Source organism: Desmodus rotundus, chromosome 2 (genome assembly GCF_022682495.2).
Source record: "Desmodus rotundus isolate HL8 chromosome 2, HLdesRot8A.1, whole genome shotgun sequence".
Lineage (NCBI taxonomy): Eukaryota > Metazoa > Chordata > Mammalia > Chiroptera > Phyllostomidae > Desmodus > Desmodus rotundus.
The window spans coordinates 41596459-41884816 of NC_071388.1; the positions used below are offsets into that span (position 1 = coordinate 41596459).

The window sequence follows — 288358 nt, forward strand, 5'->3', positions numbered from 1 at the left end:
TTAAGGTCCAAGCAGATGGGCATATATCAATGAAGACAAAAGTAATTTGTCAAGAGTTTCATTGCAAGTAGTATGGTCAATTTTTTAGTTTTACATGTAGTTACAGAGGGATATTCAAAATATTTAATACCTGTAAGTCCTGGGCACAGCCAGTCAGAACAGTCCCCAGAGCAGGGTCCTGCAAGCCCTTGCTAGGGCAAGTGTTAACCCTTAAGTTGCTGGATACAGTAGATTTAGAGAGTCCTAGTGTTGACCTGCAGGAGGCCAAGGGAGTAAATAGGGGTGGGTGGGTAGATGGGAAGAGAGGGTACAGAAGTATTTTAATATTTTAATGCACTGCTATATCAGGGTATATTGGTTGAATTCCAGTCCTATTTTTACCGTCTTTTGTTCTTCATTGCATAGATTCTTTGGATTAAGGAAGAAAAAAAGTGAAAATACCCCCATTATGTTTTGGCATTGCTCTATAGTATGCCATTTCTTCCTATGCAACCCTAAATCAACCAAGCACCTGCTAAGTCACCAAGTGTTGTTCCAGCTGCTCCCACCGGAATGAAAGGTTGTTGGAACGTGGGGCATGAGGAACAAAACATCCAAAAGGGTGAAAAAGTGATGGTGATATTATAAAAAACATTTTAAAATAAGAATGATTTCTTAGTCTTCACTCCATTTTACCCAAAGACTTCCAGATTTTTAGCACTACAAAGCCCATTTTCAGAATGAAATATGTAGAATACATGCTTAACTTTTGTCATACATTTCTTTTACAGAGCTAAAATTATTTGACATAAACTAACCCATCCAGGCATTCCTCACAACAACCAATCCCACAAAAGGTAAATTCAAGGCAAATATTGTGATACTCATTTTGCAGGTGAAGAAGTTAAAGCAATTTTCAAGACCCTAAGGCTCAAGCCAACTAAAGGCCAGTTAAAGTCAAGTCTCTTGCATCCAAGACTGCTTCAATGAAGCTGCCAAGTTGTCTGACAACGAGTAACATTCATGTATGAAGAGAAAGGGAGGATGTGACAACTCTGAGACCTCATGCTTTACAGAAGTCTAATTGGATGTCCCCAGTGTAACTCACTTCAGAGCTTGAAATACACACCAAATATAAGTAGGAAAAAGAAAAATATGTTACTTTTATAAGAAAAGCACAGATAAAAAGTTTCTACTTATATGCATACAAATACAATTAAAAGCTTTCAATAGAGAAAGAAATACCAAAAGAGAAGGATGAAATGTCACATTCCTTCAAAAGTTGTTGGGAGCCAGAATGCGGCCATTACATCTGATTTCCCCAGGCAACACGTACTATAGCAAGAGATGGCATTTGTGATCAAAATTTCAAAACTCAAGTCCAAAATATTTCATTTAAACTATGAATTTATGTTATATACAATTATAAACTCGGTAACATTTATATAAACAAATATATGCTTTATAAAGACTTTATAAAGACTCAAATATATGCTGAAACTATCACAACCTCATGCATTTTGTTTAATAACAGAAGATTAGAGGCAGGTTGTGGGGTTAGACTGCCCAAGTTTGTAATCTAGCATTACCATTTGTGACTGTTTAACCTTAGACAACTTACCTTCTTTGGCCCAGCTTATAAAATGGTGATATTAACACGCACAATAAGGTGGTGAGGGCTAAATGAGATATGTTTTTCAAGTTCCAACAGAATGGCTGATGAAGAGTAGGTATTTGGGTGCCTCCCCCTCACTGATAAATCCTCCTGTTTTCAGTATTTTCCTTTAGCAATCAAAGACATCAGTGATCATACAGTAAGGCTGGAATCTCCTCAAATGCAATGCCAGTGCAGCTTCATGAAAACATGGTCCCTCCTGGTCCTAACCATCCCAAGTCTTTCTCCATCCTGGACTGTCTGCCTCGTTCCCACTGTCACATTTCCCGATAGACCCAGAACTTGGGCCACCATTCCCTGCACGCCTCTGTCACCTCACTTATCACTTGGGTTCTCTTTCAAGTGGAGGAGCTGTACCCAGCCCCTTTATAGAAGCAGGTGTGAGCTACCAAACTCTCCCTCTTAATTCAAATCTTGTAAGAAAGCACAACATGCCTTTTGAGTTTAGAGTGAACAAGTACAAGGAGAGACAAGGAAGGACATTGTCAAATAAGGGAAAATTTATTTCATAAATTATTTATAAAATCCCATTCATTAAAAGTGAATTCTGCTCTTGACTGAATTGCAAATGGAACTAAGTCTTTCTTGCTTCTCATTATTTTTTTTCTTTCATAGTTTAGGCTCCTATCATCTTTGACTTTGTTAACTTATTCAGTAAATACGTATTGAGTACCTGCTACATGCCAGGTGCAGCGTCATTTAGATACCATTCCTCAACTTAAGATAATGTCTAATCTTCCTGCCTCCAGCCTAATGGTTCTCAAATTTTAGCAAAACAGAATCACTGAGAGGGACTGTTAAGCCACCGGTTACTAGACTATTTCCTCGGGTTCTGATTCAGGTGTGGGCAGGGGTCTGAGAATTTGCATTTCTAACTTGTGGCGCTGGTCTGGGAAAGACTTTGAGCAATGGCTCTAGGCTATGCCTGTAGTCACTGTTTTCGCCATAACATGTGTAAACTTTCTAAAATATAATCAATCACTTTGTAGAGCAAAAGTCCCATTGGTTACTCCAGTAGAACCAAACCTCCAACCTTCAATATCTGCTGTTCATAGCTGCTACTTTTCTAGCCTCTTTCTGGTGATAGTTAAGTATGAGAAAGTACCCCCACTGTACCCTAACTTGCTTAGTTAAGTTTAACTATACCCCTATCAAATATTGTTTAGGTCCTTTTGGACAATTAGTTTCTTTGGAAACTAAAAGTCTTTACTTCCCACTTACTAAAACAAGGAGAGGTGTGGTCTGACTTTTGCGAGTATAGGGCTCATCGGGCACACACAGGAGGCCTGTAGGAGAAGGAAGTAATGGCCCCGTGAAACAGAATCCTGTCGTGAAGCCCAAGCACTGAAAAAAGTTATTTTAAAAAAATGAGTTTAAATTGAAGAGATATCTGATGACACTATTTATAATTCTGTACTCATTCCTACACAGTTTTTATCCTGCAATTGTGTCTAAAAATAGTAACAGGAGAAGAGACATCGTTGTGCAAACATTAATATGGCAAGCAACTGCATCAAAGAGGAAGCGGGAACACTAGCTTCCATTTTCATTCAATGAGATTAACCTAAAATAACTTACTTATGGTTGTGTTTGAAATCACCCGGCAAAGTTTCAGCATGCAGTCATTCTTAGGAAGCGACATTACAAGTATTCTACCCCTTTTTCTTAGGGCATAAGCTTTCTGTATTGATATACTTTATGAGAAATGTTGCTTGTATTACAAATATACACCAAAACAAGCATTTCTAAATAACTTAAAGAAATATTCAGGTATCACAAAGATATGGATTTCACTACTGGGTTGCTAAAGTCACCCAATTTGAGGAATTAAACGTAGGAGAGAGAGACAGAATAAATATCACAGAGAAATACCATGTATAATAATTACCATTGTCTTCTGTCCCTGAAAAGAGTTGTATTCATAGATGTTATTTTTAAAAACATCTCACCTCTGGGCAAGTTTCTAATTTCACACTGTAGAGAGGTGGGAGAAAATATTTCAATAATAAAGACAAACTTAATAAAAGTACCCAGAGTACAGATTGTATATAGAAGGCTGGGGACATGGAGACCCTGAGCCACTTTTATCCACACTTGGTCTGATGTAGTACTTGTATTTTTTTCATTGGTTCCCTACATTTGTAACTGAAGAGTCAAGGATAATTTTCCAGTTCCATCTACTGTGTCAGCCAGTAAACTGGCCATACTCCATCCATCCATCCTTGCTGAGGTCTTGTACAGGTTCTGAAAGAGAAGGAGGCTCTAAAAGGATTTGTAACCAACTGCAATCAAATAGCACATTTGCAGGAGTATTGCACAAATCCCACTGAATGACATTTGATGGACACTATGTCTTTAAACCATTGAAATGACACTTTAAAAAGACAAGACTGAAAATAAGCTTTTTATCATTATTTTTATTAAACATACACATACAAAACAGCAACAGAAACCAAAGGCCTTTAATAGTAGCCTAGTGTGTGCAGAGAACACTGGGTTCAAGTCAGGCGCACATGGGCATGAAGTTGGCCTCAGAGCTGTGGCCGCAGCCTTGTCTTCCCCTTCTGTTCACTGGAATATAAAAAGTGTCGTGCCATGAACAATTGTGTGCTAACAGACTCAAAGCATCTGGAACAGTATCTGGCACACAGTAGGCACATAATAAATAAGAGCAGTGGTACAACAGAAGCGAGTAACTTGAACTTTCGTATACAGCTCTCCTTGGCTGTATACAGCTCTCCTAGACCTTTCATTCAGGTCAAGAGCTGGGCTCCCACTCCACAACCTTCTTTTCTTAACAGAGGCTGCTCAGTTCATGCATGTTCTATAAAACAATAAATAAAAGAGATAAATAATTATATTCTCTAAAGAGTGTCTGACAGAATGAAAGATTCCCCAACAGCTGCCAGGCCAGACATATTAGTGAATATTTTTTAAATACCTATTACATACAAGTTACTGTTCTTAAATTGGAAGGGAATAAATAAGGATGGTCTTAATCTTCTCAATTGTGGCTACAGATAGAATCACCTGGGAAGATTTCAACACTCTTGCTACCCAGACCTCATCTCATACCGATCAAATCAGAATCTCTGGGGGTGGGATTAACACAGCAGTATTTTTATATGCCCCCCTCCAGTGATTCCAATGCAAAGCTAAGACTAAGAAGCAATGGTCTAGGTAATAGGTGGGAAGACAACATGGATATAGATATTTAACAACAATGTGACAGTGATAAAGGAATATTAATGGGGGAAAATGAATGCAGTGGGAATTGGAGAGCATCTAGCAAGAGAGGTAGATAGACAGAGGTTTCAAAGAGGAGGCAGTGTTTGAGAAAAAATTTTCACTGTGTTTTAGGAAAATCTTCAAAGATCATTCACACAGGTGGAATAGACAGGCATAAGGCTCATGGTGGAGGGATAGCAATATGTCACGTGAAAGAGAGGAGATGCATGTGGTGTTCTGTGTACGTGGAGAAAAATTATGCACCAGGCTTTTTTCAATTTTTTACATTTCAACACAACAATCCTGCCCCATTTGACTGTGGCTTTACAACAATTTGCACAATCCAAATAGCCCAAGTTTCTAAATTCATCCTTAGATCTTAAGGTCAAAACACAAATTATTTTAACAATGACTACATACTTTTATTTTAAATAGAAATTAAACCCTTCATAGTACCACAGATGATTTGAGGTGACTTACAATTTTATAGTACTTGTAAGCTAGCAACTATTTTAAGGTAGAAGAGAAATCATGAGGAAAAAAGACATAATTATACCAGGAAGTTAGAATGACATTACTTCTGAAATTAAGTACTAAATATAGTCCTGAGATGCCTGGCAGTCACTGCAACCAGGGAAATGCGAAATTTTATTGTCCGATAAAAGAAAGTATGTAGTTTATTTGTAAAGGCAAATACTATCTTATTGCTGACAGCCGGGAGAAATGTATTCCATATGAAAAGCACATCGTATAACATAACAAGAAATGGCTTTAACTCACTTGTTTATCCACAGCTTTGCCCTCAACTATTGGAGAACTTTGCTGACTTCAGCTCACTCTGGGACTAAGGTCTTCCTACCTGTTTTTAATTTACCTCTGTTTGCTAAGATTAGTCAAACTGAACTGATGTGCCCATTACAGTTAGAGAAATGCATTCTCTCTCTGACGGCCCGACACAGGAGAAAATACCTGCACTGATCTTTCCACTCTCTAACTTTGCTGATGTATTAGCACACGCAATCTGTAAACCTTATATTTTAATTCCTCTTTGGTGCCAAGTGTAATGCTTAAAGAATTATTTGCCCAACTATATTGTTCCAAATGCATCACGTTCTTAAAAGAAAACATGGGTAGTAAAACCCTCTTAAAATTTAAGGCATTTGAAGGAGCTATATTCTTAAGGCATTAAGTCACTATATTAAAGTATATAAGCAAATTCTTATGAGCTTTCACATGCCCAATTTGGCAAGGGATCATCTATATAAATAGTTCTTTGTTTTCACTCCCAAAATATGTACAGGTTTTTAAAGAACTCAAATTGATTCTAGCAATTATTTAAAATTCCTCAGAAATACCTTAAATCTTGTATCTCCATTTCTGAGTAGGGACAGTGCCAAAATGCCAACAGCTGAGTACTTTTAGATTAAAGGCAACATCCCTTTTGACAGCCTTTCACACAGACACAGGCAAACAGCAATTCATATAAATCACATACATCTAATGTCTCACTTTATGTATCCTGATAGGGGAATCCTGTGGTTGACTAATCTAAGATGTAAACCTGGGCTATAATTTCTTGAGAATGATTTAAAGCCAGTCGAACCCAAAACTAACTACACTACAGTCAACAGGTCGTTTTAAATGGAGGATTGTGCATTTAGGTCTATCATTGCCGTGCCTTGTGAGATCACATATCAATTCCTTTGTCACTTTTAATTACAGCCATAGCAGCAAATTACCTCATACCAATCTGAGTGTCTCCACTTTTAAAGCATTGCCCTTTATGTGAGAGATGCTGATGACAAATATAATAGTTATTTTCTAAGGCCTGCTTTATGCTGAACCAGGCTGTCTTATTCTCTCTTTCTTCCGACTAACAGCTTGTCACACACAATAGCTGGATGAGTTCAAGGTGTAGTCAGTGAACACGAACAGAAAACTATGAAAACAGTTTCACATGAAAATGCAGGTCAGAATCAACTTATTGAATTTTCTAGGACAGGAATGGCAAACACAGTCAAACATGCTCATGCTGTATATAGAAAGGTGAACATTGACTAATTGATCACAAACATTTCTCCTGAAGAGCTTGGGCATGGCCTCAGAATTCTTTTCAACCAAGGACATTATGAAGACACAATCGATCAAATGTGCACTTGTTTGAAATTTATTTGCCATCCCTCTCCTAGGACTTCAGGTTGGTAGAGGCCTCGAGGGTAACATAACTCAACCCAACATCTGATGATTAAACTCTCTCTCAAACATCTCCAGCAAGTGACCTCTCAGTTTCCTCTTGAACACTTTCATCAATAGGGTAGGTGAACCAGCACCACCAACTCATGTGTGAAAAGGACGAAACAATCAACTGATTCATAAATAAGTAAAAACAGCTAGGAAGTTCATGAACTGTCTTCTAGATAATCTTCTATTCACTCTGATCACAACTCTTTGAAAATGAAGGGTGGGGGGAAGAATTTCTTTTGTGCTTTATTTCCTGAGAAGAGCATTTCATATTCAGGAGTGAATTCTCAAATCTCTGGCAAAAAATGAGACTTTGCATTCTGAAGAAGAGTTTATAGAGCTCTCCAAGAATCAGGCAGTCCAAAAATTCTCTGAGTAAAGAAAAAGAGACATGAGCTGGGGCGGGGTCAGGAATAGAAGAGTCTGGGGAAGGGGCAAGATTCTGATCCCTTATGACCCAGAACTTATCCACTGTTTTGACCACTCACAACCCTGACCAAGTCTCCATGCAGTCAAAATCTCCACTTCTCCTCCCCATTCAAAATACTCAATCTGAGTAAATTAAAGAAATTTAAGGAATAACTAGTCCTTCCAGAAAACATTTGAATAAAAAAAAGGCTTATTAGTGCAAGTGAAACTCTAATTTTTTTATTGTTGTTCAATTATAGTTGTCCCCATTTTCACCCCTTGCTCTCCCCTGCTTTGACCACCACACCCCTTCCAGTCCCTCAGTCAATCCCCACCCTGTAGTCCATGGGTCCTTTATACATGTTCCTTGACTAGACCCTTCCCCTTCTTTCTCCCGTTATCCCTCTCCCTCCACCCCTCTGGTCACTGTCAGTTTGTTCCTTATTTCCATCTCTCTGGTTCTGTTTTGCTCATTTGTTTGTTTTGTTCACTAGGTTCCTCTTATAGGTGAGATCTATGGTATTTGTCATTCCCTGCCTGGCTTATTTCACTTAGAATAATGCTCTCCAGTTCCATCCATGCTGTCCTGAAGGGTAGGAGTTCCTTCTTTCTTTTTGTTGTGTAGTATTCTATTGTGTAAACGTATCACAGGGGTTTTTTTGATCCACTCATTTACTGATGGAGAGCTACTTATCATATAGATTATTATCCCTTACTTCCCCCACCTAAATTGATTACAATCCCAAGAAATAGAATCCATACTATTTGTCATCATTTCATAAATTGCAGCAAAATTATGGACTTTTCTAGCACTTTTAAAGTTACTGTACTTTCTAGCATTCTGGTGTTCAAGAATACCTAAAAACATTTTGGAATACTTACATTAAAATATTCTACCCAAGAAACTATAAACTGCAACAAATCATTACTGTTGGGGGGGAGCTTATATAGCAACTTGCTATGTGAGATTGCTAACTATTCTTCACTCACTTTAGATCTTAACCAGAGGTTAGTCTTTAACTACAATACATACACATGCAAAAGCTAACATACACACCGAAGGAACAATGTACTTCTAAGACCTAAATGACATTACAGAGATCTAATTGCAGTGGGGGCTAAAAAGACCATAGTAACTCTTCTAGTGTCCACTGTGTCAATTTTATTGACTGAATCACACTTCTTGTAGTGAGGACATATTTGGAAATTGTTGCTGTGAATATTTATTAAAGGTTTTTACAAACATGGTATGTATACTGTCTCATCTGGTAGCTATTCCAGATATTTATAAGGGCAATGCTTTCAGCATTTCAGTGAGACATAATCACTGAAGTTCTTTAAGACTAATATAAAGCAGACAAAATAAAACAAAAGTTAAATCATACACCCTATATTAAATCTGGAGTTGATTTGTTTTATGCCTAGGATTTCATTCAGCTCCTTAGATTGATAATAATAATTAATGGCATGCCTCAAAAGATTAGAAAACCAGCTCATCTGCATCTCAGATAAGCCAAGTCTTACAGAAGCAGAAAGTATGAACAGGTAATTTTCATCATAAACACATTCATATATTTCTTTTTGCACAAATGTAAAATTATCAGGTCTCACGCTGAGTTGATTAGGACACACCGATCTCTGATCAGGTAGTACTTTAAGAGCAGATTCTAGAGGACTTATACAGTCAACAAGTTTGTATGCATGGTATAATTTATAACTTTATTTTCCCCTGAACCCTGGGGCAAAATGTCACCTTCCGCTACTATGCTAATTCAAAAATAAGAGGTGGATAGTTGTCCCTATGGCAACAGAAGCTCATTTTACCCCAAGCCCATTTCCAACCTGTTACTAAATTACTAAGCACTGGAGCGATGCATCAAAGAGCACAAGGAGATGCTGTTAACTTAATGAAACCGAACACCATCCACTTAAAACATGTTGCGTCAGCTTGGAAATAAGGACAAATAAGCCCCTTACTTTCTACTCCCACCCTTGTAACTGACCACCTAGCAACTGTTACATTTTCTAAGTTACAAAAGCAGGTCCTCCCTCTACACAACAAAAATTACTTCCCAGAGGCAGAACTGACTTTCTAGAGCTCTTGGGTTTGAACATAGGAATATTTTTTATTATGCTTAAAAACCTGTATTTTAACATTTTCACTTCTCTATTATTCTATATTAATGATCAACAATTAGATATATTTTCTTTGGAAGCAATGTATGTCTACCAGCTGTAAAAAGTAATTTCATTTCTTTAGAGCATCCATGAGTACAGGAGGCCAAGAACGAGATTTTTCCCTCAGTCAAGGTTTTCAAAGGGTCAGCCAAGAGAATTGGGACAGGCTGTATTCCTTCCTAATGGTGTACCACGACACTCTAATATCCTGCTGAGAAGAATCTTTTACTTTGAAATTTAAAGTCTCATCTGACAGAACCCATGCCTGCAGGAGCCTCAATTTATTTGCTCTAGAGGAAGAACACTGAAATCCAATCTGAAGAAATCCCAATCTTTGTTTCCATGGCGAGGCTTCCAAAGGCCACTGAACATTCAATTCTGTCCACTATAGTTAGGGGTCTGGGTATATTCAAGAATCTAACCTTAAGTTAGCACAAAGGCAACAAAACATCAGTCACTTCCGCAACTAGGAGCCAGGTCATTGTGGAAAGTCACTGTGGGTATTTACCTTGAAAGGTATTGGGATTGTGTGCACTTGTTAAGGTAACTTCTCTGAAAAAAATGAAGGGGTTGAATTAGATGATCTCTTGGGTCCATTTTAGGTCTACACTTTAACTGAGAGGTTAGCTAAATCTGTGACCTTGATCAAGTCACTCAGCTTCACTAATGTGTGAGTTTCCTTCCAGTTCTAAAACAAGTCCACAGATTCCTACATAATCTCATGGATTACATGAGGTTGAGGGGGAGGTAAAGAATAGGGTGTAAATTTTTGTCATAGGAGTAAATTTTATTGGGCAGTCAGATGGGCAAATAACTAGCCCAGAAAAAAGGTGCTTAAGTACAAAGTGCTTAAAAATGTAAAGTTATGATGTGGGATCAAGGAAAGACAATTGATGAAGAGCAATATTTCTCATTAAACTGTCAATAGATCTTCACTTATCTGTCTTTTTCATGTCAAAAGTCTCTTCCCTACCAGTCTTAGGTTCTTCAACAATATAAAATAGTTGTTTTTTTTTTTGAAAGTCATTCCTTGAAATGGCTCCTCTACCAAGTTCAGGAAGATTTGAGTCCAGTATGAGATTTCTCTATAGACTTGGAATTACATTAATTGACCTAAGGCCCATACAACAGAATAAAATCCCTGAAAGTAAGGTAGTCTGATATATGAAAAGGATACAGGATTAGGGTTTAGAGGACCCAAGCAAAATGAACTTTGTATCCTATCTCTGTCCCTTTCTAGCTGGGAAGATGGACAATGTTTTAATATCTCTGGGCTTTAGATCCATCATATATAAAATCATGATACTAATACCTTCTTCAAATAATTTTCATAAAGATTAAAGGAGATAATGGGAGGGAAGTGGTAAGACCTCAATAAATGTTTGAACTACCTATTGAATTTATTCAATTTCAATGCAATAATCACTTACTGATGGACTACCATGTGCCAGGCACTGCATAAGGTGCTATAGATTAAATAATGGAAAAGATTTATCCATAGTCCATTGGTACACTTTGAATAGAAATGATCTAATATGGCCACTGGAACCTGAAGAACTGATTTATCTTGAGATTAGAGATTACAGGCTATGATGTTCACCTTTTCCATGGCAAAATCCTTTAAACTAACCAATCACATCCTTTTTCAGAGGCATGATATTCTCATTTGCTCAAGAAATATTAATTACAGTTGGGGAGAACCAAGATGGCGGCGTAGGTAGACACACTGCACCTCCTCGCACAACCAGAACTGACAGAAAATCGAATGACAAGGAAGTCCGACACCAAGGAGATAAAAAATAAACATTCATCCAGACCAGTAGGAGGGGCGGAGATGGGCACTGGGGCGGAGAGGACTCGCGTTGCCATGGCGGGACCGAGACTGGCGGAGTGTGGGACGAACGGGTTGGGCAGTCTGACCACAAACAGACCCTATGGCCCTACATTCGTGCACAGATAAATGGGACAAACAGCGGGGAGCGAAGCAGACCGTGTAACCCAGGGCTCCAGCGCGATGAAATAAAGCCTCAAACCTCTGAGTGGAAAAACCCGTGGGGGTTGGGGTGGCAGCAGGAGAAACTCTCAGCCTCACAGGAGAGGTCATTGGAGAGACTCACAGGGGCCTAGAGTGTGCACAAGCCCACCCACTCGGGAACCAGCGCCAGAGGGGCCCAATTTGATTGTGGGTAGCACAGCGAGTGACTGAAATCCGGTGGAGAGTGGAGCGAGCGCCATTGCTCCCTCTCAGCCCCTCCCCCACATACAGCATCGTGGCTCAGCATCACAGCACAGCGACCAGCGTTACCCCGCCCTGGGGAACACCTAAAGCTCCCCCCCTTTAAGTAAAAGAGGCACCAAGACCAAAAAAAAAATGGCCCAAATGACAGAACACTTCAAAGCTCCAGAAATAATTCAACTAAGCAGCGAACAGATAGCCAACCTATCAGATGCACAGTTCAAAACACTGGTAATCAAGAAGCTCACAGAATCAGTTGAAAAAATGAAGGCTATGCTAAGAGAAGCAAAGGAAAATGTACAGGGAACCAATAGTGATGGGAAGGAAACCGGGACTCAAATCAATGGTGTGGACCAGAAGGAAGAAAGAAACATCCAACCAGAAAAGAGTGAAGAAACAAGAATTCGGAAAAATGAGGAGAGGCTTAGGAACCTCCAGGACATCTTGAAATGTTCCAACATCCGAATTATAGGGGTGCCAGAAGGAGAAGAGGAAGAACAAAAAATCGAAAACTTATTTGAACAAATAATGAAGGAGAACTTCCCTGATCTGGCAAAGGAAATAGACTTCCATGAAGTCCAGGAAGCTCAGAGAGTCCCAAAGAAGCTGGACCCAAGGAGGAACACCCCAAGGCACATCATAATTACATTCCCCAAGATTAAACAGAAGGAGAGAATCTTAGAAGCAGCAAGAGAAAAGGACACAGTTACCTACAAAGGGGTTCCCATAAGACTATCAACTAATTTCTCAAAAGAGACCTTACAGGCAAGAAGGGGCTGGAAAGAAGTATTCCAAGTCATGAAAGGCAAGGACCTACATCCAAGATTGGTCTATCCAGCAAAGCTTTCATTTAGAATGGAAGGGCAGATAAAGTGCTTCTCAGATAAGGTCAAGTTAAAGGAGTTCATCATCACCAAGCCCTTATTATATGAAATGTTAAAGGGAGTTACCTAAGAAAAAGAAGATCAAAAATATGAACCGTAAAAATGACAGCAAACTCACAGTTAACGACCACACCTAAAACAAAAACAAAAGCAAACTAAGCAAACAACTAGAACAGAAACAGAACCACAGAAATGGAGATCACATGGAGGGTTATCAACAGGGGAGTGGGAGGGGGAGAGGGGGGAAAGGTATAGAGAATAAGTAGCATAAATGATAGGTGGAAAATAGACAGGGGGAGGGTAAGAATAGTGTAGGAAATATAGAAGCCAAAGAATTTATAAGTATGACCCATGGACATGAACTATAGGGGGGGAATGTGGGAGGGAGGGGGTGGGCAGGATGGAGTGGAGTAAGGGGGGGGAAATGGGACAACTGTAATAGCATAATCAATAAATATATTTTAAAAAATTCTCACAGTTTTTGTTAAGATGTTTATAACCTCATGGAAAGAGAAGATATAAACCCATGGCAAGTTACAATGAAGACAAAGAAGAGATTAATTAAATTCAGAAAATACTACAGCCCCAGCATCCCGCTACAACTTCTAGAGGAGAGAGAAGTAGAAAATATACGTGGCTTCTGACCCCAAGATAGTCACAGTCTACTGGGGAAAGAACATCAAAGAACATAAACTGCTAGTACAACATTGTACGATACTGTAATATGTCAACCAAATTGACTGAGATGTCCAGGCAGAAGTTCTACTGTGACTCTGTAGGAACTGTGAGTTGCTCTCTTGAAGGAATGATTGAAGAAGAAGATGGAGTTCAGCTTAACTTTGAAGAATAGGTAGGATTTTAAATACATGGATATGAGATAAAGTCCAGATTATGAGAACTTGCATTTAAAAGTCTTGTTAAGAGAAAAAACGAACAGAGAATGTTCAGGGGTCAAGAAGCAATATGAGCTCCAGATGGAAAGACAGGACACCTTACAATGGTAGAGCATCTATACAACCAGTTGTTTTCCTTTGCTCTAATAGCAGGTGGCAAAAAGGTTGCTGTTTCTGAGACCTGTAAACTATACTCTTAGGCCACAAGTGATGAGTTATAAAAAGCATCAAATTTCGTATTACTGAGGACACAGCCAAAGTCACAACTACTCAGTCCATTAAAAAAGCACTGTTATAAGGCACAATTTCCATTTGACAGAGTAAAGTCGGGATATATTCAGATAAGGCCCAGAGTGGAAATTGGATAATATGCAAAAGATCTGGGTCCCAGAAGTGGGGTTGTTATTACATTACTATTTCCTATTTTAAAGCAAGAAACAGCAAGGAGTATTGGAGCCAAGGGTAAAGAAAGAGAGCAAGAGTAGACTTGGGAATATGGGGGCTTCTTCTGAACACTCCAGGCTAGTCCAGCAAGTAGTGCACTCCTTTCAAGGCCCTGTCTTTAGAGACTGCCATCTTCCCAACACATGCCTTTGCAAGTAGCTTCTAAGTCAATATTAACGGAGGACAAGTGTAACCTTTTCACAAAAGAATCAGTAACATAGTTATGAATGGATGAAGACAGTTTGGATTACAGATCTGTGAATGTATTTATTGACCATGTATTGAGTCAGTGAGGACCTTCAAGTTCTTCTAGAGTGGTAGCAAATGCCCAAGACTCTTCTACTAACTGCCCCGCCTCCATGACCTGGAAATACAAGAGCTAGAGAAATAGAGACATACAGAAAAACAGGAGCACATGATGTTAATAATACAACTCTCCCCTCTCTCTCAGCATCTAACTTCAGCACCTTTACTTCACTGACATTGTCACTAATAGGATGTGGTTTAGGCTCAATTGACTTAAGAAGTGGATTCTAATAAATCTATCTATACTGGAAACTTTAAGCTAAATATTGCTGAAAAGTACATATAAAAGAAAACCTTGATTTATCTGTTTGTAGGATGAGAACATTTTATTGAACTTTGAAGACTCTTCTGGGTCTTTTTTGCCAACCCAGCAACCTAAATTTTCAGGAGATAGAACCAAAGAAACAATATTTTTAGCTGGTAATATACTAGTATTAGAGTTTTCTACAACTGAAATCCACAATTTAGCTTTTAAATGGAACATAGTTTTCCCCTACATCTCCCGCCTAACTGGCTTTGCTATTTCTGAACAAGTCCTTCAGTTGATACTCTCTAATGTAATCTTACAGGTTCCTTGCCTATAATTCCAATTCACTTGAAATACTTTTTGGAAACTGTCACTTTAAAGGTGAAAATGTTTTAACCGGGTGCATTCTACCATTTTGTTACTGCTACTGTCAAAAGATTGGGGAGAGGGAAGAAGCATGCAAGTACTGTGTTACAAAGAAAAAACATGTCACATGTAATTTCCACATTGGGTACCTAGATCACAGAGCTGAGCCTATATCCCAGATGCAAGCTATAGAGCTCAGATCCATGTTATATTATGACTTATTAAAGGGCTTTAAATTATATCCCTGGAATTCAAAATTATGATATACCTCTTTTGGATTAAAAAGTGCTGCAACATTAACAATGTATAATAGTATTGAAGAGTGCTTACCTTCCACCCAGCAATTCCAGACTTGGTATATTTCCAGAGAACTTTTCGTACCTATGCACAAAGAAACTTGTGAAAGATTTTAATTAGAAACTACACAACTGCATCGTTAATAGAATAGATCTCTTGTGTCATATTTATACAACTGATGAGATAAAATAAACTAAGTAGAACTATGTGAATCAACGTAGGAAAAAGTCTCCCAGATACAATTTGCAGCAAATGAAATAACATTTATACAAGGATAAATTCAATATATTACCATGTGTATATAAACTCTAAAATCATGCAAAACAACCTACCTAATGATTATTGATACAAACATATGTACTAAAAGCATAAAATTACTGTAGTATAGAATAGCGATTTTCAACCTTTCACCTGGTGGCATGCATAAAATAATTACTAAAATTCTGCAGCACACCAAAAAATATACTATATTTTTTGCCAATCTGACAAAAAGTAGGTATAATTTTGATTCATTCACATAGGTCAGCTATTGTTGTGTTGGCTGTTGCCACTTTTTTTATTTGACAGTATAAGAGAAAAAAGGTCTGTGTCTCTGAAATGGTCAGGTATTGCATGTTTTAAAAATTCTTATGGCACTCTGGTTGAAAATCACTAGTGTCGTAAATGCAATAGCAGAAGGATACACAATGGACTTTTCCTTTATCTGTAAAGTGTATTTATTTAAAAAATAATTAAAAGCAAATATAATAAAATCCTCAGAAGGCTAACAGTGAGTGCTTGGGCATTAGTAATATTATATTTTTCTATGAAATTATAATATTTCATTTAAAAAGCAAGTTTAACAAAAACAACAAAAGTCTACCAGCCTTAATTTTTTTAAGGTTTTGAGAAATTTTATGTACCACATTATTTTTTTTTCTTTCTTTTTCTTTTCTATTCAGGTTTTGACTCCCCCACAAGGATATGTGGGAGTTTTAGAAAAAGATTCCATAACAATTCTTCAAAGAAATTGTTAAGTAGTGAAGCACAAACCAAAGGCACTTCTACATTTTTAGTGCAATTCTTTTTCTCTGCACTGAATTTTTTAAATGAAAGGTCATCAATCACAAATGTTGGAGTTGGATTTCGGTCTCCCTCAAGTATCAGAGCCCAGAATCCTACGAGACTGGTCCAAGCATTTGAGAGTATCTATTTGCTACTCAATCACCTCCAGGGGCTTTAACTTCCTGAGCTTGGCTAAACACATCTCCCATCAGTGTCCCTCTGGATCTACATAATATTCTCTGTGGTCACATGTACACTGTTCATTTTTATCTGCATCCATTCTTGAGAACTTTCAATAATTGCTCTTGGGGCCACAAGGTAAAGTTTGCCATTTTTGTATACCTGCAGGATAAACGGAATCCAGGTAAAACATCTTACAAATAGCTGGTCTGAAGCCTCCCCTCACCCCAACCATGGAATTTGCATTTGCAGATAAATGTCTTTTACCTAATCAATATGAACTTTAGAAATAAAGCAAACCATCATTCTAGAGATTCCACTTAGTAAATGCATGTTTTTCATGGTTCTACTCCTCTAGGTTCTTATTTTTATTTCTGAGGAGTTCGGGGTCATGTAATCTTTAACAGAACTGAAAATTCTCCAACCAGCAGTAATCCAGGAAGACATCAAAAACACCCAGACAGAATAAGGCTAATATTTCCTCACCAGGTGTCTAGCCTCTTAATCTAGTGATAATATCACATTCCAAAGGAAAAGACACCAGACCCTCCCAACCAGTGCTCTAAGCACTTACTTCTTCACCTAGGATTACCAGCTTGTTGAAGCAGCAAACATTCTCACCTGCATCAGAGGTGGGGGCTGATCTCCAATTGCTGAGAACAGCAGCATTTGAGGAGTAAATACGAGCTCTGGCAAAAGTTTTCTTTAGAAACCAAAACCCAGCAGCAAACTTGCTGGTTTCAGGTGCAGGTGCCAAATTATCTGGGGTTTCATTTATGCTTCCTGAGACTACGGCCTTTCTTTGGAACTTGGAGTTTAGAAGGTGGTCTTCTCTAAAAGGGCCTATTCTTAGACTGCTGTGTTTTATACGTTTATTGCAGGTTCAGTGATGAAGAGGGTATGACCCATCTTCCTCGTCAGAGGGTGAACCTGGAAGTTCCTCTGCTGATGACTTGACCCCAAACCCTGAGTGTGGTCCAGGGTCTAATCTGACAGAATGCTTGATGATGATAAGTGCAGGGAGGGAGATAAAGCAAAGGACATTTTCTAAATCTGATTTATTGTCCTCTTGCCGTGGAACTCAACTTAATTCAATCTTCCCTGTGGAAAAAAATGGAGTTTGGCAATTAGAAAATCATTCATAAGGTTTCTGATTATGCAGAGACTGTAAGGAAACATGGGCTCTAATTCAGCCACTAAACTTCAATCTACAGCATCCTTATCAAAACCATTAGAAGAAGGGTCTGAGTCACGGGTTAGCTATTCCATTTGGAATCACTTGGAACATTAAAAAGCAGCAGCAACCTCAACAGCGATGTCCTGCCCGGCCCTTCCCTGGACCAACAGAATCAGAAACTCTAAAAGGTAGTGCTTTGCACTGATATTTGTAAAAATCTCCCAGGATGATTTTAATAGAGAGTCAGACTGAGAACTGAAGTGGCGTTTCTCATGCTTTAATGTACAAGGGAGTCATCTGACAGCTTATGAAAATGAAGGTTCTGATTCAGTAGGTCAGGGACGAGGTATTTCTGACAAGCTTTCTGGTGATGTGCTGCTGCCGGTCCATGGAGCACACTTGAAGGAGCAAGAAACTAATGATTTCTGAGCACCCTTCCAGAGCTGCAATTCTGTGAATCTGTGTCAACTTTCACTTTTGACAGAATTGCCAGACAATTGCCACCTAAGAACACCCATTTCTGAGCGAAATGCCTTTTATAATGCCATACCCTGAGCTCGGCTCTGTGAAATAATGGTCTTTGGAAGTCAGGAGAGACTTCAGGATCTTGCAATGTCTGATGCAACACCAGGGACATTAATTATCACTGAGCAGTATGATAGACATAAATCTACAGGGGGTTTGTGGGTGATTCACATCAGTTAGGAATTTCACCACAATGTGGAGAATGTAGTACTATGAGGGGACATGTTCGGGGACATCTCACTCAGGAATGTGTGTGCGTGTGTGTGCCTGGGGTAGGGGTGCCCGATGGAGTTTGGAGTGGTTTGGGGAAAGCTTCCTAGAAAAAAATTACTTTCAAGCTGAGCTCTGAAGATGAGTAAGATTTGGGAGTTGGGAGGGATGTCCACCCAGAGAGAGTTGTGATATAAATACCTACCTGTGTGTGAAAGAGAGGCTGAGGAAATCAGAGGACTACAAGTAGCTTCATTTGGCTGGAACACAGAAAACATGAGGAATGAGCTGGGGGGTCAGCTGCGGCCAGAGACAGAACTTCACAACCCCCTCTAGGAGTTGCGTCATTATCCTGAAACAAGAGGGAGTCTTCGAAGCATTTCATGCAGTAAAGCAACATGGTTTACATTTTCAGAAATAACTTTCTGTGTGCTGTGTGGGCAATGGATCAGGCGGGGAGGCATATCTGTTAGAGGGGTGTTTCTGTATGGTCCTAATAGTTGAGAGTGTATGAGGCCAGCTACTCCACTTCCAGGAAATTCTTCTACAGAGACTCATTCCTGTACAGAGATATTTGGGCAAGTGTGTTTATTACACTATTTATAATAACCAAAATGTATACACATAAGTGATGTCTATCAACCGGACATTAGTAGTACAGTTTTTGGAATATCTGTGCTACAAAATATTTATGGCCATTAAAAAGAATATAGTAGATATATGTGTCAAGATTCCGAGACATATTCAAAGTGAGAAAAGAAAGTGAAAAAATAGTTTATATAGTACGGAATCCGTTATATAAAAACATATATTCTCTATTATCTGTATGGTATATGTGTACGTAAATTAATAGGAAAAGGACAGAGGGACTATACCTCAAACTGATGGCGACCGCTTCCTTTAAGAACAGGAACGGAAGATGAGTAATTTTCACCCTCCCGCTTCTGTTTTAAGATATTTTCAAAGAGAAAGTACTTGGGTGTCACATGTGTACTAGAGAAAAAAATAAAGGAATAAATTGCTACATTGCACATTTTTTTTTGCTCATCAATAGCATGAATTTTGCCTTCATTCAGTCTAACAATTTCTACAATTTTAACTTCAAAATTTCTTTTAAAAATAAAGCTCAAAAATATTTTAAGAATTTAAAATTCTAAAGATTTCTCACCTCTCCCCTCAAGGCTGTGCCCTAAAGTCACCACCCCTGCCCCCTCACCAATCCCCTTCATTTGAGCTTTCCTCTAGATCTCATTACACAGCTACCCTAAACCTAAGATAACTCCAGACACAGTCTATACTTCTAACAGTTGAAAATCATTAAAAAGATTAAGTAACCGGCAGAAATCAACAGGGTTTAAAAAAGAAGAAGTTTTTCTCTTTACCCTCTGGGAGCCAAGAAATTTCAGCATTGCCATAATTTTCTAGAAAGATCCTCTGATGACCTCTGGAAACAATCCAGGACCCCCCACTGCTGCTCACGGATCCCAGTATAACCAACTCAGCCGTGCACTAAAGGGAAAGTTATAAATTGCTTAGAGAAGGAGGTTACAAAAGGGAGCGACCAGCCCGGCTTTTGTTAGGGTAAATCTGGGCTCCCCAACCTGTTAAGATGCTTTGAAAGAGGTAACAAAATGATCTATAAAGGCAAACCAGTGGGTGTCATTTCTTTAGATAATCAAAAACCTTTTGATTGGGGAATACACAAAAGGCTGAGGAAGGTTAGTAACCCTGGGATAAAAGAAAAATTTCCTTCATCAATTAAAAAGTAGTTATGGAAAAATGGGGACTAGAACTCCAATTTCCCAAATGGAGAAAGATTAAAATATTGGCATCATTCGACAGTTATTATATTCAATGTGCAATTGAATGGAGATCTCCAGTAAGAAATCAACTATCTAAAATTGACTAAACATTTTTATGAATAAAAACATAAAATATAAAAACAAACTTTCATTTTGTAATTAATAAGATTAACAAATATTTTATTTCCATTCTAGTGCATGCTTTTCACCGGCACTGATACAGGGTCACATTCTAATGCCATTCCTCCTTTTCTCAGCTATCCTTAATTTTTCATTTGAGTTTTATTTTGAATAGTGTACAGGCTTCTTCTGATATTTAGCCTGGGTCATTTTTGCTTTTTTACCTTATCCAAAGTCACTAGGTATTAGTCCTATCTGAACAAAAGTCAACACAAAACAACAGCAATACCAAGCTTATTGACAATAACATTTGTAGTTTACTTTTCTCCAGAGAAACTAAAAATCCTTTCAAGATACTTGCCATTTAATAATCATTAAAGATGAATGATGTGCTGACATGATACATTATTAGAAAGAGAATAACATAATCTATATCATACCAACTTAAACCTACAGTCTCTAGGAAACCTTCAAGTTGATGAAGCATCAAGCTATAGAGGAGTTGTATTTACATTGGAAGCTTTGAATTACTTGGCTGGCATAAGAGAGCAGAGCAAGGAGATGCCACCATATAGAAAAGCAGAGTTGACACAGTGACAGCAGAGCAGCATGTCCAGCTTAGCAGTATGCTACAAAATACATAGGATGTGTTGCTCTGGCTGGTGTGACTCAGTGGATTGAGTGCTGGCCTACAAACCAAAAGGTCGCTGGTTCGATTCCCAGTTGGAGCACATGCCTGGGTTGCAGGCTGGGTCCCCAGTGAGGGGCACATGAGAGGCAACCACACGTTAATGTTTCTCTCTCTCTCTTTCTCCCTCCTTTCCCCTCTCTCTAAAAATAAATAAAGTCTTTTTAAAAAATACATAGGCTGTGCAATGGAGCCAGCTTCTTAAAGGTCAATGGACGCCGCCTTGATGCTTTACATCATTGTAGAGCAACTAAAATAGAGAAAAAAACAATGGTCCATTTCCAGGGCTGAACGATAAATAATGGGCAAGGCTGCCCCAAACCGAAGAGGTACAATAATGTGCCCGTGGAGTGGAGGGTGTTACACTAACCAGGACAACGACGACAAGGGCTGGCACTTCTTCCCATCACGTGAAGAACGTGCGGAGGGGTCTGGCCTGATTACGGTTCAACAGCTGATTGCACGCACTGCATTCCTCCCGCGGAGTCTCACACATTTCCGGCCCCAACACAGAACCTAACGCTGGCCCCGCTCAGCCCTGTCTGTGCCCCTGTTTTGGCCACTCTATGGTAAAGTCTGAAAAATATAGGCAATGAGGTGAGGATCTTTTTAAATAAAACTACATTTATTCATTTAAAAAATTTTAATATCCTTATCTTTATGAAATGATGGCTATATTTTTTATTTTTCTTTAATATTTTATTGCTAAAAGAAAATGTGAGAGATTCATGTTTTTTCCATTTAAAAATAATTACTTTGTTAAATTTAAAAATCTGGGGACTTCAGGGACAATAGTTCAAAGCTCTGACTGAAATAAAATGGACTTGGTTCCAGTCCCAGTTCTACCACTAACTGGCTGTGTGGCCTCCCCTAAGCCTCAATTTCTTCATTTGTTGAATAGAAATAACAATAGTGTCTACCGTGTAAGTTGTCGTGAAGACTATGAAGATAACGCAGAAGAGTCTCAGAACAGAGCATGGTACCTGGTAACACTCGAGCGTTGGCTCAGAGTCATAAGAAGGATTCCTCATCAGTCACCCTGTTTGCTCATCCCACAAATGCACCATTTGACCCAGAAACTCCTACGTCCCCTCTGATTACAACATCCTGCATTCTACACCAACATTCTAGTCCTACTCCTTCCAGCTTATCCAAGGGCACAACTGTTTACAGGTTCAAGTTAAACAAATTATCCTCCATCCACATAATGCACTACCATCCAACCATGGAATGACATTCATATATATTACTGAGTGGGAAAAAACATAGCTACAAGCCGGTTATTCACAGCATGATTCCATTTTTTAAATGCAATACATACATACATAATGGTGATTTCTAACTCAGTCCTGAAAACACCCCCCAGTCACTCCAGGCCAGCGCTGTCCAACAGAAATACAATATGAGCCACAATGTGAGCCATACGTGGAACATTAAAGTTTCTAGCAGCCACATTTAGAGAAATAGATGAAATTTATTTTAATGATGTATTTTATTTAATCCAATATAAACAAAATATTCTCATTTCCACATGTAATCATTACAAATATCACTAATCAGACAGTATGCATTATTTTTATACTAAGTCCTTGAAATCCAGAGTGTATTTTACTGTTACAGTACATTGTAACATGGACTAGCCGCATTTCAAGTGCCCAGTAGCCAAAAGCCACGCGTGGCACCGCATCAGACAAAGCAGCTCGAGGCAGTTAGTCCCCTCCTCGCACCGAGTTAGAATTATCAGACTGAAAGAAAATTCATCTTACTTACATGCCCGCTGCCTAAAACAGTTTCTCATACCAATTGGATACTCAATAAATATTAGTTTGAACGAATGTATTTCATTCAGAGTATTCTTGGGTAACTTTGCATTTTTACATGCTGTGTGAATCAGAGACTAAAAAGACATTGTGCCAACCCCAGAGGAAGAACACAGGAATTTTGGAAAGCATCTCCCAAAAAGCGTCACGCCTCGCAAGTAGCCTCCTCTTTTGTTTAGGGTCAAAGCCAGCCATTCAGAAATGTAAGAAACCCTCATGAATTAACTTGAAAAACTTAGAACTAAAGCTAATGCCAAAATGGACATTATAGGCAAATAAATAAAAGATAGCAAGACCGAGAGAGATGGATAATAACTTTATTAAGTACATGCTATACCTAAATACTTTGTATGCATTATTTATAATCTTCACTATAAGGTAAGGAGGAATCATAAAACAAACAAAAACTTTTCAGATTTGAATCCCAACTCTGTCAATTTCTAGCTCTATGACCTAAGATAAATTTCTTACTCTCTCTAGGCTCAGTTTTGTCATCTGTGAAATGGGTATTAAAGTAACTCACCTTAATTATTATGAGGATTAGATTAATTGACACATGAACTCTCGATAAATGACACCTAGAATTATAATGGTAAGGTTCAATTAAAATAGGAGCAATCATTGGTATCACCCTTGGTTTACACAGGGGAGACTGTGGTTCAGAGGAATTAAACCACCTCAGTGTTGTGTAGCAAATAAACAGATGAGCTAGGATTTAAGCCCAGGTCTGTCCGACTTAGCGAGCCATGCACTTCGCATCATGGGATGCCTGGGAAGGTCTCGTGGCAGAGGCCACAGTGTCTGGATACAGAGAAGACGTTCTGCAGGGTGCCCACATGGCAGAGGCTGCAGATGAGTGCTATCTGCAGAGAAAGGCATCTCACTCGAGCAGATCTGATCAGAATACAAAGCTGAAGGAGCTCAAGTAGAGTCAACACGGAGAGTTTGGCTTACGGGAGGCCTTGAGCCAGGTGGAGGAGTTGAGACTTGATTACCGCCTAAATCCCGTCAAAAATCTATGAGCCAGTTGATCAGTCTGTGCAATTACGAGGCTCTTCTCTTTTTTAACTTAATTCTTTAGGCTGATAGGAACATTCCTTTACTCAAGTGAAGGCTGAACATATGCTTTTCTACACTCCTCAAATCCTACCTCAAATTTGTCTTAATCCTTTGAGTCCACGTGAGAAGTGACGTTCACGTTCCCATATGTTAACAGGGTGGTGAACAAAAACCCCAGCCAAACTCTTATCTGTGGTTAGAGCGTCACAACAACTTTACACGGGTTAGATCCTCCGGCAGGCCCAGGAAACCAACACAGCTGCTCCCCACTAGTCGCCCCCTCCTGTTTGGCTGTTTGCCCAAACCACCTCATGGATGCGCTATGAGCCACCGCACCTGGCATCTCACATCCGGACCAAGTCACGTGAGGCATGTCATCAAAACCATTTTTTTAAAATGAAGTGTATGTATGTGTGTTAGAATATGTACATAAACATGCATGCTCATATAGACATGTGATAAACATATATGTTCAAAAAACACGCACAACTAGGAATTCTCTCCAATTAAAAACGGAAATAACAGATTTTTTACACAGAAATTCCTCTAATTATTTTGTTGTTCTAAAGACAATACTCTTTTAAAAATGTGTAATCTTTTTCTCAAATTATTTATGATAAGTTCGTAGGCAATTATTTTCCATACTTTTCAGGAAAAAAATATATATGCTTATCAGTTTGAAAGAAACTGCATCGAAGATTAAAACAGACATCTTGGAACCCTTTGAAACGTTTCAGTCTTCTCAGCAAGAAAACAAACCAGAAATTACCGATAAACAGACTCATCAACCGAAGGCCAAAAAATGTTGCAATTACTCAGGACACGTTCTCCTTCCCTGGCCTGTGGGCTCCCAATGGTTTCATTATATGACACTTGTGAGCAGTTCTAGCTGGTTTGTGGCACAACCTCCTCAAGGAAATATGAAGAGTAATTTCAAAAGGAACTTTTATTTTTAATATGGATTGATTTTTTTTAAGGCAGCTCCAAGTAGCCCAGTATATCACACAGAAACCATCACTCCGACCCCAACACATCAGGGAGTGGCTGAGGCACGTGAGGCCTGTTGTTTCTAGCAGGTACCCGTGCAGCCAGAGAGGTCACCACTCAGCAAGGTGCCTTCTTTCTGGTGTATAAGAAAAGAAATCACTGGGAATACGGGGGAGGGGGGGCGGGGGGGATGGGCTTGAGAAACAGGAGAGGACTTGTCAATCTCCAAGATGCTAGAAAATTATTGTGGAAGTCTTTTGTTAGGGAACCCTATAATGGTACTGCTGCTCCTCTCTCGTGGACACAGACAGCAAGCCACTAGCTAAGATGGTGAGGGTGACAGAGAATTAGACAAACTGTGAAAAGGCCCCGGAAAGGATGTTACTGGTGTTTGAATCATAAAGGCCAAAATTGTATTATTATTTACCTTCAAAAGCAGTGTGGTTATAAACAGGATTTCTTGGAGAAAAAACCCAAAGGCATATATAATGTTTATCATGAGTGCGTGTGTATGAAATATTTTACAAATGGGGAAAGAAAAAGGCCCTGCAGAACTATTTTTGTATACTCTATGGGTCATACACCATTTTTTTTAGTATTAAGAATTTATACTACTTCCAAGTAAAGGATATTAAGCTTTTCCCAATCCTTTTCATTTTAAACATATGAAACAGTGAGAAGGTGCCCTGACTGGTGCAGCTCAGTGGATTGAGTGCCGGCCTGCAAACCAAACGGTTGCCGGTTTGATTCCCAGTCAGTCCTGGGTTGTGGGCCAGGTCCCTGGTGGGGGGCTCATGAGAGGCAACCACACACTGATGTTTCTCTCCCTCTCTTTCTCCTTCCCTTCCCCTCTCTCTAAAAATAAATAAATAAAATCTTTAAAAAAAAAGAAACAGAAGGTTAGTGTCGTACTGGAAATGATTTTGATGCATATAACAGAGCTATTAAAACAACAAAAAGGGATGGATCAGTTGTGAGGTTTCAAGATAGGTAGTAGGAATGTAAGATCATATGGCAGGGTCCTTGGTATCACCCACTAAGCAACAGAACAGAACACCCCTGAATCTTGAATTATAGGACACTACACTGCAGAGTGCTAACGTTTTTAACCACCCAAGTCAGTCTTAGTGTGTATCTTTCTCAGTCCTCTCACAGACTCTTTAACAAAAAGGAGCATCTTTTCTCAATGTTTATATAGGTGTTAGAATCCAAGTTTTATTGTTTAATAAAGACAAATAGGGCAGGGGGAGGGGGGAGGGGATAGTGAGGAGATGGGATTACAGGAACTACTTTAAAGGACACATGGACCAAATCAAGGGGGAGGGTGGAGGTGGGGGAGGGAGGGGGGTTCGGCTGGGGTGGGGTGGAGGGATGGGGAGAAAAGGCACACAACTGTAATTGAATAACAATAAAAAATTAAAAAAACATAAATAAACAAGATAAGACATTTATAACATAAAAAAAAGACAAATGTATTTTTGAGTAAGATCAAACAATATGTCATTAACTAATTATATCCTTTTTCCCCTGGGTATTTTCTCTAAATTGTTTGTTATGGGCAATCAAAATTCATGACTTACCAAGAGGTTAGATGCTGTTCCTTCAGATAATAATATTAAAGACAAAAGCAACATAGTTGCAATAATAATCATGAACGTTTGTGTAATGATGTAGTCACCTATGATGTGCCAGGCACTGTAATTAAGCCACTATACTTGGGGAGCTGGGACAGGGGGTGTTACAGAGAGGAGCGAGTCCCTGTCCTCCCAGATTCTGGACTAGTGGAGGAGAAAACATGGACATAAATGACAATGATTCATTTGGATAAGTAGTCATAGAGTTAGTCATAACTCTATAACTCGCAGTGACCAGGAATACTGTATGTGTGAGAAATGCTTATTAAACTCTTATTGAATGAAGGAAGCGGCCTTCTGCCTGCCCCACCTACAACCTGCACACTATTCTGATATTCTCATAGTCTCTTGATTGGATTCCACTTATCGCCCATTTGACCTGTGGCCCTGGCCAGATTTTTGGCATATGTCCCAGACCTAACCCATTCCAGCCACTAATACTCTATTGTAACAAAGTATCCAGAATTATTTCTCCTGAGGAGAGCCAAGCCAAAGCTGTTCCTAGCAACAATGAAATATTTCAGAAATCACATCGACTCTTTTTCATATGTTGGGAAGCAGTACAATCTTATTATTAGAAAATTAGAAGAGCCCTGGGCTTGGATTAGGAGACCAACTCATGGTGTGGCTACAAGCAAGCCATTTCACGAAAATCTATCTGAGATTTATATCACCTCTGCACTTATCTGGGTTGACAAGCTTCTTTCTTCCCACGTGCTTATGTTGCATTTAGGATAACTAACCATGGGGCAGATTCCTGAGCCTTTGTTAGAGCCTCATGGTCCAAACATCTAGGCCTCCTGCGGGTATAACTCACAAAGAAGTACAGGGTTTTTTCCTGCTCCATGAAAACAAAATGTTTATTAAAACAGTTAAATGAAAATGTTTAAAAATATATAGGAATTCTATTTATAGAAAAGACACACAACCCAAAGCAAGACTTAGAGGAATACCACCACCACAGATTTTTGAGAGCTGGAAAATCTCCTAATTGAGGCTCAGAAATGATGGCCCAGAGTGGCTTAGTGATTTCACCACATCTGCACAGCCAGTCCTGGGGGAGCTGGGAGGGACGTGGAACTCTCCCAGTAGAGTTTCCCTCCACTGCACACATCTGCACTTAACTCGTATTAGCGACTCTTTAAAATCCATCGAGGGTTCTCTTTACACTTGAGTGAGATAGTAGGGTGCTTCCTCAAGTTCACCTTGGATCTCTTCTCTCTAGTCTGCACACAACTTTGGGACTTTTCAGGACACTCCAAGCCCTTGCACAAGACCCCAGGTTTTAACAGAAGACAGCTCCATGTGTCCTACTTGTAATTTCTCAAAACCACCCCAGTGGCCTACATAGGCTCCTGGCTCTTAGTCCTTATTTCTGAGATAGGGGCAAAGTAAAAAAAAATAAAAATAAAAAGATAGGTATAATAATACTTGCTGATACAACTCTAATTGTCTGAAGCAAATGGGGGAGGTTTTATTTCTTTTCCACCTGTATTAATTCACCCCAACTTCTCCATATTCTTGCTTTTCGATATCTTCCAATGTAAATGCACTCATTAAGATTTTGTTCCTTGTAGAGAAATTTATCCAGCACCTTTTATGGGCCAGGCAGGGATGCTGGGCCCAGATATACTATACGGTCATGCCAGGGCTGCTCTCACAGAGCTGGCAGCCTGGAGGAACTAAACAAGTCACACCAACGCATACCTTGTCTGTCTGCCTTGTACCAAGCGATCAAGGGACACAGGAGCTCTGAGAACAACTATTCTGAAGATCCGTTTTGGACTGGAGAGAGAAAAAAATTACTGCTTCCTTCCTATGGTTTTCTAATTTGTCTTACGACAAAAGCTATACTTTTTTTAAAGGGATGATATTTGTTTTCTGGGAACAAAGCTTTTGGCAAAAAGAAACCATTTATCTCTATTGCCTCAACTTCATCCTCTACATCATGGATGAGCGTAATGATCCTCACCCTCCTTACGTCACACAGGCACTTGCTGAATAAAATAAGCTCATTAAGAGAGGTAGCCTCCACCAGTCCCATACTACTTGAACAATACTAATAGAGTTTATGTCTATACGTAATTGTCAAAAATGGTAAGAATAAAGCAATACTTCTGGAAGCATTTTCACAAACTGAAACTTAAACATCATTTCCCACCACAGGTTTTGATGGTAATAACAGATGCCAGCTTTCTAAAAGTGTAACCAAACTTAGTATTTCTGCATGGACCAGCAAACATGCCCTGCTAGCTCCTGTGCCAGTATTATAAAATCTGCCTTTAATTTTGCTTAACCGTAATAAAAGCTTATCACGCAGCCAAATCCCTACAGCAATGTTCTCAAAGGTTCTGCATGTGGAAGCCTGCTGCCTTTCAGCTTCCCCGTTAAACACCTGTTCTGGGCTTGGGCCATGCTCTGGTTTCTCACTCAGGTGGAGAGTCTTGCTTAAGGGGACAGGCAGGTATTTTTGCTGTCACCAAAGACAGCTAGTTTGGAAAACCTAATCTTGCAAAGGGGCCACGTTTCAGTTCTCAGAGTGTTGGGTTTAAGATAGCAAGGACTCCGCCCAGAAATGCAACCTGAATACTTCCCGATTTGCCCCTCTCTTGTGTTTGCTGAGAATCCCCTCAATAACTGACACATTTTATAGATTTCAGGCAACCAAGTCTAGTGGGCAGCTCCCCTTCTTTCCTGTCACCTGGCTAATTTAATACTTTCCTCCTCCAATGGACACAGCAACTCTTGACAAGCAGTTGCCTTGTGGTTTATTTCAGTTAATTCAAACACAATTATAAGTTGAGAAATTAGTTATGGGGATTGAAGGAAGGAGGAATTTTACAGGTGCGAATTCATAGCCATTTCTGATCCGAATATTTCCAAAGGAAGTCCATGTTAAGCAAATACCATCTCCCAAATCTTAAGGCCCATCCATCTCTTCGTGAAAAAAAGCTGTATCTTACAGGCTATAATCTTGCAATTTCTTTTAACCCTAAGGATTAATCTTTGCTTGTCCTCCTTTCAAAAGCACTACCAGAATAAAAAACAACTTTCATTCAATACTTGCTCTGATAATAAAGCGCTGGTGATGCCAGTCAGTGATTTCATTTCAAAACTGACTTAAAATGCACAGCGGTGTTGATGGCTGCTGATCATCTTAATGCTGGTCAAAAACAAAAGTAGCTACTCTCTGTCCCAGAAGGATTTTGATTTTTAAAAGGGAATTCTGGATATAGAGCATTACCTTGGAGGATTTTGCCATTAAACCTTTGAACAAAGCGCAAATAGTTTCTACTTACTTGGTCATAATCACTATTGCACAAGTGGGGAAATGCAGAGTCAAGAGGTTATACATGATTCTTACAGTCCCAAAGAAATGCTGCTGGAGGATTAGCTCTGAGAACAACTACAATTGGCCACATGGTTGGACTGCTGGCTAGTCACTTATGCAAACAACATTTAATGAGCACCTACTATGTTCCAGCAACTCCAGATAATCAGCGAGCCAAGCAAAGATCCTTGTATTCATAGAGCCTACATTCTAGTGGTTGTCAGGAATAATGTTTATATATTTTTGGCTAAGTTTGTCTTCATTAAATGCTTCACTTTTGTTTTGGTTCTCCTCTATTGGAAGATAAAAACCAACAAACCTGGAATTAAAACAAAATATTTACATGCATGTATATAAGAATTAGAGGAAAACTAATCTTGTTCTAGATTATTTTGTTTTGGGAGTGATAAGAACCTCCTAAGATTAATCAGGAAAAGCCACTTCATTTACTGAGCCTTGAGCTTGCTTTGAAGAAGAGATGACATTACATGTGAGAGAAAGGGGAAAAAATGCTCTGGCTGAAAAAACCAAGAGAAAGGGCACACTGAATGGAAAGAGCATGTGATTCCAAGAGACAAATGAATCTATTTACCATTAAGGCCAGAATTCAAAAACAACCTGTGGAATTTTGGTTACCTTATCATTCTCTTTACAGAAGAATTAATAATAATAGTATCGTATAATAATATATTGACATATTATAAGATGACCTATATAGGATGACTTTTATATAGTGACATATCATACAAATATAATGACATATTATATGATGACTTTTCAAGAAGGAAATGTGCTTTCCAAAAGACTAGCCACAAGTGAAACCAGAGATTAAGGTCAAACCTCAATAGTCAAAGTCTTTTTTAAAAGAGGTAATAAATATTTGGTGTCTTCTTTGACAAGTAAAACTTGCCTTTTCATTATTTATCTGTTATTAAGCTGAAAAAGATTTAATGTGCAATACAAATGTTTAAAATGTGAAATACATTTGTTGTAAGGCAAATACAAAGGATGTTTTGATGAAATATATTTAGGAGTAAGGTCACCAGTAACAAGGGGGACACATTAGAAATGATGGTGTATCAAAGGTACATTCAGAGCTCACTGTGCTTCATTTCACATGGCCCACGGGCCTGAGTGATTATGGTTAAGTAGGTATTCAAAGAAGTACCAATGGACACATCAAAATTACAACTAAAATATAGAACAACCATCACTCAGAACCATCAGAAATCAGGTTGAATGGAAGTCTGAAAACTATGTAATTAAAGAAACAGCATCCATCCAGACTGGTAGGAGGGGCAGAGATGCAGAATGGGCTGGTCCCACATCCATGTGTGGTGGATAAAAATTTGGGAGGGAAATCTTGGGAATGAGGAGTCCCAGCCCCACACCAAGCCCCCCAGCCCAGGGTTCCAGTGCCAGGAAGATAAGTCCCCATAACTTCTAGCTGCAAAAACCAGAGGGGATTGAGTCAATGGAAGAAACTGCTCAAGACCCAAGCAGTTCCTCTTAAAGAACCCACACTCACACTTACTCAGAATCACTCAATCTGAATATCAGCTTGAAAGGTACCAGTGGCATTCAGGGAGGAACCAAAGTATATGGCTTCAAGGCAAGATCTGGGGGACAGCTCCCAGACAGAAAGGTGGGCAGGGCATTGTCCCTTTTCTGCACCATCCCCCCACAGAGCCACAGAGCTGGCCAGGTGGATGCCATATCTGACACTCCATCAACCTGACTAGCACTGTTTGCCCCACCCTGGAGATGCCCTGGGACTCTGGCCCACCCAGCTTATGGGCCACCCAAGCTGTTAACAGTGACTTTTCCATATGAATGACTGGTCTTGGCTCATACTTCACAATTTTCTAACCCCTATCAAACAAAGTGGGATACCCCTTGCTAAGTGGCCCCAGGCCCAGCATTAGCAGCAACCAGCCCAGATTCACCGCTTGGCTTCACGTGGGAAACTCCAAGCCCAGCACAAGTAGCAGCCATCTCAGATTGCTTTATAGCTCAGGCAGAGTAGCCCCAGGCAAAATGCAGGTTGGGGCTGACCTTGACCTGCACCACCCAGGAAGCCCCAGAGCCTGTGCACCCAGTGGATAGCTACAAACCATGTCAGGGTACCACCACCCCACCCCTGCACAACTAATCCTCCATGGAGGGCAGAGGTTAGTTGTCAGTGGTCACAGCCAGCCCTTGCAGCTGACTGGCCTGGGTAAATCCCTCCTAGTGATTGGTCAACAGCAATCAAGGCTCAACTACAAGAGGAGGGTGTACTCAGCCCACACAAAGGGTGCACCTTGAGTACACAACTTGAGTGATAGAGGAGGCTGTGCCACTGGACCCTACAGGACACCTATCACAATTGGCCACACCACCAAGACAGTAAATCACAACAGCTCTACCTAACACATAGAAACAAACACAGGGAGGCTGCCAAAGTGAGGAGACAGAGAAACATGGCCCAAATGAAAGAATAGATCAAAAGTCCAGAAAAAGAACTAAACAAAAGGGAGATAAGCAATCTCTCAGATGCAGAACTCAAAACACTGGTTATAAGGATGCTCAAGGAACTTAGTGTGGACCTCAAAAGCATAAAAAAGATCCAGTCAGAAACAAAAGATACACTAATAAAGAAAAAATTTCAGGGGAATAACAGTAGAGTGGATGAAGCTGAGAATCAAATCAATGATTTGGAACATAAGGAAGCACTGAACAACCAATCAGAACAACAAGAAGAAAAAAGAATTCAAAGAAATGAGGATAGTATAAGCAGCCTCTGGGACAATGAGGTTCAACATTCGCATCATAGGGGTACCAAAAGGAGAAGAGAAAGAGAAAGAAATTGGAAATTTATTTGAAAAAATAATGAAAGAAAACTTCCTTAATTTGGTGAAGGAAATAGACATGCAAGTCCAGGAAGCACAGAGAGTCCCAAACAAAATGGATGCAAAGAGGCCCACTCCAAGATGCGTCATAATTAAAATGCCAAAAGTTAAAGATAAAGAGAGAATCTTAAAAGCAGTAAGAAAAAAGAAGTTAGTTACCACAGGGGAGTACCCATAAGACTGTTCACTGATTTATCTAAAGAAACTTTGCAGGCTAGAAGGGACTGGTAAAAGATATTCAAAGTCATGAAAAGCAGGAGCCTACGGGCATGATTGTTCTAACCAGCAAAGCTATCATTTAGAACTGAAGGGCAGATAAAGAGCTTCCCAGACAAGAAAAACTAGAGCTCATCATCACCAAACCATTATTATATGAAATATTAAAGGGATTTAATTAAGAAAAAGAAGAAGATCAAAACTATGAACAATAAAATGGCAATAAATACATATCTATCAACAATTGAATCTAAAAAACAAACTAAGACAACAAGAAGAACAGAGGTAGAATCATGGATACAGAGAACATTTTGATGGTTGCCAGTTGGGAGGGAGATGTGTGAGAATGGGTGAAGAGCTGAGGGGATTAAGAAGTACAAATAGGTAATTACAGAATAGCCATGGGGATATAAAGTACAGTATAGGAAATGGAGAACTCAAAGAACTTATACTCACAACCCATGAACGTGAACAATGGTGTGGGGATTGCCTGAGGGAGTGGGGGATGCTGGGTGGAGGGGGAAAAACAGGAAAAACTGGGACAGCTATAATAGCATAATCAATAAAATATAATTTACTTTAAAAATACCAATGATTCCCAGCATTTCCAATATGCAAATTTTTTTTACTAAAATATTTATCCCCCAAATAGTAGTTAACCTTTAATATTCAGTACACAGACAAGACCTGGTGCTTGTGCATATTCCAGGTACCCCACAATTCTGAGGTACACATGTGAAGCTCCACTTTCCTGCTGGTGGCCCACCTTTCTGGTGACCACATTAGCACGATGACATAGGCAACTTAAACTCTTCTGCATTTATCCTGCTCTCTGTTTACACGTACAGTACTCAAAGTAAAGATTCACTAACTAATAAATTTGATCTCCTTACCCCCAATTATATAAACATCTGTTGAATAAAATACAAAGGAATATACTCCTGACCCAAGTTTTGGCTTTAAAAATAGTGTTAAACAGAAACTCAGAATGATGGTTTACTCATTCTAAACAATATATGAAGGACATTTGTGTTTTCTATGCATATGTCTTTTCAATTGGTTTTTACAAGGTTATCTCAACTGTACGAAAAATCAAATCTTTATAGATTCTTCAGAAAGAATTCAATGCCATCCAACCAGACTTTCATTGGTATGTTCAGTTACTTCCTAGAAGGCAGAGAAATGCATGGAATGCCTATTAATGATTAAAAGAACGTGCGTGCTTGATTCTGTAGCTCTGCCTCTCTCTCTCTAATAGGCCCCATTGTGCTCATTCTCTTCATTGCAGAAGGCAGCCCCGAATGCAGGGGAAGGCAAGGACTGTGGTCTGACTCCCAGGGCTACTCCACTAAGTATATAAGGCGTCCCCTCCCACTTCACCCCCCAACGCCCCTGCTGCCATCAGCTTTTCAAATGGCACCAGAATGACGTGAATTTGAAGCTCTTTCCATCCCTGCTGCACACAGTGTACATCTTTCCTGGCTGGCGGGATGGAGGCTGAGGACTTCCACCTCTAGTCTCGTCATTCCTGACTCTCTGCTGAAACGCAGAAGAAAACTCATCAAGGCTGGGGGAAGCATTTGCCTGCCTCACCCTTTGCATACCTCTCTTGATAATTTCAAAATAGAAAGTCTAGTAGAAAAATTCTAAAGAAATAAACAATACACGTGATAACCCATCTTATCAGCATTTAATTCTAAATGCAAGGTAAGCTGTGCTGCACTGAATCCCCAAATTACTTTCACGGTTTGCACTTTGCAGTTGTTGCAGGTAAACAACTCTGTTCACACCAGTGAGCACGCTCTGGTCCTGGCTCTTGGACCATGTGGCTGCAAAGGAACAAATGATCGGGAAGGCTGGGCCATTTCCAGTGGGAAACCGTTGCTGTCTCCCCATAATTACCCTGCTCTGACCTCAATATTCCAGCTCATTACAAAACTGTGTCAGCTGAAGAGAAAAGGATTCTCGGGTAGCATCCCAAGCCAGGTAAAGGGGCTGTTCAAAACTTCTTCAAAATGCAAGTGAAGCAGACTAATGAAGAACCATTTCCTTGAGAAACGAGAAATAGCCGCAGCCCCACATCACAGATTTGGATAAATGAGGGTTTGGAAGCCACGGTACTCATGGGAAAATTGTGAGTTTATCACAATGCCCAGCCAAGTGCTCATTTTTAGGTAAAGTTCAACTGCGAACATTAAAAAAAAATTTTTTACTGTAAGGAGGCCTCTTTTTCCCATTACCATTTATTCCCCTTAAACCTCCTCCCCCTACAATCACCACACTGTTGTCCATGACCATGAGTCCTTTTCCCTTTTTGCTCCATTCCTGCACCCCCTAGCAACCCCCAACAGCTGTCAACCTACTTTCTGAGTCTGTCTCTATTTTGCTTGTTAGTTGATTCTGTTCATTAGATTCCACATAATGAATGAAGTCATACAATATTTGTCTTTCACCAACTGGCTTATTTCACTTAGCATAATGTTCTCCAGGTCCATCCATGCTGTTGTAAAAGGTAAATTTTTCTTCCTTTTTTACGGCTGAGTAGTGTTCCATTGCTTAAATGTCTCATAATGTCCACATGTTTTACCCCCTCATCTACTGACAGACACTTGGACAACTGTGAATGTTTTTTATATTTGTTGTCCCAACCCCTTTTATGTTGGTGACAAAAATTCACCATGACCAGGTCAGGTGCAGTTCAGATATCTTTTGAGAAAGATTTGGAAATTACACCTAATTTCTCTCCCCCTCCTCCCACACACTTAACTAAGTTCTAATTTTCAGAGAGGCACATCCAGCCCTGGCCATGAAGTTCAGCTGGTTACAGTGTCATCCCCACTACCCCAAGGTTTCTGGCCATAGGAAGCTCCTGTGACAGCCACAGGGTTCGTCCCACTAAACAGAGTGAGGAAAGAGACACCACAGCCTCACACAGAGTTTCTACACAATCTGACAGGAACCCACGACCCATGGGGTTGGGGTAGGACGGAGGCTGGAGAAAGGATCTATCATCATGCCCACTAGAGAGCCCCAGTGAGAATGGGCAGAATTGTGCATTCCATTCTCAGCCCAGATCTTCTGGCTGGGTTCTTTAGTCTTGCCTTAACCATGGCTTCTAAGGAAAAAATATGGATGAGAAATACCAAGGACACAACAGGCTCTTATAAAACAACTGTCTTATGGTTAAGTGTAAATTAAATAATAGAACACGTGGGTTAAATTTTCCTTAAAATACACAGGGGTTTTACAATTAAATTCTCCTGCAAAATACATTTTGAATTTTTTTTCGCCATGGTCCAAATATTTGCAACAGAGTAAAGGTCTCAAAACATAGTTTAAAGCTTTTAAGAAACTCAAAACTGGACTTGGCTCTGGCACCCTGATATTTATAGTTCTGCTACCATTCTTTACACCATGGCACTGAAGTGATATTCAAAGAGCCTTGCTATAACTCTTTATGTAATTGAATTCGTTCATTCATTTTAACAAACTTCTACTGATCATCTACTAAGGGACACCTACTTTATGCTCAGCTTTTTTTCCCAGACGTATCAGATGACACTGCATTCTAACAGCAGTTTGATATTGGAATTAGCTCTGAAGAGAATAAGTCCATAAGATGTTCATTAAATACTGGACTAAATTTCATGGTAGTAGAGGTTGTGTTGTTTTGAGAAACTTGTAGCACATTTAGTAAAACATATGCTATATTACAGGTAAGGAAATAGCCAATATGCATTTTCTAGCTTTTTAACAGGAAATGCTGCTGTGAGCCATGACAAGTAAACAGATAACTTTCTGTGGTAAACACAAAGTTGCACCGCTAAACCCCCTCTGAGAAAATGCTGTGGGGAGTGTGGGGAGCTGACAGCCTTCAGCTGTGGGGTCCCTGGGGACAAGCATCAGTGTCGGAACCAAGGTCTCATTTTACCCCAGGGTCGCTTGGGCAGCAACTGAGCAAGACAGCAACACAAGGGCCTGAACCAATGGGGCCCAGGTCAATGCGGGGCTCCTCTAATGAGAAATCTCTGCTCCAGAGCTTCCTGTTGGGTTGACGGAGACCTCGTCAGGCCTACAGCACAGTCTGATGGGTCCCCTCTCCCACTCCTTCCTCTCTGCCCTTTCTTTTCACAGGTGTGACTCAGAATTGGCCTCCTGGAGAGCCAGAACCCAACCTGCAGCACTTCCTGACAACAAAGGGACGGATAGGGAAGGTCGAAACTCTAATGAAAGTCTTCATTTAAGCACATGTCATTCCCTACTCTGTTAAGTACTACTTTTCTATGTTGGAAAATGAACAATAGATATCTAGACATCTGCTACCTGTTTGACAGGTTTCTTTCTTTTTCATTTCTCTGACATGGAAATTTCAGGACAAGCATTCCAAAAATTCAGCACTAAAATAACCCAACAACAATGACCACATGGGCATCTTAATAGAGCATAAGAATCAGATAAACCTCTGTATTATTTCCCATATTTTATGGTTTACAGAAGAAAGAGGGAAAGGGAAGGGAGGAGGTGAAGGGGGAGGGAAGGAACACACAGGTGGCAAGGGATACAAATAACCTGTATTTCTCTCCTTAATTCACCAACTATGGCAGTCAGATCAATTATTTTTCCATAGTTTCTGAAAAGTGAAAAGTCTGAACCCTAATTATAAAATTTAGCAAGATAGTTAAACCTTTTGGTCTTCCTAGAACAGGTATTTTATACATGTAAGATTTCTTAAAATATTAAACATGAGATTAAGCCTCTTAAAATTGTCTTTTAATGCCATCTTGAAGTCATGAAACATATACTAATCACATGTATATAATATTGTGCTCTTTGTTTGAATTCTCCAGGTATAGCAACAGTTTGTGAAGGTCCATCACACTGACAGCGTTATGCACAAGACTTCCTTATCCACATGCAAATGATAAAAACAGTAAGTAACTGACATCTCTTTCCTTTTTGCTCTTTCCTTTCCCTTACATCAGGGGTGTTTCTTAACCTTTGCACATTAGAATCACCTTCAGGGGAGAGGAGGCATCTTAAAAAAATATATAGGTACCTTACAAAACACTTGAATAGACATTTCTCCTGGAAAGATATATAAATGGCTAATAAGTATATGAATAGATGGTCATTAGTCATTAGGGAAATGCAAATGAAAACCACAGTGAAGTATCACTGTACAACATTATACCCCTAGAATATCTGTAATTTTTTAAAAAGGAAAAGAACAAGTGCTGGTAAAGATGTGGAGATACTGGAACCCTGGTAACATTGCTGGTAAATTGCAAAATGGTTCAATGCTCTGGATAACATTTCTCAGGTTCCTCAAAAGGCTAAGCATAGAATTACGATATGATCCAGCAGTTCCACTCCTAGGTATATAAGCAAAAGAATTAAAAACGGGTATTCAAACAAATGCATGTGCATACATGTTCATAAAAGTACTACTCACAATATCAAAATCATGGAAAATTAACAGATGAATGGATATGCATACAAGGGAATATTATTTAGCAATAAAAAAGAATGAAGTACTAATACATGCTACAATATAGATGAACCTCAAAAACTTTATGTTAAACAAAAATAGCCAGACACAAAAGGTCATATATTGTATGATTCTATTTATACAGAATAGCTAAATCCATAGAAACAGAACATATGTTGATGGTTCCCCAGGACTAGGGAGAGGAAGAGAATGGGAAGCAGCTATCTAATGGGAATGGGGTTTTCTTCGGGGGTGATGCAATGTTTTGGAACTAGATGGAGGCAGTGGCTACACAACATTGTTAATATACTAAGTGCACTGAATTGCTCACTTGAATGGTTAACTTTATGTTATGTGAATTTCACCTTACTTTTAAAAAAGGTAAAATACAGATATACACCTGGTCACTTCCCTGGACTGAGCAAATGAGAATATCTTGAAGGCCAGGATTCAGTAGTTTTTAAAGTTCCCCCAGGTGATTTTATTGGGCAGCAAGGGTTGAACTTGGACCTGTAATTGTATCTTTATTAAGATGACTAGCTATATAGGAAAAATCTCAATAATTTGGTCTTTGAAAGTTACTTTTCTTGGTTATCTATTCAGAAAATTAAGAGCATCTACAATGTGTATTGCACCATCTGGTACTTTGTACATATATTTAAAAAGAAAGACAAGGAAATTCATTTTTACTGTGAGCCCAAGAGCTTTATCAGACATTCTGTCGATGACTCCCACAGTTCTCTGGGAGGTAGACACTGGACTCTCTACACCCGTGAGGAAAAGGAGGCTCAAAGGAGTTACATCATTTGATTAGGGTTGACCATCTGTTGGGGTCAAAGCCAGTTTCATGTTCAGTTTTGAAGTGTGTAACTGGCATCCTGAGATCCCTGACATAAAGGAGGTATCAGCCTCACCGGGGAGCTGGGCAAATCCACACTAACTGGAAGTGACAGCAGAAGCTTTGGATCTAGGTAGACCTGGATTTAAGCCCCAGCTCTGCCACTACTTTATCGCCACATGGCAGGAGCTTGCTGAATTATGGTTTCCTCATCTGCACAAGGCAGGATGCCTACCTCCTATAGTTACTGTAAGGATCACAGGAGGTAATGTCTGCAAAGTATTTTGGCATAGTGCACACCCCAAATAAGCACTCAATAAATGATACCTCTTCTTTTGTTGTTATTTTATTTTATTTTTACTAACACTGCCACTAGCACTGCTGCTAGAGAAGGAGGCATTCTGACCCACTAGCCACCCCTTTCTGTACGGGGCATAAATGTCACCAGTCCCAGAACCCCCTCCCCATCCCACTTCACCTCCTCTGTGCAGCCTAATACTATTGTTCTCTCCTATTGTTCTGTCCAAATGCTAATTTTTGAGAAACTTAAAAAACATTTAAATAGCAGAATTTACTGGCACAAGTTGATCATAAATTCAACAGACATAGGAACTAAAGAAATGCATCTATTTTAGGGATAAACAAGCTAATTCTAGTCTAATCTTGTTCCTTCTTATAAGCACACTTTTTTTTTGTAATGTGAACAGATAAGTTTTACTGTAGAACTCAATTTTTTTTCATTGAAGTTTCTTTCTTTTTTTCTTTAAGATGTGCTAAAGGACACCTTCCAAGAAGCAAGAGTGTAATTATATACCGAGCCTCCCCGTATGGCCTGACAGAAGTCTACCATCACTTAAGGAGCCATTACAGCATATACTTAATGTCAGCTTGATCGAAAAAACACTTTCACAGGTTCTCTTTGATTGACACATCTGAAATGACATCAGTTTCCAGCTTTCAAACCTACTGTTATTAGGTCTCTGTTGCTATTTATGTTAGAAATATGTGCATGTGTGTCAAAACAATATATCAACTTTGCTGATTGGCTGTATCTCGATTCTGTTGCCAAGGGTAACAGAACAATTGCTTTTAATCTTTCCTAAATTGCTTCTTGTTGTCTTTTTTTTTCCCCCCTAAATACTTGGAGTTTTCAGGGATGTTTTTTTCACTCCAGAGCAAAAATAAAGAAATTGTATGTAGGGAGAAAACAAATACATATTGTCTGTATGTGTTAAAAGGAAAATTCAATTCAAAAGGCATCCTCGGCACGTGTGTTACTTCGTGTTGGCACCTGTCGTAGACGCTGCAAAGGAACTGATTCTCGAGGCTGAGTTCGTGAGGAGAAGACCATCCCCACTCCTAAATGATGCAGCACCCAACCATTTGTTCTTTGGGGGTGAAGTTGTCTCTCTTCTGGCAAAAAGGAAATTCCAGAGATTCTTCTTTCAAAGGCAGGAATGATGAAAAGAGAAAATAATGTCTTTGGAGCTTTGTACAATCTTTCCTGCCTCACTGGGTCATGAGCAAGTCCTTATTGATTATGAATCCCCACCCCAGTCTTTGGACTTTTGAAAGATTAAGAAAACTGACCTGCGTGCTCACATATGTACATGGTATGCCTAAATTAACCAGACGGGTTTCTTTGTATAGTCTGTCTTATTTTATGTTAATAGCTCTCAAACTTCACTAGGGTACTTGTTGGAAAGTTCCTGGGTGACACTCTCAGATTTCGGTTCCTTAGGCCTGGGTTGGGGCCCAAGAATTTGCAATTTAAATGATGATTCGGAAGCAGGTAGGCCAAGGTCCATGTATTTAAAAAATGCTGCTTTGTGCTTTTCAAATGCTACCTTCTTCCCTGAAACAGCAAGGCTCCCGAAAACATTAAGGATAGCCCATGTGCATCCTCTAGTCCTTAAACTTGACCCCTTCCCTGCAAAACCAATCAATCAATTAATTATAAACTAAATAGCCCCAAATGTATCCTACTTGATGTCATCTTCCATCAGTTTTATTAAAATTTGACTTTAAGAGAATGTAAGTATTCTTAGAAGTTGTAACAACCTCAGTCATTTACCACCTCTCTCAAATGGATTGGTGGTTTTGGTGTGATGAGTGGGGAAGAGGAAACAATGAGAAAACTGGATATTAATGTCATGGGTTGAATTGTGTCAGCCCCATTCACATGTTGAAGTTCTAATCCCAGTACCTCAGAGGGCCACTGCAGACACAATTCGTTAAGGTGGCCTCAACAGGGTGGCCGTATGAAAAGGAGAAAGACACATACACAGGGAAGATGATGTGAAGACATAGGAAGAACCCCATCTATAAACCACAGTAAGAGCACTGGAGCAGATCCTTCCCTCACAACCCTCAGAAGAAAAACCTTGATTTTGGACTTCTGGCCTCCAAAAGTGTGACCCAATAAATTTCTGTTGTTTAAGCCACACAGTTCATGGTACTTTGTTAATGCAAGCTCTAGAAAACTAACACACCTGAGCTAAAGAGTCAGCAGAGGAAGAATATAGCCAAAATTAGTGTCTCCAAATACAAAGTCTCCCTGTTTATGCTTTTGCCTCCGTGTGTAGCTGTCTTGCTTAATAGAGTAAAACAAAGTTTGTATTCCTGGTTAAATTTGATCCTATAATCCTGGAAATGAGGAAGACCATTATTATCTAGGTACAATCCTAAAACCTAACTTTTATAAGTTATACATGTTCTGGAAGCTAACCACTGCCCAGCCATACTGCCCAAAGCAGTGTTCTCAGATACTGGCAGCAAGAGACTCCTATAAAAAATAAAATAAAACAAGTTGTTTAAAATTTGGCGAAGGGATGTAAAAGAGAAATAATTGCATCCACTCACTGTGGGAACTAGCTTCTCGTGGCAAACATTTTGTTTCAGCAAACAGTTAAAGAAATCACTTGAAACTTTTCAGGGTAGCTCCAAGGGAATCAAATTTCTATGAAATTGTTGTTGGCCCTGCCAAGTCTGTCTTTAATGTTGTCTCACCACTGCTTCTACTTTCTACCCAAAGATGTCTGTTATGGTACAACACTTGGCCAAGAGCTGATAGGATCTCAGCCACCAGGTTCAGTCTGCAATCTATCTGCACACACCTGCAGACAGAGGGTTTCAGGAAAAGTTGACTGAGGGGGAGGAGGGAAGCAACAAGAAAACAGGGGATTGAATTATAGACTTAAAAACAAAAGACGGTGTAAAATATGCTATCGCAAATTTCACCAGTGAAATAATCAATGTGCAAAGCTCCTTATCTATGACAAAACAAGGCAAAAGCACCACTGCAGTAGACTTTAAGCAACCTAGGAAAAAGAAGAAAACAATATAACCAGACCAACATGCAAAGAGCAACACTTAAAATGTAGTAACACCATGTTCTTTGTTTATAATGTGAAGAGTTGAATGGCATAGAGGACCAGTTATATATGCAATAGAGTAGTAAAAAATGGCAAGCTTGGAAAAGAAAAAGAGAATTTGTCTCATAAAAAGAAGGAAGTGATGAGAACAAGAAATGTACAGAAACATCTGTTTAATTTCATAACTGTAAACTAGTTTGCAACCTTTTTATTGTACCTCCAGATGTAACTCAGTGTTTGAGGGTCAAGAAAACAAGTGAGTTTCTATGTTCAACACATTTACACCACTGGCTTTATATATACTTATTCCAGCAAGAGAATAATGAAGCCTAGTATTTAAATTTTGTCCACTACTGAAATGCAAAAGAGTGAAACAGAATTTAACCCTTTCCCACTACTGAATTAATCTTAACCAGCTAAATAGGAGTCTTTTCCCCTTTTTAGAAATTACCTTAAAAAATGAAAACAGAAACACAAAAGAACACCTGGAGACACTTCCTGTTACAATCAATTTTATTTTGTTGCTTATTATGACTTATTGTAGAACAAGAGCTAAAATGACTTTTTGTGGAAATGAGAAGGCAGCTTCATCTTTCCAATTCTTTGACTTTACTCCTTTTCTCTACCTGTCAGTCTCCTTCTATTTCTTCCTCTTTCTCTCTCTTCTTTGTTTCCCTAAATCACTTTTGGATTTTAAATTTACCCAAGCTCCCAACATCATGAGAGACAGAGAGACAGCAAAGGACTGTTCTGAGGGTTCCAGCAGACGACTAGGCACAGTATGCATTACAATGCTTGTACAACAGTGAGCTCTCGAGTTGTGATTATTCTTTGGAATTCCGCTCCTCCAATTCTCAAGTTCATCTCCTCAGATTCAAGTTTTATGATGACTTCCTGAGGTTTGTCTGGAAGGAGAGGATTTCAACTCAGTCAGATGCCCAGGGAAGACTGCTTGGGCAGTCAGAAATTTCAAACACATACAAAGGCCAGTTCCTTGGTGTGTTTCCTTTGTGGGGAGGAGGGAAGAGAGGAGGCTGAGCAAAGATTTAGACAGGCAGAGGTGGTAACCAGCTATGAAAGCATAAAACAAAACCTAACCAAAAGTGGCTATGGGTGACCAGGGGCAGGTGTGCAAGTGAGGAACGGACATCAGGACCCCCTGGTCAGGAAGAGACCACAGCGTCTGATGGGCTGCGACATGGCCATTCCCCTGAGTGGAAGAGGTCAAGGAGGCTAAGTTTTAAGGTAAAGGCTGAAGCCTATTTTGAAAGGGGGAGTGTGCCAAAACAGGTTCATTCCAAATGCCACCTTTAAAGGGGTAAATCGAGGCTTCTTGTGGCCACCTGCCCTGGGCACAGAGGTCTGTGCTCATCATCACTATCCACTGCACGTCTGCTTCTGTGGAGGCGAAGGCTTGGGCGTGCTCCAGTCCGGTGTTCCTCGGCTCTGCACTAAGCGGGAGCACTGCTGCACGATGAAGCAGAGACTTCTGGAGGCAGATGGAGACAAAGGGTCCTGAGTCCACCTACCCCATATCCTGCGGCCTGGACCACAACCACTTTCTTCATTAAGGGCTCACAGTGTCTGCTCATGACTGACTCCTGGTGGGTGTTCAATAAGTGCTGTTTGGATTATAAGGAAGTAAGCATTCATGAGGTCCATTCCAATAATCATTTCTCGGCCTTTTTCCTCTCCCTTCTTTTGACAAAAATCTAACACAACCTCTAAAACCTTCTAAGTTTCAGCTCGAGAAAAGATGAACTCTTTCTAGGCTCCCCTTCTGAGTCCCAGAGAGGAAGGTGGTGCAGGTGAGTAGAATGAGCAGACACTCTGATGTGGGTCAAATTGGGGTCCAAATCCTAGTTCCACTGTTTGGAACTTCTCTGAGCTTTGCAGGCTTTCACTGACAAAATGGAAATAAGAACTTCCAAGACATCACTCTGGGGGCTAACTGAGATAGGTTGAAATCCTTGGTGCAGTCCCTGAAGCACAGGAAGAACTCAGTAAATATAACTCTCACCCCTTAATCGCTCTGGTATTTAATCATTTCACTCTCTCTCCAGTATTGATTGCCCCTATTCTTATAGATTAGAAAATGCAAGAAAAGAAGAGATTAAGCAAATTGCTCAAATTGACACATTTCATGATAGAGTCTTAGGGAAGAAAGTGGTGAGGCTAATAAAACATATTAGCCTGTTGAAGATCATGTGGCCTGTTAGAAACAAGTAGGTTTAATCAGGGGGCCAATAGGCTTGCACCAGAAAAACAGACCAGTATTACATGGACACAAAACACACAAAACAGCAAGAGTAACTGAGTAGGCCAGGTTAAAGTAAATCTAGACATTGATCTTACACCTTCCAAAAAATTAACCTAAAATGAGTCACAGATCTACATGTAAATTATGAAAGTATAAAATTTCTAGGAGACAACGTAAGAAAAAAATCTAGGTGACTTTGGGTATGGCACTGAGTTGTCAGGTACAACAGAAAAAGCGCAACAGATGGAAGAAAGAAATGGTAAGTTGGATTTCATTAAAATTTAAAACTTCTGCTCTGCAAAAGACACTGTTAAAAAAATTAAAAGACAAGCCAAAGACTCAGAGACAATATTTGCAAAACACATAGCTGATAAAGGATTTGTATCCAAAATACACACAGAACTTTTACAACTCAACAGTAAGAAAACAAACATTCCAATTGCAAATGGGCAGAAGATCTGAAAAAACAGCTCACCAAAGAAGATATACAGATGGCAAATAAGCATGTGAAAAGATGCTCAACATAACAGGCCATTAGGGAAATGCAAAGTGAAACAGGAGAGCCCACTACACACCCATTAGAGTGGTAAAACCCACAACAGGTCATCATCTCATGCTGCTAGGGATGTGGAGCAACAGTACAGCCACTTTGGAAGAGAGTTCGGCAGTTTCTTATCAAAACTAAACTTAGTCTTATATGATCCAGCAATCACACCCCTAGGTATTTACCAAATGAGTTAAAAATTTACATTCACATAAAAACCTGTACATGGATATTGATGGCAGTTTTATTCATAATTGCCAAAACGTGAAGGCAACATAAATGTCTTTTAATAGGTGATTGGATAAACAAACCGTGGTATTTCTATATATTAAAATATTAGTGAGCGATAAAAAATTCCTGTGTCAAAGCAATGGAAAGACATGGGAGAACCTTAAATGTGCATTGCTAAGTGGAGGAAGCCAACCTAAAAAGGCTATATACTAAGTGATTCCAACTATCTAACATTCTAGAAAAAGAAACCTACAGACACTGTAAAAAAAATCAATGGTTCACAGGGTCGGGGAGGGATAAAGGGGTGGGGCACAGGGGACTTCTAAGGCAGTGAAACTATTCTGTATGATACTGTAATGGTGGATACCTGACATTATATTTTTAGCAAAACTCATAAAACTATACAACACAAAGGGTGAAGCACAATGTAAACTACGCACTTTAGTTTATAATACCTTGTAAGTTGCAACACACGTGCCACACCCATGCCAGACATTAATAACTGGGGAAACTGAGGGAGTGGAGAGGAGTTATGTGGGAGTTACATGGGAGCTCTCTGTACTTGCTGCTGAATTTTTCTGTAAGCCTAAAACTACACCCCTCCCCAGTAAGGTCTGCTAATGTACAGAAAGAGATGTAAAGATAACCAACTGGAGCCTATAAAACCTAATTATTCATCTGTTTTTGCATAATTTTGATCATTCTGCATAAATTGCCTCTAACCTAAGGCCTCTGTGTTTCTATTTACACAACCTCCAGTCTACACAAATGAGACCCACACTGCTTTGTATCTCTCCTTTGTTTATTTTTTAACTTAACACTCATTTACTAGATAATAACCTTGACAATTGTTGGAGATATGGAAAGAGGAATAAGATCAGACTTAAGAATCACCCTGTCTAGCAACAGAGGCGTGTTAACTACAGTGGAACAAGATATTAAGTGTCATAAATAAAGGTAAGAAAAATCTCTTAGAACCACAATAACCCAGTATTTTAAACTCTACAAGGCATTATTAAGCTATATTAATGATCACATTGTCTGCGTTTTTTAGAACTCCCCTAGCTTGCTTTTTGCCACTGTCTCACATTTAAAATTCTTTTTAAACCTTTCCCTCCGATTCATATTCCTCAGTTGTTTGCCACTTCCTCAAGATTGCTAACTTTTGATGACTTTCCAATTTAGTCACACTACTAGGCCAATGTATGTGTGTTCATCCAACACAACCACTGTGATTTTTCCACGAGAAGAGAGAGAGAGAGAGAGAGAGAAAGAAAGAGATGACCTTCACTAAAGGTACAGTGTCATTAGCAGCAGGGGTTGGGGTGTTACCAACATGCCGTCTCAACGCCATATGACAAAAGGAGGGTGGTGGGGTCAGAAGTGAAATGGTGTGGAGTTGAGAGTCTATAGAGTTCAGCCCTTCCTTTACCACACCACATTCCCCACATCAGGGTCCAAGTTCCCTGTATGAGGTTAAGGGAGAGCTTTGAACAGTGAGAATCTGGTCATAAGCCACCCACACCAGGTCTCTGTGGTAGCAGAAAAGAGGGAGATCACCTGCTGTTTCCCATGTTGCCAAGGACTGGCCACATTAAACATTCTTGTCCTGACCTTGGAGACAACCAGTCACCAAGTACCTGCCACTAAACCCCTGCCCACTTCTCTATGTTCACCTCCTACCATCCACATTCCCATTTCCCATTCTAGCCATACCTTGTGAGGGGTTGCTCCTCACATCCCCACTACAGTTGCCTTTCTGCCTCAGCTCATGCTTTTCCCTCTCTCCTGAAATCATCTGCTTTAATGTCTACTCCTTTCTCCAGGCTTCGGTCTCCAGAGATCTTTCCTCAACCAGTTTCCATTCCCACATATCCTTCCTCTATATATTCTCTCTGTATTGAGTTAACCTGTGTCTAGTCTATGGCCATACCACCCTGAACGCACCCGATCTCGTCTGAATTAACCTGTGGCTCATTCTGATCCTCCACTAGACTGAGCAACTTAAAGTCAGGGGAATCACAGAGTCTGGAATTTTGTAAGCAACCATATGTCTGTACCACTGTCTCCCCCCTTTACTGTGTAGATGTATGTAACATAGCACATCTTAAAAGTAAAAAACTTGGAGCTACACTGCCTCGGTTTGAGCCCTGACTGCCATTTACCAGTCGTCTACTCTGAATTTGGGGGCTATGCTTAATGGTATTGTCTCTGTGTTCTCAGATGTGAAACAGGGATAATACTTACCTTACAGATGTGTGGTGAGATTTGACTGACTGGATAGAGCATCGGTAGATATTTTGATTGACACCTGACACATTGTAAGTGCTGGTTAACTGTTAACAACCATCATTGCCGCCGCATTGTCGTCGTCATCAGATTTGTGGTCTTGACAGTGGCTGCTTGGTGCCCCTACAGTGCCTCTCTCAGGATTACCGTGGCACTCGTTTGGATTCATCAGATTTCCAGGTTATTCTGTTTAAATAGTTAATACGGACCTTTTGTCTTCAGGTCCCACTGCAGCCCAGAGGGGGTTCTGGCGTTTTAAATAAGTAGAACAATTGATCGACAACATCCTGGACGAAAACCACAAACTCTCCTCTCAAAGCATTTGTAATTTAAGAAGAACTACTTATTTGTTAGAGGGAAAAAAACACCATGAAATAAAGAGAATAAAGAAAGAAAATTGTGGTATTATTGGTAATATCCTTGGAAAGATAAATGTTTCTTAAAAGAAGAATTAGTAAGGCTGTTAATTTTAGCAGATTGTGTTCAAAATGCTGAATTTATTTAGAATGATACATTTGTTGAGAAGAAAAGTGCTAAGGGGAAAAAAATAAAACTTAGAAAAAAAAAAGCTAGCCAGGGAACTGCAAGAAACTCAAGCCAATATGTAGCTTGCATCTGCTGGCAATACCCTCATCAAAGGAGGAAATAAGATACAAAACTGAAATTGCTATTCAAAGAAACTAGATAAACAAAATAACCCATTCAATATAACAGATGGCTGTACAATAGTGTGTGCCATGACTAAAATATCTGACCCACCCACCTACCCACTGGTAGTGCTACCAAAAATATCAATTTAAACTGGGCAACCTGAAATGTACAGAATAAAACTGGCTATAACCACAATGTCAGCAAAATATATTCATGCTGAGAAGAATGGAAATATTCAAAAGACATCATCTAAAAAGTATACTTCCTAGTGCTATATTCTCTCTGCTTGGCCCAGGTACTCTCTGTGCTTGTGAGAGTTTCGTCTCTCATTCAGTTAATCGGTTCTGTAGTTCTAATGCGATAGTCAAAGCTATGCTCAACCTGGTTCACCTCAGGAGATATTCATGTTACCTCTGCTGTGTTCCAAGCCCTGTGGTAGTTGCTGGAGGTACTGAGGTGAACGCGAGATGGTCCCAGATCTTGAAGTTTATATTTCAGTGCTGTTCATCTACACAGTAAACCGAAGCATCACTTTGGATATATTTAAGCCTTTGTAAACCTGGAATTGCTAAAGTAATGGTTCATATTGATTCATTTGATGAAAAATTATGGTCAGAACTTTCTAGACTACATACTTCCATGCTGGCCCCCTAGTTTAAGGTTGCCATGATTGGTCAAAAAGATTTGAAATAAGGCAAAAAAGAAACTTTATCACTTTGCAACTCAAATCTGACCAATAAGAAAGTTACTTATTATTTTTAATGCTTTCATGTATCAAACTGACTATTTGAGTGGTGGCTTTTTACACCCAGTATAAGCAACTTTCATGGGTACAGCGAATACCGCCAGGGTGAAACAATGTTGCACTTCAGAAAAAAACAAAACCCGAAGCGTAAATAAAAAGTGTCAAAAATTAATCTCCACATTTCCCTGTTGACCCATTTCTCGATTAACTTCTGATGGGCCTCTGAGTCAGTGACTTAAAATGTTCAAACAAAAAGGACTTTAAAACGAGGTGAACTTTCATTGCACAGGATTTCTGACAGCTTGTTCCTGAGCAAAGCAACTGGTGTCCCCGGGGACTCATTCAACATTCATTCGAATCATGGAGAAAGAGACCCGGTTTGGAAGATGTTTTTCTGGAGTACAGAGGGGGACTTTGATCCTAGCTCAGATAACAGCTGCCCTCCATGGGAGGGTTTTCTGGTCTCTCTATCCCTCGGGCCAGGTAAGTCTCTGGGGAGGTGTCTAGTTGACCTCAAAGCTCAGCCAAGCAACTGATACCTGAGGGAGGGTCTTTGAGTGGGCAAGGGAGCCTGGCATCGAGTGTTATCATTCTGTCAGTCTCGCTCCTGGCTAGACACAGAGCGCACAGGAAAGAGACTCCTAAAGGGAATCAAGTCTCACCTTGATTTTTCCCCCATTGTAAAATTGAAGGAAGGCAGGAAGCCAAAATACCGTGATAGATTTTAGCCTCTCCCATTGTGTTTTCTCACTATTCTGGAGTCGGAACAAAGTGTTTCCTTTGAAATTCCTGACCCCTGGCTTTTAAATACACAAGCAAGGTGACTATGTATAATTAATACCTTAGAAGAAAATAAATGTATCATAGAGCTAATAGAGTAGGCATGGAAGAATACAAGACTACATCACTTTGTAGAGAACCATTTTTCTTTTAGAATGGGGGCATTTGCAAAAGAATTGAAGTGTCCCCTTTAAAATGTAAGGAGTTAATCTAAATATTGAGGCTGTGAGGTAAAATCATGTCTTTGTTATTTTTGTGTGTCTATGAATGGAACATCAAGGGAATTGCTACAGTTACAAAGATAGTTTAAAACTGTAATGATAATTTGTTTGAAAAGGTGAGTATCAGATCTCCAGACATCACAAAATTATCCTGCCATTCATAATTAGATAAGACTTTATTTATCCTTCACTCGTGTACTCATTTAAAAATATTGATTGGGCATTTATTCTGTGCAAGTCACTGTAGGGAATAAAGACACCAAAGACAGTCCCTGTAGCTAGTGGGGGGTTAAGACAGTACGTGGTAGGACAGGATACGTGCCATAGAGATGACGTGATCCAGGGGATGGAGCCGATCTCTCAATGACCACCAGGTCCCTGCGCAGCTTTGGCTCCAAGAACTACTTTAATTAAAAGCTAATTTCAGGATGGCAAAATATTTAGCCAATCTCCTCCCCATCACACAGGGGAAAGTGGGCTGCTGTCACCCCACAGAGAGAGGACAGCACCCCTCCACAGATTTATAATGGTGAGTGAAGGTAATTTGCCTGCCTCTCTCCTCTCCTTCCAACCCTTATCCTTGGATGTGAAGTGTGGCCTTGGCTGCAGTGAAGACAGCTGAACAGGAGGAGCAAAAACAGTGCTCTCCAGTCTTCTTCACGCCGCCTTCCATTCTTGCGCAGATCTCCCAGGCCGGCCAACCCTCTCCCCGGCAGGGCCCAGCGCCTGAGGGCAAGTCCGGCATCACAAAGGGCATCTTCAGCTGAGGCTCCAGCAAGGACAGCCCTGAGCCAGAGGCTTAATGCGGGGAAGAGAGGATATATTCATTCTCGCCCTCAAGGAAGGCACCTTCCTTTGAATCCTCCGAGGCTAAAAAAAGTTATTAATAAAAATGCAAACACTCAGCAGGAGTATGTGCAAAACACATGAATGTGTAGAAAACACAGACTCCAAGCGATGGCTTTTGTCATAACTCAGTAAGCCCGTGAGACATGCGGCAGCGTGCGCTGGACACCTGGCCAATAATTCCGTTTGCTTTATAGGAGATTTTCAATACTTAAAATGACAAGACCAGCAGAAGAGATGCACCCTTCTACTCTAGCATTTACACCGATTAAACCCAGATGTGTCCGTTCTTTCTCCCTTTTTTAAAGTTCTTTTTAACATTCAGATTGCCTGTGATAGGATTCAGTTGGGAAACCTACTTTCTGCCTTGACTTGTTCATCCCCGTGACTGCACTTGGATTCCTTAAACATTTTCATTTTTATCCTTTTGTGAGGTTTTTACATTTTTTCCTCCTTTGTCATATAATCTTACTGGAGACTTTCAGTGTGAATATCTTTTAAAATCATTCTTATAAAAAAGCATCACAGTGCTTTCTTCACATATGTCCATCTACCTATATCTAGATAGCTACATGTAGATACAAGGTCGCCCAGGAGGTACCCAGCCATGTAGTATGAAAAACAGAGACATTTACTGAAGAAGATACAAGATACCAGAAACATTGTGCATGGGATAATGATGCCTCAGTCCCCCCTAGGCACCTTGGGACCTCACACAGTTCTCCCAGTCGCCATCAGCTACCCCGCCATATTTTCCTGAATCTCATCAACGGTCTGAAATCTCTTCCCTTTCAAAGGTGATTTTAGTTTGGGGGAAAGCCAGAAGTCACAGGACACCAAATCTAGGCTGTGGGGGGCTGAGTCACCTGGGTGATTTGATGTCTGCAGGAGATGTGAAGCATGAGCAGGCACATGGTCATGACAAAGCTGCCAATCACCAGTTGCCCACAGCTGCAGCCTTCTGAATCATCCAAATAGTTTCCGCAGAGGGATGTTCAAGCTTAATGCAAAATTTGATGCAGATTTGTTGCCTTACTCACTCAGTCATTTTGAATGCAATGGCCACATAGTACACGTACTTACTCAACAGTGTCTACAACCCCCACTGACTAGAACAGTGAAGTCACCATTGTTCATGCATGCACATTCCAGTCCACTCTCCTTGGCTGCCAGGTTACATCAATGTCGTGCAAACCGTTCTTGTTACATTAATGATGGTTGGATGTTTCCAGACAGACCTCATGTACATATATATCACATAGACATAGAAGCCTTGCAAGTCTTATCCTCGTTCTCTTGGAGCCCTGGGGCTGCCATGCTGTGAGGACACCATGAATGAAAGATCACATGGAGAAAGAGGCCAACCACCCCAGGCATTCCTTCTCTCCCAAATGACACCTCAGAGGTGTGAGTGAGACCCTCTTAGACCATCAGTCCCAAGTGAATCTTAAGCTCAGTGCAGCCACAAGAATGAGACCAGTTGAAACCAGCAGAAGAGCCCAGTCAACTCACAGAACAGTGAGAAAAAATAAACTGCTGCTGTGTTAAGTAATCAAGTTTCTGGTGGTCTGTTACTTAACAGTAGATAACTGTTATAGCCTTTCATGTACTAGCACCCTACTCACTTACAGTAAGTGCCCCAATGCAGGATAAAAGTATGTATGCACACATGTTCATTTGCTATCCATTGATCCATACATTTCAAAAAGTTCAGATAGCTGGTGGGTGTACTGTCATCCCTCAGACTCTGTGGAGATCAAGTCTAGGACCCCCCACAGACACCAAAGTCAAACGGATGCTCAAGTTGCTTATACAAAATGGTGCAGTATTTGCACATAATCTCCCCTCATCTATCCATATACTTTAAATCATCTTTATGTTCTTACGATACTTAATACAATGTAAATGCTATGTAATTAGTTGTTGTATTGTAGTTTTAGAAAATAATGACAAGAAAAAATGTCTGTACAGATTCGGTACAGATGCGACTACATAGTACATATCAGCAACAACATAACTTTATTTTCCTTGAATATTTTCCATCCACAGTTGATTGAATCTGTCAATGCAGACCCCACAGACACACAGGGCCATCTGTATATATAAACATTTATTTATATAATCAATATATGATAGAAATATAACATGTAGCCCTGGCTGGTGTGGCCCAAAAGATTGAGTGCTGGCCTGCAAACCAAAAGGTCGCCAGTTCAATTCCCAGTTGGGGCACATGCCTGGGTTGCAGGCCAGGTCCCCAGTAGGGGGTGCACGAGAGGCAACCACACATTGATGTTTCTCTCCCTCTCTTTCTTTCCCCCTTCCCTTCTGTCTAAAAATAAATACATAAAATATTTTTAAATATTTATATATACTATGTAATATACATAAGAAATCAGGCCCAATCTTCAGCACTGAAGTACAAGATAAATAAAATTTTGTTCTCACCATCAAAAGTTCACTATCTAGAGGTATGGTACAGTGAAAGTATACTGCCACATGAAAATTTTGGTAGAGTACTACAAGAACACAAAGGAAGGAGTGACTCACTTTGAGAAAAGAGGAGTGTGGGCAGGGAGAATCATGAAGAAGAAAAAAAAATTAGACAGTAGTTAGTTTCCAAGTTAAAGGTGGCAGCAGCAAGGAGTTTAGAACTATTAATGCATCTGGGAGCGGCAACATATCTCCAAGGGACATCTTCAGCTATAAGAACTTGAAGCTGAACCATTTGAACAAGAAAGCGTCTGGAATTCTTCTACATGACATCTTCACCCTTTCTTCCCTTGCCTTTCATACTCTTTTTGGCACTCTATAGTTAGCTACGAATACTTACTGGAGAAATCTTGCTCTTGATCAGCTACATAATTTAACACTATTTTTCATAATAAATATATATCTGTTTATGCAGTTGGTCCACTAGCTGCATGCTGCATTAGGCACCCAGCTAGGCCACGAGTATCTAAAATTCAATGTGTCCCTGTCACTCCAGCCACGATTCTGGGAGTTGCCATTAATTCTTTACTCCCCTGAGGTTCTCTCGAATTTGTCCTCTGAAATCTAATTCATTATCAAGTCCTGTTAATTTCTAGCTCCTAAATACGTCTCAAACCCACAACATCCTACCATTCCCACTTCCTGAGTTCAAGATTCACGACCCTTTCCTTAGCCATTGCCATAGCTCCAGTATCTGTTATCCCGCTTCTACTCTTGCTTTCCTTCCATCCATCTATCACACTGCTATCAGAGGCAGCTTTGGAAAATGCAAATCTCAATTATATTAGTTCTATGATTAAAGCCTCCAGCTGTAGAATAGATGCAAACTTCTAGGCATAGCATTTAAGGTCCTTCAAGATAGATGTGCTTATGGTCTCATTTCCTTACTTTCCACATCTCCAACATATACACCCTATGTTCTAGCCATAGCAATTATTTGTATTTCTCTTTGCTACTTTAACAATGACTTGTGCTACCACGTCAGCCTCTAAATACCATTTGTAGAATGATCTGACTCAAGAACAGCAACTCATTGCCCTGGCTGGGAGCTCAGTTAGTGAAGAGCATCATCCTCATGCACCCAGGTTGCAGGTTTGATCTCTGGTCAGGGCACATACAAGAAACAGCCAATGGATGCATAAATAAGTGGAACACAGATCCATGTCTCTCTCTCTCTCTCCCTCCCTCTCTCTCTCTCTAAAATCAATAAAGGAAAAAATTAAAGTAAAGAAATAAGTAAAAACAACAGTAACTCATTGTTTAAGACACATCTCATCTCACTTCCTCTAAAAGCCTGTCTCCACATCTGTGTGCCCCTTTTCTTGGGCCCCATGGGGTAGAATGGACCACTTTACCTTTGTTCCCCCAATTATATTCTGAACATACTTGTGTATATAGTTCATCTTCTACTTTATTCTAATTACTTGGTTCTGTTGCTGCCTTCCTTGCTCACCCCAATCCTGCCCTTACCAGGCTAACATCATTATAAATACAAAACATTTTTTATTCCTTTGATATTTTTACCACATCACACATTGCTGGGTTCATAGAAGAAATTCCATAATGAAGATGAATGTTTTTCAAATAATTTGAACACCATAAATTCAGATATAATAAAAAACTGCATCAAGCATAACTTATCTAGCCTTAGTGCAGTTGTTTGAATTACAAAAGTGTTTAAAATTTGGATGAATGAGAATTTACTGAATCTCTTTCCTAGCTGATGTAATCGCCAAATCTTTATAGAATAAACAATTGAATGTTTCTGTGGAATAGTGGATTTGCAAGCCAATACATTCAGGGTGTTCAGAAATCAGCTTTCTGGCACAAATTGAGAACCACTGGCCAATGAATAACAAAATGCCTCAAAATCCTTGCACACATAGGAAAACCCATCTCCTAGAACTCTGTGTTCTAAACCTACAACAGATTACAAATGGAAAATTAAAATGAGAGAGAGAAAGGGCTACGGGCAAACCTATCAGCAATAGCAAGAAATGACAGCTGTTAGCCAAGGAGGAGACATAAAATTAAAAACAGCCCTTCTAAGACCTCAAAAGGAAAAATTATCTAGAGCCAGTAAAGACAGGGGGAAAAAAACCCAGTAAGCTGTACCTTAACTTGTCTGTGAACATTGCTGAATTATTCTATACAGGTAGTATGTAGCATATAGAGTAGAGTCATTATTTACATTAATGAATACTTTTTAATTAAAACTATGTTTATTATATTCTAAATAAAAATAAAAGGAATGGTATAAAACATTTTAGAATTTTTTCAAAATTAGTAATTTCAAAACTTCTTAAATCTTATCTACCCAAGATATCCAGAATAAGGAATTCTTATATCTTTATTCCATTTGAATAAATGTTAGTGAGAGGTACCATTCATTCATAACTGTGTAAATGCTATACATGCCACCCTCTTCACTAGAGCCTTTAGGATAATTATTATTATCCCCACTGTACAGATGAGAAAACCAAGGCCCAGAAAGGTCAGGGAAATTAACTCAAGGTCACAAAGCTAGTAAGCAGCTAAGTAGAGATTTGATATGTCATACTTTCATTTATTGTCAATAAATCGATAATAAATTGATTGTAGGAATTCAACTTGAATATTTGCTTTCAATTCACAAATCTATATCACAATTGAGTTTCTTTTCACAGTGAAAAAAACATTTGAAATAATTGCTTCACCAAGACAAACTCAGCCAAAGCAGAATCATCCAGGATGAAATGTTTCTTATACAATGCCTTGCACGTTTGCTGATAGAGCTCTAAGCATCTGTGAAATAAACTGTTAGAAAAATGCACGTGAAGTTGCTGCTATTTCTCACAGGCAGTCATGAGTTGAGCAGATTTTTAGCTGGGCTCTAATAAAGTCATAATTGTCTACAAACAGCAATGATTCTCCCAAATGAAGACTCTAGCAATAAACTTAAACAACTGCTAGCCCTAATGCACTAAGGAAACCCCCCCCCCCACAAATTTGGAGGCAATTCTAATTTTTAAAATAGATTAATATTAGCATTTTAAACTGTTAGCATAATACTTAAAACAGTAGAAATGTCCCCAAGAGTTATTTATGTAAGGACTTTGTTCTTGAAATTCATTATATTATTCCAATAAAGACTAAAGAGGTTATTGTCTCTAAATTATTTAGGTGTAGGAGTTAGGCTTCAGCCAGGTGTTCTGTTTATGCAGATGGCAAAATAAATTATTCAGAAATAGAGACAGGTAAAACAGAGTAAACTAAGAAAGCAGATGGAAAAGCAGGGTAAACTAAGACAGGCTTGGGCAGCTGCTGAACAGGCCCCCAGTAAAACACCCAGTTCCATGTCATGGTCCAAGTCCCCCCGGGAGGAAGAGTTCTAGGTGCATACGCTGTAGTCCACTTCTCAAAAACGCCTTGGGGACCTTGCACTCACTTCTGTGATGTTGTATTTAACATATATCATAAAAATTCTTCATGGAAACAAATATCTTAATGTAAATAGGAAAATATTCCTGAGGGCATTTTTCCTACCAGATCACAGAATGAATTGCATTTCCAAATCACTTTAGGCTTTTTCAAAAGTGATTTTTACAGCCCTGGCTGGTGTGACTCAGTTCATTGGACTCTGTCCTGCAAACCAAAAGGTCACCAGTTCCATCCCCGGTCAGGGCACACGCCTGGGTTGCAGGTTCAGTCCACAGTCAGGATGTAAATGAAAGACAACCAATGGATGTTTCTCTCTAACATTGATGTTTCTCTCTCTCTCTTTCTCCCTCCCTTCCCCTCTCACTAAAATAAAAATAAAAATAAACTTTAAAAAAAGGGGGGATTCTTACATTCTATGCAACAAGAACTATGTATATATATATATATATATATACATATACATAGTATAGTATATATATACTATCTACATATCTATATCTATATCTATATCTATATAGTATATAGATATAGATATAGATATAGATACTATCTTCCATAAACTGATGGAGTTGCCTTTAAGACCACCTTTTAACTGTTAACATTTGTCTCAATTCACTGGTTCCCCGACTCACCCCTATCTGTAAAGGATGTGGAAAGACCTTTTTGGTAAAGTATGCACTAGGAGAGTTTTAGAGTGGTGGGCTATTGCATAATGTGGTGATCTGCTGAAGAAATTCTGGGAAGTAACCTGCTTACAGATATGGACCATTAAGGGAAAGAAAATGGCTCATTTAAATTGGCTCGGCTCATTTAATAATGCAAACAAATTAATGACTACCCATTTGAGGGAGGAGGTCAATTCAGGCACAGGAGTTACCTGGACAGGGAGGAAGAAATGCTCCAAGAAAGAACAGCAGTATGCCCTAGAGTGAAGGACTCTAGCCTGGAAGCCAGGAGATCTGGCTTCTAGTTTCAACTCTGCCTTAATCTGGCCTTAAGACCGGGGTGTGTTAACCTCTCTCAGCACTGGTGTTTTTAATGACTGAAGGAGGTCAGATTGTCCTAAAATCCTTTAAGCTCTTGTACCCTACAAGTCTTCATGAATTTGGAAAAAAGATAGCAGTGAAAGCAAATGAAATCCAAGGCCACACATCCATAAATAAAAGCGCTTAAAAAAGCATCTTGTCTGCATCATGTACTTTCATTTTTAATCTAATTTGTAAGATTTAGAGCTATTATTTCAGAGGGCAACTTTTTAGAGATCAAAAGAGAAAGGCTATATGATGTAAGCTAAAGATTCAATCTTCTGAATGATTTTTATGATTTGGATGTTTGGTACTATGAAAACTAACCATCCAAAAAATGGACTGAATTTTTGACTTTCATTGCCTAAAAAACATGTTTGAACCGGTTTCCAAAACACATGTCTAAATCATCACTGAAGCATTTCAAAGGTTGGATATTGAAGATGCTATCTTTATTGACATTGCCATTTTGTCTAAACTTTATCCTATCAATTACCATTAACCTGTGTCCTTGTCCTGACACTATCCAAACTAAATTTGTCTGACTTCATTCCCTCAAAAAAAAAAAAGTTTACTTTTCCCAAGTGGCCAGATTGTGAAAGGGTCATCACTGTTGTAGAGGAACTCACAGTCTTACTAGGGGAGACAGAAAAGTAGGCAAATAAATACAATGGAATTGGATGGACTATGATTCTTGTTCTGCCTTCTCAATGTTGGCCCTAGACCCATTTCTCCTATATTGTCCTTTACTTAATATTTTTCTTTAAATAAGCTTGCTATTATAACCTAAGATGTTTATGTCAAAACTACATTTTATATCATCTCTATATGTGAAAAATCAGTAGCCATTGTCAAATATATACATATATGTAACCATTAAAGTAAATATATTGTTAGTGAGCTTCCTAAAAACCGCTCATTGTTGAAAGAAACAGATTTGCACTTCAGAAAGTTTAGTTTTCAATTTGGTTTGGAAAATTAATTGAATGGGTATTGAGACTATGAGAGTAGAGGTTAGGACCCAAATAGTGACAGTAACTGTTGACATATAGAGAGAATCGCTTGAGCATATGTACAGGGGGTCAAGTCAACAGGACTTGGGCATTACTTGGTTGTAGGGAATGAAAGAGAGGAAGGTGTCAAGGATGATCTCCAGGTTTCTGTCCTGGGTGACTGAGTGCAGTCAGGTATCAGCTTCCTGGATTCTTCTGGTACCTGGAATGTTCAGTGGATCATTAAAAGTCCTTATCTGCACCTGAGAGATTTACTGATGAGATACTTGGTATTAGTTTCACTGTGCACTCCCACAAGAGTTAGTTTATTAAAATGACTGTATGGATATTGGTTTGTTGGGGTAGGAAGATAAACCAAATTAGTTGATTTAAGCCATGAAGTAGACCCCAAACTGCATTTTGCCTTTCTAAAAAATTAAGTGCACTCAAAGACTTTTTACCAAAGCAGTCTCAGATGGCCTCCGGGCTCAAATGTAAGCTCACTTTACTGGCTAGAAGAAAATAAAAATTCGATGTCTGAAGAAATAGTGTAGTCCTTGCCTTGCTCGCTCCCCTTTAAAAAAATGTTGCAAATGATGAGGAACAGATGGAAAAATTGTTGATACTCCAGATAATGTCACTGGAAGCCTGTCTGCATCCTTCAGATGTAGCCTCCACTTGTGCTGCCTCAGTCAATAATGGCTGTTCCTGAGGAAGCAAGCAAAAGGATAAAGATACCTAATTATTAGTCAGCACAGCAAGAACAGCCACACTGACCTGTTAACAGGACGAGGATCCTGTTACGCTTGCTCTTTGCTGCGTGATCAAACAGGTTATTATCTAGGCATTCTTCAAGGTAAAAGCAAACACGTCAAACACATAGCTGCTTCAGTAAACTGACATATAAATTATGAGACACATTATGCATACTCTTAAGGTAATTACTTTCATCATTACAAAATCATCATTTATCTTCTAGGTAGGGCATACTGAAATTTGGAGATTCATAGATATGATTGAGTAGACTGGAGAGTCAGAAACCAAAAAACACTAAAATTGCTTAAATGTTTAGGATCTTAGACTGTTTAAAATACTTTTTAGGTAGAGATGATATCCAGGAAAAATAAATAACAGGCAGAAGTGGAAAGCAGCCAGAGTGGGGAGGAAAACGCGGAGGTGCTGATGTCTAATCCATTCCACACTAACAAGAAGCAGTTCTCCTGAATGTCTCCCGGGCATGCATCCAGCTTTTAGCCATTGAATTCAAATGTATATCTACTCTTTAGGAAGACCAGAGCTTATACCTCAGCCCCAGGCAGTCGTCTTTCACATGTGGCTCTAATAGCATTGTTGAGAAAACAGCTCAAAGTGCCAAAGACACTGATTCAAGGTCAAAGCATCATCTACCATCTTCACATAGAAAACACAATGCATTAGATTTTTTTTTAATGTAACTATTAATTTGTATAGAGAGTTCTTAGAATTTCACTGTGACAAAATAGACACCTCACCATTAAGGAAAGACTGATTTTCAAGCAAATCTTTGATCCGGGGAAAATGATTCTGGTTCTGTGCAACAGCTAGTATGCATATGTTTACAAAAATGAAGCTAACATTTAAACACCTCTTCACAGAATCTCACTTGAGAAAGGGTGGCTCAAAATGGCTAATCAAAAACATTTTTTTCCTCTAGGAATTGCTTTTTAAAGAGAGCTAAATACAGAGCCCACCAATTTTTGGCACTAACATAATTCAGATGTTTTTCTTCTGCAGGAGGCCGGAAGCTCTGAGTCTGTGGTGCCTGTGGCTTGAGGAGCAGGAGCTGGGGAAAGTAGTGTCATTCAGGTATCCCCACAGCAAGAGGAGATACGCCCTGGAGTACTTAACTGATGTCTTCAATCCTTGAAAACATGTGTGGTATATATAGCACAGCCATATCAAATGTAGTATCACAGTGACATTCCTTGATTAGGTTAGACAACTACAAAAGCTATGCTGCTGGATTATGTCCATTTCTTCTCTTTAATGGAAGTGTACGAGCCTGCTACAGCTACCTAGTGCTAAAGGAAAAGATACAGAAATAAATACTACAGAGTCGCCAACTCTCAAAGACAGATTAAAGACAAATAATAGTAAGAGATGCTGAATATTTGAATGAAAGTATTTATATTCAGTCCTGGAACTGTGTTAGTGAGTCCAATCTCAGTCTAGAGTAAAGAAAGAAGTATTTTAAAATTCCCTCTATGAGCATTAACACATTTGTTTAAGCATTTAATCAGTCATTCAGCAAAAACTTACTGACTGTCAACTGCAAGAACAAAAACAAAATCCCTGGCCCAAGAATGCTTCCTTCTAGTGAAAGGAGACAGACAAGAAGCAAAAAATAAATAAATACATATTTCTTTCCAGCTGGTGACAATGCCATGGAAAAAAGTACTGGGGTAAATAGGCTAGAGTTTTAAAGGGGCCCAGGTGATTAGAATAGTTGAACATTTTACTACTATGTCAAAAAGGGTGTGACAGTAAACTTAGCTGATGAGACCTGAGCAAAAAGGAGGAGATATTGAGCAGGACATGTGGGTATAACGAGAAACAGTGTTCAAGACAGCAAGTGCAAAGGCCCAGAGACAGCAGGGGGGCCCATGTTGCTAGAGCAGTGTGAGCAGACAGCAGAGTGGTGGAAAATTAGGTCAAATAAGTAACTGAAAAAATAGATGCAGGTTTAGAACATCTTTACTAGCAAGAGTCACCGCCTTACTATTAGGCCATGTATTTATATGAATCTTTATTATATCTAATAGTAAAACAGTAGCTGATATAAACACAGAGGATATGACTAGAAGGTTTCACAGGAAAAGTAATTATACTAAAATTGATATTTAAGTCTCTGACAACCTAGTCACACCACATAGAAGGTTTGACTGAGGAATAATAATTAATAAAAATCAAAAGAAAAATATTAATAAAATGTAACGCCAACTTTCAAGAGACTCACAGTCCATAGATTTCTTTAACCCTCACAAAAATCTAATAAATGAAGTACTAGTGCCCCAATTCATAATCAAAGAAACTGATGTAAGCAATGTGCTTTAAATTATATATATGATGGACAAGCCAGAATTTAAACCTAATTTTTTATTTCTAAATCTTGTGATTTTTACCTGAAAAAAATGCTATTTAAAAATATCATCTTTTCTCTTGGCTTTACCTTTGTAGAAACCGATGTAAGCCAATTCAGTTTTAAAGAAATCCACATAAAATAGAACTATTTTATAACTAACAGGTTGCTTCTTTATAGAAGAGAGAGAACTAAAGCCAGATGCTTTTAATCTTGTCTATAAGGTCTTCGGTATTTATAGTCTGATATTGCAAAAATAAAAAAAGTCCTTGCACTGCATTCAAAAGCACCCATAATTTATTTCAGAGAAGTCCACTTGGCTTGTGATATCAGAAAAAAAAGTGGCAAGTCTAACTCTCTGGCGATTTTCATTGGTGGAGCAATCTATATAGAACAATTCCTTTTCAAACGTTTAAAAACAAAAACTAGCAGAATCCCACTTCCCCATTAGTTTTTTAAAGTCCCTAAGAACTATTTTTTAAATATAAAAAATATTCAATAATTCTTTCCTACTATTCTATGCTGTCCCACAGAGGATGTGGTTAGAAGGTTTCAGAGGAAAAACAAGTACAGTGAGAATTAATAATGGAGGTAGATCTTACTTAATGAGCTAATTTCCAACAATTAATATGACTGCAAGACTAAAATATACGTAAGATTAAAATTCACCTTCTAGGTGCATCAGTGCATCTCCTTCTTTCACTCTGATGGGGCAGGGTTGCCTCAGGGAAAAGATAGTGGGGGAAAAAAAAACTCAAAAAAAAAAAAAAAACTTCTTGGATGTGACCATTCACAACTGATACAATACAGCTCCTTCCTTGAAGAGCTGAAATTTCCCCTGCAGTTAAAAGATGTTCCTGTCTTCTTTATCATCCTTTGTAATCAGATAAGTGAGCTCACAAGTGTCACGCCCCAACCCTGCGGCAGTATCAAACTGAGCAAAAAGCTGCTTTCTTTGCTCTAGCTTGCCATATGCATTTTCACATCACCAGGTTCTTTACTGCTTGAAAAATTAACACTGGTGAATCCCCTTAATTGGCCCTGACTGGTTGAAGTCGGGAAAGGTGCCAATTATACAATCTTCCTGATTTCCAAGGTTTACAGAGTACACATTGTCTGAGAGACAGTCACATTTTATTTTCTGATTTACTTTCAAAGATGTATATCACTAAGCAATAAAATTTTTCAGACTGCTTTAATTAAGGGATGTTTGATTCATTAAGCTCTTATAGTTCAGAATGAAAAACATTGAAGGACACATCAAGCAGGAATGGGAAATGTAGACGAAATACTCTCTGGTAAAGAGAAGACTCGAACTCTGGTTGTCTCAGTGTCAAGTTGGTGATGGGGGTGACGATGATGAACAGTTACCTATCAAAGCTCCTCCAGACCTGAGACTGCTCAAGATAAGCCAGCCGCTGGGGTCCTTCCTGCTCAGACGTCCAGGTGCGCCTTTCATCTGTGGCTTTCTCACTAAGCAATGTTGAACTGGTCCCCTCAATCCCTGTTCCAGAGTTTCTGGAGGATTTTACAGTTCAAGGGCAGTGCCATTTGTCATAGTAAGTTATCTACCAAGAGATTTTTTTTCATTCAAAAGATTTCCTAAGATGGGGATGTGCTTCTTGCTAACTTTGGGAAAGACGACACATAAGAATAAGCCTAATATTTTAATGTTTTATTCCTCCAAATGTAAATATAGACATATTTGTAGCTTTTTACCATTTTTAAACCACTTCCATGATTTCAACCATTTAATTTTAGCATGTGTTTGTCTGCAACTGCTTCAGATAAGACAATGTTCTAGTGCCCTATTCTCTGACATTTTCCACACATTAGCCTTTTTGGAATAAAGGTGTACAGCCACAGGGACGGTTTAAGTTTGGCGGTATTCCTTAAACCCACGGCTATCTCAGAAGGGGAAAGGGGAATGAATGGGGATGGAAGGAGACTAGACTTGGGGTGGTAAATACAAAATACAATATACAGATGATGTAGAATTGTATACCTGAAAACTGCATCCTGCAAAATTTTATTAACCAATGTCACCCCAATATATTTAATTTAAAAAACCACAGCTGTCTTCAAATGAGCTTTCAACTCCCTTGTCTTTACAATGTACCAGTTCAGTGAATTCAACCCTGCAGTCCCAGGGAAGTGTCAGATTTTTGCTATCTTCTTTTAATTGATTTTGAAGAATAGCTTGTATAATCTAAGTGGATAGGTGTTTTGTGGTGGTTATTCTTGTTTTTGTTTTGGCTTTTATTTTTTGTTTTTTTTTTTCTATTCTTATTAGTTTCTCATTTTATTGCTTTGTGCTCAGGAAATATGGTTTATATGACTTCTGCTTTCTGCAATTAGTTGAGATTTTCTTTACACATTAATTATATGGTTAGTCTTCTGTGCTATATGTGTTTGACAAGACAGTATATTCATTGTTTTGGGGGCACAAAGTTAATTATTAAAGATGTTAATAGTGTTACTTAAAACTCTAGATCCTTTCTTGTTTTTGTCTAATTGTTCTGTTTAATTTCTAGCAAGCTGTCTCCCACTGAGATCGGAAATTGACGGGTTTTCCTTTGTACTTTTAACAGTTTTTGATTTATATACTTTAAGTCTATGTTTTTGGACACATAATGCTCATGACTGTTATATATTATTGTATATTTTTCCTTTTCTCAATATGAAATACCCTTCTTTGTCCCTTTTGATGCTTTTATTCTCGGACTCTATTTTGTCTTATGCTAATTTAACAATACATAAATAAACTTTATTTTAGGTAGCATAAACCTGACATGTCTTTCTTGTCCTTCCTTGATTTTAAATTTACCTAGGCAATTTATTTGGGATATCTCACAAATAAAATACAATTGAAGATTTTTAACCAAAGTGAGAGTTTCTTAGTAGTAGAAAAACATTTATTGTGATTACTCATATACTAGGACTTCTTGCCATCATAATTAAATTTTTTTGTTTAACTTTGTTACTAATTGTATTTTTTCTTCATAATTTTCTTTTGACCTACTGATTAAGGGTAGAGTAGATTTATTGTACTAATTTGGGAGTAGAAAGTTTGCTCTACTGGTTTTCATATATGGTTTGAATGTTATGTACTTTATTTCAATTTTTCCAGTTTTTAACCTTACAAGTGTCATAGATTTCCAATACTCATATTTAAGGTATATTCTCTACTAGTGATAATATTTAATTTGAAATAAGATTCCTTAACATAACTTTCAGGATGACATTCAACTCATCTATTGAGATTTTTATAGTAATATCATTTTGAGAAACTTTTATTTTTTGAAATGCTAATTCACACACATAAAATTCAAAAGGTACAAACTGGGATATGGTCAAACGTAAGTCTCTCCTCTATCCCCATATCCTAGCCTTCCAGTTCTCTTCCCCAGAAACAGTTGCCCATGTAATTTCTTGTGTGTCCTTCCAGAGATAGTTTATTCCTATGAAGTCTTGAAGTCTGGCTTCTGTGTTTAAAACACAATGGTATTATACTCTATACACTATTCTGCTTTTGTGTTTTGTTTATTTATTTTCCTTAGCAATATATTTTTCATATCTTTCAATGTAAATGCATATGGCATTTCATTTTTTGTCTGAACTTTGTTTTTTTCTTTTTAAAATGTTTAAAGAGAATGTATTCTTTGAAAAAGCAATGTATTCATGTTGTTCACATTTTTAAATCATGATATACTATGAAAATTATTTAGCTCTTATTCCCCTTTGCTGAATTTCCAACACCAAACCAGGGAACTACTATTCTTATTTTCTTGCATTGTTCCAAAGTTTTTCTATACAGTACAAATGGAATTATTTTCCTCCTCCTTATTCACAAAAAGATAACATAATATATACTTGTCTTTTCACTTAACAGCGTATCTGGAGAGAACTTTCATTATCTTACCTGTTCATTTTTACAATGGAATGGGATCTAATCATTTGAATATACTATACTTGCTATTAATGGTTATTTGATTTATTTCTAACTTATTGCAATTATGTGAAATGCTTCAATAAATAGCTTTTTTCATATATTATTTCATTCCCTTTGCAAGCATATCTGTGCAAATACATCACTAACATTCAAGAATATTTGTAGGATAAATGCCCACCCTACAAATTATGCCATCTTTTTTAAGGCATGGTTTTTCCTTTTATGAACTACTATAATTTACTTAACCAGTTTATTATTGGTAGATATTCTTATTGTTTCCAATATGGTGCTAATCCAAAAAATTCTTTATATACAATTAATATCTTTCTATACATGTCAGTAAAATTTCATCTGTGTACATGCACATGTGTGACCTAACTTCCCAGGCCTGCAATTGCTAGGTCAAGGGCATTTTATAACTTGACATGTATTGACTAACTGTCCTAGCTGCTCTTCATACAGATTGCGCTGACCTTACTCTCAGCGAGCAGCGCTTATTTTCTCTTGCTTTAACCAAATCAGTGTATTTTCAATGCATTCAAACTTTCCTAATTTCATAGGCCAAAATGTTATCTAATTGTATTTTTAGTTTGCATTTTTCTTACAATGAGCGAGGCTGAGCGTATTGTCAAATGTTTAAGAACCATTTATATCCTCATCCATTTTCCCCATTGTTGGGGTTTTATTGATTTACAGGAACTCTTCATATATTGAGGGTATTAGTTTTTTGTGACAAATATTTAATGTCTAATATCTCTAGTTGTTACATGTATGGACGCAATCATCTCTTGGAATTCTCTGATATTAATTGTACTTATTTTAAATTCTTCTGTTTGTTCTATTACTCAAGAATGTGGGCTGATCTTTGAAAATCTCTGTACACCTGCCTGCTGTGTTTACTTAAGCCAGCTTCAGTAATTATGGGGGAAAGACAGGAGGTACTGCCAAGAGCTTACTGGTGTTTTATTTTCTGAGTGTAGAGGTTCCCCAGCCTTCCTGGAGGGAAAAGAGTAACTACCTGGGGCAACTCTCTGCCCTGGCTCCAGAGCCCTCTCACTTAGCCTGTGGGCCAGCTCAGCTGCTGCCCAAAATCAGCACCAAAATCAGGTAGGTGAGAGAAGAGATGTGGACTGCCCAGCAGCAACAAAAGAAGCTGCCAATTACACACTCAAATGTGTGCCCATCGATCCTTCCTCCTCCTAGTAATTACCGACTCTGAGCCTGGCTTTCCCCAGAATTGTTCCTGCCCTGGGCGGAAGTACTCTTTTGACATGTTTTGGGCCATATTTTCTGTGGATTATTTCTCCCATGATCTGACCCTATGCAATTGGTTTGGTCATTTGTTGGCCAGCAGTCTGGCTGGTTGGATTAATATTTAGGAATTCCTTAAGATTTTGGTCTAGTATTAGCATGCTTCCTTGATTCTCAGCCAACTAATTTTTTACTGTAAAATATTGTTTCTGTCATTCTGTGGCATTTGGGCAACAAGAAATGTGTATATTTAGGACACTATCTTAAGCTAATCTTCCCCAATTACTTTGAAAAACCAAGAGGTAGGAACAAGACCTACCTCTTCAACTACATGGCTTTGCTTGTGGGCTTCTTGAAATCAGGCATGATGCATATATACCTTGGTACTTGCTTAGCATGCTGTCTGGCTCATAAGAGGAATTCAGTGAGTGTTTATGGTATTATGAAAGCAAGGGGAAAAAAGAAGGAAGAAAGGAGGGAAAAGAGAACTTGAAGGATAATTTCTATTAGGGCCAATTCAACATGTTTTTATTGAAAAATACTATGTGCAAGGCACCACTGAGCACAAGGGCTATGGAAGTGAATAAAACTCTCTCCTTGCCCTCCTTAAGCACGTGTATGGGCAAGGGAGGTAGAGAAGCATGCTTCCTAAAGTTCAAGAATTAATATCTTAACAAAAAAACCTAATAGAAATATATTGTAGCTCTATAGGCTTGAGAGGAGAGAAGAGAAAGTAATTACTTATTTGGACAAACAGAAAAAGCCATTTCAAGGTGACTAAAACTGGAGACGAGGGAGGAGAAGAAAGAGGTCTAAATCATGTTTTATTATATGCACAGATACGTTTCTGAAGCTATATCTCCAACTCTTCCATATACTCAGTCATAAAAGTGAGCAATAACTGTAATTTTTACTTTATTTTTATTGTTTGCACTATTACAGATGTTCCCATTTTCTCCCCCTTTGCCCACCTCCCTCCATCCCCCTTCACCCCCTCTTCCCTCTGGCCATTACCACACTGTTGTCTGCGTCTATGGGCTATGCATATATATGTTCTGTGGCTAATCCCTTCCCCTTCTTTCATCCAGTCCCCTCTCCCCTTTCCCCCCTCCCCCCTGACACGTGTCAGTCTCCACTTCTGGGATTTTATCCTAAGAATAACTGTATTTTTAAAAAGATGGCCAAAAAGAAAAGTTTCTTGGAAATAGAGGTGACAGATAAACAACTGCATGCCCAAATTATTTCAAATATTAAAATAATTTATCTTTTGAACTTTGCTACAGGTAATGTAAATTTTGCTTTTAGCACACATTAGATTTGCTTTTAGAGGGTGTATTGATGCACTGAAGTTGTCTTAGGAAAGTGGCTCAATATTAGCGAGAGTTTTATGGCTCTGCTGGGTGCTTCACTCTGAAAATCTTAATAGCTCACTTTTACCTTCCACCATGAACCCTTTCAGATTTTTAATTTTTATATATTTTTATTACAAAAGAGATAGGAATATTTAAAGTTTAAGAATAACTAAAGAGAGGATTAAATATCTTATAATTAGACCATTCAGAAATAGCAATTATTAATATTTTGGCATATATCTCTCTGGTGTTTAGTCCATTCATGCATCATGCATATAGAATTAAAGTAAGATGATAGGATACATAATATTTTAGAACATTCTTTACTTAAAATACATCATAACATCTATGTTATTAACTACTTCACAATAGCCTTTACAAGGAATACATCATCATTTATTAAGCTCCTGTTTTTGGACGTTTATGTTATTTTTTATGTTATAAACTCTGTCACAGTGGACATCCTTTTTATACGTACTTGATTATTTCTTAAAATAAATTCCTAGAAGTAGAATTATTGTGTCAAGAGCATGCACATCTTTAAGGCAACATGCAGCCAGGTCGCTCTTCGGCAATGTTGTACCAGCACACGTTAGCAGTTTCCGTTTGACACCTTTGCTATTGGCCATTATCTCAGAGTGTTGCCAGTCCGGTAGTTTTGAAAGTGGTATTTTATTGCTGTAATTTACATTTCTTTGAATACTAGTATGTTTGACTATTTTTTCATATGTATTTTGGGTTTTTACATTGTCTTATATATCAAGTTCCATAAGATAGGATAGGATAGGGTAGGGTAGGATAGGATAGGATAGGATAGGATAGGATAGGATAGGATAGGAAAGGATAGGAAAGGACAGGACAGGATAGGATAGGAAAGGATAGGAAAGGACAGGACAGGATAGGAAGAGTAAGATAACCTAGGGTAGAGTAGGGTAGGGTAGAGCCGCCTGAGACAAACAATGGTATCTGCAGAGTACTAGACGGGTGTGGGCTGAAGCAACAGAACAGTTAAGAGGGGGGCCAGTCTAAACTTCCAGGATGCATGACCCTCTTCTTCCTTCTCTCCCAGACCCCCATCTGGGGCTAAAGTAAGTGACATAAGGCCCACGAGGAAGATACATACACCTCGGTCCACACAACAGGGGACAAAAGATTTTCATAGAGCCAGACTCATATCTCACACCAAGTCAATGACAGCAAGTTCCCAAATCCCCCCTATCCTCGTGAAGAAGGGCCAAGGAAGTAAGGCAGACCAATGATGTAACTAAGAGGAACTGGGATGGGATAGGCCAACTGAACAGCAGCCACTTCTAATGGCTTCTAATGCCACTAATCTCATTCTGCCCCTGAAACTCCAGACAGAATCCTGCACACAGTGGGGCCTGCAAATATTTGCTAAATGAAAAAAAACAAAACAAAACAAAAAATGAGTAAATAAATGAACAGATGAAATCTACAAAACCTATGACACTTAGTCACAAATGATCAGTGTTTGAAGAATTTTTATTACCTCTTCAAAATAAAGATTTTTTAACTTAAAATAATGGGAAAATAAAATCTTTACATCCACGTATATCAATGGTCATTGCATGTATCTAAAGTCTCCTACCAGGAATTCTAATAAATATTTAAGTCATTCCAATTTACCTTGCCAGTTGGTACTTAAGGGGAATTAAGCAGGGGATTACAAGAACGGTTTCTTCACAAGCTTTGAAGTCTACTGTTTTAGGCTGCGTGATCACAGGAGTGTCTCATCCACTTCCCTTTCTCCTTTCTTTTCTAATCTTTTGTTAAAGAAAAGTAGCTATAAACATACCAACCTATGTTGCTATAATGATTTTCTTAGTTAACACTGTAGTTAAGGTTACACACAGACTTTTATTGTAAATCCCCATCTTCACTAGTTGCCAAGGTTTTGAACATCCCTTCAGTCTAAACCTTTCCAGGCTTTGTTCCATATTCAGATAAACTTTAAACTCGGTCTGTTCAGCTGCTTCTGAGAAGAGAGAAAACAAGAGGTATAATGTTTTGCCCACAAGTGTTAGAAAGACTAACTTACAAAAGTTGACATATTCCTGATGGCTACTTGTTACTTGGGAAAGACGTCATCATCCAGGGAGTTATCAAGGAATCAAAAGACTAGGAGAGAATAATCAGGAGATATCTAAAAGCCAATTGGCTCTTTTGACTGAACCTACTCAGATATCTTCACGACTTTAGGAAGTCTGAAAACAGCCTATTGATAGGCAGGTATTCCATATACGGCTACTCAAAGGATGGATATTGTTAAATGTGAGCTCTTTTATTCACTTGAGTATAACCTTTGTACACAGATAATGCTATTCAGTGGTTTACTTTGGTTTAAAAATTAATATTCAATGGGGGAAAATGAGACAAGTGTAATTGAACAATAATAAAATTTTAAAATTAATATTCAATTTATCATGGTTACAAAATCAAAACTTCCTTACACTTTTAAATTCACCACACAAAACTTATAATCCTAACACATTTCAGCAAACATTTTTAAATTAAATTTATTGGGATGACATTGGTTAATACATTATATAATTTTCAAGTGTACAATTCTATGATTGCATTGTGTGCTCACCACCCAAAGTCTAGTCTCCTTCCCTCACCACGTATTTGGCCCCCTTTATCCTCTGTATCCCGCCCCCACCACCCTCTTCCCCTCCGGCAATCACCATACTATTGTCTGTGCCTATGAGTTTGTTTGTTTTATTTGTTCAGAAAACATTTTTTAAAGCATTAGATAAATATTTGGTCCCATTTACAAACTTAATTAAGTATCTTAAAATATTCTTAACTGCCTTTATAAATTGAATATACTGAATAAGTGTACCTCCTTTTAAGTATAATTTTTGACTCAATAAACCCTTTGAAAGTGCTTAAGTGAATCATGTAAATATCATAAATTAAAGTTTTAACTTAAAAACCTCAAGTCTAAACCATATATTCAATTTCACATTTAAAATTTGAATCATAATTCTGACATTAACCTTAAAAAGACAAATTACCTTAAATTATAAATGTTTAAAATACCAAATATGCACAGATTTTTTATGCAAGAGTTTTAATACTGTAAGTGTGAATTTTATAAACACTGCTTAATTCTGGAGGCACTATTGAGGGGCAGTTAAAAATTGCTTATTCCCTAACAAGTAATTGTGTCATCCCAAGCAAATTTGGAGGGTAACTCCTCAAGACATCAAGGGCCCTGATTGCTTCTAACATGTTCACAACTTCCTGTTGCGTGGCTTTTCAGATCTGCCAAGTGGTAAGGTCATACAAGTGCAGCAGCAATACATCATACTGTGGGAATCCTACAAAATCAGGACCAAGCAAAGTCAGAGGATACAAAAAAGCTACAAGAACAGGACTTCTGACACCTGCACACTTACTACACCAAGGCCTAAGCCATCTGACAGAGGAGGAAAAGTTTTGGTCCCGTTCACAACTGGGCCAGCACAATGTATTGGTACAAAATGAAAACGGACTGCTGCTGCATTGTAGCCCCACTTGGGGGTACCCCTAAATTTCAGTTATGAGGGACAATACTTCCGATGAACAGAGCTGAGGGCAGGACATTCGAGTTTTCACTTTTTATTCAGGAAGAATATACAGACTCCTGTATTGGCAAATGGCTTGGCTGGTGGGTCAGGGTCTGGAAGGAGCAAGTTTGGAAGAACTAAGAGAAAATATAGTCTAGGGAAGAAGCATATAAAGGACCCAGTGGAGTGGGTACAAAGTGGACACAGATCTCATCCTACTGTCAACCAGAAAGCATTCAAGTCAGGGGAGACACTCAACGAGGATGACTCCTCCTATGGATGTCAGTCACCTCTTCCGCCACCCCCACGCTTGCACAGTGGGGCCAAGATTGGAGTTACCATGGTGGCAGAAATAGAAAGATATGCATGGGCCCAATGGTATGACCTCCCACTCACCAAGGCTGATCTACCTGCTGCTACCGAACACCCAACCTGCCAAAGTGTTAACCTGATACAAAGTCCTCGATAAAGCACCAACACCTGAGATCAGCCAGGCACCACACTGATTACACCAGACTCCTTCCACCTTGGAGGAGGCAGTGATTCAAAATTACTGCAACTGATACTCCCATACGGTTTGATTTCCTTGTCAGCCGTGTCTCTGCCAGCACCACCATTCAAGGGCATATAGAATACTCAATATGCTGTCATGGGAGTCCCACACAATATCACTTCAAATCAAGGGACTCATTTTACAGAGAAGTATACGCAACAATTCAGTTCATGGCCAAGGGATCCATTACTCGTACCACAAAGTATATCACCTGGAAGTAGTCAGCCTCCTAGAACAATGGAATTACTAAAGGCTCAACTAAGGTGCTAACTGAAGACAAAGACCTCCGTGTAGCTGGGACACTGCCCATCAAAATATAGTTATGAGAACTAAACAAACAGCTGTGCTGTTCTGCCAATAACTAAAATAAAGAGGTCTAGACACAAGGAATAGAAGTAGAGTTTGTCCCTCTCACCCTCATTCGCAGTGGTCTGCTTACAGAATATGTGCTTCCTGTCCCCACATTTAGGTTTTACAGGATTAGAGATCCTGCTGCCCAGGGGAGTACTATTTCCACTAAAGCAAACAGTGAAAGTTCCATCAAACTGCTGCCTGTTAACTTTGGGTTCCTCATACCAGCAACCTAGCAGCCAAAGAAAGGAGTTACCTTACGGGTGAGGGGAGGAAAGTAATTGAATATGATTATCTTGAGGAGTAGGGTTTCCCTCTACACAATGAAGGCAGAGAGAATATGTCTGGAATACAGGGGATTCACTGGATGTCTCTGGGTACTTCTATTCAAGGGATATTGGTAAATAGCCAATTGTAGCAATAACATCTCAACAAGGACAAGGAAAGAAAGGGCTCATATCCCACAAGGATGAAGATACTGGCACACCACCAAGAAAGCAATCTAGAGGAACTGAAGTGCTGGATGAGGGTAAAAAAACCTAACATGGGCACTGAAGTAGTTAGATGATGAATACCAGTTATGACCTCAGGCCCAGTGCAGCGGTGGGGACTGTAGCTTGTTACACTAATCCTTTGTATTAAGCTCCTTTTTGGAGTCAGTGCAGCTGCCAGCACTTTGAAGATTCAGTGACAAATTGGTCTTAATATGTGTGCAAGCAGAAGGTGGACTGTATCAGGTGCTTCTGTACCCTACCTCTCTTCCTCTTGTTCTCAGTTCTGATTCCATTTGCAACCGTGGCTGTGGTGAAGTTCATGGCAAAGGATGACCACATCTTGTCTCAAGCATGTCTTTGGCTTATGATGGTCATTTTCTGATATAAAGGAGTGGGATACCCACAGTTTACTGGGTATGGATGCTTGCAAAGCACAAGTGCAGGGGAGTTGACATCCCACAACCCTCAGCCAATAGGAAATGGAAACCAATGGACAAGTGCTTCCACTTGTTGGATCCTGGGATCGCTTCCTAAACAAACTGTCTGAAAGCAAGTTATTTTCTCAGGTTCTGCTCTCTAGGGTAACCCAGACTAAGAAAGAATGACAGTCAGCATAGCTCTTGCATATAAGATATAAAATGTTACACAACAACTCTAAAAGCTTTCGTTCTACAAACACATCGGCCTCAGGGGCAACAAGAAATATCAATTTTGACTCATTTTAGCCAGTTTTTCCTCTTCTTATAAGTCAAAAATTAGGACAAATATACTCCTTTGCAAATTCTTCCTCAGCAGAAATTAATAATAAAGAGATAGTATTACAGAAGAGAGAGTATATTTGTATTTGTTTCCTACTGTTCCTGCAAATTACCACAAACTTAGTAGCTTAGAAACAGTACAAATGTATTATCTTATAGTTCTGCAGAAGTTCAACACACGTTTCACTAGGCTGAAATCAAAGTGTGGGCAGGGCTGAATTCCTTCTGGAGGCTCTAAGAAAGAATCAGTCGCCTTATTTTTCCCAGCTCGTCAAGGCTTCCCACATTCCTTGGCTCATAGTTTCCTTTCCCCATCTTCAAAGCAAGCAATGGCATATCACATCCTTTCTACTTCTTATCATCTGATGCCTTCAGCCTCCTCTCTCACTTTTAAAGAGCCTTGTGATTATACTGGATCCCCTCTGATAATGCAGGATAATCTTTCTATCATAAAGTCACTGGGTTAACAACCTTAATTCTATCTGCAAATTTCCCTTTGCTGTATAACATACTCACAGCTTCCAGGGGTTAGAATGGGGACGTCCTTGGGAGTAGGGTAGCGAGCATTATTCTGCCTATCACAATATTAAAGAAAAAGTGAGTTTATAAATTTTCTTTAAATTCTACCTTCTCTTTACTTTAGACCCAGACTCTCATTCAACTTAATACAACTCTAATTTCTTGGTTATAATTATATTAATTTATAACCTTTGATTACATCAAGCCAGTGAGTCCGTTTTCATTTTATAGGTGAACAGAATGGAATATGAAAAGAAAAATGAATGACAAAAAAAATCAAGTAGGAGGGAGAGAAGAAAGGAAGGAGCAAAGGAAGGAAGAATGGAAAAAAGAAGGAAGAAAGGAAGTATTTCAATTTTATTTTCACATATGGAAAGTATGCTTAGCTACTGGATCCTGAGGTAATTGAATTAGTGTAATGGTTAATTTTACATGTCAACTTCAACTCGACAATTCTAAGGGATGGCTAGAGAGCTGGTAGGACATTATTTCTGAGTGTGTCTGTGAGGGTGTGTCTAGAAGAAATTAGCATTTGATTCACTAAAGAGCCTTGCCCTCACTGGTGTGGACAGATTTCATCTAATCTATTGGGGACCTAAATGGAACAATAAGATGAAGGAAAGGCAAATTCACGCTTTCTTCTTAAGCTGGGACATGGGAGCTCCTGGTTCTCAGGCCTTCGCACTTTGACTGGAACTACATTTCCAGCTTCCTGGTTCGACAGCTTACAGATGCCCTACTGTGGGACTTCCCAGCCTCCATAACTGCGTAAATCAATTGTTCTGAGAAATCTCCTCTTAAATATATCTCTACACATCGGAATGGTTGTGTTGCTTAAAAACCCTCACACGGTTGGAGAAGACTGTCTGAGGAGGAAGCACCCATTTGCTTGAAGTTAAAAATCTTGGTCAAACTCAAAGTTCTGATGAGAGATTCTGGTCATCACAGCTAGTCAAAAACCTCATCAATGATGAACTTTCACTATCACTATTTGTTTAAAATTGTCATTTAAAATATTGATATATTTATGTTATTCCAGCTGAAATTATCTTGAAACAACTCATACTCTTTTTGATCCTTATTATCTGTATACTACTGAAGAGTCCATAGCAGACCGTTAACATCCTCTGGAAAAAAAAATGGGCATTAGCCAATCAAATTTATCTTATAGGTCTCTTCAGTAGTTTACCATTCATTGTTTTGTGTGAATTGTTCATATTTTATAACCTCCCAAACCTGATCTGTAAGATTAAATGTGATAAAGTGTTTCAATTGACAGCATGTAATATTTTATTTGACTATTGATCTCAATCCATGTGATTAAGGTTAATTCTGCAAAACAGATTTCTTTTGAACCAGTAAATCCAACAGAAGTGATTAAGAAATGGCAGGGACGCAACACCCTGAATATGCACTAGCACTCCAAAACAAATGGGTTGTTAAAAAGTTATTTGAGATTAGTTGAGCATGAGTAGGTATTTATTACTTTTGTCTTGGCCAGAAAATTGTTAGAGAAATAAGGCTAATGGTAGAAGTATTTCCTCTTGAAAAGCATAATCATCTTTTCTTGAGAAGATTGGCTTTAAAATATCCTAGTGCTTTTACCTACTGTGTATTTTTGGTTATGTCAAATATCAGTTTATTTGGGAAGCCGGTAACATTCACTGTAATGTATTTAGTACAGAGAATTTAAGAGAAAACTGAACCCAGAAAGTTGTTTCAGGAAGGGAAGTCAGTACTTGGGTCTGTATTTAACTATGCCACTCCCTCCTAATCAGATACTTTGACTTCCTTTTGTGACCAAATTTCTACTCCAGAGAGCATCTATTTCTAGAGAAGCTTTCCCTCTGCCTAACTCTCAAATTATTTATTCCCTTTCTGGACTATCCTGGTCTCTATTGGCAGAAGTATCTACTGATGTTCAAACAATATTAAGGCAAGAGTTATGAGTGAAATTGATCATACCTGTAAATGTGAAAAGAAAAAGACTTCTGGTATGAAAAAGTATTTAAATCCAGTAATTTGTGTTCTTTATGATTTGGGGGTGGGGAAGGTCACCTTTGGGAACTACACACATGCATTGTCTGAGTGGCCTTGGGAGCCTGCGCTGACACATCCGTCCTTAAAGAACCCTCCATCCTTGAAGACATTATAAAATAAACTGTACAAGCAAGTAGATCCACTTCTTATTTACTCAAGGGCTTACTCTTGAAAAGTGGAAGGTAAATAAATCACAATTAATTTTCTCAGAAGAAATGAAGTTAAACAGGTAATATATTCTAATATATAGAAAATAATGTAAGTTGTCTTTTCCCCCTTTTTCCTTAACATCATCAGTAATTAAAAGGTTTTGGAGAAAATAAAGTGATCATACTGTATAAGGAAATTAATCCTAAATTACATTTTAAAGTCACAGACAATGTCTAGTTAATCTGCAGACATTAGTCTCTTTAGCTGTTTTATTTTTCATCATATCCACTTAAGAAACTCTAGCATTAAAGTCCTTGACAAGTATTTGTTCACAAAATTCTAGTGAGTAACCTTTGAAGGAAAAATAATCTAGGACACAATAATTAGGGCACTAAAATGAGGAAAATTTGTTTTACCCAGGAAGATGGCAACTAAGTAAATTTCTTACACCTGTACAGTGCTCTGTCCATAGAACTCTCCGTTATCCACAGTCTCATTTGACCCTCACAAACTCCATAAGAACTTGGGATTGCTATGCAGGCACTTCATCCACATTTACAGAAGAAAAAGTGAACTCAGGATATGCTAGTTACTTACACAGTAAGTGGCACATTTGAGTATGAAATTCTGTTTTGTCCAATTCACTGGGTAACTACTCTGAGAACTCATTATCTAAAAGCATAATAGAAACTGAAGACATAAGTACACCTAAAAGAAGGCTTACATAAAATTTGTATACAGTTGACCCTTGAAAAATGTGGGGAATAGGGGTACCAACCCTCAAGCAGCCAATAATTTGCATATAACTTTTGGCTTCCCAAACTTAACTACACCAGTTGTCCCTCAGTATCTGAGGGTGGGGGGTAGGTTCAGGACTCTCCACAGGTACCAAAATCTATGGATGCTCAAGTCCCCTACATAAAATGGCTTGGAGCAATGCATGCAGTTAGCCCTCTGCTTCCATGGACTCCCAACCATGGATCGAACACACTACAGGTATATACTGAAAAAATTTGCATGTAAGTGAACCCACACAGTCCAAACCCACGTTGTTCAAGGGCCAACTGTATAACAAACCTTTAACTGGTCATAATGTGTTGATTTGTATGTAGCTATTTAGTTGTCCCTTTAAAGTAAAAATAATTTCCTTTATGAAATATTTTTTGTATTCCATAGCTTTGGTAAAACCACTGTATTTGCCATATCATATCTAGAACAAGTTTTAACAGGAGAGTTGCTTAAACCTAAGTGACACATACACATTCTTTTGATAATGAATAAGAAAATTATGCTACTGTATACTCTTGGCTTACTTACTTGAATTAACCAGAGCTTATTACTAACATGAACATGAAACACACCTTCACACCAGTACTGACGTCTATCATAACTTCTGCATTGTGTATAGGGGTCTGTCTGTATGTGAAGATCTAATGTAACCATCTTCGTGTGTTCCCAATCCTGTTAGAATTAATAGACTAAGAGGGTGGTTGATTTCTATTTCCAAACATCTGCACATTAAAAAATATTTGCATGTTCTGATCAGTGCCCTTTTGTGGTTTTGAGAGTTTTCAATTCAGAATAATATCGCTAAGTCCCATCTAGTCAAAACACTGAAAAATGCATGCTGCTCCCTAGGACTAATAATAATAAATTTTGTCTAATGAGTGTCTGTCATGTACCAGGTGATACACCAGACAATTTAATTCATTGAATCCTCACCTCCGCAGACAAACTCTTTATGTGGGTCTTATTATCCTGCTTTACAAATGAGCAATATAAGGAATATGCAGCTGATAAATGTGGAGCTGGCTGTTGACCAGGGTCAGGTAACTCAAAATTACTGAGCTACTAGTTTAAATGATAAAAGATAGTACCATTTCAACCATTATCACAGAAGCTCTAATGAGTTTTATTTACCATGATATTAAAATGCCACTACAGTAACAAGCCGGTACCACTGGCTTTCTCTGCAAGTGTCTCTCACACATAGTGGAACTATCTTCTTGTCCCAGGAGATAGCCTGTTCCGTCATTATTCTGCTTGAATGATAAAACACAAAAGCACTTTCAAACATTGTATTCAAAACTGCCTAACAGGAGGCAAGAAATATTTTGGCACACGTATCTTATACACAATATTGGCAGTTAACATTAAACTGCATCTTGTTGTAGTGAATCAGAGATATTAAGCAGGATTATCGGTTGAAAAAAGACACAACTCTTCTTTCAAATCACAGTAGACCAATCAAATGACTGCATAAAATTCCATAGCGATTCACTCTAAGCAAGATAAAATGTGACTGGTACACAGAACCATCAAATAATTTTTTAATTAAAACAAACTCAGCACACATTTGTAGAAAACAAGCACAGAATGTAGAGCTTAGCAGAATGAGCAATAGCAGTCTTCCTATCCAAAGATTTTTTTTCAGACTTAGAAAGAATGAAGAAACTAGTAATAGGTTTTTTACTCACAGTGAATTGTGGACCTAATGCTATGGCTGGCAGGTGTCCCCCAAATAGGGTCACGTAGGTGGAACAGGCCCATCCACAGACAGCCACACTGCCCCTGAACTTTTTCCTCCTGGGGAGCACAGGTGGCTTCTCTCCTGCACGTTGCTGAAGGCGAGCCGTTAATGGGCCTTGCCTGGAGTCCTCCCCAGGATGGAGGGCACCGAGGCCTCCCACAGACTGCACTCTGGGCTGGCTTCTGTTGGAGATCTGCAGTCCATGCTAGACCCCGGAGCAGTCTAGAGGGCTCAGGGGAAACACCGGTGGGACAGATGACCTAGGTTCAAATCCTCTTTCTGCCCATTATTTCTGTATCTTTAGATAAATTACCCAACTCCTGGGAGTATCTATTTGCTAATCTGCAAAACTGAGATTGAAAAATAAAACTATAAATAGCACTGTAAAGATTAGCTGATAAAATGCCAAAAGCCTGGTACAGAGCCTTGCGGATGCTCAATAACTTTTCCTCCCTCTCCCCTCCCTTCCTACCTATCTACGAATTTATTCAGGGCCCCTCCTATCTCCTGGGTGAAAAGATTGGTAACCTTTAGAGAAAGCACTTCTCTGTCATTTGAGGCTTGCACTCTTCAACTTCCTCATTTGGCACCATGTCCATTTTTGCAGTTTCCCTTAAGAAGGGATTCTAAACAGAGAAGTGAGAAGCGGTGAACCTCCTGCTCAGTCTTTTTGTGGAGCCCTAAGGTCACTGTGAGCAGGCCTGGGGAGGCTTTTTTCACTAACGCCAAACTAAACGATGCATTAAATTGGGTGAGGGCTGCCTTCAGGTGAAGATGAAAAGAACCCTGGCTGCCCCAGGAGAGAACATTTCCTCCAGGATGTTTTCAGCGCACTTCTCCATTCCACTTTAAATAGCGCAGGTGATAAGGACTTTGTGTGTGTAACCCCCTGAACCAGCCCAGCAGCCCTGTATCACTTGCTGCTACACAGAAAGAGAGAAGGCAAGGTTGTGCAAGAAGAGATGCTTTAGCTTTCCTTTCAATTTTTTTTTCTTTCTCACTCCCCCTTTGGAAGGAAAGAAAATACAAGCACAAAGAAAGTAACACTTATTTTACCAAAACTTCAAAAGACACCAAATCCAGGTCTCCAGGTAAGTTTCTGGAGCATTCCAGTAACCTTTGATTATAGTTCCAATTAGGATAAGTTTTGCTAAAATGAGTTAGGTATTTCTCTGTGTCTGCCATGGCCATATAATAAGAGACAATCAGTCATTTACTGTACATGTCAGTAAGGACCCAGGGAAGACTTTTAGAAGATGAGGGTCTCAGTCTGTCCAAAGGGTCAAAGGGCAGGGTATTTCACAATAAAGGGCAGTGGATTTGGACCTCAAGGCTATGGGAGAAAGCCTGCTATCTGATCAGAGTGCATATTGCTCTAAGGTTTGGCTGTCAATCACAGCACAATAAGTAGACCATTATATTTTACTGTCTGCTGCTTGCATAGACTAAATGAGAGCAGTTTATATACTTTTGATCACTTTCTTTGTACTTTAGGCTGTTAAAAAATGAACATAGCATATATCTAGTTTGGTTATCAGAGCTTCAAATACAAAGAAAATTGAAAAAATACTTTTGTAAAATAATTGTGTAATCTTCCCTGGCTGTATAAAGAGATAAAGCAGTTTTTTGAACCATACAAATATAGCATACAGCAATTAATAATACAAATATGAATACTACCTACCTACATGCTTACATATTTCTACAAGTAAATGGCAGCACAGGGTTTAAATGTAGGTCCATCCAAACTCCTACCTCATACAGCTATTGTGAAAGTTAAGTGTAACAAACTCTAAAAACTAACTTAGAGAAATGGCTGGCATGAAATAAGCACTCAGGAAGGGGTACACCCCCCCAAAACACACACATATTTCATTTTTACGTTTATCCGCAGCATCCTAGTCACTGCACATTCCACAGGCAGTGAGTAACACAGAAGCCCAACAACAGCAAGTCGACCAACCACCTGCACGTAGACAAAGAGGAGGCTGCAGAGAAAGGAAGAATCATTTTTAAGGTGAAAGAACAAGACTCTGTGATGGCTTAGATGAGGATGAAAACAAAGTGCTTAGAAAAAGACACCAGGTAAGGGACATTGTGTGGCTTGGGGGCCAGTCAGGAAACTACAGGATACAGCATGCAACCCAGCTCTGCCACACGCTAGAGCTGGATAAGAGCCTATTTCTGAGTTCCTTTTTCTGCAAATGAAGGTCGCAGGTGAAAAGATGATACATCCAAACCCTGAGGGGGTATCTGACGGGAATGGAAGCAAGGTCTCCTCTTTGTTTGCTCTGGGACATAGCCATATTTTCCTTATGACCATACGCCCAGTCTACAGACTGTATATTTTTCCTATTTTTTCCCTCAGAAATGACTCACAAATGCTATATGATTTTACCCTACACGAATTGCTTTCCATAAGCCCAGAAGAAAAAAGTGCTTAGAACTATCATTATAAACACAACACATCTGTTTTTAATAACTGAAGAAGTATAATAAAACTTTGGGAGAATATCCAGAGTTTTATCCTGAAGAAAAATTGTACCCATCTGGTCCCGAGAGAGCCAGTTTTTGCATTAAGTGATATTTGTTGGTTGGGTGATTGGAGAGTGGGAGTGAGGAAAAGGGGGAAGTTGTTAGATCCAACACTTATCGTTAAGTGGAGTTAGTTTCTAAAAATGTAGCATCCAGAAACTGGTGAGTAATCCTTCTTCCTAGTGAAATATTATGTCACCAGATCTGCTGATCCAATGCACAATAAAATTAATCCTCCTTTCTGCAATGCTGGTGATATGGCAATCCCAGATGTGCTGAAACAGAAGTGTTCATGCCAGGCAGAGTTCACGAGCCTAGCCAGTTGTTGAGTTTCCGGTCCATACTTAACTCTAAGCCCACAAGATCTGAAGAAAGGAGGAGGCAGCTAAGGATTCACTAAGCAGCCTTCCAATCCTTTCTATTTCCTCTCTTTCCCCAGAATTGTAATTGCAGATTATTTTAAATTTCCCACCAACTGGCAACACAGTGCTTATGTTGACAGTATAGGATGGGAGAGAGGGAGGTGGTGGAGAAGAAGTAGGTAAGGAAAAGAACTGACTTTTGTGGCCATGTGCACATTAGGCTTTCTAAACTTAACCCTCCCAATATCTCCATGGAGTTGGCATTTCACGCTTTACAAAGCTACCCAGGGACAAAACTTTGTTTGGGACCCAAATCTGTGCAACTCCCAAGCCCTTTTCCATTATACCATGCTGATCCAATCATTTTATGGCCCATGCTTAAAGTTTTCTTCTTAATGATCCCTACTGATTTCTAAAATGTGGACAGCAGGTGAAGGGAATTTAGGGTCATTGTAGTTTAATAACTCAGCCTCACCCATGGCAAGGTTTACTCATAGGTAACTCACAGGTCCAGTCCATTACAGCTATTTGTGACTACTCCATGATATCAAAGGTTGTCTTTTTTTCAGAAATAGGTCACATGTCCATAATATCGACATCTGGCCCTTCAAATATCAGGAAAGAGATTCTGAATGGTTGAGCACTTTGCTCTTTGTGGGTCACATGCACTTTGTGGGTAGGAACAGGCAGGATCCCTTGGCTGACAGTCAAACAAGACCACATGCCAGGGGAAAGAGAGTTGATGTTACCAAAAAGCAAAAATAATAGGTATCCACTGGAATGGGACTTCAGAAACTTGCAATTACCTTGTCCATTGTTTAAATTTTTATTATCTGTCCCTCTCCAACTAGAGTGTAAACTCCATGAAGGCAGGGAAATTGTTGTGTTCCTCTCTGCAAACCAGACAGATAGCACAGAGCCTAATATGTAGCAGGGGCTCAATAAATGCTTGTTACAAGAATGGGTCAGGCAAGATCCACGTGTTATCTGAAGCTTCATTATGAAACACTAATGAATAGGGCATGGTGCTTACTTAAAACCTAATGATTCATGGAAAGGAAGAAGTAAAACTGTAATTATTTGTAGATGGCATGGTATTATATAGAGAGAACCTAAAGATTCCACCAAAAAAGCTATTAAAACTAACAAATGAATTTAGTAAAGTAGCAGACTACAAAATTAATATTCAGAAATCAGTTGCATTTTTATATATCAATAATGAACTAAAAAACTAAGGAAACAACATCATTTATAATTGCATGAAAAAGAATAAATACCTAGGAATAAATTTAACCAAGGAGATAAAAGACCTGTGCTCAGAAAACCATAAAACATTCAAAAGAAGATACAAATAAATGGAGGCATACACTATGCTCATGAATAAGAACTAACATCATTAAAATGTCTATACTACCCAAAGCAATCTATAGATTCAATGCAATCCCTATTAAAATACCAATGCACTTTTCACAGAGCTAGAACAAATAACCCTAAAATTTATATGAAACCAAAAAAGGCCCCAATTAATTGCCAAAGCAACCTTGAGAAAGAAAAAGAAAGTTGGAGGCATCACACTACCTGATACCAGGCTATACTACAAGACTATAATAATCAAAACAGAATGTTACTGGCATAAAAACAGACACATAGATCAATGGAACAGAATAGAGAGCCCAGAAGTAAACCCATGCCCATAAGGTCAATTAATATATGACAAAGGAGGCAAGCATATACAATGTGATAAAGACAATCTCTTCAATAAATGGTGTTTGGAAAATTGGACAGATAACATGCAAAAGAATGAAACTAGATCACTTTCTTACACCCTACACAAGAATAAACCCAAAATGCATTAAAGATTTAAATGTAAGACTCAAAACCATAAAATTCCTAGAAGAAAACATAAGTGGTAAACTCTTTGACATCGCTCTTGGTAATATTTTTTGGATATGTCTCCTTGGGCAAGGAAAACAAAAGAAAACAAAATAAACAAATAGGACTACCTCAAATAAAAAGTTTTTGCAGCCCTGACCAGTGTGGCTCAGTTTGTTGGGCATTGTCCTGCATGGCAAAGGTCACCAGTTTGGTTCCCAGTCCAGGCACATGCCTGGGTTTCGGGTCAGTCCCCTGTTGGGGTGCAAGTGAGAGAGGACCAATCCTTGTTTTTCTCATGCATCAATGCTTCTCTCTCTCTCTCTTTCTCCCTCCTTTCCTCTCTCTTTAAAACTAAATAAATAATCTTTAAAAAAAGAAAGATTTGCACAGCAAAGGAAACCATCAAAAAAGCTGAACGATAACCTACTGATGGGAGACCATATATGCTAATGATATATCTGATAAGGGGTTACTACCCAAAATATATAAGCAGCTTATACGACTTAACACCAAAAAAAGGAAAGAAAAAGAAAAACCCAGTTAAAAAATGGGAGGAGGACAAAAGCAGACATTTCTCCAAAGACATTATAGATGGCAATAAACACGAAAATATGCTTAACATCACTAATCATCAGGGAAATGCAAATTAAAACCACAATGAGATATTGCCTCACACCTCTCAGAATTGTTATCAATAAGGCAACAAACGAGTCTTGGTGAGGATGTGGACAAAATGGAACCCTTGGGCACTGTTGGTGGAAATGTAAACTGGTGCAGCCCTTATGGAAAACAGTATGGGAGGTCCTCAAAAAATTAAAAAGAGCATTACCTTGTGACCCAGAAATTCCACTTCTTGGTATTTATCTGAAGAAACCCAAACCACTAATTTGAAAAGATATGTGCATCCCTATGTCCCTTGCGGCATTATTTACAAGAGCCAAGCTATGGAAGCAACCGAAGTGCCCATCAATAGAGGAATGGGTAAGGAAGTGGTGCACATACACAATGGAATATTATTCAGCCACAGAAAAGAAGAGCACTTTGCCATTTAGGACAACATGAATGAACCTAGAGGGAATTATGCTGGGTGAATAATTCAGACAGAGAAAACCAAATGCCATATGATTTTATGTGGGATCTAAAAAATGGGATAAACAAACAATATAGAAACAAACACATAGATACAGAGGAAAAAATTAATGGCTGCCAGGTGGAGGTAGTGGGAGGATGGGTGAAAAAAGTGATGGGACTAAGAAGTACAAGTTACCAGATACAAGAATAGTCACAGGATGTAAAGCATAGCATAGGGAATATATTCAATAAAACTATAAAAACTGTATGGTGTCCGGTGGGTACTAAACTTATCGGGAGATCACTTTGTAAGTTATATAGACGTCTAATCACTACGTTGTATACCTCAAACTAATACTGTTTGTCAACCGTAATTGAAAAAAAATTAAGCCCAGTGATTCATACAGCCCCCATTAAAACTGATTTTTCTATCAGTCGAGTCTCAAAATTGAACATGAACCCTAGCAGGCCCAACAATAACCAGGAGAAATCTGCCCGGCTGTGACTTCAGCCCCTTCACAGGAACAACACTCACCAACTCTTCACGCTTAGACAGCCAGTCAACCCATCAGTTAGCTGTGGTGGTTCCCACTAAACATCCTTATAACTTTAATTAAACATCTTTTATTTTTAAATAGCTCAAGGATCTTAATCACCAAATACAATATTGTAACTCCATTTCATGGATCTATGCTTCAGCTTGTGTCTCATTGCCATAAAAGTAAATCTCATTTAATTGGGAGGTTGACACATTTTTAAAATAAAAATCAGGGATCAGGGATTTCTGCCACCTCATCTTTACCAATGCCCTAACCTCTTGAAAATGTCATTTTTGTGTTTCTTCTCATTGCCCTTCTCTGAAGCCCTCTGTGTTCAGACAAACTGTCTCCCTCATTTCTCATTATATCCCCAACACCTAGTACAGTCCGTGCCCAACACATACTTGGGCCTTAAATAAAAAGCTATTGCACTTAGTGAATAAATACATCATTGTGCTTTTTCTGTAAATCAATTTCAATGAAATACAACTAATTATTGAATGTTAAGCCTATGCCAAGTGGGGCACTATTGGGAACCCAGAGGAAATGTGATCTTAATATTCTTGTTAACCCATATAGGTATTTTTTTTCCTCTCAAAGACTCTCTCATTAAGATCTACAGAAAACAATAGTAAGGAAGAATAGGTTTTCTAATGAAATAATTTAACTTGTTTAACAGTCTCCACCCCCACCTGCTGCCACTGGCAGGTGGCCTCTTTGGGGCAGGACCTCGAGGATTTTCGTGAACCTAGGCATTCGGCCATCATGGCTCCCTTCCTCCATGAGAATAATTAGAAGTTTTACTTTGTGACTGCACTGGTGTAAAGATGAAATAAACCAGGCTGGGGTCATTATTATATATTCATTATTATTACATTCATTTTCTTCTTCTTTTGAACAGAATCAATATGAGAATGTTTATATGAGCCGTTAAAAGCACCATAGGCCCCATAGGCACTGTGCCTACTGGGTAAGTGGGACTTGCTCTGGAGACCATATGTAGGGACCACGTCCCCACCAGAGAGAGTTCTCCTCCTCCTTCCTTTCCTGAAGGGATGCAGTTTCAAGGCAAGGAGCTGGTCCAAACTTTCTAGCTGGAATCCTAACTCAGGACATCTCTCCTTTTCTTGTCTAATATAAGAATAAACTGAAACCTAAGGGGGGAAAACCTTATCTGCATCAACCTTCTGCCGGGTTTTAATCACGCTGACTCTTACCTTTTCCGTTGCTAAGCTGTGGGAAAATTATGCCTCCCCAACACTACAGAGCCCTCCTCTTGTTTATGTAAAGACCCCTATTAAGCTAGAAATAGAATTTAGCTCTGCAAACATTGTTTAAAAAATGTTAAGACATCCAGTCCAGTGCTCCTGTTCATTATTCACTGCTGAAACCTGATATTAGTAACAGCATGTACCGAGGACCTGGACCATGAATTAATAATGAAGCACTTGTACTGGAAAATATGTGAGCACCTAGTTACTTTCTTTGGCAGGCACCTGTGGGGACGGGAGTTCACTCTGTCTTACACCGCACTTTCAGTGATAGTTTTGCAGGATAAAAGTAGTTATCGGTTATTTCGGAGGGATTACCTGCCAGGGAAAAGATAACTGAGCATTCATGGACCACCCACCCTCCTTCCTTCTTGCTGCCGAACCATTTCTTCTGTGAAACTTTCACTTTCCTCAAGTACTTAGTCCCGTCAATGTTTTAACATGTGTAATTTCAACCATTTCTTCATCTAGTTTACTCCACCATGAGATTAAAAATGCTGCAAGGACAAAGAAAGAATTGTACAGGGAAGCAATGTGGGACAGTGGCTGAGGACAGAGGCCACAGACTAAATCAGATGTAGGCTGGAATCCTATCGTTATGGACCTACATATAACAATTGCATGATCTTGAGCAAATCATTTAACTTTCCTTATCCTTAGTGTTTCCTCATTAAAGGGGAGATAATAATAACTACCCTTTCTGGATTAATGTAAGGATTAAGGATGAACAAGGGGAAGCACTGGGTATAGTGTGCTTTACAGCGGCATTCCATGAATACTAGCTGTTAACATCATTGTCATTATCATTTTCCCCATCACTTCCTTGTATCCCTCCTATCTAGCTTAATAATTAGCTCATGCTAATGTTTGTTGTATAAATCATTGAACATATTTTACATGTAACCCTTTCATCTCGGAACAATGGCTTCAGAGGGCAATTTGTTTAGTTTGGCTTGGTTTTTGACTAATTTTCACCGCAGTGTTCTCCTTCTTTGCTGACTCATTCCTGCATCCCACATGGAGGAGTCTTTGATTATCTTGATAACAATGCATGAAGAAGGTTTTCCAATGGATTTCCCATTTCTGGCAGGTTTTACTTTCAAGAGAACTTGGGAGAAATTCTCAGCCAGAAATGATCACAGCACCGATGGATGCAATCAAGAGAAATGTAAACCCAAATATGAACATACATTTGTGTAGAGAGGTGCCAAGCATTTGGCTCTGTACATGTTACTACAACTTTAAGGATTATTTGGTTTATTCCTCGCAAGGCGACCCACCTATCCCCTAAGATCGGGTTTTTTGCTGCTTCCTGCACATGTAAAAAAAACCGCCTTTCTACATCTGCAGAAAACAAGCAGTTGTTGTCATCACTATACTTGCCCTGTGAAACCTTAGCAAGGTGATCGAGTTACACATTCCGTTCTTTTAGAAGGAACACAGCATTTCAGCTCATCGCCAGGGCGTTGCTACCCATGGACCTGATAAACTTGGCTTTTGAGTTTTGTAGCTTTAGACATCAAATCATTTTTTTAAACTAGAATAAAACCCAAAACACTTTTCAAAAACAAACAGGAAAGATAAAAGGAAAAGGAAGGGGTTAGAATTCCCTCTGCTAATGAAAACTAATTCATGGGGAAACGACCAGTTGTTGTTTTCTTTTTAAGCTATTACATAACTGAGTGTAGTCGGTGGTACAGGAAATAACTTTGCTCATGCACCTGCACAGAAAAACCCACACCAGCAAGTTTGCTTCAGCCGTCAATCTGTGAGACCAAGAGCTAAGCCTGAAAGCAAAGGTGAAATAAAATACGAAAATTGCAGAGCAGCCGCAGAGGAGTCAGCTATCCAGAGGCCCCTGCTGAAACCCCATCTTTAGGGTAGAGTTTCAGACTCATTTTGATGTTTTGGTCACCTGACCCAAGCTCTGAAGCCCAATTGGCCTCTGAGTTTACAGGCTAAGTAATGATGTAACCAGAGTGTGTGGGAACCAGGAGGATGAGACAGATACAATTTTTCCCAGTCATTTATTAGACTTGGCTACTAATTCTGCTTGTTCCTCAGTTTGACTGCTGGTTATCAGGAAATTCGAACTACTTAAAGGACATAATGAGTTTATCTATACTCAGGGTAGAATTTAGTCACATTCATATAACATTAAACCACAGTTACGGAGAACAGTAATTTGTGAAATTCAATTATTTATATTTGAATTTGGTAGCAGATAGATTTCAATGAATCTATATTTTATCTGCTCCTTTTTTTAAACTACACATTTTTATCATCGCTTACAATATCATGCTTATGATGCCTAAAAAAAATCCATCAAAATAAAAATGTTGGGGTATCTGTGATTTTTTCTATTCCTTTTCTTACTTTATGGAGTTCCTGCCTAAACTGAATAAATGTTTATGCTCATGTAATTTGTCACTATGGCAACTTTTGGCCTTTAAATGCTGACAGTATATCAGAGACAATCAAGCAACCAAGAAATTATCCTCGTTTGACAAGAATAAGCAGAACAAGTTTGGCAAACTTCAGGTATAACCCACACAGCAGGGCAAGGATGCCTAAGGATAAAAGCATTTGTTCAGTCCACACGACTTCATATCAAGAAAAACGAGAGCATATTCTGGGTTCACGGCAAAAACAGGAGATCCAAAACTGATAGCAAAACTTAAAAGGAGTATTTTTTCTCTTAACTTCCTCTACCCATTGCCCCATCAAAGAAATCATTTAAGCAATGTCTAACACTCATACTATATTGTCTCTCTGACATGTCAGCGTGAATTTGTGGAAAGTTTTCCAACTCATAATTCTGAGTCTCTGAAGGACAGTCTCACAGTTTTACCTCACGAGATCTCATCAACAGATCTGCCATGGACAAGAATTTTCACAGGTCTCAAAACTGCTGGTGTGGCTGGACTTTATAAGAAAGTCCCTGCATGATTTTTTTAGTTCATTGATGTCATATTTTTGGTGGCATTTAAACTCATAGAAAGTGTTTCAAATTCTCAAAGTAGTTCATCTAGTTAGCAAAAATGTCTTTGGGAAAGAAATCCCTACAGAACTGTTCCTTATCATTCTCCTTCTGCGTATCATGCCCAACACATAGGCAATAGATATGGTGTCTGACATCTATTTAAACCTGTTGGGAACTATATCAAACATTTATGGGGATTAGTGTTAGAACGGGTGTAAACATAGCAAACACTGCTGAAAGCACTTACTCACATTTCCATATGTTATGTGGTAAGCAGAGTCATTTAACCAGTGAGATACCCTGGGAGGTGGTATGCAGGTAGTGAGAATTTGGCAGGTGAGAAGTAAACACTCCCTGGATATACTTACTTCACAACACCAACATACCTACCTAACTCTGCTTCTCCTCAAGAGACAGGTCAAGTTCAAGATAGGCAAGTTCATTATGAAAAGTTTCTACCGCATAGATAAAAATGATTTAGTACTTCCAGGTGCACTGTAATTCTTGGCAGAAAAAGTTAATTCCAGGTGTGTAATCTCCTAAAGAAATCTGTTGTCAAAGCTGGATAAAACCATCACATTAGAAAAATAGAAGTCCACCCATGAACAAAGTACAAGGTATGGCTAGGAAAACTCTCTGCTCCATGCAGAAATTACAGCATAAAAGTGAAACTCCCTTTTACTTATGTAAACATTGCTTGGTTTTGGGCATCATTTCAAAAGAGGTAGAGCTGAACATGCACGAGCATATAGAAATATGACATACTCTTGGTGGGAGGTTTGGGGTGGGGCCCCAGTGCCAAGCCAGACTCGAACACACAGACAAAGGAAAAAAGAAGATGCATTTTATAGCTTACAGATTTTTTTTCTTCATTTTTTTTAAAGCAGCCGGCCAACCAAATAACTCAATCAACAACAACAAAACCAAGATGTACCACAGAGTGGAAAAATATTATAACAGTTTGAATAACAAGGAGGCCTGGCAGGGGTGGGAATGTGGGTGGGGAGGGGGCAGGAAGAGAGATCCCCACATTATGGAATATTTAAACTTTGTAATTCAATGCATATTTATTAATTGATTTCCTTTTAAAAGGCACTTATTTATGACAGGTTTATGAACAATATAGCATGTACAGAGCACTGAAGTTCTCCCATGACTTGTTTTTATTTCCATATGTTCAGATGAAATTAATATCACATTTAACAGTATTACTAGTTGCTCTTGAAGTGTCTGCCAGTGCTACATCCCTTGGGAGTTGTTACCACCAGATTAATATCCTGTGGGTCACTTCATTTAAAAAGCCACATTATAGAGGCATTATGTGATTAGATGTACTGCTTTTACAAGCCAGTTGGGGTGTGTACTTTGCATCTGGTTCAGAAAGACTGGTGAGGCCACCTTATGAAGACCTCCAACCTGGAGTCCCTGAGAGGCCAATGATTGTACAGACATATGGACAAGTAGAGAAAAATGTGTCCTCCATCTACCATCAGAAACAGGCTTCAAAACAGGACTTAAAAGGAGCAACTCACTGAGTAAGAAACCAGCTTGAACAGCTGGTCGGAACTGGCTGCTCCAGAGATGGGAGGTGCTATCAGTCCAGCATCAGGTCTGCTTGTCACCAAATACTGACAGTAAATAGAGAAATCATACTATTTCTACATTATGCTATCAATGCCAAGTTTTATTCATTGTAAAGTATTTTACTTGTGAATTTAAAATATGCCCTTTATTCTCCCTTTAAACATGTTCAAAGCTAGGCATTGCACAGACCGCCCCAAACAACAGGAAATGTGCCTTGTGAGTGAGCAGGAGGAATTTGCCATAGGCTGCAAGGATATCCTGGAGTAGGATGCCCAGCATTTCCTGCAGGAGTTTTAAGTGGCATCAAGTGCAGAGGCCCCAGGCAACACAGAAGCATCAATCATCATTTATGGTCCACTATTGATTATCCGTAAGGAGATAATTCATTTAGGCTTTCTCCAGGCCAGGCCCAAAAAGGCGTCAGGCTACCAACAATAGGGGAAGAAACCCTGAAAGACATGCCAGGTGGGATATTGTGAGCTGGAGAACCTGTGTCTGAGGTACATTGTGGGTATTTCTAGTTATATTCACAGTCAAATTAAAATAATGTTTCCCTTTACTAGAACAAATCTGCAATAGTTCCTTGTCCTTTTAACTGGCCTAGGCCTTCACAAATACATACACAGAAATGATTGTTTTAAAAATAAAGTTATTTTGTTCAGTCCTTTAAATGGTCAATGGAAAAGTGTTTTTCATCAAATATAAGTTGAACTGATCAATTGTGAAGTACATTTCACTATGTAAAGGAAAAGAAATTTACTAGGAGTCAAGATAGTATGAGATAAGTTGGACAACAAAAATAGTGTGCCTGTGGGTTTGCCAAAGCAGAAAATTCTCAACAGCCTCCCTGAAATTTCAACTGAGACCTCATTCCTTGGAGGAAGGTGAAGTCTTAGAGAATGGCAACTCCAGTGGCTACTTTTGAAGCTTGTAGGTATTAGTGAGGACCACAAACCTTTCAGTCCAACCACAGCCATCTGGGCTTGCTCATTACTTTATTTTTTTTAATCTGAAGCAACAGGAAAAACATATGGAAATGAGAAAGGGAGGAGTGAAAAAATGATACTCTTTGTATTTGCTTCTACCATTTGCCACATTTCTAAAATACCAAGGATCCCAGTCTCCAGAGGATGCACGAATCTTCGCTCTATTGTTCAGTCCTTCATTTGATAAAGAACTAATAACTCCCAACGGCTGAATAATTACTGAAAACAATTTCCATTTTCTGGCATTTGTATCTTTGAATGGACAAAAGGTGGAAATCACTCCCAATTTGTACTGATCTAGACATTTGGAATACTGTCCCAAACTGTCACCCTGAGTGGGTCACAGAGCATCTCTATGTGTGTTTCCTTATGTGCAAAATCATATTATTTCACCCGTCGAATCATGAGGTTGTTGAGGTTGTTAAGTGAGCTCATGATCATGAGGATGTCTTTAAAAATATGAAGAATTGCAACAAATTCAAGGAGCGGCACAATTATGAAATGATGATGACAGCAGCACGAGAAGATGCGGGCGGAAACTGTGTATCTATGAAACTATGGCTTAGTATTTGTCATCTGGGAACTTTTATAATTTTTGCCATTCAGGACTGAGTTACTAATAAAAGTTATGAGCACAATGGTGACCCTTGAATGAAACATGTTTTAAATATGCAATGTCTACTATTCAAAAGAAAATCCATAATATGCATACGTTTACATTTACTAGAACTACAAAAGGTAGCAAAAGACATTAATACAAAGTGCTCAACATTTTGCAGGCTCTGGAAAGTATCTTTCTCTGTTGTGCCTACAGGAATCCCTCCTCTTGAATGATGCTTCGGAAGACCTGCTGATGGTCATCTTTAGACCTTTAGTCTAAGACACTGTCCTGTCCTATTCAAGTGCTGTGACTTCTGTCAAAAGAGAGGTGAAATGAACATGCTTCTCAGTATCATCACCCAAGAGATTTTACTTCTGACACTCTGGGTCTGCCTCAAGTGGCTACTAAGTGATGGGAGGATGAAAAAGAGGAAGAGTGTATAACAGTGAGAACTAAAACTATGCCCTAAGAAAACCGGTAGTTTCCCTAGTTTAACCCCTATGGGAATAAAGGCTTAATTTTGCAATATCAGTTGCTTCCCTGTTAAGCAAATGCACTATAAAAATTTTATCTTTCTAGATATGTGTATATATTTCTGCCCAGAGTACCCTCCCACACTAAGACAAAAGAAAAGCATATTGATTTTCCTGGAAATTTACATACCTTTAAGTTGACTAGCTGGAAATCTGGTTTTTTAATAGGGAGCTATGTCCTGCTTAGTTAGCTGAAGTTGCCATAAGAGCTTTAATTGATAAAACATTCAGACACAAAAGCACTAGGCCAAAATCAGATGCAGGGGGCAGCTTCTTGGGGCTGCTCTGAGATAAATGGCAATTATTTATACTCCGCCTCACAGCTCAGACCCATGAAATAAGGCTGGGGCAAGAAGAGCAATGCTATCCATGGAGAAATGAGCCACAGCCTTCTGGATGGACAGATTTAGATTAGCCCTGTTTCTAGCTAAGTAAATTACTCTGCAGATGGAGGGCAGTGAAAGCTTGCGCCCTGTTTCTTGTTCAACTTCAATATCCTGTGCTAGGATTTCAAGAACACTTTCAATCCTCTTGCATTCCTCCTTTTGCCCGTTATATTCCTTGTCTACAGCAGGCACTTTCAGCTCTGCCAAGAGTGTCTGTGAATCTGTGCTTGGACGTCAGGACCCTGCCCAGGAGCTTTGCTAATTATCCTAACTCCCCCTGCTGGCGGGTTTAACTACAACCCAAATGAAAAACCCTCCTCTCATTTGAACACAGTAACTGTTATGTAAAAACATTTTTCAAGTGAATCCACATAGTAAAAGAATAGGTCAACAAAAGCAAAAAATCTTTAAAAGACAGTGACTATTAACATAAGAATGTAACTCAGTATAATATAAATAAATTGTAGGTTTGACATTATTTCTAAAACCAGCTTTTAAAATTAGATTTGTGAACTATAGAATAAATCCATTGGTCTAATTTTTCCCTCATTCTCTTTTGTCCCCACACCCCTTCTCATTTTTGTGGTTTGCAATATTTTCCTTTGTCTCTAAGCTCTAGACTTCTACTTAATAAGCACCAATAAAGATTGGATGTTATCCTTAAACAGTGGTAGCATTCCCCACCTGCTAATTGCTTTATTTGTACTCACTGTTTCCGCCCTCTCATCAACAGGGGCTTTAGCATAAAGGGCAATGAAGTAGAATGTGATGAGGCAAACAGGAGCCAGCCAAGTGAATGCTTCTATAATTACACAGTAGCCTGGAGTAGCTCTTCTCAAATCAAATTATGAGCCTGGATTACCTAAAACTCTCAGGACACGGCCCAGGTTTTCATTTGTCTGTGTGTTACTGTCGACAAGGAGCTGTCTTTCCTCCTGCCTCTATTCTTCACAGAGATCGTCAAAGCTCCAGTTCCAATGCACTATGCCCAAAGCAATGAGACCTCCTGGAGAAGGTTGTTTTCTTAAATGGCCTACCTGACCCTATGTGTTTTATAACTTATTTTTTTTATTTTAAAAGAAATGTTTCTCGTGTTTATAACCACCCGTTCATTTGCATATCAAAGTTTAATCCCAGCTGAGTTTATTCATGATTCTTTGGCAAATATTTATGACTTGTCAACATCCCAACCACCCATAAGGCAACTGGAACAAAAGTTACTAGGCCCGGGCAATGTTTGACTCCTTGTTTGAACACCTGACCATCCCCTTGGAAATGTACAATACACCGGAAATAACAGTAATAAGAGGACCAGACTCAAGGTCAGGCCAGCTGGAACAGGTACTCAAAGCTTCAGCTGACTAGCTGTGTGGCCTTAAACCAGTCACTTAAATTCTCATTTTCTCCATCTGCAACCCAAGGAGATTGTACTAGATAATCTCTAAGCCCCTTCTAGGTCTATGGTTTCAAATATTCATAAGTATATGTGGATAATGTACACAGGAGACAGTGCAGATCTGATTGCAGTAGCTAAGCAAGCAAGACAACAATCCATTTCTCAAAGGGTTTAAATGGTTATTGAATCAAGATCTGGTGTGTCCAAGATCAGGTCAAAAAGTAAACAAAGTGTGCTAAGGCTTGGCTGGTGGGTGAATCCTGGAGAGAGAGCGTGAGCGGTTCAAGTTCAGTTCCGCCAGGCCCTGTGCAGTGGCGGGTTGGTCCACCAAAGAGCTTCTGAGGAGGATGCGCTAGGCGATCTCTAAAGTTGTTTCCAACATCAAAATTATGGCTCAACCAGAAAAACATTCAATTTGCCATATTCCTATATGTAATATTCAGTAAATTTTACTCTATATTCTTAAAGAAAAATGAATATTGTTCTGAATAATTATGAAACAAATATTCTGTTCCATATTACTCTGTATTGAAGAATATTCAATTGGTTTACAAACATGTATTTAAGCAGGCATCCTGATGGGGAAAACGAGTAGATTACAACCACCACAAAGGTAAGGAAATTTTTCAGATACAGTCATCATAGTGATAGGCTCTGATATCATACGCCAATTTGTTAAGAAGGCTCTTAGCTACCATCAAAAAGATAATAACATTTTATCCTCATGGCTAAAATGTTCATTTGGAAAGTCACACCAAACTAAACTGAAAATATCAGTTGCATGTCCATTTTTTTAAAGCTATATGTTTCCTACACCAAAGCCTTTTCAAAGCCATTCATTAACTAAAAAGTCACAAAACAAGCTGAGTTTCAAATGGATTCCACTTGAGGACTAAAAGACTTAATGATGCAAATTCTATATTGTTATCCCTAATTTAGAAAACTATAAACATAGTGCTAGCACCTTCTAAGTACTTTCCATGTTCACTCAAAACATAAGCTATACCCACAAGACTAAAAACACCTACCTAGTAAGATCTCAGCAGAGCCACTCAGTGTGTGAAATGACAATGGCCCCCACATGGACATGGTCCTTGTTCTGAACTACTGTTGCCTCCTTTCTGAGGTTAACTGAGATGGGTGGGCAAGAGAACACGCTTGGGAATGCATTCGGTAAGCAGGTTACAAAAGAATTTAGAACTTCCGAGTGTACAGATTATACACATGCAGGGCAACAGGGATTTGATTTCTGGTATTTCAAGTGAGACCTGAAGCTCCCATTCCAGAATTTCCCTGAAACATCTGAAGAACTTTAAACCGACTTTGCAAACGTGAAAGGCTAAGATTCGCCCATTGGAGGTTTGCTCTTAACCACTGTTTTCCTCTTTTATTTGTAATTGAAGCAAGCAGAGAAAATAAATTTCACTAAAAGTTAATTATATAGTATTTGTCATTTTCATTATAATATCTTCTCTTTTCTATCTCATTTATTTGCCATTAACAACACTGTATCTGACTTGGTCTCAGAAAGATGGAAATTTATATATGTGCATGGGTGTATAATATATATTTTAAACACACACAATATGTATTTTACATATACATATACACACATAGTGTGGAAAAGGAGGTATTGCTTGGTTTGGGGGCTGTCCTTTCTAAAAAACAATGTAGTCCTCTTTGTGCCTCCATTTTCAATCAGCAACTTACTCTCAAAGCTTCCTCCTAAGTAAGCCTATAACATGTTCTGGAATGGAGCAATGGTCACACACCCAGTATCTGAAGGCAGGCTATGCTTGCCATCCTGGGTCTACCTTTCCTCATCTGATAACCTTAGAAAACCGCTTAACCTGTCACTATGCCTCAGTATCCTCACCACAGCAGCCTCTATTTCATAGGATTGTTATGAGGATTAAGTGGGTTTATATGTGAAACAAATTTAGGACAGTACCTCCCACGTAAGAAGTATTAGACAATTAGATATTACTATTGGTTTAGTTATATTTTACTTTAATTAGAATTAAAAGAGCCATAATGGCTAATAGGGCTACCATATTGGACAGCACCATTATAGAGCATTTGGACTTACACCTAGACTTGAATTCACGGCCCTGAAATGTACCACCTTTATGACCTTCACTCTCAGGGGCTTCAGTTTCTTAATATGTAAAGCAGAAAGAGTAATACCTATCACCTAGAATAAATGTAATTATATATATATATATATTTATAAAGGACCTAGTATATTGTACTTTAAAAATATTATTTTCTTGATTCTCTACCCTCCTCTAAATTGGGATTATTTGGACAGAACAGCTTTTAGAACAGACCAGACACAAAGCAGAGAGACACTTTTAGCTCTTTTCAGGTTTGAAAATGAAAAATACCAGTTCCTCAATGTTCTCACTTCCTTTACTGTAACTGTCAGTCTTGAATGAAAATGTGATGTTCTGTTTTGACAGAAGCCCCCGAAATGCCTGAGCATCTCTCAAAAGGCACAAAACTAAGAGAATCCTCAAGACCCTCTCATACTCAGAGAGCTGCACATGGGGTCCCCAGCAGGCTGTGGTCGTGGAGAGCCCATTTGTTTGCACCTGCCTGGACAGGGGGCCGCAATCCAGGCTACCTCTTGTTGCCTCTATGAAAAAGCAATCACTGTGGGACAATGTTCCAATAACCTGTGATCTGGCATCTGCCTTCATCAAAGAACTGATCTCGAATAGCTGGGTGTCCCCAGGATAACCTCCTTATATTGAAAACTTCTTGCAATTACATTTCTAAAAGGTGGTAGATGAAATTTTCATGTATCATGAAAAAGGAGCGCAGTCTCTTTCAATACCTTCAAGCACGTGCTCCTAAGGGTCTGGGATACAGGACATCAGGGGAAACCTGAGCAGATAATTACAACCCTGGGTCTAGAAGGAAGGACTTTGGAAGTACACAGTGTAGGATCAGCATTCCTAAAATTGGAACTTGACTTCAGAAGGGCAGGATGGGGTCCAAAATACTTTGTCAGCAGCCTCAGCCCTTTTCTGAAGTTATCCTCTCTAGTGAGAAAACCTTTTATTGTCAACCTGGTATTTGATGCTTTAAAGATTTTAGCCAAATTGGTTCCTTACCAGGTCCTGAATATAAAGACTTTCTGGACATTCACAGCTTTGCGTGAATAATGTATCATGATTATGATCCAAAAATAGGAAAGACCACCTATCTACTCAACTGTTATATTAATAACCTGTATGCCAGAAAAAAATGGGGGAGGGGAAAGGAGGAGCAATGAGAGACACATAGATGAGAGATACTGACTTCATCCAACTCTGAGCTAATATATACCAAGGGAAGAGAACCCCCCCAAAAAGATTCCCAAATTATGCAGGACAGCATGGTGCTGTGGCAAAAGCAGTGGCTTGGTGCCACAGCCCCACTCCCCATCACTCAGTGACTGTGAGATTTGGTCCAGTTACTGGATTTTTTTAAGCCTCGGTATCTATAATATGGGGATAATACTACTTTATATAGAGAATTATAAGGATTAATTAGACAATGTATAGAGTGCTTAGCACAATAACAAAGTCAACAAAGATTTGTCTTCTTCACTCCTGAGGTATTTTTAAATGATATTATGATCATTCTGTCTAGCTTCCACAGTTAGCGCAGGCTATCCAAAAGTATTTATTTAACCTTTCACCCAGATTTCAAAAATGAATGAGTCATGTATTAAGCCAGGATACCAATTTCAGCAAATATTGAAGTTTTGGGATTTAGTACTCCCAGGCCTTAAATAAAGTTCAGGTGATAAGGATTTGATTTTTCCCTGATGCATGAATTAGAGGAATAAGAAATCAGTAATATAGGCATTGGGCACCATTTGCCAAATAAGCACAATTTCTTTTTCACTGAACAGCATTTTATTTGTTACCAAAGACATCTTTTCCATGGTGGGTCTTGACTACATCAACCCTCTTCTCCTCTAGGACTTTTTATTGCATTTGAATAAGAAATAAGATCCTTGTAAATGGCTGCTGAAACCTCCTTTGGGTCACCGTTGGCCCCAAGGATGGCCCCACTTCCTGTGTTTCTACCTGCGTCCCTTGACTGGCTTTTCTCATGCCCACCTGGCCATCGTCCTGCTCCTTCACTACACAAACCCAGCTCTGACTGGGCCTCGGTGTTTTAGATGGAATTAAACAGAGTGGAAAGAACTGAAAAAAATGATTTTTCAGGCCTATTTCAATTCTGCAATGTTGTAATTTTAAAGTTTTAAAATCCAACTTTCTAAACTCTCACTTCCTCCCCCTCCCATCAGAGTCATTCTATTCTTTTCAACAAGTACCAGAATAAGAATGCACATCCCCCATACATTTGCCTCCACAAGGCCTTATCCAGAATAGAAAGTAAACCTCTTCAGTTTCTCATTACTTAAGAATGTGATTTATAAAAATTCTTCCTGATCTTTAGCCACTTCCCTCGCAGAGAGCGCCCAAGCCTGGCGCAGCATGTAATTAGCACACCATAAATACCTGTTAATTGATTGACAATGTTAATATTATTCATTCTTTTCATTTCGCGTACTTGTTCAGTGTTTTTACCTGTTGTCTATTTATCCTCTACGCCTACCTCCATTGTTGTTTTCTCTAAAACTACAAGCTGCAAAGTGTAGGAGCCACGTTTCTTTGAGTCATTGTGGATAATGGGCTGTAGAGAGATGCTTAAACAGGCTTTTCAATTGATTGATTAATAGAACGATTGATGGATGGATAGAGGAAAGGGTGAATGCATTACAGCATTCTCCATTTGCTATTCCAACAGACTAAACTCACCAAAGGAGTCCTGTTCTGCCCTTGCCCCCTGAACAAAGCGGCAGAGGTAGGTGAGTGAGAGGGTCAAGGAACAGCCGTCCCTACCGCACACAATAGCGGAGGGGGTCTTGCGGAGGATACAGCTTCTTCTCCCACTAATTGCTGCAAAACATCTTTTGAGGCAAGGTGGTTATTTTCTATTATTCCTTGGTCATTTTCTTGGGATAACTTATATTTTTTAAGTTGTAAAAGGAAAAAAACTAACAAGCACTATACTTTTTTTAACCCCACACTTTTTAATTTTGAGTCATAGTAAGTGCAATTAATTCCCCTGTAGTTGATAACTTATTTATTCATTGTCTAGTATACATTCAGTCTATAGATAGACTTCGTTTCTTAAATCTGAAAAAGGGATAAAAGAGAAACACAAAGTATTCAAATCTTTAAATTGCTAGATTTAATTTAGAAATTGAGAATGCATGCTAATTTCAAGTTTAACCTTAGGGTTCTTGGACTCAAATATATAAAAAAAACTTTTTCCAGATTGTTTTAACCAGAGAGAGGAGCAGACAGGACTAGACACATGGAGGCAGACGAAAGCTCTCTGGGTCTCATGAATTCTGGCTAGAGGTACAGAGCCGTGTGTCTGTCATGTTTATTTCTACCAGTGCTACATGTAACATGCAAGAGGGATGAGCTCCCCAGAAGCTACACCTTGTGGACCCTTCTGGGGCACTGACTAAAAATCCATTACTCTTTCTGCCACTCAAGAAAACATATCAGAATCTCATATGTGAATAAATTAGGATAGAGTCCAACTTATTTTTTAATTGTTCACTCATTCATTTTTTTAAAATATGTATTGAGTACCTCCTATGTGCCAGGTATGATTCTAGGCACTGCAGATAAATAGGTGAGAAGATATAGAAGTTCTCTACTCTCACGAAACTTATATTCACATAGTTGGGTCCTTTCTTTGTTAGTGATTAATTGGATACAGTGCACAACAGTACACTCATCCCCTCTCTTTGGCTCCGTAGCACTGTTCCATGGGCTGCAGAGAGAATAGACAGAAGCAGGCTCTGAGCTAATGGAGGGATCTAACTCAATCTTCAACAAACCCTCCACGTCCATTATGTAGAAGAGACTGGCTGGATGGTGCCTGTGCCCTGTCCTTCAGCATTGGGACTATCACAGTCATATGGCTCTATAATGACTCTAGAAATCTCCATTTGCCATAGATGGTAATTGAGACTCATGGATCTTAGCCAGGCTTAGCCATTATAGAAGAATGTTTCACAATAGATCAGTGATAGGTTGTAAGTGAAACAAAATCAGTTTATAAAACATATGTAGTATCACACAGTTTTGTGTAAAGACAAAGTAATTATGCATAGAAAAAGATGGCTAGAATGCACAGCAACCTGTCGGCAGGGGGTGGCTGTGGTAGGGACCGTGGGTGCATGTGTGCACGCACTTTGCAATGCTCTCTAGATTTTCTACAATAAAAGTATTTACCAAATTCTCTCATCAGCGGGAGAAAAATTTTACTCCTCCCAAAGACTACATCAAATACTACTGCTACAAAGGAGCCAGCCTCCTTGGCCAGGTGGCCTCCTTTTGTAACTTAGGAGGTGATGTTATTTGGCCTTGCCACACTTGGAATAAAGCCCTGGAAGTTGTTCTTGGCAAACTTCACTGGGATCTATTCGCCAGCAGCAACCTCCTGACCACAGTGTTTTAAACCCTGCTATTAGGTGCAGCGCACGGGTGGTACTCCATCACCTATCAGGAGTTGGTAGTCTTTACAATAGCACTTATTCTACTGATATAAATTATATGTTTTTTCACAAACACCATCAGAAGAAACTTATCACAATGGTGTCAAACATAAGACCTTTCACCATATAAATTTTTAAAGAAGGTGGTGGATTTATAAATCAGGCAAGGTACTACCCTCGCTTGAAAGATATATGTGTTAAAAAGGAGTGTGCTAAAACAAAAACACCAACATGGCACACCTTCTTTCAGTTTAGTCTGTTTCTTCCACCTCCTGGAAAAGTACAGGGCCACTCGCCAGTGGAGAGAAAATAAATGTGTAAACTCATAGACTCAGTTTATCACAAATTGGCAAATATAGTTCATGGTTAATTATCTGCAAAGACTTCAGTCTTGTCGTTTTTCAATTTTCTAGTCAGCATTTTAAAAAAGGAACCAACTCTAATTAGTTAAATAATTTTTTCAGGTCCTTATAAAGCTGATTTCTGAAAAGCTCTTGGAAAAGCTTGCTTTTGTTTTGTGCCAGGATTTTTTTTTAAGTTAATGTAATTCCCTCATATGAAAGCTAAGAGCACCTGCACACTTAACCCAACTCCTAAGCAGGAAAATATCTTTTAAAATATTTTTAAAGCCCAAATCTAGGAGCTCTGAGTTTCTGCTGCTATTTATCTGTGCTGAATGGCAAAAAGAGAGCCTAAACCTCCTAGAAAGAAAGTTGGATTGGAGAGTTAGTATGAGATTTGCTTCAGCCATGTGATAATAATAGAATCTAAGGAGATGATTTGTATAGCTAGTGTGGAGTCAAAATTATAGAAATACATGTAGATAATTCCAATTAACTACTGGCTCCATTTAGAAAAGAATCTCCTCCTGAGAAAAGAGGTTTTGAGTTTATCTCCCTGTTCCTTGCTCCTTTACTTTTGAGCTTTTGGGGGGGGGGGGTTGGGGGGTGGGGGAAGAAATGCTAACCTTAATTAATGGAAGATCCACTACACCCCAGGCAAGGGTTTGGGTCCCAGGCCCGGGTCTCCTCCTGTGCCTCTCCCGAGAGTAACGAGCAAGCAGGCTTCATTACTGGCAGCTGAGGGGAAGGGTCACTGGGAATGGATTTGCAGGGCCCTCATTGAACGATCACTCCATGCTGAGAGGAGCTGGCCATGCTCTCGGACACCTGGTCATTAACATTGCTAATTAGCAGCCATTAATCAGGGCGCTCGCTTTTTTTGTTGTTGTTGCATGTCACCGGCTCAGAGGGACCAAGTGAATAAGAAGATTGTTTCATTACCTCCACGAGAGGTGGAATGAAAGCAGTTCCCATCAGCTCAAGATGAGATGGATTAAGGGAAAGGTTAGACAACAGTTTGAGATGAGCCGGGGCGGGCGGGGGTCGTTGGAGGGGCCAGGAGACCTGAGCTGTCTGCTTAGGGAAAATCAGTCACCTATAATTAATGAAATCTACTGCACCCTAATTCTCATCACCCTGTGAGCAGCCCTCCAACCACCAAATTTTTGTATCTTAAGAGCTCTATTTTCTTCCATTAGTACAGGGACTTATCTTTAAGTCATTTTAATTCTGTTTGAAACTCAGTACGCTTAGGCTTGATATTTTCTGCCTTCTCATTCAAAATTCATTTTTCCTTCCAAAAGATGAATAATTAAAAATTTTAAGTAGTTATAGCTAAAGCACTTACTAGCATGTCTTCACATATTTACTCAAATGGATACATTCCAACCAACAGTCAAAGGGTGATGAAAAAATATTTCTACACTTTTTAGAATAGAAATAATAAAAATAAGTGGGTCATTGTTACTCCTAACTGCCCCTAAAAGGCAAGAGGCAGTGAAAAGACTATATGGGTTTGTATATAATGACACTGAGCAGAATAACATGTCATTAAAAAGGGCTAAAGATTGTGTGTGTCTGTGTGTGTAAATTGTTTCTTGTTGTCAGTCCAAACGCAATGTGATAGCGTGTTTCAATGGAGTGTTTTCTCTTCTGGACTGTGGGGTGTCATGTAGGAGCACGTTGTATTTACCTTAATTTCTGGAAAATGGAAATCTTGGTAACAGGTTGTATGTCCAAGTGTTGTTGATATTGTCAGCACTGTGTATCTAGAAAAAATATTAAAATATTGTGAGAATATTTATTTAATTAGCAGTTAGTTTGCTGCTATAAATTCATTCATTTATTTATTAAAATATACTCACCCAAGAGCTGCAAAGCAGATCTCCTCGACTTTCTTGGGAAGTTCTCTTTATTAAACAGTGAGCAACTTCAGCATTTCGCTGTTTCTGCTCTAGTCTCTCTGTAGTGAGTTACCAAATGTGGTTTGCAGTGGCACTAAGTGACTAGGAAGCAGAGATTGCCTAAGTATTTATTAGTGCTGTGGCTTCATTTGTACATGTGTAATAAATATACATTTGCTCATGTAATACGTACCCCCGCACTTTCAAAGCAAAATTATCCATTTAATGTGCCCTACATTTCCAAACAATAAAAGCTAAACCTGTTTTTTATGTACTAATTTGCTCTGCTTACAAAGAACTATGAAGTTATTGGGCAGAGGAAGCAAGTATGTAAAACCAATCTGAGGAGCATTTCAGTTGGGTTGGAAGTCCGTAATATGATTTCCAGGACTTCATGGGAAAGTTGAACGCTCAAGGGGAAGTTACACAAAGAACAGCTGAGAAAAAGTTGCATTCTGGCACAGAATCATGCAAATGGGGCACATTCTTCAGTTTTCTCATGACGGATTGCCTCTGAAACCACCGAGCCAAGCTGCAGCAATGCTAATGAGGGAGATGAATCAATGAACAGTGTCATCCCAGGGGCTTCCAAAGGGGTCGGGGATGAGGAGGGGGCCGGAGGGAGTCGGAGGAGGAAGAAGGAAGAAAGGAAGAAAAAAGTGATGGTGGTGGGGGAGAGGGGAGGGGGGAGAAAATGGAGGAAGAGCAGTTGAACTTTGAATTATTAAGGCTAGGGCATGAAAAAACAAAAATAACTTGGCAGGTAGCTCTGGAAGGTGCAAAATGAACAGCCTTAAAATTATATCCCGTCAAGATTTTAGAGATTTTAAAAAGCAAAATAGGATGGGAGATAGACAACTTTTTAAACTGCCTGTTGGACAAAAAGTGATATTAAAGTTGGGAGCTAAAATGCTTCTCTCCAGAGAATAACTTGTGGTTTCTTTACTGAGGACTCTAGACTATAGTGGGAAAGACTGGGGGACCATCTATGCCAGGGGAAAAAAAAGTAGCACTTTTTAGTGTTAACTGCTCTGTGGCTGCAGATTTCTCATTTAAATATGTTTTTAAATTTCTGTAAGTGCATACATACATTTGTAGCTCATTTACCACAAATGAAAGACAGTTTTCTTGTCATTTCAATTGTGTTTTGAAAGATTTTCTTCTCTTTAACTGCATACACAGAAAGATTAGTTTTTTTAAAAGAATGTTTCTCTTGAGATTAACACATGATTACTCTTGTAGAGATCTGAGATATTTCTCTTTCTTGAGTTGCTAATACCACTCACTTGCTTCCATCCCACCGAGTGAATGCAAATTTATTAATTTATTTTTTACTTGCTTTTCATTCTGGGCTTCCGGTACAAATTTCTCATGGAAATCAAATCAATAATGATTTATTAAATGCTTATTATACTTAACAGATTTGAACGTATTCTTATGAGGACACTTCTAAAATATATATATATAACACTGTTAAGTTTCAGACCTTGGGAAATGGTACAAACTTTCCAAACATTATGAAACCACTCCTTTTGTCATAAGACCACAGTGAGAACAGCCAATTTGGTATTGGTGTGAATTGTGTGGTACACTTCCAAAATGTCCCACTGAAACTTACTCAGTGCTGGTTTAATCAAAAGTTGAAATGTATTTTTCCTTTCAGTATCTTATTTGACTAGCATCTGGTTTTGAAAATGTAAACAGCCAACTGTGCCCCCAGTTTACTAGCCACTCACCCCCTTTAGCTAGGTAAATAAATAACTTATGTAGAAAAAATGAGTGCTAAATTTAAATTCTTTAATCAATGAGGAGTATGTAAGAAGCTTTGCTCTAACCCATCAATACACACTAAGGCTAAAATCGGGTCCCTTTTATTCTTTTGCTCAAGTTCAACCAATAGGAGCTGCAAGATTCAAAATTAAAGCTCCTCAACTCAGTCTATTGTGTATTACAGTTCATATGGTATAGTTTCCAAGACCACCCACAGTTCCGGGACTGCCTAATGGAAGATTGTATCAGCTGCTGTACCTAATGACAACTAGATGAGTTAAGAATGAAGTGTTAGCATTCACAGTCCTTGTGGGCATAAAACAGATTATTCACATCATTCCAAAGATAACCTTTGTGGCAAAATGCCTTCATTCATGTAACATGTTTCTAACTCATCAAGTACATTATCGATTGAAATTATCTTTAAAAATTGAAATTTCTCAAATAAAAAATTAAAACATAATGCATTAGAGAATCTATTAACTTGTATTTAGATCATTTTAAATTATATATTAATGGAAACTGCAAAGCATGTTTCTAGCATCTCACAGTGTCATTTCGCAGCATAATTACGTGTTATGAACTGGTAGGACACTATTGTCCATCACACACCTGAGATCCCATGGTGTCTCAAAACACTTTCCCTCTGAAAATTCCCTAAAGGCAGAGAGAATACATTTGAACCACAAGACAGCTGGGAGTAAAGGCTGAGGCAGCCCCTCTTCTTGCTCCCCTGCCTTCCTTTCCAAAAAGGCACAGTTCTTCAAAGTCTCCTGTTTTGTTTATTAATTTTCTATGATTTAGTCCACAATATAGCCCCTTTTATTTTAACATAAAAATTATTCAAATTACTATTTAGTTTGCTAGCTTGCTTGATTGCTTGCTTTTAAATCTTAGAGTAAAACTGATACTCCAGGAAGATGCACCAAGCGATTCTCCCCAGAACACTGCTGTCCAGACTGAGAGGGCACTGCAATCAATGAGCCTTCCTTTGAGCCATTGGACTCCAGTGGGAAGCCCGGCTGCAGACTCACAGTGTGGCTTTGGGCCCCTAAGTCCCTTGGCTGCTTTGGGCCATGGCTCCCTCATGCATAAAATGATAGGGCTAGACTAGGTGTGTTGATCTTAAAGTCTTTTTATTATCAGTGTGCTATACTAATTCTGGTAACACATTTTGTTTTTTCAATGGAAAGGAATGACTACTAACAGATTAATGTAAATGAATTCTATGAATCTTTCCCCATAAAAGGATTTTAAGAGTACATGACCTCCATATGTGAAATATAAAGATAAAAATCTACTTAACTATTTTGGCAAATTTAATCTCCCAAAACTTTAAAAATCAAAACCTGAAAAAAAAAGTGTCCTGTTTTTCCTTGTTCAATAAAACCGTGTTTAACTGGAAATAAGCAATCATAACTCTTTATTAGTGAAACTTTTTCCTTGGTACATAATTCCAAGAGGAAGATGCAGAAAGAAAACCTTAGGACAAGTTTTTTATCATTTAAAAATGTCTAAATTATGTATAGTTATTCACGAGACTCTGTGTCCAACATACTGTACATCCTTAACTATGGCATGTTGGTTTCAAGCTCAGGCTCTGGAATCAACCCTGGGTTGAAATCCTACCTCCACCTCTCAGTTATGGACTTACTCATCCTTCCTACGTCTCAGTGCTCTCAGCTGTAAGGCAAGAATAATAATAATCCCTCACGGAGTTGAGGGGGCATTAAATGAGATAAGTGAAGTACTGAGGACAGTGTTTGGCCCACGGTTAAGTGCCCCACTAATGTTATCGATTATTAATACCACTTCTAGATGCTGGGAATTGATGTTTCCCTTAACATTAAAGGCCCATTGTCAATGTGAGACAGGTACTTGGAGCATACCAGAGATACTGTAATAGGGAACTAACCCAGACCACTTAGCTAAATGTTGTCCAAATTACCTTCGAAAAACACCTTCTTTGATTAAAAACAAAAAGCTTCCATCTTCCTACTCCTCTCCTCTGCATGATCCCAGCCCCAAGCCACCATCATGGTGCTCAGCCTGAAGAAACAGTCTTCTCTGCTGGCATGGTGATTCCCGGCTCATTCAGAATCGGTTCCTCGGGGTTATCACTAGGCTACTGTCCTAGCTGACAAACCTAACCCGCCCAACAGCACCCCAGGCTCAGTCTGGCCGGGTTCACCCAGACCTCTCTGCCATGGCTTGCATGTCCCTACCTTCATGCACCTCAGTCTCTTTCTTTTTCTTTTAAGATTTTATTTATTTGTTTTTAAAGAGAGGGGAAGGGAGGGAGAAAGAAAGAAACATGGATGTGTGAGAGAAACATCAATTGGTTGCCTCTTGCACACTCCCAGCTGGGGACCTGGCCTGCACCAACCCAGGCATGTGCCCTGACCTGGAATTGAATGGATGACCTTTCTGTTTGCAGGACAACACCCAACCCACTGAACCACACCATTCAGGGCAGGGCAGTCTCTTTCTTCCCAAATTTCAGTTTGACACCCCTCACCCCTTTATTAGCTCCTTATTTCATTCAATATCAGATCTAAACTCCTTCACTCAGCCTTCCAGGCCCTCCTTTCTTACTCAGCCTCAATTTCCTTGTCTGCTCTCCACCACACTACCCAGCCAGCAGCTGCGTTGAAGTACTGAAAAGTTCTCAAAACTCCCCATTATTCATCTGCACCTCTAGGTCCTCAGGGGTTCTCTTTTCTTCTGTAACACTCTTTCCACCTCTCCCTGACCCCTTCCTTCAGATTCCCCACAGCTAATTTCTATTTGGCCTTAAGTTCTCAGCTTCTATGGGAACCTTTCCTGACTGTGGAAGATTTGATTAGGGACCTGCTGACGTGTTTCATGACATTCCAGCCCTTGGCCTAGTCAGAGTTTTATCAAATATCATTGTAATAGGCTGTGTGCTCATTTGTCCTATTCCAAATAATGAATTCCCTGATGACTGGGGCTGGTTACTGCTGCACCCCAAGCCCTGAGCATGGAGACTTTCCCATATTAAGTCCGCAGTAAATATTTGTTACATAGATTTATTTTGTATCTGTCTTCATAAAATCATCTTTGGTGCCCAACCTAAAACAAGTACATTGATAATAACAGTCATTTTTAATAAATTGCATCAACATTAGGAACAGCCATTAATCAGCCAACCACAGAAGTGATACGGACCTAACGAAACACATCAACACTCACTTTCTTGCCGTGCTGTCCCTGGGAATGTTGCAGAGACATCTTTGAGGAACTATGGAATTTTCATTGAGTAAAAATTTGCTAGTGTAGTTATGCATCTTCCACGCTGTCCCTTCCCTCCTAAAAGCTAAAGAACATGAGGAGGAAGTGTTTGGGGGAGATAAAGAGCATCAAACCATTAGAAGTTACTGGGAAGATTTACATACTGGGGTGTTAATTGGTTGTAGAGGAGAATTTGGGACATAAATCTTTTGAAAATGTTTTGTTTACAATTAAGAAAAACTGTGAGGTTTTCCAACCCCTGTAACTCTGTAGGGTGTGGGTTTGGAGAGGAAATGGTCAGATCTCTTTGCTGTGTCTGAGGACCCGCACTAACTAAAGTGCTGTTCTGTATACGCTCCTCTACCCTGACTGCACCCTGGGTCTGGCTCACCAGACCCTCCCGCACAGCGCACAGCACACGGCGGCAGAGCAACACCCCAAACCCCTCCCATCCAATCACAAACACTTATGTCTGGAACACCCGTCTCACTTCATTTTGCCTTTATTTACATTCTACTTTCTGGGACTTTTTATCCCATTTTGGTGTCCATTTTTGGTTCTCACTATGGATCCTGGGACTTTGTTTTTCTCAAGCTTTCCTCTTTATGTTCTCTTAGAACTTCGTTTCCTGATACTCAACATTTGATCAATTCTACTTCTAGACCCTCATTTCCCTGAAAGAGTAGATTGTTTTAATCTCCTTTTTACTAGAAGCATATATTCCACATACATCAGGGGAAATAAACAGCCATTCTAGAACCAAATGTTCATGGTGAACTCTGGATCACCTGAGCCCCCGGCCACACAATGGCTGGTATTTCCCAATGTGGAGGACATGCACCGCCTGTGACATGCCACTGGGGCTAATGGGTATGCAGACGGTGCACCGGCCTGGCACTGAATACCAGTGGTCCACAAAGTGAGTGTGAAAGTAATTCTTCTCAGTTTTCTTCCACTCCTGATTATAGTAAGAACAAAGTCTCAGTTAATCTCCAACACTTTTCCTATACTTTACAATAGCTGTAGCACAAAAAAAATTGATAACAATTGTATTTTCAGTTGTTTACTTTAAAGTTATGTTCTCTTTATGTCATATCAGATTTGTTCACCATTTATTTAGTGGTATTTTCATAGTAATATTTTCATAGTAACAGTGTGATGTTTTCATAGTAAATAGCTTCCCTTGCAACTAAATTACATTTAAAAGGTAAGTCCAGCCCTAGCTGGCTCAGGGGGTTGAGTGTCATCCCACAAACCAAAAGGTCACTGGTTCAATTCCCCATCAGGGCACACGCCTGAGTTGAAGGCCAGGTCCCCAGTTGGGGGCGTGTGAAAGGCAACCAACTGATGTTTCTCTTCCTCTCCTTCTCCCTCCCTTCCCCTCTCTCTAATAATAAATAAGTAAAATCTTTAAAAAAATAAAAGGTAAATCCACATAAAAATGTTTTATTTAAAAGTAATGCAGGTACAGGTAGTATGTGGCCATAATAAAATTTAAAAAACAAAATGACAGTGGTCATGAATTGCTGAATTTTGGTAAGTAATTAAAAAATAGGCCAAAGTAAATCAAAATTACAAATTAGACTTAGATATCCATAATCGTTTAGATATTTTCTGACCCTCAAAATGCCAGGTTTTCTTTAAATCCGCAATAAAAGTGTGCCATTAATTCTGTAAGCATTTCCTAAGAGCATTTTTAAAAAATAGAATCTCTCCATACTTTCATCCCTGGCCCTTTCTTCCTCAAAACCACGAAATGATTGTTCCACAGACTTTAGCACTCACAGGTCGACGAGAGAAAGAGAGAGAGAAAGAAAGAAAGGAAGGAAGGAAGAACGAAAGGAAGGAAGAAAGAGAATCCTTTAGTCCCGTAATTACCAAAGAAATAAGCAGAACCTTGAGAAAACAAGCTGGTGTTCGAGAAAATAATTTTCATTGCCAGCACCTAACCACTGGCCTCTTTCTTAAAAAGAGGATGCAGCCCGCAGGGTAATAAAAGGCCCTATAGAACCGCATAAAAGTTCCACATGTGCTGCTCCCTGAGTGGCCTTCAGGGGGGTAAGGGCTGAAGGGGGAGTAGGGGAATGGGGCTAAGAGCGAGACAAAAAAAAAAAATCTTGCTTCTGGAGAAGCAGTTCATCTTACACAAAAAGCTAATGAACAAGACAGGTTCCCGTTTGCAGAAGGTGTTACCAGGGAAAAACAACAACAAAAATAAGAATTGCAATAATAATAATAAGATGAGCCCCAGCAGTTGGGGTTTCTGCAATTACAGTGTGAACTGCATGAAAGGATTATATGAAGTGCTCTTGGCTTGGAGGGGGAAGTAAGAGCTTCAGCTTGAGAGTCGCAAGCAGCTGCTTGGAGGCCGTGCACCTGCCGGGTCCAAGGCTGTTTTCACCTCGAGAGGAAAACAGGCCCCTTCTCTTTCCCTTTCACAGCCCCCAATCCAAAAACAACCTCTAAGAAAAGGGGAGAAATGGGGAGAAACATGGAGAGGAGAGAAAGGCAGAAAATATAAAATAAAACCTAAAAACTTTGTCCATAACATTAAAAGTGGCTGCAGACTTAGTGAGACAATCGTGGGGCTGGAGAGCCAGGGAAAGGTAGGGGTGGGAGGAGGGCGACAAGTGGGAGGGAATGACTTCATTTTAATGCAGCAACAGACAGAGCGTGATCTGATATTGGCAAAGTTTCAACGAAAATGGGGGGCGAGGGCGGGAGGAGAAGAAAGGACTCTTTTACTGTTTCAGGCGTCTAAGTCTTCCCGAGGAGCATAAGCTCAGCTCGACATTCTGGGAATAGCAATGAGGCACACACAACAATCAAAACACACTAAATCTGTTTGATGATTCAAACACATCATGCATCTGCATCCACCAAATAGGACTTCAATTAAATAACCTTGCAGATTTGAACAGGAAAAGAAGGAAGAGCGTGAGTATTTTTAATTGGTAACTCCAAATACAAGCAGTTCTGTAAAAATTAGGTGTTTGCAGTACACTTTATTCTAAAGTGAGTTGTAAGTGTGTGCTGCTCAAAAGCACCAACAGTTCCTCTCTAACACGGGATTGAAGTTGTTTCCTTCCTTATCAAGAAGACTATAGGATGCTGCTTCAAAGAGGCCTCTACCAAACAGGTGAGAAGGGCCGGCATGAGTCTTTTTCACACACAGTCACACAAATACATGCATATACACAGCCCTTTTCCAGTGTTACAGGAAAACTATACAGTTTATTAAAACAAAACAAAACACAAGCACACATACACACGCAGCACAGAAAGAATAAAAAAGCCCGTGTCGCAAATCAGTCATTGTGCAAACTACAATCTCTGTTCCCAAGTATTTTTACTTAACAAGGATTTCTATTCCTATGGAAGGGATCAATTATTTCACTACACAATTATGACTTGGGTCTTTGAGCATATGATCTATCATACATGTCTGTAATCCCTGCTGTGGAATAACACGCAGTTAGCTGTGAATGATGTGCTTGAGCGCCCCAGAAAAGGCCTTTTTTGTTGTTAGATTCACTCATTTTCAGACTGACTTCCAAACAAGCTTGGCCTGGCCTCTGCTTACTCTAAAAAAATCGAAGGAAAATAATTCATATTGAAGAGTTGGGAAAGCATGTGTAAGGCTCTCTCTTTGGACTCTTAGAAACACTTCCCTCTTTTATTGAAAATTTTATTCTACCTTCAACCTAAGCAGAAATTTGGAGAAATGAGAAGTTTTTGAAACTTCCTCGACTATACTACCCACACATACACACAAAGACTCTAAATGTACCAGTTATCTGGCAAAATATAAGTAAAATCTATTTCAAATATAAGCATTCTTCTCAACATAAACCTCTGAGATTAATCCAAAAACTATTTAGTGGAATAAGAAAGCCAAATTGTCAAATTAATAAGACATGAAAATTAACTCAATCATTCTTTAGGGCCTAAAAATATAAGCGAATCACAGAAAGGGAAGAAAGAGGTCAAGGGTGGGAACTGGAATACAAAATGTCTCACCACATTCCTATTTTCAAAGAGTAATTTGAGTGATTTGCGGGGATCAAACCATGGTGACAGCTACACATTTTAGAAAGCATACAACTTGGGGTCACAAAACAGAGTTCAAAAGAAACTCAAACCAGGGACACTGACTATACCCATCAGTTCCGGGGGAAATATGTCCCATGGACAAGCCTGTGAGCATCAGGTAAAACATGAAATAAAAGATGGGCATGTTAATCATGTAAGGGGAAATTGCCTGGACTTGTGGTAACTTAGGAACATGGAAAAGTGCAGAGACTATTCCTAGCACCCCTCAGTCAGTTGCCCTCTGAACATGGGTGAAGCTTCGTGCCCCATTGTAGAATGAGGCCAGATTCCAGGTGAGTTCTTCCCTAATGGAAACGAGGAAGGGACTTAAACGTGGGAGGCAGGAATCCTGAGTCTCAATCCTAATTCAGTGTACCCTTGAGGTAATAACTTGCTTTCCCTGAACTCAGTGTTTTCTTTTTTGTTTTTTAATGCTTTTAAATTTATTTTCTTTTTTTTGGTTTTTAGAAATATTATTTTATTGATGTTCAATTACAGTTGTCTGCATTTACCCCCACCACTCCCCCCAACCCCACCTCCCTCCCTTGTTTCCACCCACCCCACCCTTGGTTTTGTCCATGTGTCCTTTATAGTTTTTCCTGAAAACCCTTGGCCTCAGTGTTTTCATCTTGAGACAGGGGAGCTGCAGCATTAGATAGTCTCAAAAGTGTAATTCGGTCCTAAAATCCCTGATCGTGTGGGTAGAACCAGACAAGACTGGTAACGGATTTTGCACCAAGCAGTAAACAAGCCAATTTCTATGTCTCTCCCCCTGCCATGATTAAAATCCCCCAAAAGTTGAATCCCCAATAACTCACAGTTTTGATGGAAGCTCTTCAATTAGGCTGAGTAATATCAAAAATGTCTAACACAATAAAGGTAAATTGTCAGCCATAGAGTCTCTGGAAGTTCTGACCACTCACCCACCTTTGAAGCCCCATGTGAGGTGGGGGTTCGGAATCTCAGCGGAAAAGAGGAGAAGGGTATTTGTTTATCCCACTCACAACTCCTCCCCCCAAACTCCACCACATCATCCCACAGTGAGACACTGCTATTAACGGGAGTGCATCCTATCAGGGGCTAGGAGGAAAAACATGAAAAACCTTTCCTTCCCTCCCGCCTTTCCAGATTTAATCTGTCCTTCAAGCTTCCATGTTCCTTCAAGAAGATTTTGCAGAGAGTTCCACATTCATCTTTCTTTACAAATTGGTAACACTCATCTGACATTAATTATGCCTTGTGACATCTCATATTTTCATTTAACTTCTAAAGCAGCATTTCCTCAAGTAAGAAATTAATTCGGTGTTCTTCAATATGATTCTGTGGTCAGAATCTAGACTAGACTCAATTAAACAAACTAGAAAACACTTTACAGCAAAATGTCCCAGAGCAATTAGTTAATAAACTGATACACCTTGTGACACTCCCAGGGATCTGGATGGCACTTGGTCTCTCCAAGATTGCTTTTTTATTTTTTAAAAAAAAGCCTGTATCAGAAAATATTATCCAATCTTTATAACAAGGTTCACTTGAGAATTAAGATTCAAGAGTTCACTTATTTATTTGGTCATTAATGGCACAACTATTTACCCACTACCTGCTTCATGCCAGGCTAGGAGCCATCAGTAATTCCCAGGCCCTCTGTGTAGTGGAGAACATACAATAGCTAATCATGCTCCAAGGTGATGAGTACAGTGACAGTGATGTGCACAGGATAATATGAACGTCAACGGAGAAATGCCTACCTGGTAGGAGAAGAGGGATCAGGAACATAGCTTTCTCCAAGGGGTGACATCAGAAGTGAGGATGGGAGGGACCCATCCTGTTGGTGACTATTTATAACGACTCACAATTTATAAAGTTTTCCACATAAATTAGTACAGTACCTATTTTACATATTCTCTTGAGCACTTGCAATATATTAGATGCCTTGAATTCATTTGCACTTTAATTTGCCTTTTGAAGAAGGTGCATCTCCTTGCGAGTTTCCCCGTGTAGTTTTCCTAGCTGTGAAATGCTTCTATTCCAACCTCAGATGACAGTGAAAGGTAAATTAAGTTTGGATCTCCCATGTATGTATTTTTTCATATATTCCTAAGGACAAAACTCATTAGGGAATATCTATCAAATTCTCAAGGAAAGAATATGGTAATATTTTCAAAATAATGAGATCTAAACATTTGAAAGCCTTGTAAACAGTGCAAGTCACAGAAAGGAACTTTCTGTTTGTTCCCAGTAAAGGTGTCACTTGGAATTCCTCAGTGGAGTACCAACAGAGACACCCTGGACCCCACAAGGAGGCCAGCCTGACAAAGACAAGGTAGTTTTGCTTGATGAAAACCCTTGAAGACACTGCCACTGAGGGCAGGCCCAAGGCTCGCCTTGCTGGCTGGTGGGTATTGCTCATCTTTCGACCTACATAAGATTCCTTAAGGACATGTTTTGACCATAGACCACAGGTGGCAAACACAAGGCCCATAGGCCGAATCCAGCCCTCCACCTTGTTTCATCCGGCCCAGCACCTTGTTTCTACCCAGCAGCAGCACTGAGCTCCTTGCCCTATTTAAGGAGTAGTTACATTTATATAGTCCTAAAATTACATTTGGCCTTTTGAAGGTAACTGCGAGGCTGATGTGGCCCCCGGTGAAAATGAGTTTGACACCCCTGCCATAGACCATCCAAAGCCATTTGATAATAACCTGTGGTTTGTTGGGATTTTGTGATACTTACACTATTATCACTTCTCACACATACGTAAACATAATGAGTCACCTACATGAGACACAGCTCTGACTGCTCCTTTAAAATAAAAACTTCATACCACTTAACCTTTTTCCAGTGACACATTAGATTCCCTTACATTCTTCCTTTCAGCAGGATAATTTATGAGAAAGAGAGAGCCTCCCTCCTCCCCCATTCATACCAGCTGTGTAGAGAAATTTTCTTTGTAATGTTAAAATCAAGTAAGGAAACCTGGTGCTGGGAGGCTGGGATGGGGGAGGGAGGGATGCGGTGAGAGAAACAGCAATAGCTTCTATGCATGTGGCAGACTTCAGTCATTCCGTAGTGGATAGAGCCCTAAACCAGGAGTAAACCAGGAGTGACCCAGCTCTACCTCCTACTGACTACAAGACATTTTCCTCGCCTTCAGTGGAATACTAATGTCTTCCTTGGGTCATCTTCACGGTGTTAAGAGGCTCACATGAGTCAAAAACAGGTGAAAGCACTATGAAAGGTCTAAGATATGCACTATGAAAAGTGCAATATCAAGGCCTCGCTTCCCTGTGATGCAATTTGGTCAACAGCTTGGGCCACAGAGTCAGACCCACCTGAATTAGAAACCAGCTTCTGTCTCGTAGCAGCTGCATGACCTGAGGCAAGTTTCACTCTCTAAGCTTCATGTTCTTCATCTATAAAGTGGAGACCACTAACCCTCAAAGAGTTGTGAGGATTTGATGAGATCATAAACTGCGCCCTGACAGTGTCTGCAATAGAGGTTTCTCAGTGAACACCATTTCACATCACTAGTGAAGAGTCACCGCCATATGGATCATCTTATTGCTGCAGTATGGGAGAATGAGACTCATCAAGTGTGTTCGGAGGCCCATCACATATAAAATTTGTGTTATTTCCTCGTTAGAGGCTTTCCTCAGTCCCCCGCCCCTCCCCAAGTTCATTAGTCTCTCTCCCATACTACCTCTGTTTCAATACTCTATTGTACTTATTAAACACCATTTTGTAACTTATTTATTCATATGTTTCCTCTACTAGACTATAAGCCAAAGGGGGCAGGAGTAAGAGTGGGGTGGGGATAGGTGGGGTGGGAGAAAGTCGTGGTGGGAAAATGGAGACAACTGTACTTGAACAATTAAAAAAGAAAGAATTGATGGCAGGAGTCTGTCCTATTCATCTCAGACTCTCCCATGCCTAAGATAGTGCTTCCTCAGAATGGACACTGAATAAAAGCTTATGGGATTGGACAGGTGAATATATAATGTTCTGCTGTAAGTCAGTCCTCAAAAAAGTGACAGAGACATGATAGAGGAAAGGAGCTGAGTGCTCACGACCCAGGACAGCCTTCACTGTGGCACAGTCTCCTGCTCACTTCCTAGCATGGACTTCTGCAGATCTGATGCCTCTGCTATGCGGTTCAAGCAAACATTCATAACTCATTCATTTTTACTGCTTCTGTAAGGCCAATAAAAAGGAAGCAAGACAGTGTTGGAAGTACATTTTTAAAATTCAGTTAACCTCACCTTTCTTCAGATTTTGCATCCCTAATATAATGTCATAAAATCCTGAACACCAAACCAAAGAGAACAAACATCAGCTATCTCAGAATCAGGGAATTCAAGCAAGGGCTAGGTGTAGATGAAGTTGATGGTTTCCCACATACTGTGATTTCCACACAGAACTGCAAGACTCTACCCTCTCAATAATTTTCTTACACAAATCTTTCCTCCTTCCAAACTAGCCTGAAATTCTTGACTTGTAACTTCACATATATGTGTGTGTTATTTAAGGTGTTGTTAGGGGTGGGCTGGACATACCATCTTCAGAAAACCTTTGCAAAAATGCCTGCTATCTTTTCTCATTAGTATATTTGTGTCATCCATATGAATGTGCCTTTTACATCATAATAAATTATCATTATCAACACAGAATATTTTTATCAGGTCAGCTTTGGGTCCCACAGAAGATAGCTTGGCCTTGGGGAAAGAAAAATTGAAAAGGACATTTAGATTTTAATCTACCACTTTGGGACTGGAACCACATGCACCCTGAAGATGGTGGACCAAGGAGAGGTGACTTACTTAGAGCCCTGGGCCCTGGGCAGCTGGGCAGGAAGCGTAATGATGGAAGTCAGAAGTCAATATTCAATCCTGCTGTCCCTGGAATCTATTCATTATTCTTTTTGTTGTTGTTTTCAAGTAAAGCTTAGTGAGTACTGAGCATGTGCTAGCAAGAGGGCAAGTCTTGGTATACAGTGGTGTGAATACAGAAGTAGTACCTCCCTTTGTAAAGTACATAATCCTAATGTGAGAGACAGATATTTAAACAAGCATACTGATTAACATTTAATTTTAAAACTAGGAGTCAGAGGATGTGGAGGAAAGGGAACCCTCATTTACTGTTGACGAGAATGTAGCCACTGTGGAAAGTAATATGGAGTTACCTCAAAAAATTAAACATGGAACTGCCTTATGACCCACTGATTCCACTTCTGGGAATATGTCTGAAGAAACCCAAAATGTCAATACTAATTCGAGAGAATATATGCACCCCTATGTTCACTGCAGCATTATTCCTAATAGCCAAGATTTAGAAGCAGCCCAAGTGTCCATCAGTAGAAGAGTGGATACAAAAGCTGTGGTACTTTTACACAATGGAATACTATTTGGCTGTAAAAAAGAAGAAAATCTTACCATTTGCAACAGCATGGATGGACTTGGAGAGCATTATGCTAAGTGAAATAAGCCAGTCAGAGAAAGACAAGTACCTCATGATCTCACTCATATGTGGAATCTAATGAACAAAATAGAAACAGACTTATAGACAGAGAACAGACAGCTGTCAGAGGGGATGGGGATCACAGGGCTGGGTTAAAGGGATAAAGGGATTAAGCAAAAACAAAACAAAAAACTCACAGACAGACAACAGTATGGTGATTACCGGGAGGAAAGGGGGTTGGGGGCAGGTAGGACACGGTATAGATGGAAGGAGATTTCACCTGGGGTGGTGAACACACAATACAATATACAGATGACATAGAACTGTACAGTTGAAACCTATATAATTTTATTAACAGATGTCATACAAATAAATTCAATAAAAAAGAAAATAAATAAAAGCAAGAGACAGTTAAAAGGAAAAAGAACAATCAATTACAAAAAATAGTGGGGCACAGAAACCTATCTTTTGGATCAAGTGTAACAGTGGATTTGCCTTGAATTAATAAGTTTCATGTTGAAAGCCACTCATTTGCATGGGCTCCTTCCAAGGCTCTGGAAATGGGGAAGTCTGCAGCATGTTCAAATGGCTATGTTTTTTGTAAAATTTGCAAATGTAAGCTATTTTAACTACAATCACTTAAGACTATTGCCTTTTGCTACTCTGGTTTCCCTGTCTTATTTCCCCTTATGTGGAGCTGGACATGCCTCTGGCTAGAGGCATGTTGGGGTCTGGTTAGAGGGAAATTGAGATGAGAGTACATTTTACTTGGTTATGGTGAAACACATTACGGAGTATAGCTAAGTTACTGCGAGCATCCCCAATGTAAGAAATGTTTTCATAAACATTCCTCCCATCCTTTTTACCAACTCATAGCAGATGGCACAAGGGTGCAGCCTATAGGTATCTCCTTAGGACTGTGCCCTTCACGGCCTGGCACCAGCAGTAGGAAGGTAGCTAGGGGAGAAACCAGGTGTAAATGCAGAGGACCAGATGGGGCTTTCGCCCTGTGGGAAAATACTACTACTAAACACTTGCATAGCATTACTAATTTAAAAAAAGCTTTGAAGCTAAAATAAACATTTCTAAACTGTCATAATAAAAATACAAATTTGACTACTATGCTAGAAGAAAACCAAATTATCTTTTTATTCTCACTATGGAAAACATTATGATATCATTATCATATGAAGGAACAATCAAAAGATATGGAGCCATGTCAATGATATCTCAATTTAAAAAAAAAAAGATATGTAGCCAGAGAATACAGGGGAAAGAACTATTAAAGCAGTGTTTATGGTACTAGCTACATTTTTAAACTTATTATTTTTTATGGTGCCTTTTCTGATTTTAAATAAACACTCACTTTTGAGTATAAATTTATACTTGTGATTTCTTACTCCTTTCCTTAGAGAGACCCCCCAAATTACACCAGCCTCAGGCCCCACAAAACCTGCACCTGGTCATGGCTTCTTTGTGGAGATGACATTTCAGCTGGAACCCAAGGCAAGTAAAGGAAACATCCACAAGAAAGAAAATCTGGGGCCATGAAAGAGCACAAGCAAAGGTCTGGAAGTGGGAAGGAGCTGGAAGGGTTCATGCACAAGTCCCAGTGATTTCTAGGAACCATTTGTTTAATTATTAAAATAATGCATGTTCATTTTATTTGAAAATTTGGAAAGATCAGAGAAGCACAAAGAAAATAAAAGAACCACCATACGTGTCCCAATTTTTTACTAGATAAATATGATCGCTCCAGATACACCCCCAGGACTCTGGAAAGGCGGGGCAGCTCTAGAATGACCAACACCCGGCAGAGTTTTAAAGCACTGTACAAACACAAAAAATCAGCTAAGTGAAATAAGTCAGTCAGAGAAAGACAAATACTGTATAATTCCACTTACATGTGGCATCTAAGAAACAAAATAAACAAACAAAACAAGACAGAAACAAAGTCGTAGATACAAAGAACAAACTGAATGTTGCTGGGGACGGGGTGTTGGAGAGAAACTGAAGGGGACTGAGAAGTACAAACCTCTAGTTATGAAATAAATTAGTCACAGGAATGTGATGTACGTCACAGAAAATGTTGTCAATACTATCATAATAACGGGCCACAGATGGTTACTAGGCTGATTGTGCTGATCACTTCATAAGGTGTATGTATAGGTGTTAAGTCACTGTACTGTACACCTGAAACTGATATGATATTGTATGTCAACTGCACTGTAATAAAAATTAATTTACATGAAGAATCTGGTTGTTCTCTTGGTCATCACTATCACCATCATTATCAATAAGCAATCAGAAAAACAAATTTAAAATACCCTCTTTTAAATCTTTTGCCCACACCACCCAGCTATGACACCTGTGGCAGTAAAGACACAGGTGAAGAGGGGTCCCTTAGGATTCCTAGCAATATTTTGCCCTGCTGTCCAGTACCATCCCTTACTCTAGAAGCAATCCCTCACCTTTTAGGGAACCAACCCTACCACTGTTTCAACCACACTACATTCATAGAAAGCAATCACAGTTCCTCTTCCCAGCTCCCAATTCCAGTTGATGGTTTGGGAATGGGTACAGGACCCATTTGTTACAATTTAAACTCTACCCCTATGGTTTTCTAGCAGGAGCTCTGAGAGGATGGGCCCCCACGGTAGCAGTAAAGGTGGGAGATGTGGGCTTAGGAGAAGTAGAAGGCCATGTTTCAAATCAAACAGAAGTCAGTCTGAGAAAATAAGGCTGAGAATCCAGGAAAGGAGCCGAGAAGAAAGATGAAAAGTGCCCTGGTGGACATCCCTAGAGAGTCCCTGTTTCTAGGCATCTCTGAGACCTGGCTGCCCTAAGTTTTTCCTGCTGACTGTCTAAGTGAGTTTGTAAATAATCCCCCTCTTGCATAAATCAGCTCAAATTGTGTGTCTGCTACTTGGAACCATATTACCCCCCAATCTGCTAAAGTTGAATGCCTCCTGTGGATCTTTAACAAGTGTAAGTCACCATTCTGGATTTAGGGTTGCTAATAAAGAAGAAAGACACAAGAAGTAACATATACTGAGCATCTACGGCATTTCAGGGACTGCATGAAAATTACTTAACCTCTTCCTTACAGAAAATCTAAGAAGTAGTCATTGCTCTCAGGAAATTGAGTTTTAGTGTGGTAAGTAATTTGTTCAAGCCCTCACAAGAAATAACAGAGGCAAAACTGAACTTAAATCTGACTGCACATCCCATTCTTTTTCTTGATGCAAATAAGAAAAGAGGAAGCCTTGATTATGAACTGACCCGATGGGAATCTTGAAGCCCTCTTACTGCTTTTAAATCCCGTTCTTGCATAGAACAGTCATTGTTACTACATAAGAGCTTTAATCAAAGCTCCTCACTTAAATATGTTGAGATCTGTAAGCTGGAGGTAGAAAATAAAATCTTCAAAGACTTAGCAATTTCATTGAGAGGAGTAATGTTTAACCAAGTCTATAATAAAATGTGGAAGAGCCAGCAAAATACAGCCATCCAAAAACAGGACAGGGAAAATGGGTCTAAACCACAGCAGAAATTACTTAAGTCCTTTATATGGGAAAAGTGTTGGCTAATAGTGAGGGCTGTTAAACAATGAAATGGGTTACCAGGGCAAGCTAAGGAATCTCCTCATCTACAGGCCTTTAACATAGTAAAATTTTCTGGGTCTGAATGGCTTTACGTGTGGTCTTCCTTGAGGAGGGGTGGGGTCAGGGAGCTACAGAGGAAGGGATGACCCTTCCAAATTCCTTCCCAAAGCCTGGGATTCTCCCTACCTGACCATCGCCACCTTGAGGAAGGGGCTCTTCGCCATTGGACAATCTGCCCCTCCTTTTAGTTCCTACCTGTCTTAGTAATGCAATAATTCACACCTGCTGTACAAATGATTGAAATATTTAGACATAATGGAGGAAGTTTAATAGGGTCCAGTGGGAAACCCAGGTGTTTAGATCAGCTTAAAAATAATAACCACCTCCCCTGCCGGGGGGGTTCTATTCACCATCAGCTCTGCTTTTATTCTTAGCCATAAAGGCTACCTCGGACAGGAAATTATTCACGTGATTGGTCTTTACAAGTGCTGTTGGGTTTAAACCGGGGGCTGCAGAGGTCATTAGTGGGCAGCCATGTGATTAACCTTTGCTAGCCTGTTGCTTTTCACACTTTGTTAACAGCTTCCATTATTGCCCCTCAGAGTCTTGAGGAAGCCGTTTATTGACAGTATTAAATATACATAGCTACAAATTCTTAAGAGCCTATGTTTAAAAAAAAAAAAGGAAAAGAAAAAACCCTCCCAGCATCTTATAGACAGCCAACGGGGGAAATGGGAAACCTCTAATTTGTCATAAAGGTTTATCAAGAACTGCATGAAGTAACTACATTTACCTCAGTGGTGGTCCCTGACGTCACTCCTTTCTTTCACATTTATATACAGGGTCCGGCGGAAGTAACTCTTTCTCAAGTGGTGTTGGTAGGGTAATAATATGGGTGTAATAATTTATAGTTTTAATTTGAACATTTCACCTAAAGTGTTATATGGTGTGCCTGAGTGTGATATTGTTATGTTACAGAATTACATGCTTGTGATTTTGTAATAAAAGATTTTGTAATAAAAAAGGGGGCATTATTTGTGTCAGACCCTGTACATTATGGTGACACCAGAGAATTTTTAAATTTGAGGAAGGAACTATAAAATCTCTGTAAGTATTTGAGGTTTAGACTCTGTTATTTTTGAGGAAATTAGTTTGTACGTAAGTTTGGGAAGGAGAGAAGGAAAGAACTTGGTACGAAAAATGTCCCTCTTAAGGAATAGTGAAGCCCTTGCCCACATACAATGACCACAAGAGTTTCAGAAAGAATTTTTATGTGCAAACACCTCTTATTCAGATATGAATAAATGGTGGTTGTTTAGTTTTCACCTTTCTCCTCACCCCGACTCTGGGCTATAAAATGTCTTGGGAGGCATCTCTAAGAATTGTTTGTGTAAGAAAGACCATATTGATGTTTCCCAACCAGTGATATGTATACCTAAAACCTACCTAAAAAATGGCATTCTTCAAATGACCCTTGGTCCATGACCCCTCCCACTGCCCCTATGACCTTCCTGCGAGAATTTAATGGCCTTTCTATTCCCCCCCACCCCGCAACCCCAGCATAAGATTTTTTCCCAAGAATTTTCCTTTTACTTTCTGAACTCTACTGAAGAACTTAACTCCCGGCTCCACAAGTACCTAAAGCTTCCCCTGTCCTAAGTCAGAATTCATGTTCAAGGCGAGGAAAGGCCCAAATGATGATTCTTCAAGAGATCAAGATTGATTATAGATATACATAAAATAAATGCATATATAATACATTGTATCTACATACAATAAGTACATACTTGTAAGTACATATATATTATATATAATAAATGAGTGGGAAAGAAAACGATTAGAAATCCAGATATACTTTCTGCGCTACAAGGTTTCAGAGAAAGCGACCATGTACAAAAAGAGGATGATTCTCCTTCAACTACCCTGATGTTTTGTTTGTTTTCTGTTTTGATGCCACTGATCTAACTTATTCATTCACTGTTTCAAATGTGCAGCTAGACCCAAACTCTTTTCCTGGGAAAAATCACAGGCAAGTATATTTCTTTCAAAGAAAAATATAAATCAATCACTGCTCTTATTAAAAGAAGACAATAGTAAGTGGGACCACCACCGTCTCCCATCACTACCTGATATATGTTGTATGGTCTCTGATGTTGTGTGAATTGTACTGTAGCAAGACTTTAGTTCCCACATGTAAACTCTGGTCAGCAAATCCAAACAAACAAAAAAGGTTCAATTTCCTTTTTAAAATTCCTTTATAACATTTAAATCTGACAAGCCACATATTCCTCTATTTCATGATGGAAGGGTGGGGGAAATTGTTGCTAGGATAAGACTTTGTATTGTATGTCAAATTGTATCTGGAAGCTCATTTTAAAAGTGGAATTATAACCCGCCCACCCCCCCAAAAGCAGGGATTTGAGATGAAAATGCCAAAATAGCTTTAATTATAGGTTTGTTGGGGGTGTGACATTAAAATATCAGTCAGTGGAAAACTTCACATTGTTAAAGTGTCACTCAAAAAATGTGAAATTTGTGTTATACCATTACTATTTATTTGTATATTCTTGGTCTCCAAAGCACATGCTTGGTAGATAAGAGTCCAAATCACTAAAGCAAGTAGTCCAACATTTTCAAACTTCTTTTAAAATCAGAATTAAATATAAATCATTGCAGGCCTCTTAATGTAAACCTTGGTTCTACTTATTGCATATTTTTGAAATTGGGCTGAAGCATATCTAATTTTTTAATATAGAAACAAAACAAATTTCAATTTCACCTAGAATCATCTCATTTTATTCTATCAAGTTCAAAATAATATGTCCACTGGGAAAAATATGTAGGAGCCTCTAATGCATCAAATTACTACTTCTTGCCCTGATCTTACTATAGACAATAATTGGGTTTCTCAGCTCCCTCTCCCAAGCTGCATGAGAAAGGAAACCATGGAAACTGGGCCACCATAAAGCAATGTTTTCTAACTTCAGCTGAATGCTCACTGATCCTCAGAAATGGTTTTACTCATCCCTTTTAGACTAATTATTGTAAGGAACCATAGTGGCTATTTGAAATACACTTCATCTTCAAGGCCCCAGCCCTTGACTTCCATCAATGTAACCTCACTCACGGGAGATGGCCCTATGGCCTACTTCACTGAGGATGGTCAGTCAGTGTGACCTCCTTGCACTGGTTCTTGGTCAAACTAGACCTGGGCCTTGACCTGCCTGGCTTGCCCAGCTGGGTCAGCACATGAAGCCGGTTTAACTTCCCCCCACCTATGATCCCTGCCTTCACCAAGCAGCCCCAACCTGACAGTTCACCTTTATAAGGCCTCTACGTCACTGTGTGGTCCCAGCTAACCTTTATCCAAAATCCATCATGACTCTAAACAGCATTTTCTATCTCTTCTGCCAATCATCCCGTCTCTGCCTCTGAGAACATAGCCATCTCTCCCTTATCCTTACGAATTTCCTTTGAGGCCTCTCTCTCCACCATTACACTTCCTTTGTTCTTGGCCTTCTTTCCTAGTTCTTTCTTTTACAGTCAGTCTTTTCTGTTTTCTTTGGCAATCCCATCAAATCCAGAGCTTCTATTTTTATCTTTAAGCAACTAATTCTTCAATCCCAAAACTCACATTTCTAATTTTCAGAACTCCTAATAAATTCCTCAAACTACAATCATCTTTTCTCAAACTATCCTTTCTTCTCTAGATCCTCATTTCAATAGATTTTGTCTTTAACGCCCCAGAGCCATGCATGTTTCTTCTCTCTCCATGGCCAATAAATTGTCATGACACTTATAATGAAATCCAAACTCCTTTCCATGGCTTAAAATGCTCTGAGTAATCTCCGATCTCATACCCCTATACCCTTCCATGGCTCACCATGATTTAGCCTTGTTTTTGCTTCTCAAACCCAGCAAGCTCGGGGTTTTGTGCATTATCTTCTCTCCTCCCAGAACTCTCTACCCATCCCCTCCCAGATCATCCCAGGGTGGTTCCTTGTCATCTGGCCAAAATGTCACCTTATCAGAGAGATGGTGTCAAAAACCCTATCATACCACACTGTTTATAGTTTCCCTGTAACAACTTTTATGACTAATGTTAATCAGCTAGGATTAAAAAATGATGAGTATACTACAGTAGCGATGATAGGCAGGCAAAGGAAAAGGCAGGCTTGAGAATCTGATGACAATTATACAAGTAGCAAGGGTGAAAGAGTTATGTGTTATCCCCAAATTTCTGACATGGGGGACCAGATGTATGTTGCCCTTATTAAACAGAATAAAAAATACAAGACAAAGATTTGATTTGGAGAAGAGATAACCAGTTCAGTTTAAAATGTGCTAAAGTTGTGGTGTCTACAGTGCAGACTGAAAGATTTCCATGAGGCAATTGGACATACAGGTCCAGTGCTAAGGAGAAAGCATTTGAAACTATATGAGAAGAAGACAGGGGGTATGAAGAGTAAGAACAGAAGAGGGACCCCAGAGATCACTGGAGAACACCAACATGAAAGGAAAGAGAAACTCATGAAACAAGAGAACAGCAGGTAAGAAGGAAACTGTAGAAGACCAGTAGGAGTTTTGAGAATAATGGGGAAATCAACAGTGTCAAAAAATAGTTACTGCTATGTTGCCTAAGATAAGAACTATAGCATGCCATTGAATTTGACGATTGCGTCACTAATGAATTCAATGACAGCAGTTTCAGAGGCCAGGTAAAGGTGAAAGTCAGGTCACACAAGGTTGAAGAGTATAGGAACCAACATTAGGGTAAGAAAGAGACTTCAGATAAGTCTCAAGCTGTGAGGAGAAAAGAGAAAAAGATAATAGTTAAAAGGGGATATAAAAGAGAGATGGTTTCTTTCTTTTTGATGATTAGAGAGACTTAGTTGTATTGGTATGTTAATAAGGAAAAATGGCAAATTGAGACAGAAAGAAGCTTCCATGGTCTCCCTGAGGAGACTGGCTCATTATTGCCCGCCTTATCTCTCACCCCTCTCCACCTCACCCAAAATGTCCCCAAACTGGTGCTGTGAGGTGGGAGGAAGGTGCTGGAAGGGGAGGAGGTAGGCAAGAAACCTAGGATCTCTGCCCATCATTATGCCTCAAGCCAGCTCCAAATACCTTAACTGCAACTGATGGATGATTCAACTATTTCTCCAGGTGTGGTACCACATGTTCACCCCACCCAGACTGAATGTTGCTTGGGATTCATAGGGTGTATAAGGAAAAGTATGCATTACTTGAAAGAGAAAACACTCCACGTATGTTAAACTTAACATGGTGACGTTTCCTCTTCCCCCAAAGCCCTCTATGTTCTAAACAAACTATGCATTGAAGATTCTCAGTATGCTGCAAATAAATTTCAAACTTTCAGCTATAAAATTATTTAATGTCTATTAATATCATTCCTAATTTAAGAAGAAAAAGAAAGAAAGAAATCCTGGTCTTTATAAAGAATTCGATATTCTTCTTGCTCTCATGATACCCATGCTTCTCAGAGAAGCTTGCAGTCTTTTGTATAATCTTCTTATGACCTTAGCATGTTTAATTAGCTCCTACATAATAGCTACAGACACAGCACCTGAAGCAGGTCAATTAGCTACGTGAACTTGAGCAAGTCATTTTCCTTCTCAGAATGTGAATACTCTACCCAATCTACTTTCAGTTCAGTTGCATCAGGGGAATCAAATCTCATTGCCCATTTTACTGCAGAGGTGACATGCGCAAACCTATTGCAAACACCTTTTGGGGTATATAGTAGGGAGGGCTGCCATTCCTGTTTCTAAGTTATACCAGAAAACTTGAAACTTCAAGCTGTGGGAGGAGCTTCCAAGGTCATTCTCCATGAGGGAAAGATCAAATAATGTGACTGCAAATTGCTATTGTAATTCATTCATCCATAAAAATTACCTCTATTGTACTAGCAAGTTCAGCAAGACCTTGGGTTATCAGCCAAATAAATGCCACTTCAGTCAGTTATTGCTGCCTGGAGCCAGCTTTAACTTGCATCGTCAACTTTTTTCCTGTCTGAAGTTCTACTGTAAGTTTTGCATTCATAAATCATGTTCCCCTTGCCTTCATTGCTTGCCCTCTTATGACATTCCTCCTCCTTTGGGTTGCTAACGAGAGCCCGATTGTGTGTGCTAACACCAGAAGGCTTCATCTAGTAATGTAAAAGAGTTACATTCAAATTGTTTTTTAGGTAAAACAAAATGCAAAAGCCCACCGAACATTTCCTTACTATGTGAAAATAGTTTCTTGCATCTTTGCACCACAGTTCTGGGAATTCAATTCAAAAAAGATGTGTTCAAAAGTATATGACTTTGGCTCCCGTAATGATCATGAGACAATAAAGGAACAGTAAACTTGTGACAACTTTTGAAATTTGTGGTTCTATGCAAAATTTCATCAACTTTCCATCACTTGAACTGAATTCAAAATGGAGTCATTTGAAAATGTGGTACTTGTCTAAATGAAAATAAATGTTTCAACAGCCCTTCCCTGCCCCCCTTTAAAGTAATGGTTAAGGGTATAACAAAAGGAGAAGACAATAAACAACATATACATACTTGCCTGAAAAAGCCCCACAAAATGCCACCCACAAACACAGAATACCACACACAGTGGCTTTACGAAAAAAAGTGGTATACCATATAGGGTAACTGCTGAATATTGATGACATTTTTTTGTACCTCATACAAATTTTTCCTGCTAAAGTCCACCTAGCTTGTTTTTTGCCGGTATCTCCCTCCATTACATTGTCAAGTACAGATTAAGGACACCTACTTAGGAGCATTCTTCATAAGAACATTTCTCTCAGTGCTACTTAAACATAGCCTCTTACATATATCCTCTGCATCACTGGCCTTTGATGATCAGTAAAGTACCTTTGCTTGAGAAAACTGAGTAGAGTAAGCCTCTTCTCGGAAAAAAATCAACACGTGTAAGTAGGTAATGAAGGTTGAGAATACGAAGCCCAGAAACCTAATACAAATTATCCTTAAGGACGTGCCATTCCCCTGTAACATGAGAATAACTGGCTTCGCCCTCAGGTGTCCCCTATGTGTCTTAAGAGATCCAAGAGCAACTTTCAGTAAGTTGCTGGAATGATGCTTTTAGAAGCATTATCTCTGTCCCTCATATTAATATGGGGAAACCTAATTAATCCCAACAGGCAATTTATACTGATCTGTCCTTACATTGAATAAGAGTGTGCTTGATGTCTGAGAATTGGTAACTTAGCAGAGAAATAAAACTACACTGTGAAGTTCTGAACTCTCCATTTGCCTCCTTTGCTCAACTCATTCTCTCCTTCCAAGACCATACTATGCATCTATTCATTAATTTAACAAATACTTATTGAGTATCCCCTATATGCCACATGCTGTTCTAGGCACTGGAAATACAGCAAAGAACAAGAAAGACAGAAATTCCTACTTACATCCTTCATCTCTTAGACTTGTGGACCAAACTAAAGTAGGGCTATCTTCTCGCTCCCAAATATCTGGGAGTAACTTAGATATTTGGTACTCCCAAATATCTAACTACAAGTTGATCTGAACTTGTACTTAGGATAAGGGTCATTTGTCTAAGAAAGAAAGCCCTCTTATTTGTTGCAGTAAACAAAGGTCATTGACAATCCTACGCCCATTCACCTAACAATTATTGATGATCAACCCTTAGGTGCCAGGATTCAAGCTTCAAACTGGGGGCAGCATGATGAAAACTACATAGTCATTGGCTAGACAGGGATTATATATTTTTTTTATGTGAGGAGATTAACAATAGGTAGTTTTCAAACTGAATTTGAATGTCTGAGGTCTGCTGATAGCTGAGAGTTAGTTGCTTTTCTTTTTTCCCAGGCCAAGTGTTTCTCCTGATATACAGTATAGACTCTAGGGATAATGGCCATTTCTCAAAAACACGCTACTGGCCGACTTGAAAAGGGTAAGCTAGTCTTGGACGTGCCTCTGAGTGTTCTCGCTTCATTTTCCATAGTCACAACTCCTGCTATGTTTTCAATTAGCTACAGTAACTGAAATTAATATTCCATTACACTTGTTTTTATTGTGCTTTAATTTAACTAACAATAATGATCAGGGCATAAAATAGTCCAAGTCCTTTGTTTAGGGTCTGGTGAATAGAGCCACATGCCTGACCTCAACCCTTTGGGGAATGGACATTCAGAAAGTATTTACATGGCCCCTCAATTTTGTTTATTATTTTCCTGTCGCTTTTTTTTAGTCTGCATGGCTTTGTTTACCCTACTCATTCCATGTGGGGGGTGAGGCTGAAGTCGGGGACTGCTGAACTCCTGGAACTGTGGTTTATGAGAATATCGGCCCATTTGTCATCCATTATGTCTCTTTTCTGCTAAGTATTCCAGAAGCCTCTGGCCAAAGTGTACACAGAAATTAACATATTTTTCTTTTCTTTTTTCTGGTTGTGTGTGTGTCTGTGAGTCAGCAGATAAAGAGATATCTACGTTAAAGTGTTGATATCTAGATATCCCACCTAGAGTAGGAGGTTGACAAGTTCTAATGCAAACGCGATGTGCAAGGCATGCCTGGTGGTGGATCGCTGTCGTTCCTCACCAGGTGAACATACTATGGCTGTGAGCCAGACACTCCTGTGACTGGGTTTACCTCTTAGCAGCGTGTGACTGGGCAAGTTACTTATTAACATCTCTGAGCCTGTCTGCTCATCTCCACAATGAAAATAATGTTACTGCCTTGCTGGCTGGGTTATGAAGATTAGAGATAATATATGTGTTGAACAGAACACAGAATCTCTACAAAAGTCATTCGATAACTGGCAGGCATCGCCAGCATGATCACTATTATTGCTCCTCCATTCTTTCCCTCCTTCTCATCACTTGAATTCTCTCTTTTCTTTTTTTTCTATTCTCCTTGTTTTCTCATTCTCTTTTTCTCTATTCTCTCCTGCCAGTGCCTCAGCTCTCTGATTGGTGTCCAATGAGATTGCTCAGGCCCAACAGCAACCCTCAGAGAAAAAGGTGTTGCATATCCTTATTCTCCATGACCAGCCAAAGAAGAAACAGCCAGAGAGAATGCCATCTAGGAAATATCGTCTCATGTATAAAGGTGTCCAATGCACTCAATCAATGCAGTGTAGATGAAGTTACCCCACTGCCTGAAAATGCTGAGTGTCTTTTCTACAGGTCATACCAAGCCCCAGAAATTTAACATTCCTTCCTTCACTTATTTATTTATTTTTTTAATGTATTAAAGATATATAATGTCCTGGATCCTATGCTAAAATTGAAGCTATTTATCTTTATATCAACTTAGCTCCACAGATATTTTTTGAATAAATAGCAAGTGAATAATGAACAAGCCGAAGTTTTCAGTTGTGAAGACACTGAAAAGAAAAAATACAATTTGTGTTCATGAATGTAGGGCACGTACACATACTTAAGTTTCTCCATTTTTCCAGTGAGTAAGCACCCTCTATGTATCAGGTCCTGAACTGGATGCTAACACACAAACGGAAGAAGGCAAGACATGATCCCTGATCTTCATCCATTCATTTATTCATTCCTTCACTCAGTAAACATTTCAAACATTTACTTTGTCCTAGGATTGGACTAGGGGCTGCAGATGCAGCCCTGATCAAAGTAGACATGGACCCTCATAAAGCTTATGTCCTAGTATAGAAAATATAAAAGTAAATAAACATAACCCCTCATAAAAGAAATAAAATAATTACAAATTATGAGCAGAGCCATAAATGAGTCACCAATGGGCTGAGATGAGCAGGACGTCTACTTTAGACAGTTTAGTGGGAGACAAAAGAATAATCCAATAATTATAATTCAATATGCGTTTATCTGCCTGTCAACTTATAGGCTCATTATTCCCTCCTTCATCCCTAAAAAGTTTTGATGCAGCAATAAAATATTCTAAGCACAGTAAAGGAGCACATAGTAAAATGCGGACAGACATTTTAATAAGACACCAAAATGAATAAGACACCAAAATAGTGTGGAATCCCAATATAATCACAGAAATATAGGAGGGCAAGTTATATACTAAGTATAAAGGCAAAAAAGACCACAAGAAGGGGCAAGTAATGAGGATGTGATTGGAAAGGAGCTGCTTCCAGCCCAGGCCCGTGGGGAATAGCAGCACCTCTTACTTGGTAATGTAGTCAGAGCATCTCTGTGGTACCCAGACCATGGGTCTGCACGTGTGATTTCTCAGTACCATCTCCAAGGCCCTAGGGTTTGCATGGCCTGGTCCCTGAGTTTGGTGCTTGATCTGCAGCTGAAGGAGCCCTGATTTAGCATCAAAGGCCCTAAGTTCACAGTCCATCTCTGTCACTCATTAGCTGTAGGACCTTGAGCAAGTCACTTCCTAGCTCCAAGTCTCAGTTTCCTGTGCTCTACAATGGGTATACTTGTCAGAACACAACTATAGACAACAAAGTCCATTCTCACTTGTTAACACATGAAGGACTTTATTACAGAGTATGAGTAGCTTTCCAAATAATTGGAAGGGCTAGATGACCAGGCTCCGAGCTCAGTTTCCAGGTACAACTTTCAGCCCCTAGAACTACTTAACCTCTGGCATCTTCTTTGCAAACAATACAGATGCCTCACACCTAACTTATTTAACCCTGTGACTAATCCAAGTTTTGTGAGAGTACAAGTGATAAAACAGAAATTGCATCCAAAATTATACCTGCAAGGGCATGTGGGAAATGCCATTTTAGTTGCACAGCTTCTGTAGACCGGGAAGGCACACCAGAAGGGGTTGGAACAGGTGGCACAAGCAAATCCATGCAATTTGCCACAAGGAACAACAACACATCCCTCACAGGATTGTTACAAGGATTGGTGTTTGTGAAGAGCTTTCTGCTTAGTAAACCCTGATTTGCCCTGATGTCATTGGCCAGCATTCTTTGTGCCCCAACACTGGGTCATAAACATACTGAGTCCAGCCTGGGAGCCCATCCCCATAACCAGACACCTCCCAGTGCCCTGAGGCTGGATCTTGCTTCCAGCAACCCACCCACACTGTCTGATGGACCTTGTTGACTTATAGCTTGGATCCATCCAGAAAGAGTTTCCTGCTCCCCAGCAAATCAAAACCCACAAGGCAGTGTGGTGAGTGTTGAGTTTGAGTCTTTAGGAAGTACTACGAAAACCCAGAAGAGGGGCGACTAATTCTGCCTGGTAGGGTTAGGTATGACTTCATGTTTTATCATCACTAGATAATAAATAGTCCAATAGGACAGAAGAGAATATCACTCTATTTGTCTTTCTTTCTTGACCTGTAATCCATCATAAAAGTTTCTGTGCTAAAAGCTGCTTACAGGACATATAAACTCAGTCGTATGCAAAGCTAGCTGTTTAAGAATTGGCCCTAAAGTATTAACCTGACCAGAAAGGAGGATCTCTCTTGACTTTTTGTCATTTTAAAATTAAATTTGTCTAAACATAATTTTTCCTAGTTATGAAAGTAATGTATAGTTATTAAATTTAGAAAATACTGAAAAGCATAAAGAAAATACAATTATGTTTCCGCTCATCATCTGGCATTTTACCACTGTTAACCACTTGGAACTACTTCCTTCCAAGTAAATACTAACCAAAAGGTAAAAGAATTATTAGAAATAAGAATGGTCACTACATAACCATAAAAGCTTCAATTCACAAGGAACATAGGACAATTTTAAACTCGTAGGCATGTGTTATAGCTGCAAAATGTATGCATACAGAATTGAGATATCTGTTAAGGGAAAACTTGGTTCACACACTTTAACACACTCCTCTCAGTAACTGATAGATCAAGCCAACAAAGAACAGCAAGGACATAGATGTGAACAACACAAATAACAAATCTAATCTAAAGAACATATGCATCCAACTACTTGTTGAACACACAGGGTTACTTACAAAAATTAACCATGCATTAGGCTATAAGGCAAGTCTAATAAATTTCAAAGACTCTCTGCAATGATCTACTTACATTTTTGTCTTTCCTGTCTCTCCTGTCTCACCTATTTCACCCTGCCCCCAATGCTTAGCATAGTTCCTTGAACAAAGCAAGCATGCCATTCATGTTTGTGGAAGGAAGCAAGCAAGCAAGCAAGCAAGCAGAGTTCCCTACTGCTAAAACGCAGGTTGCATAAAAGTAGCCAGGTAAGTTCTGATTCCCCAGCTGTATTCATTTAGCACTCAAGGACTTTTTGAGTGGAATCTGAGTACTGCAAATGCGTTGCCCTGTGATATTTAAGACATTCCAGATGGCTCCTTTACCTCCCCAGCTTCACTGTGTAAACATCATATCCCAACCTATTTTCATTTACTTAAACTTTCTGAGAACCAGTTCTTTCCTTGTGGAAATAATAATAATATTGTGTTTTTCTCACAGGGTTTTTGTGAGAATTAACTAAATACTCATGAAACTGTTTAGTGCTTGTCACCCAGTAAGTATGCAATAAATGCTGGCTATTCTTATGTGGTTGTAATTATTAGTAACATTTGAGTTACTTCAGATTTCCATGGTATCTAGTATAGTGCTTTGCACATGAAGGCAACTTCTGAAAAATGTTTGCTAAATGAATGAATGAGTGAGTGGTCTATGTTACTAAAATACACTGGTGACCTTTATGCAACCTACATTCGCTTATTCATTCATTCAGCAAAAATGAACTGCATGCCTGCTGCATGTCAGATGCAATACTAAGCACTGGGAATACAGAGATGAGTAATGATTAAGACATGATTCTAGACTTTGAGGGGCTCACAGAATATCTGAAATCACTAGGCAGCATGAATTTATTTTAATTTGAAAAATCTACATCAGCAGCTCTCTGTTTTTATACCTACTTCTTACAAGCAATGTACTTTGACCCCCAACAAGAGAGAGTCAGCACAAAGACAGCCCAAGCTCCAACAGAGCAGAGATCCTCTCACAAAGACTCAAGCCCAGGATGAGGGTGAATGCACTTCGCCGTAGTGGTTGGCCTTACAGGGCAACCCAGAGAACCAAGGTCGTGGTGTTCAAAGACCATTGTGACTTTCGCATAGCTCAGAAAATTATTGGCACCTCAAAGTCCCATCTCAAGTCTGGCCCATAGCCATGCAGATGTTATGTAGAGTCCCAGCAGGAAGTAACAGTAGAAGACATGTCCCATGCATCAACGCTTCCCCCAGAATGTGAAAGAATGAATTTGAGAAAAGAGATGATGTGAGAAATGTAATATACAGCAGTGTCCTGCTTGAAGAGAGAGACGTCAGGGATGGGAAAGGTGGTCTCAGCCCCAAACCCCAGAAAACAGTTTCACAACTACTAAGACTGAGGAAACTAGTATAATAATGTCATATTATCTTATATTAGTTAAAAGAAAAATATTAATGCCCTACAGAAGACAGATTTTGACCACATTTTCTAGTTGCTCACTGCCATTTGAGAGCTTTGTAATATTTGAAAAACTTTCTGCCTTGTGAATTTCAAGTCCTCAAGGTAGGAAACAAAACAAGTACCCTTAAGTCCTTAGCTGCTCAGATGGACACATAACACCTAGGATCCACCCATCAAGCATAGTGGTGTGATGCTTGCATTCAAAAGTAAACAGTGTGAAGAAAAAAGCCTGTGAAATTCATATTCTAGAGAACATGTGGCTAATTTGTCAAGTCTTAAAGGGAAAAAGGGACAAAGCTCCTGGTGTCTAGGTCCTCCTGTCATTGGTGATAGCTGCCCAGTGTTTGTTGAGCTGTGGAGTTGAAGCATGGAATGATAGGATTCATACTTCTGCCAGCAAAGGTTCTTGTAGCCTAGCTGGCCGTTGTTTCTAGTTGTGTAACATTCAAGCCAGAGTCTCTGAGCCACCAGGAGATTGCGGAGCTTTTTTGCTTATACCAGCCTGACTGGATTCTTGTAACCAGCAATCCTGACAGATACAAGGAGTTGAACCAATATCTGAGGAAGTCTCAACCCTGAGGAGGGACAAAGAGTACTGTGATTTGGGAGTGACATGGCCCCTCACCAATGCCAATGCCAGATCTCATTGATGGTAAAGGAGACAGAGCGTACAGCTGCTTGATCAGCTGTGCCTGGGTAACTGAACTCTCTTGCTATAGAAAGTGGCTTAATTCAGGGGTGCATATTGTATACTGTTTTCTCTTCTCAAGAACACTCAGGAATCAGAGTAAGCCAGCAGTTTTCTGGATGGAAGACCCAGGAAGGGAGGAGAAAATCAGAGGCTGGGGAAATGAGGCCACGTGGAACTGCCTCCACCCTACCTTTCAGAATCACCTCCATTTCTCCCCACATCAACTCTGCTAACTTTCTAAGAGTTCTCCCTGCAACTAGGTATTTAAAAAAAAAAGTCAACAAAAAAAAACAAAGAAAAAAAAGGGAAGCAGAATTTATCTCATTTATTAGCAGAGAACTGCCCTTGCTGCTTTAGAGAATGCTTTGCTTTCTCCTTATTCCTGTGGCTGCTATGAACTCTCAAGATACATTTGATATAAGAAACATCATTTCACTTCTTCACCTTCATATCAAAGGCCTAACTACTCATACTTCTGTGGTAGGAAGACCAAGGTCTCCTCTTCCAGGAGTAATCCCTGAGCTAAACACTGGGATATAAACATGAAGAAGACCTAGCTTCTGCCCTCAGGGAGCTGTATGGGGTGGGAAACTCACAGATGTACGGCAATGGATAAAAACATAATAGACACATAGGCACAGTGTTATGGAAGCCACATTTGCCTTCTCAGATGGGGAGAGCAAAGGCTTTACAGAAAGAAGTGACATTTTGGCCTTTATGCATGAATAGAACTTTGATGAAGACACCCCAGGAAAAGGAAGCAACATAAACAGAGGCACGGAAGTACAGACTTGCAAGCTGTGTTCAGGGAACACTGAATACTTGATGAGTACAGTACAGTGTGTGTGAGACAGAGAAATGGGGTGGTGGGGAGGGTAGACTCTTTTCTGGGCTTCTTCCTCGACTAGAAAGAAGCCAGATGTTACACTTGTTGATTCAAAGATTATGGAACAAAATCACTAAAAAGTTGAAATACAGTAAAAACCAAACAAAACTAAAATCTAGAAACTTCACCCCAATATCCCATCCATTGAACTCTTCATAAGTTTTTGACAGAATTCCAAATATTGTTTAGTAAAATGTGATTTTTTTAAAAAGGGCACTTCTGGTGCAACTTAATAGAAATATTTTATTTCTATTATATTATTTCTATTATTATATTTTACTATTCAGGTAAAATTCAGCAAAAGATAATGGTGAGGGACTCACTGGAGACTGAAGTGCTACTGAACTGGGAAGAGAAAGAGGTTGTAAAAGGGAAATATTTAAACTTGGAACAGTGAGTTTATACTCTGGACCCTGAGGTGGCTAAATTTTCAGGATACTCCAATTTCCTCTTGACTGGTTCACACACTTCTAGTTCCTTCCCTATCTCACCCCAAGCCCTCTCTGCCTCCCAGAAAGTGGGAAATGTCCCTCTTAGAGAGATCAAATGAAACAGGGAGAGAAACTATATATTTTAGTCTGAATCCCCCATCAACTCAGAAAGGAGGCAGCATTGACCTAACTTAGCACCATATACCTCACCTTTCAGCTGGTACCTTTGTGTACCCCTAGCTGATGCCAGCAACTCCACCCCTCGTCTCCCACTCAGCTCTCCCAGGCTTCTTAGAACTCAGATTCCCAAGACAAAGCACAATTGAGGCCCAGTTAGTGCTCAAGTTTACTGAGAATTAAACCATAGGCAGATACCATCAAAACACATTTCACTTCTGACCTTTCACAGCCAACGAATGGGAAGGATTTTCCTTTGCTGGGATTGAATTTAAAACGACTTCCCAGGAGCGAAAGGTCAGCCCATGGAATCATGATATCCAGTTAAACACAACTAAATAGAACGTTTTAGCATGACAATAAATGGAGTTATATTTAGCTGATTTGGGAAACTATCTGGTTGAGGGAAAAGGAGGAGTACAGAGATTCCTCATCTACCACCCCTCCTCCCGCATCTGGTCAAAGTAATGGAGTCGTGTAGGAAAGCACAAAGGTGAAGAATTTTACGAAGTCTGTCCAGTGAGACCGTTTCTGCTTTCCCAACATTTACCATGTTTTGAGTAGGACGTGTTGGTTGAACCGCATAAAGGCTATATTGTCTTCTTGACACACACATGAAATTCCTATTAGCATGACTGGAGCAAGATGGGCTCCAAAGGGAGAACATACCCTCAAATAACTTTCTAGGCAGCTTTGATTTCTAGATATGTATGAGGTGAAAGCACATTAGCCAAACTGGCTTTGATAACAAATGCATTCTTTTTCAACAAGGAAAGATTGAAGGGAAAAAAAATAGTTGGCACCCGTCTGCCCTTAACTTGAAATGCCCCATGCCATTTTGAAATAGCCTCATATTTTGCTGTTGTTAACTAACAGATGGTTTTGTTAGCTGATGACTGTTTCTCTAAATAACTCCCGACAATAAAAGGCTGTGATACATGAGAGCAAAATGGGTACCATAAGTGGTAGCCTTTTGCCTTCAGAATCTTACCTTGTCGTCCGTCCTGAAATTTGATGTGTGTAATTGCAGCCACTGGGAAGGTGTGGAGTGCTATAGCATCACAGATCTGCCAAGAGTTAGAAGAGATTATAGATGTATATTGTTTTCTTAAAAGGGAAAAAAATATATTTAATTGAAACCAATTTAGAAATCAGGATCCCTGTAAGTTTAGAGGGAGAACGTTTTCAATGAAATACTGTTTCATCCTGGCTGAGAGACCCACGATGTTTCTCTCCCAGGCTGAGTGTGCTATTTGATAGGGAATCCGCTGTTTGTACTTGTCTCCCAAGACTCTATCTACTACACAATAAACTAGTACTCTGGGTAAATATAATCCATAGTGATTTAGCAAAAACCCATCAGCCTGAGCCTTGTGGATTCTATTTAACATTGTTTCACTTCGAGTGACCAGTCCCTCTGCTTATTAGGTCTTTTTAATATAAATCTGCCTTCTTTCATTTTATCTTTTCAAAAATCTAACCTAATCAGGCTATTTATAACTCTGTTACTTGTCTTTTATTCTGCCTTTGGACAGTCCAAAATGAGCATGACTCAACGTATTTGGGCACAATATTGGCAACTTTCAAATTTCTTAAAAGGTCTGGCCAAAGAGCATTACTAAACTCATAGTACTGATGCTCAGGCTTGAAGCTCTTAGCTCCTAAAGATTTATATTGGCCCAGATGCTTGGAGTCGACCCTCAATCTGGGAAGACCTTAATATCACCTAAGGGAAAATATGGCCTTTATACAAGTCAACAAACGCATCCTACTTAGAACATGATAAATGTTAGGAAAGTGACCATCTTATCTCTCCAAATTTTCTTCTTATTTTCTCCTCAGATATTGCTGATCTCTCAGTGTTCTCTTAATACCTTACCTTGCCTCTACAGTGTGAGACACTGATCTGTTAAGTCTAGAATCTAAACCCAGCCCCATTTCCAGCTTAATAATGTAATGTCTTACTTACCCTTGGTTCAAAGGGTTCCATCATGATTTTAGCCCGCCACCAAAATGAACCGCCCCAATCTGTACTCTTCCTGTATAGATGGTCTGTCATCCCGGTCTGTGACCACCCACTACCACTACACCCTACTCTGCTCTATACTCCTCAAGGACCGTAAATCATTCCCAAAAGTCCACAGCTCCAAGAGGCCTACATAAGCTTAGATTACCAGAGTTATTTCCTTTTAGTCACAGCTAGAATATTGTTGCAGTAACTCCATCACCGAGATGAGGAGATAATGGGGAACTGAACTATGGCAGTGGCTGTAGGAAGGAAGAAAAATAGTCATATTCCAGTTACAGTTTTGATAAGACTTGATAACTGATTGACAAAAAGAAATTAAAAAGAAGGAAAGTTCAGAGTGACTTTCAGATTTCTGACTTGGAAAAGGTGTTGGATGCTGGATGTGATAAAAGAACAGGAGCAAAGAGTTTGAGATTTGAAAATGATTGAAACAAAGGCTATGTATACACATGTCTTCTGATGATTTATCAGGACTTTTATGCTAATTCTCTATACAAATGTGCAGGACTACGGTAGCTCTTATTTGAAAAATGTCAAAAAAGTAGAGTAAGGAAACCTTTAGCAAATCACAAAACTTTTGAAACTCAATAAATTTTAGTGATAACAATATTTATTCAAGATATCAGTGAAAATAGAACACGCATTTTACAAACCACCTAATACATTGCCTGGCACAGTATAGACAATACATAATAGGTGCTATTGTACCTTTGATTTGGAATGGATTACTTCACGTGATCCAAAGACTGAGTCAGGCAATTCGAAAACCAAAAACCAAAAACCAACAATAAAGTGCTGAAGAATGCAGAGGGCAACCCAACTTAGACTGTGATCTCCTGGAGTCACTACTATTATTTACTGTTTACCTAGCACTTTAACCCAGCAAATTTCTAGGTCAGTCATTATTTATCAGACACAGGAAATGAGAATAGCACTTCACAGATGGGGAAAACACAGCACCCTTGCTGGCAAGAGCCATATAGTTCAGCTCAAACAAGCTCAAACACTTGATAGCCTAAAGCCATTGTCTGTGAGCAAATCTCCATACCAAGACATCAAAGAAAACAACCTGAAAGTACCTCTGGCTTTTTCCCTTATGAAGGCAGAGGCTGAGTAATTGTGTTGTATATACAGGATATGCAACCTCAGATGACCTTGGGGAAAGAGTGGTAAGTTATGCAGACCTTGCCCTCAAAGAAGGCCTTATGTTCTCTCTCTCTGAAAATGACAAATTATGAGTAATCTGTCTTTTTCACATAAAATAACTCTGAGAATGACTCTACTTATAAATATATAAAACTAGTACAAAAACTGTGCCTCAGAAAAACACACCTCTTTTGTGAATAAAAAGGACACATTTTCCCCACAGCCCTTGTTACTGACTGAAATCTTCTCTAAAAGAAGTTATCATGTCACCATGCAAATAATTTTCACAATCTATCATGGTTACAGTATAAGCTACTGGCAACCCACATGCCCACCCACAAAGATATATGTATCAGTCAGGATTGTTTGCAGGTAACATAAGTGAATTCTGGTTAACTTACAGTAATAATAATAATAAATCATAATAAAACAGATTACAGAATCTAATGAAAAAGTGAACTTTCAGGCCTAGGATAAAAGATGTTCCAGGAAATTAGGAAATAGGCAATGTGGACCCTGAGAAGCAATTTATCTGCTGAAATGGACTTCCCCTGGTCAACTGAGAGCCCAGATTTTATTACTAATAAGAGCTTAGTGGCCTTTTGCTGCAGGGGCTCCTCATGTACTCTGTCCACGCCATCTGGGTCAACCACTGCAGGGAAATGCTGGTTTTGTCTTCCTACTAATGGATTGAGATCTGCCCATCCAATCATAATGATAAGAGACCTCAAGAGTTGGAAAATTTTTGTTTTAGGTACTAGTTAATAAGCTCAGTAACTAATGCATGTAAAAAGCTATTGTTTCAGTCAGAAATGAAGGTATGGCCCACCCTGACTTCATAAGACCAAAAGCAAGTCAAACTTTGTGTTCCAGAAGAGACTGTAAGCAATCAGGATGGTACCTGAGCCATTATGTTCCAGGGAGAAATGTTCTGCTGCCCAGGACACAGATAAAGAAAATCACACAGGACATAGAACACAAGACACAGATAGAAAATCACCAGTCAACAAATGAAGGGATGTCAGGGAAATTGCTGGACTGCATCTTTTATATGATGCAAATATCTCTTATCTACACTTTTCCCTTGAATTGCAAATCCTTTACCTACACTTTTTTCTGCTTATAAAAAAAGGCTGGACTGAAAGAAAATGTAAGGACTTCTAGCCAAGATGGAGGCGTAGGTAGACACACTGTGCCTCCTCGCACAACCAAAAGAAGGACAGCAACAATTTAAATACAAAAAACAGCCAGAACTGACAGAAAATCCAACTGTATGGAAGTCTGACAACCAAGGAGATAAAGAAGAAACATTCATCCAGACCAGTAGGAGGGACAGAGACAGGCAGCCAGGAGGAGAGGACTCACGGCAAGGTGGCGGCTGGTGGACCCAGCCGGGTGGCGGATTGTGGAGCAGGGTGGGCAAAGCTGCAGCCGGCTGGTGAGGCAGCAGCTGGTGGACTGGGTGACAGACTGCACAACCCAGAGTTCCAGCATGGGGAAATAAAGCCTCAAACCACTGATTGAAAACACCTGTGGGGGTTGAGGCATCAGCAGGAGAAACTCCCAGACTCACAGGAGAGGTCGTTGGAGAGACCCACAGGGGCCTAGAGCGTGCACAAGCCCACCCACTCGGGAATCAGCACCAGAAGGGCCCAATTTGATTGTGGGTAGCAGAGGAAGTGACTAAAATCCAGCAGAGAGTGGAGCAAGCACCATTGCTCCCTATCAGACCCCTCCCCCACGTACAGCTTCACAGCGCAGCAACCAGCGTTACCCCTGCCCTGGTGAACACCTAAAGCTCTGCCCCTTTACGTAACAGGTGCGCCATGACAAAAAAAAAATGGCCTGAATGAAAGAACAGATCAAAGCTCCAGAAAAAGTACAACTAAGTGACGAAGAGATAGCCAACCTATCAGATGCACAGTTCAAAACACTGGTAATCAGGAAGCTCACAGAATTGGTTGAATTTGGTCACAAATTAGATGAAAAAATGAAGGCTATACTAAGAGAAACAAAGGAAAATGTACAGGGAACCAAGAGTGATGCGAAGGAAACTGGAACTCAAATCAATGGTTTGGACCAGAAGGAAGAAAGAAACATCCCACCAGAAAAGAATGAAGAAACAAGAATTCAAAAAAATGAGGAGAGGCTTAGGAACCTCCAGGACATCTTGAAATGTTCCAACATCCAAATTACAGGGGTACCAGAAGGAGAAGAGGGACAACACAAAATTGAAAACTTATTTGAACAAATAATGAAGGAGAACTTCCCTAATCTGGCAAAGGAAATAGACTTCCAGGAAGTCCAGGAAACTCAGAGAGTCCCAAAGAAACTGGACCCAAGGAGCAATACACCAAGGCACATAATAATCAAGTTACCCAAGATTAAAGATGAGGAGAGAATCTTAGAAGCAGCAAGAGAAAAGGACACAGTTACCTACAAAGGCGTTCCCATAAGTCTGTCAGCTGATTTCTAAAAGAGACCTTTCAGGCAAGAAGGGACTGGAAAGAAGTATTCCAAGTCATGAAAGGCAAGGACCTACATCTAAGATCGGTCTATCCAGCAAAGCTTTCATTTAGAATGGAAGGGCAGATAAAGCGCTTCCCAGATAAGGTCAAGTTAAAGGAGTTCATCATCACCAAGCCCTTAGTGTATGAAATGTTAAAGGGACTAATCTAAGAAAAAGAAGAAGATCAAAACTATGAATAGTAAAATGACAACAAACAACTATCAACAACTAAACCTAAAAAAACAAAAACAAAGAAAACAACTGGAACAGGAACAGAATCACAGAAATAGAGATCACATGGAGGGTTATCAGCAGGGAGGGAGAGGGGGATACAATGTGGGGGAAAGTACAGGGAAGAAGAAGCATAAATGGTAGGTACAAAACAGACAGGGGGAGGTTAAGAATAGTATGGGAAATGTTGAAGCCAAAGAACTTATATGTACGACCCCTGGACATGAACTAAGGGGGGGCGGGGAATGCTGGTGGGGGAAGGTGCATGGCAGAGGGTAATAAAGGGGGGAAAATGGGACAAGTGTAATAGCATAATCAATAAAATACATTTTTTAAAGAAAATGGATTCATTCTAATGATCACAGACTCGGGTTTCATTCAACTTGGGCTGTACAATCAATTGCCTCCTTACAAAGAATCAATCCAGATCCTGCAGCCTCGGCTAGTCTTTCTTTCTTTCCTTCTTCTTTTTTCCATCATGTCTGGTAATATTACTACAACTAAGAAAAATACTCCCGTCCTAGAAATAGCATCTGCTTAATTATAACAACCAGGAAAGTAATCTTGAGAAAGCTATGAAATTAAAAATAAGGATATCAATAGAGATAATGAAGAAACAGACTCAAATCCATGGTATTAGAAATTTTGTAGACTGTGTGAGTGTAACAGCTTTGTAATCACTATGATATGTTGTAGCCATTGTGATTTTTACATTTTGGTTTATTTGGAACAGGGGAAGATGTGTAAAATATTTAAGAGAATAAGGTATACTAAGTTTGTAGATTTAATTAAAACTCAGACAGTATGAGTAAATATGTATTCAATATTTATATTTTGGAATACTTATTTTGATACAGCATGAGATTTTTTACATTACCTGAGTCAGCAGAATGAAAATATTTTAACCAGAGGTCAGCAAATATTTTCTGTAAAAGGCCATACGGTAAATATTTTATGCTTGCAGGCCCAATCGTCTCTGTCACAACTACTGAACTCTACTGTTACAGCACTAAGGAAACCATAGATGATACCTAAATGGAGGGTATGGCTGTGCTCTAATGAAAGTTTACACAAATAGGCATCAAGCTGGATTTGGTCCATGGCCATAATTTTCTAGTTCCTGATTTAGGAAAGTATTAAGTGTTTAATATTTAAAAATCATTAGAGTTGCCGTGGCTGAGGGGCTCAGTTAATTGAAGCATCATCCCATGTACCAATAGGTGGTGGGTTCGATCCCTCGTCAGAGCACCTACCTAGTTTGCAGGTTCCATCCCTGTTGGGATGAGTACAGGAGGCAGCCAATTGATGTTTCTCATTTCTTTCTTATACCAACATCTCTCTTTCTACCTCTCTCTCTCTTCTTCTCTCTCTCTCTAAAATCAATAAAATGTATCCTCAGGTGAGGATTAAAAAATCATTAGAGTTTATAGTATTATTTTTTTTCCACAAGCAATATGCTCTAGGATATAAAAGAAACCAACCCCTCTAATACCAAGTCAGACCCACAGCCAACCACAGATTCTGGCAGCCCCAGTTTCCCCCACCTTTTCTACTGTTCTGTACTGACAATGCATCAGTATTCCTTATTCTGTCCAAGTGGACCTGGGCTTTGCCCTCACTGAGGTTAAGGTACAATCTTCCATCTGTAAGTTTTCTTTCATTAGGAACATAAATTATTAATTATTCTGATGGCAGGAAGAAGGGAAGAAAGGATGGAAAGAAGAAATGAAGGAAAAAAAGTTGAAAGGAAGGAAAAGAACAAGGACATAGGACATAAAGACACCAAGTTGCTAAGAATTGGTAACTAGGTATGAGCTACACAACCTTATGAGTTAAAACAGAAATAATAAACATGAAGATAAATGAAAAACAATAATTATTTAGTTTTCTTATAAATATAGATTGTATTCAAAACATGAATCTTGTCTGCCTTGTTCATTCCTACATCACTAGTATTACAACAGAGGTCCCTAGCATATAGCAAATACTCAAAAATATTTGTAAAACAAAATGAATAAACGAATGAACTCACGCATGTCAGTATTTAGGTCCAATTCTGCCCTGGGGGAGTTGATCAATGTGATTAGTCTGAAGCTCTATCCATTCAGGTACGCTTAGAAACAGATACAAAGACAGAATTGGAAGTGCAAGAGATGTATTGGAGGAAATAAATTGCTGTGAAGGATAAGAAGAGCAACAGTAGAAAGGAAAGCCTTTGTATCACAATGCTGATTTGATACTTGCCAGAAGATAGAGGGTAGAAATAAGGATTGGGTAGGAAGAGCCTCAGACTGCAGTGTGGCTTGAGAAAGTCCCAACTTAGCCAGTGGGGAGCCCTGGAGCAAAGATTGCCCATTAGAGGAGTCCCATACTGGGCAGAAATGACCTGGCTCTACAGACCCCCTGCTGTGCTGTTCCTGGCTATGAGCAGTTGTAGAAGAGCATGAAGTTGGAATTGAAAGCTCTGGTAGATTCCAAAGTTGCAACATCTAGAGGCTGTCATTACACTTTCAAACAAGTTCTCTCTTGATGGGGGATCTGAGGGCACCTCCATGGTCTTAGAAACTCCTTGTTTCTAATGATGAGTAGATAAGGTTCAATATCAACACTAAATTTTTTCTCCTCATTTCTACCATGGACTCTGTACATGGACTCTGACCTGAATACAGGAGGTCATTCCTTTCTTCTCAACTAAGTATGGACATGAGCTTAAAGTTAACAGATGACAACTTTCAAAATTACACATAGAAAGGGTATTTCTATGTGTCAACACCATCAAAGACTGCTGTCACCCCATCTTTTTTCAAGTATCCCCAACTTAAGTGCTAAGCTTTCAGTAAATGTCTCTAACTAGCTTATAAACCAAAGCTGTCATTCTTTTGCTTCCAAACCTAATTATGGGATACTTCTCCCCTAAATTAGTCCAAAAAGAAAGATAAAGTAACTATACAAATAACTACGATACATAGGGTATATAGTTATAGATATTCAGTTATAAAATATGCAAAATATATAATCACAGAATACTCCACATGAGTAGTGCAAAGCACTAAAGAAGGATCAATAAATGCTATGGAAGTTCAAATACAGGAGAAATTACTTCCAACTGGGAAGACTGGGAGAGAGTTTCTAGGAAAAGATGTGATTGGATCTGGAACTTGAAGGATAAGTAGGATTTGCACGTGGGAAGATAAGGTAAACGACACTGACAGATGGAACTACATGCACAAATGCACAGGGCCGAGAAAGCACAACCTCGTGAAAAACAAGGGCAAAACCTTAGAGCAGTAATTTTCAACCTTTTTCATCTCTGGCACACATAAACTAATTACTAAAATTCTGCAGCACACAAAAATATATGTTTTGCCCATCTGATACATATTAAGTAAAAATTTGATTTACTTACACCAGGCAGCTATTGTTGTGCTGGCTGTTGGCATTTTTTTAAATTTGACAATCTAAGGGAAAAGAGGTCAGTGCCCCTGACCACATAGTCAAGTCGTATGTGTTTTAAAAATTCTTGCGGCGTACCAGTGTGCCTGCCATGGTACACTGGTTAAAAGTCTCTATCTTAGGGCAGAATCATTGTCATGGCAGCAGGGACTTATTAACTGACAAATTTCAGGCAGCTCTTGGGTCCTAAATTTTAAATCTAAGATACTATTGACCTGCTAATCACTGATAGAGATACTATTATTGTTGTCTGTCCATAAGTTTGACATAAGAAAAATACATTTGAGCACAAATCTGATCATCGCCTCTTGGCCACAAGGACTTTCTGCCTTGAGGACACATTTTATTAGCATATACAGCATATGTGAAAACATTGAAATGAAGACATCCACAGAGTACAGCTACGGCATGACAGATAGAGTGTTTAAAAATAAGTTTAAGAAGGTGTCATTAGTTCAAGTGGTGGCTCTGACACCAAATAGCTGCTCTTTGACTGATCTAAGAATAAACTCATGCTGTACAGTATTCCATTAGCAATTTTAATTGCATGCTAAGCTTTATAATTTGTTGCTGTCATTTAGGTTCATGTACTGTACTAATATTTATTCTGCATATTATATAACACCATATTAAGTTTATTACCCTCTTTCCATAAATTTTTCATCCGACTTGGATGTAAGGAGCTAACTTTCATATCTATTAAAAGTAGTGCTTGAGTTAGAAGTCTTCTTTGTGTTCTAAACAGACTTTTTAAATTGTGTAAGTCTGTAGAAGGAAAAAGGGAATGGTTTACTTCCTAAATGGAAAAAAAACTACTTATATAACCCTATTATACAATGTCTATGCCCTGAGGACCACCAATAATATAAATGGTTAATTACTTGATTTGTCTTTTCTATGCCCTCCATGGAGCTCTCTCTGACGAATGGTAACAGTGTAGGTACCCTCCTGTAACTCATATCCAATTAGGAAAGGGTGCTTCACTTTTAAACACCTACCACAATATCTCAGATGTTAAAGTTGAATGAAAATGTTTAATGAAAGAAATAATGTAATAATTAAGATTTACTTTCTAAACATCCCCTGTATCACATCAGATCATATTCTTGATAAATCATACTGGTGGTAGAGACACAAATTCATAATATAGTTAGAGAGCAACAGCAAATTCCTCATCATTATCATACAACACAGTCTTGCCTCCCCTATCTATTTCCTTTCATTCTTTCTCTACTCTTTTCTAAACTTAACTCTTTGGTGTGTCAATCCCTGCTGAATACCTACCATGTAAATATTAAAAAGAATACTTAAGCACTAAAGAACATCACTGTGAGTCTTGTCCCTCTTCTTTTTTTGCTTTTTACTCAACTTCATTCTTGAAAAAATATGAATATGTGAGTCCACAGGTCCTATTCTTCTCACCAAACCAAAAATGTAATAAAAGAAATGTTTTCATTTACTATAGGTCAAGGATAATAATGAGATGGTATGAAAGTTTTAAGATGATAGGTACTCTTTTCTTATAAATACAAGTTAAAGTATATAAAAAGTCTATGAAGAGATCCAAGATGGAGGTGAAGAAGAAGGAAACAACACTCACCTCCTCCCAGAACCAAACTAGAATTACAACTAAATCATAGAACAATTATCCTGAATAACTGACTGAAAACTAGCCGAAGAGAAGCCATATAACCAAGGATTTACAGAAGAAGCCAAATTGAGACTGACATCATCTTTCCTGGGTAGAGCACTCACCTCCATGTGGCATCAGCCTGGGGAAAAGCAATAGCCCCACTCTCTGGATTCCCTCTCACCCTGTACTGTGAAGCTTATGCCCTGCTGAGGAGTACAGCCAGAGGCCCTTTCAGTGACTGAGCCTAACAGGCAGCCAGCAGACAGAGGCAGGAAGAGGCAGAGCTTGTCAGGGTGCCTTGGGACTTTTGCTGACCTGCCACTGGGCCTGGTGCTGGTGAAAGCTGACCTTGGAGCACAGCTTGGTCCTTTCTGCATACACCCAGGCCCAGAAGAGGCAGTCACAAGCTGTCAATCTCTTGTAGCACCAAACAGGTTGCCAAGGGCCAGTCACCCACAGCATCTTATATTGGTCTGCACCAGAGCCCTCCCAAGAGGCCCAAAACCAACATACTCAGTGGCCAGCTTCAGACAATATCAGAGAAGGATCCAATAAGCTTCACAAACAGCATATCCAAAGGGAGGTGTTGGCAGGCACCAAACCCAGCTGAGGTGAATTCTGTTTCATGTGGTCAGCAGCTGCACAGCAGCTTACATGCCAGAGTTGGGGTTGAGTCTCACAGTCAGCCAGCCTGAGGGACAATTCCATGCACAGAAGGGCCAATAGAAATCAAGGCTCAATAATTACAGGAGGGACCACATAACCCACACAAGAAACATTCCTGGAGTACCCAGCTCAGGTGATCAAGGAGACTGCACCACTGGACTCCATAGGACACCTGCAATATAAGGCCACTCTATGAAGACTAGGAGTCATAGCAGATCTAGCTAATACATAAAAACAATACAAAGAGGCAGTCAAAATGGGAAGACAAAGAAACAGGCCCCAAATGAAAGAACAAAAGAAATCTCCAGAAAAAGAGCTAAATGAAATGGAGGCAAAAAATTTATCATATATAGAGTTCAAACTAATGGTTATATGGATGCTTAACAGCATGGGAAAAGACAGAAACCATAAAAAAGGACCATCAGAAATGAAGAATACAATATCTGAAATGAAGAATACATGAAGGAATAAACAGTAGATTACATGAAACAGAGGATCAAATCAGCAATTTGGAAGACAAGGTAGAAAAAAACACCTAATCAGAGTAGCAAAAAGAAAAAAGAATTTTTAAAAATGAGGATAATTTAAGGGACCTTTGGGACAACATGAAGCATCCACATCATAGAAGTACCAGAAGGAGAAGAGAGATAGCAAGGGATCAAGAACCTATTTAAAAAAAATAATGACTGAAAATTTCCCTAAGCTGATAAATGAAAAAAACACACAAGTCCAGACTTCCGGTCAAGATGGAAGCATAGGTAGACATGCTTTATTCACCTCCTCCAGCAACCACAAAAAGAATTACAACTAAATCTCAAAAACAAATAATACCCAGAACTATCAGAAAATTGAACTGCATGGCAGTCCGACAACAAAGTATTTAAAGAAGCCACAATCATCCAGACAGGTAGGAGGGGTGGAGACGCAAAAACCAGGTGGAGAGGCACGGACACCCAGTGTGGCATGAAGAGGTGGCTGTGGCAGTGGAATGGTCACAGATGGTCCCACATTCACGTATGGTGAATAAAAATTGGGGGGGATACCTTGGAACCGAGCCATTCCAGTCCCAGGCCAGACCACATAGCCCAGGGTCCCAGTGCTAGGAAGATAAATCCCCATAAATTCTGGCTGTATCAATGGGGGTTGGGTCAGTGGATAAAACTGCCAGATTTTCAGGAAACTTTGCTTAAAGGACCTGCACAGTCTTAAAATTTATGCAAAACCACCTACTCTGGGATTCAACACCAGAGCAAGACATGGAAAGATGCCAGTCACATACGGGGAGTGGGTGAAGTGACTGGAAATGGGGTGAGTACTGGGCAAACCCCCAGAAGCCAGGCAGCAGCACAGTCCCCTCTCTGATCCCTCTCCCCACAAAGCGGTAAAGCGGGTTGCCCCACCCTGGAGATTACCTAAGGCTCTACCCCACACAATTTCACAGGTTGCTTTTATAGGGAATCAAAGCAGCTCTACCTAATACACAGAAACAAACACAGGGAAGCTGCCAAATTGGGGAGACAAAGAAATTAGCCCAAATGAAAGAACAGAACAAAATTCCAGAAAAATCTAAATGAAACGGAGATAGCCTACCTATAAGATGCAGAGTTCAAAACACTAGTGATCAAGATAATCAAAGAACTCATCAAGTACAGCAACAACATGAAGGAAGTAATGAAGTTTACACTAAGTGAAATGAAGAAAAGTCTACAGGGAACCCACAGTGAAGGGAAGGAAGCCAGGATCCAAATCAACAATTTGGAACATGACAAAGAAATAAACATTTGACAATAACAGAAAGAAGAAACAAGAATTCAAAGAAAATGAGTCTTCAATAAGACTCTGGGACATCTCCAAATGTGTCAACCTCTGAATCATAGGGGTGCCAGAAGGAGAAGAGGAAGAGCAAGAAGTTAAAAACTTATTTGAAAAAATAATGAAGGAAAACTTCCCTAATCTGGCAAAGGAAATAGACTTCCAGGAAGTCCAGGAATCTCAGAGAGTCCCAAAGATGTGAGACCCAAGGAATCACACACCAAGGCACATCATAATTACATTACCCAAGATTCAAGAGAAGAAGAGAATCTTAAAAGCAGCAAGAGAAAAGGAGACAGTTACCTACAAAAGAGTTCCCACAAGACTATCAGCTGATTTCTCAAAAGAAACTTTGCAGGCAAGAAGGGACAGGAAAGAAGTATTCAAAATGATGAAAAGCAGGGACCTACAACCTAGATTACTCTATCCAGCAAAGCTATCTTTTAGAACGGAAGGACAGATAAAGTGCTTCCCAGAGAAGGTAAAGTTGAAAGAGTTCATCATCACCAAGCCATTATTACATGAAATGTTAAAGGGACTTATTCAAGAAAAAGAAGATCAAAACTATGAACATTAAAAAGGCAACAATTTCACAACTATCCTCAATAAAACTTAAACAAAAAACAACCTAAACAAACAACCAGAACACGAACAGAATCATAGATATGGAGATCATTTTAAGGGTTATCAGCTGGAAGGGGGGAGAATGGGGGGAAAGGTGAAGGGATTAAGAAGCATAATTGGTAGGTACAAAATAGGGGGATGTTAAGAATAGTATAGGAAATGGAGAAGCCAAAGAACATATGCTCGACCCGTGGACATGAACTAATGGGAGGATTACTGGAGGGAAATGTGGTACCAGGCAGACGCAGACAAAGGGGGAAAAATTGGGACAACTGCAATATCATTGTCAATAAAATATACCTTAAAAGAAGAAACACAAGTCCAGGAAGCACAGAGTCCCAAACAGGATGTACTCAAAGAGGCCCACACCAAAACACATCATAATTAAAATGGCAAAGGTTAAAGACAAAGAGAGAATCTTAAAAGCTACAAGAGAAAGACTGTTAGTTACCTACAAGGAAGCTCTCATAGACTGTCAGCTGATTTTTCAACAGAAATATTTCAGGCCAGAAGGGATTGGCATGAAATATTCAAAGTGATGAACATCAAGGACCTAAAACCAAGACTGCTTTACCCAGCAGGGCTATCATTTAAAATTGGAGAAGAAATAAAAGCTTCCCTGACAAGGAAAAATTAAAGGAGTGTGTTACCACCAAATCAATATTATAAAAAATATTAAAAGGCCTGTTAGAAGAAGAAGGGGGAGGAGGAGGAAGGGTAAGGGAGGAGAAGGAAGAGGAAAAAAACAGAAGAACATAGAGCTGTTGGGGGTAGAGGTGGAGGGATTGAGCAAAAAAGTAAAAAAACACAAAAAAAACCCAGAAAAAAACTCATGGACCTGGACAACAGTATGGTGATTCCTGGAGGTAGGGAAGTTGGAGAGAGATGGAGGAAGGTAGAGGGGGATAAATGGTGATGGACTGAGACTTGACTTGGGGTGGTAAACACTGTACCACCCCCAAGTGGTACTCTGTAGTACACTGTGTACTACACTGTACACAATACAGTGTACAGATGACATGTTATAGAATTGTGCACCTAAAACCTATATAATTTTGTTAACCAGTGTCACCCCAAAAAAGCCAATAAAAAGGAAAAAGGCTATAGAGAAATATTGTATATTTATGCTCTAGGTATAAATATGTAAATATTTTGGATGATGGTACACTGATCCCTTTTCATAACTCAGCTGATCACTAACTTATTGTTTCTATCCTTGCTGACTTTTTAGCAGAAACAGGATCCAATGAGACAATGTGCTGATCCACATGACTCCCCCATTGATAAAAATAAAACGTTGTCATTGCTTTCTTGCTAGTAAGTCTGTCACATGGAATGAACATGGGTTCCAAAGTCAGATATACCTGGGCTTAAACCCCAGCTCTTTTGTTTTGTATGTTACCCAATCTCTCTCTGCCCCCCATCCTTAAACTAGGAAATAAGATGATTCCTAGTATAAATACATACTTTATAAGGCTACTATTAGGGTTAAATGGAAAACTATATATGAAGCATCTGGTACAGAGCAGGTACTCAATAAATGGTTGTTCTTATTCCCAAGTTATTTCAATTCTTCCTCTTATTTTCACTCAACACCCTTTAAAACTGCCCTAGAAAAAAATCTGTTACATACATGTGAAGCAACAGCATTCCTGGAAAGCTCCTGTCATGTCACTTCATCATAGGTATGTGTAGCAACCCTCACATCAGCCAGGGAAGGGAGGGCCAATTAAAACAGGTGTAGTTTTTCTTAGACTACAACTTAAGGAAGTGACATGTCTATCACAAAGTGTGTGTTCCAGAAGGTGAGTTTCACATTTTAAAATAAAAGAACCCAGAGTCTGAGTTATGAATAAATTACTGCTACTTTTAAATGCTTTTTTAAAGTATTGGATTTCTTATCATTTCCTATGAATAAAAATACCAGATAAGTGGAGAGGTGACAGGGAAGAAATGGAACTGACGGTGAATTGATGGTGTTGATTGATGGCCTTGTTCATCTACTGCTGAAGAGCAAAATCAACAGAGAAGGCGTATAGAAGTACAAGAAGGAAAAGAATGAGAGATGCATTTGGCATTGCAGTATAACAAGATATCAGTATCTGAAGCTCATTTTCTTTAAACTCACTGAAAATACAATTTTAGAAAATAAATATAGCCCTTTCCATCAGGGAGCTTATAATGAACAAATTAGCATTTTGATTAATACAATATAAAGCTGTGTTCAGGAGAAGCATAGGTTAATTTCCTGCCCCAGATGCTGAACGCGTGGTCAGGGAGCAGAGAGCTGTGCCCACAGAGAAGATTCCAAACATGGATATATCATCAGTTGTAAACCTAGAAGTTTTTTTGATGTGTCATATAACCCATATAATTTATCCAAGAAAAATATTCATACTATGTCCTGTTAATCTGTATTAAGCAGCTGAGGGAAACGAACTCTAGGTTTACTCAAATCAGTGTAAGTTGATTGATTGTCCTACCTTGTCTCTTTAAAGAAAAAGTGATTAGATGGTTTCTGAAAAATTAGACCATAGTTACCAAAATCTTTAAAATGAGTCCCTCTTAACATGTTTGTTTTGTCATGGTTGCCTTATGCTACTGTTGTTTAAAAGGAACTCTATTTTTTAAAAGATGTCCAGGATACTCTGAGAATGACTGAGATGGATCCAATTAGGACCTCAGACAATGGGACATAATGTCTTCAAAGAAACACTCCCAGACACACCTCACCAAACATTAGTGGTTCCTTCTCCCAGAGGGTGGAACTGTCTGTGATGGTAAAGAAAAAAAGACCTATATTCTCAAGGTCAATGAACCAGAGGTGCAAATATAGTTAACGATGTGTTTTTACAACAAGTCGCTGTTTTCCCTTTCATCCTTACTGAGACCATGGTCATTTTGACATTTCCATATTTGATGCTAACCTAACAGCTAATGTGTGTTCTCAAATGGAATAGCTAAAGAAGAATTTTAGAATAGAAGTTCTACTACAATGCAGCTTTTAAATACACTTTCAACTATTGTTTGATCTTTTTGCAAGGAAAACTTCTTATGAACTCTAAAGTATTCTTTCATCTATTCCACTTTAGGTGACCTATTCATTTTATTTTTACCTTCATCACGCATATCCATCACCTAAAAATATATATGCTTTATTTGTTTTATCCAGTCACAGCATTTCATTTTCAATTTCAGCTTCTATGTCCCTTGAGTGTATGTGGTGTCAAAAAAGATAGATTTGCATGTCCTACCTAACTTGCAATTAGGGTTATTAGCAGCAATATATCCAAGAAAGATTTTGTGTAAGCTAGGTTCTGGGCTCCTTGGCAACAGATTAAAAAAGAGAGAGAGAGAGAGGAAAAAAAATCCAGGACATTTCCTTCACAACAATCTCTTTCCATCTTATAGTCTTTTGTCGAGTCTTTTCATTTTAGATTTTCTTCCCAAGAAAGTAGGTAGATACAACTGCCAGCATCCCTAGAGCTTTTGTTAATACCGAAATGACAAAAGTAGACCATTGAAAGGTGAGCTTGAAGTGTGCAATTTCCAGTCCCTTTTGAATGATTCTATACATCCCTTTGCTTTTATTCAGACTAAACACAGTCAAAAGCATACCTGTACAAATTACAAATTGTATGCTTTCCAATTCCATATTTCCCATTTACATAGAGCTGGAAATCAGATTATTAATGTTACACCTAGGAAAATGTGGGAAGGAGGGGATCACTCTTCTTTTTAATAACCCCTAGGAACTCCATTACATTCATAGTCATTTTTCTTTATGCCATTTTCTTATGATGCCAAACCACCATGCTCCTCCTTCATCATAATAAAGTACCCAAGGCAACCTGGAGACAGACTTCAGCCATACTACCAGAGAAATTTTTAACATACAAATAGTCATGGTATGAACACTTAAGGGAAAGTGGAGATCAGATTGATTCAAAAATGGATGTTGCTGCATATTCACAAAACCTAACACATAATTCTGGAAATCAATGTGCAAATAATTTTTTATTAATGATTAGAAAAACATCCAAAAAATGGACACATGGTTAAACTCTTATAATCTGATTTTTTTGTTGGTGGTGTTAACCAGTTTGTCTTCACATTGAAGATGAAATCAGCATTGAATACCGGGATCTAGAGGCAGCCCTAGTCAAAAACATTTCCCTTTAAGCTGATGCTTAACATTTTCTTGTGAAAGGATCATCCCCACCTGCTCAGTAGTAGCAGGTTATGTTACTAACAGACGTTTATGGTTGAACGTGTTTTAGAAAATGCAGAGATTCTGACAAAGAAATGGGGAAGAAAGCATGAATGCAATAAGAAATTCAGGAGACCTGAGAAATCAGTTTTGTTAGCATAGGGGATCCTAAATTTTCACCACCAATAATAGGTTTTATTACATAATCATCTACCAATCATAACGCAGAAATCTCTATAGTGTAATGGCTAATTGGATCTTCTATTAGAATGTTTCATAAGACTTGAGGAAAATTATCAAAGCCTGGTGAATTTGAAATTAAGTACATATGGGAAGTTTGAGGATTGGAGACTTCCATTACCAGTTCAATGTCTTTAAGAGTTATTGAATTATTTGATTTTCCATTTATACTTGAATCAATCCTGGTAAATTTACATTTTTCTAAAAATTCACTCCCTTCATTTAAGAGTTCAAAGTTACTGATTTAAAGCTCTTCATACTAGTCACAAGATTTTCTTTTAACTCTATCTGTAATTATAACTTCTCCTTTGTCCTCAGTATTGTTTTAATTTATACCTCTACTTTTTCATTTTCTTGATCAGTTTTTGTAGATAAGTGTATTTTTAAAGTACTCAAAACATTTATAAAATTTGCCATGTCATAGGTTACATAGGCTACAATCAAAATAGAGAAATATATCTCATAAAGATGAATGCTTAGAAAATAATGAATTTTTGTTAGATGCAGGGTCTATTTCTATACTAGAGAAAATGTTCATTATATTGTTCAAAGTATTTTTTAGCTCACTTGATTCATCAGTTTCTAATCAAGGTAAGGTAAATTTCCCACTCTGAATGAGGGTTGTTCCTGAATGACTGAATTTTTCCATTTATTGTTTGCAATGTCACTCCTTATTTCAGTTAACGCTTTTGCCTTAAATTCTTTGTCTTCTGGTATTATTACTATAGTAGCTTTCTTTCAGCTGGTTTTTGCATGGTTTACTGTTGAACTTCAACATGTTTGTGAGACTTGTTTTAAGTGTATTCCTTAAGGATCATGTGGCTGGGTTCTTTTTTCAATCCACTCTAATAATGCATGGGAGTTCAATCCATTACTTCTCACTATGATTACTGATGTATTTGGCCTTATTTCTACCATCTCATTTTGTTTTTTCTATTTACCATTCTTTTACTTCCTTTTCCCTTCATTTCTGCTTTCTGTTAAACTGTTATTCCTTTTTTATTTCTGCTCATTTTAAAGCCATACATTATGTCTATATTACTTTTGTCATTACCCTTAGTTTTTTAACATGAACATTTAAATATAAAATTTTATAACAATTATGGAATGTATTCAGCTGTGCACTTTTCCCAAGTACTGTATTCTTTAGTGCACTGACTGTAGAACACCACCTTCAAATTTCATTCTTGAATTTTGGTTTTACACCTTTAGGTTTTTTTGTTGTGTCCTATCTTTTACCTACTATAGCTATTAAATTTATAAACGTGTTTTAACCAATGTCTCCATTCACTGTTCTTTCTTGTAACCCAAGCTTTCTCTTTGAATTCTCTTTTCCTTTTCTGGAGGTACATATTTTATCAGATTCTTTAGTAAATATGGTACATTTTCTTAGACTATCATGTATGAACATGATTTAATTTTGTTCTCACTCTGAATTTTAATAGAAAATAAATGTGTAATTTAATGGTTATTTCCTTCACCACTTTGAAGATATTATTTCATTGTTTTTTATCATAAATTTTTTCTGACAAGGCTTAGATTCATCTAGAGATGTTGACCTTTTGTAGATAATCTGCCTTTCCTCTCTGGTAACTTTTGAGAGAGTTCTCTTTAATCCTTGAGAGTCTGAGGTTCTAGTATGATTTGTCCAGGTGTAAATTCCTTTTAATTATCTTCTTTGATACCCAGAGGGAAGGTTTTTTTATAAGCACCACGCACTAACCGATTGCACCACTGGAGCTCCAGAGGGAAGTTTTTTTTTAAAGATTTTATTTATTTTTAGAGACAAGGGAAAAGGGAGGGACAAAAGAGAGGGAGAGAAACACCAATCAGCTGCACAGCCCCAACTGGGGACCTGGCTTGCAACCCAGGCACGTGCCCTGCCCAGGAATTGAACCACTGACATTTCACTTCACAGACTGGCACTCAATCGACTAGCAACACCAGCCAGGTCCAAAGGGAAGTTTTAATCTAAAGAGTTATATCCCTATTAAATTCAGAGGAACTTTCATGTGTTAACTCTTCAAATACTGCTCTTCTTTCATTCCCATCATTCTCTTCTCCTGGGACTCCTACTGACATGTGTTGATGTTTTTGATCTCTCTTTCTTGCCTCTGGTTGTTTTCTTTCTTAGGTCTCTCAGTCTCTCTCTCTCTCTCTCTCTCTCTCTCTCTCTCTCTCTCTCTCTCTCTCTCTCCCCCTCCACCCCCGGCCTTTCTGAGTTTCTTTCTTTCTCCTTCTTCACTGTTTTTTACCTTCCTTGCTTCTTCCCTCCCTTCTTTCCTTTCTTTTTTTGTCTCCTTGTTTCTCTGTGTTTGCTATTGATCATTTTACTTCCCAGCAATATGAGAGCTTCAGTTGCTCCAAATTCATTCCAACATTAGGTATTGCCAGCTTTTTAATTTTAGCCATTCTAGTGGGTGTATATGATATTGCACTGTGGTGCAAAATTGCATTTTTCTGATGATTAATGATGTTGGATATCTTCCATGTCCTTATTGATCATTCATATACCTTCTTTGATAAAATGTCTATTCAAATATTTTGTCCATTTTTATTGAGTTGTCTTATTACTAAGTTGTAAGATTTCCTTTTATGTTATGGATTTGAGTCCTTTTATGAATATAAGTTTTTTAAATGTTTCCTCTCTGTCCATGGCTTGCCTTTTTAATTTAATTAAAAAATAGTATCTTTTGAATAGTATAAAAAATTTATTTTGTTAAAGATTTTGATTTGAATCAATTTGAAATATTTACTTTGATCAATTTTTTATGGTTAATGCTTTTTATGTCCTGCATAAGAAATCTTTGCCTACGTCAAGGTCATGAATATTTTCTCCTATGATTTTCTATATTTTTATAGTTTTAGTTTTTGTATCAGTTCTATGATCCATTTGACTTAAGTTTTTATTTATAATAGAGAGTTAAAACTCAAGATTCATTCTTTTCTAATAGAATATCCAGTTATTCCAATATGATTTGTTGAAAAAATTTCCTTTCCCATTATTTCAGCATCTATGTCAAAAATCAATTGACCTTATATGTGTATATCTATTTCTAGAGTCTCTGTTCTGTTCCATTGACCTATTTTATGCTAATACTACACTCTGTTAGTTACTCTAGCTTTATAGTAAGTCTTAAAATTAGGTAGTATAAATCTTCAGCACGTCTACATAAGTTTTTAGAATCAGTTGATCAACTTTTACAAAAATTAAAGAAGAACAAGCCCTGACTGGTGTGGCTCAGAGGATTGAGTGCCAGCCTGTGAACCAAAGGATCGCTGGTTCAATTCCCACCAGGTCCCCAGTTGGGGGCACATGAGAGGCAACCACACATTGATGTTTCTCTCCCTCTCTTTTTCCTTCCCTTCCCCTCTGTCTAAAAAAAAAATAAAATAAAAATCTTTAAAAATCTTTAAAAATAAATAAAGGAAGAAGATTTCTGCATATGAGTTTGGGGGAATGTTGTGTTAAATCTATAAATCAATTTGAGGAGAACTGACATCTTAACAAAACCAAATCATCTGATTCTTAAATATAGTATATCTTTCCATTTATTTAGGTCTTATTTAATTTCTCTCAGCAATAATGTATGATTTTCAAAGCAAATATACATTTGCTTTGTTAAATGTATACCTAAGCATTTCACGTTTTTTTTCTATTGTGACATAATTTTTGTAATTTACATTTTAATGATTTGGTTGCTAATATATATACAATTGATTATTTTTATATTAATTTTATGTCTGACTTTGCTAAATTTATTATTAATTCTAGTAGATTATTTATGGATTTTTTAGACTTTTCTACATACAAGATCACGTCATTCTTGAATTGAGTTTTACTTCTTCCTTTCCAATAGATATTTTCTTTCTTTTTCTTTCTTTCTTTCTTTCCTTCTTTCCTTCTTTCTGACTTACTGTACTGGCTACAAACTCCAGCAGTGGGAAAATAAACAACCTTCTCGTGTTCCTAAACTTGGAAGCATACATTCTCCAACACTAAGCTATAGTTAACTAAGTTAACTATAATGTTAACAATAGGCTTTTTGTACATGCCCTATGTCAAGTTGAGAAAGTACCCTTCTATTGCTAATTTGCTAGGAGATTTTATTCTGAATAAATGTTAAGTTTTGGCAAATGCTTTTTATAAATACATTGATATTATCATATGCATTTTCTAACATATTCTGTTAATATGGTGAATTACATTGGTTATTTTTATATGTAAAACAATTTGTATTTCTTGGATTAAACTCCACTTAGTCATGATAAACTATCAATTGTTTTTATTATTATTTTCAAGTAGTTAACATTTATAAAGAATTATCGTGTTTATGTTAATATAGAATATTGGCTGAAATTTTCTTTTCTTTTAATATCTTTGTCTAATTTAGGTATCAGAATAAAACTGGCCTCAAAAAATACAGTGGAAATTCTTCCCTCCTTGAAGTGTTTCAAGTCAGGATCATTTCAGGTTGTTGTGGTTTCTTCATAAATTGACTCTTTAATCGTTATAAACTTTCCCTGTTTGTTCTTTTAATCAAAGTGTATAGTCTATATTGATACCGCTATTTCTTTGCTCAGGCTGCCATAACAAATACCACAGACAGAGTGGCTTAAAAAACCCAATTTATGTCCTCACACTCTGACGTCTAGAAGTCCAAACTCAAGGTGTCAGCAGGTTGGTTGCCTTTGTAATAGCCCATCCTTATCTAGCGGAGGTTGCCTCCACCTGCCTCCAGCTCCTCCAGAGTCATGTTGTCTAATGGCATTTCAGAGCTCTTCTCCAACAATGATAAACAAGGCAATGGATTTCATCTGTGTCATCCTCCTCTTTCTAAACCATCCCTCCCCTCCTTGCTGGAGCCTGACACTTGTTAAAGCCAGAACCCCAGGCAATGATCAGGAGGGGACTACCCCGTTCCAATCCCTGAGCTAAAACTGTGAGCCTGGGTGATATCATTGTCTGTTCCTAGGTCTGGTGTCCCCAGGTTTCTGAAGTCATCCACACAGGTCTACTGTGATGTTTACCTGAGTTTTGATCAGTATATGTCTCTCTTCAGTTTTCTATTTTCACGTTTTATCTACCATTGCTCTGTACCTGGAGTAAAGTGAGTTGAAGTAGAAACCTACTGAGCCATCCTGACTTAAAATCTTCCCCCTTCTCCTTATGTTTTCCTTTCTTTTACTTAAAAAAGAAGTACCCTGTCCTTCTTTCTTTCTACTCCATTCATTTCTTAATAAAGGCCAATAATGCATAATAAACATAATTTAAAAGTTAAAGGAATGAAGACTTCTGTTTTAATTTCAGAAAATTTTCCTGATTCTGCTCTTCCTCTCCCATCTCTTTAATGCTCACACTAACAATACAGAAAACATAGCTAATACTTAGTAAAAACATGGCTTTTCTACAAAAACTGAGGGGTGATGCTGCTGACTCTTGAAGGAAAACTTAACAAGAAACTCCTACGTCAAAGTTCGGGGGATGCAGAAAGGCAGAGGCTCTTGTAACGACCACCACAATCCCTACCTAACTATCTCAGAAGTAAAAACAACTCTCACCCTTTACAAAGGATAATGATAGGTCAATGTACTCATTCAAGTTCTTCAAAGCAAGAGAGTGTACTGTGGTATTCAAGGGCAGCTGTTCCCTCTGCTTGTCTGAAGTTTCCTGTTCTTGTTTGTCCTCCTTCACTTTCCCCCCTTTTAGTAGTGACCACTGGTTTTTGTATTATCTGCCTCCCTTATTAGGTTTAAAGATGCTTTAAAGGTACTTGGAAATTAAGACATGAAGATGTGTAAAGTTTATATTAGCTACCTGTTGTTACATAATGGAATATCCTAAGTTTACAGACTAGAAACAACAAACATTTGTTATCTCAGGTTCTGTGGGTCACTATCATGAGGCTGCAATCAAGGGGTCAAGTGAGGCTACCAGCATCTCTGGGCTTGCCTGTGGGAGGGTCTGCTTCCTAGCTCACTCCTGTAGCTCTGGCAGGCCTTAAAGACCTGCTTCCAAACTCACTCATGTGGGTCCCTACACAAGGTGCTTCATGGTATGGCTGGCTTTCCCCAGAGTGAATGATACAAAAGAGATTCCCCCAAGATGGAAACCACAATCTTTATATAACCTCATCTCAGAAGTGACATCCTATCACTACTGCAATATTCTGTCCATTAGAAGGGAGTCAATTCCAGGCCATGCTCAAAGGCAAGGGATTCCATAAGGGCATAAATACTAGAAGTCAGGGATCATCAGGGGTCCCCTTAGAACATGCCTAAGGATCTTTTAGACCAGGGGTCCCCAAATTTTCACTACTAACAAACATCCCATAAGAGTTTTTTGTTTTGAATTTTTCTTTCTAGCAGGTTTTATTTATGAAGTAATGGATTATTTCCTTACTTTTATTCATAAAAACTCTAACATAGAGTAATGAGCAATAGTTATCTACAATTATTTTATTTTATGAATAATTATTTTAAATATATGAAGTTGTATAATTAATTAGATGGCTGATGCACCAGTTTACTCATAGGGCCTCATCTAATGTGAACATGCCATTTTGTTTAGACTTTTTGAAATACTGAATATAGTCCCCAGTTTCTCATTATTTCCTTTATGACTTCTCTCAGAAGGATCAGATACACACATTAAGTAAAACTGATCTGGTCAAAGCCCATTATTTCATAGATTAGGAAACTGGGTCCAAGAAAGGCAAGTGTTGGAGCTGAAATTACAGTCTCTATCTCCTGGCCCTGTGTCCACTACAGTACATGCCATTCTTGTTTTCATCCTTCGCTTCCAAAGACTAGCAAAGAGCATATAATAGAGCATAATGATGATTATAATAATGACATTAACATTTATATGGTAATCATTTCACAATACATGTAAGTTAAGTCATTATGCTATGCACCTTAACTTGTACAGTGCTGTATATCAACTATATCTCAATAAAACTGGGATTTATATAATAAAGCTAATGTTACTCAGCATTCTATCTTAAAGAGATTAACTTACTTTAGCCAAGCCAGCCAGAGTTAATGAAGCATTCCATTACATTTGATACAGATCAAATCTTGCTCTTAGAATTTTCATTATTCTAATTGGTAAAAAAAAATAACTTACGATGTTTTAGGATAATGCTAAATTATTTGCTTATCAAATGGAAAATAAGTTGAAGGCATGACTGTAAATCTGTGAATTATCCATAGTTCCAACAGAGGTGGTAATTATTAACTATGGATGAGAATGGCCTAATCAGCTCATCTAGTCGAAGGCTCATTAGCCCCACTCCCCAACACTAGCACAGTGAGGAGTTTTCAGTGCTGACAGGTTTTCCATGACCCTGCTCTTGGTGTTAAGTAATGGATCGTTATGGCTCAATGTGGAATGGTACGAACACCATCAGGATATTACAAAATGGTACAAGTTACAATGATAATGAGTCTTACTGCCCCATGTCCCAAAGTAAAATATGACAAAGGAACTAAACTTTGCTTTGTAGTATTTATCCAGCAGAGCTCTTTGAGATACAGCAAATGTTATAGAGGGTGCTTGAGAATTATACACATACACACACACACATCCTGTTCTTACATTTATAAAAGGTTATAAAAACTAGAACACAAGAAATTTGTCTTTCTTTGGTCTGAAAGAATAAGACTTGATAGAAACAGTCACTAATGCCTGCAGTGGTCTGTGTGTGTATGTGTGTGTGTGTGTGTGTGTTAAGCCTGAGATTAATGAACAAATTCTAAGCAATGTCTCAACTGGGACTAACATGTTCCACTAGCACATTATTATCAGGAACTCAAAAACTTTTAACCCTCCTCTGCTTAACACTAATGAGATTCAGGTGAGATCATAGATATTCATATCTCATGATCTCTGCAAGGAATCACCTCAATAAGATCAGAATAGAAAAAAATGACCAGGGAAAAAGCAAAGATGAAATATATTAAGAAAAAGCAAGAAGAGTAATGAGACATTTATAGATATTTGCTCTCTGTTTTTGAAAAAGTCTAAAAAGCTAAATTTAACTGGAATTGCCTAAAAGGTGAACCACCATTTGGGGAAGGCCAATCGAATTGGGCTCAGAATATATGGATTTTAAGACTAGTTTACATTTCACATCTGTGTAATGTCAGCCAAATCACTTCACTTCACTAGATTCCTATTTCTTTATAAATTGACATGAGATCAGTAATTTTCAAACTGCTCTGTGGAAGCCTAGGAGTTTTTTTGGAGACGATTTTGGGAGTTCAGTGGAGAGAGGTGATGACATTGAGAGGAAGCACCCACCACCCTCACAGTCACTAGAAGGAGCTCCACTTTTGCCTTCTTGTGCATTCAGCTTTCAAATATATTTGTTGTCAAAAGTATTTTGAAACCACTGGTCTACCAAAAGTTTAAAAATCCAACATGGCATCGCGTATCTGGGTTGGTAAAGATCCATCATAAAGCTATGGTAGAAAATGTGGACAATCTTGGAAAGTCAGTGTCAGGACCTTCCTCTACCTACCGATACTGGAGATGTGGGTTAGAGTCATCTTGCTGAGCTCCAGCTGGGACTCTGGGATGGCTCTAGTGGTCAGACAATGCAGGAGAGGCAGCTCTATAGGATGCAAGGAATGGCGGCCTCTCTGGGGAAGTTAGCTTTTTGTTTTAAACAGTTTTAACTTTATAATAATTCATAAACAAATTCTTGTATAAGAGTCAAATAATAGAGAAATATAGAGGCTAATTGTAAAATTTCCTCTTTATCTGGCCACTGCACAGTATCACATTTCTCACAATAGGTAACCACTGTTTTCGTTTGGTCTGTGATCTCGCAGACGCTTTTCCTATGCTTATGTATGTATTTTTACATGTTTATGCACATATATCATTTTTTAAAGTAAATTAAGTGGTTTTTATTGTAAAATTCACTCTATTTATTTACCAATATGTCTGGGAAATTTTCTGTATCTGTACATGTATATCTGTCCTTTCTAAAATGATTTCAGAGTCCACAGTGCTAACCATTACAGTATGGAACCATTTACACAATGGAATTCTATGCAGCAGAGAGAAAGAAGGAGCTTATAACCTTTGTGACAGCATGGATGGAACTAGAGAACATTATGCTAAGTGAAATAAGCCAGGCGGTGAGGGACAAATACCATATGATCTCACCTTTAACTGGAACATAATCAACAGAAGAAAAAAGCGAACAAAATATAACCAGATATATTGAAGTTAAGAACAATCTAACAATAGCCAGAGGGGAGGGGGTAAGGGATAGTGGGGAGAAAGGTTTTCAGGAACTACTATAAAGGACACATGGACAAAACCAAGGCGGAGGGTGGAAGCAGGGGAGGGAGGTGGGTTTGGCTGGGGTGGGGTAGAAGGGTGGGGAGAAAATGCAGACAACTGTAATTGAACAATAAAATATTTTTAATAAATAAATGAATAAATAAAAATAAAATGATTTCATTGTATTTCATAATACAGATATGTCACATTCATTTGATAACTCCCAAATTTGGGACTATAAAGTTGTTTACATTTTTTTATTAATACAAACAATCAACATCATTGCACACACATCTTTATGTACAAATGTGAGTTTTTCTGTAGGTAAATTACTAGAAGTGAAATTGCTATGTTAAGAAGTATGAAAAAATTTTCAGCTGGATCTATTTACACAAACACCAACAGTGTGCTTCTCTATATATTTGCCAACAATGAGTATTAATTCTCTTAGTTTTTATTAAAGTAACATTAAAAATTTTGATATAGTAGTTTGTATTTCTCTGGTTACTAAGGAGATTGGTCATCCTTTCATCTATTGTTGCCTGTTTATGTTAGTATTGGTTGAAAGAAGTCGGACTGTGGGAATCTGAAGACAAGATTTTAGTTCTCAGTTTGTAATTAGCTTGCAGATTTTGATTCACTTTATTCACTTTTCTGAACCTGTTTCTCAATCTAACAAATGGAAATAATAATCTCAGTCCTGTTTTACTCCACAAATCTATTGTGAATGTTCAGCAAATAATGAATATAAAAAAGCAAGTGGAAAAGTCTAAAATGATAGGCATATAAATGGGATTTCTTTCAGTTTTTAAAAACATGTACAATATTACTGAATAACTGTACTCAGGGGGTTTTCTAAACAAAAGAAGGCTGGTACCTACCAAGTTCAGGGTATTCTGAGACAAGTTGTGAGGAAAGTAGGAGGCAAAGTCATTTGTTCAGCTCTACCATTGTTCCCATTCCAAACTGTCCTGGGTGAACATAGGAGAAAGCTTGCTCCTTGTGGGATTTCTAATCTAAGTTTGTTATTGCAAGGAGTTGGGTGGGGGTGTATCCTCTCCCACATCTTCTCTAGTTCATCCATCAGCAATAACAATGCCATCTGGTTACCGGGAACCAGTGAGGCATAAAATGCCCAGAAAAGCAGCTGTCTTCCCCTTTACCTGTGTCACAATTACTAATTAAGTGACAAATTTGCCTTAAGCTATAAATTAAATTTTGTGCTGCTGAAACTTGTGCAGGTTTTACTCTTTACTAACTATACCTTTGTGTAAGTACAACTCTTCCTTTAAGAGAAACTTACTCTCCATGAAACCAGGATTCCCATCTGGCCCTCTGTTTTTTGTTTTTTTTTAATGATATATGCAGTAATTTGTATAAACCTTTAAATGTCATCTTACTAAATTGTCAGCTTCTTTCCTCCAATGTGGTTTCTTAATATTGCACATGGCAGAATTCTCATTTTTGGTTTTTCTACTACCAATTCAAAATGCCAATGTACCACATAAACCTGGGTGTGAGGGCAATGTGACTGAATGACAGTCATACCCTTCACAAACTTGGTGAAACTTCATATAATTATAAATAGGTTATCTCATACTCTTGAAATGTTGGCACTTCGTCTGTGTAATCTATTGGGTAAACCAGGAATTGGGAAGTCTGAATTGGATTGGCTTTTCAACAATCAACAATTCTACTGAAAGATCTACATACTTTTGATAACTAATATGAAAGAAGTACGATACTTCTTCAATTTTCAGCACAAATAAAATTATTTCCCAAATGCCAATCTTCACATATCACAAACCCTTTCCTTATAGTCCCAGGTTCCAACTCTGGGTTTTCTCACCGCTTAACAGAAGGATTAATAGATTAATGAAAAACATTAAAATAATATCTCCTCCACGCTTAGAGGTTCATCCTTCTTTGGGCTCATTTCGAATGAACATCTAGCCTTGGCACCCTAAATCAAAAGAATGCCCCTAAATCATGATATCTTTTGCAATTGCATTGAGGACCTGGTCTACTTGGTAATAATCTGGACCAGACTGTTCTGTTTCCAGTATGACCCAAATGTCTACAGTCGCCAAAACTTTCCCCCTCTAGTGCTTTGTTAGGCCATTATCAAGTTCCTTCTCATTTTCCAAAGAGCAATGTCATGACCCTTTTAAACATACCACATCAATAGGCAATGTTACCAATTCAATGCAACCATCATTTGTTGAACTTCTATTTTGATAATGGCCCTGACAATGTAAAAGGTGTAAATACAAGTACTCATATTTAAGGATATAAATACAGAGTGGGACAAAAGGAGGTTTACAGTTGTGAGTACAAGAAACAGAGTTTATTCTTCCACTATTATGTATTGACTACTATATTATTTTCCATACAAACAATTGTAAAACTTCTTTTTCCCCACCCTGAATATACAACCTCTAGAAGTTTTTCATCTAAAAGGAGAGTTGTCATGTGTAAAATATAACTACAACATAAGATAAAAATACAGAGTTCCTAAAATGGGTAACAACAAGGTGTACAGAGTAGAGAAAACCATCTGATAGTTTACCAGATCAGGTGGAGACACTGGGGGTGTCCTATCCGTGAACACCAGTTAGCAGAGATGTGTGAACACTCCACCTTTCTTCAAGTCTCTTTGTTGCTGGTATGACTCATCCTCTAATTTCACCTCACTAATGTTGAGAGTGTGGAGTGTTTAATGTTGTTTTAGAGGAAATGTCAGTAGGAAGATCCATTTTCAGCTAGAACTCCCAACAGGAAGCAAATCATTGAACCAAAAAGATTTGCAGTGTTCTGCAAACCTCAATATGCATATGAATCACCTGTATAACTTGTTAAAATGCAGATTCTAATTCAGTAGCTCTTGGGTGGAGTCCGAGATTCTATATTTGTAACAAGTCCCAAGTGATGTCAATGCACTTCAGCCCATACTTCGGAGAAGGAGGATTTAAAACATTTCTCCCACAACTGCCGAAGACATAAAAAGTTGTCAAAGACAGTTCAACCTAAAGAGTTTGAAAACAATTGTAGCTCTGGTTTAAAAATGTGAATTTCTGGACCCCACCTGAAACCCTGTAGCTTAACAAATTCTTCAAGTGACTCATATGTATTTTAAAGTTTAAGAACCAGTTTTAAAATAAATGTATAATGAAAAACAAACAAAAAAAAAGAGAGAGGGGGACGAATAAAGTGGACAGCCAACATTTTACAGAGCCTAATAGAGGGAAGCAGTCTTTTACACAAATCAGAGGAGAAGGACTCAGTACTTAAAAGCTGCATTTTGTGCAAGGATATGGGCAAGTGTTTAGAGCAATCCTATCATCAGCAATAATGGATATAAAGCAGAGTTGGCATCCCAGGCAACAGGAATATGGGACACCCAGAACAGAATCTAAACTGTATTATAATTTCCCCACCACACTTTACTCCTCTCACTCATTCTTCAATGATCAAGAGCTGAAGTCTGAGATGAGAACACACTCTATATCCTTCATGCATATATTGTACATAGATGGAGCAAATTGTATGGACTTCTTATTGAAGAGTGAAGATTCAGTCCCATGCAACAATCCTTTTGCTAGCTGCCTGAAGCACTGAGCTAAAGAACCTTCTCTATTAGAGAGAGAGGTATGAACTCAGTAGGCCCTATCTATGTTATTAAAAATAGTTATTTTGTGTAATAAAAATCAAGATCCAGTGCCTGGATCATTTGACTTGATATACTTGAGTCTCCACATATGGCTACTACAGAAAAAAATAAGTGAAATAAGATGTGTTTGCAGCCAGTCTTTTCGTTCTATAGTACATGACAAAGCAAAAGGATCTTGTAAGATTCTTTTACTTCTAAGGAATAAGCCCCATGTCATGGACCTTCAGGAGGAGATTATAACCAAGTTCCAGAGTAGCATATTTTCTTAATGATAATAGACATTATGGCTGGCTGCTAATTCTGAGGAGAAGTCAAAGCCAGACAAAGCAGATTTCCTCTCCTTCTGAAGGGGGACTTTTACCATTATTCGTACGGAAGAAGCTAAGTAATCTTCAGTTGAATTCTGAACTAGTTACCCAACAGACTTAAGATTTCTTATACTACCCAAAGGTCTTCAGAATATTTTATTTAATAAAAGCATAGGTATACCAATCTCTAATTGCTTTATTTAAAACAACTACTTTAAAAGTTCAATTTAAATAGTTTCAATAAGAACTGGCCCATCATCAAATTCTGTTGAATCCTTCTGACCTCCTTTCACAATGGGCATTATGGTTTATTCTTTAATGTACATTAATTTGGTTCAAGCAGGATCCAGACTGCACATCTCAGCATTCTACTTGAATAAAGAAGAAAGAGTCCAATTCCACTCTGTAGCAGATTCAGCCTTCCACAGGTCAGTTCTGCCAGTCAGTGATGGCTGCATTGCAAAACTGCTTTGCGAATGTTTTGCTGGGTTTTGTTGCTAGGTGATGACCGGGAAAACTTTGCAATTCCTGCTGAGAGCTTTAAAAAAAATGTGCCTGTAACCAGTTTCATATTAAAGAGGAGGGAAGTAAAATAGGACAGCCTGCACCTTAATTCCTCAAGGTTTACTCCTTGCCCTAGACTCCCCCTTAGCTGTCTTATAGAGACATTGTGACCATTAAGAAAACACACAACATTGAAAAAAAAAGAAAGAAAACAATATTCAATTTATCATCAACCAATCTAGAGTGGGGTTAATAAAACGGACCTTATCAAATGTCTTTTGTATAATCTAAACTAGCACTTAAATAACTTAGGGATGGGGGAGGGGACAGTAACAGAAGGGAGCGAATGAAACAACACCAACTGATTTGCCCAACAGTCTTTTCTCTTCCGCATGTTAGCAAAGACCCTTTGCTTAAGAAATTGGCCTGAAGCTAGAGTCAGCTTGTACCTGAGCTGTGTTTCAGAAACCCTTGGCCTGGACCCGACTTTCCAGCCAAGCAGCAGGGATTCCTGGGAAAGCCCAGAGGCCTGTCTGAGGCCTGGTCCTATGTCAGTGATTGATGAGGACCAGTGTGAGAGGTGACACACTGTGAAATCAGACTGAGGCACAAAGAGTTAATCCTTGGGCTTTTTCCAAATGGGGTCCTTTGATGGAAAAAATAATATTTATTCCTTCCTTTAATTTTGCAGTTAAAAATGCACTATCGATAACTTATTCACTAGGTGAGATGACAGCCTGAAACTTCCTAAAACTTCAGGAGATAAATACCACACGAGTGGCAGTAATTATTCGTCCTCGTAGCATTATCATCATCAAATTATTTTAAACTGCTGATTTCACAAGTATTATAACCAATAGAGACAGGAGAGCAGTTGTTTGTGCACACAAATTTCTTTTCACAAATTTAAGGACCTACCTATAAATCACAGGAGAGAAGAAACTGAGAAATTGCAACTCTGCCACCTTGGCTTCTCTGTTCTCAGAAATGTGGCAACAGCTTGGTAGTAAGAGCTCCCTTCTCTCCTTCACTAACTCATTCACTTGCGCTCACTCCCCACTGGGTCCTCCCCTGAGAGGATAGGAAAGGCCATGTGTGTCTTTGACTTGGTGACACAGGCGGGTTTCTTGTACTTTCATACCCTCCATAGCAGATGCACAAACTTTAGCAGCATCTTTTTAACACTTCATTAATTATTGAGCTGTGCCAAGAGTAATTATTGAGCTATGCCAGGAGTCCTTTTCTCCCACATCAGTAAACAGTAATTTAGAGAAGGGGGGCTATAACCTTAGGGTGAGCAACGCTTTCCCCCCACAGCTGTGTGGTGAGCTCAGCGACACTGTGTGTGCTTCAACACACAAGGAGGGCCAGAACCCAGCCTCTGCAGCACACAGGAAATGTTATGGCCAGGGAAAAGAAACCCAACACGCTCACTGTGTGATACAAAATTTGGAATATCTCATGTACTCACAGATCCAAGGTATTCATTCCGACTTTGTGCTTTTGCCTTAATCTAATGATGATGATGATGATGATGATAATAAATCCAATAAAAGCCAGGGAATTGACTTCCAGAATTTTCTTTATATGTTATAATATAAACATGATAACATTGATATAGTACTTTCTCAATTACTAAGCTTTCTTTTCTTTTGCCATTATTCAGTAAGACTGTAATTCTCTCTTTTTCCTTCAATTAATTCAGGGACTCAACAAAATAGAAATGTCTTTTTCCTACAGTTTCAAAATCAAGTCAGACACAGAAAAGACTGATGGGAGCTAGTGTTCCACTGGCTACTTGTATCATGGGTTTTTGCTGCTTGCATTTCAGAGCTGTGGAACCTCAGGGTTAGAAGTCTACTTAGTACAACACTCTCCCCATCCTATATGATGTTTGGATTCTCTCCAAGTAATTCACTTTTTTAGTGATTATTCAGACTCTGCTTCAGTGGAAGAGAACTTACTTCTGCTGTAACTCATTCTACTTTTAAGATACCAGCATTTGAGCATTCCGTCTCATATGTAACAGAAATCTGACACTTTTAGCCTCTGTTCATCAGTCCATCAGTTGGAGAGTTTGTGAATATTTCAAGTAAACTAGGAAACCCTAAATCAGCAGTTTTCAATCTGGTGCTAAAAAAGAAGATTCCAAGTTTCCATGTCCTTAGAGGTTTCAGGAGGTCTTCAGATGGCCCTCAATTACACCACTCTAAGACTTTGCTTCCCAAGGTTAGATGTCTTCAGGTTCTTTTGATTAATTCTCATGAGGAACAACAAAGTCATCAATGAGATCCACATTGACAAATCCAACAATGAGTCTTCTGTTCTCATCTTACTTATGTTGGTTACTTTGTGCTTGATTCACCTGACCTCTGCCACCACCCTGCTTGTCCTCCTGCATCATCGTCTGCTAAAACAGCATGGTGGCTTCCTTGAGTTCCTACCAGAGCCTATGAAGTGAACTCCGACCTCAGGGTGTTATGCTCTCTTTTCTTCTGCAAAGAATTTCTTTCTTCCATTTATGACGCCTTCCCTTAGTTATCTCAAGTCTCTAATCAAATGACAGCTCTTCAGAGAGACTTCCCTGACAAACTTATATGAAATAGCCTCACCCTATTCTCTATCCTCTTACACTGCTTCATTTTATTCCATCATGTATCTGATATTATAATATACTTTTACCTGTTCATTTGTTTGTTTTTGCTTCTCCAGTACAAAGAACATAAGCTACAGGAGGGCTGTTTTTATACAAACTGCCATTTCCTCGGTACCTAACACACAGTTGATGAGCAAAACAATTTTTAAAAACTGGTACTGAGTCTTTTCACAAGTCTGGTTAAGTCTGTCTATGTCCTTTCAAAGGTATGTTGCCCAGATCTACTTGCAGGCTTCATAGTAAAACAGCATAACCTATCTCTTGCTTGGAATTCTAGATTTGTACAGATGTGGCATCCATTTCATTCACTTTTAGGACAGCTATGTCACATCAGGGAACCACACTGAGCTTATGCAGCTGCTAAGCCACATTGCCCTGTAAGCCAAATCTTCAGAACCCAGCCCAGGATCTCGCAGGTACCTCTGTTAAATGTCCTCTGATTAAATTTGCTCCAGCCTATTCAAATTCTTTTGGATACTAATTCTGTTGTCTAGCACGTTCCCACATCAGTATCTCTTCCACATACATTTTCCATTCCTATTGATTCACTTTCTTGTTCTAATCATTAATTTAAAAATGGACAGGGAAGAGGAATTGACTGACCAAGGTTTGTATTTGGGCACTGCCACTTATGTGGCCAACCTCAGTCAAGCTAATTAAGTTCTCCAATTTTTTTTCTCAGCTATAAAATGAAGAGAACATTGCCTATCTGATAAGGTTAGTGAGAGAATCAAATACGATTACAAAGCGTTAAGCACAGTTCCTGGCATGTGCAAGCCAGCATCTTTCTAACACTCGGCACAGTGCCTACCACAAAGTAGACATTAAACAAAACTTTGTCGGTTATTGACAACCAGGATAAGGGCACAGCCTATGTGGTAGGAATCTAGAACCATATATCAAGGTTATAATGATCCAGTAATTACCCTTCTTTGGGATTCAATTATTCCTTGACCAGTTATGAATATATCTCCTAGTACTGGCATCCTTTTTGCCTTTCTTGATTTTGTTAAAAAAAAAAGTTCAAGAGACACAGTCAAATGCAATTAAAATATGGATAAACATGTTTAGTGTAATCTTCTGAGCTACCAAGCTAGTGTCTCTGTCAAAAAAAGAGAAGTGAACTTATTTGGCACGACTTAGTGAACCCACTGCTTTCTTTTCTATATGTTCACAAATCATATTTTCATCTGAGTTTGATGCCTTGACTGTCAGTAAGTCATATGTCCCCCTTCTAGAGCTTCTTCCATTCTCCACAGTTCCCTAAGGATTAAGCTCACCTGCAATTTTCCTCAGTGCCCTGGGATAGATAACCCAAAACAGGAATCCAGTTCTCATTTGCTGGAACTAAGATGCTCACTTACAAGTTCCTCACATACATAAAGATTCAAGAGTAGCCAACCAACACTATTCCTGAATTTGATAGTGTATTCCTATCCATTTCCAAGAAAAGCATGTATCTGTATCGGCACTTTGAGAATACAAGTCAGAGAAGCAGAATTTAGATAGTCTAAGCTTCTCTTTCTTCTTTCTATTAAAAAAAAAAAGGAAGGCAAGACCTCCCTTCTGAACATATATTCAGGAGAATTTCTTGTTCCATTAACTGAGAACTAATGCTTAGTACTAGGCTGCAATGTTGGACATCCTAAAGGCCAGGCAAGTTCCCATCAGCTCTGGGGATAAACCTTCTAGAGCCAAGTGTTCCAGGATTGGTCACTTAGTTGGCGTTCTTTAAATGTTAGTTTTCATTTCTAAGATTAGTCTCCACAAACTGTGTATTGCTCTCTTTGAACTCACATAACACTTCATACATACCTCACTTGGGGGCTTAGTCTGATAGTCTTTCTGTATCGTGAGAGTCTCAGCTAGAGAGACTGCAGTTTATTCATCTTCACTAAAAACTTAATCCATTAATTAGTGATTCCACAAAAGATAACTGTGATTTTATTAATATCTTTATTGTTTATAGTAACTAAATACCTCAAAATTATTTTAAGGTAGCTACTTTTTTTTCTTTAATTGCTTTAACAGTTAATCTTCATTTACTTTGCAAATCCTCTCTTTATGTAGAATAAAAATATATATATTATTTCAGGATTTTCTGAATTACAGTAACTGTTGGAGGTTAGTGGACTCCCCACTGGCTATATTACATGTATTTATTTGACTTTTTAAATGTGCACTCATTCAGCCTCAGGGCTCACCACCAGAGAACACAACTTCTTCAGCACTTTGAAATTAATTAAATGAAGAAGAGGATAAAACATAGTTTTCATCACCATACAGTAGCTTTATTATTATTATTGGATTTAAACTTTGACAGAAAATGGTATGAATGTTTATTATACCTCTGTAGAACAATTACAACCTAGTTTATAAGAAATGCTTCTATTCTTAACCATCAATAGCCACGTAGCATCGCAGAATACCAAAAAGGTCTATATTTTTAGGTAGGATGAACACAACCTGCAAAGCTCTTCCAGAATTACCTGGAAGAGGTAACACACAGCTAAATGGTTTTCCTGTGAATGATTATTGGGTTGAACCTTGGTTAATCTGACTCCAAAGCTACACCTTCGCACCACACCACACTAGCACTCTCAAATGCAACATGTCCTCTGCCCATCAGGAGCTTAATTCACCTAAAACAATATCAAGAAAATCTGTTAAAACATGCCTTGTTCTTAGCAACAATCATTTAATATTAGGAGGAAAAATAATTTAATCAAGGAAACCCAAACTTCAAGAAACATCTGTATGGTGGTGTACCGTCATTTGAGATCTTACAAGATAGTTGTAACATTTACAGTAGCGGAAGGAACGGCGTCTTCTCTTACAGTTATATCTGGGATTTAAGTAAAATTTTGCATGCATCGACATGATCAAAAACATCTAAAAAACCATAGTTGTTACATCTGGGGAAAGATGGCCAAATGAATCAAATCACAAAATTTCCTCCCCCAAAACCTAGTGAGTGGAATTTTAAAAAATTGGTTAAAAGAAAGTTTAAAAATTCACCAATGGCTACCAAACTGACAAAGCATTTCATACTTATGACCTAAAGTCAGAAAAATGGTAGTCAGGGAAAGAAATGAAAGATTCGGGCTTATCACAGCCCAATTTCTAAACTCGCATCCACAATTTCTAACCTTTTAAAAGCAGAACTGAGGAAACAAAGTGTGTCAATAAAATCTTGAGAATGTTGAACAGTAAGTATTCTTGGAGCAAAGGAGACTCGAGTGAGTAAATGATATTCCAAGAAAGAATTCTTACCAGCAAAAGCTCCTTTAAATGTTCAAGAACTTGTACTAACCATGCACAGTAGGCTGCACTTGCCACCCGTGTTCTATGCTGAGTCATGATACACCCCCAGCAAGACGGAGGGGATCCTAGAACAGAACACTCAGCAGGTTCTCAAAAGAGAGAGCAGATCTCTGGGCGCATAGGGAGTAGACATGCTGGGCACCTGAGGGAACTCGACCCACTCCTCCCACACTCCCCCAGGCTCTCAGAAAGTACATAGAAAGCAACACGTTGTCCCCACAATGATCAGAGGGAGAAAGTCCAAAAAATAGAGGAGAATACTGTTAGGGAAAAATCAGAGTACATAGACTGAGTTTCCTATGTTAAGCTTGAGCAATTTAAAAAGAATATATCCTAGGAGACCAAAGCCTGACGAAGAACCCAGAAAATATTATCCGAAGTAGAAAATGCTCAAGACTGCTATAATGGTAAAGGAACTTAAAAGAATATCTATTCAAAGATGGAATTGTAAAAGAACATAATTAAATGCAAGGAAAATATAAGATTAACAAACTGAGAAGCCAGATAACATTGAAGGTGTAATAAATCAATTAGAAACAGGAAATATATGGCAAAAAAAATCAAATTAATGGCAAAGAAGAATGGCTTAAAATAATTACATATAAAAGAAATATATATTTATATGTATTATACATTATATGTATATATATTATATATAAAAGGAAAAGGACAAGCTATTAAAGCAATTACAAAGAAACTGTTAGATGTAGAGATAAAATCCTTACAACATAATGATAATTGGTGACTTAATGTCAGAGAATCCAACAAGTAAAATAGAAAAAAATTTCAGAGATATGTATATGAATAGGAACAAAAAGGAAGAACTAAATCTGAAGATCAAATGAGCATATGCCAGGAAAAACTGACACAAAATCATCTACATAAAGGCAAATCTTGACTAAGTTATTGAATTTTAAGGATGAAGAAAGAATTTTTATCACATCTAGGCAGAAAAATTAAGTTACCTATAAGAATAAGAAATATCAGCCTGGCTTCTGGCATCTATGCCACATGACTCAATGACTGAATTCAACATTTTTTGCCCTAAAGAGTTCAAGGGAAAAAAATATCTTGGACTAGGAATATTATATCCAATTATGTTGCCATTTAAATAGAAAGACAACAGGTCAAATGTATTCAAACATGAAAAAAACAAATAATAAAATACCTTTAATACCATGTGAAACCTAAATATTTAAATTATAATTATTGGATAAAGAAAATGTGATACATATATACAATGGAATATTACCCATGAAAAAGGTAAAAGATTGCCATTTGAGACAACATGGATGGATCTTGAGAGTACTGTGCTAAGTGAACTAAGTCAGACCGAAAAGGACAAGATCATATGATTTCCCTCAGTTGTGGGATATAAAACAGGAAGCAACAAAGGAATGAACAAACAAGCAAAACAAACAGACGTGTAGATACTGACAATAGTATGGTGATTTTACCAGAGGAGCAGGGCAGGTAGGGGGACAATGAAGAGAATAGAGAGGGTCAGATATGGGGTGACAGAGGGAGACTTGACTTGGGGTGGTGAGCACACAGTGCAATGTACAAATGGTGTATTATAAAACTGTACACCTGGAACTTATATAATGTTACTAATAAATTACCCCAATAAATTAAATTTAAAAAATCATCATTAAACAAACAAGATATGGTAAGAGAGGTGATGGTAAAATTTTAATCAATCTCAATAGATAGCAAGGACTATTCATCTGGGGAAATTTGGCTACAGAATAAAATGAAAATCCTGACATAGTAAAAGTTAATATCAAGGTTCTGTTTTCAGAAATCACAGAGTAACTTGCATCAGACTGACCCTCCCATACACAAACAATTGCAAACTCTAGACAGAATTTTTAAATTACTTTATTACACTGGAGATTGCCAAGAGGAAGACATAGAGGAAAAGAGCTGACTCTTGATAAAAGGGTACTTTGCTGGGCAACATATGCATTTGTATAGCTTTTCACTTATAGTCGTTTTCTGTTCTACACAGCACATCACAACTATTTCTAAGAAGAAAGCAACATTTTCCTGGCTTGAGAAGTCAGAGAATGTAGATTGAGGTTGTGAAAGCAGCTAAAAAGTGGGGAAGTGAAGTGAGAAATTCCAGAAATCGTAGAATCACAGAAAAATGACTCCCAAATCTACATGTAAATTCACTCAACCCTTTGGCTACCCTGAACTGAACATAAAATGTGTGAACTTCAAAGACAAAATAAAAGTATTTCACCAGGAACCTGAGAAGTGACAGTTGCCAGGCTAAGTACACCGTGTAGAGGCTACAACCGGAGTGTACCACAGGGGAGACAGACTGTGGCACTGGAGTTAACTGAAGCTAACAGCCTGCTAGTACAAAAATGAGCACATTTCAGAAGTAGGTAACAGAATTCAAAATCTTTACATTAGCCACAGTGTCCAGCACACAGTCACAAAATCACTAGGTTGCAAATAAGCAGAAAAATTTGACTCATAGTCCAGGCATCAAGTAGCCATAATCAATACTACATGAAGCAAAAGCATCACTCATCCAAGCTCTGCCCAAGTTTCTAAACAATGAATTCATTAAATATCATATAAAAGTTGGCATTGTTTTAAAACACTAAACTTGGAGGAATTTTATCAGGTAGCAGTAGTTAAACAGAACAACATTGTTCAAGTGATAAAAAAAAAATTTTCAATCCAAAATTCTATATCCAGCAAAAGTACCCCTTAAGTATGAAGGAGAATTTAAGACATTTTCAAATAAATCAAAAGTGAAAATTGTATTCCAGTAGACCTACACTACAAGAAATGTTAAAGAAAGTTCTTTAGGCTAAAAGAATGTGGCACAAGATGAAAACATTGATTTACAGCTAGGAATACAGAGCACTAGAAATGATAAATATGAAAGCCTATGTTTGTTTTCTCTTAAAATTTTTAAAACAACATGCGTACTGTTTAAAGCAAAAATTATAACAGTTGTGGGTTTATTTCATGTGTAGATGTAACGTACCTGATGACAAAAGAAGCAGAACAACAAATGGAGTGAATAGAGAATAGAGCACAAAATGGCAGGCGAAAGTATAGCCATAGCAATAATTGCATCAAGTATAAATGGCCTAAATATGTAATTGACAGACAGATTGACAGACTATTTAACAAAGCAAGATCCAATTATAAATGCCCTTTATCAGATTTAGGGTGCTCTTTAAAGGTAAAGTCACAAATGGGTTAAAAGTACAAGGTACTGGGTGCAAGAACTTCGATATATCTTTTGGGGGGAGTGGCATAGACACAATTCAATCCGTAAGAAGTGCATACTACAATGAAAATATAAGCAAGTGGTCAATAAAGTAAAATTCTTCCATGCTCAGTATAGAAGGAACTATGGAAATAGAAAATCATCAAGAAATTCTAAAACTAGTGGACACATTCCAATGCCATGGGATATTAAATAGTCTTAGAATATCTCTGCTCACTATACGTATTAATTAAAAAGGAAAAAAGTTACCTTTACATTGAAGAAACCTGGTGGACACTAATTATAGGATCAAAGTTAACATGACCAGCGTTGGGACAGACAGACACTTTATGTCTCCATGTGCACTGAGAAAGACACATGGCCTCAGGTGGACTCTTGCCAAAATGCAGAACCTCAACTGAATCATGGGGAAACAATAGACAAATCCAAACTGAGAGATATTCTACAAAATATGTTGACATTTTTTGGTCTAAACTCCTCAAAAATGTCAAGATCAAGGCTGAAGAATCGCTTTAGATTAATGGAGACTAAAGCGACACGATAATTAAGCAGTGCACATTAAGCAGTGCACGACCCTATATTGGACCCTGTACTGGGGAAAAGGTATCAGTAAAAAGAAAAATTTGAATATAAACTTGCTTTAGAAAATTGCACTGTGACTATTTAAAATAATGCCTTTGTTCTTCAGAAATACAGATTTAACTACGTATTAAGTATGGTTCGAAAAAATGGCATCCATATGTGTAAAATATAGAAAGAGAATTAAAATGGGGCAAAATATAAAAATTTGGTAGATCTTGGTAAAGGGTATACAGGAATGCTTTACTCTATTCCCACAACATTTTGATATAATTTGAAATTATATTAAATTTAAATAAAGTCAGAACAAAAAAATAGAGGTGTGGAAGGCAAAGTAGAAAGAGTATTAAAGACTTCATCCTTCATAGCAGGAAATCAGTAAATATTGTTAAAAAATTAAAACATTTCAGTTTTAAAAAGTAATGTTTCTAATGTCTTGGCGGTTTTCAAAATATTTCTCTAAGCTTAGGATCTTAAGGGGGTAATATGTCTTGAGGAGAAAACCATTTATCAAAAATTCAAAAATCCTGCATTTCAAAATCAAGCAAATTAGAATAAAATTGAATGTATTTTAATAGCTGGTAGAGTATGACCCCATTCTCTATCTATCTATCTACTTCTACCTACCTACCTATCTATCTACCTATTTCCCGGCCTATCAATTCATCTGTCAATGTCTAAACATCCATAAAGGGTTGACTGAAGTAATGCTCACTTAATGTAATACAAGGTTATTTATAAGTAATTTTTTCTTTTTTGTACCTTTCGTACTACATGAAATTTTGAGAATAAGCATGTATTATTTTTATCAAAAGTAAAGCACATGACTCTAACATATACAATGGCATTTACATTTTGATTCTCAAAACATAATGATATTAATTTTAATATGATAAAATATTAACATGCTAAAGTCATTTCCAGTTCTATAAACAAACTAAAAAACCAACACAAAGTATCTGCTCCACATTTCAAGAGTAATGAGTTCAATCATGTTAAGGTTATAATTTTGTTAGTCTATTAATTTTTTTCCTCTCAATGCAACTAGAAATTAATTCTTTGTCAGTCTTAACAATTAGTGTTCTTAGCTTTTTTTCTGAAATAAAGATGACATTAGATCAAAATCTTTTCATTTTTCTTTTTAAAAAATTCACAGTAATAGCCTAGTCGTGACAAGCATATGATAATACCATCTGCATAGAAAAATAAAATTCTGTGATTTCACAACGAACCCTACTAACTACCTCATTGGATATGTAGCTAAATTAAAAGTCTTCTCTCACATCTATCCTGAAGCTTCCTTTATTTGAATTTTCTCCCACATCCCCAACTTCTCTCAGAACTACTCCTATATTCCTATATACTGATTTTTGTTCTCCAGAAATGTGTTAAAGTCTCAAGATGCTCCTCTAAGACATGAAGTCATGAGGTCGAGAAAATAGACTGTAGAGGAATGATGTGGTCGATTATATTGCTGCTCATCAACATTCTCTGCCCCTCCCTGCGGGATGATTATACTTACTCAGTCCGTTGAACTCAGATGCCCATCTGACTTGCTTGGCTGATGAAATCTGCGAACTGATGTATGTCCTTCCAGGAAGAAGGTAAGAGCCAGAGCATGCTTCTGTCTTAACGACCAGCAATGTTCCAGGTGGAAAAGATAATCTATTCTGCCTGGTCCCTGAGTAAGACAATGTGGAGCAGAGCTGCAGCCAGCCACAAGGGATGGACATGTGCTATGGGCAAAAACCTGTCCTTGGGAACCACTGTGGTGTGGAGGTAGTTTGTCGCCAAGCATAACCTAGCCTATCCTGTATAATCCACACGGGTGTACTGGTAGTAAAACTACTCGTGCTTTTTGAGCTGTAGTTTTCTTCTGCATCCATCTAGCACATCCGATGAACTCTCAGTGGACTCTAAGCATTTTGGGAGGAGGGAACCTTATCACAATCATGTCTATACATCCAGAACATTAGCAAAAGTTCTGACAAGGAAAGGTTTTTTCTGGTTATCCAGGTGCAGTAATCTTATAAAAAGCAACAGAAATAATGAATCTATGAAACTCCAGTGTAGGGCCTAAATTAATTCTTCTGCTTTCTGTAAAATAAATATCACATGTGGTCAGGGACTCATACTTACTAGACAAATCAAACAGGTCTGAGTGATTAATGATCATGTTCTCTCTTCCCAATGACCAATGACTACCTTCATGTCCAACTCAAGAAACAATTGTCTATGACACACCAGGCACTGGGCAAGACACTAAGAATATAGAAGTAACTACAAATCCTTTCCCAGAAGGATCCTACAGGTAGTGAGTAAGACAAATTAGTAAAATATGAGTTGTCCTGACCAGGTCAGTTTTGAATGGCTCCTAGTGCCCACAGAGGCAGCAAACACCCTTTATTAAATTGCTGTATTTGCCCGCTATAATCCAAGAAATCCTGGGAACTAGGCAAAGCCTGATAAAGCCACTCACTCAAGAGAGTCGCCTGAGATGTTGAGTGAATCCAATAGATTCTTGGGAGTGTCCTTATAGTCACCACATCCAATCAATGACCACTCTCTTCATTCTCTCTTCAATTCTTATCACATTCATTTCTCTCTTTTTCCCCCCCACTGATACTCTGTTCCTTCACAACCTCATAACCTTGTATCTTCATCACTTTAATCCTTTCATGGCAATTTACGTCCATGTTTTGATTCACTTCCCAGACCCTGTTATTAGAAAACAGGGTGCATGCCTGAAATGTCTCTGAGCTTCTGCCACAGCCGACTCCATATCCTTGCATGCTGTCAGCATTCCAGAAACTCTTCTTCCACGAAATCTGAATCCTCACCTGATATATTCATCTTTTACCAACAATGCTGATAATGAAGCTGATCCAAAGGAATGGTTTTGTCTAATTGGAGTCACCTGGAATCTTTACAATGGCCCCAAATATGAGAACTGTCACATTTACTGCTAGGCCATAAAAGCCAGCAAGCAACCTCATCCATGCTGCCTCGTGACTCATAACTCAATCCATCAAAAGGATTGTATCTTTCTCTTCTCTAGTTGCTGACTTAGTTCCATTCCTCAGTGCCAGACTACTGGTCCCTTCTGAGGCAGTTTCTAGTGTCTCCCTACGTGATATTCATCACAGCCCCACCTGTCTATCTGCCCACTACGACACTCCCTCCTGGATTTCGCCCAAAGCCCGATGACGAGCAGAACACCCATGTTTCTAATTCCCCACACACCCATATTTTATTTCCTCCATATTCCATGTCTGCTTGGCACTTCTTGGTAAGAACTGCCTGCTCTTTAGTTTCCGTTGTTTCAGTTGATATAAATGTCCCTCTAAAATCTCCTGGGCAAATATAGTGCTGGATGACACAGGATCTTCAAGTCAAATTTAAAGATCTTCGATCAGGATTAAGATTTTAATTATTTTCTTTACTGACATGTATTTTATTTATAAAATAATACATGATTATATGCATATATAACTTTATAAATATATCAAGTAATAGTAAATGTCTATTTTTACTTCCCCTCCGCCCAATCTTATTCCTTCCCCAGAGATTACTACTAGTAACAGTTTAGTATATATTCCCTCAAACATTGATAGTTTCTCACACACACACTTGAAGTCACATTGTCAATTTTATTATATGTCAATTATATTCCAGTAAAACCAAAGGAAACTGTGTTAACTCACCAAATATGCAAAAACTAGGAGCCCAGAAGTGGAGACAACATAAAATTATAAACATTCTCATATAGTGTTAGTTGGAACTTAAATCTTACAGCATCTATCAATTAAAATGCACCATCCCTTTAAAATAGCAAATTCTCTTTAACAATTAAATCTTATGAAATATTTCCATTTGAATACAAGTATAAACATTGTTTATAATTGCACATAGGTTAGTATTAAATGTCCATCAATAACAGAATGGTTAAGTAAATTATAAATTATCCATGTTATGGAATAAAATTCTCTTTGAAAAAAGTTTATTTTACTACATAATCTTCTGTTTTGTTTTTGTGTGTTTTTACAGGCATTGCATAACTAAATTAGTTTTGTCCCCAAGTTGGATTTGTTCAACAGGTGAGATATATATAGATATATATATAGATAGATATAGATATATAGATATACACACACATATATATATGAATATATGATCAAATTTTATTTATTTGACAGATGTAAGCCACTCAGAAGAGCTCATTTTGATGTATTGGGTACATAATAATATGCCTTCAAAAGAAAAACACGTTCATATGTATTTGCTTGACAGATTGAAATGCTGCAGAACTAGCACTTTGTTCCTTCAGATATATACAGATAGACAGACTGAGATATATATCTTTCTGGTTGTGCTCCTGGACTAATCATCCAAGCAAATCCAAAGGAGTTATTCTAGGTTCTTGAATAAATATTACTCATTTTATATGCTCACTTTTCATTAAAGTAGAATGTAAATATCACCTACACTTTACATATATCATCTATAAACCTGTAATTGGAGTATAAATATATGCAAATTATTTACACTCACGTATTCACACCTACTATCGAAAAGCCAAACAAAAAAGTAGAATTTCCTTTTTAATTGTGAGGATTCTATTACACCTCTTTTTTCCATATCGGTTCTTCTACCCTGTTTCTCAAGCTGGGAAGCTTGGAAACTTTGCTTTCCTTAGTTAATACACAACCAGATTTTGCAGTTTATTGCATGTTAGTAAATTTAGCTGTGAGACTGCTCTTCTCCAGGAAGGGTCAAGGGGAACCAACACACTGCCTGATTCACTAATGCCTCAGGAAGTGGTGGGAAGCACCCATGGAATATGACTGCAGTGGAAACTGCACCTGAGAGGAAAAGTAACCAGCCTTCATCAGGCTCTGTTGAAGTTTAGCTTCAAACTGCATCTTCCCGATGCCTTGCTTCTCCAGAATGTGGGAAGCAGCTAACCCTAGGGACTGTGCGGCAAGACCTAGTGGTTTAGGCCAGCATCAGAAACAGATCAAAACCTTGACAAAACAAAGTATTATGTGAGCAGCAATGATTGAAGCAGATGTCCGGAACATCAGAACCTTGGGGCACAGATGAAAGCAAAGAGATTCAAATGAGAAACTGCAGGGCAAATCTGTTGTTAACTCACCTTTGTAGACTCAGGAGTGAGACAACGGAGTTCTCTTAGCCACACAGAGCAAGACAGGGCTGAGTGAAATGGGCCTGAGAAAACCAGCTCCAAATTTGATGATAGAGGAAGAGCTGGAAGCCAGGTAGAATGCAAGGGCAGAGTTCCTGACCACACAAGGCAGGATCTCAGCCGGAAGACAAAGGCAGAGACATGAGTATTCACAGGTGCAAAGATGGGGCCCTTCCCCAGGCTAGACAAGGATGCAGGACTCAGTGAACATCTATTACATGTGAGGGGCACTGTTCCAGGCACAAGGGATTCAGCTGTGAACAAAATAAAAAATAAATAAAAGAGCTCCTCAAGGAGCTTACTCCCTTAGAGAAAAAGGCAGATCATAAAGAAGTAAACAATCAAAAAAAAATTTTATACATTTAAGCACTGACTTATGCTAGAGAAGGAATAATACAGAATAATTTCATTGAGAGTGACTTTAGGGTAAGGTTCAGGAAAGGTCTTCGTGGGTGCAGAGGTGATATTTGAGCTGCAACCTAAAGAATAAGGCAGAGGCAGTCATGCAAAGGCATGAGGAAGAGTACTTTAGGCAGAGGACACAGTAAATGTGAGGACTCGTGTAGGAGAAACCTGGTAGTTTCAGGTAACAGAAGGAAGTGTGAAATGATTTCAGATGAGAAGTTAGATCATGTGGGGCCAGTGGAACAGATGGAGGAGTCTAGATGTTATTATAAGTGCAGGGTAATTCTATGGGGGGGGGGGTTCAAACTGGGAAATAACATAATCCTGATTTTTGTTTTTAAAAGAGCACCTGTCTGCTCTGTGAAGGATCGATGCAGGGGCAGGAGCAGAAGCAGGGAGGATTAGTTAGGAGGGTATTACTAGTTTAGTAGAGAGATGATGGTGGCTTGGAGCTGGAGAAAAGTTAACACATTGGAAATCTGCTTTGAATATAGGAACCTGCAGGACTCAATGATGCATCGGATGTGGGGGTAAGGAAAAGAGAACAGTCAAGGATGATTCCTAGCTTTTTAGCCTTTGCAACTGGATACAGTTATTAACATGGAGAAAGAGCAAGACAGTTTTCAAGAAAGAAAACTCAAGTTCCTTTTAAGCTCTGTTAAGGTTAAGACGCCTCTTATACCTTAAATGTTGATTAGGCACTTGGCTTTGAGTCTAGACCTCAGAAGAAAGGTCAAGACTAGAGAAACTTAATGGGGAGATATCAGTGTGTACAGATGGGATTTAAAACCAGGGGGCCAAATGAGAGCTTCTAGATGGGAAAGAGAAGGAAATAAAGAGAAGCAATAATGAAGAGAGATTGGCCTATGACTGGTCCCTGGTCTCCCCAACCCTTAGAGGCTAGGAAGAGGGGGAAGTAGAAACAGATAGTGAGAGAGAAGAAAAGTGAGGTAACTTGGTGTCCAGAAAGCTAAGAAGGGACTATGGCAATGGCCACTGATCAGAAATCCAGAAGGGCCATGTGGGCAAAATCTTAGCCCTGTATCCTGGGTCAATACAAGAGGGCTGAAGGGAGTCTGTGATTGAGGGGACAGATATATAGAGGCCGGGACACTATGCCCTTAGAGAAGCAGGTCATGGGTCTCTCTGGCAGCAAAGGAGAATTAGTGAAAACAGGAACCCAGGAATTAAAACAAGACATCCAGATAATTCAGTTCTGACAGAAGAACTTTAATAAAATCACTGCATGAGCAAGTTGAGGAGGACTGCTTACATTCCTTCTGCCTTTGTCAGCATCACCGTAGGATTTGGGCTGTGTTTGAGCCCACATTTCCACATTACTGGTGGGTCCTGGGGGTGGGGTACCAGCAAGAGCTAATCTTGATCATCAGCTCTTAGGGAAAACAGCAACAGTAGAAATCAGATAGGGGAGGACACAAGGGAGCCAGAAGGTTCAAGCCATGGTCAGGAGAAACCAGGAGGGTTGCAGGATGATAAAAGGGTGGAACAAGTGGGCTAGCATCCAAGCTAACATCCAGGAAGCAGGCAGGCTCAGGAATAAAGGATTGTCTTATACTAGTAATCACCCAGTTGCCTTAACCTAGAGTACTAGAACTAGACCAAGAGGGAAAAGGAAACCTGCAATTGGAGTTTGGAGGGAAGGGACCACAATGGCAGATGTAAAATACATAGCACAGTGCCTGATACATAGTAGGGCTTCAGCTGATGACAGGCACTTTAATTAGTTACCATTGTTTTAACCAGAGCAAATCCCTACTACCTATGGGGTAACCACAGATCCCCTACACTGACTGATTTCCACATTCAAAGTCTACGAAAGAATGCCCATCTGGAATTTTGACCCCAAAATTACTTTCCTTACAGAAAAAATTCCAAAGTTTCTTCTGGGTCTTTGTGTGTTGAGAATACAACTATAATAAGTCTATGCTCTCTTCAAAAGTCAGATTCTCTTCCCCTGAGTATACTTTCATTTCTGAGGCCAGCACCTAACAATGTTGCTAGAGAAGAAGATTAAATCAACAAGCACTGGTGAGCCTTGGGATTATCTGTGAATTTCACTCATGTGAGCTCTATTTCCTCCCACTAATATTGGTACCTGAGGAACGCCTGCTCAATATGCTGTGTTTATGTTATCTGAGCCTCCTAATAGGCCAAGGAAATAAACTCTGAACTCAGTTGTGGTGGAATTTAATACAGTCTTTAGTTCCACCAGCGTGAACACCAGCTGCACACACGTATTTTGAAAGAATGCTTAACCAGGGTGAGCCACTGAGCTCAGCTCTGTCCAGCCTCAGAAAGCCTCCCCTCTCCTCACATCAATCCACTTTCTTCATTTAATACAGATGGTGTAAATGTTTCATTTCAAACAGCAGATATCTAAGTTTCTCCAAGGACTAGCAAAATCTAGTTTATGTGAGAATCTTTGGGAAACAAAATTCTCTGTGGTAGAACTATTAGCCTGACATGCTGCCTGGAATTTAGTTCATCATGTGCCCAAGGCTTGACCTTGCTGCAGAACTGGCTTCTCTCCTCTCTTGGTGACTGTCAAAAACTCCAAGGTGTCATTTAATTCAATGTATTAACCTACTGTTCAAGCAGAGTGAAGCAAGCCAATCGCAAAACCCGAGTGAGCTACATGCTAGGAGGCAGAGGCTGATGGTGTCAAAGACCACACATCTGAATGCCTATATTCGTCCAGCAAAATCTGTGTGGATGCTTCCCTCCCCCATGAGAAGTGCAAAGGGCGTGGAAACAAGGGGTGTGTGCTATGGATAGTTATGCTACACTAACCTAGAAAATTCACATTATCTTTATAATGAAGCAAGTTCAGAAAGTTCTGAAGTCGTCATTTAGCCCTTTCTCTCAATCCTGCTGATGGTGAGCAGGGTTTCAGGATATCCTGAAACAGCCACTGTTTTCTTTAAATTGGTATTAACAGGCAACATGAAGGGTTTAAGAAAACTTCGTTGGAAAATTTCCACTTTGAACAGCCAGGGATTAGGTGTCTATTCCAATTTCTCTCTCACTCACCCCCTTTCTGAGAGGGGAGTTAACTCCTAAATTGAAAAGCAAACAGCCGCAAAAGCATTTCCATGTACAAAGCCACTGGGTATGTTCCGGCCTTTCGGGAGAGCCTCGCCGGTTTCTAACCACAGCCAGTTGTATGTTCCGTGCATCAATCCACACTCACGATTGTTACCATACACCTGTGTGTCATTCGGAGGTTCACACAGCTCAAGCAATTTATATTTTAAAACTGCACCGATAAAAAAAAAAGTTCAGGGAAAGGGATTTCCTAGCTCTCAAATAAAAATGTGCAGTGGAGCGCTTACTAAGTAAACAGAAAACATGGGCAGCTGAGAAATCAATTTAGCTGAACAAACAATGTTCCATGTAATGAACTACTAATTATCCTTTTATGCCATGTCAGTCTGAGTGATTACAGAGCTGTGCAGTTTAATTTGACGTTTGAGCATTGCCTTGCTCCATTAGCTTCATATAAAGCTACAACACATTCAAAAAAGGAGGGGGGTTCTGTATTTATCTGGAACTGAGTAAGCACCTGTATTAATAATAAGAGGAGCATCTCAGAATCTTTTTTAAGATATGTTTTAACATGAGGATAAATAAAGCATGGAGAACAACCTACGGGAGTGAGGAGATCAAACAGTCAGTGGATGAAACACCTTGAAGGGATGGCATGCGCCAGGCTCATCACAGTAACACCAGCCGTCAAAAATGCCACCACCTTCACACTGAAGCCTACTTCCTGAGTCAGCCCAGGCTCCAATCAACTGTGGAACCAGCCAGCAAGAGGACACAGAGTCAGGGTGGAATGAGGAAGGCTCTTTTTCAAACTAGACTCATTAAATTGTACAAGAAACTTTTAAGTGAAGTAGTGAGAATGTGATAGAGGAGGAAACATGGTTGAGAACCCTTTGCTTCACCTGCTTTTCATATCCTATCACATCATAAGTGAAATGGCTAAGGGAAGAAATAGAGATCTGAAATTTTTTTCACCCCATCCAATTCAAAAAATTCATGGCAAGGTTTTGCCATGTGCCAGTGCTGAGTGTAATGGTAGGTGGAGAGTACAACAAATATACAATGTATGTCCTTCAAGGATAGGGCAGCCTTTAATATTCGGGCCACCTTCTATTTCTTCTTACTACTGAGCCAGAAAAAAAATGGCCCTCATAAGACAGTGGTTCTCAGCTTTGGCTGCACATTGGAATGACCTAAGACCTTCAAAAAAAAAAAAAAAAAACCTGATCCCTGAATCCCATCCCCAGAGATTCCAATGTGACTGGTCTGAGTGTCACGGAACAGTCATGACTTTTAAAGCTCCTCCAGTGAATATAATGGGAAGCCACTGTTGCAATCCACTGCTCTGTTGACTGAAGTTATATCTTCAATTATGCCATTTACTCAATCCACAAATATTTATTGAGTACTTGAGAGGCACTTACGTGGTGTGGGAAAGATATACAATGGTGATAAAATGATCCCCAAGAGAGGGAAGAACCACCCCCCTCTTCAGGAAACACTACAGCTAGAACTGTACAGCACTTCAGAAGGAATGATTCTAACCCACACCCACCAGACTCCTGAGATGAGGTTCCTCATCTATGTAACAGATGGGAAGTGAAGCCTAGTAGAATTAAGTGGCTCACTTGAGGTTGAATATTTAGTAAGTGGAAAACTGGGACTTTAAAAAAATCATTGAATTTTAGAGCCATGAGAGCTAACTTAATTCAAACCCTTCATTTTTTTTTTTTTAATTAGAGAGTTCCCTAAGATCCAGAGAAATAGAGTTAGGAGACTTTTCTGAGTTGTGGAGAAATTAAGTGACTGGACCAGCCAGTGGTCAAATGGCTTTTAAAACTCTAAGACTAAAACTGAGTTTCCCAATTCCCAGTTCAATGTTTTTATCAGAGCACCACACTGTACCTTGAAATGTCAGCTCTGGTCACTAGACAACTGAAAACAGGATATTCAGTAAGAAAAAGGGTGCAGGGACTTCCAGCCAAGATGAAGGTGTAGGTAGATACACTTTGCCTCGTCGCACAACCAAAAGAAGGACAACAATTTTAAAAACAAAAAATAACTAGAACTGCCAAAAAATCAAAATGTATGGAAGTCTGACAACCAAGTAGTTAAAGAAGAAACATTCATTCAGACTGGTAGAAGGGACAAAGATAGGTAGCTGGGGTGGAGAGGACCTGCAGCAAGGCTGTGGTTGGTGGATGGGGCAGGCAAGGCAGCAACTAGCAGACTAGGCGGTCCCACATTCGAGTGTGCATAAACCAGGAGAAATGACTGGGAAACAAGACTGACTGCACAACCCAGGGGTCCAGTGCAGGGAAATAAAGCCTCAAAACCTCTAGCTGTAATAATCTGTGGGGGTTGCAGAAGCGGGAGAAACTCCCAGCCTCACAGCAGAGTTCACTGGAGAGACCCACAGGGTCCTAGAATGTGCACAAACCCACCCCCTGGTGACCAGCACCAGAAAGGCCCAATTTGTTTGTGGATAGCAGGGGAAATGACTGAAGGCCTGCTGACAGTCAAGGTTCCCTCTTGGACCCCTCCCCCACATACAGCACCACAACGCTGTGACATGGGTTTCCCTGCCCTGGCAAATACCTAAGTCTCTGCCCCTTACAACATAACAGGTGTGCCGAGACAAAAATATGGCCCACATGAAAGAACAAATCAAAATTCCAAAGACAGAACTAGCAATGAAGAGATAGCCAACTTATCAGATGCAGAGTTCAAAACATTGGTAATCATGATACTCACAGAAATGGTTGAGTGTGGTCACAAAATAGAGGAAGAAGTTAAGGCTACAAAAAGTGAAATAGAGAAAAATATACAGGGAACCACTAGTCAAGGGAAGGAAACCGGGACTCTAATCAACAATTTGGACCAGAAGGAAGATATAAATATCCAACCAGAACAGAATGAAGAAATAAGTGTTCAAAAAAGTGAGGAGAGGTTTAGGAACCTCTGGGAAAACTTTAAACATTCCAACATCCCAATCATAGGGGTGCCAGAAGGAGAAGAGGAAGGCCAAGAAATTGAAAACTTATTTGAAAAAACAATGAAGGAGAAGTTCCACAATCTGACAAAGGAAATAGACTTCCAGGAAGTTCAGGAAGCTCAGAGAATACCAAAGAAGTGGGACCCAAGGAAGCACACACCAAGGCACATCATAATAACATTATCCAAGATTAAAGATAAGGAGAGAATCTTAAAAGCAGCAAGAGAAAAGGAGACAGTTACCTACAAAGGAGTTCCCCCATAAGACTATCAGCTGATTTTTCAAAAGAAACCTTGCAGGCAAGAAGGAGCTAGAAAGAACTATTTTAAGCTAGTTAAATAAGAAAAGTAAATAAATAGAATAGTACTGTCAGTTAAAACTATGATGGAGACTTTTCCAGTTTCCCAAATTCCAAAGCCTCAACCAGGTGCATACCTTAAGCCTACTCCTTCTCCATGGCTATATCTAGAATACTTAGGCAAATATGTTCTGTATTACTAGCCAAGTCTGCAGTTCTGAATCCTGGACGCACATTACAACAACCTGGTGCTGTTGAAAAATACCCATGCCTAGGCGATGTCCCCAGAAATTCTGGCTTAATTGGTCTGGGATAAGTTTTGGGCATCAGTATTTTTTAAAGTTCCCCAAGTGATTCCAATATGTAGTGGATTAAATCACTGACTGCAAGAGTTGCCCTCAAATACACCGGACTACTAATGGCCCTCAGGTGCTCTTTATCCCCTATGGCAAAAGGTCAGGTGGGAGGAGGCTCACATACCCTTGCCCATGCCTTCTCTCCCCCAGGCTCCACCTTGATTCCTCACTGACCTTCCAAGACAGCAGTTTCTCCCACACAAGACAGGATCAGGCCTCATTCTGAAATGCAACTCTTTTTTTTTTTCATTCTACAAAATGCCTAGCCAATACTCCTTAAAATTATTAATGTCATGAGAAACAAGGGAAACCTGAGAAACTGTCTTAGGCATAAGGAAATGTGACAAATAAATGGAATATAGGATCCTGGATAGGTCCTGGAACAGAAAAAAAGAGACATAATGGAAAAACTGATGGAATCAAAATGAAGTCTAGAGTTAACAGTAATGTACCAATGTCGGTCTCTTATTTTTGATAAGTGTGCCATGATACGATAAGATCATGATATTAAGGAAAACCGAAACTGGGTCAGGGGTTTAAAGAAGCTCTGTAGTATATTTGTAACTTCTCTATAAATCTAAAACTATTTCAAAATAAAAATGCTCATTAAAATAACAAGTTTAGGTTCACTGAAAGAGAGTTTAAGAGATTACTTTTCTCACATAGTTTCAATGGTGATACCTTTTACCTTCCCCCTCAAAGCTTTATCCCTTGCTAGTATGGTATATTGCCTGTATTTGAGGATTTTGTCCCTATGTTCTTCTTAAATTATCACACAGATCGGGGTAAAGCTGGCGCAGGGGGACGCTGAGTTCTCCCCAGAGGTTTGAAGTTACCACTCATAGCCCTGGCTGGTGTAGCTCAGTAGATTGAGTGTGGGCCTGCAAACCAAAGGGTCACTGGTTTGATTCGCAATCAGGGCATATGCCTGGGTTGTGGGTCAGGTCCCCAGTAGGGGGCATGTGAGAAGCAACCACACATTGATGTTTCTCTCCCTCTTTTTTTCCTTCCCTTCCCCTCTGTCTAAAAATAAATAAATAAAATCTTTTTTTTAAAAAAAGAAGTTACCACTAACAATCTTTTCAGTGTTGTATATCAATCAGGTGAGGGAAAAAGAGTATCATAGCATTAGAACTCAGCGAATCTCAGTGCTTAAAGGACATGGCCTGGCTGCCATGTTCTGACACATGAAGCCACATGGTGTAGCCAGCATAACAAAGTGTTTCCATTGTGTTGGCGGCACCATTTTTACTGTCATGTTCTTACCACCCTCACATGCATATTTTATGAACTTACCGAATGCAATGTGTTCTCTACATAGTACATATGTAGTCTCCAAGCACATTAAAAACAGCTGCTGCCCCAGTCCCTGCCTGTTTTCCCAGCCTTAAGTCTAGTTCCCAGACTTGTTTTCCAACACAGTTGCACTTAAGAAAAAATGAATAAGCTATTAGCAAGAGGTATTTTGCTACCAGATCTCCAAGATGATCTCCACGGGAGCTCACTGAAGCTGAAAGGAGTCTAACTTCTAATAGAAAAGGGAACTAGCTATCTTCGCTTCTACTCAGTCCAAAGAGAAACCAGTTTACGAAGAGAGCAACAGTTTTGCTGCTAAATTACAAACCCACGCGGCTCTGATCTGCGTGAGGCCCACTAGACGTGTACTGCCCTCATCCCACAGGCAAGAAGTGTTCTAGGAGCCTCCTAGACAGTGCCTCTGGGAGGTGAGAGAAAAGTAGGAAGTTAAGAAGAAAAGGTGCTGAAATCAGGCTTTAAAAAAGGACCATTTATCCAATTGGGTGTGTTCTTTTGTTCCCAGAACAGTATAAGAAACCTCAGCTTTGACCATCATGTTAGGAAAATGTTTTCAATCAGTCCCCTCCATCAGGCCTGCTTCTGCCTTTCCATGTGGCCAGAATGGATTATCATTACACTATATTCCAAGTTGGAACCTAGAGTCTGGGTGGTTCCAAATTTGGCCCATGCTCAAACTTGTCCCTCCACTCAGCCTCTCACATTATCATGTTGCTTCTGTGCCTATTCCTCCACTAGATTATAAACCCCCACGGAGGAGAGAACCATGCCTCATTCATTTTTCTGTCCCTTGCTATGACCACCACCACGTCTGTCAAATAGCAAGTGTTCAACAAATGTTGGTGGAATATGTTTTGTAGTTCTTCAAGTGGCAAGGCTTCCCATGACTGCAGTGCCTGTGGTCGCACCAATGTGGGGGTCGCGGCAGTGCTCAGCTGGAGGATCCCACATTTCTCCTGCCTGCCCCGGAAGGAGTAAGAGGGTGATTCATTGGAGGCTGAGACAGTGCTAGTAGCACCACAGAATTATGTGCCAAAGTCAAATTTTCCTTCAGCTTTAAGGCAGAGGGAAGTTATGGTTATAAATTTTCTCCATGGTGCAGAATTCATTAGCTGAAAAGGAATGGCACAAGTATGTCTCATAAAGGAGACATAATACAAGGGCATGTCCTGAAGGCCTAGAGGAGACAAGCTCTTTCAGCATGATGATATATAGACAACTTGCAAGTAGGAGGCGGAGTCTCATCATTCACAACCACGTGGTCTTACTGACAGCAAAGCACAATGAACAAAACCAGGAGGAAACACATCTTTCATGGGAAGTTGGAGCAACATCTTCCAACCTACATCCACAAGGGATAGAAATTAAAGGCCTCCCTAGTCTATTCCACCCATCCACAGCCCCAGCACTAGCTTTAGTTCCGTACTCTAGGGCCACCCCTTGTGGTCCTTTGCCACAGAGCCACCCACACAATCCATCTCTTTTCTCCCACACCTTTTTCTTTTTGCTTTTAAAACACTTTGTTTCCTCCCACCAGAGCTCTTCCTTGGGGTAAGCATCCAGGTGGCTTGTCAATCACCAGCAATAAGCATTTATGTCCCTGGACTCTGAAGGTAGAGAAGTAGAAAGAGTGGAGGACCCTTGGTAATTACCTGCCTCGGGAAAGGACATTTATGAATTAATCACACCCATTACATTGCTGTGATTAACCTCTTGCCAGCATATCTCCTTTATGTCATAAAGCTAAAATGGTCCAGAGTTCTTCTTTACCTTAAATCTTGCTATTTTCTTGTTTATAAGAACTTCCCTTGTATTTCATATATGTGTGTGTATATAAACATAAATAAAATCTTGCCTATTAAACTTCCTTTGAGGAAAGACCCATGTCCCTAATGTTTACCTGGTATGTAATGGGACCCCACAGTATGTGTAGGAAAGAGAAGGAAAAATATCTATGGGCTTTTATTTCAAGTCCATAACTTTGTAGATTTTTCATAAAGCCTACATAAGATGCCTGTAAAATCATCTAGGCCATTTTGGAAGCCAAAATCCCACAAAATCTGAGTGATTTTACTCATCATTTTCATATCTTAAAATTCTCCTCTGTGTACAGATGCAGGCATGCATATATAGCCTTCAGCCAAACTGGCAATTATAATCTCTTCTAAAAGGCCTATCCTTTCTGGCCTTGTATTCATAAGATTTTTCCTGACACTGTGCTGCATAACAAACAACCCCCAAAATCTCAGGGCTTCATAACAACTGACATTTAGCTTATACTCATGAGTCTGCATGCCTGCGGAAATTTGCCTGGTCTCAGCTGGGTTCATCTGGGCCAGCTTGGACTCAAGCCAGGTCACTTTCAGGTCTGTTTCCATGTGCCGTTATTCTGGGTCCCAGGCTGAAGGAGCAGCAGTTACCTCAGACGTGTTCTTCTCATGGCAGAGGGAAGAAGCTCCAAAGGGGGCTGGCAGAAACTTATCATGCCTCTTCTAAGATCTGGCCTCACAAATATCATGATGTCACTTCTACCCACATTCCACTGGCCCAAGAAAGCCATAAGGCAAAGCCCAAAGTCACTGAGGGCAAGGGAGATGCTCCACCCCAAGCAGTGTGGGGAATGAAATGAATAACTGTCGTTCATGATCTAATCTACCACAAGCCTTTACAGCTTTATCTTTACTACCGCATTTGACTGAAATGTCTTTTCTATCCACAAACCCACCTATTTAAACCTGGCCCATCCTTCAAGTCCCAGTTTGGATGTCACTTCCTCCATCAAATTCTCGTGGTCATGAAGCAGATATTAAGCAATCTTTTTTTCCAAATATCATAACCTGTATAGCTCTAACATTGTTTACTATACATAAAATCATATTGCAGTCATTTGTCTGTGTGTGATACCTCCTATAAAAGCCTTAGCACTTAAAATAAAGGGACTATGAACAATTCATCTTTTTATTACCAACATGATGGCAGGCAAGCAGTATATGATACATAAGGAAATGAGTACATACACATATGTGGGTACATGTGACTGTGTCAGGCAGGTTCTGCATAAAAGACAAAATATAATGATAAGGGTTTCAAGCTGTGGCATCAGACAGACCTTGGTTCAAATCCTGTCTCCCCTTTCCTTGGCTGTGTGCCCTCTGGGAAGGCACTTAAACTCTCTGTGTCTCAGTTTCCTCAAGTATACAATGGATATTAAATCCATGTTAAGGATTGAGTGCAAGGCAAATACTCAATAAGTTCTGCTATTTTATTATTACTACATACACTATGGTAAAAACATTATTTCTCTTTTTATATACAGTGTGATGAAAATATTTTTTAAATAAGTACATAATGACAGCGACTAAAAGAGAACAGATGTTAGAGTAGTAGCATTGTAAGTAAAACATCCTTTTTTCAATTTTCCTCATGGATAATATGGTTTTGCTTATGTAATTAGAGAAGTTAAACACTTATTTTCCTTGGTGTTTAGCCAACTCTGGGGTGGTGACGCCCATATGGACCTACCACTCCATACAAATGACTTTTTGAACAGATGCTACAATCAGACCCATTATAAATGCTTTTTTCTAATTGTCATAACAACCCTGCAGGGTTAGTAATATACTATGCCCATTTTATAGGCGAGAAAGGTGAGGTCCTGAGAAGTTAAATTTGTTCAGGGGTCTGCAGTTAGTAAGTGGGAAATATGAGAAACAGATATAAGGCCTGAGAAATTAGGTGACCGACGTCAACACCAACAGTAATATCATGTTAATAGTATGTGCTCTCGATATGAGGTGAGAATGGTATCTCACTTCCATTGTCCTCCTCCCCAAAACCTATAACCCCATCTAATAACCAACCATCAGACAAATCCCACTAGTGGGGCACTCTCCAAAACGCCTGACCAGCACTCCTCAAAATCATCTAGATCATCAGAACAAGTGAAGTCTGAGAAACTGCCACAGCCAAAGAGCTAAGGGAACAACAAATTAATGTAATATGCTATCCAGGATGGGTAGAGCAGAGAGAACATTAGGTAAAAACTAAGGAAATCTGAATAAAAAGATGAACTTCAGTTAATAATATCAGTTCACTAATTGTGTCAAAGGTACCATACTAATGTAAAAGGTTAACAATAGGGGAAACTTGATGTGGAGTATATGAGAACTCTGTGTACGATCTTCACAACTTTTCTACACATCTGAAATTATTCTAAAATCAAAAGTTTAAAAAACTACTAGGCCTAGATATGAAGATGAGTTCCAACTCTGAGATCGTCCCCAGAAGAACTTAAGAAAAAGTGATCACGGGCAAAATGCTTGCCCACAATCACACTGAAAGATGACTCACCCAACCAAATAGAGTCCGTCTGCTGATCCTAAATGACGGACCTATTTGCCAGATCACTCCATCGCTATCAGATGATATCTACCAAAGTCTCCACTGTTATATTTTCTCACGGCACACATTGTGAATAACTATTTGAGCAAGCAGCTGTTCAACGTCTGTCTTCCCCCCACACAGGAAGTTCCGGGAAGAAAGGGACTTCTTTCACCGTGTGTTTCCAGAACTGAGCAGTGTGGCACCTACTAGGTGCTCAGCAGCCTTTTACTGAGCGCGCGAATATCACTGCAGTCAGGAGGAACAATGATCGACACTGCTACCTGTGGTCCAGGTAAACGACAAGCATTGGCTTTCTGACGAGTGAAAGGCCACTGGGACAAACACAGCTTCTCTTTCAGCCTTCTCAGTCTCTCCACGTCCCCAAATTCCATTATTTCTAAGCCTTTCAAATGAGATCAGAGCAAGGCATTTTACCTCTTGTAATCAAATCTTGTCCTGGAAAACACTAAAGTTTCCTAAAATCCAAGGAAATGATAAGAACCACATATTTTCTTTTGTGTGGCCCATCTATTAGTCTAAGAATTGAGCCTATTCCAGGCATCACAAGAGAAACTTAGACTCTTAAAAACCACAGAAAACATGCAGCCAAAAGCACTGTGGGGGGGGGACATACATATAAAACAGATTTCATTAAGAGTGGTTGGTATTAAGTCTCTCTGGTACATCAATCTTCATTATTGTTATTTTATTCTATCAGTGCATTCCAGGTCACAGCAAGTTAGTAATTTTGCCATATCTTTCATGCCTGGCTTTATGTAAGTGCTGCTAAGAATAAAATTAAGCAGTGGGAGAAAAACATCAGTTTGGTGTCTAAATTTAGAAAACTTGATGAATAAATCTATTAAATTCATTGTGGGGAAGAGAGGAGAGCAAATCATTCCTTATTGGAAAGATAAAATAAATAGAAAATAAAAGGTAATTCTCTTTATAATTTATAACAACAGATTTCAATGTAAAGCCTCCCCCCAAACCTCTTTTATTTACAAATGAGCATATTGGTTGATTGTGTATTTTCATTCCTGTAACCCTCAACCATGCAGAAAATAGTTACGTAAACCCTGGATTCAGTATTTGCTGGGGAGGGGTAGGACTTTTATGAGACCTTACCAATGAGATATAAATCATCTTCAGAAGATCATGGAAAGCAGGTGCCCCAACGCTGCACTGCAGACATCTGGCAGGCTTTTATCCTCACACCCCACCCTCCCGCTCAACATCTGGCAGCCCCTTCATCCCTGTACCCCACCCCCATCCCCAACTGCCTCCCAACATCTGCCACACACTTCTCTCAACCTCAGAAGCAAATCCAGTCAAAAGCTCAAAGCACAATGTTCCCAGGGTGGTGACCTGGAGTCACATGCTGGGTGGGGGTGGAACAGGGTTTGTTTTTATTTTTTTCCTAAACTTTAAGTGAATACACAATTCTTTTAGAAGTATGCTTTCATGTCTGTTTCTCACTGAGAAGCTTGTTTAAAATGGAAATCCGTAGCTAATAGTAACCTCTTAAAAAGTTTTATGTCATCCTGAGAATTGGAAGATACAATAAAAAAAAATGAGACCAAAAAACAATTCTTTGCTGATATGTGTCTTTTGACAAGGAAAAAAGTGCACAAACACGTATGTCTTGCCCATGAAGTACAAGTTACGTAGAGAAAGTGTCTTAAGCCTGATCCAAAATGTTTTGTAACCTATTTACAGAAGTGCGTGCTATTTGAATTCCACATTAGTTTAGAAATTGCCTCAGTGCCTCCAGCACCTCATGGCACGTGCTTGTCTGCAGAGTCCTTGCGCATGTGGTCCCCCCTCGTTAGTGGGGGACAGGAGGATAACTTGCTGATTGTGCTCTCCCTGAAACACCTCCCCTTACCTGGAGTACTGTCACCTGACTCAGGTTTCCTACAATCAAACCTTCCTTCTGGGCTAGACCACTCTGACAGTTTGCTGTCAGCCATTTCCTGGTATTTATCTTAGGGCTCCACCTAAATGAGTTTAACTCCCCAACAATTTCCTCCTTCCCCACTCCACCCCTACATTCTCACAATTCTTCATCCCCCCCTTTCTTTAGACCAATCTCTATCCCTTTCCTCCAAATGAAGAGATGCTTGCTCTTTCTCTTTCAACAGGAGCACACCTAAAACCAGGTAACCCTGAGTGGTTGGGGCACAGGTGAATTCCTGAGGTAGTCTTGGCTTCTGATGAGACAGAAATTCCAAACTTGATGCCACTCAGGGCTCTGGATGGCTGCCAAGCTGCTGGAGGTATCACAAAGACTCTGCAGTCCAGAGCCCTATCGAAGCATTTTATCATTTTATTACACACTTAAATTAGTAATTACTACTGGGACATTATTTAGATTCTGTGGTAGTGTGCAATTTCTCCCTTGAAAGTTTAACTATGTTTAGTGACTGATCATCAGTTGCAATTCCTTGCACATATGGTTTTCTGTGTTGTTCTTTGTTAATGTTTTCTTTTAGTCCATAAGAATGCTACAAAACACAGAGTTATATCAATGTTGTTTTCTCTTTTGATTGTTACCTGGAGTGGGGAAAATCTTAGTGCTTAATAAAATCACGGGGACAGTAAACCAAGTTAGGTTGGAAGGACTAGAATCATAAATGGTATTTGCATGTCAAAGTTATGACTAGCAGGACAGAGGTAACGTGAACCAAATCCACAGAGAGTGCAAAACAAGCTGAGCTAATTAGTACGCACAGTATACTGGAGGGAGCGCTGAGTGGGAGACAGCCTTCCCGTCCAAGTTCTCCCTTTTCTAGTTTGGTGATACGAGGCATAAGTAGGTTTGTCTGCATACATTTTTCTTAACGTTGTATTATGAAAAAGAAAAAAGCATTCACAAAGGTAGAGAGAATAGTGTAATTAACCCAGCTTCAAAAATTATCAATACATCTCATTTCATCCATATTCACTTAACTTCCCTGCATTCTTTCCTGCTGACATTTTTTAAAGCAAACCCTAGACATCATCACATTTCATCTGTAAATACTTGAGTATTTATAAGCAATACTTTTGCCTCAACTACATTACCATCATCTCATCAAAACAAACAAGCCAATAAAACCAAAAACAAAAGAACAAAAACACGTAACAATAATTCCTTCAGTCCCTTCAACTCCAACATTTCAAGGCCCAAAGCCTCTCACAAGCTACTAAGTCAGTTAGAGCCACATACTCTTAAAGACTCAAGCTTTTTTACTCCATACTATAAATGAGGAAGCGTTTTAGCATTTTTACCTGGTAGCTTCACTGATCTCCAATTCTGGGCTTCAAACCAAAAAGAAACATAAAAAACTTAGAGAGGATTGAGTAAAGAGCCAACCAAAAGGTTCAGATGTTCAAAAGAAGGCAGATTCCTCATGAAACATTAAAGAACTGGAATTATTCTGACCAGAAAGAAGACACACCAATAGAGTGAGTTAGAAGCAAGAACTTTTCATTCATGCATGCATCTTTTTCATTCATTCATTCGCTCAACAAGTACTAATTGAATATTTGCCTTGTACTAAGGACAATGGTAAGTGATGGGAATGCAAATATGAATATGACATAAAGCATCATCCACAGAAGTGTGGCAATAAGCTGTTCTCCATCTTCAATTAGGGAAAAATTAATAGAGTGGAACTGGATATATGCAGCAGGAAGATTAGCAAAATATTAAAAGTGAGATTTCAAAGGACTCTGGGAATCTGCTTTCAGAAACAGGAGAATTTCATTTTTATTTAGGATGGTTTAAATAGAGAGAGAGAATGAAAACTATTTTGTTATCTTTCAATTCTAAGATTTTATAAACCTCAAGTTGATTCTTTAACAAGATAGATATAATACAGGACAGATACTATAATGATTACTATTACCTGATATTTGCATCTGTCTGATACTGGGAATTTTCCTATACATAAGGGTATAATCGCCTTGATAACTAAGGATCGCTTCTCTGTGAAAGTGAAAATGTAAAACATAACCTGACCTAACCTCTCCAGAGAGAAGCCATAGCTGTGCGAAACACAACTGCAAGATAGATAGGTTGATTAAAACTCATTTCAATCTTCCTTCCCCCACAGTGTTCCTGCTACTGCGACATCAGGCTCTATGATCTGATAACTACAAAATCTATAAGTCGCTAGGTCACCACAGTAATTTTGGTATCAGCAGCTTGAAAGCCCACAGACTGAGAAAGACCATATGAAGGAACCCAGACACCTGCAAAAGGACAATCCTGTGCCAAGGGGTAATACGAACATGTTCACCCAGATTGACCTTTCTTATTCTTCACCTGTACCCTCAAACCTAGCCTTCACACTGATTGGCTGTTGAGACCCTCTGTTAGATGAGGCTCTGGCTCCTGCCTTTCCAGTCTTCTCCTGATTCCCACTCACCCCAACCAAAGAAATGTCCCTTCTGCCCTGACCACTGTGGCTCAGTTGGTTGGACATCATCCCACAAAGCAAAAGGTCTATGAGAGGCAGCCAATAGATGTTTCTCTCTCCCATCAATGTTTCTCTCCATCTCTTCCCCTCTCTCTAAAAATAAATAAATAAAATCTTTAAAAAAAAAAGAAATGCCCCTCCCTATGCCCTATTCATCCAGAATCATCCTTTATCATAAACCAATTTATAAAAATAACCCATCTGTTTGCTCTCCAAGAATGTATATTTTCGTTTAACTGTGGACCTCCTGAATGCTTGAGTTAGTCAGTGTCTGGGGCTGCATTTACAAAGGGCTTTCAGATGCATCATCCAATGTAACCTAAATGCCATAGTAGCCCTGTAAGATTTGTATTATTTTACAGATGAAGAAATTGAGGTCCAAACAGACTAGCTAGCTCTTCCAAAGTCACCCAACAGTTAGAGGCAGAGTTATTTCTTATTTCAATGTCATCTCAACATCTGGAAACCTGAGCACTCACCTCTGCCGTGGAGCACCAACAGGCTCATCCCCTGCTTTGCTGGGAACGAAGCTGCTCTCACCCAACCCTTTGCTGCCGGTCCTCTAGTTTTCTGATTCCAAAGGCTCTATTGGGTTGTTGTGTTGTTGTCATTGTCATCACTACTTGTTTATTTTGTTTTGTTTCCACATCCTCAGCATACTTATCTAAAGAAATGCCTTACCCTAAGAGACCTTTCATTGTGGATATTTGAGACCCCTGTGTCCTCTGTGTATTGGAGAGGCTTCCAAATGGCACCACACAGGCAACCACACATTTAAGCAAAACCCAGCCAGTTCTTCAGACCCTGGTGGTCATAGAAAAGGGCAAAGTCAGCCCCAGAAGAGGGAATGTACTGATCTCCGGTGCATGAATGGACAACTTCGGCACTCTTGGTTGTCTTGATCAGAGATTCAGAGAGATTAAAGTAAGTAAGTCACGTAGATGCCAAATTGAGATGAGTACTACTGGATCAGTAAAGAATGAAAAGAGAGGTAACCAGACATTTATAAAGCCAATAGCACTAACACCATCTAGGGTCTGCTGAGCTGCCCCTGGCTCTCATTGCACACAGGGCTTATGTTTCAGGGAACTTAGCCAGATGCATACACCTCCAAATCTGTGTGATTAACACACCATCTTCTAACAGGTACCCTCTGGGCTGGAAGTCCAATATCTGTGGTCTAATCCCAGATCTCAGTGGCTCTGTGATCCTGAATAAGTCACACAGCCTCACTGGGCCTCAGTTCATTCATCTGTAAAACAGGCGCACTAACAAAGATGAGAAGGTTTGGGCTGAAGGAAAATTTCTATTTCTAACACTGCCCAAGAGTCTCTGTACACTGTTCTCTTTGGGAAGGAAATAACTTTGCAGAAAGAGATTTCATAGTATATGCATTGGAGTTAGTCAATCTGAGTTCAAATTCCGGTTCTGCCATTGAACTAGTTGTGTGTCATTGAGCAACTTATTTAACTTTTCTAAGACTCGGTTTTGTTATCTATAAAATGGAAATAAAATTTATCGAGAGGCCACATGAAGTCATGCATGTAGGATGACGAGCAGAGCGCCTGGAACACAATGAGTGCTCAGTACGTGTTAGTGTCAGTCCATATTACTTTTGACCATGCTTCTCATCCTTTATTGCTGATGGTCCCTAGATGCATGTGCATCAAGAATGGAAATGATTCATTCTCCCCTTTAAGCATTCCAGTTTCCATGCAAAACTGGAAAAATTGTTCTACGGGTCATAAATTCAAAAGAGTCTGATTAAAAACTCTCTCTGCCTCATTGTGGAACCTCATTTGCTGTGCTACCGCATTCAAGTAGCGATGAGCTGGTTGACTGAGCACCCAGTATGTGTCAAACACATCTGAAAGAAGGTAACTCTTTGAAAAGATCAATGAAGCAAAACCTGTATAAAATATATACTCCTGATTAGTTTTGACAGTTATTTTATATTATCATCACTTAGACACAGCTATTAAAATTAGTCCAGAAAGACAGTTGCGTGCTTCATGTTATTTACTCAGAAAACATTTATGACCACATATTGTATACATGATGCTGTGCAGCCCACTGAGGCAGACACAGTTACCTAATCCTCAGTGCCTGGTGCCCAGACACAAGCACCCCCCAACCAAAGCAGGATCCAAGTGTCAGGAAGAGGCACAACATTCCAAAAAATGAAAAATTACCTCCGCCTCAACTCACTTTCTGAAGAAGGTAGTATTTAAACTGGTCCTTTAATGGTGAGCAGGATTCCCATGGTAAGAGACATGTTTTAGGGAGGAGATCCCACAGAGCCCCTGGAAAGAGTGGCAGTCCTCCTCAAAGGCTAGGAGCCAAATCCCAAGTCCCGTCTGGTCGGTGTGTGAGTTCTAGGGGAGTAGAAGCACAAAGACTGGAAAAGACAGGGCTAGACTGAGGAAGGCTTTTGTCTCCACTAGGTTTCGGCATTATTTAGTAAACAAACCCCCAAGGTTCAAAGAGCAAGGTGCTTCAGGAAGATCAGTCTGGCCCCCAAAAGAAAAACTTTCTTCTAAAAGCTACGACAGATCTTTGAGGGCCTATAGTAAGTACTCAAGTGTGACAAGCATTGTCACAGCTTCCTCTGGGAAGCGGCCCTGTTATATTTTCACCGAGAGACAGATAGCCCACAGATAACTGTAGGCATTTTTAATGAGAGCAACACCATCCAGGCACCATAATCTATTTCTCATTTTCCCTGAGAAAAGCACTACAACCCATGCTTCTCAAAACAATTTGTGTATCCTCGTGTCCCTAGAAAGTGCTACAGCCATCACTAATAGCACATTAACTGTTCAAACGAAAGCGTTCTGTTAAAGCCTACAGCCTTTACACCAAGGTAGCATTGAAGGAACAAGGCACATGTCATGAAATTAAATAAATGCACAAAGCCTATCTCCTCTGGAGTCCTGGCTTTTAAATTCAGGTTGCATCACAAATGAAATAGGCTTGGTGGCCTCTGCCTCTTGCCTGGGGACATGTGTTTGATTTACGATTACAGGACATGATTTGACATACTCAGTGTAATTAGTATTCACTCCTTAGAATGCCCCAGCAGTGAGAATTCAAATGTACTGAAACCAGCCCTTCATTTCTCTCTGTTCCCCTTCTCACTCCCTTTTCCCTCCTCTCTTTCTCCTGCTCTCTCCCATTTCCTCAGAGGACCACGCAAGCGGGAGATGTGACTGAGCAAATCCAGATGTCACGGATGCTCCACAACGAATCAGGGAACAGAATGCACACTTGAGCCACGACTGCTCTGCGTGCTAGCAGAGGCTGCTGTTATCTGTGCTGCTCCCCAAACCTCTTCACGCCACTACCCGTTACACAGCACTGGTTTCACATACAGAATTTTCTGGAAGAAGCCCCATTTCAGAGAGGGGTGCTGAGCATTTAAAAGTGCTTTGCTAACAATTATTAAAGTTATTACTGCATATAAATAAAGCAGAGCATATATACATAGAAAACGTGGTAACTACTGCTCGCAACCATATGAAAATGTCCTCTGTTCCCAAGCGCAGAAGAGTTTGCCTGTTCGTTTCAAACCGGCTTAATTCCTGTTTTGGGGGGGCCTCGTGGCAGTCTTCCAAAAGATAGCTGCCCAAACTGAGACTATATTTAGTTGTTTATTGCACACCAGCTCAAGGTGCTGCATGCTGGTACCCACACAGGAAAGCAAAGAAAATTGGAGCTCATTAGCAGGGGAGGCCAGGTGGGCTTTAGGAAAATTCTGAACTGGGAAATATTTGTTAGAAAATTTTGGTTGTGTTATTTCTGTGGACAAAAAAAAAAAAGAATCTAAGCTATAAATAAGCAGCATAAACGAGTTAATTTTAAAGTCATAGGGGACAATGAAAAGGCAATGATACACAGAAAAAACTCACTCCAAACACCAAGGCAAATGGAGGAAGTCTTTGATGCCTTGATCCTTTGGTTTGATAAGGTTGACACACATCTCCTGCCTCACAGCCTGGAAATGCAGGGCAGAAAATCATTTTGAACGTTTTTTTTCTATCCAAAAGGGACATGTGCCATTTTGGAACCATCACAAGTTTCAATTGTGTGGTACCCAAGTAAATGGCCACTTCCTGTAAGTATGTGGCAATACAGCAATGCAGAAATGGGATCATAACTGACTTGGTGCATTGGGGTGGGGGGAGGGGCCTCTGCAAACTCTACATCCAAAGGAACACACTGCATTTGGTTTCTTTTCAGCAGTGACTAATTTTTATTACATTGGAAGGCCCAACTGAAGCTAAGCCTAGAAACTGCATCAGCTGCGTCTTAGTGGTCTGTGCCTTCATAAACACTCACTAAAGACAGGGAAACAGACATTTAAGAGCAAATATTCAATCCTACACTCAAAACCACATTTTATTTTTTCCTTTGGTGTAGTGAAGACTTGGTGGCTGGGGCGGTGGAGGGGGGGGTGGCGTGGTTATGGAGACAGTCTGTGTTTTCTTTCATTTCTTGGAATAGAACTGGAAACTAACTCATGTTGCTCTTAAAATCAGTTTAAAAAATAGTTTGAAACTAGCCCATAAAGTCATATAACCATAGGTGACAGTTTTTCTCTAATTGTACCTCAAAAGTTGGTCACTTATACTTTCCCAAAACACACACCATTCCCCACCCCCCACCCCCCAAAAAGTGCAACTTTTAAACTAAGACTTGTGGAAAGGTCTAGACGGAGCAGCATAGATGAGTAAACAGTGTCACCTAGTGGACAAGACAAGAAGAAAACTAGTGCATCCACACAAATAGAAATTTGGGCCAGCGGCAGCTTTGGGCCCCACTTTCCCCTCACTCCACACCTCTGTGATCACCCCTGAGCAAGTAAGAAAGCTCCTTCAGGCAGATGCCAGACACAACTACAAACAATAAACTAACACTCGCACAGCTTTTCCTCTCCAGTTCTCTAGTTCCCTAATGAAGGTCCTATAAAAATAACGTTTTACTGAGCACTTTTCATGAGCCAATATTTTGCACAGTGTTTTATCTGGGTCATCTCACATAGTCATCCAAACAGTCCAATTATTTGGTTGGTAATTTGGGTGATTTTTCCAAGGTCGTGGAGCCTGACTGTGATAGCCTATGCAGTAACACCTACTATTTAGCGCCCCCTGCCCACACACAGCCCCAGGACAAACAAAGAGACCTTGGGAAATATATGCAATAACACAATAATCAGATGCATGCTAAACACTTACTGTGCTCTTGTCACTATTGAAGGGTTACAAAAATGAACTGACATGGATCCTGCCTTCTAAGATTTTATAGTCTTAAAACCTAAATTTGTAGAGTACTTTAAAAGTTGACATCATTTCAACCTGTCTTCACAGCCCTATAAGGTAGTTATGCCCCTGACTTTGGAAATAAGGATTCATGATTCATTCAAGGTCACACAGATAGGATGTGGCAGCTCTCCATATTTAAGAGCAAGTTCATCACTCTGCCTCATGCTGCCTCTTTCCCAAATGTAGCTGTTAGAGATCCCCAGTTTTATGGCAAGGAGGGGAGGGCAAAGGCAGCAGAAAGCTCATCTGGGGACTAGTCATCATAGAAACCAAGGGTGGAATGTCTTTTCTTCCTCCCACCATTTCCAAACCACCCCTGACTGGACAGAAATTACTATAAATCAAATCTCTCAATAGATCTGATCAAAACAAACCATCTACATTTTGTGGGTCTCAAAAAATGAGAACTTTAGAGAACCTCAATAATCTAAAAATGAGTATACACAAAAAACCTACAGCTAACATCATACCAAATGGCGAGAGACAGGACCCTTTCTCCCTAAAATAAGTAAAAAGACAAAGATACTTTCTATCATCATTCCTATTCAAAGTCCTAGCTAGCGCAATAAGACAAGAAAATAAATAAAAGATATACTGATAGAAAGAAATAAAACTTTTTATTTGCAGATGACATGGTTATTAATATAGAGAAGTCCAAATAATCTACAAAAACAAAAACAAAAAGATCCACTTCCTGGAACTAATATTACTGTATCAAGGTAAAAAATATATATAACATTATTTTCCCACATACCAGCAACAAACAACTTGAATGTTGTGAAACAATACCATTTACAAAACTACCAAGAAGAGGAAAAACCAGTGAGTCATAAATCTAACAAAATACATATAGGATCTGCATGTGAAAAATTACCTTCACCAGGGAAAGAGAAACCTTGTGGCACATAAAAATAAGTCAACAGACTCAGGAGGAAAGCATTCGTTATTGTGTAAATACTGAAAACGTCTACTGGAGGTAAGACTCTAAATTTCCACATCCCGGGATTAATGGCCAATCCGAGGTTGTCTGGTTCCCCTTTCCCTTCTGTGCCCTTCTAGTAGAATGAGGGAACCATAATCAGGTGTGGCATGCTCCAAGTCCCTAAGTCACTTAGGAAATGCTAAGGAAAGAACTAAGGAAAAGAAAGTAAAGTCTTGTTTTTGCTTTTTGCTTTTTGTTTTTTCACAAAAAAAGCCTTAATACTGTGAGATGGCAAAAAAGCAAGTACAGAATTTCTCCCGGCTCCAAGGACATGATGTTCTGCCTGTCTTCCCACAGTTAAGATTCCAGATTTAAAATCTTCCAAGTAGGTCAAATTAAAGAGATCATTTTAACTTGTTGAATGGATCTGAGAGATGCAGCTAAAGTTTCCCACTTACCTTCCACACTATCAGCACCAGAAAATTTTCATCTGCAAACATCATGCATCATAAGAACAGGATGGACCTTGACTTGCATGATGCTTACTGTATGTGACTCTGTGCCAGGCACTTCCATAATACTCTACACATATTAGCTCATTTACCATGAGCTAATTCCCATACAACCCCACAGAGGAGGTACTGTTATTATCCCCATCTTACAGAGCTAAAATATAATGAATTTTTTAACATTGCAAAGTTTGATTTTAAGCTTCAATTTGGGTTTCACAACCTATAACATGTCAACTATAATATAATAATTTGAATACTTCACAATGGCTTCAGAAACTATTGTTTGTGAAAAGCAAGGTATATTGGTGCTCTGGGGCCCTCGCACGGTGGTAAACAGGCAGGAAGGAGACTCAGTTGAGGGAAATCTCTGCAAATTCAGTAAAGTGCTGGCCAGCATTTAACAACTAGCTCCCCATTTAAATAAAAGGGGCAATGGGGGAGATAGTGAATAACAAAGAAAACCCTGACTTGTAGTGTTGGCCAATTTCCATGTACAAATACTCTCACCGTTGGCAATTATGAGGCTCACAAATTTCCTAAAAATTTAAGCAGCTTGTGGGAGCTGGCTCCAGCACACCACTGCAAAGCCCCACGAGACAGGGCGCATGACAGTTTTATTTCACCTAACACCCAGGACAGTGCCTAACAGTTAGTAGGCACTCAAGAAATAGTTGTTGAATGGATGAGTGCATTTAAGGAGATGCATTCAAGCAAATCAGAAAGTGGTAAGTATACCCTCCTCCACTGATTGTAACATACTGGGTCCTTGCTACTTCAATGACATCACAGTCTATTTATCATGACGGCTATGATTTGCGCTACAATTTTGTGGTGAGAAGGGGAGTATTATCTCAACATCGTGCTTTGTCAATTATAATGGGAGTGCTAAGGGATATGAGACTCCTGAGTAGGTGCTTTCAAAAGCAGTAAGTCAAAAGAGACACCAAATTTGTTTTTGTCTAATTTAATCAAAGAGAATATACTTATAATTTTGAAATTTTTTTTTGATTGATTTTAGAGAGAGAGGAAAAGAGAAAGAAAAAGAGAAACATTGATTTGTTGCTCCACTTAGTCATGCATCCATTGGTTGATTCCTGTGTGTGCCCTGACCAGGGTCAAACCTCAATCTTGGCATATCAGGATGATGCTCTAGCCAACTTAGCCACCCAAACGGGTACTTATAAATGTTAACTGTTATTTACACTCTTATTAGGAAAAAAAATTGGTTTCTTATATAATCTGAAACTCTAGCCTCTAATCTCTTGAAATAATAATTGAAAAAGTTATTCTGACAACCAAATATTCTTAGGAACTCAATTGTTTCATTAGAACAAAACAGACAGGGGACTGACTAGCTTTCCAATGCTACCAGGTGCTTTCCTTCTGCTCCTGAAATGATTTTCTTGTAGCACTCACTGGACAGAATCTCACAAAGGAAATAGACATTCATTTTATTGAATAAACATACTTTATTATATTGAATAAATAAACATAATTCATTCATTATATTGATAAATAAACTTAATTAAATTTGTTTAATATCAACTGTGTGCACCAACTTCAGAACCTGTGAGAGACAGTTGCAGACACCGTATAATACCATTAAACTTCTAAAAAGCCAATGAGAAAACGTAGTAGGGCCTCAACCTAGCTTAAACTGAGAATTAGAACAATTCAAAGTATGTAAGCAGATAGGTTAGTGGCTCCCAACCCAGAGTTGCCACATAAAATACAGGATTCCCAGTTAAATTTGACTTCAGCCAAATAATCATTACTTAGTATAAGCGAAGCTCCCAATATTGAATGAGACATACTTTTACTATAAAAATAATTCATTGTTTATTGGAAATTCAAATTTATCAGGGCATTTGTATTTTTACTTGCTAAATCTAGCAACCCTATCCCAGAGACATATTTGCTTAAAATGGCCTAAAAAGGATCCTGAAATTTCAAATAGATTCAATATTTAAAAGTAAAATAAATACAGAATATTTTTGAAAGAATTCTTTCATAGTCTTAGTGTTGAAAGCCTTTCTGACACAAAACCCAGAAACCATGAAAGAAAATAAGAGCCACTTTGTAAGAATCAAAACAATTTTTCGGGGGGGGGGGAAATAAGTCACGTATAAAACACATGGCATGTAGGCAAAAATATCTGCGACTTAAAACATAGATGAAGGGTTAATCTCCCACATTTATAAAGAGTACCTACAAGTCCATAAGAATAAAGGAAAAATAATTTATTCAATTAAAAAGTTCACAAAGATAGGAACAGAGCACTCACAGAAGAGAAATAGACATGGTTTTTAAATAAGGGGAAAAAGAATACCTGTTCAGCTTCACTCGTGGTAATAAAACTGCAAATTAAAACTAGGTGAAGTTGAAGGTGTTGCCTTTCACCTAATAGACTGACAAAAATTCCAAAAGTTTGATAATAAACTATGTTGGCAATTCTGCATAAAATTAGCACTTTTATATGCTGCCAGTGAGCTATGAATTTGTAGAATTCTTCTGGAGGGCTATGTGACAGTGTCTACCAAAGTTTCAAATACACATTCCGTTGGCCCAGCAATTCCATTTCTAGGAATTTTTGCTACTGGTATACAAATGCAAAATGAATTAAGTACAGTGATATTACCTGTAGCATTGTTGTAATGGAAAAAATTTGACAACAACCTAAATGCTCATCAACAAGAAACTAATTAAATAAATTATGGGTACATCCACACATGAAATACTATATATATTTGTATTGGATTCTATTTGCATTAAAAAATACCCCTGAGAGGATAATAAGAAATTAATAATAGCCCTGGCTGGTGTGGCTCAGTGGATTGAGTGCTGGCCTGCAAATCAAAGGGTCACTGGTTCAATTCCCAGTCTAGGGCACAAGCCTGAGTTGCAGGCCAGGTCCCCAGTAGGAGGCACATGAGAGGCAACCACACATAGCCCTCCATTCTCCTCTACCTCCCTTCCCCTCTCTGAGAATAAATAAATAAAATCTTCTAAAAAAATAAAACTTTTTTAAAAATTAATAATAGTGGTTACCTATCAGAGGAATAGGGATGGTTGGCAGGGAAGGAAAAGAGTCTTTTAATGAATAATTTTTATAAGTTTTATATTTAAAACATGTGAGTGTACTATCAATTCAAAAAATTAAACAAAAATTATAAAAATAAACACATATGATTATCCTGATACTGTTGATACTGGAGATAGCACACTACATTCACTATGTGGTCTGCCCTATTGGATGGCCATTTGGACGAGCAATTTTCAGCCTTTTTCATTTCATGGCACACATAAACTAATTACTAAAATCCTGTGGTACACCAAAAAATCTTATATATTTTTTGCTGATCTGACAAAAAATAGGTATAATTTTGATTCATTTACACCAGATGGCTATCGTCATGTTGGTTATTGTCATTTTTTGTTTGACAATCTAAGGGAAAAGAGGTCAGTGCCCCTGACTAGTCAGATATTGCATGTTTTAAAAATTCTTGTGGTACACCAGCCGAAAATCACTGATTTAGAACATTATCTCTTTATGTATTCAACCATTTATTGAGCAACTACTATGCTTTCTATACTTCTGCTGAGGGCTTAGTACAGTTATAAGTAGTATAAACATGACTTCCACCCTCTGTGAGCTTAAAGTCTGATTGAGAACAGATGCTACTAACTAATCTTTATGGGGGCGTATTCTGTGGTAACCCTGTGCTATACATTCATGCAATTTATCTCACTTAACCCTCACCATAATTCTAAAAAGTAAGAACCATTATTTGAACTGGATCTTGAGGGATAAGAAGACTTTCCATATGCAAAGAAGGAGGAAAATCAGCCCTGCACGTTGAGGAAACAGCATGAGCAAAGACAAGACGGTAAGAAAAAGCTGGCAAGTTTGTGTGACTGCGTCATCAGGCTGTTGGAAGGATGAAGGCCTGAAAAGTTCGTTTGGAGCCTTACCCCCAGGCAAAGGGGGTTTGGAATTTTATCCTAATAAAATAGCACAGATAGTATCTGATACTTCTTCCTGTTTTTATTTGGGGCTACTCAAGATTGGGAACTAAAGCTCCAGTGTAAGAATGGGACAGAGGTCCCAGAGTGGAATTCGGCTTGAGAAAATCCAGCTGGCTCTCCCAGAGACCATGACGATGAACACATCACATTACAGCTCCATGCAACAAGCGCCCACTAAGAGCCAAGCCCTGAGCCAAGTGCTAGAAATGTGGAATAAACAAGTGAACCACGTTCCTTGCACATGAAAGTGTATGGTTTAACAGAAAAGAGAGACTGTTAAGAGCAATCACAGTTTAGTGATAACAGTATTTTGGTCTGGGAACCATGGAGCACTGTGGGCACGGTGAGCAGAGGCATATGACTTAGCATATTAGAGGCCCCACCCCAAGGAAATGCCTCTGACACCTGAAGCACAAGTGTAATTTAACCAAGTAAAGTAGGGAAAAGTAAAGAAGGAACAACATGTGCAAAGATATGGAAAGATAAGAAAGCACGGCTTGGAGAAATGAGAGAAATCACTTGCGAAGAAAGAAGAGTTAGTTTTACTCCCTTTCTACATTGTGTTTCTTTCTACTTCTCTGTGACCTGCTTGTCTCTTCCCCAGTAGCCTTAGGAACTAAGTGGAGAAGTGGAAGGTAAGAAGGTTTAGAATTAGAAAAAGACAAACACTAAATGGAAATAGAAGGAAGAAGGAAGAGAAGAAGCAAGAGGAAATGACTGAGGAGGAAAAAATGGAGAGGATAGAAGGGAAACAGAGTGGGGGGTGGGCAAAGAAAGAGGCGACAGAACTGCAGATGTTTCAAACTCATGGGGTGCTGGTGAAGATTAAAATGCTCTGAGAACAGCAAAGCCCAAAAGCATTTTGAGAGAATCCTTTTTAAAAAGGAACAGAAGAAAGAAAACAGCCCCTGAGCACCTGCATTTCCATACATGGGATCTCACGTAATCCGCACAAAAGCCCTACAACTAAGGCTGCGGAAGGCGGGATGAGTGGCTCGGGTTTACGCGGTTGGTGACTGATGAAGCTGACGTTCAGACCTGAGTCTACGTGAAAATCTCTGCCGCGCAAGACAACAAGAACGCACGTGCAATGAAAGGGGATGTGCTCAGCAACCTGTGTCTTCCTTATCATCTTGCTCAAGCCTGTCTTTGAACCGGAGAAAGGAGTCATCTGCATGTTAACATAAAACTCTTGGAAATTATACATCATTAATGTTTTAAAAAATATGTTTAATATACTCCTGGCCATACATATCATCCATGACAACAAAATCACGAAAAACAAGAAAAAAAGCATACATGAACTCTGACACTAACCCACAACTTCAGACTCACTAACCATTTCCCGGTTAATTTCAGTTCACACACAGACACGAATACACACACTGGTGGTGGGGAAGCGGGCATGGGCACAAAGGCCCGGAAATGCAGAATTAAGTTCACCATCATTTCATTTCACCTTCCTATGAGACACATGGTCCCAAATGGCAGAAGGAGAGAGAAGATACGAGAGCTGCAGATGACCTGCTACTTATAGAATCATCCACCTCCCTTTCTCTTTCCACGGATACCCATTCTTAACTATCTGGTGTTTGTCCTCCCAGACCTTCCCCAATAAATATATATACAAATGTGAATGTATTATTACAATACATACACACAAATAGAAAAGTCATATCATAAATTGCCGTGACCAGTGTGGAGTGGGGGTCCCTGAGTGGGGTGGGTGGGAGATGAAGAAAGATACAACACAGATAGTTTAAGGAAAAGCGGGGACCAGGTGGGCCATTGTCCTCTGATGGAGACAGTGAACCCTGAACATGGTCTCTGTGTTTATTTTAGAGGGGTTGGTTAGATAAAGCTCCAGGACGTTTTGCAGTTTTAGGGAGAAGCTGCAGGCTATCTAACTGGTACATATGTCTTCTGCAAAAGTTACAGTCGCATTTAGCTGACGCTTGCGGTGATCCATCTCCTGTTCAACCCCTGTGGATTCCGGCTGTATGACGCCAGCCCTCACTGTCTCCCACAGTAAATATATTTGATAATATACAAATATATACACACATATATGCCCACTTAAATTTAGGGTTTAACAACCTAATCATACTATGCAAATCATTTGGCCTCTTGCATCTTAAATATAAAAATATATCCTGGACTTCCCTGATTCCTTTTACTTGACAAGGAATATTCTGTTGCATAAATACACCATAATTTCTTTACCAATTTCCTTGTTAATGGACTTACAATGATTTCTGGTTTTACAAACTTAAATAATGCTACATTAAACATGTTTTCAATTATACTGGTGGGCACTTATGTATTTCTGTAAGTTAGCTTTCTGGAACTGAAATAACTGAGTCAAAATGTATATACCTTTTTTTTATAGATACCGCCAACTTGCCCCCCAACACTAAACTTTTTACTTCTTTTGCCAGGATTTATGAGAACTAAACTTTTGGTAAAACCACCATCATACATGCAGAGTTTTGTGTTATTACAAAAATCATTTGTTTCACAAATAGTTTTCTAAAAGGGCCTTCATTTTTTTTCCAGAACAGCTTGGGCTTTACTCTAAGTAAACAAAAAGCTGAGAAATTTTGAAACAGGCTACTTGGTAAGGATTCCATCAGAATCTCAGCACAGGCAGCAGAAATAGAAGGTTGGGCTGAGGCTCAGGTAGGCCTCCCAAGCCAGACAAAGCCTGGGGACCCCACAGATGGTAGCAAGATCAGAGTGGCAATTCTAGTGGCAGCCATCTGGCAGAAACAGCAGTTTGAACCAGGAGCTTGACCCATAGGAAATATCATGTGAGGTTAGTAAAGGCCCACAGCAGTTTATTATCATTCCCTCAAATATTTATTGAGCAACTAGTACTATGTGCCTGGCACTGCACTAGGCTTGAAAAATATAAAAATATATAGAACATTTCTCCCTAACATTAGAGTTTCTCCTAATCTAATGAGAAACAGACTGTCTTCTCTTCTGGAATTTCTAAATGCCAACTGACTCCAGATTTTGGTTTGAGCAGCACCCCCCACCATTGCACCCCACCCTTAGCTCTCTTTCTTCTCTCCCCCTTGCACAATAGCTCACAATCCTGCTGCAACGACAGGGTGATGGTCAGGATGGAAGGGGAGATGGGGTAAATCGTAGGATGCATTTTAGCCCATTCAAGGTCTCCAGCCAGGGCAATGGAAAGTCAGCCACCTTTGCCTCTTCCCCAGTCGTGAGTCAGTCTCACTTTACATTTTTGGTCCGTTTAACATGTTGAACATTTAAATACTTCCTGCTGTCTGGGTGGCTTAGGACAGCCAGTTTGGGATTGCCATTCACACTCAGATTCAGAGAATTTAAAAGAGCGAGTTCTGTGTTTGTATCCATGGAGACAGGGCTGGGGGTGGTTCACCCATTTCATGTACCAGGTAACCTAAAGCGGTCTCTGGGGAGGACCTCACAAGGTGACACCTCAGGCTTGTCAGGACACTTCCCTGCACCATCACAGTGCCAATTTAGAAAAGAGCGGGGAACTCATATTTTCTTAGATAATGGCACTGCACTGTCAGAATGACTCATCCAGCCGTTCAAAGCCTTGGCTTGTATTCTAAAGGTAACCTCAGTCTGTGCTCATGATCACAGTCAAGGCCAGGTAGGATCTCAGCCCAAGATTAAAGTTCTTGGTGTACCCCTCCCAAAGCCTACCCTGAGGTGCTTCCGAAAGACTAAAGAGCTTTCAGTTAGAAAATCTAGATTCTCTTCTTTGCTCAGACACTAGATGTGTGTTTTAGAGATTCTTCATATCTAAAACGGTGAGACAATCAACACCCTCCAGGGCCTCAGAGAACCACCATAATGACAAAATAAGACAGTGCATTCGAAAGTGCTTATAGCTGCAAAGTGCAATAGCTCTATAGGAGATGATGATGATGATGATGATAATGATGATGGAGGAAGAGTGCGGGGCATGACTAAAGTCCACAATTGGATAAGACTGGTCAACAAATAATTCAATTTTGTCAGCATAAGTGCATTAACTCTCAACTTTAAAGCTTATTTCTTTTATAGTTCTAAGTGTCCACTTTAGCCTCAGAAACCAAAGAATAACCCAAATACAGTGTATCACTTTCTTGAGTTCAGAGATCAACATTCTGAGGAGCTAGCAGTTACAAACTAGGTCACTGGGCCCAGTCTATGTGCCATGGATATGCGAAAGTAATATTATGAAAGCTTCAAGTGGGAAAATCCTGAGGCCACCCAAGTTGCTTATACTTTGTGCTAAATAACCAATCCCCAGGGAGCGGCAGGAAGAAAACAACCACATACTCTTGCTAGTGACCCAACTGTCCGAGTGTGCATGAGTTCATGGGAATGCCCACTTTATTGGGAAGTGGACTGGGCTGACCTGCCGGGACACTGAAGAATGGTCCTCCTTCATGCAGCTCTCATTGCAGACCTGGTCAGTCTTTTTTTCTTTTTGTTAATTGAAAAAGCTAAACTCCTTCTGCTTCAATCCTGTGATTTCCACAGTTGGTCCTAAAAAGCTACAGATAAAGCCCTGAGGCCTCCTTAAGCCAAGATTTTTAGAATTGGCTTGCTTTCCAAAACCAATGGGGGGAATAGAAAGGGAGCGAGGGAGACGGGGTTGCAAGTGGATGGGAACACACATAATTCCCCTGCATGAAATTATTGCATAATGGAACTTTTTGCAAAACCAGAGATTATGTAAGACATAAAAGCAAAGAATCCAAATCAAAGCACTTTATTTGTCAAAGTAACTAAAATAGTTTAAAACACACGCGCGCGCGCACACGCACACATACTGTTTTTCTGAAGCGTGATATTTTCTGCCTGCGCCTTTTCTTCTCACTTGGCAGCCCTGTTGTGTACACATGAGCTCTACAGGAATGCAGAAAAACCACCTGAGGGAGAAAATTACTAATCACTAAAAATTACTAATCACTCTCTCGCACTAAACAAATCCCACCGGGAGGTTTTCTGTTACGCGTTGGGATACGGGTTCTTTTTTTTTTTTTCCTCTCCCTCTCAGGTTAATGATACAAAGGCATACAAAATAAAAAAAGGAAGCATGTCACATCTTAATATGCATTAGCGGGGATATTTTTACATGATAGTATCTAGGTCTCAGTCCAAAATAAAGGCAAAGTAGACTGAAAGTCTCTAATGCCCACCACCGGGTCTCTTAGAAAGAAAAGAGGTTGCAGAGAGAACTGTACTTCTCACAGCCCTGAATGCGGGGCCTGTCCTCCCCCGGCAGTGGCCCCTATCATTTTCTCCAACATTCAACAGCCTTATTTTCACATGATACTCAATTCACAAGCTCATCAGGTGCCTGTCATATATTATTTCATTAAATAGATTAGCGTGTTATTTATGGCAGTTTATCTCAGACTTGTTTATCTTTTACTGTTTCTTTAGTCCATTGTAAATAGCCTAGGCTGGTGTCCTGCTGAGCTGATCAGAAGTTGAGTGTATCCAATTCAATGGTCATATTACAAATGAGAGCAATTGGTAGAAGCTGTAGAATTCAGAGTTTCTTTCATTTGAGCGCCCCTTGGGTTTTTTTTTCTTCGTTATTATTATGGTTTTGGCTGATTATAAAACATAACACCATTCACTATAAAAAATGTTTGAGTAAGTCAAAGGTGAATAAAGTACAAAGTAAAAGTTACTCCCCAAAACCCCCTCATCCAAAGCCAGTATACACAAATACAGTATGGTAATATAATTATAGATATAAATGTAAATATAACTATCCACATAGAATATTAAACAATAGTTCTAAAATTCACTTTCCACTTAACAACATATTCTAGATATATTTCCATATCAATAAATATAGAGTTATATCTTCCTTTCGAACAGCCACTGAGTATATTCCGTTTGGGGGTATATCATAATTCATTTAAATAATTTCCTATTAGCGGGCATGTATGTTGTACCCCAATTTCACTCTTAATTAATGGAGCTAAATGAACAAGCTTATAAACATATCTTTTAGTACGTTTCTGATTTTCTCCTAGAATAAATTTCTAGAAAAGGGGTCACTTCACTGAAAACCATGACCATTTTAAATTTAAAATATATTTACAATATACTTAGCAGAAAAGTTGATCCAACATACTTATATTCTCACAAGCACTACATACAATCAATATTTTTTTATCTTTGCCAGTCTGATAGATAATCATCAAATAGAATGTCATCATTCTTTCGGATGCAGTCTTTGTTAGTGAAACAATATTTTCAGATGACTATTTCATTGATATTGTAATAAAATCTAATTTTTAAGGTTAAAATTCTTCCCATGCTATTTTACACATAGAAACTACCCCTTGCTTTTATCAGCTACTAACCATTTATCACAGCTTTAAAGCGTCATTCCCATTTTATAGTTGAAGCTGAGTCAACTATAAAAGCATTCGAGTCCAAGCCACATAGAGTTCAATTGCATATACAACCGAAAAACCTAACTGACAAAGCATTTGAGTTTGTGTTCCCAAACTCCAGAATCTAGACCCCTCGTGTCGCCTGCTGCACTGGCCCCTACGACGCCAGGAGGAACTGTGCTCTGTCTCCAGTTCTTCTCTGGTGCGTAGATTGCTGCATTCACTGCTGACTCAGCCCCACTGAAGAATGAGCCACATCTGGCGGCAGCCCACCTCTGATCCATGGCTCTGAGGGTGAATGGGGTGAACCAGATGGAGTCTATCAACCTTTAATTTTCTACCAGAAAGTCAAGGAAGGGGAACCACTTGAGAAAGAAAATGTAGAAGACAATACACCTCAGACAGAAAAGGGGGAAGAGGAGGGCAGGGGGCGTGTGCTCGTGCACACATGTAAAATTCTACTTCCCTGTGGCATTTGCCTTTCCAGTTACCTTTCGGCACTCAGAGTAATTAAGCAACATCTGCTAAATACCCTGTTGAAGATGTTTCCTTCCCATATCCCAGCCCCCCACCTCCATATCCACTGGCTTCGTTTTCTCCCCTCTTTACTTGGAGGCTTGTTGAGGCCTCCCAGTCACCACCTGTGTGGCAAAACCAGCCTTCCCTCAGGATCAGCCGCTCTGCAACAGTGCACAGGTGTGTCCTGAACAATCTCGGCATTCTTGTTTGCCACTTAGGCAGAAAGAAAACAAAGAGGCAGAAGATTAAGTTGTACCCAAGCACAAACAGATGAGAGGGAGAGCACAGGAGCCATGGAAGCTAGAACCACAGTTAGGTAAATGGTACTGGAGAGTGCCTAGTGACGTACCTGGGATCAAAATGAATTTTAAAATTAACAACTACAGAGACAGAGAAATCTGGCTTTTATGTGACAGCACCAATTAATTTTAGTTTAGCTGTTAAGAAAATGGCAAGTTTATGGTAAATATGATTATATTATTGGAGGAGAAGAAGAATAGAATTGACATGTATTGAATATACCTCCTGTATGTGCCATATCGTATGCATGCCAAGACGTTAGTTTTTCTTGGAAGTTTGAACTTTGCCTCTGTAATTGAAAGTGCATGAATCTATAAAAAATAAGAGTCTCTGGTTTCTCCTCCTAACCCCTCACCAGTTTGCTGATGGTTCCTGATGCCTCAGATCTGCCTGCCTTTCAATGTGAAAACATTTCTCTAATCCTCTCTCATACATACATACATGTTGTGATCATAAATATGAAAATGCTGCATTCCTGGAAGGCACTGCACAAACCAAAGGATCATTGAGCCTTGTAGGTATAATGTGTAAATCCAAGGAGATAATAACTACAATATTATGCTGTGTTGAAGAAAAGCAAATTAAAATCCTTAAAGAAGACAGGATTTTTTCAATAGAGGTCAGCAGGCTCCTTCCTCCATTCCTCCTTCTCTCTCTCTCTTTCCCTTCCCTTCCCTTTCTTTCTCTCTCCCTCTCTCTTTCTCTCCCCCTTTCCTCCCTCCCCCCATCCTCTATTCCCCTCCTCTCTCAAGTGCTGACTTCCATGTTGCAATAACATCTCTACAACCTTGGGCAACTGAAATACCAGTCCTTAGCTACAGAGTATTACTCATTCTGTGTGTTAAGTTTTCTCAGGCATTGGCATGCAAAGACATCAGAAAATCACAGAGAAAAGGCCAGAGCAATTAATTTTTCTTATGTCTACAAGAAGAAAAAATATTCTAAGTAAACAACCTCAGCCAACATGAATAATTACCAACAATGTTCTGGAGAGGCTTCCCACTCAAGGGAAACTCCTACATGGTATTGCTCCTGGGTTTTTATCCCTGAATCTGGAGCTGCTGATAGCAAAACTGCCCTAAGACCATTTCTGGTAGAAATTTACTCTTGCTACCTGAACATTTGCTGGCTGCTTCATACAGGTAAGGAGAACGTGGGCATCCTTAGCTCTGGGGTGGAAAATTGAGGAGCATAAACACACAAGCTCCAGGATGCTGCTGTCACACAAACGGCAAATGATCTAAACATGGCCCTCCCAAGGCCTTAGAGCTGATGATGAATTATGAGAGGCCATAGACCTGAACGCAATGCAGGTCGGGGGTGCATGGCATTGTGGTTCAGATCACAGGTGCTAGGGCCACTTGGGTTCAAATCCCAGCTGAGCTATGTACAAACACTGTGACCTGGAGCAACTTATTTAACCTCTCTAAGATACCATCTCTTCTTCTGTAAAATGAAGCACAGGAATAGGCCTTCCTCATGACTTTGCTGCTATAATGGAACGAGATGATGCCTGTGAAGCTGTTAGCTGCACAGTGCCAGAGTCAGTGCTTGACAGATGGTAGCAGTGAGCATTGTTGGTTGGTGTCATCTGCTGGGAGAGCACACATGACTTGTGCAGGGTCTCCCAGTTAATCAGCCAGGACTAGGACTCAGTTAAATCTACTTCCTGAGTTGCCACCTCTGCCACCTACCAGCTCTGCCACCACCAGGTCCAACTGATTTAGAGAAACAAGTCAGTTTCCCATGCAACCCAGTCACACCCGGCTCTACTTGCCCCACCCTGACTTCACCCCAACCCTGCCCTGCCCTGCCCTGCCCTGCCTCCCCCAGCCACTTGGGGAAGTCTCAGTGGGAGGCTCTAGGCAAGCCAGGTCTGAGCACCCGTCTGACTAGATAGTGAGGCCAAGGTCCAAAACCAAAACCTTGACCCACAAACCCAGGTTGAAACTGCTGCCATGGCCGGCAAAAGGCAGGGACTTTTAAACTTAGGAGAAAGGGGAGCAGAAGCAAATTAAGTGGTCCTAAACCCACTCCTGCCAAGCTGCTGAGTAAGAGATTTGTCAAGTTTATGTCAACAATAAGAAATCCAACAAAAAAATTTAAAAAATAAAAACGTCCCCATACGGGTGGAATGGAGTAAAGGCAAGGCGAGGTGTCCAGGATGCCATCTCTAGGGTTCCTGAAACACAGGGACAACAGTTGAAAGAGTAAAAAAGAGCAAAGCGAGACTGAGCAGGCACAGGTTTAGGCAGAGAATGTCAGGGACTTCAGAATGTCATGTCTGTACCTATCAGTCTCACACAGATTTCTGTGCTCAATTCTGGCCCCTACAAGAGACAGACAAACACTAGGACGTCCAGGAGATGACCAACAGGCTAGGGGTGAGTCTCAACACTGTGTGGCAGGAGTAATAGAGAAAAGATTTCAGGTGTTTGTCCTGGAAAAGGGACATCTCCGATGAGATGTATCCACTTTCTATTCATTGTTGAAGTTTTCCCAGCTAGACTTTTTCTCAGCTTTGGCTCTGAGGCTCCCGTAGGCAGAGCTGGACTTGGTGCGCAAAACTTACAGGCAGGCAAATTTCAGCACCGTATAAGAAAGGCACCTCCAGCCGACATCCACAGTTGTGGTGGGAGAGCTGGGGCTATTCTGGCAGTTGTCAAGAGGATGGTAGCAATGATGCAGGCAGGATTCCTGTACTGGGGATGGGGACAGGGGCTGAAAGACGTGACCTCTGACACCTGAAGTCCCTTTCCATTCTGGGAAGGCAAAATGGGGAGAGTCAGTGGGCACACCCAGAACTACTTTTCTTCATAACTGATACCAACTTATGTTTCCTTCCCTCTTCCCACCACTTGATTTTTTCCTAAATAGGTAAATGGGACATAATTGTTTCCTAACCATCAGATTTAATAACATTTAGAGACTGATTAGTAACTTGTTGAAAACACTAGATTACCTTTCTATCTCTTATCCTGATGTGTTGGAAATAGGAAAAATAAGTAGTTTTTAAACATATTTTTAAAAGGTCAAGATTGAAATATTCAATTATATACATTTTTAATTTCTCATTCAAGAAACAAAACTAAAAGGTGGGAAGATGATAATGTTTGAAATATATAGGACAAAAGAATAGTGTCTTAATATACAAAGAGTTCATATTAATCAATATGGAGACAATCATGGCAATAGAAAAGGAATGGATACTCACTTTTGTAGAAGAAACAATAAATTTTATATACGTGGGCATTTGCTTCAGCGGGAAGGAGAAGGCATTCTGATCTGTTCCAGTGCTTCCTCCTCACTAGCGGGCTTAGGTATAAATTTTCCTGTATTTTTTAAATTGTTTTTGTTTCCAAAACATGGGCCGAAATCAGCGGGCAATATCTAAATGGGGTTTCATACTTGTTTCAGATAAAATTTTAAAAGGAAGAGTAGAAGCCATTTGACATCATTTTCTAGATTTTCCAATGGTGTATAACTTTCAACTTACTGTATCTTAAAAAAATAAGAAAGAAAAGAAAGGAGTCAGTCTTGATTTTATCAAGAGCTAGCACAAGAGAATAGGTTGCCAAACAGAGAAAGAGAAAAAGAAAAATGAAAATTTGTTTAAGTAAGAAACTAAGTAAACTACTTTGAATAAGCAAAGAATATCTGTATAAATTACATTCAGATGACATAAAAAGTAGTGTATCATTACTTAAAACCAATGTACAATTGGTTAAGCAAATGCCGTTACTCTACAGTTTTCAGGCTAACACTTTTCATTTCAATCATTATTAGAGACTGCATCTGAATACTTTCTTCCAAACCAGTCTAAGGGCATCAGGACAAACTGCCCCAAGAAATTACATCTAAACCGAAACCTGAGGGATACGTAGACAGATATGAGCAAGCTGACAGGTGGGACTGAGACCATGGTAGCGAAGAAAGAGGGTTCCAAGTAGATGGAATAGTGTGTTTGAAAAGGAGGAGAGCATGTCACATTGCCAGACATAAAAGGCTTCATCATGGGTGGATGTGGAGTTTCAGAATAATAAGGCATGAGATGAGGCTGGTGACGTGAGCCAAACTGGGCAGGGTCTCCCCCAGCTCTTCACCAGGCTTGGCATAGCATTTGTTCCACCTGGAAAATTAGTCATAGAAGTCACTTCTCAGAGAGCCATGAGCAATGCCATCTGCAGGGAAAGCCACTGAGCTGGAGTCTTCTATATTACATTATAGCACTCTACCACAAAGCTTACCATTGCCACCGATGTGTGGCTTCTGAAAATTCTATCAAGGGTGGCCAAAACCCACTGGCAAGCGTCATAGCCAGATAGCACCTCTATAGCACTCACTATGATCCACGCATTGTTCTGAGAGCCGTGGATGCCTTGCCTCATTGAATTTTCACAATCATCATGTGGGATAGGTAGTATTATCAGCCCCATTTTATGGATTAGAAAACATGGAGAAGTTAAGTAACTTGCCCAAAGTCACAAAGCTGGCAAGAGGCAGAGGAACAGAGGAAGGAAATTTGGGTCCAGCAGCTGTGCTCTTAAGGATTACCCCACACACCCTCCTCATGGGCATTGAGTGCCTGCCATGTGGGCTGTGCTTTGCATCAGTGTAAAATGAACAAACCGGAGTGTGGAATGTGCCCTGGTGACAAGAGGCCAGTCAGTGTTCTGCTACAGAAGCCAAACTACATGGCAAGTCCCTTCCCTAAACATTGCAGCACTTCATCAACAGGTGTGCCTTGTTCAGAGGCAACGACGTGAGAATGACCCCCTCTGGTATTTGTATAACGCGCTGTCAGTTAAGAGGCACTTCCCCATGTCATCTCCTGGCCGTGGCTGTTGCAACAACCCTGCGAAGCCAGAAAGACTAGATGATCCTGAGAATCAGACCCTGAAGAGGGAAGTGGCTACGAGAGCACAAGCAGGAAAGCCCCACCTCAAGCCTCAGGGTCCCGAAGCACTGCCTGGAGGCACTAGGGAGGCTCCTGGCACCTGCCCCGACCTTGGACAACTAGAAGCTACTTCACTTGCTAATCACGTGACCTCTCTGCCTCAATTTCCTCACCTCCAAAGTAGAAATAACACTATCTACAGACAGCAGTCCCAGCCTTTCACCTGCCCCACCCCCTGCTCACTCCTGCTGTGCAGCCCATTTCCTAACAGGCCACTGGCTGGTACCAGTCTGAGGCCCAGGGGTTGGTGACCCCTGAAAATACAGTTGTCATGAAGACTCAAAGAGGTAACAGGGGACAAAGGTCACTCAACAAATTCTGTATTTCCTTTTTCCTAACAACTACATGTATCTTCCATAGAGAAGGCATACAGCACATCCATTTTTTAATGAATCATAGTTCAGATGCTGTTACATAAAGGAACAACACTCCCTTTTCTCCCCACCAGCATTTTCACTGATCTGTATCTTCTGTTTGGGATGTTCTTAAAGCCCCTTGGAGTATAGCTTGGAGTATACTATACTTGGAATATAGCCTCCATCCCCCACCACATTTCCAAAGGTAACGACAAAGTGCTTGTAGCAGGCTCAGATTCAAAAGCCCACGTCCAGAAATGGCCAGGGATGGAGGGACTTGCTCCAGATCCCTCCCCAGAGACAGCACCAGACGCTTGCCTCCCTGATGCTTGCGTCCCTGAAGCCCAGCCCAGCACGCAGGCCATTGAATCACATTCTGTTCTTCCCAGGCCTCAGGGACTCACTGTCCCCAGAAGCATAAAAGCCTGCACATTGGAGTAAGATGCTCCACCAGTGCCTTCAAACCCCCAGAGACAAGCACCACAGTCCTGCCACTGGCCCTTGGGCTTCCTTCTGGCAACCACAGCTGCTCGAGTTTGCTCTGTGTTCCCCTGCTGAAGCAACCAGCAGAAAATGCCGGAAATTGAGGAAATTCACTGTCACCTTAAAAAGTATATTAAAAAGAAAACATATGTCATGCTTTTTATGTGAAATAAATTCAGAGACTGAAATGTCTGAGGGAGAAAATGAGTCTTTGAATAGGAGCCTGCAGCAGGGAGAGAATGGAGGGAAAAGCCGAATTTCGAAAATAACTACATTTCTTTTCTTTCTTTTAAACACTGCCTGTTCAAGTACGAATAAGCAGTCTCCAACAGCATCCTCCCCTCGGCTCTTCCCAGGGCCTCTAAATCCAGGGAGGAGGAAATGGTGTAGTTTGCTTTGCATCTTTCTGCTGTATTTCTGTGGCATTTGATTGTCCTGGTGGTGTTTACCTCACAAATGCAGCCTAGTTCAGGCCAGAGGGGAGGCAAAGCCAATGAAAGGAACTCCACGGGCTAGAAGGTGAGCAGGCTGGATGCCAAACAGTAGAAGCCTTTTCAGAGGCAATCAATGAGAAGTAGTGGTAGCTTTGGCTGCAGAGGGTGCAGTATTCATTGGGGGGATGGTTACAGTAGGCACAAGGGACAGCCAACCTTTGGTTACGGACAGGACTCCATTATCTTAGAGGGTGGGCCAGAGAATAGATGGCCTCCCTCAGCCCTGCCTCACTGCTGCTCAGTTCCCCTTGCTTTGAAGGAGTCCGGGGAGAACATCACTTACAGAAAGATCTGGGAGGTTTGTAATGGGCTATAGCATTCCATCCTGCACCACCCCACATCCCATGGGACCCTCTTGTACAGCTAGCGAGCCCTGTGCTTTAAATCCCAAACTTTCCAGGAAGCCTTTGCAGACCTCCAGGGCAGAGTGTCTCATAGCAAGCTGTTTCCCTTTCTTCATAGCACTTCACTAGGCTGTATTTTAGTTCTCTTTTGACTTGTCTCTTTCCTCTTCCCGTCTTTAACTTCCGTAAGGGTAAGAACTGACTTGTTCACTATTGTATCCCTGCACCATATTATAGGCATTCAATAATTACTGGTTGAAGGTTGACATTTGAAAAGAGAGCTGTTAGGCACCTACTGACCAGGTGTCCTCAATAGTTCCTACCCACAGCACAGGCCCACTCATTGCTTCCCCTGGAATACTTCGGGCCATTCACATAGAGGAAAATATTAGTATATGAGTGTGACTATGAGCTGTGACAGGTGAAGCATGGGCTTTGGTGTCAGAACAGATCTGCTTTTGGATTCCAGGTTCTACCAACATGTACTATCTGTACAAACTTGGATAATTTTCTCTAACTGCTCTTAACAAACTTTCTGATAAGAAGATAAAACACAGAAAGAATGTAAAGAGCACATGCAATCATTATGTGGCGGGTGATGCATGAAGTGCCAGCCCATACATTGCCCAGCCAGTCGGTTTTTACGCCTGCACTCTTCTCTCCAACTCTTCGAACGAGATCCTGGCCTCTACTATACCCCAGCCTCTATGGCAGCCTCCCATTTCTCAATGTGTAATACATACCAAATAAGTAAAGTTTTGATTTTACTTTTCCAAAGACCCAGGTCCTGAAAAAACAAGATTGGGAGAATACAACCTGAGTGGGTCTAGTCTTCCATTTCCTTTCCTTTTGCCTCCATGCCATCTACAAGAGCCATCTACAAACTGGGAAAAGTGAAGAGAACAAGTTTAGATGTTGATTTAGAGGCCATGGTCCTGCACCCTTAGACCAAATCCCAGTGAGGAGAAGAAGTGCTTGATGTGGGAGAGGATAGAACATTTGTAGGTTGGAGGAGCCCTGAAGAGAGGAGGCTTGAATACCACTTGCTCTAAAAGGGTCTACTAGCAGACCTACAAGGGGCCACCAGGCTGAATGATGAGACACTGCAGACAGCATGTACACTCCCTCAGGGGAGCTGATGAGAGTTCAGTCATTTCTTAGGACATGGCCAGTGTGGAGAAGGACATGCCCAAAGACCTTTATGTCATGGGAGATGGAACAAGATCTCAACACATCACGATCCAGAAAGATTCCCATCCTCTCCTCCACATCTACAGTAGCATAGTCACAAATCTCTGCCATTGTGAGAATCGATATCAGAAAGAAGGGGAGGAGTAAGAGGGAAAGCCCAGATTTATATGAGTTTGTATATGAAATGACTAATGCAATCACCTGAGCAACTGAACTGACATAGATATAACTGGACTAAGTTTTTTTTAACATTTTATTTATTTATTTTTAGAGAGAGGGGAAGGGAGGGAGAAAGAGAGGGAGAGAAACATCAATGTGTGGTTGCCTCACAAACACTCCCCACTGGCGACCTGGCCCACAACCCAGGCACATGCCCTGACTAGGAATTGAACTGGCAACTCTTTGGTTCGCAGACTGGAACTCAATCCACTGAGCCACACCAGTCAGGGTGGACTAATTTTTTTACATCAGAAAAAAATATATTTAAGATAAAATTTAAGTTCACTTATAGAAAAATAAAGCTATATTCTTGCTTTTTTGTGGGCCTTGAAACTCATACTCACAAAAAATAGGAAGCACCTAAAATGGGGTGTAGTATATAGGAGGTTCTGAAAAAATTAACTTCCCTGGCCTAGATTACCTTAATTCTTGTGCTACTTATTCTCTCTCTTTAAAATCTGTGACATTTGTTTCTTGGCTTAAGAAACCATTTAGGCTTCCTTTGAGAATGCAAATGAGTCAATCAACAATAATTATAATACCCAACAACTATAAAAGCAGAGCACTGACCTTCCAGGAAGTGATGTTGTAATAAGTAAAACAGATAATGTCTATCGTTACCTGAGTGGCAGTGATGTGGAAAAGGTCATGTAAGATGTGTATGCTCTATCTCCTCAGTATACACAGATTTCAACCACTCTCATCGTTTCAACAACTCTCTAGTCCACGCTGCCATCTCCGGCCTGGATGCTGCCTAGTCTCCCTGATTCTGCTCTTGCTCCTGCAGTCTGCTCTCTACACAGAGTGACTCTGCTAAAGCATAAATAGAATTGCATTGCTCCTCTGCTTAGAACACTCCAAAGAAGCTTAATTCCTACTACCCCTCTTTTCCTGAGGGTGAGCTGGATACCAAAGAATAGAGTAGGAGAAGGGGACTACAGCAACTCTACGGTAGAGAAGTCTGGAAAACCCACCTTAACCTAGGAACATCCCCAGTAAAGTCATATAGATATCAGGTACCACTTGACATGATGTGATGAGAAGGGAACCTCACCTCTGAGGTATACTTTCCAAACACTCAAGGCCCTAGTCTAACCATGAGAAAAGCAACAGACTAATCCAGATTGGAGGACACTCTACAGGACCTGACCAGTTCCCCTCAAGAGAGTCAAGGTCATAAAAAAGAAGGAACAACTGAGAAACTGTCACAGGGAGATGTGATAACTACATGCAATATGGTACCAGGGATTGGGTCCTGGGATACAGAGGACATTAATGGAAAAACTAACAAAATCCTAATAAAATCTGGAGTTTAATTAATAGTATTGTAATATAGTGGTGTCAATTTCCTAGTCCTGCCAAATGAAACGTGGTAATTTGAGAGGTTTAGCAATAGGGAAAACTGGGTAAGGGGTATACAGCAACTCTCTGTACCACCACTGCAACCTCTCTGTAAATCTAAAATTATTCCTGAATAAAAGTTTCTTAAAAAATTCATACAGGAATGTAATGTTCTTTATATTTTTGTAATCAACTTCAGTTTTTGATACCCATTTCTGTAAATGATGAAAACCTTTTTAGTTTTATCATTTTTGAGGTAACCAAGATATCTCCAGAATAAAATATACTCATTTTTGGTTAAAAAAAATAAACAAAAACAAAAGACTCCACGTAATTCCCACATACCCAGTTCCAAAGTCCTCACCAATGCCCTATATGATCTGATGATGTGGCCCCTCGTCCTTCCCTGGCATCCTTGCCATTCTTGAAAGCTTCAAGCACATTCTCAGCTCAGGGCTTAGGAATTTGCTGTTTCCAGAAACCTACAGAAGGCCACTCCTTCTTCTCGACCTCTACACAAATATCACTTCTTCAGAGAGGCTTTCCATGATCACGCTAAACCAACACTCTTGCCCCACCCCATCACTCCCTACCTAGCCCCTTACCTTGCTTTATCTTTCTTCAGACTTCTCATTGCCTAACATTAAGTCATGAACTGATTTGGGGGGTTTTGTCGTTTGCTTTTGTTTGAGGGGCTTTTTGGTCACTTTTGTCTGTAAGGAAAAGGATTTTGTTTGTTTTGATCTCTGCTATAACTCCAGTTTTTAGCAGTTCCTGACACACAGTAAAAGTTTATTCTGTCGAATGAATGAAAATTAAATGTGCTGTTCTTGCTTCAGTCCAGGTCTCTTCGGGTGGTATTAGTCCATTTCAACAGGAAAACAAAGATTGCTTTCTGGGCCCAAAAGATACCAGTGATGAACATGTTTGATGTAAATGAAATGAAACCTCCTGCCTTGGACTCATTATGAGAAGCTATTATAATTAGCTCATTGTTAAATTAATCGGCAAGCTTTTGCTGCCTAAGGAGCAAAGTTTTTCTCTGAATGATTTTGGCACTGCTGATAAGCCCGTGGGCATTGGACCATATTTGGCTGCCAGGAATGTTAAATAAAATTACTTGTTTGGTTAAGACACTGGTAAAATGTATTGAGACCTATCTTTATAATTTATTGGCATGACTAAGCCAGATTTCTCACTGCAATTATTTTTATAATCAAATGTAGTCTCTATACTTCAAATTATGCCTCTATATTAGGGAATTTTCTGGAATGATGGAAATGTTCTCTATCTTGATTGGGGTGATGGTCACTTATGTGAATACATTTATCAAAATTAATTGAGTATTATACTTAAGATGTGTAGTTAACTGTATGTGAATTCTTGATTTTTTAAAGTATGGCCCTAAAGTAGTTAAAACCCCATTGTACACAACTCGTGTTTTCTTTAAAAAAAAAACTATTTGTAGGTGAAATGTGTATGTTTATAGTAACTCCATCAGTTATGAAGGGGATATATATATTATAAGGACTAATCTTTGTACTGTAGTTTCTGCTTGGAAATTTCTAACTAAAAAGCGCTATACTAATATTTGTCATTATAATCATCAATGTATTTTTTATTAAATACAAATCATCTTGAAACTACATTTGCTACCCTCATGAAGTAAAATGTAAAACAATGGGTAGTAAAAACTATCCCCTCAAATCTAAATATAATCTTTTAGCATTATCATTTTTTACAATTATATTTTTTTCCTTTGGAAAATATATAGAAGTATATAAAAAAACAACGATCCATAATCTCCCCACTCACAGTAACTATTATGAACATTTACTATATTTTTTCAGTACACTTAAAATATATTGGGGAACAGAAAATATATTATTTCCTGATTTTTCACTAACATAGTCATTTCTCCAGGTAATTAAATCTTCCTTAGAAACAGGACTGTAGATGGCCACATAATATTCTATTGAATAAGATACCCAACAATTTGCTTAAGTATTGACCTCTCAGCAGACATTTAGATGACTGTCAGTTTTTCACCAATTAAAATAAACTGTAATGAATATTAAGATATAGGAATCTTTGTGCAGCTGAGTATTTCCTTAGGAATAAACTCCTAGACATGAATTTAGTGGATCTTGCCCTCTATTTAAATTGTGCTCCAGAAGAGGGGGCTCACACGTGTACTTGTCTCCCCAACTCTGCATTCAGTAACATCATGTTGGTACCTTGAAATTGACCGAGATTAAGAGTATTTGTACCACAGAAATCAGCAAAACACTCCAAATCGGCCTGTTTTCTCCCAGCTCGCTAGTCGCTAAACCTTTGGGAAAATGTACGAAACTTCATTTCTCTCAGTAGTATTTAAGAATGCCTTCTCACATAAGCACTGGATGCTACTACCATTAACAGCACTGATTATTTTACAGCACAGTCTTTGCTGGAGGCAAAATGTACTTGAATACTTGCAGTTGCTGGGAGAATTTGCATAGAGAAAAGGTAAATACCTTAATTGGAATTAAGCCAGGTGAAACCCCTATTCCTTAAAGGGGAAATAAAGACACCTGCAGCTAATTAGTACTATCATTAACACAAAGGGAAACACAAGGTAATGAGCCAAGACTGCAAGCGCTCAGCTCAGCTCTGGGAGCAATATGTGAATCTAGAATTCCAACGGTAAATTAGCTCTTAAAATTATTCCAGTGCAATAACTTTATAACATATATCTCTGTCTAAGTTGCCAGATCATAACCTATAAGTAACTAACATCAGATTTTCCCAAGAGGAGTTCTTATATAAAAATAGAATAAATATTTGCAACACTCCTACTTTCAATCTCACAAAGATGCTCTAATGCACTACCAATTGAAATATAAAACATTTTTTTCATTATATTTTTATTAAAGAAGGCCTCTTCAGGTAGAGATTGGGTGTGTGAAGCTGACATCCTTTCCCTCATAAGTATTTGCTTTGGCCATCAACTTTCCTAACCTTACTGATGTGCTTCACAGCACATCTCATCATCTGAAATCTCATAATTCACGTTAGTTGGCTGATCTGTTTATGGGCAGGCCCTCCCCATTGCCATGTGAGTTCCATGAGGGCAAGACTTGGATTCTCCTGTCTTTGTGTGTCCCAGAACCTGGAATAATGGCCAGACGCATAGCAATCAATGAACCACCCAACCCTACCACCCTAATGGTGTGTGCATGCCCAGGGAAAAGGCTGCTGTGGGAAACAGTAAAAGAGCTGGATTCCCTTGGGGCCCAAAGCAACTCTTTAAGGGGCCACTCCAAAGAGACTCACGAGGGCTGGTGTAATGGGGAGATGAGTGGTGGACCGCAGCAGGCAGTATAGTGGCAAGAGGGGGAGAGGTGTAAGAGTGGGGCTGCAGGGGGTTGGCCAAGCCAGGAGCTGTGAGGAGAGTGCCTGGATTGGCTGAGGCCTCAGGAACATGATGCGCAGCAGTCCTGAAGTAGGGTCCTGGGCAAAACATACAAAAGCATGGCTTGTGGGCAAAGGATGTCAGCAGCGCAGAGGGGTCATGAGGCAGGGCCCACTGTAGAGCAGTGACAATGACACAAGAGGCAGTATGGGAAAGAGTAGGCTGCCCTGGCTGGTGTGGCTCAGTGGATTGAGCTCCGGCCTTTGAACCAAAAGGTTGCCAGTTTGATTCTTCATCAGGGGAACCATGTGCCTGGGTTGCAGGCCAAGTCCCTATTTGAGTTGTGTGAGAGGCAACTGATCGATGCACATCAATGTTTCTCTCCCTCTCTTTCTTCTCTCTCTAAAAGCAAGTAAACAAAACCTCTTTTAAAAAGAGAGAAACAGTAGACTGATTCACAGGCAAGGCAGGATGACATGTAGGTTACACAGGAGAAAATTGGAAAAAGGAAGAAAGAATAACATAATCCATCTGCAATGCACAATCACCACTACCATGGGGGCGTTTCGTCCCTAGTCCTTTTTGCTAGTCCACACACTACACAAACATTACATCTCAGGGAGTAGTATGGCCGCTTTCCCTGAGCTGGTACTCCGCTCACACATTCCCCAGGTATGCTCTCCAGTGTCCTGCCTCATGCCTGTCCTCACTCTCTTTCTTCTGCCTGAAATATCCTTTCCTTTTCCCATTTCCTCGTGACTAAATGCCACCTACTCACCAAAGGCCAGCTCAAATGTTGTACTGGTGTAAGTTGAATTATTTATGTCCTTTTAGGAAATGGGTCTCTTTGAGGGTGAATATTAGCTGTATCTTTGGAAAGAAGAAGTGAGGTACAATTAAAAAAATTTTAAGCTTTGGAGTGAGAAATCATTTGGGTTCAAACTAGCAAAAATCACACTGATGTAGTATCAGGTGAACTATGCATTCAGTTTCCCTTCTGCCATTAACCCACGGATCAAAGAGCTAATCAGAGTTGATTGGTGGTAAGTTGAAATTCTTTCAAGGTAGAAGGTGGGCTTCTGTGATGGTTCCTTTGGGATACCACCATCCAGTGGACTAGATACAGGCGCTGACTCTGGCACTGTTTTAAGTCCAACATTTTCTATACAACACTCCTCATACCCTGCGCCAGGCTGCTGGCACAAGTCCCCAGGGCACAGGTGGACATCTGGGATTGCTGCATCGAGTGGCACTCTATTTGAAGGCAGTGAGAGATGAAGAAAACTTCCGGTGTTCACTCTCCACCGGAAAGGCCCCCGGAAGCCCTCCAGCTTCTTGGTGTATAAACCCTAGGGGAGGAGTCAGACATCGTTGTGTTCCGAGATGGTGCTCTGAAGCTCCCATGCTACAGAGCATACTCCAGGTCTTGGCTGTGGCAGGCCAGAAAGCATCCTGGAGGTCCTTAAGATAGCAGATACCGGTCAACTGCCAGGGCCCTGATGACACAGCAGGAATAATAGTGCAGAGGTGCCCAGAGGCGGCAGAGGTAAATGCCATAACTGCTCCAGATTCAGATGTTCTGGTCCAAACTCAGCTCTCCTGACGTGAGAATCTCCCCATGTGGCATGTTAAGACAGGTCCACTTGGAGCAACTGGCGGCAGTTTCACTGGACTGTCGGTGTAGATTATATGAGATGGACAGATTACAAATCCAGACCAGTGACAGTCAGGTCACACATTAGGATCACTTGTGGGTGATCCATGAGGGCAGACTTGTCACAGTGACACTGATAATAACAACAGCTAATATTTTGTAGGCTTCCCATGTGCCAGGCACTGTTCTGTCCCATGGAGGGCCCACTGTTATTATGGCCACTTTATAGATGTAGAAACTGAAGCTTGGAGGTAAAATGACACGCATAAGTCCACACAATGAGTAAACACTGGAGGTGGGACTTGAATGCAAGAAGTCTGAATCCACAGCCTGCCCTCCAAACTGGTCCGGCTACCAATAGAAGCAGGGCCTGGGCAGTGCAGGTGATGAATACAGTCTTGATGAGATCATCCTCTACCTGAGAGCGTTCAGTCTGTGTAAGAAAGGTTGGTGAGAGATTAAAATAAGAGAAGAAAGACAGGAACTCATTCCAGATGATCAAAAATCATGCCCGTTAGCCCTTTATAAGACTATGCCTTAAGACTTTGAAACTACATGGTACAACTGGCCATTTTTCCACCTCTAGGCAAAACTTACACCAAGTCCAACCCAAATTTATGCCCAGCCTTAGTGATGCTAAAAGGTTCAGGAAGTCCTGCAATAGAAGCTTACTAATCTGGAAGAAAAGTTTTATTTAAATCTGCTTCTTTCACCAGATACATAGCAAACCACATCACCTCCCTGGGATCATACGCCCATATGTTCCATATGTCCTGATGCAATTGCACCTGCAGGAGAAAGCACAGCAATGTCTTTGAGTTGCAGGTGAATTGCTCCCAGTGCAGCTATTACAGGCTCAAGGCAACAGGAATGCCAGTAGGAGCAGGAGCCCCAGGCTATACACTAGAATGTGAGCACACTCGGTTGCAGCATGAGGAGGCCATGCGGCTCACTGGAAGCATGGCATGTCCCTCTATGACTTCTAGAGAGTTCTGAGGCTTTGAGTTGAGTCATCAAGTCCTGTGAACCCAGGCACTGAGCCTAGGTACACCTTCTAAAGCTGCCTAAGGAGGGCTCTATGCTCCCCTAAAATCTGCTGCAACAGGAGGACTGGGTCAGTCCTTGGAAACACCAGGGTTTCTAAGAATAACTGCCTGACACTGCCTCCCTGGGGCTTCACAGCATTGGGATCAGCACCCAGGGGAAGACACATCTGGGAGCCAAGAAAGATACAAAAATCCAGGTCCAGGGGAGTGGGTAGAGAACAGAAGAGAATCCATAGTCCAAAGTTAACAACAAATAACAGGAGTACAGGACGGGTTTCAAAGGTGGAGTCCAAGAGCTGATACAGAGAACCAACACTGTTGATACAGTGACTATGGCTGAGTCGACGGGCAGGGAAGCTGGACTAAGGGCACCGAGTCCACTCTAACAAGCATTCATAAACTCCAATTCATCCTCCCACTATTTCTGACAACACTAGTATTGTCTTCCCCCATAAAAGGTAGATTTGCCCATTCAATGGCACAATGACAGATGGAGTTGAGAGTTCTCTGTTACTTGGGGGGTTATGAGTATTTAGGATATATATATATATCTTCTGCATACACATCCTACATGATATATATATTATACATGTGATATATATATAATACATATCAGTGTGTATATATATGATATATATATATTGATATATATAAATAAAATTAACTATCTACAGATAGAGTGCACACATTATCTAGGAAATAAATATATATATAATATGTTAGTAAGGATAAATATTTAGTTGATAAAGACATAAGAGAGACACAGAGAGATTGAAAGCAACAGAGACACAGAGAAAAAGAGTTAGAGACTGAAAAGATGAGAGAGACTTACAGATCTAGAGTTCTACATGCAGGAAAAACAGAAGTCTTGTTTGTGTTTTGAGAGGGGTGGTGCACTTTGGATTCAGAACGCCGTGTCAAGAAAACAGTGTCCACATGTCTGGATTATGTTTGGGTTATCTGCACCCTCCGATCTTAGTGCAACAGGATTTGCCAGTGGACCATGTCCATTGGAACAAAGACGTAAAAAGGATGCGCATTCCTGCACACACACCATCACACAGTGACCTCCAGGGTCCAAGGGCCACTTCTGTCTTTGGCATGTCCATCTCCTGTCATTAGGCTTTCAAGCCTTCAACCATGAAGAGGTGACAAACAGAGAGACGGAAAAGAAGCCTGACACCCTTGGCGACTCAGTAAAAGCCCCTCTGCGGGTATATTTTCTTTAGTACTCCTGTTTTCCACCTTTATTACCCAAGGCTACACTTGACTATAGGTGAGGCAAGGGCTACCATGATTATAATCACTTGCTTCAGGATGTCACTGTCTGTTGATGTATAGGCAGTACTGGTCACTGTCGTCCTTTGCCAGACACAAGGCATTTGGGTAAAGGGCCCTGACTGCTAGCTGATATCCCCACTCAGTGTCCGAGTGCCAGGGTGCACATGCTGCTCTTCAGTGTGGGTCACTTGAAATGATAGATGTTGGAGGATGTTAGATTAGATTTTCCTGAAATCCTAGCATTCATTTGTACAAGTAAATGTCATCTGATGCTTAGCAAAAGCATTCAACTGAAATGAACAAGAATCTTGGGTTTCAGGCAGAAATGGCCATTGAGATAATTTGTGTCAGTGGATAAAGGTTGCCAGAACTCTTCCATTTTTTTAAGAAGTCTAAGACTTGGCAAAGAGTGCCTGTATGCCAATGTAAAAATGATTAGTGGAAAAAGGGTCAAAGCACTGCAAGGAAACTTAATTTTCATTTTAATAATTTTAAGGAAATTAATTCATGAGAAAACTAGTTTAAAAGACAAATGAGTTGATTTCCACAAGCTGTCCAAAATCATAATAAGCCATCACTTTCTAATTCATAAGGGTATGCAGAAGTAATCTGATGAAAACTGCCTATCCTTCCTCCCTACAGACGTTTCTCTCTGCCCTCATTTTCTCCTCCCATTTATCTTTTCTAACTCACCAAAGTATATAATTATTCATATAGAGAAAGGATTTGTGACCCCAACTGTCTCTGAGAAATCCCATAGGCATACATAGTGGCATGGAATGCCTTTACTTATTAAGGTTATTTTTGTAACCCAGAATCAATCTATTCTTTTATTCATTCAGAAAATACTTATTGACTAACTAATATGCCTGGCACTGTCTATGATAAGAATGCATTAAGGAGTAATTTAAACAGGTTTCCTGTCTTCATGAAACTTATACTTTGCTAGGAGAGAAGACACTAATCAAAAATCCCATAAATATGCTCTGGCCAGTAGGTTAGAGAGTCGTCCCCATATCCCAAGGTTGCCAGTTCAATCCCCAATCAGGGCACATACAAAAATCAACCAGTGAATGCATAACTAAGTGGAACAACATATTTCAATCCCTCTCTCTCTTTCTCTCTCTCTCTCTCCCTCTTTCTCCCTCCCCTTTCCTCTCTCTCTAAAATCAATAAATGAAAAAATTTTTTTAAATCACACTTTAATTAAAAATTAAAGTTTTAATTCTGGTAAGTGCTATGAGTAAGAATTACATGATCCTAAAAGCTTATAGTCAATGGATTGACCTAGAGATCTCAGGGAATACTTCCTTAAGCAAGTGACAATTGCAATCTGTATAAAGAGAGCAGAAGGAAGCATTGACTTACAAGTAAAGAGACTGGGGGAAAGGAAACTATACAAGGAAAGACCCTGTGGCGATAGGGAATATGATGCATTTCAGAAATTAAAAGTAAACCAGGAACTATATTAGTCACTAGGGAAATGCAAATCAAAACCATAATGAGATACCACTTCAAAACTATTAATATGGCTATAATAAAAAAGATGGATAATAACAACTTGGCAAAGATGTAGAAAAATTAGGACGTTCATATGTTGCTGGTGAAAATGTAAACTGGTGTGGCAACTTTGGAAAACAGTTCAGCAGATCTCAGACATTTAAACATAGAATTGCCATATGACCAAACAATTCAATTGCTAGGTATATACCCAAAAGAACATGTTCACACAAAAATGTGTACATGAATGTTTATAGGAGCAGCACTGATAATAGCCAAAAAGTGGAAACAACCCAAATGTCCACCAACTGGTGAATGGATAAATAAAATGTGCTATATCCATCAAATTTGGCATAAAAAGGAATGAACTGCTAATACATGGATGAATCTTGAAGACAGCATGCAAATGAAAGAAAGTCAAAAAATTACTTCCTATTTGGAAACATATTGTTAGTGTACATGCATTAAAAAATCACACACACACAAAAAAAAAAGAAAGTCAAACACAAAGCCCACCTTCTGTTTATATGATTCCACTGATATGAAATGTCAAAAAGAGGCAAATCCTTAGAGGCAGAATATAGATTAGTGACTGCAGAGGCAGGCGGTGGGGGGTGGGCAGAGGGAAACAGAGTGACAGCTACAGGATTCTTCATGGGGGTGATGAAAACAGTCTGCAACTAGACAGTGGTGATGGGTGCAGGACCTGGAGAATATACTAAAAAACCTGAACTGTACACTTCAAAAGACTGAATGCGAGAGGATGTTATACCATAAAAACTGAATAACAAAAAGAGTAAATTGTATCTTAATTTTTTAAAGTCAGGATGTGAGAAGTAAAGAGCATTATGGGTAGTGTAATGCAAAATGAGGCTGAAACAAGAGATAGGACCCTGATCTCACAGAGCCTTTGTGACTTAAGGATTTGGTCTTTGTTCTAAGCGTAATGGAGTCTTTTAAGAGAAAGGAAGATACTATTAGATTTCCGATAAGAACCATCACTTGAGGTATATTGTGGATTATGGACTGGATGGGGCAAGAGTTCCAGGGGATACTAGAAAGCCAGAGAAGCCTTTGTAGGGTTCCAGGTGTGAAAGGTTGGTAACATGGACCAAATTAGGGAAAATGGAGATGGAGAGAAGTAGGTGGATTTAAGATTCTTACTAAGTAACATCTCTATGATCTGATGAGTGTGATGGAGGGTGACTTCGGCTTTCTGATCTGCAGGACAGGGTTAATTATAATACTGTTTACCGGAAAAGGAACACTGCAAGAGGACTGGGCAAAGGCAAGACAACGGTCTCGACTGAACAATGAGTCACAAGTCCTTTCAGACATCCAGGTAGAGATGTTGAGTAAGCTGGTGGATATACAGAGCTGGGGCCTAGAGAAGAGATATAGACTGGAGCTTGACATCTGTGGACATCTCCATGAGGTAGTCATTAAAGCTTCAGGCATGGGTCAGGGATGAGGAATGAAAAGAGGAGGAGGCTTAGGGGAAATCTAATATCAGTGTCCAAACAGAAGGCAATGAGCCAGCAAAGGAAACAGAAGGAATGACCCGCCAGGTAAAAGGGCAAATAGGAGTGTGATGTCATAGAGGTAAAGGAAGAAATTGTTTCATGAAAGATGTGGTAGGTGGTATTCTTTATATGTCAATCTTGTTCCATAGAAAAATGTCCCATGGGGTGGGGGGGTGGAGTGAAGAATCTATAGTCAAATCCGATGTGGAATTACTAGATTAGGGAAAGTTAAATAATTTTCTTTACTGCAGGAATCCTCAGATTTTTTAGCCTGTTAATGTATATTGTGAATCTCCTATGGTATGCAACATATTCCTGGTATGGTATACAACCCTTTCTTGGGTTGGAACACTTACTAATGTGGTTTGAGACACTGTCTGGGGACACTGTAGGAGGCAGCATGTAGGTGAAGCTCAGTTATCAGCCCACCCTCCTTGAAGTAAGCACCATCCTCCTCTACAACTAAGGGATTTGAAATCAAGGTCATTTGTCCTTTGGCTCTAACTTTGTCCTCCATAACACCAGCACATAAGCCTATTCAGATATATCAGACTTGACTAAGTAGTTTAAGTAACTAAAATTAATAAAATATAGGGGGGGAGTAGACATAGGGTGGATTGAGAGACATAAAACCTCATGTAACTTTTCTCACATTCAAAGGTAGAGCATCCAATAAAATACTTTATGGTGTGAAGGGGGTCCTCATAGTCACAGCATCCTAGCTCTTACCCTTACTCCTCCACACTTACAACCCTGCCTCTCTAATGGGGCATTTTTGCAATGAGAACCTCCTTCTACCCTCAGAAAGGTTACTTCTTACCTTGTAGAGGGGATCTCATCCCAAGCATCTTTCCTCTTTACCCCAGCAATGCCTTTCCTTGAACACAAAGTTTTCAATCTAGAGAATAACATTCCCAGGACTCCAGGAAAGAGAATAGTAGCATTTGACACATCAGGCCCTAAAAACCAGTGTGGGGTTGGGGTGAAGGTGTGCAGATATATCTTTAAGGCTCAAAGATCACAAAGTAATCCAGAGTGGGCCTAAGCATTGTCTAAGTAGGTCTCTTTTGATATCACATATCCATCATACAACTATTCAGTAGATAGCTATTGAAACACACACACACACACACACACTTCCCAAAGACCGACATTAATTCTCAGGTGATATAACTAGTAAAAAATGAAAAAAATATTTTCCTGACTTCTTCTACATCTTGCATTATCAATCATCTCACAATGGAATTTTTTAATTTACATTTTTACAAAGAACACTTCTTTTTAGTTAGTTTCTTTTGTTCTTTGCGCCCAGCCTGTTTGAATTGTGCTCCCTCAGGTCTGCCAAAAACAACAAACAACCCCATTGTTGAGCCATATATCTTTTCATAATTACCAAAGACTCGGCTTATAAGGAGCCCCATCAAATTTTTCTTGCATTTGGAGAGTTTGTTTGACTCTGCTGGCAAAACATAGCTTGGTTCTTCACATCCTTAGAAAAACATTTAGAAAAAAAGAGTTGCAATAAAAACTCCTTCAACTTTTAAATGCCTTGAACACAATTAAATTCACATAAAATTTTTAGGCGTCATTGAGCTCTCTCATAAGAGCTCCCTGAATCTTCAGAACTCCCTAATAGGTACCAATGGGCTGTATGTGCCATTTCCAAGATTTTTAAATATTTAAAAATATTATGTACTTGGTCACCATAAGGGAGTCTATGATATCTACAAGTTTCCTTGGTTTAGGTAAGAATTATAGCAATTTGGTGTTTCATATGTATTATTCACCTTCATCACAGTGGTTAACTGGTAGCTACAATTGTCATTGCTTATTAAAATGAAAAAAGTCATTAATTATTCAATAAAAACAATTGAATGGGAAAAAATCTTTCGAAATTTGTATATCATGGTGCAGGTAGGTAATAGGACAGTGTTGGAAAACACTACTAACAGTGCTGCTAACAATGTTGGAAAACACTACTTCTGTGGTTTCACTGGAGTCCTCTGTCCCATGGAACAGTGCATGAAATAAAACAGCTGCTTCCTAGCTTAGTAGTCATAAAGGCAGGCGGTCTTCTGCTGACAAATTTTTGTTTTGTTTTCTGTGTTTGTGTTTACAGTTATAAACATTTCTTCTGTAGCATCTACAAGGTTATAATTATTAGGTGTTCCAATTAAAGCCATCTAAGGACACATCTATTGTTGCATGATTTTGAAAACATGCTATCTGTTTTGATGACTATTATATTATTAATCAGCTAATTATAATCACTGTAAAAAATATGTGTCCAAGATGTTTCAAAAACACCTTCTGAAAACAAAGTAATTAAAGCCCTTAAAATGTGTAGGTTATTTGCAGATAAGATGCATTTTTATGTGTAATTGCTCAGCTCCAAGCAATGGTAAAAATAAGCACAGGACCCCACAGGAATCATGCCACCTTGTTGACGTCTGATGTTTTTGTGACATTCCCTCCAAGCTCAGCACAAGGTATGTGTCTGTCAGCAATGGTCAGCTAAAGGATTAGCTGACACAGCTCTTCACTCTATGGGTCACTGGCAGAACAGACAGGTTCAAATACACAAGATTTTGGCTCTAGCTCTTCCTGAATGCCTTTCCTACTTCATTAAGCTTTGAGCATAACTGTTTGTGTAGGAAAAAAACACACACTGGCACTCAAAAATATAAACCCACTGCTTAAATGCAATAGATCTGTGTAGGAATGACATAGGCTGATCTTCAAGAAAGGTTTTGTAAAGCTAAGAGATTTCAACTATGTTTCATTTTGAATGGTGTTTCATCCATACAGCCATATAGTTATGACACAGTAGTAGACTGACATGTGGTCAAAATATCTGTTCTCCTTACCTAAATCACATCCATGCAAACACATGATATCAACCCACAGTTCACCAAAACAAATTATGACCCATAAAACATATTTAGCATTTTCTCAACACATCTTATAATACAAGTGTTTGATTTAGTACCATGGCATTAAATTACTCCAGGAATGATTAGGGAAGACCAGAAAGTAGAAAAAGGACAAAAGACGCATGACTTGGAATAAAAGGAGACAATCCAAAGGCTAATATTAAACTTAAATTCTTATTACTGTAATTGGCAGTCTTCCTTCCACAGACAGACTGTTAAATATGAGACTCCCGTAAGTTGTGGGAGCCTGGAAGCTCCATTTCCCCATTTATCACCTCATCCTGAGTGCCTAGAACTTAGTAGGCACTTACAAATATTTGTAGACAATAAGTGGAGTTTAAAAGAATCTTAGAAAATCTCCAGACAAACATTTCATTTCACAGAGGGGGAAACTGAAACCCAGAGAAGTAAAATAATTTTCCAAAGTCACAGTATCCAGCAATCTAACCCCGGTGCTTCCACATCCTGTTAGTGTTTCTTGGAGGAGGACCTCATCCTCTGCCCTCAGAGGAAGGTATTTATTCTTTTACTCCAGGATTCTATTTCCTATGGAAGTTAGAGTTAAAAGTGGCCACCCCCAATCTGAGATGTGCTTTAATTTTACTCCACATCCCTATGGCACTTAGAATAGTTTCTCAGGGAAACTCCACTCAGATTGCCCCAATTTATGATCGTCTTGAAGTGGTAATATTCACTAATGAAAGCTAAGAGATGGGCTCAAGGTGATCCTGCCAATCCAAAATAAAAGAAAATGTGAAGATGGGGGATTTTTAAAAGTAATTTTGATGAAATAGAAAGTATAATTGGAAACCAAAGGTATATTTAGACAGAAAAGATCCTATCCCAACACCTAGTTTCCATGGTGCTGAAATGTAAACTAAAATCCTTATTATATAAAGGGAGGCATTTCTTTTCTCATTTTGAATATCTTGAGTGGCAATGGCAGCATATTTTGTCATCAGACAAAAAAGAAGAATATTACCATTTGGACAGGGTTTTGTAGTGGAAGGATACGATTTTATAAACCCAAAATTGAATGATAGATATATAAGCTAATGTATAAATTCTATAGCCTCTAAGAAAGGATTTAACAATCAGCTATTACAGTAGAGTCAAAATTGATATGTCCACAAACCTATGGAGCTGGACTTCAGCCTTTTAGGACAATGCAAGTCAGACCTAAAGGCCGAATGTCTGTCCTCCCATCGTTATGCAGCATCCAGCTGCATGTGGCCCTAGATGAGCCCTATTCAGACCAAGTAGAACACACATCCTGCGCTCCAAGACCATACAGTCAAGACAACTCTTAACACAACGGAACCAAGTGGCATAGGAATAATGAGATACACATAAACCAAAGAAATTACCACGTATGTCACCATTAATTCCATTTACACACAGCGTAAGCATGTTTCACAGGGAAGTAGGAGAAAGGAGAAAGAAGTCATGGGATTTATTTATGCAGACAGTTTGAAGCCTGAAAGAACTTGTGACCCATTGCAAGAGGATTCAGGATGACATCGTGACAGTACTGTGCATTCCAGGAGACCCTGACTACGGTAATTTGATGAGCACATGAGGTGAAGGTAGTATAAACAGGAAACAAGAGCCTAGGAGACCTCTCAGTGGTGAGACTGAGACGATTTGACAAGTTACTGGATAAATATGTTTGAGAGGCCTGAGGGTGTGAGGCTGTGGAGAAGCAGGAGGAGATGGGAGAAAGAACAGCCCACCACACATAAACAGGACAACTGGCTCCCGTGTGAAGGTTTTGGTCCCAATCCTGCAGAGGATATCTATCTACTGAACTTCCTTCCAGTTTACCTGCTGTGCATTTGAGAATTCAGGAGTAATTTTTACTTTGATAACTTCGCTCCCTACCCAGGCTAAAAGTACTTTGTTGGTAAGAACAATAATTTCCTGTTTCATTTTCATTTATACATTTTGGGGGGGAAGGGAAGCAAAATAGGAAACTCAGATACTTGGCCAGACCTGGGAACCTAGGAAAATCAAACAACCAGGCTCAGGGAGTTACAAGATCTAAACTGGAAGGCCTCTCCAGATCCAAGGAGGCAATAGCAGTCAGGTCATTGTCATACTCAGGAGTCCCTGGTCCCTTCATCTGGTGTTTAATAGTTACAGAGTTATAATCAAATATATCTCTACAGAAATTTTTCTTTCCCCAATAATGTTTGCAAAACACCCTTCAAAAGACACCATTCAAGAAATGGCTCTATAAATGCTTGTTCTGGCTCAGAGGAGGGGTCTCTGTGATCTTCTCAGTGTTCAGGCTGACATGCTATTACAGTGGAAGGTACCACATGTGTCTCCCTCCCCACCTCCCAAAACACTGTGGCTGTAGATTCCATAGCACTTCCTCCACATGGCCTCCAGTCCCACCACCAACAAATTCAATGGCCGCATTAAAGCTCATTGGTCTATAAATACATAATTCTTATGTGATTTTTCCTTAAGTGAGATAACGCATATCATCACATATGCATTATGAAAACTAGATATTGATGAAAATTTTAATGGCTGAATTACCTTCTTTCCCCTTAGTTTACTGCTAGTAGAAAAATACATTTCCATTAAAAGCTATCTGGATAGCTGAAGGGTACCCTATTTTAAGCAAAGGAAAGTGAGTTCAGAAACCAGAAAACAAGACAAATGTGGATTTTTTAAAATGAATTCAGGGCTAAAACAAGGGTATGATAGTTAAGATTCTAGATGTCAATTTTTTTTTTCTAGCTCTAAATTTATTTTTTTCTAGAACCAAATTTTAGAAAGAGAAGGCTTTGCTGTACATCTTCACTTCACTGGGGACTAGTTATATCATAGCGTGCTGGGAACTGGTACATACTTAGTAAATGCTTAATGAGCATAATATAAGGAGAAACAACAGAGTTTTGGAAACCACAGTCAGTAGAAGCAAAAACTTGGCTCTATATTAAAGTTTAAACAATCATGACCATTGTTTCTATGCAGGAGGGCTGGATGTGAATAATGTTGGTTTGGGTGAGAATTATAGCAATTCAGTGCTGAATACATATTGTCCATATTCGTCACAATGCTAACAACAATTGTCTTTGCTTGTTATAATGAAAAAACTCATAATTACTTAATAAATACAAGTCTACCTTTTGCTTAATTTGTTCACAGTCCTCACCTTGACCCTCCCACTTAATGTAATACATATAACAATCCTTGCCTTGACCCTTCCACTTAACATAATACATATACCGACTTTCAGTTTCAAGAACAGCAGATTAATAGAAAGATTAGCCTGAGTACTAGGGTAATGTTCAAAGTAAATTAAAATACCAAATTACAAAATACAGTAATACCCACTGACGAGTTTATTCCCTTTTAAAGTCTTAATTTTACCATTCTTGATTTCCCAGCTCATTAACCAGTTGCCACTACAAAGAGAATTTTCCTGTCTTCTTAATTAAATCAAAAATTGAAAGTCTGTTGGATTACATCAGTGACTCTCAAATTTGGCTAAGCAACAGAATCAGCTGGTAGGTTGGTTAAAACACATTGCTGGGCCCAACCTCCTGGTATTTCTGACTTGGTGGGTCTGAATTTGTATCTCTCACAAGTTCTCGGTTGATGCTGATGCTGCTGGTCCAGGGATGGCTCTCTGAGAACCACCGACTTAGAGGATATTATTGTCGACTATTCCCTCTAATGGACAGAAGGAACTTCACCTCCCCAAACTACCAGGATATATGGTTTTCCAATAAATATTTCAATAGTGTTGTTATTGGCATCTTCAGCAACAGGTTGGTAGAGCAGAGCCAAGCAACTGGTGAATCTGCTGAGAGCTTAGGGAGGGGGTGTTGGTAAGTCCAATGGAGTAGAGAAAGGAATCTAAGAGAAACTGACAGCATCAAGTCAACACTAAAACTTAAGCTGCCCCAACTCTGAACTCCATTAGAAAATCGGACAGCTAACGACCAAATCTGAAAATACCTTACTTTGAATACCTGAAATACCTGACTCTGTCAAGACCCAGGTTGAGTGCGGGAGTCAGGAGCTATGAGGGCAGTGAAGGACGGGAATCAATTCTGGGAGGCAACTCCTGGAGAAGAGGGTGGAAGGAGTGCGAATACCAAACCAAGACCAAATTGTCCCAAGAATTTCATTACAATAAATTAAGAAAGGGAGCTTCTCCGGGTATTGTAGGTGGTTATGATGTAATATTGGGAAAAGATGGAAAATTCTGAATATCCAGAAGTACCATATCACCTGGGAAGCTTTTCAAAAATACCAATGTCCAGGCCCCACTGCAGACCTCAAATAGAATCCCTAGTGATGAAGCCTGGCTATTAATGTTTCTTAAATCTCCCAGGTGATTCTGGTTAATAGAGGATTGGAAAATCACTAGGATAGAATAACGATATTGCATGTTTAAGTTAGTACAAGGAACCAACTCAGGAAAACTGAAGCAAAAGCGAGGTGGAAACAAGCCTAAATATATCAACAAATGAAAAATAAAAACTTCAGTAAACTAAACTTAACAATTTAAAAAACAAAAAAAGATGTTGACATAGTAGACAAAAATACAAAGATCCAAATATATGCTGTTTATTAGAGAAACACTAAAAACAAAGTAGAAATCTATTATTCCTGGAAAACAGAAATCTGGAGTTGGTATATCATCAGCCAAAACAGAATTTAACAAGGGTAATTAGAGATCAGAGGTTACCATATAATGATAAAATGCTTAATTGTTCAGAGTAATTTAACAAGCTTAAGCTTACATGCACCCAATAAAATAGCCTCAAATATATATACAATTATCTGATAGAACTACATGGAGAAATTAACAAAGCTGTGCTATATGCACAAGGAATTGCCAGTTCAAGAGATTCCAGTTTTGAAAGCACTGCCCCATGCAAACGGGCAACACAACCAGCTGCTCTGCAGAGGACAACCCTAAACTGGATCGCCGCCACTGTGTGGTGGTGGAGGATTTCCGAGAAGCGGCATACACTTTTTCAGTAAGGATACAGAGTGCCAAACACATCCAAACCGTGGATGAAAATTTAAAATATGAATAATATACTCCATCTCTTATATGAATATCTTAAATGAAAGGTAACTTGCAGCAGCAGTGTGGATTAGTAACTTGGAATGCCACCACAGCGTCCTAACGGGACTCCCCACAGACCTTATTCTTGATCTGGTATCATTCAGGGCTTCGGACAGCACCCCATTTTCTTCTACAACACTTTTTATGATTTTGCTTATAATTTATAATGGTATTCATAACACTGTTTATAATTTTATGTTGATTTCTATGCTCATTTCTCTTTCTCTACAGGTAGATAAATAGTTAAAAAATATTTTTATATATAAAATTTATAATATATACACATGTATATATAAAATATATAATATAAGCTCCATGAGAACAAGGACTGAGTCTAGTTTTTTCAATAGCACGTACCTAGCACTTCACAGAGTGTCTGACAAAAGGCATCTAATAAATGTCTGTTAATGAATACATCCAGAGCAAGTGAAAGACTAAGAAGCTCAGCCCAAAGCTAACTAAAAGTTTACATTGCACCAGAATACAATCATCAACTCAATCAAGTTTTGTTTCAAAACCATGAAGCAAAATAACTATACCATCAATTTAATAATAGACAAAGGAAAATCACATTTATCATTTTTTATTCTCTGCCACATTAAAACACACCTTTGAAGCACATTAGAATGAAAACACTGAGATGCATTCAACTGCCACAGCAGGAGAGAGCCCTGGAAAGGATAGAGATACTGTATTTTAGCAAAGCTATGATCCACTCTTTGACTCAAACTTAGTCCTTCAAAAAGGAATAGGTCTTAGTGAGTAGGCAAGTTAATGCATAAGCTTTGTTACTGTAGCAACCAAAGGATCAGAGTGGCAACATACTACTGAGAAATTTAAAATTTGTATTCTTTCTTTCTTCTGGATGAATCATATTTTTAAAAAAAATATATAGGGAGGAGATATGAAAGAAAAGAAAAATCAAGACATCTTAATCAAGTTGGGGTCAACTAAGTTACATAAAGACAGTAAAATGGCCCTGCCTGGTGTGGCTCAGTGGATTGAGCATCGACCTGTGAACCAAAATGTCGCTGGTTCAATTCCCAGTCAGAGCACAGCCCAGTTAGTGCCTGGGCAGCGGGCCAGGTCCCCAGTTGGGGGCATGCAAGAAGCAACCAATCTATGTTTCACTCACACATTGATGTTTCTCTCTCTTTCTCCCTTCCTTCCCCTCTCTCTAACAATAAGTGAATTTAAAAAAAGAGTAAAATGAACTGTATACCAGCTCACTTGGAAAGCTTTTGAATAGATGGACTGGTCTCCTACACTGGTCTTGGTTGGGAAAAGTCTTCCTAACTGGATATTTTATGCAGAAAAAGATAGTTACTCTTCCATTCATAAGCAAAAAGGAATCACACTGATATATGCTAATGTTCCTTAAGTAATGATTACATATAAGAAGAGCTAAAAGATAGGATGAGCATAAAATTATAAGGGGAATGAAATCTTAAGTATTTTTCTTCAATTTTTCTGCATGGAGCTATATACAAAAATAAAATTTCAATATGTAAAATGTAAAATAGTATCCTGGGTATCTCTAGTTTGCTCTTATAATTTTGGTTAACATACTATAATAAGACACAAAATTTCATTAATGGACATAGAATTTATTGACTACATAAACTCTTTGTTTTTTTCTTAAAGATTTTATTTATTTATTTTTAGAGAGCAGAGAAGAGAAAGAGAAAGAAAGGAAGAGAAACATCAATCGATCGCCTCTCACATGCAACCCAGCAAGGGGCCAAACCTGCAACCCAGAAAGCCCTGACCAGGAATCGAACCATGACCTTTCGCTTTGTGGGATGATGCCCAACCAACGGAGGAACATCAGTCAGGGCTGAACCCTTTACTTGTTGAAACAATTTCTATCCTCATTTTCACTTTCATTTATATATGTTTATTTGTTCAGTTTATGTTCAAAACTGAACTTGTTAACTTCCCTTTAAATCAGTTCTTACTTCGAATTTCTGTGTTGTGGTTCATTCTTCAAGTTTAGAAACATAGGGACCACTTTTTATCTGTCCTAGTTGTGTGTTGAATGTGTGGTTGTGTATATGTATGATGAATCTTATAAAATCTATCTATACCACTTACTCAGTAATTCCTTTCTATTAGAGAAAAATCGGAAATAAAAAATAACAATTTGAACAAAGACACTTATAGCAGCATTGTATATAATAGCAAAAATTTATAGACGATCTCTGTCCCATACATCCATCAGTGACAAATGAATAGATTGTTATATCCATAAAAGGAAATGCTTTCATTTTTGCAAAGAATATTTAACATGTGAAAATATTTATTAAATATATTGATTGATATATTAAAAACACTGAAAATATATATAATAAACTATTAACTTTTTACATTTCTATATTTACAGATTTCTACTAAGAAAGTGCATTTTTTTAATAAAGGGGGAAAGAAGGTGTTAGGACAGAAGGGAGTAAGAAAGAGAAGGCAGGAAAGAAGGAGAGAAAGCAGGGAGAACTTCCTCCCTATCCTCACTGGAACCACTGAAGCTCAGTGCCCGGTCATGGCACCTCCAGATTGCTGTATGGCTCCAGCATCTCTTCTTCCCATCCCTCACCTACTGCTTCCAGATTGCTCTTCCTCTGATCAAAAACTCCACTGAGTCCAAACTTCTCTGCCAAGAGTGGAATGAAATTCATGCCTTCATATTCTGGTAGTGGAAATACATACTGGCACAAACTTTCAGCAAAGTAATTTAACAAAATATAGCAATAGCTTTTAAAAATATTCATGTATTTTAGACCAAGATGTGTTCTTTCTAATTTCTCCTATGGAGAAAAAAATCATATTATTTTTAAGTCATTGTCAGAGTAGTGTTATCCATCAGAAGAGAAAAAAATACAGCAACCAAAAAGTCCAACAATAGCAAACTTACTAACTTACAAGATCATAAAATGTGGTGTGATGTGGCCATCAGAAATTATGGTTCCAAAAAATAAGTAGTGGTGTGCAAAAATGCTGATAATGTAATGTTAAAAGTTACAAAAGTGTGTCTATGTTTTCATTAGAAAAGTAAATATTTGCATGAGGAAAAAAGCTAGAAAGAAGTAGAGCAAAGCGGTTATCTCTGGATGGTAGATTCATGGGATATTATTCTTTTCTCTCCTTTGTTTGTGTCTATTTTCCAATTGGAAGAAGTAGATCTATTTAGTTCACCTTGCCCTTCATGACCCAAACCTTCAGTCAGATGGTCTCCTCTTGTCCCTCCACACCTTTGCTCACCCTCCTACCTGGATCCCCATCTCCCTTTTCTCCAAGAGCAAGTTTCGATCTCTCCATTTCTATAAATGTTCCCTGGATACAATGTTCTTTAGCCATCACTTCTTTCTCTGGGCCTCTGTCATTCCTCAGTTGGTGGCATTATATGCCACTTATCAAGGGCATGGATTATCTCCTTTAATCCCCAAAGCTCCCTGGGAGACTTACATGATTATATCCATTTCATTGATGAGGATACTGTGTGATGCAGAGCGATTAGGTAACTTGCACCAGAGCATCGTTTCATTACTCTTTAATTATTTTGTGTCTTTACATGCTTTGTCTCTCCACCAAGATTACAAGCACTGAGTGTTCAAGGATCTCATTTTATGCAACAGTACCTGACTTATCTGGTATCCAGGAATTAGTTTTTGCCATAATGGTATTTTCCAAATAATTGTTTGCTTTCATTATCAAACAGCATTTTGTACTCACCATGTTTTATCATTTTTACAATTCCCTGCCTTCTTATATTGAGTATTGTGAGCATAATTAACTTTTTCTCTAATATGTATTATCAGTATAAACATTGCTTATGATACAGTACTGTAACATAGTGACACTCTCAGAGAATATTGGGAAATAGAATTTGCCCTTATACCAAACATCAGCCATAGAATCCTAGGGCGTCTTACATTAAGTACTACCAGTTGAGCCACATGCATCTAATTCCTTGTGGGCAGTGTAGTCTCTGAGTCCCTGCATATCAACATCTTTTCTTTGTCCTCCATGAAGGAGGCTATCTTGTCCTAGGTATAGGACCTTCTTCCTTCATTGGACAAATGGTGAGAGCTCATAAGGGCCTCTTCTACGTGGTAACAGTGATCACACGAACCCTCTGTCCTCATGGTGTTCATATTCCAATGGGAGAAAAGGTACAAGACACACATACACAGCGAAGCAGGTAATGATAAGTGCCATGTAGTAAATAAAGCAGAGAAAGGAAGACAGAGAGTGACCAGGGAGGAGGGTTGTTATTTTATTAAAATACAGGGAGTTAGAAAGGGCTTCCTTGATAAGACAATAATTAAACAAAGACCTAAAGGTAGGGAGGGAGCCATGTGGTAGTCAGCTGAAGTGAATCCCAGGCCTAAAGCAAGGAAGCCATTGTGACTGGCCAGGTGTGAACAGGGGGAGAAGGGTCATAGATGAAGTGAGAGAAGAAAGGGGAGAGCACCTGAAATGGGAACCGCAAAGGAGTTTGAGCACTGAAACGATGCAATCTGACTAATCTTTTAGAAAGATCATTCTGCCTGTTGTGTGGAGAACAGACTCATGAGTAGGTTCTTGCAGTGATCCAGGTGAGAGATCTGGGAGGCCTGGGCCAGCATTTAGGACAAAGGCTCACAGGTTTGTTTGTGTCCTCTCATATGAATGAGATTATAATAATTTTATCTCAGTCTTCTACTGGTGCTATATTCCACTGTCTTTGGCTTTCATGTTTCAAAGGAAAAGAATAAGGCCAGTCTGACTCTTGTTACTTTTTTGCGTAACTGTAATTTCCATTTGGAAGATTGTAAGACTCTCCTGTTTATTCTTGAACTGAGGTTTCTAATGAAGACAAAAGACATTAAGTAGGGTACCAAAGGAAAGAGTTGGGTTATCAAAGGTCAGAAAAACACAAAGCTGGGGACAAGAACTATTGGAAGCCCTGGGCCCAAGCACATAGACAAATGGATAGGGGCCGAAAGTTCAAAGAAAGTCTTTCCCAGGGCCTCCCTTACCTGGCTACAGGTGGCTGCCCTTCCCCCCACCAGCCTCAGCTCAAACCAGTTAACCTTAGATCACAGCCCCCAAGGTGGACTGACATCCTCCGTCCTCTGCTTCTACTATCACTTTCCTTGGCCAAAAAAAGTACATGGTCAGAATTAGATTTGGAGATAATTTCATTGACCACATATGTTGCCAATATTGAACTCCAATATGTCTACTTTCATCCCTATTCCTAAGCATCTGTTCTAGATACTTAGCACTTAGACAGATCTAAGTATCTAGTCACACATATCTATGGCCCTGAAAGAATTTGGATATATTTATTCAAGTGTATAAATAGAAATTCTGCTTTATTTAGATGCATTTCTTGATTTTTTAAAAATTCCATATTTGGCTAAAAGCTGAGTTCATGTCTATAAAAAGTCTCCTTTTCAATGTAGGCAGGGAAGAGCCTTGAAGAAAGTGTTTATGCCTGGCACTGTCTGTGGGGACAGAGGAGGGGACGAACAGGGAAGCCTGACTGAACATGGGGTAAGTGAGACAAGGCTCCTCCGTCTACTGTGGAGGGTGAGTGAGAACACAGGCTCCAGGAACCACGTCAGAAACTAAGCAGTTATCTGATGGGAGATCACAGCAGGAGAGCAAACGATAGCGTTTGATGGTGATCCACAGAAAGTACAATAAAGACAACTTCTGAGTTTACTGCGTGTCCTTCCCTCCTCTGTCTCCTCAGCTATGGTGTCTGTCCTGCTTTCACTCTTTCCAGGTAGCCCACAATCACCACATTTTCTCTCTCATCCACTCTATGAATATCTTCATTAGCTAGTTCTGTGTTTTCAGATGAAGAAACACTTCAGTGCAGGTAATGCACAGCCTAGAAGATACAGATGCAATTGTGGATGATGCTAACTGGCCAAGGGACACCAGGAAGACCTAGAGAACAAGATGGGCAAGATGCCTAGTCAGTGGACAGAAGACAAAGATGGACAAAATCCAAATAGCCACCTGGAGAACAGATGGGGACCAGGGACCAGAATGCTCTTCCCAAATCAAACGGAAAACAGGAAGGCTGTCCAAGATTTGCGGGGCAGGGAGAGTAAGCAATGCGGAGGGAATCATGACCAACGAACTACAGCAGGTCCAGGCACAATGGGAGTGCCCATTAAATGTTTACAATTTGTTCAACCAGTTCCAGTGGGCAATCTCAAAGGAAGCCACCACTTTCAACCTTAAAGTACCCTTCTTCTTCAATGGGTGCATTTGTTTTTAAGAATACAGGTATATTAAAATATTCATGGTGGAGAGTTTTCGATGGTAAAATGGCATCCCAAGGGATATCTTCTGGTGCTGTCTTGTCACCTTGTGAGGAACTTTCTCCCCCACTTCATTCTTCATTAGGTTGGAATTGGGATAAAAGAGCAGAATGGGTCATAAGGTCCTGTTCCAAGTAATTAGAGAGTTCCTTCTTTTATCTAAATGTGCCTTGTTAAAGTATATCAGTGTCAGCCAGGTTAATTGGAACTTTAATACATAATTGATGTTAATTTATGGCCCTTTTTGTTCCAGGATGCTACTGCAGACCTTAAAGTCAGGATACAGTTTTCTTGTTATTAATTATATACAGAAAGCCAATATCCCCTTTGAGAAGAGACCCATGTCATCTGTGGCTTATTAAAGATACAGTGTGTCAGCCATAGGTCACTTCTACTAAATCCTCCCTAAATTCCATATTACTCTATAATAACATAATACACTAATCACAGTAAGTGAAATAAGAATTTTCAGTTAAGGCTCATGCAGACTGTATTTCAAAATGTTTAACACACAGTGTTAAAAGTATATTCTATTTCTTTGGACTCGTTGTATTCCACAGGGCCACAAAATCCTAGTTTCATTTTGGAAATCGGCACGCCACCTGGAACCAAAAATGCTTCCATAAATATAAGCAATAACACTGCCGTCACTACGGCTGCCATGAATAAAAATGCCAGGTGAAGACAATGAAATTTGGATTTTCCTACAGAGTTTCCCTTGCAATTCTGATTCTTGTTAATCACGTTTTTGGAGACCAGGGGAGAAAAATGCTGTGTCTCAAATCCAATAAAAAGCTCTGTGTTCTAAATTTCTTCCTCTGAGAGAACTAATGCTGACTTAAGAATTCAGTAGGCAAAAGTACAAAACCATGCTAGAGGTGGACGCCACGCAAGCCCATGTATTGTCCAAAGGGCCTTACTCAAAACATCGAACTAGAAATTGAGAGGAGGGCTATGCACTTACTTGCCCAATGGCAGTCTTAGATTTGTTGCTGGTTAAAAGATGCTAAATTTGCCGATTTCACCTCGTGACTACACCATCTCAAAGAGTAAAAAGTGGATGACTTTATATAAACCTAATGCGCTGGTTTTTTACATGTCGCCCTGTTTTGTCCAACTCACTATCAGCACCACGTGATCAAATATGACACACGTGAGAGACGGCAGGGCGTCTAACGATGGAACATGACACAACACGACGTGTCAAGTTTCTTTTGAACCTCTCTTGGGATCCAATATCAGCCAAAAGGAGGTCATTTTAATTATCAGATGATTAATTAATTAGACAGTTAATTGTCAGAGGTAGATGAATCCAAAGACAATGTAGTTCTGCACATGCATCTTGTACACAGAGAGAAACGTGACTTTTTGAAATGTACTGACTAAATGAAAAGATACTAAAGTTTACGGATTTGAATTATTTCTTATTCAAGTAACATTGCTGAATAGCTACTACGTATTATGCCAGATGCTCTGTGAAGCATGCTGGGGAGTAGAGACTCTTCCTGCTCTCAAAAGGCTGATATTCTAGTTGGAAACACAATGCATTTCCAGACACAATCTGGACATTTAGATAATGCTTAATATTTTTTTTTAGTTAACAACAAAGGAACGACATCTAAGGCAATGAGTAAAAATATGAACTGTACTGTATGTACCATAGTACTCTGCCACCACTTGCTTTGCAGGGGAAGCCACCAGGAACAAGGGCAACTGGCATAGTAAGGGGTTTTTTTTTAAAAAAAACCACAGTAGTGAAACCTCAGTGTCAGACACTCTATGAGTTAGGTACAAACCTTTAAAAAATTAAGACCCTATGTAAAACTTTAAAAGAATTGGTGTTTTACGGTTATTGTCTATTTTCTATTTTTCAGCTGAAAGCAGAGATTTAGGACATGACAAATACTCAGTTTCACATTTTTATCTAATGATGGGACACCTAAGTTCCCATGTCTCCTGCTTCCAGGAAGAGCTGGAGACTCGGAACCGTCGTGTAAGAGACTGTTGATATTTTAAGTTCCTTTATACACACTTAGAAAGTTTTTTTTTAACAATCAGTGACAATTAATGCATCATTCAGAATCACTGACAAATACATTTCTTAGGCATTTGTTTGCCTGAGATTCTGTCCTAGCATTATACAAAACAAGAAGTTAATGATCTGCAATCTAAGATGTAAAGTACTTGTCATCATTCTAAATTAATGAAGAGGTTTTTGTTTGATGCCTTTCCCTTCCCAACATTTGTAATTAACTCCATTGACCTCTCTGGGCCTCTGTCTCTTCATCTGCAAAATGAGGCTGTACTACCCACTCACAGAGTCCAGCGATTGTCAACAACTTCTCTAAATCACGTGTGCTGTTTTTAAGCATTCTATGTTAAAAACAAAAGATAACCAGTATGTTAGGAGGGGGTTTCAGACAAGAAAAGAGTTACAGTGTACTCTACTTCTGTGAGCCAAAATGGTAAGAGCTCCAGGACTTCATTTCAAATTAGCTGAAACTATTATAATTTATTGCCTTTTCAGGATGCTTTTCAAAATAGTGTTGTGATTGAGCTTCCCCATTTCCTCACATTCTTCCCAATCCATCACCAAGACTGCACATCCTGTCTCCAAAATACTCCTGGACTTTACGCATACTCTCCATGTCCAGCATCACCTCCCTAAACAGGTCCTCAGAATCTCTGGCTGAAAATGACTGCATTGGTCTCTTCAGGTTGGTGTTCCCCACTCAGCCCATCGCCCACACTGCCACAAAGCGAGACGCACTATCAACACACGTCAGCGAGTCTGTCCAAGTTCCTTTATTCTCAATTAATACTCTTACTGAAGCAGGGTGCAGCCAAGAGGAGGGCCCCAAGAAGGGATTTGTGATGGGGTCCAGGACTCGGGGTGTCCAGGAAATATTAGAAAAATGTATGTAGGATGTCCTCACCCCCACAAGCCTGAGCCAGGGGGGATGGGACGCATGGAACAGGGCCATTCAGAGCTGTTTTGGGTAGCAAGAATGTTGCAGCTAACACCTGGCAGTCATTTAACATATCTATAACCTTTAACTGGTTTCATGGATGTGTTAAGTAGCTGTGGCCATGCTTTGAGCCAGGGGAATGGGACCAAATTCCACCCAAGATGGGACTGGGAAGCAACTCCCCCTGGTAACAGGGCCTGTGTGAGAGCTTGGAGATGATTGGCTCCACACCATGGGGCCACACCTGCCCAGACTTACTATGGCAGCCCAGTAAAGCTGGAAGAATACGGGGATGCTGGCAGGTGTAACTGACTGTAGGAGGAGTAAGAAATGGGGCTGCAAAGGAGGATGGGCGCTGGGATTTAAACCTAGGCCCGGCAGCCATAGAAAGGAGAGAACCACGAGGTTCTGAAGCAAGTCGATAGGTAGAGGTACACGCCGTTCTGATGAAGGGAAAGAGAGGACCACAAGGTTTTGGAGGAGAAGGGAGAGGATCAGGCAGCTTTGGTAAAGCGAAGAGAGGACCATGCGGTTCTGAAGGGAAAGGAAGAGGACCACGAGGTTTTGGGGTGCTTCTTTTTGCCATGCGGCTTAGGCAGCAGGAGAGACTTTGCCGGGAAGAAAAGGGGAGGAAGGACTCATGCTGGTGGGCCATGAGAAGGTGCCGCATGGCTTTGGATTAACTGGAGATCGCAGCAGCCACACAGCTGATGGTGCCGGGAGCCTGAATCACGGACTTCTACTTCTTTTCCTGAGACACGGTACCCCGGACTGGGCACAGGGAGAGGGAAGGACTGTGCATCTGTGGGTATTCTAGAGGACTTTAGTATCTTATTGAAGACATTAAGTCATTACTCTAAGTTTGTGTAACTTTTAAATAAACAATTCCTTTCCTTTTCACCAGTCTCTGGCATTGAGAGACGTTTTTCCTCTGGCAGCGGGCATTGCGAACCTAGCAGGTGGGTGTGGGGGGGAGGAACCTCCAGAGACAGAAAGGGGGAATCCTTTCTGTAATAATTTATCATGAACCACCCCCTGCCCTGCTCTGTAACATTACTTCTTATATGACAGAGAAAATAGAAGGAAATTAAAGAGAACTTCCACAAAGCTCTGCCACCACATCCAGCCACACCCCTGTGACCACACTCACCCATCCTGCCTTTCTTCTGTTACTCCAGATGAATTGCTTTTGTTTCTAAAAGCAGCCCTTCCACTTGTCTTCCAGATCCCATTCCTTCCTACCTGCTTGATGACACTGCTCCAACGAGTCTCTCCTCTGTGGCATCACCAGTTTCCTTTCCTGCTGGATAATTCCGTGAACAGGATTAACACACCACACAGTAAAAGACGCTTGTGATGCTGGGGTTAGAAGCACCCACCTCCACGCAGTACACAGTCGACCGTCCGGGCATGACTCTTGACTCCCCAGAAGGCCCTTTGCATCGGCAGATTCAACCAACCGCAGAACAAAACCAGTACTTTAATCGCGGGCTGGCAAACCACAGTTGCGAATGAGAAAATACTGTCCTCAGTCCACGGTTGGTTGAATCCGTGCCTGTCAAACTCACGGATTTGAAGGGTCATCAATATTTACTGGGGAAAAAAAAAAACCCTGCCCGTAACTGGACCAGCAGAGTTCAAACGTGCGATGTTCGAGGGTCATCTGTCAGTTACCACACCACACAAAAAACTACCCTAAACCGCACCCACCCACCTCCCTCAGCTGCTGCCTCCACACCCAACGTCTGTCCTGAACTTCCGCTTCGTATTTTCAGCTCCCCGTGTAACACCTCCGCCTGGTGTCTAAAAGGCATCTCAAAGGTGACAACGAGCTCCTAATATTCCCCCAAACTTGGCGTGGTTAAGAAACAGGAGTCTTCCTCATCGCAGTAAATGGTGACGCGATCCTTCCAGCCGTGCAGATCAAGGCCTTGACTCCTCCCTCGTCTGCAAACCCCGCCTTTTCGCTGCACCTCACTTTTGAGCCACTCACCAACTGCACTGCTATCAGCCTGGTCTAAGCCACAATCTCCCATCTCCTAAATTATGCAGTACACTTCTCTTTTTTTAAGTTGGAAAAGAAATAATATTGTCTTTATTTACAAATGCCAGGGGTCAAGGTCAACATCGGAAAGCAATTGTATCTATAATAAGCAACAGAGAATGGAAAAAATTACAATAGCATTGAAAAGCTTTTGCTAAATTGATTCTAAAATTTCAAAATAAATGCAAAGCACCTCAAATAGCCAAAATATTAAAAATAAAAATACGGAGGGCTCACACTACCCAATTTCAAGACATATTAAAGCCACGATAGTCAACACCGTGTAATGCAGTCATCCCTGGGTACTCTCGGGGGATTTGTTTTAAGACACCGCCCCCTCCCCCCGCCCCCGCCAAAGATGCCAAAATCCTTGGATGCTCAAGTCCCCTATATAAAATGGCATTGTACTTACACACAACCTGTGCATGTCTTCCCACATACCTTAAATCATCTCTAGATTACTTATAATGCCCAATACAATGTAAATGCTACGTAAATAACTGTTACGCTGTATTGTTTAGGGAACAGTGACAAGGGGGAAACTCTGACATGTTCAGTATAGACGCCACCACCGCAGGCCTCGCTACACAGTACCCGACAGCAACAACCTAACTTTTTTTTTCCAAATATTTTTGATCTGCAGTTAGTGGACTCTGCGGATTTGGAACCTGCTAATGTGGAGGGCTGACTGTATTTGGTGAAAGGACAGACACCTGTAAAAATAGGATCCTGAGCTCATCTTCTGTGTCATGTAAGCACTTGAAGTAGGAGTTGGTTTCAGCCTCAGCCACTGTCACCCTTTGCTTTGCTTCCAACGGCAGCCTCTTCTCTAAGTGAATTCTCCCCGGGTATTATCTTCCTAGGGGTTCGTCATTATTACAGTCTTCTCGGAGGAATTCTAGAAAGCTGTGCGTGCGCCAGTCCCTGGGTTATACAGGCATCGCAGTGAAGGCAGGCTGTCCGCCAGGCTGGAGCAGCCCAGCCGCAGAGCCCTGGGCTTAGAGCGCAGAAATGTGAGCGCTTTTTCCTCAGCGCCGCCTTGGCTGGGTCCATAATCACTGAGGGTCACTGGGTCGGCACTGCGCTGGGGTCGTCCCCTTGGTGTGCCAGACCTCAGCCAACACAGTGCGTGGATCCACCCAGTCTTCCTTCCTCTCCACCCCTTCCTTCCTCCCCTGCCCTGCCTTCCTTTCCCCTCTTCCTCCCCACCCCCACCGCCCCAGCTGCCCTCCCTTACCTTGCAATAGCCCTGTAGTCAGGCTCTCTAGTACTTCCACCCTTGTTTCCTTTCAATCTGTTCTCAACACAGCAGCCAAAGTAACCCTTTTACACGGTAGTTAGATGATGCCTCTTCGCTACCCAAAACCCTGCAACGACTACCGTCTCATGCAGAGTGACAGTGAGAATTGGTTGAAATGGTGTGATATTTTCTACATGACTTGAGCCCCAGTTCTCTCTGACCTCATCACCTTCTTTCCTCCTCACGCACCTCACTCCGGCTGTACTGGTCTCCTAGCTATTCCTGAAACGTGCCAAGAATGCTTCTGCCTCAGGATCTTTGCACTTGCTCCTCCCTCTGCCTGGAACGCCACTCCCTAGAGATCCTCAGGCCCACTCTCTCACCTCCTTCGGGTCTTTGCCCAAATTCACCTTCTCCGTGAGGCCTTCCCTAACGCCCACAGGACTGCATGTCCCCCCACCCCACGAGATACTTTGTATCTTCCTGCCCTGCTTTATTTTCCTCTATAAGCAACCACATCACCTAACGTGCTCCATTAGTCTCATGGAAGCAGGGAGATTTCTGTCTGTTTCGTCCTCTGCTGTGCCCTTGCGCCTAGAACTGCGCCTGGGCTACAGCAGGCACTAAAAGAGTGTGGGGCGCCTGGCCGGTGCGGCTCAGTTGGTTGGAGTGTCAACCGTGGACCAGAGCTGCGGTTCGGTTCTGTGTCAGAGCACACGTGAGAACGGTGGGTTCGCCCGAGAAAGAGAGGCAGCAGATTGCTGTTTCTCTCCCTCCCATCCCCTCTCTCTAAACTCAGTAAGCATGCCTCCAAGTGAAGATTAAAAATAAAAAAGTATTTGGGAAATGAGTAAATTGTGTTTCAAAATCTAATGCTTGCTGTTGGCCAGAGTACAGGGCAACACTAAATCTCATATTCTGCTGATAAAAATATAAATTTTAACAATTTTCTGGTGGCTAATTGGACAGTTAGGATCCAAAACCCTAAAAACATAGGTATTATTCAACCCAGCAACTACAGTTTTATAATTGAGCCAAAGAAATTATCACGGATATGTGGGGAAAAAAGTTTGTATAAGAATGTTTATTGTAGCATGCTCTGCAATAGTGAAAAAAATTGTGAATAATCATAAAAGTCAAACCGAAGGGGTTTGGTAGGCTACATTACACAGTACCGTCCACCCATATGATGGAATTTTATTCATCTAAGTCATGACAGTATTTTAGAAGATTATATAATGACTTACAAAAGTTGTTAATAATCGATATGATATATTAAATCAAATTTTGTGAGATAATATATGCAGAGAAAATGATTGGGAGTAGTTATCTATTTATCTCTGGATGGTGGAATTGTTTCCACCATCCAGAGATAAACATAATTTATCTCTGTAGTAAATTATCTACATAATTTATTTTGTTTTTCTCTTATTTTTTAATTGGCTATAATGACTAGGTATCACTATTAAATAACAATGTATAGCTAATAACAGTTAACATTTACTGAGCATTTACAACATGCTAAAAACTTCTTATATACCATCTCATTTAATTCTCAAAGGGGTACTATGAGGTATTGCCTTAGTCTTTTTGGCTGCTATAGCAAAAACATTGTACACAGTGGGGGGGCTTATAAATTTCTGTTATACAAATAGAGTGTAGTAAGTGTGTGCTATGATTATCCCCATATTGCTGCTTTGAAAATTGAGGCTTAATGAGTTTAAAATCTTATTCAAGGTCCCACAGTAAACGGCAAAGCTCTAGCTGGAACCCAGTTATCTCTGACACTTAAAGCCTGTTCTCTTAGTTATCAGAGGGGGAAGATAGATAGGAAGTAAAGTATTCTCTTTTCTTTTAAGATCCAAAGCAGACATAGACTCAAAGACAACCAGAACGGGACCACCAATTTCTGATTCTGAATTCCCAGCAGGTGCCCCAAACCCCTAACCTCTCCCTTGCTTCCCCTTCCAAAGCAGCAGGTTCTCCCATCACACCCTTGCCTTCACCTTGTATAAGCTGGCGCAAAATATCATGAGTGATTACTGTAAACAACTCGGGACCCCCCCCAAGTACCTCTGTGGGCAGGGCTAACGTATTAGGAGACTCCACAATTATAGCCATATAGTAGAAAATAAAAAATGAATGATATTTATAGTGCATCAACTAAAGATATGCTTTCTTTATTGAGATTTCTGACATCACCGGGCAGGAACTTAGCAGAAATAGGTAATCAGTTTAAGGCCAAGGATTAATCATTCCTACTAAAGTGTGAAGGAAAATTCACAAGATGAACTGACAATTCTGTTTCCATATAACTACAAAAGGCCTCCAACCTTTCAATTACTACATTAAGTATGCAACGATGACTAGTTTCAAGGAGAAAATATTCATTGTGGTAAGTGAATGTTAAGAAAACACTGCTTCAAGGGAGGGACCAAGATGGCAACATAGGAGGCTTCTAAACCTCCCTCCTCCCATGGACACACTGAATATACAGCTATACACAGAGCAATTCCATCTCAGAGAATTCCAGAAACTGAGGGACTCCTATACATCAAAACATGTAGGAAAGGCTGAGACATCTCTTGCCATAATCTCCGTCTATCACAGAATCATACTGTTACTGGAGAAACCCTGGTTCTTCTCACCAACACAGTGAAGAATTACAGATCAGCGAGCCTATTAGCGTGCACGTGAGATTTATTAGTGCCAAGTTCTAATGGGAGAGCAAAAGCAAGGGTGGCAAAAGCAAGGTGGGCAGGGGCTGGGTGGCCAGCCCCTCCCCCCACCATGTGGCAAGAAAAGGCCAAGAGAAGAGAGAGAGTCCTTTGTTCTGAGGACTTATATAGTTGACAGGGTGGGGGTGAAGAAGTTACATATTGATTGATGGATAAAAGTGGTTCTAGCTTCCCCCTGGGTGACATGACTACCCAAATGCAGGTATGGGTGGGGGGTCTGTTGGCCCAAACCCTTATCTTGCTCCGACTCTATTTGTTCATTTTGCATATGTGACAAGGGGCAGGCAATTAACCAAAGTTGTTTTAGGGGCTTTTCTTTGAGCACTGTAGACACCCTTTTTCCCTTTCCAGACCTTGGGATGAATACAAAGTCTCAAGGTTTTCCTTTTCCCAGCTAATGGAGATGATACACACAGACTTCCATGGGTTGCCCACTTCCTAACACTATCTTGTTGTTTGGAATGCCTGACAGACTTATCGAACCAGGCTCAGGATTACTGGATCAATGAGTGAGACATGTGTTCCTTTGCTTCTAGCCTCCTGTATTGTTCTTTGTTAGTTTGTAACAGTGAGGGCCCTGCCTTTACTTCCCTTCTGGCCACTCATTCCTAGCTGCTACCTAAGTGTCAAAAGGTGTTGCCTGGCAATCAGGAAGCTCACTGCCAGCCAGGCACAGCAACACAGTCTCAGAGCTGTTCCTACGCTCTCTCCTGCAACAGTACAATAAGGAGGGAAACCCTAACTCCCAACTTCCCCCTGAAGATCAAAGGCACTTGTAGCACCCTATCTTCTAAGAATTCCATTCAAGGGATGGGCCCCCAAAACAACTACTTCTTAAAGCCAGTGGGGCTTGAGTCCATGAGACCCAGTGGATTATAGTAAACAAAAAAACAGTTCTTAACAGGAACCTAAACACTCACCACTTCTATCCCTCAGGGCTCTGTGCAGAGGGAGTAAGCAGAAAGGCCCATCTCCCAATTTTTCCCTGGGAGTGGTTTAACAAGGTACTTTCCCAGCTGCTGCCTGTATCCAGCTTCCAATCAACCTCAGTCTAGGTACTTCCAGTGATCCTCCTCTCTGGGACACTGGCAGGTCCTGGCACACTCCCAAATATTGGCTGCCACAAGGAACAAAGATGGCGGCTTGGACCGTCGCAAAAGTTTGAGAGACATCCAGGAGCTTGGGCTGATCTGACTGACAAAATTTGTCTCCTACATGAGACTAGCCTGTCAAGACTGGGACAGGTGGTTATTTTACCTAACACACAAAAACCAACACAGACAGTCAAGGAAAATGAAGAAACACAGAACGTGTTCCAAACAAAAGAACTAGAAAAAAACAAACTACACCTAAAGTTAATAGAAGGAATAAAATAAAGATCAGAGTGGAAATAAATGAAATAGACTTAAAAGACCAGAGAAAGATCAATAAAACTAAGAGCTGTTTTTTTGAAAGATAAACAAAATTGACAAACCTATAGCTAGACTAGCTGAGACAAATAGAAAGAAGACTCAAATAAAATCAGCAATGAGAGAGGAAACATTATAACTGATAACAGAAATATTAAGGATTACAAGAAATTATTATAAATCTCCTAGAAATATGACCTAACAAGACCGAATCATGAAAAAATAGTAAAGAGACTGAATCAGTAATCAAAAACCTCCCAGCAAATAAAAGTCTAGGACCAGATGGCTTCACCGGTAAATTCTACCAAACATTTAAAGAAAAATTAGTGCCAATCTTCCTCAAACTCTTCCAAAAAAATAAAAAAGAAGGGAACACTTCCAAATTCATTTTACAAAGCCAGCCTTACCCTGATAACAAAGCCAGACAAGGACTCTCCACAAAAAGGAAATTACAGGCCAATATCCCTGATGCACATGGATGCAAAATATTAGCGAACCAAATTCAACAGTACATTAAAAGGATCATATGCCGTGATCAAGTTGGATTTATTACAGAGATGCAAGGATGACTTGACTTCCATAAATCAATAAATATGATATACTTCATTACCAAGCTGAAGAACAAAATAATATATGTTCATCTCAGTACATGGAGAAAAAGCAGCTGGCATCATTCAATGTCTTATGGTAAAAACTGTCAACTGAGTTTAGAAGGAACATACCTCAACATAATAAAGGCCATGTATGATAAGCCCACAACTAACATCATACTCAGTGGTTAAAAACTGAAAGCTTTTCTCTAAGGAACAAGACAAGGGAGTCCATTCTCACCACTTTTATTCAACCTTGTACTACAAATCCTACAAAGAGCAATTCTGCATGAAAAGAAATAAAAGGCATCCAAATCAGAAAGGAGGAATTAAGATGGTCTCTCTTCACAGACAAAATATTATAGAGAGAAAACCTTTCTAAAGACCCCACCAAAAAAACTGTTAGAACTAATAAACAAATTCAGCAAAGTTGCAGGATACAAAATCAATATACAAAAAGTATTCCCTCCCCTGATACATCTGGCTGCTTATTTTCAATAAGATCCCACATTCTACGTTACCCACTGAGGAGGGCCTTCCCCAACTACCCAGCATCAGCCAGAGCCTCATCTCATATGCAACGCTCCTGCATGCATTTTCCTCAAAGCACTTTTCTCCACCTCAAACTGTCATTTTACTTGTGTCCTTATGTATTTTCGGTTTCCTCCTGCTAAAAAGTCAACTCCATGAACGCACCGACCATACCTGTACTGTCCACAACATGTATTTGGCTTCACTAAATATTTATGGAATGAGCAGATGGATGAAAGATGGGCATAAAGAAGCATGGAAGTGTTGACAAGTAGTCCAAAAGGACTCCAGGAACTCAATGGGCCTTGAAGGACAAAGAGCGGTAAACCACTCAGAATCTGATTTAGCTGGCCCTCTCTCACTGGGAAAGCTTACCCACCTCAACATCTGGCCGAGTCAAACAAGTAACCCAGAAAGCAACTACTAAATGCTTACTGGATTTAATAACTTGACTTTTAAACAATTCTGCATGATATGTATCACTTCTGAACAGAAGCTAAGTGCCAGTGTGGGGTTCAACGGAGGTTCTTCTGGTTCAGACCAGCAGTGTCCCAGACAGACTGCTCTACGTGTCCAGCAAGAACAAAATGAAGCAGAGCTGCAGGTAACCCTAACCAGTGCTGATGCAAAAGGGAAACAAAAGCCTACTCCAAGTGAACTCCTTTTCAATCTCTAAGCCTCAAGCCTAATCTAACAAAAGTACATGGAATGTGGAATCTTGTCATCTTTTGTGATTAAAATGCTATATAGTGTTTAATTTAGACAAGTATTTGGTTTCTCTATTATGCTTTTATTTCTGGGAATACTTACACAAAGATGAGAAATTAAGGCTTAATCTCTCTCTCTATTAGATATCTATACTTCCAAAGTTTTGCTTGTATGTTTTTAAGAGAGAGAGACACTGATGTGAGAGGGACACATCGATCAGTTGCCTCCCGTACATGGCCCAACAGGGAATTGAACTGGCAACCTATGCATGTGCCCTCACCAGAGATTGAACCTGCAACTTTTTTGGTGTATGGGGCCATGCTCCAACCAAATGAGCCACCCAGCTAGGACATACTCGCAAAGTTTTAAATCATTACTACTTGGATAGTTGCACCCCATTCGATCCCATGGTCCCTACTAATGTGTCCTTTCAACCACAATCAAGTAGGATACCAAAGGGGATTACACGTTCTGTGAGAATGAAATATGTTCAGACAACCCCATAAGAAGAAAAAGCACTCTTTGTGTTTAATAATGACGGACAAGAAAAGAAAAAGGCAAATGAAGGGAGCATCAGGAAGTAGTTACTGGTTAGCTGTTTGGGAACGTAGGAGTTGACAGGTCTGTCCCTGGCATGACAACAGGTCTTCGGCCTAGTGTTTGCCAGACTGAGACCAAGGCTGTATTATGCCCTCAAAAGCCCTTCAAGGTTAAGGGAAAACTTGGTAAATATGAGAAGGAAAATGTCTAAAATAAGTAAAGCTGCCTCAAATCTTAGACTGCACAGCTCATAGCAAATTTTTAAGTGTGATGGTGTCACAGATACACACTTATGAAATTATTTTTTAAACTTCTGCAATTCAAAAAGTGCTCAAACACACACGTCATAAACATAAATATTTTGTGGAGAAGACTTGCTGCATATGTGACAAGATTAAATGCTTATCATGTAAAACACAGTTTACAAATTCATAAAAAAAGACTGATGTCACAATAATAAATGAACAATATGAAAGAAAGCAATTGACGAAAAAGAAATTCAAATGCCAATTAACACTTATTCATATTTTATTTTTTTATTCATTCATTCAACAAATATTTACTGAGTATTAAGCATGTGCCTGGTATTACACAAGATTCCAGGTATATGGTGATGAGCAAAAAATGGCCCCACTCTGCAGGAGCTCACATAATATTAAACCTGACTCACAACCAAAGAAATTCTAATTAAAATGGTGTTTTACACATTAAATGCCCTCAATTTTCATTTTATAAATTTGGCGAGATACACTAAGAAGCTTAAAATTTTTCATATGCCTTGTCCTGGTAGTTCCATGCCTGGGAACTTTTCCTAAAAATAATCAGGAAGATACAAACAAATTTATGCACAAGGATGTTAACTATGCTATTTGAGAACAATAGAAGCTGGAAACCACCTTAGTATTCAACAACTGGTAACTTTTTCTAAAAATATTTAATGTCATAGAAAATTCTCACCAAAAACGTGGGGCTGAAAAATTCATGATGCATAACTGGACATAGTGATAACATGATGTGGATGTGTGGATATATGTATATTCTACATTTTCTACAGTTAAAGTGTTAGCCTAACAATTAAGAAAAACGCTTTTTAAATAATCAACATGAGTGCTTTTGACAGTGATGCTATCTTGTAAGTTAATTGCCAAATAAACCGTCTAAACATGTTTTTAATGTTCACAGTTTGGGTATATTTTGGAGAATATTGGGGCTAAGAAAATACTCCTTACGTTGGAAGCAATACAAACCAATCCTGTTAATTGCTTGAGCAATAAAACGCAACTTTATTGTTTCAATTGTTTTTAAGAAAGCTTCAAAGTTTAGCTGACATTCACTTCTGCCTTTATAAAAGAAACACAGCCTATGAAATCATTTAAAGCCCCAGAGCACCGAGTTTTGGACCCCGGACTAGGACTGTCTCGGTTGTGCCCTGACTCACAAAAGTCCCCAGCCGACCCTCGGTCCGCAGGAGGCAGCCTCCGGACCGCAGCGCCGCCACTCCACCTCCTGCCTGGGGTAGGCACTGGGCCCTCGTCGGCATTTCAGAAATCTGTTCCAGCCACTCCTTTATGGCGGATCGTTCTTATTTACTAAATATATATTTCGCTCTCAAAGGACGCAGAACTAATCACTGCCACTTCTCTTTAATAATAAATGGTGAACTTCAATTGCGACAGAACTCAACCAAGCTAATCAGTACTCACCGGGAGGTGCAAAACTGCAACCCGCCAGTGGACATGAAAGGCTAAACATTTCCTGTTCCAGCTCGAGGCCCAGAATAAACTTACACCAAGTGGGAGATGTGCTTGCGGCCGCCCCCCGCGCACCGGCCGCAGGAGCCCGGCATCCATCTGGCCACAGCCCGGCGGTCCGCCCCCTTCCCCTTTCGCCCCGGGGACCCTCAAAGCCCGCCGCTCTGCCTGCTCCACAATCTGGGCTGCGGCTCCCTAGGGCTTTTAATGCTTCCTTTTAAATTCGCTGTTCAGTTGCAAACCAATTAGCCCTTTCCATTTGCCCGGGCGAGCGGCTGAGAGCGGAGAGCGCCCCGAGCGCCCCCTCGCCGGCGGCAACGCGTGGGCTCGGCGCAGTGGGCTGCAGAGCTGCCAGGCCTACGCTCGGCTAAAGGCGGGTCAGCGCCCCAGGGGGCATTTACGCCAGCATTCCAGGCTTTGGTCTTCAAGGTCTTTTTTATTTACTAGGAAAAGTAAGGGTCGCCCCTTTGATGGTTTCTTTGTGTAATGTAAAGTATAAGGGCCACCCCACACACTTGTATTCTCATCAAAGCGACGCGGTCCCACCTTCATCCACTGCTGATCTGGATATGCTGCGCTGCCTTTGGAAATCTTGAAAGATTTCTGTCCCAGACACAGGGATAAAGATATTGAATATATGTTGGAACATAAGTCATATTCATCATAAAATTCTGTTTATCCAAGATGTAATTTGAACTCTATGTCGCCCATTCTAATGAAGGCATGAGCTGACTATAGTTTTCTAATAAGCCATACTATGGTTTTAAAAGAGAACTATATTATTCCCAAATTATTCCATCATTTGTATAATTATTTCATCCTTTGTGTCCTGGAGACCCAAACAGATCTTAAGTGATATTTATTTTCACATTTAACACATCTCTGTTACTTTTTAAAACGTGAATTAATTTAGAATAGGTTGTTAGCAACATGGGGACTGATACTGAAATAGCTTTGCCGGGTTCACACAGAGCCCTGCCAATGTACTTTTAATTTTACCCACTTAATCATCCGCAGGGATGGAGAAAGGATTGGAAGCACTTGTTCTCCGACCTCTCACTGAAAAATAGCGGCATGTCAGTGATGAGCCTCGAGTGCCCCTCTGTGGAAGATAGGGAGCACTGCAATTTCTTTCTTACGGGTGAGCCCGTTGCTGCTGCTGGTTTGGGAACTTTCTGCTTCTTTACCTTTGGTCACCATTAGGTCGGATCTTGCTTTTCCGTTAACATCTGTGAGTGTAATCTCACTCCTTCCCTTCCATGGAAACATAAATATTTGTGGAAAATAATGAATATATGAATCCTTTTGTCTCCTCTCCTCACCAAGTTTTCCAGCTGATAAAATGTGAGAACATTATTCTCTCACAAAATCTATAGCTGACATTTAGAAGCAGATGGAATGAAAGGACTAGGAGCACAAATAGGTGTTATCTCATGTGCTAGCTCTCAACTATTGGCATTGGCTGCCAAAAAAGGATACTGAAGCCAAGTTTAAGCTCAAAAGGAAGAGTAATGTGATGAGTGAGCAGGTGCGGAAAGTTAATCACTCTGTGCCCTGGAGCTGCAACCTCTAGCATCAATCAATAACAGTGCTGGCCATTGGCTAATAGTCATGGAGTTTAATTTGCTTCATTTCAGTCTTTGTCTTCACCTCAAAAGCTAAAACAGTAACGGTGTGGTTCAGCAGGCTGAACATCATCCTGTGAACCACAACGTCACCAGTTCGATTCCCAGTCAGGGCACTCGCCTGGGTTGCAGGCCAGGTCCCTGGTGAGACGCAACAGGTCCATGTTTTTCTACCACTCTTTCTCACTCCCTCCCTCCCCTCTAAAAGTAAATAAAATCTTTAAAAAAAAAGAAAACAGAGTATTCCTCACATCCCTTTAATCATGCCAAACAATAAATGTAAAAGCTCTCCCTACATTATTGTATACCTTCTATCTTTACTTTCCAGATGATGACCCATTCCGCCCTTCATGTGCTCTTCTCTTCCTCAAACTTACTTTGATCTCTGTGCCCATATGTGCTGGTGCTCCCCATATACATGCAGTGTGTAAGTAGGAATTGGTTGGCAGGGGGTGTGTTCAAAATTATGGTGGCATAAACTGGGGCTGTCCTAGGCAACTTAGGACATATGATCACCCTGCTTGTAAACTCTAACGTTCAAGGGCCAGGGCTACCATGCACTCCTGAATGTAATGGGCAACTCAACAACCACACATATGATAAGCTCGAATCTCAATAAATTCCCCTCAATAAATGTTCTCCGGAAACAGTGTCTGTGCTGCCTATTCATTCGCTCTTGTTTGCTCAACAGCAGGTATGTCTGACTCCAAATCTCAGGCTCCTTGCAAACCTCCAGCTCACTGCTAGAGGAAACTTAGGTTTCTACCACAGAAGATTGCCTCCTACTAGACCCTCGGAAGTTGAGTGCAGAGATGACATTTCAAGCACCAAGAAGGCCAGAACAGTCATGCTTCCACTCTACACAACTGATGTGTGCCTAAGAAAGTGCACCTCCGGTGAATCACGGTTTTAATTCACTGGAGAAGCTGGCTAAGGAACGAAACCTTGGAGTGAACCTCCCATAAGACTTTGTTTAAACTTTTAAAATGAAAATGATTTCCTGTTTTATAAATCTAGATTGTGGTATAATTGATTTTCTTAAAGCAGAAAATGTGGCCTAGAACTTTGGTTTCCCTCAGAGATGATAAACCTCTATCTGAGTCACAAGTTCAAGTTTTACTAATGGAAATATTTTCATTAAGATGCTTTTAGCTGCAACTGACCAAACAGCACATCTGTCCTTTACAATGAAGACGGTGTACTGGCTCATACATATAACTGAGAATTCCACCTGCAACTTGAAGCAAGGGCTGTTTTAGAGGCTCACGAGGTCTAGTTTCTTTCCAGTTTTCTGCTTTATCTTCCAACATTGGGTGTTGGCTTCATCCCAACATTATCACAGCTGCAGAGTGGAGGTAACTCAATGTTCTCTAAGAAGGAATAACAGGTGAAAATGGCTGAGTCATTTGATTAGAGATTTTTTTGAAGTAATGTACAGATTAAACAGTATTTAAAAGAAAAAGAAACTTACTTTATTGTGAGTCGACAGAGGTCCTTGGTGGAGGAACCCCTCTCTTGTGATTGTAGTGTGTTTAGTGGGTGGGAAGGGGAGGCTGTGGTGAACACCACACTACTCCAGGTTCCACAGATTACACCTAACCTGTGGTGCTAGGAGAATCCTCAGAGAACACTTGGCACTGTCTCTGTAGTGGACTGAGAAAGTAAGTAAGACCCAGAGACAAGGAGCCAGTGTAAATTTCATTTTACAAGAACTGAGGAGACACTTTAAAGTGTGAATGGGGATCAAGCTTCTGCATGCCCAGACTTGTTTATTTGTCAAGGAATAGCACCTGCTAATCAATCTTACCCGGAACTTCATGAACTCTAGACCAAACCAGGACTCCCAATGAAGATTCCGTGCTACAATTTCAAAGCAAGCTGGTTCTGATACCCATAGCTGGTTCTTGGCTTAATATGGTGTTTTACGAATTGAGATACATATATGGCAAATGATACATTGTATATTGTAGGAAAATATAATTGGTATATCAAGCTCATGATTTCACCAAGATTATTGTTTAGGGTAAGACTAGAATTAATGTGTCACTGGCGTTCCACCTGTATAATCCTTTTTTAAGTGTAAGATTCAAAAATACCTATGAGCTTCTACACAGTCAACCTCACACTTGAAAGCAAATTTTACACACTGCTGTATTCACAGAAAAGCTTTGAACATTCTGGATAGGTATGATGGAGATTTAAGAGAAAAATTTTATAAAGCTTTAAAGACTGTCAATCTCATTAATGCCAAACCATTGATTTCTTTGCTGTTTTCTTTATTTAACTTTTTAAAGAAATGGAGCTCATTGGCTTTTATTCAGTAATATTCACACCGCTCTATTTGTTTTGCAAAAAAACTTCAAGTCTCTTCTATGTGTAATCTTTAATCTGACAAATTGTATGCATTACTTGTGCTGGTGTTAAAAGATAATTGTTCGCTTGAGATTGTAAGTCCAGCCTCCCATGGCAAGTTCATATTCTACAGGCAAGATAAAGCAAACGGGTAAGATCATAAAACTGAAACTGTGAGGAGTGCTGTTTGGTCGTGGTGAAGTTTGATTGTCTTATTTACCTTGTTTAATCTGCTGCAGAACCAGTTATAAATATTTCAAACCTCACTAAAGAGACACTTGGGAAAAAGCCTCAGATTTCAGTTTCTGACAGTAAGAGAGATGAAATATTCTGAAAGGTCCTCCTACCTCAAAATAAATAGGCCCTGGATAAGCCATCCTTTATTGTATTTATGACTTTGTAAAAAAAAAAAAGAAGAAGAAGAAGAAGAAAGAAAGAAGGAAGGAAGGAAGGAAGGAAGGGGAGAGAGAAAGGGGAGTGGAATTCTCAGGATATTCTCTCCAAAAGTAAATATTTAAAATGCAGGACAATGAACAATAATAAAAAGGGAAAAACATCCTGACCTAAAGACAAAAGCCAATATTAGTGCTCCGATAGATGGACTAAATCTTGGGCTCGGAGCAAGGATAAGGGTTGGACCTGAGGTTTTCACATTAAGCTGATATTCTCCGAGAGAACTGAAATATTCCAGGTCAGTAGTCTCTAACCATTCCCATTGTACTCCCACAAGATTCCAACAAATTAAGAACAAACAAATATTAGGTCAAAACCAAAATCAGAAAATACTCATGGAAAGAAGTCACTATTATTGCAAATCATCAGTAACTACAGATTAAAGTCCCCAAGGAATTTATTTGAAGTTGTCAGGTACAGAATATAAAATTTCTGTATATAAGCTGTTTAAATAATTAAATGTGTGTTTACAAAAATGAGTAATCATTAAGAAACTGTCAAAAGTACCTTGGAGATTTGAAAAATAATAACAAAAAGAACTTTTGGAAATAAAATATGTTGTTGAAAAAGAATACGTAACAGATGGCTTAGATTTCAGGTTAGATATCAGTGAAGAGAGAATTAGAACTGGAATATATATCTGAACAAAATATCCAGGAGCCTGTATAGAGAAAAAAGGAGATAGAGAGTAAGGCAGATTAAAAGATATGGAAGTGTAGAATAAAAGTGTATTTAATATACACCCAGTCAGAGTCTTAGAGAAGAGAATAGACAGAATGGAGGTATTACAATATTTGAGGAGAAAATGTCCAAGAATTTTTCAGAATTGATGTAATACACAAACTCACAGGTAAAGGAAGTCAATACATAACAAGCAAGATAAATAAAAAGAAATTCACAATATAGACATTGTAGCAAAATTACAGACCACAAAAGGCAAAAAGAACATTTTAAAAGCAACCTGAAAGGAATGATAATTAGACTCTCAACAGTTACAATAGAAAGCAAAAGAAAAAAAAAGAAGAAAAGAAAAATAATAACTTCAAAGTTATTGAGAGAGTTAACAGTTAAAATTATATATTAAACAAAACTGTAGTTTCAGAAATAATAAGAAAATAAAGACATTTTCAGTAGAACAAAAACTTAGAGTTTGCCACCAACAAATCTTCACCATAGGAATGTGAAAGAATATGCTTCAGTTAAGAAAGAAAATCATTGCTAAAGGAAAGTCTGAAATGGAAAAAAGTGAATAGATTAGTAAAAATATGGATAATTCTACAATGACATCATATGTATAAAAAAAGAAAAGGACAGGAGGTGGAAGAGGATAAAGAAAAGAGGAGAAGTGAGGAGGAAATCTAATTTACCGTGTTTAAAACTAAAGTTCTAGCCTCCAATGGCATTTGAATCAGAAGTGAATAGAAAGTGTTCTAAGATCCTTGTATTTTTCAGGAAACCATTGAACATATTGTCTTACTTTAACCTTAAATTTACTATGTATGTTTTAATGTTAATTACTAAAAGAATACATTATTTTTAACTAATAGAGGGGAAATTTTGATTAAGAAAAAGTTTTACTCAACAACTGAATTTTTAAAAGGCAAAGGGAGGAAAGAAGCAAGAGTGAAACAGATATGGAAAATATTACATTGATAGAAACAAGTCCAAATATATCAATAATCACAATAATTGTAAATAAACACCAGTTAAAAGAAAAACATCAGGGTGTTTTTGTTTTTTTTTTTTAGTCTACCTTTACAGGCTATTACAGTCACATCTAAAATACAGAAATGTAGATATATTGCAAGTACGAAGACAAATATATAGGGAATCGTTCTGTGTGGCATAGGGAATGCATCCCAGTCCCCACTCGGAAAGGCCAGTGGGGAGCGAGGTCCAGCACACAGGACCCATGCCCACGGATAGGTTTTCCTGTAGGGAATAGGGCCTGCATTGTACCTAGTCCACTTCGAGACTTGCTTTTTGCTAAAACTCCCTCACACTGAATTGAGGCAGCAAGTGTTTACTGCATATCTTTAAAGTAACTTCCTAAAATCTATGCTAAAAGTCCCAAGGACTAGTATAACCAGTTCAACCACTTTTCCCTTTACATTTGCAGATATCCTTCTTTTTTGATGTAATTAGCAACATCCTCTCCTTTGTTTTCTGTAAAAGGTAGCCACCTAAAGCAAACCTGTGCATAGTAAATGAGGGCTGGCTCTCTCTTTCATTGAGAGAGTGGCCATGTCATCCCTTTTTCTCCACAGGACTCGGTCATCCATGTGAATTTGTCTCATCTCATACATAACACCGCAGACACTGCAGGCCAGTGTCCACATCACAAATGTCAAAATAATGCAGAGATCACAACATATTACTGTTAGATAAAATGGAATGTATGAGAGAGCATTATTGGGAATAGAGAAGGTTACTGTGTAACAATAAAAGTTTTCAATTTGCTATGTGATTATAGTAGATTTTAACTTGCATGCACATAATAAAATTGCTTCAAAATTATGGTAGGATATTTGTGCACACCTGTAGTAATTATTAATGGTTTAAAAGACATCAAATTAGTACAGATAAAGGATATTTAATGAATATATATAAGATTGCTATCATTAACATTAAAAATTATGTACCTAACAACTAAATTCACATTCTTCTCATGCTCACAAGCAATGTTTCCAAAAATCAACAACTTGTTCAGTCATAAAGCAAGTCTCCACACATCTCAAAGACTCAGTATCATAAAGATTATTCTGTGGCAACAATAGAGTTGAAAAGTTAAGGGACAATAATACAAACTCAATGAAAGACATTAACCCACACATTCGACAAGTCCTATGAATCCTAATCAGGATAACTACAAAGGAAAAGTATAATCAGCACATCAGAGTAAAAGATCTGAAAACCAAAGACAAGCAGCCAAATTTAAAAGCAGCCAGAAGGAAAAAAAGACATACCGTCTTCTAGGGGGCAACAATAAGAGGAGTATCCATCCATCTTCTCAACAGGAACTACGAAAGTCAGAAGAGAATGTGCTAGAAGAAAATAACAGTAACCTAAAGTTTCATATTTACCAAAAATATCCTTCATAGATAAAAGCCAAATAAAAAGTCTCAGACATACAAAAATTAGGTGAATTCATCCCTGGTAGGCCTACATTAAAGAAAACAATATAGGGTGTGCTTCAGGAAGAAAGACAAATAATCCCAGAAAGTTCACAGATGCAAGAAAAGATGAAGAACAGAGAAAATAATCTATTGGTAAATATAAATGACTATCTACTATATAAAACAAGAATATTGCCTTAGGGAGATATATATGATTACATATTGTTACATAGAGAAATAGTTATTTTTATGCGTATGTACATGAGTTAACACACACATATTTCTTTGCTCTGTCAGCTAAAACAAACACATGTCAATAGCAATGAACACATCTAGCACCCTGATCATGGTTTCTGATACTGTTCTCCAATAAAAATGAGCAAGAGCCCCTTGTAGATATGCTGACAAGGACTAAGGCAGGAAGTATACAAGACCAGCCTGTAGTCTGTTGTAGTGCCAGAATGTAAGAAAGTGCTAAAAAAATATAAGTGATATCTCCAAAGGGTACAACTAAAAGAGCTCCCAATGGCCAAAGCTAGAGCAATTTGAGCAACAAAATAAAGTAGCATTGGTTTATAGCCCAAAGTACAAAATAAATATCCATGAGCCCACACTGATGTAAATAAATGATTATATAAATTAATAAATGCAGAAAAAATATCCAGTGCAAAAGAACTCCAGATACATTGTGCAGGTACTTCACTCTTAGGAAGGGAGAACATAACTCCCCTCTGTTTAAGTAAAGGCTATGTATAAAAAATACTTCAACAGAACAGTAACTGAAGTGCATTTCATAACGTCTGAGTTTGCACATAAAGCCAGGCTTACAAGGGACATTTTTAGGTTTAAATACTTTTGTTAGAAAAGAGATAAAAAATCAATGATCTAAGAATTTATTCTCAAGAAGTTAGGAAAAGAACAGCAAAATAATGCCAAATAAAATTTAAAGAAGGAAATAATAGAGATAAAAGCAGAAGTTAATGTAGTAGAAAAGATATATAATCTACAAGAAAAGAAAGAACACATAAATTATCAACATCAGGAATGAAAGAGGATATGTCCCTATAGATAATACAAATATTTAAAAAATAATTTAAAAGATTCAATAAATAATGTATGCCAATAATTTGACAACTTAAATGATGTGAACAAATTCCCTGGAAAGCTTAACTTACCAAAAATGATACAGAAAGAACAGAAAAGTTTTCTTTATGGAAATGGTTACACCTACACATTCAATTTCTTTAATTGAATGGGATTATTTGAGTAATTCGACTCTTCTTTCAAGAGCTTTGGGCATTTGTACCTTCAAGAAATTTGTCTACTTACCTAAGTTATCATAAAGTTGCATGTGATGCTCCATTCATTATCCTCTCAAAGTCTGCAAGGTTGGTAGTTACGGCTCCTGTTTCACACCTGACGTTGGTAACCTTATCTTCTCAGCCTGATGAAAAGTTTATGCATTTTCTTGATCTCCTCAAATAATCAGACTTTGATTGCACTGATTTTCTCTATTGTTTTTTTTGTTTGTTTTCTGTTTCACTGATTTCTCCTTGCTTTGGACTGTTTTCCTTCTCTAGTTTCTTGAGGTAGAAGCTGATAAGGGACATTAAAAAAAAAACTTCGCATTTAATATCACACTTAATGATAAAAGCCTGAATGCTTTCCCCCTAGGATCAGAAACAGGACAAGGATATCTCCTCACGCTGCTGCTATTCCACATCACAATGGAGGTCCAATGGAATAAACCAAGAAAAAGAAATAGAAGGCATGCATACTGGAAATAAAGAAATAAGCCTGCCTTTATTTGTAGAAGACAATTTTCTACATAAAAAATAGTAATGAACCTACAACACAGTTACACTATGATTTTGGCAATATTGCAGGATACAAGATTATTATAAAAATATTAATTGTAATTTTATATAGCAAGAATGAACAACTGGAAAGTAAAATTTAAAAGCAGAGTTATTTACAACAGCATCAAAAAATATGAAATGCTTAGGGACAAATCTAACCAAGTTATGCAAAAGCTGTATACTGAAAAGCGTAAAGCAGTCCTATGAAAAATTAAAGAACTAAATGTACTGAGTTCACAGATCAGAATATTCAATATTCTTAAGTTTTCAGTTCTTGCCAAATTGATCCACAGATTTAACACATTCCCAATCTATATCCCAGGAGGCCTTTTTTTTTCTTTTTGTGGAAATAGACAAGCTGATTCCAAAATGTACGTGAAAAAGGGAAAAGATCTAGAACAACCTATTTCCCCTCTAGGTTCCAGTACAGTCGCTATATCCAAGTTTCACACTGTCCTTATGGTTTATGTTTTTTCTGAACTACATCAATTTGTCCTCACTCATTGCTTAATCTAGTGCACACTGAATGATTGTACATTCTTTAAACCATATACAACCATATTTTATTAAGAGCAATAGTTCACAAATACATTCAATTACAATAACTTTCCATCACTTTGTAAATTATATAAATGTCCAATCATTATGCTGTACGCCTGAAACATAATATTGTACGCCAACTGTAACTGAAAAAAGTTTTTAAATTTAACAAAAAATAAAATAAAACAATTTTCCCATCTTCATTGTCTTGTTAGGGAGAATCAAGGACTTCACATGTCAATATGTGAATTTACCATATAATCTTTTTTTCTAGAAAATTTAACTGAATCTGTATTTTCTCACTTATAAGCAACAGAAGTAATGGGTGTATTGTTTCCCATATTTTCCACAGCAGCTTTCTTTACTAATATCTGCTCCTCTTTATGTGATGTTTACATGAAGATATATACCAGTTATTGTAAACTGTATCACAAAGGAAGACATTGTGAACAAAAACCTTAAAATATACATAGTAAGATCTCATTTTTGAAGTACTATCTATGTCATTCTCTGTTATGGACTGAACTAGGTGCCCTCGAAATTCATTTCTGAAGCTTTAATTCCCAACGTGACTGTTCGTGAAGACAGGGCCTTCCAAGAGGTCACTAAAGTTAACTGAGGTCATAAGGGTCAGACCCAAATTCTACAGGACTGGTGCCCTTACAAGAAGAGGATGAGACACCAGGGAGTCTGGGGAGGTAAAGGCATGTTACGACACAGCAAAAAGGTGCCATCTTCAAGCCAAGGAGAGAGGCCTCAGGAGAATCCAAGCCTGCCGAGGCCTTGATCTTGAACTTCTAGCCTCCAGAGCTGCGACAAAATAAACGTCTCTTGTTTAAACTACTTAGACTGTAATGATGTGTTACGACAACCCTAGGCAACTAAGATGCAGTCCAGCAAGCATTTGCCACTAGTTGCTTTACCTGTTTCTCTGGTTGTTTCTGTAAAATAATTGACCAAAATTCATGTCACGTGGCCTCCTCACCCATAACATCCTGCCACCATCTTTTTGACCCAATCATCTCCTCCTGTTTGTCCTGTGTGTGGCCGTCTCCAGAGCCTCTCAGAAATTCAGGGTTGGTTTCTGCACCCATTTGATTAGCTCATTTCTCAAGTTTCTGGGTCTATGCAGACCATCACAAAGCCCGCTGGGCCCCGAAACAGAAATCAGTAAGGAGAGAGGCAGCAGGAACAGCAGGGGTTGGGTTCAGAAGCCTTGCCACACAGTGCGCTGGCTTTGTTGAGCTCCATGGCACAGGCCCACACGCCGCAAACTTTTCGTCTGCCCACAGATTGCATTTCACAGCGATATTAAATGGGTGGGTTCTGATGCTGCATGTGGGAGGTGTGTGCACAAATCCTGTTATCAGATAATAGGATTACCACACACGCCTCCTGAGCAGGCTTTGAAACTCTACTCCTAAATCTATATGTACCGCCACAGGCCAGCCATTTTATTGCACAACAAATAAAATTGCTGCCAAATCATTTTTGAAGCCATTATTTTCCTCCATACTTCTGTCATCGCTTCTGAGTTGAGCTGCAACAACAGCCATATCCAAGTGAGCATTTCCTTCTTCCTCCCACAGCCCCGCCGTCACACCGCCACCACCCACCTAACACCATGCTTCTTACTACAGTGTTTGATCTGAGGTTCACAGGAAATTATAGGTCTGGAGGAAACAGGAGAAAAAAATCGATAGAAAAGAAAAATGAAAGAAAACGCCAGGTATGTTAGCAATACTGATGAGGTGTCTTCTTCAAAATGGATAACCAAGAAGTTATTTCAAATGGTCGTTGGCTACACCTGTGGCCATCGGCCTTGATTTGACCCTTCACTTAGTCTTAAGCTATGGGCAGCACAGGTGCAGGTTCCAAAATTTCCTGTGCGTGACTTCTGCCCTCTTGTGGCTGGGACAACCTCACCCTGGGCCCAGGCTTCACCACTCACTGCGCGGAGATTGTTCTGTGTGGGGAGAACAGAGCCGTGACCCCCAGGGCTGTGGTGATGGTTGACCAGAGTTCCTGAACCAATCATCAGAACTCCCTGATCCATCAAAGGTTTTTCTCTCCAGTGCAAATGTACTCATTGGGAAACTATTCAAGGAATACAAATAAATCTCATGTACATTTGACAAATCATTTGTACTGTAAATTATTTGCTGACAAATACAAAACAAAATAAATATACAATTTAGTGAGTGATATACCCATTTCAGGTAACATATGAACACTCGACATCTCGAGCATCCTAAAACATCTAGGCTGTATGATTAACTCCAGTGCAATATAAGTCTAAAGAGAAATTGTGAAATAATAACATTCGACTCCCTTTTATTTGAATCCATTCAAGACCTTCATGAGATCCTTTGACCGGACAGAGCCTCACCTTCAGCTGCCCTCTGCCCTCTCGAGAGGGATCCTTGTCTGTTCAGAATTATTTCCACACTTCCTTCTTTCCCTACCTGCCCTGAGTCTCGTTGCCTCATAGTTTTACTTTACGACTATTTTATAAAAGAGAATCCCACCCTACCGGCTTGGTGGTGTCACAATGGTGTCGCAAATATCCAGGTAGGTGTGGATGCAAATAAAGCTTGCAGCTCACTGCTTTCCTGACCCTGGACAAACCCTGGAAATGCCCGCCGATCTCATCGCTTGTTCTGTCACTAACAACTCTTGAGTTTCTGCCTGCCTTACATATAGTTTTTAACTACCCAATTATGAATTCCTAACCAATATAATTTAGTTTTGAAAGCTACTTTTAAACCTTATTTAAATAGAACATTTATAAAATAGGGGGTATTTTTTAGCATCTAATCTCTTTCACTCAAAATTGTGTTACATAGATAATTCATCCGTGAGTTTGAGTGTGGTTGTTGTTCTGTTATATGCGAGAGCGAGATCTCTCGTTCCAGGAACTGACGGACTCAGACTCTTAAGAGATTTATAGATGGTTTATTGGCCAAACAAAGTTTTTACCTGCGCAGGGGCGAACTCTCCGATGAGAGCCGCCCCAAACACTCACAGGCTAGCTCTTTTATAGGGTGAGAAGCAAGCAAGCAAGTTACAAAAGCAGGAGTTGCTGTTATCTCTGCATAGCTCTTGGCTCTGGAGGAACATTAACCAGATGTTAAAATTTTCTTTTGAAACCCTGTCTCCTGTCGATAAGAACCACCTGTCCCACTTAATTTGTACCCTCAGTTTAAAGATAAGGGTCCAGACCCGAGATGAGTCCGGCACCCAAAGTTTTATGGCCCTCTAACTAATTGGCTATAACTCAGAATGAGCCCTCTGCAAATCACGTATTGTTTACCTTTACTTTGGCCGACAATGTTGTTTCTCTCCCCTATCTATTCTGGTGACCTTCAAGAGGTTTTCTGCTTAGCAATGCCTATAATTGCCTAGCTCTCTTGCCTAGCTCTCAACAGTTCCATCACGTTACCCCTTGCTGTGTAGTATTTCATCTTATGAACATTCTGTAATTTGTTGATCACATCTTTTGCTAATGGTTTTTTGGGGGCTTCCGATTTGGGGCTATTTCAATCAATCCTGCTATAAATATTCTTGTACATGTATCCTGGTGAACGAGACCTCAGCTCAGCCTCCCGGCTGCCTCCTCTGAATTGGTATCAAAAGCGACCAAGCAATACATTCACATTCTGAGCTCCCACCTTCTGCCAGGTCTCAGTCTAGTAGTAGTTCACTAGCTGTCTGCTCCTTGACGCAGTCATATTGTGATTTATAATAAATACACATGTTGGTTCCCATTTCCAGCACAGAGCTCCTAAAACTCTTGGAATTTCCTAAGTGAGGAGAGCAACAAAGTGTCCTTTGTTATGTTAATGAGGCAGCTTTTGGTTTGCTCCTAAGGAAGGGAGCTGGTTACCAGGGGAACCAGCCAGTGATTAGAAAGTTGCAGGGGAGTGGGGCTGAAGGTTGAGTCAATTGCTAATGGCCAGTGATTTAATCAGTCGTGCCTCTAGAAAGAGCCTCGGTAAAAACCCAAAAGGACAGTGTTCAGAAAGCTTCTGGGTGGGTGAACTTGTGGAGGTTCTGGGAGAGTGGTGTGTCTGGAGAAAGGGCATGGATGCTTCCCGTCCTTTCCCATACCTTGCCCTGTGCATCTCTTCTATCTGGCTGTTGCCGAATTATTTCTTTTATAATTTACCTAGTGGGTAAAATGTTTCTCTGGGTTCTGTGAACTGCTCTAGTAAATTAATCAAACCCAAGGCATGCCCAGTCAAAAGCACAGGAGACAACCTGGACTTGTGGTTTGCGTCAGAATTTGGGAGGGGAAGACATTCTTGCTGGACAGAGCCCTTAACTTGTGGGATCTGACATTATCTTCAGGTAGACAGTGTCAGAATTGGGTTGAATCATAGGATATCCCGCTGCTGTTGGAGAATTTCTTGGTGGTGTGGGAATCTCTCTGCACACAGAGTTGCTATCCAGAACCCTTAGATGCTTTTTAGAAAAAAATATAATCCATTCAGCTCTTTCATTTCAGTGCCTTAGAAATTACTGCTGGTTCCTGCCACTGAGGTTCCTGGAGCTACTTATAGCCTGGTTACGAATTTAATCCGTATTTATTGAGAGCCTACTATGTGCCTGGCCCTGTTCTAGACTCTGGAAATTCAGTAGTAATGCCTTACCCTTTAGAGTTGACCTGTTAGTTGGGGGAAAAGATAATAAACAGGTAAACACCTAAATAGAGTGAAGGAGTGAACTGTACAAAATCCTGAGAGTTTTTGGCAGGGAAAACAAATTCAAAGGCCTTGAGGCAATGAAACCACACAGAAACTCCATTTCTTTAAGTGACCCTTTCTCCTTTCTGTCCGTCCACTCCCTTCCTTAACCATTAAACTGTTAGGACACAGGTGGCAAACAAAAGGTCCAAGGGCCCAATCCGGCCCTCCACCATGTTTTATCCAACCAGCCCCTTGTTTCTACCCAGCAGCAGTGCTGAGCCCTCGCTTAACTGTTAAGGAGTAGTTACATTTATACAGTCCTAAAATTATATCCGGCCCTTTGAAGGCAACCTCGAGGCTGATGTGGCCCCCAGTGAAAATGAGTGTGACACCCCTGCCTTAGGACATCAGAATCTGGTCAGTGTCACTGTCTCAAGAACAAAGCCTCAGGTCTGTTGACCACAGAAACAGAGTTTCAGTCTAGATGTTACCTGACTAAAGGGGTCCATTTGCCTATGCGCAGCAAAGCCTGGTAAGACACAAGACAGGAGCTTTCTCAGCAAAGAAAGTAAGGGTTTAATGACCCACACCCAGAGGCACAGAAGCTAATGCCCCAAAACCTGGCTCTCCAGTGCCTTTCAGGGAATGGGTTAAACAGGGGAAAAACCATAAATCATGGTGACTAAGGGAGTTAGAGTTGTGGTCACGGTCATGGTCTCTACTGATTGGTGAGAATTAGGGTGGGGGGCCATTTGTCATCGCATCTAGTCCTGAGTTCAGCCATGGTGTGGCTTTGTCCAGCTTCACTATTCTTCTGGGCCTGAAGCTGAAACACAACTGAGTCCTAGATGTTATCTCTACTTTGACTGAAACTCTGTCTCTGAGGTCAACAGAACCAAGGCTTCCTAAGATAACTTGATGGCCAGAACCTCATTGGCTTAATGATTAAGGGAGTGGATACCTCAAGGAAGAAGAAAGCAGGTGAGTCAGGGTGTTGGATGAGGCCAGTTTGAATCAGAAGGAAAGAAAGGAGAAAAAGTCATATCAAAGGCATGACATTTCTGAAACGTTACAAAGCTAAAGATAACATCTTGACCTCAGTTGAGCTTCAGCCCCAGGCCTAGGAGAGCAGAGCAACCCTGCTGACCACACCCTCACAAAATCAGACAGGAGGCAGCCATGGCTGATCAACTACTCCCTACCTGGCCCCCACAATCAGTAGAGCCCATGACCCCCACTTCATTAGCCACCATGATTAATGATTTTCCGCTCTGTAACCCATCCCCTGGAAGCCATCGAGGAGCCAGATCTTTGAGTACAAGCTCACTTGTGACTCCGGGGGTGGAGCCATTTTCTTAAAAATAAACCTTACTTTCCTGGCTGCAAACTCCTGTTGGGGTTCGGTTGAGCTTTGAGGCGCACAGGCCCCGGGCCCTTCAGTGCAGTAATAGCAGGAGGGTGCTCGGTGTAAGAGCAGGGAGGCCAGAGCACCTGGAGCAGTCCCAGTGAGACAAGCAGGATGAGGGTGGCGGAGACAAGGTCAGAGTAGCCACGGCCGGGGCGTGGAAGGCCGGGTAGGATTATATTCTAAGTGTAATAAACACTCAGCTCTTGCAGCGTTTTGAGCAACAGACCCTTGAAATGATTTGTATGTGTATTAAGTTGCTCTAGCAGCTTTATGGAAAATAGACTAGATCTTTTCTCTGATTCTGATTTAACACACTCCAATAAATTCCTTTTCTCTCCTAAATTAGTTACAGTTGTAACACAAAGACAAAAAAAACAAAAAACAAAAAAACCTCTAATTACTGTAACTAGAAAGAAGACTGAAAAGAAATGAGAAGTATTTCATTAAGCCTTGGTAAAAGACAGTGAAGATCCCTATTCGTATTTCAGACTAGGAAACTAATGGCCTTCGGTATGTAGGACTCCAGCCCTGTTATCCTGGGCCTGGCTTCCCCAAGCTACTCCTTACCTGACACGGCCACACCTGCAACAGGAGACCTAAGGAAAGTCTACATTCCTTACTACATTCTCTCTGCTGCATAGAATTCCATTGTGTAAATGTACCATAGTTTTTTGATCCACTCATTTGCCCAGAGGGGAGTGGGGAGGGGACAGTGGGAAGAGAGGATTACAGGAACTACTATAAAGGACACAGGGACAAAATCAAGGGGGAGGGTGGAGGTGGGGGAGGGAGGTGGGTTCGGCTGGGGTGGGGTGGAGGGGTGGGGAGAAAAGGCAGACAACTGTAATTGAATAACAATAAAAACTTTAAAAAATTTTTTTTAAAGATGAAAGTACTACAGCCTCAGCCCCAGGCTGTTCCAGGAACCAGGCACTCCCCTGAAACGAGATCCTGTTTCCAACCTAGATCACCAGTCCCAATTTCTTCCTCCTTCATCCCCTGAGGGTATTTCGGTGTCCTCTGCCACCCACTGCTTCAAGTGAGGTCACCTCTGTCACCTGAGATGTTCTCAGAATGGAAAAAGATTGTGCAAGGGTGGAACAGTTAGAGATTGCACAAAAGGGGGAACCACTGAGTAGTGGTTGGACATCCACTCAACCTCCCTGCCACAGACACAGCACACTAAAAGGCTGGAGCACAGCTCCCCAGGGCCGCTTTCTGCCCACTCTAAAAATGAAGCAGTAGTAAAGAATTATGGCATAAATAGGAAAGCAGAGGCTCGTGGTAAAAACTCGACAGAAAACGGTTTGCCATTCCTAGATTAAGTGTGTGCATAGAGGTTAACTATGATATAGCCCACAATAGGCCACGAAGCCAAAGAGCCATTTTATTCCCATGTATGGCAACATTCATCTTCAGAATCCAGATTCTAGCTATTTCAGCTCTCCAGAGTGCAGGTAAGAGAGGTAGTAAACAAAACGTGATCCAAATAACTCAAACAGGTCCATTCAGTAAGGCCCACGTCTTTACTCAGAGGAGAGGCCCTTCCACCCTCTTTTAGTGTTTCTTTCCTGAGTGCGTTCACATTTCTCTCATCCTCTCTCATCTTTGTTCTTTTCCCTCTTAGGAAACAACCAGAAAAACATAGTATGACATCAAGAGGCCAGAGTAAACATTTGAAAATGAGATGCAGTCTCTCAAACAATGCAGCAGTTTGGATGGACGTTGTTTATGGGCCCGTGGCGCGTGCACAGACACGGATGCGAACAAAACCCATCTCCTCGCTTGTGTCCCAGACTTCACTCCATTCTTAAGTTCATGTTGTGACCTTCAACCAACTTCTCTGTCCTTCGTGAGCACATCGAAGATTTCTAGTTAAAGATTTTCTGCCTTCCTGAAAATACAGCCCTAAATATTTCTGTTAGCAACAGCTGGAGTGACCTGACAACCAAGATCAATATCAAACTGGTAATAGTATTAATTATAAACAATCATCTGTCACGAGACCACCAGGAGGCATGGTCCCTGGTACTACCGCATTCTTTGTCTCTTTGTCCAGTCAGTCACGAGTGCCCGAGTTACACTGTTTAAAAGGTACCGAGACGGGGGTCTGTTAGCAGAGAATAATCTGCGCTGAATTGTGGGGTCACCTGTTCTGTTCCAACCCAATCTTCCCGTGAGTAAACTACCCTGTAAGTTCTGGGATGGTCCGTGGAGTGGCCTGCTTCATCTTTCGGTCTCAAGATACCTTCTCATTAACCCAGCACCCTTTGCCCACTGTCGGGCAGCGCTGCGATTTTACAGTAGCTCAAGGGCATGATGATTCCCCTTAGAGATCAAAAAAAGGTTAAACTGTTTTTCTTGAGAAGAGTAAGAAATGCATATTGCACTATTAAGAGAGTCCCACTAAACCATAA

The 288358-nt window shown here is 39.5% G+C and overlaps 2 long non-coding RNA genes across 2 annotated transcripts; both read right to left on the bottom strand.

Moving 5' to 3' along the window:
* Window positions 1-4102: 4102 nt before the first annotated feature.
* On the bottom strand, window positions 4103-135175 carry LOC123480151 (uncharacterized). Its single transcript, XR_008426123.1, has 3 exons — window positions 135017-135175; window positions 15416-15466; window positions 4103-4225 (listed from the first exon to the last, which is right to left on the bottom strand). It is a non-coding gene; the product is annotated as an uncharacterized lncRNA (long non-coding RNA).
* LOC123480148 (uncharacterized) lies at window positions 57823-104943 on the bottom strand. The gene is made up of 3 exons (XR_006656035.2): window positions 104809-104943; window positions 104637-104712; window positions 57823-59968 (listed from the first exon to the last, which is right to left on the bottom strand). It is a non-coding gene; the product is annotated as an uncharacterized lncRNA (long non-coding RNA).
* Window positions 135176-288358: the final 153183 nt, after the last annotated feature.